Raw genomic sequence first — 288,358 nt, forward strand, 5'->3', positions numbered from 1 at the left:
GCAACACTGCGTCAAATAACCGCAGAAATCAATGTGGGACGTACGAGGGACATGTCCGATAGGACAGTGCGGCGAAATTTGTCTTCCTTGGGCTATGCCAGCAGAAGACCGACTCGAGTGCCTTTACTGACAGCACGACATCGCCTGCAGCGACTTTCGTGGGCTCGTGAGCATATCGGTTGGTCCCTAAACGAATGGAAAACCGTGGCTTGGTCAGATGAGTCACGATTTCAGTTGGTAAGAGCTGATGGTAGGGTTCGAGTGTGGCGCAGATCCCACGAAGCCATGGACCCAAGTTGTCAACAAGGCACTGTTCAAGCTGGTGGTGGTTCCATAATGGTCTGGGCTGTTTTTACATGGCATGGACTCTTTCCTCTGGTGCAACTGAGCCGATCATTGACTGGAAATGGATACCTTCAGCTACTTGGAGATCACTTACAGCCATTCATGGACTTAACGTACTCAAACAACGATGGGATTTTTATGGATGACAATGCGCCATGTCACCGGGCCACAATTGTTCGCGTTTGATTAGAAGAACATTCTGGATGATTCCAGCGAATGATCTGACCACCTAGATCTCCCGATATGAATCCGAACGAACATTTATGGGACATCATCGAGAGATCAGTTCGTGCCCAAAACCCTGCACCGTCAACACTTTCATAATTATGGACGTCTATAGAGGCAGCATGGCTCAATATTCCTGCAGGGGACTTCCAACGACTTGTTGAGTCCATGCCACGTCGAGATGCTGCACTTCGCCGGGCAAAAGGAGGACCGACAAAATGTTAGGAGGTATCCCATGACTTTTGTCACTTCAGTGTACATACGTATCAATAACTTATAATTAAGCCGTAATTAAACTTACGCATATAATTTTATTAATAAATTTGTTAGAAATTTCGTTAGCTTCAAAGATATTAATTAGAAATTTAAGTTCTTTAAGAAATTCTTGATTATCAATGCAAATCTTTCTGATAAAAACTATTTGATTAATAATTCTCTTGGCAATTATTTTCTTGGAAATGATGTAGTGTTTAATTTCTCAGTTTGGAAATTAGAAAGATCTTCCTGTTTAAAATTTTTATTAAGGTTGTAAGTTAGTAAGGTTATTAAGGTTGTAGGTTTTGATGTGTAGACAGTAAACTCCTCTATCTTTATTGTTCGTTTTAAGCCTTTTAGGATAAATCCTTTATTTTTCAGTTTCATTAAAATTATTAATTGCAATAATGTTATCTGTATATCTGAATATTAGTTTAAAAAGCCGCCCCGAAGGTATAGTGGTTAGAGAATCCTACTGCGCTACCGAAGCGCCCGCGTTCGAATGCCGGAGAAAGTATAGATGCTTGCAAATGTATAGTGTCTTTGCAGCATGGAGGCACTGTAAATATATGGCAAGCGAAAAGTCCTCTCATGTAGTTTGGCAGTAAGTGAGAGAGGAGGGAAACCCTCGAACCACCTCGCGGGATGCTCTTATCAAAACTGGAGTGGAAGTAGAAGTCCAACATCCTTGAGGTTCTGGCAACCATTCTTCTATGAGATACATGGTCAAGACAACAACAACATTAGTTTAAAAACATCGGTAAAATAAACATGCCTAGTGAAAATTATGTTCTTTAATAAAGCGAAAAAGACTATGTAATTTGAATATGGCAATGCACATAAGGGTTACCTGCCTAAAGGAGGGATGCCTTCGGGGAAGAATTTCTAAGGAAATCTGGCTCCTATTCACATTCCACGTCAGGAAAACCATGTAAATCAACCATGAAGCCAACCCGTTTGCATAGGTTCGAAGCTAGATCGAACTACCTGAATTCAACTCTCTTAATCACTCGGCACTAGCTGACCTGAAAAACGATCACCTAAAGTAGTACAGTAGTTCACATCCATTGAAATATTACCAATTTTCTGGTAGATTTTTACCTTAAAATTTAATCTTTGGCAAATGCGGAAGATAGTCCAAGTTTCTAAATTCAGACTATCAATAATTAAGGAAAAAATTATAATGTTCAGTGGGACTATTGTAACCCACCCAAAATCAAAATCTGCAGCTTTAACCGTACATACGTATACACACATGCATATACATACACTTGTGGTAAAATATGGAAGAGAATATCGATGTAAAAGAGTTCATCTTTTGTCTGAAGATGAAAAATGTAACTGGTAAAGAGGGGAAATGATATATCTATATTTCATTTCTTTCAATAACCTATTTTTATCCATCACACTCATTTTGCACCTTCACGCAAAGAAACTTGTTTACCGAAGCTTTGCCAGAATAATTTTGCATGATCTAAAGTGATAAGGTACGGTCCAGATGTGCTGAGGGAGCATCAGCAAACTAAATAAAATTATAATTCTGTTCTAAAGGTTATTTTCCCCTTTTTTCTTTTCTTGTTATCAATTATTAGCGTTTTTTCAAATTATTCTTTCCAAAAGATAAGTTAATTATTTCGTTTGATAGCTAAAGATTTTTTATTTATATATCATGCCTCTCTTTGCAATAAAAGTTTAAGTAATAGAAAATATATATGCGGATAGGGAGCTTCTTAGTTAAAATTTCTTTGTTATTTTATTTCAGATACATATTTATTAAGCAGGTTCTTCTAGTTGTCATTCATGGTTTTTCATGAACTACCGAAAGCCGAAAGCCAGGTTGAAGCAGAGGTTCCCAAAGGTGGTTGATAAAATTTTAAAGAGGTCAGTGATGCTCACTTAGGGGTGGAATGCCCAATAGGCACCGACAACTAATCAGAATAATCAAGATCGCACTGATTAGAAAAATTTGTCAGTAAATTTTGAGAACTGATTGTTTGTTGATGTAAAGCTATGCCATATAGTAAGGAGAGAAATCATAGAAAACAAATACTAGGAGGAAATGGATTAAAATCACTTAATTTAATTTAAAAATTAATATTTTAAAAACCAAGAATGAAAAATCAATTTTTAAAATATATAAATGTTAAAACAGCATGTGCTATGAGAAAGTAAAACGCAAGAACACATGAAAAAACAATAAAAAAATCTGATCTGTACATCACATGACTTCCTTGTACGGAATATTAAATTATATGCATTTTTCTTGCATTTCATTTAAATTTATTGGATTAAATTAAATTTACTTCGTCGATAGCGCATAAACTACAATAGAATAAATGCACTCTGTAGAGACATTAGGTATTTTTGCAAGCAGGCAAGATGAAAAAATTAGCAACGCCTTCGCCGCGAATCGAACCGTGGACCTCTCAAACGCGCTGAGTGTGCAGGCCACTGCACCACGAAGGCTCGCAAAGAAAGCAGGAGATATACCTTATATACTCCCCCTTTTAAAGAGCGACTGGGTTTTTAGGGGACTCACTCGCCAAATTCTGGATGAGGAGAATCATCATCCAACACCCTGTAGAGACATTATGTATTTTTGGAAGCAGGTAAGATGAAAAATTAGCAACGCCTTCGCCGGGAATGGAACCACAGTCCTCTCAAACGCACTGAGCGTGGAGACCACTACACCACGAAGGCTCGCTAAGAAAGCGGGAGAAATACCTTATAACTCTTTAAAAAATAACTATTTTTGTTTACCATAGCGACACTCTGGCGCTAGGATCACTTAACAGCGTTACATTTGGTTCGTATTGTAACTCAGAATGCACAAAATTTATATCATTTAAAGAGTTATTTAATCGTTGCCACATGTTTTATTCAAATGCTGTAATAAATGTAAAACGATGTATAAAAGAAATTAAGCAAACAAAACAAAAAAGAAACAGGTTTTCACAGACGATTGAATATTTCTCATTCAATTAATTAAGTTCTCACTTTGAGAGAAGGCAAAAATACATAAAAACTCAAAATATATGTATTAAAAATTACGAAATAAATCTTAAACACTTGTTTCCTCGAATAAATTCCAGAATGGATTAAGCATGATTTAATTCGCAATATAAAAGAAGGCGTTATCTTTGTTGTTGCGCAGCTTAGTTTCTCTATATTGGCAACAAATCTGCTATTCTGCCAAATTTCAAATGTAAATAAACATGGCCGCCATGGAAAAAATAATTTGGCTTAAAATTCAACAACTCACAAAAATCTTTGAATTGCCTATAGGGTGTTAGTTGTTGCCATACACTTTTTTATATTCGCCATATTATTAATATTTGCTACATCAGTTCTTTAAAAATAATACATAGCGATAACATTTGGTGGCAACACCTTTTTATTTGAAAAGTGATTTGACACAAAAGTAAAAAGAACACAGAACTGAGGATTGAGGCTAATGCTTTTGTTTTGTAGCTTCTCTTCATTATGAGTTTATTGTCGTTGCATTTAGCACATTTAGCATATATAAATAATTTGGCCGCACTTAAACAACTTTTAAATTGTTGATAACACTACAAATATTGCATGCAGATTTACTAAAGGCATAAACACTTTAACCGGAAGATAAGAATAACATAATTCGATCATTTTTAAAGCAAAAAATGAACAATTTACAAACCTAGAAGAATAAAGAAACTGAGATCACTGAACCGAGTAAGAGTGGATATATATATATATATATATATATATATATATATACTTTTGGTGAGGCCGAGTGCAACTAAAATACAAGGTGCACATCTACATGTTATAGCAGTCCTATAGACAAAATTTCAAAGTTCTGTGGTTACTCGTTTTTGAGTTATGTGAGATACGTTCATACGTACGTACGCACAGACGCAATGAAATTTCCCCCTCAGAATTCATTTAAAATCAGTTTTATCAATTTTTTTTGGGGGGGGGGACAAGAGTCTTTTATTCTGTCCTTACGTACAGATGTCACGCAAAAACATCGTTAAATTGCATTCGATAGCGGTAAAAATGGATACTTTCGTTGAAATATGATGCCTGGAACTTTTCGCGATTACAATACTTCCTTTGTATTTCGTATAAGCAAGTAAAAATGGAATAATTTTGCAATACATAATAAAACTGGAATGGGAAACAAGAAACATGCTGAATTTTTGAAGAGGTGATTTACAAATTAATATAAGAAATTTTATGTCAAATATTAAAAAATATTGCGTCGATATATCTAGCAGAGACATCACCTTCATTAAAATCGAACTTTTGTATAATATTAATCTGCAATTTTGTTTCTTAAAATCTGCTTATATTTGTAAATAAAAAACAATAATATTACAAATATAATTAATCATAAATATAATAAATTATTTTTGCAAAATTTTTGTTTCTAAAATTCTAAAGGAAAGAAAGAAAAGATTCCGCGAACGAAAAGGAAAGGAATCGTCCACGTTGGATGAGGCTTCAAAAAGAAAGGCCGCAGAGGATGAAAGGACCAGATAAAGGAAGATTATATGGAATTTGTCAAAGGTTCAACGAAGAGCTCAAGGATCCCTGAGATGTCGCGACTACTCCCCCTAATAAAAAAAAAAAAAAAAAAAAAAAAAAAAAAAAAAAAAAAGACAAATTCCCTTTTTCTTGGAAATATGCTAAATGCAACGACAATAAATTCATAATGAAGACAAAACAAAAGCATTAGCCTCAATCCTCAGTTCTGTGTTCTTTTTACTTTTGTGTCAAATCACTTTTCAAATAAAAAGGTGTTTCCACCAAATGTCATCGCTATGTATTATTTTTAAAGAACTGATGTAGCAAATATTAATAATATGGCGAATATAAAAAGTGTATGGCAACAACTAACACCCTATAGGCAATTCAAAGATTTTTGTGAGTTGTTGAATTTTATGCGGCGTAAAAGCGACAAAAATTTTGTTCAATAAATAAAGCTAAAATGACAAATACAAAAGTTAAGCATCTTATTAAAAATATGAACATTAATATTATAAACTTGTAGGTTATTATTATTTGAATTAGCCAGTTATTTATAATTTCAGTCTTAAGTATAATTTCTCCTTTCCGTTTCCTCACCAAAATGCAAGTTAGTCAGATAATACTGAGGGTTTTGGATTGAACGACAGACAGTGTTTTTGGCTTGCGTGGGTACTCTATGTTTAGTTTCTGCCAGCTCTGATAATTTTCGTTATAGTTGCCGACATTTGAATTTGGTATGTCTGTTACTGAGTTACTGAGCTACCTTAGATTAAGATTTAAACTGTGTATTCTTTGATTACTATTCTACGTTTTAAATTGAAACTGATTGTTTCTATTTGATTACATCATCACGTGGGCTGTGTTTGATTTCATTAGCACAAGAATGTGCATTTATATTGTAAGTTCTGTTTAAATAAAAAATTTTATTTGAACCATTATTTGACATTCTGGTTGCTTTCAGACATATCGATAATTCGCTTAACGTTCGTTAAGGGGGGTTTTCAGACTGTCTAACTTTTGCCAGATTAAGAAAAATCCTATAAACCGGGAAAAGATTGAAAAAGAAGTGAATGGCAACGATTAACATTCTACCGGGAATTCTTCATATATGTTGTTTTTAAAAGTTAAGCCATTGATTTATGAATCCGAAACCCTATATGATCATAGGATATAGTAAAATCGTTGTTATATTTTTAAATCAAAGCTTGAGAACTGATGTGTACATGAGGACCTAAGTTAACACTGCTCATTGTATGGGAGAAAAGAAATATAAAAATGACGGCTATTTATAATTAATACCGAGTCATACACTATTTGTAAGCAAAATTAGATTTTATTTACAAACGATAAACCGGAATTAATAGTTTACTTAAAGCTTGTTGTTATTTGGCGGGAGGTCATGTGCTAGTCACATCAGATTCTTTTCGACTAAAATATGGTTTATGAGAAGTTGTTCAACACAACTGGTTATTGGGGAGAAGTACCATATTGCATGTGGACTGTTGTTCTAAGGCGTTGACATGCCTGTAATGGCAAAATGATAAGAACAACGATGCATATTGCTACCTAGGTGATGAAGAATGTCACAGTACTGTCAGAGTGAGCTTTTCAGAGTAAAAGGAGTCTAAGAATGAAGGATTCAGAAAATCTGTACCGTAATGGTACTCTAGTTGAGTGTAACCGAGCTTCAAGCAAAGAATGGGGATTTTCAAGAGATGTCCTGATTATATATTTTAAATGCGTCCTCCAAATTAAAATGAGTCTTATTCGTCCACAAAAAGTTCCAGTGCATTTCTGTATCAACTTCACAGCGAGTAAGGAACTGTATTCTGAAGGTCTGATGTGTAGACAGATTAACAGATGGGATAATTCGGAGAGACTTGTGAATTCTGGTAATTGCCGATCTAACCCTAGTGCAATGCGCTAGATCCTTCGCCATGAAGTTTGATGTTCTGTCTTCTTCCATTTCTTCCACTGTATCATTTATTATCTGTGTATCAGTGCGTTTTTATTCTTTTCCAGACAATTCCTAAATACACTCATGTCCATAAATTAAGGATAATGCAAAATGAGGCAAAGGAAGAGTTAGAAGCAAAATAAATTTGACTTATTTGTAAAGCTTATGTATTAAACAAAAGGTAAAGAGCAAAAAAAAAAGATGCTATATGTTTGATATTATTAAAAAAATTAGCGATTTTTTCTTCCTGGAGCAAATTACAAAAAACACCTATTTACAAATAACCAATATTACATGGTTGGTATGATTGTTAATATATTGTATGTCTCCCAGACGATGCAATACAGTCCGTACAACGCCTAGGCATGCTAAGTATCAAATTATCCATCTGATCTTGGGGGATATTACACCACTCACAAAGCGATGCTCTCCGAAGTTCCGGTAGACATGTAGGAGGAGGTTGACGGGCTGCAACGCGTCGGTCAAGCATGTCCCACACGTTCTCGACTGGATTCAAGTCCGGTGAGAATGCTGGCCAGTCCATACGGGTTATATCCTCCGATTGAAGGCATTCGCTTACGATGTTTGCACGGTGAGGACGGGCGTTGTCATCCATAAACACAAATTGTGCGCCCATGGCGCCCCGAAACAAACGTACATGTTGTTCCAGAATGACGTACCGATAGATTTGGCTTGTCATGGTTCCAATTTGAACATGCAAGTCAGTTCTGAAGCCCAGAATAATTCCACCCCAAACGAGCACTCCACCACCGTAACGGTGTCGTTCAATGATGTTTTCTTGGTGGTAACGGGTACCTGGAGCTCTCCATATGAAAGTCCGGCGAGAATCAGACTGCAAGCTAAACCTGGACTCGTCGGAAAACATCCCACAAGCCCACTGTTGCGATGCCCACAATGCATGCTCTCTACTCCAGGCTAACCGCAGGCGACAGTGAGTTGCAGTAAGTGGAACGCATCTGACAGGTCTACGAGCATATAGACCAGTCTGCCCTAAGCGTCTGTACACGGTCTGCTTTGAAATCGTCGTACCAGTGGCTGAAGAGAGCTGACTAGACAGGTCTAAGGCTGTGCTCCCCCTGTTTCTTTTGGCAGTAACTGCCAAATACCGGTCCTCATTTGGCGTTGTAACTCTGGGGCGACCTGTGCTGTAACGTCTACTCACATTACCACCATCTTGGAATCGTTGCCAAAGCCTGGAGATGACGCTCTGGGCAATTCCAAGTTCATCTGATACTTCCAGTTGGGTACGCCCACATTCCAGACGGCCGATAATTCTACCACGTAAAAAATCATCCAAATGCGTCCTTTGTGTCATAACTATTCGGTTATTGCACTGAAATGCTTATAAAGCGCCTGCGAACAATTTAACTTCTTTGCCTGTATTCCTTATATATCACTCTCTTACACTCTCGTCATTGTGACGTACATCGGTGTCATCTGGTTACTTCCTGAAATTTGCATATGATTCTTGAAGATGTGTGTAGTGATTTTACAGGTGATATATTTATTTTAGAGTTTGATTTCCGCGTGACTCCGGATTATCCTTAATTTATGGACATGAGTGTAGAGAATGATCTTGTTTGTGAGGATTTCGCTATCATTTTTCACTGTCCATCAGCAATGACTGATCTTTTTTAAACCCCTGCAAAAAACGAAATCTCCACAAAGTTTTTGCTGCAGGTTAACCGTTATTATAAAAGAAATTTACTAGCAAAGCACTTTCTAATAAACTAAACACGATAGCGATGAAAGCTGTTCTTTTGTAGATGTTTCAGTAATTACCCACATAAAATATCTACAGTTTTCGTGGTGAGCTAGAGATCACGTGGTTGGGAAAGTTAGCATATGCGTTTTACTTTCGAATATCTAATCGATTTCTAGTGGAGAAATTCTGAACTAATTAATCTTCGCCCTTAATTTCTGTCTCATCGCTTTATTAATACGGTCCTAATATTTCATAGCTTTGTGATGAATTTTTAGGGCTGTAAAGAGCTCAAAGCAGGTAAACTTTAATTACAGACACCCTATGTATATAATACGCAAAAGTAAAGAATTAATGATTATTTTACATCTGAAGTGAATAGCATACACATACGTATTTAGTTACATACTACGTTCGCATAAGCTCTTAATGAAGTTATATCGAAATCATTCCAATTTTATTCAGTTATTCCGATATAACTTCGTCAAGCAAAGAAGAAACTACCATTTTATTAAAGAGTGTAATGGAAAACTTTTCTGCCAACTGTTTTACCTGAGTTATTCGGAAAGAAATCTTAGAAAGCTGGTAAATAGCATTCAAATCTACAAACATGTAGCAGATCAGACACGAAGGTAGAAATATAGATTTCAATGGAAGAAAATAACTAATATCCTTTAAAATATCAAGAACTGTTACAAAAATGCTATTAAGCACCAAAGTAACGGAAATGGAACCAAGCATGTATACACAATTTATTTTCGAATAAGAAATTTTATATTAAAACATTTAATTTCTTGAAATTTTATACTAAAATTCTATTATTTATAATTCTGATACAATATCGGATGTTACTGATTTTCTTATTGATCCAGAAGGAGATTTATTAACAGCTCTCCTGTACAAAACTTCCGAAATCAAAACTAGTGTGGCTATAGAATGCCCAATAGTAAGGAGGATAAAAGCTCCTTGTAAATGATTAACAGTCAAAGCATGACTTTTGGATTCAATCTCCGTCTCCTCCACTTTAATTTCGCCAGAAAACACAACATCTATCATTCTTCTTGCTAAGATATCTGATCTCCACTTGGCAATCAGTCCTCGCTCTGCCAAACGCCGCAATCTGGAAACAAAGTACATTAAATTAAAAAACAAAGAAATAAAAGATTCAGAAAGACATCTCAGAGCGGCAAGAGGCATGTTAGGTGGATTGCAGTTTACTATGACAGCTAGCGTCGAAGTTTATGGTGAAGGAACGTCATTGAAATTTCTGTAACATAGTGCAAGAGAAAAAATTATAAATTTAATCATTTCATTTAGTGCAATGATATTCTTACTATTTTTTATATTAACTAGAAGAAAACATAAATATTAATTTTAAAGATTTTCTATAAGGTATTTATAAAATTATTTCCAAAGATCTTTTTAAAAAGATACTACAGGGATTTTCTTTGTTTGTGTGGTATTTTCTTCCTCCTTACTGCGTGCCTTCGTGGTGTAATTGGAGCACCTCGGGTTAGCATCAGGAGGTCCAGTGCTCGAATCCATGTGAGGACAATACACATTTTTCACGTCTCCTACTTCTAAAAAAAAAAAAAAATCTGAAAGGTTTCAGATTTTAAATTACGTCCAAAGGGGCGTTTTTTAACGTTTTGTGTGTTACCTTTATTTATTAAATATCACGTTCTTCGCACTTAAACCATAAAATTCAGTTCAATAGCAATGTCGCAAATAATTTAAAAATGGGCATATCTTTTGAATTTCCGATACACAGTTGCGCGCTGGAGATAAAAATTGCTCGCTTTTATCATTGAGTTTGTTAATCAAATATTCGTTAAAGTGTTACAAAATATGAAATCGATAAAAAAACAAATTCCAAATTGAAAATTTGGTCTTCCACATGCCCATATTCGTAGGAGGATTACGTCATTCAAAATTCGATGGTTCTATGTACCGTTGTTTTATCACAATGCGAGAAATGTACATACATTTACGGAGATTTCTCTCCGTAAATGTTCAGTGCCACCGCTTGTGGCGAGGGGATGGCACTGGGTGGAATAGGCGAAGTACGTCGGGAGTGTATACTCCTGGTAGGGCCACCCTAGGCGTGAAGGCTATTCCATTATACCCAGCTAAAGCCTACAGGCATCTGAGCCAAGTCAGTCCTCTACCATTGGTGTTCGGGTCTCACGACTTACAGAGGATGCCCTTTTCCTCCACCCATGAGTCATGAAGCTTTTTAATGTGATCCATACTGCATCGCCCATCGCGCAGGTTCAAAAGGGGCGCGTTCGAGGTTTAGGAAGAGGACCTCATCCGAAAAATAAGCTACAGTCTCCTAGATTACGAACTCTTAAAATTATCCAATGTAATGTCAATGGTATTTCAACTTTGGCAGCGAAATCTAAACTTGACCAAATACTGAAGTTGGCTGAAGACAAGGGAGCTCAAATTATCGCTCTACAGGAAACTAAACTGAAAGAGAATTCTCAACTAAAAGTTAAGGGATACAACATCATCCGTTTAGATAGACAAGCGAAAGGAGGCGGTGGACTTGTTTTCCTTATCAGAGACACTAACTACCGTATTTATGCGAATCTAATGCGCCATCGAATCTAATGCGCATCCCTATTTTAAAACTAAATAATAAAAAAATTGTTTGTCGGCGAATGTAATGCGCATCAATGGTATGAGGAATTTATTGAATCTTATTTTATACAAACATGGATTTGTATATAAACTATCAATCAATGGTATGATAATTTTATTTAAATTTAGATACCATATTTTATACAACAATGGATTTATACATAAAGTAGCACAACATAGAATTAACCTATTAGTGGGCTATTGTTATGTGAAAAAATCATTGTTAATTACCACTACCGTATATACGGTACCTATCGTAAAATATGAACATGAAAATCGTAACATTTCTATAGCTATCAGTTTCTACAAACCGTGATTAATAGTAATCGTCTTTATTCACTAATGTTTTCATCACTGGAATCCTCGCAGCTCTCTTCGTCAGAAGCAGATTCATTTCTTCTTTCCTCATCGTCATCCTCGGCGTTCCAGAGCACGTCATCTTCACTGCCATTCAATGAATTTGAAATGAAGCATTTCTTGAAAGATTTCGCAATCATTGGATCTTCGATGCTTTTCCAGGCAGCAGAAACCCAGTGTGCAACAATGTGCGGTGCAGTACGCTGAATGTTTCCTATCGGGTTCAATTCACGGTTTGGCTCACAAAACCATTTTTCGTACTCCGCCTGAACGCACCTCATAAAAGGTTTTTTTATACTAACGTCCAGTGGTTGTAACACAGACGTCATCCCTCCAGGAATGATTACAAGATCACTGCCTAGGCTGCGCGTGTTCTTTTTCACGTCGTCGGTGAGATAACCACGAAATGCGTCCAGATAAAGCATTGATGGTGGATTGAAGAGCCCACCGAGACGGCGTTCCCATACATTTCGGAGCCAATCAAGCATTAATGATTCCGTCATCCACCCCTTCTCTTGGTTTCGAATCAGGACATCATCTGAGAACAGCTTTTCATTCTTAGGGTTTTAAGGCTTGTTTTCCGTTTGAAGATTAAGAAAGGGGGAAGTTTGCACCCGTCTGCTGTTATTGCCAGCATCACTGTTACGCGTTGTTTTACACATCCCCAAGTTTTAATGATAACTTCCTTAGTCCCCTTCTCCGTAATGGTGTAGTTATGAGGCATATCAAACCAAATTGGCGTCTCGTCAGCGTTGCCAATTTGCCCCATTGAAAAATTCTTTTCCTTCCGAAGTGTGATGACATACCGCTGAAATGTTAGTAGTTTTCCCTCAAAATCTGAAGGAAGCTTTTGGCATATTGTTGTACGGCGTCTTAGAGATAAGCCCATCCGTTTCATAAACCGATCCACCCATCCACGGCTAGCCTTAAACTCTTGTTTCGGTATTCCAAGAACTTCAGCCTCCTCTTTTGCTTTATTTCTTATGGTGTCACTAGTCACAGGTTGTTCATTTTTCTTCCTTTCACGTACAAATTCCAAAACTTTTTCTTCAATTTTAGGGTGTCTTCCTTTGCGAGAGCCAGTGAATTTCTTTCTACTAGCTTTAGTTGCAAACAGTGCCAATTTCTGTTGCCGCCACAAGCGAACACTGCTCTCAGCTACGTTGAACTCTCTTCTGCCTTTCTATTGCCATTTTTTTCAGCATAAAGAATTACTTTACGTTTGAAAGTAGCGTCATATGACATTCTCCTCTGTTTGCCCTCTCTTTCATGACTACGTACTCTGCAGTTTGTATCCTTTATGCAATAATGTGTCAACGATAAATGTAACGGTAAATCTAGTCGACAAATACAGTAATCCATTGTTACGATTTAAATTTGGTTGACGTCATCGGCGAACTTTGCACTCGAATCTAATGCGCACCCCAATTTTGAATATTACATTTGGCCAAAAACGATGCGCATTATATTCGCGTAAATACGGTATATTTCCAAAAGTTATAATGTACCCACTGGTTCAGATTTAGAGTTGCAAGGCGTCACTGTTTTGTTGAGAGGTGAACTACTAAACATCTTTAATTTATATCACCCTCCCAACATTGGTAATCTGCCTGGAGTCCTTGATAATCTTTTATCTGGAAATACTCGTTTAATCTTTGGATTATGGTAACTTGGCGATTTTTTGGCGAAACTTTGGCGACAAACCCTGCTACAGCAACCTGGTAGTTTTTGTTTGGACGCCATTTTGTTTTCACGAAGTAAAGGCATTTTTTTTAACTCAACATTTTTTCCCCTACAATCTGCTAGTCGAATTACGCTTATGCTACAACTTTTATGGAACAAAAGTGCTTATTCATAAGTAGGTGCGAAATTGGGAGAAAGTGCAGGATCGCAAACTACTTGCCGCGTTTTTAAGAATTGCACATACACAGTATCCATGTACACGTCTACCTATTTTCACTTAAAAAAACATCCCAGGATTGCACAAAAATGGCATTGCGCACACTCTTGACTTTATCCATGTACACTGCTAAAGTCCTAGCTAGTAACCTTTATCGCCTTACCAAAATGTCGCCAAACTACCTGTTACCATATTCCAAAGGTTAGCCAAATACTCTACTTCTGGGTGATTTAAATGCTAAGCACCCAGCGTGGGGTTGCTCTTCCCAGAACCAGAGAGGACTTAATCTTCTTCATTCTGTTGATGACTCAGGTTTCATGATCCGTAATGATGGTACACCAACGCATTCTTCATATAGCTATAACACGTCTGAAGCCCTTGACCTGTCTATAGTAAGCCCCACTATCTTTCCAAATTGCACCTGGACAGTTATGAAGAATATTGGGAGTGATCATTCTCCAATATTAATTAAAATAAAGAAGAAACAGTGTACTTTCCTTAATCGTAAAAAATATTGGAATTTTGCTAAGGCAGACTGGAAGGCATTTGGTGATCTTGTTGACACCCTGGCTGAACCTAGCATTCATTCAAGTGACCTTGATACTAACTGGATTACTTTCAAGCATATGCTCTTTGGGGCAGCTAAAAGAACTATACCTAGAGGAAGAGTAAAGCTTTTTAATCCTTACTTTACTCATGATTCGCCGGTTTTGCAGCCTTTGCTCCAAAAGAGAGAGAACCTGCGACTCGAATTAAAAAACAATAATACAGAGCAAAACAAGACAGAGATGAACAAAGTCAATGCAGAAATAAAAAGAACTTATGTGCTACTTAAGAGGAAAAAATGGATGGATATATGTGAGGGACTTGATGCTAGATCATCTGACACGAAATTGTGGAAATTGATCAAAAATATTAGCAGTGAACAACCTCAGATAAAGAGATATAATACTATCTTAGATACGGATGGCAACATCCCTGTAGACGAAAAAGCTGCAGCTGATCTCCTCGGGGCACATTAGCAGGAGATAAGTGAGATGACTTTTACAGAAGTTGATAAAAAAGTGAGAAAAAGGTCTCGAGATCTTGCACATGGATGTCGTAGTGCTGTCTCGGGCAATACCCTTTTCATTAAATCCTTCTCCATGCATGAATTGGAAATGGCACTTGGGGATCTTGACTTGACCAAAACTCCTGGAGCTGATGGTATCCATGGCCAGATGATTGGGCATCTTGGCACTCATGCAAAAAAGAAATTTCTGAATATAGTAAATCAATCTTGGAGTCTAGGACGTCTCCCTAAAGAGTGGAAAAGAGCCACAATTAAACCTGTTGAGAAACCTGGCCAAACCGATGGATCTCCTGGGAGCTTTAGACCCATTGTCCTAACCAGCATTGCATGTAAAGTCATGGAAAAAATGATCATGGGGCGGTTGCTCTTTCACCTGGACACCCACGACCTCCTTCCAAAAGAACAATACGGTTTCAGAAGAGTTCATAGCACCACTGATTAATTGGTCTATCTCAGCCAGAAGATTAGAGATGCCCAAAACAAACGACCTACCAATCATACCGTGGCTGCTTTCCTAGACTTGTCAAAGGCGTTTGACCGTGTCTGGAAACATAAACTAATAGTTAAACTCTACGAAGATTTTGGCATCAGGGGTAAAGCCTTGATTGGATCGCAGATTTTTTTAGAAATAGATTGATAAAAGTAAAGCTTAATTCCACTCTGTCAAACACCTTTAAATTGAGCCAAGGCGTTCCCCAGGGTTCTGTGTTGAGCCCAATTCTTATCTGCCTGTATTTGGCTGGAATTGAGAAGATTATATCAAGAAGATGTGAGGTTGGTCTATTTGCGGATGATATTGCCCTTTGGAGCTCTGGCCCAGATGTGAGTTCAATTGAGACCAATATAAATTTTATCCTTGAAGAAGTGTGGAAATTCTCGAAAGACCACAAATTGAGTTTTAATCCAGCTAAATCTATTGTTAGTATTTTTACCACCAATAGTTAGATTTATAATTATCATCCAAAGGTTTTTATGAATAATTTGCCTCTTACATATGACAAACATCCAAAATATTTGGGCTTCGTTCTCGATCCAGAGATCACTAGTAACAAACATGTGGATGCGCTGGTTTCTAAAGGCAGGAAACGCCTAAACATTCTGAAGTATATCTCGGGACGTGATTGGGGAACCGATGCTTGCACTTTGAGAACTACTTACTTAGCTATCATACGTCCTATTTTGGAATACGGTTTCCCCGTTTACTGTTGTGCCTCTTCCACCAACCTCCAGAAATTGGAAAGAGTCCAACTCAGTGCTTCTCGCATTATAACTGGCTTGCGCAACAGTTGCCCGAATAAAATTGCGTTGTATGAAACAGATCTTCAACCCCTCAGTCTAAGAAGAAATGCAGGCCTCGTAAAATATTATAATAAACTTCTCAGTTACGGCTCCCAGAATAGAACTTCAGAATTTCTGCAGCACTGGAGTAATAACCAAAGACCTAAAAGAAAAATAGTCCACTTTCTCAAATTGAGTATGCTGGTATAATTGACCGTAATTTCGAGCAGCATTCCTTGAAGCAATGTTTAGATCCGTCTGAGGGACTCCCTGGAGTCGGGTTCCATGCGGAACTTTCGTGTAGAGTTTCCAAGAAAAATTATATTCCGGCCTTGTTACGACAATCTGCCTTGGAAACTATACATGCACTTCCCGCTGAAGCTACCCTCATCTATACTGATGGGAGTAAAAGCGAGGACTCTCGCTCCGGTAGTGTTGTTGTCATTAAATGCACAAATGGAAATATTGTTAAAATAAAGAAAAGAAATTCTGACTTCAGTTCGGTTTTTAAGAGTGAGATTATAGCCATCGAAGAGGGAATAAATGCTGTTTTGTACTTTACAGATCTTAAGGCAGTATGGATTTTGTCTGACAGTCGTAGCGCTATGAAATATCTTTCAAACTGGCAAAGAGTTGGTGATAGGGCCGGAACCGCAATTCTTAGCAAACTTAGGCAGGTTTCGTCACTCTGTGAAGTGCATCTTCAGTGGATTCCTTCCCATGTTGATATATGGGGGAATGAAATGGCAGACATTCTGGCGAGGGAGGCTTCTGAAGAACCTTTGCCAATTATCAATTCACTGACATATCTTTAACTGCATTACATTAGAAGACTTGCTGACAGGCAGATATGGGTCGTTCCCCCGAGTCATCCCTGGTATCAAGTATCCCAATTTGTTCTAAGTGTCATAATGCACCCGCATCACCGGCACATATCCTTGAGTGCCTTTTGGATTTGTCTCTCGTGGACCTTTACGGGTCTCCCAAGCTAGTTTTCGATTTTCTAAAGGTGAATGGACTCATGGACCTCGTCTAGTATATTCCTAGGCATGGAGATTAGTAAAAACAACAACAACGGAGATTTCTCATTATTTAATTTATTCAAATATAATGCAGGACTCTGTCATTTGGTGGCAACAGTTTGAAAAGTGAAACGGACATTTATAGTGATTCAACGCAACATCGAAAAACGAAAACAATAGTCCTTCAGGGACAAAGTCCCTTTGGACTAAAAATATCTGAAAGGTTTCAGATTTTAAATTACGTCCAAGGGGGCGTTTTTTTAACGTTTTGTGTGTTACCTTTATTCATTAAATATCATGTTCTGCGCACTTAAACATTAAAATTCAGTTCAACAGCAATGTCGCAAAAAATTTTAAAATGAGCATATCTTTAGAATTTCCGATACACAGTTCGGCGCGCTGGAAATAAAAAGTAAAGTGTGTTGCCATTGCTCGCTTTTAAATCGTTGAGTTTATTAATCAAAAATTCGTTAAAGTTTTACAAAATATGAAATCGTTAATAAAACATGTAACAAATTTCAAATTTGGGCTTTCAGATGCCCATATTCGCAGTAAGATTACGTCATTCAAAACTGAATGGCTCTAAGTACCGTTGTTTTATCACAATGCGAGAAACATACACACATTTATGCAGATTCTTCATTATTTAATTTCTTCAAATACAATACAGTATTTGGTGGCAACAATTTGCCACCAGCCTTTTAAAGTTTTCAACGCAAAATCGCAAAACGAAAACAATAGTCCTTCAGGGACAAAGCCCCTTTGGGCTAAAAAAAAAATCCGTACGATACTACAGGTTGAATTTAACAGTGATAAAATATATTTAATAACTAATAACGACAAACAAATACTATATATTTAATAATAATATGATTGTATTACATGCTGTTTATTATTACTTTACAGTAGAATAGTTATTACCCATTCAGTAGATTAGGAAATCTGAGAAAATAACGCATTATCTAAAGAATTCTTACATTTTGAATTCTGTGATGAACATACACACATTTATGCAGATTCTTCATTATTTAATTTCTTCAAATATAATACAGGGTGATAGTATTTGGTGGTAACAATTTGCCACCAGCCTTTTAAAAGCGACATTGCTGTTGAACTGAATTTTAATGTTTAAGTGCAAAGAACATGATATTTAATGAATAAAGGTAACACACAAAAAGTTAAAAAAACGCCCCTTTGGACGTAATTGACGTTTTTAATCTTATATCTTTAATGCTGAGTACTACAATACATACCTTTTTTTAAAATATAATGCGTGCTTTCTTATACGTTATTTTATGTAAATTAAGCAGTTTTTATGATTTCGATCTTTACTATATCTTCTCCTTTGCACTAGCCCTCACTAGGATGCTAAAGAATGTTTAAGGTACATTTTTGAGTGTTTTAGAGGTAGACCTTTTGGCAAAGATACTTGCAACTTTATTTGCTACCGCTCAGCTCTGCCAGTTAATATTCCCGTATTAGTTGTTTGCTAGCCAACATTCAAGATGGAAATTTTGAAATTAGCTTTGTAACATGTAAATGAAGTGCAGCGTGACTGAAGAAGTTAACATTGCCACGGATGTTGATGACGACACTCACTAGAGCAAGAACATTCAACTTCTTAAAACCCAATTTTACAAGGGGATAATTACTTCTTGTGGGCCTATTCATAGTAGCTCTCTGCTGGATCCGCGAAAATGCCAAGTAATGGAAGACCTTTCATCGCGAACAGAGTTAATGAAATTCAAGAAATTAAAATTCAGAAAAAATACAAAATCTGAACTGAGAAAGTGAATTCAGATATACTGATTTTCGTATTTTTTTACGTTTCATTTTCAATGCCCTGTATACAAGGTACATTTTTAATGCCCAAAGTTTTTGTAAGGTAAAGGAAATATCAAAAGTTAAAAATTATAAAATTAAGAGTATATTAAACTAATACTAAGCCAGTCCAATTTTAAATCAGACAGAACATAACTGCTCCTTCAAAACTGCAATCCATTAAAAAGCTTGAATAAAGGAAAAAGCATCCAAAAATTAAAAATAAATTTTTGCTTTTATACATATCTCTAAACCTTTATGAACATATCAGTTATATGGTACTTCTCCCGCCTTCTTAGGGAGCCTTCGTGGTGTAGTGGTCTGCACGTTCAGCGAGTAGTTGAGAGGTCCGCGGCTCGATTCCCGGCGAAGGCGTTGCTAATTTTTCACCTTGTCTGCTTCCAAAAAATACCTAATGTCTCTACACAGTTAAAAGGTAGAGATAAAAAAAATTAACTATATTTAAAGTTTAAAGTAGTCTATTAGTGCAGAGAAAGATAAGTTTTCTCTCTTTTCCCTAGGAAGCGCAATACGAGGTCCGTTTCCTTCTTCACGAGGGGGGATTTAATTAAAGAAACCAAAATGCAGATATTTACACAATGTTGAATTCTTTCAAATATTTGAAATCCTTGGAGGCAGCAATTCCTATATAATTGGCTTGGAAGACATCATGCATCTGTAGTTTCTCGAATTCGCCTTGGAATGAATCGTATGTACAACCAAATTTGTTGGCAAAATAAACGAAATTCTCCATCAAAACTTTCCGGAAACCTTCTTCGTGGGTTCGAACTTTCGATTCAGGGACACGATTAATGGTTTCCTGGAACAGACGGCCATGCTTCACATTTCCAACCTTTTAAAATGAAAAACATAGGTTAGCTCTTAATTCATTATTAATTGGTGTTTAAAGAACGCAAAATTGCAGAAAATACAAATTGCACACTAAGATACTTGCCATGTATGTACGCAAGTCTCCCAAATTTATAAGGATGTACATCCCATTTTGCAAAGTTATCACCACAGGCTCAAACAGCTCAACTTACAGTGGTATCCATAATTAAAACATGCGTAGCTGAAAGTAGGTAAATATGCAAATTTCCGATTCTTTTGTTTAGAGGTTATGAAGTGCTTCGAGAGCAGATGAATGCAAATTAGCATGACCTACGAACTGTGTTTAATCTGAACCTGAAAGTACAAAATTACTAACGGAAAATTTTCAGTATGTTTCAAAGACATCCTTTTGGTTATGTTCCTAGCGCAAGGATTTTAAAAAAGCTGAAAAAATATCTCATAATCACCAAAGTTCTGTGGAGTTTAGAATAATGCAAAGTATTGCTTCTAAGTTTTACACAGTATTTTAATTCACTAGAATGTGTTTCAGTTGCGGAAGTTAGCCCTTCTTCAACAACTATTTAAGAAAATAATTATTTATAACTAACAGCTGAAGACAATCTACATTACCCTGCCAAGCAGTTTGCAAGTCGACTATATTTCAATATAGGAGTAACAACAATATTTTGTCAAACTGTGTTCCGACCTATGAATTACGTAAAACCGTATGCTGGAAGACCGATCATCTGCTTATTCCTTAACCAGATCGTACCGCAAAACGCGTTTGCAGTGGAATCAGATCCACTGAAATTGGACTATGCACCCTCTGCGCCAGTATTTTATTGTCCGATGATTCAGTCTGCAATCGGATTCCAGATGTCTATTCCTCTGGTGTGAAAAGGGTGAGGCGTATTAGCAGAAAAGTATACAAGAGAAGTATCATTATGGTAGTGTTAAGGTGATGGTGTGTTAAATGGACGACTATATGTGCTGAGAAAAGGCATTATGACTGTTAAATACTAACTGTCTTTCTTGTATGATTAATGTTTGCGACACATTTGGAGATATCTTGTTCTTGGCGCTGGTCTTGGCGCATGTTGGCTAGAACGCCACTCATGTAAACTAAGCACTTGCGGAATTTTTTTTCGCCGACAGTGGCACGCAAGCATTTAGACATACTCTTCCTTTTATTACATGTAGAGATTATGAAGAAGAGTTCACAGTCCTTTGCCAGAAAACAAGCAAGTTCTAATCCGTGCTCTAGAGGCGGAAAGGAAATATCTGCCTCAAGAACTAAATCACCAAATAATTGGCTTGCCAAAATTGGCGTTGTAATTATAGCATAATTAATGGTGTATATATATTCCCTATTGAAATATCAAATTGCCTGGGCGGTAGTTAACATTTTTAAATCGTATTTCGACTATGCTCTTCTCCAACAAGCGAGGTTTTCCAAAATAGGTCTGCTTTGATTTGTTATTTAATTTACTTTGTACTAGTGTGGAGGGGATGGTTATGGTTATTGGAATATGATAAAGCCCACAAGAGCTACCTTCCTAAGGAGAGGAATTCTTAAGAAAAACTGGTACTTATTCATGTTATACATTGAAAAGACCATGAAAAACCAATAATGCAGCCAGCCCGTTCGCCTGGGATCGAATCCCGGTCGAACTCCCCTATTTAGCAGTCTTTCATCCACTGATAAGCGTTACGTGTGGGGAAATAAGTAGCTTGCCATTATTTGGTAGCTTATCATATGTTATTTTCTGTGTTCACTCAAAAGTGTCACTTATCCTGTAGTTTTGGTCATGTGTATTGAAGGCTTATGATTATTTAGCTTAATTAAATAAAATGTTGATATGGGGAAAGCTATTGGGTTGTCTGAAAAGTCATGATGCATTTTTTTATGTTCTTCAAAGGTCCTTTATTTACATAATGAACAATTATCAGTCAATAGTACATTGCCCGTTTTATTCGATAGCTTTTTACTTTCTTTTAATCAGCTTCGCAATTCTTCATTCACAAATGAACCTAGGTTTATCAGCGGAAAGCTGAACAAGATGCTGATTTACGGTCTAATTTGAGTTAAATATTATACCACGAAAGAAATTTTCAAGAAAGGGCGAAACAAGTAAATGTCTGAGGACAATCAAACAAGTATAATAACCGTGGCATAACTTTTCATCCAAACTCCAATATTTTTTTTCAGGTGATCAAACTTAGATCGAGCCTACGTGGCTCCCTCTAGTTATCATCATGTCAACGATTTATGCAATTTATGCACTATCTAAATTTTCCTGATGTGGAGGTACGTTGTTTTGAACTATAGGCACTCCGTAATAGATAATCATTAGCATTGGCCAACGGCATTTACTACCATGGATTGCCAAGACGATGGCTGGTTATAAGAATCACGGAACTTCCAGCAAGATGGATTGGTCGAGGTGGTCCGATAACTTGGCCACCAAGATCACAGTCTCTCTTGTGTTTGGACTTTTCCCTGAGCGGCCACATGAAAAGCTTAATCTACCCCGAATGCTCCCCCTCCGTTGAAACAAATATGGATCTAATCGTCAGGTTCGCCGTTGTTGCCGGTGATACTCAGGAAATGCTTAGTGTCTTCGCAAATGCGCCTCAGTCCCTCCTATCGCGCAGGTTTAAAGCCTGCATTATAGCTGGAGGAAGGTCTTTTGAGCATGTACATTGATTATATTCCTGTTAATAAAATGTTTTCTGAAGTATCCCCTCTCATTCTTGTGTTAATTCTTTAAATGTGGCAGTGGAAAGCTACTCTTTAACTTCTCACCGCTTGCGTTCCGACCATACATTTCTTTGACGAATATTGCTCTTTTTAGCTAGCTGTTTTTTTTACCCCCTAAAGTTTTCCCCACTTGTTCAGATTCACTTTGTCTAATACATATGCTATTTAATACTTCAGAATCAGTTTTCGTGTTTTCTTCTGAAAATGATGACCATTAGGCCTTTTAAGTATTATCTTGTTATGTGTCTTATAATCGTGTAAAAATGCACGGAAATTCAAGGTCTTGCGCGCTTTTTCTTAAATATTACTGCATAAAGACGATGTTTTAACGAATAACGTGTATGCCACTTTCCTTTTTATAAAATCCTGTTTAAATTTAATTGTAAATAATTTCTAGTAAAACATTAATCTATTTAAGGTATAATTTTTGCATTCTTCTTCCGATTTTCATAAGATCACGCTTTTTAAATAATATAAATGTTGGGATTATTTTAACATGTATTAAAAATATTATGAAATCTTTATTCAAATCTATTTATTGATTCATCAGCTTGCATTGTTACTTAATCAATAAAAAATAAATGCAGCTTAAGTTAAGTACTTTTCGGGTATTGAACAAATATTGCGCTGCAAAATATCCTTAGAAATATATCAATTCAAATATTCAGGTTCAGTGAAGGACGATAATAAAAACGGAATAATAAGGAACACATTATGATAATTACTTACCAGCAACGATTCCGCCAAAGAGTGAATTTTAAATGCTATTTTAACGTTTCTCTTAGTAATGGCTGAAGCTAAATCTTCCAGTGTTGCAATGCTAGGTTCTTGATTTGGAAAAGTTAAAAAGCCAATCAAAGTACCACCATAACTCACTTGTAACACAAATGTTGACATAATCCACATACAAAAGAATCCTAATGTAGCGCCTTTCATTGTCGATAACTTGACGCCTATAATTAAATACATAAAAGGTGGACATGCTTCTTGTAATGTAGCTTTTATTTACACACACTTTTTATAATGATTGCGCAAATTTAGTAAAATGAAGCAGAATAACTTGACAAGCATTGGGCAAAATATTAAGAAATAAAGTCTTAACGTAAGATGTTTAAGATTTTGTTGAAGTATATGAATTGTGATTTCTATAGTATAGCGTACATCATGCAGTAACAAATTATAGTTCGTTAATACCTGTCGAGGTCTGGTAAATATTAATTCATAATGTATTCAATCTATTCATTATAATCAGTCTGTAAAATTTATGATTTAAATTTTACTAACAATTACTTTTATCTTTATTTATTCCTTTTATGCCTTGTTCCATCACGTACTCCGGCACGTTCAGTTCAGAAGGTTACGCAAATTATAGGGCAAGCAATGTAAGTTTAACTAGAAAGGAAATTGTAAACGCGGATTCTAAGTAGAATTTTCACTTTTGGTACTGCCGCCTGCTTGAAGAGCTGCCGATCAGTACAAAAGATCAGCACTTGACGTTGGTCGTTTTTTGGCTTATGTAGTTTATTTCATATGTTTTCTCAGACTACGCTATCTACATTTGAAATTTAACTTTCCATTATGAGAATTCAAATACCCATAAGTCGCGGAGTTTTGTCTATCGCGCAAGCTGTGCCTTTCTATCCAATAAAGACTTACATAAGCAGGTTATTTTAACCATCTTTAGATTTTTGATTTGTTTCAGACTAATGGATAATTCGCTGTCACTCTAGTAGGTCTGAAGAACTTTGACAGAAGCTTCTAGATACAGTAGAACCTTACAAGTTGAATAATGCCATGTATATGCATGAATACATACAATGAGTATATATGTGGCATTATTTAACTTTCCAAAAATGTTAGGGCTGCTATTTTGTGCTTAGTTAGCAGTGTAGGAGACTGCTGTTTCAGATAGACGATTACGCAACGGCTGGGTAAAGTCGCAGAAGGAGCGCAGTTTGTTGATTGGAATATTTTTATTATTGTTAGCAGAGAATTACTCCAAATTCAGGAGTAATTCACTGAATTACAGAACAATGGAATAAACGGGATCGGCAATGTCGTGCGATACTAAATTTATTTATCGAAGACAGCCAAATAATTCACGTTAAACATGAAACTACTGCTAATGCCACCTAGTAAAAACTCAGGCAGATACATAAAAGGTCTAATCTCTTAAGTAAATCATTTCTTTTGTGAAAGCTTTACAGTTTGAAGCTTGAGGAAGACGGAAATATGCAAACACATATAAATACATTACTGGAGTTAGTCGATGAACTCAAATCAATAGGTAAGAACATAAAAGACGAACACGTTTCGGCACTTTTGCTTTGTTCAATGCCTAGTTCTTAGGATATGCTCATTACGGCTCTTGAAGCCAGATCAGAATCGGAACTGAATCCAGAATTCTTAAAAGAGAAATTAATTGACGAATTTAACAGAAGAGGTGAAAATAATTAATCAGATTCAAAGGCATTTAAAGCCTCATTTCAAAACAAGAGAGAAAAGTTTTCCTCATATTGTCATAAAAGTAACCATTTTAAATCAGAGTGTCATCATCTAAAATCGAAACAAAAAAATGAACCGCGCCAAAACTCGAAGAAAACACGCGTGGATTCTAAAACACGCCAAGCAAAGAATGCTCGTAACCTCGCGACGAATCAACAAGAAACAAAAATTAAAACACCGGAAATCGAATTCAGATGGGATGCCGTCGTTCTGTCTGCTGACAGCACCATAGATCAATCACTGGAGAGTTTTATTTTCGATAGCGGAGCAAGTAACCACATAGTAAATAATAAGAAATATTTCACGGACTTCCAAGCCCTAAATCCGTCAGGTATTATAACTACGAATGGGCAATGTATTAAATCAACGGCGATAGGAACTGTCCGTTTTAAGACATTAAATGCTAAACAAAAAATAACTGAAGTTCTCTTATCGGAAGTTTTATACGCTCCTGAATTAGAAGCGAATTTAATCTCAATTAAGAAAAAAACGGGAAAAAAGACTTTCGGTTCTGTTTGAAGGAAATAAAGGTATGATCATGAAATGAGATCAGATTATTCTAGAATGTCATGCAATTAACAATCTTTACCAAATTAAGCCAATCGACAGGAATAATGAACCATCAGGCTCATGTAGCATTTCAGTGCAAAAATGAGAACTGTGTTCATCTTTGGCATAGACGCCTCGGTCACAGAAACAATGACGCGATCAAACAATTTGTAAACAAAGAACTCGCTGAAGGAACTAAGCTAGATAATTGTAAACATGATACCAAATGCATTCAGTGTACAAAATGTAAACTAACTGATTTCCCGTATCCCAAAGAATCGAAATACAGAGTATATAAACCGCTAGAACTCGTTCACACTGATGTTTTAGGCCCAGTACAAACACCGTCTGTCAGTGGATACTTGTACTTCGTAACTTTTATTGATGATTACATCAGGTTCACAATGATTTACCTAATTAAAAAGAAACATGAAGTAATTTCTAAACTAAAATAATTTATTGATCTTACAAACAATAAATTTGGGAGAAAGGCAAAAATGCTAAGAAGTAATGACGGTGGTGAGTACACAAGTAAGAAACTTGAAAAATATATTATAAAATATGGTATAAATCACCAGCTTACCGTACCGTATTGTCCAGCACAAAATGGAGTCAGTGAACGCAAAAAGTAGGTCTTTGATGGAGATGACAAGATATCTTTTAGCTGACTCAGGTCAATCTCACAGATACGGGGCAGAAGCAGTGCTGACTGCAAATTATTTACAGAATCGTATGCCTACAAAACCAAATGCAAAAATGCCATACGAATTATGGAATAACAAGAAACCCAACCTCTTTCATCTGAGGACTTTCGGGTGAAAGACTTTTGTTTACATCCATAAATATAAAAGGAGTAAACTTGATGATACTGCTATAGAAGAAATACTCGTCGGCTACGACAGCAGAAGTAAAGGGTACAAAATTTTAGTCCCTGGAGACAAAATCATAATAAGTCGATCTGTACGATTTATTGAAGACACTGAAACTGACGAGCCTGTAAGCGTCTCTTTAAACCAGGATGAAGAAACTCCTAAGGAAGAAAGCTCGGAACAGGGAGAAAAAAAATAGAAGAACTTGAAAAGGAAGAAATATCAGAATCCGAAGAACCTTTGGAACTCGGAAGATCGAAGAGAGTCACAAAGGGTAAAGCTCCTGATCGCTACGGATTCCGTGCAAAATATCCAGTCTCCTCCGAACTCAAAACCTGGAAGGAAATTCAAACTTTGAAAACAAATGAGAAAAGAAAATGGCTTACAGCTGTTCGAGAAGAAATTAATTCACTAGAAGAAAACACCTGGGAATCAGTTGATTTACCAAAAGGAAGAAAACCAATAGGATGTAAATGGTCTTTCAAAACCAAGCTCAATGCAGAAGGAAAATTTGAAAGATACAAAGCCAGATTAGTCGAAAAAGGATTTAAACAGAAGTTTGAATCCGACTATGATGAAACCTTTGCTCCTGTAATAAAATAAACAATGCTACGAGCTTTCCTATGTGCAGTTTCGTATAAAGCTGGAAATGAAGCTTCAAAACTGGAAATGAACATAAAGTTTGCAACCTAAAGAAATCTATATATGGTTCAAAACAAGCCGCTAGAGCTTGGAATCTGAAATTTGGAAACATACTTCTAAACATGTCATTTAAACAAAGTAAAGCAAACCCATGTTTGTTTTTCAAATCCATGAATGAAAAATTCCCGTATATAATATTATATGTAGATGATATGCTTATAGGAAGTGAAAGAGAAGAAAATGTAATGAAAACAATCCAACAACTGAAACGCTAAATTAGAAATCAAAAATCTAGGAGAAGTCACCTACTACCTCGGCATAAACATCGAAAGAATTAAAGATGGAACCTTTGCCATAAACCAAAAGAATAAAATCGAAGAAATAGCTCAAAAATTTGGACTTCAAAACGAAAAACCAACATATACGCCAATGGAAATAAAGTACTGCAAACTAGAAACTGAAGATGATTTTTTAGAGGATAATACAGAATACAGACAAGCAGTAGGAATATTATTATATATTGCAACAATCAACAGACCAGATATAGCATACGCCATTAATCTACTGAGTAGAAGAAACGAAAAACCTCGGAAAATAGTAGATTGGAATGTTGTCGAGAAAGTCTTTCGATACTTTCGAAAATTACATATACAACTAAAGACTAAGTTGGTCTTTAACAAAATTCAAGAACTTATACTCACTGCATATTCAGATGCAGATTGGGCAAATGACAGAAAAACATGAAAAATCCATTAGTGGATGCATATTCAAACTAGGAAATAACTGCATTTCATGGAGCAGCAAAAGGCAAAATTGCATTGCACTATCTTCAACTGAAGCAGAATATATTGCAGTAGCTAATACAGCAGAAGCGCAATGGCTGTTAAATTTGCTTAAAGATCTAGGACTAAAACAAAATCTACCAATTACTCTCTATGAAGATAACAAGCCATGCATCAAACTATCAACGGAGAAAAATGGCTCCAGAACAAAACATATAGACCCGAAATACCACGGCTTGCGTGAACTTCAACAAAACGCGATCCTGAGCCTAGACTACAGCAAAAGCTCCGACATGTTTGCAGATCTACTCACCCAATTACTAGGCAAGCCTGTGTTCGAGAAACTCCGATAATCGCTGCAAATGGTGATGGTGCAAATGGTGATGCATACCATCAAGTAGGGGGGATGGTATGCAAATAGTGATGGACTGTCGCCAATAGCGCGATAAACAGTGTAATCTGGACATCCCTGCCAAGGAGTTATTTGTGTAACTCGCTTTTTCTTTACACTTACTTTTCTCACCCTTCAGGAAAGAACAGTAATATGACATTCTCTATTCTATAACTCCCTTTTTCAATATGTATTTGGAATACTAACAAATCTTAATCTATTTTCATCTATTAATAAAGTATGTGTTTCACTACAACCTTTTTTTGGATTACAAGTTAATTAATCATGATCTCGCTTGAAATTGCGCTGGATACAAGGTAAGAAGAAATATTTTACTCTCTACTTTTATCAATTTTGTTTTGAAATTTCGAGGCTATTAAAATGTTTTAAAACAACAATTACTCAAGTTACAACAAACTAGTTACAAGAAACAATTACTGTCAAGTTTCCAAATGATAATGCTAATAGACTCGAGGATCCAAACAAAGAAAAAATTTAGAATCGGTTTTAGGATTGAAGTGGGATCTGATATCTGATACATTATTTTGCAATTCCATTTACCATCAATTGCAGATCCTCCCGTTACAAAAAGGAAGATTTTAGCCGTAGCGCAACAAATATATGATCCTTTGAGAATTGTATGCCCATTTACACTGTTGCCAAAATTGCTAATACAAGAATGTTGGAAACAGAAAACAGCATGGGGCGCAGAATTATCGGAAGCTATGACGAAGAAATTTTTAAACTGGCAAAATCAAATAACACGTCCGAAAAACTTCTTTATTCCTAGGTGGATGACGAACAGAATTTCTCCGGGAAAGCAGTGTAGTTTACACATGTTTGCTGATGTCAGCAAGAATGCTTATGCAACTTGTATGTTTATCCGAATAGAAACCGAAGAGCCCGTGTCTTGCGAATTCGTTAGAGCTAAAAATAGGATAACTCCACTAAAGACAATCACAATTCCCATACTGGAACTCCTAGCATGTTTAATTGCTGCTCGTTTAGCTGCTAACGTGAAGACAGATTTAAAAAGACCAGATCTTGAAACACATTACTGGACGGATTCTAGCAATGCCTTAAGTTGGATCAAACGAGATGAGCATTGGAAACTTTTGTCGCCAATAGCACACAGGAAATAAGAGAATTCTCTCATCCTGATGACTGGCATCATGTTCCGGGAAATCTGAATCCAGCAGATATTCCTTCTAGAGAATGTTCTGTTAGATACCTTATTGAAGCAAGGTGGTTAAAAGCACCAGAATGGTTAAAATGTCCAGCAGAGGAAGGGCCAAAATCTCAAATCGTAGCTGAACTATCAAAAGAGAAGGAAGACGGCCATGATCAATACTTAAAACGAGATACGCTGGTACCACAATAGGTTCTGGGATGAAACGTGTCATAACAAATGCCAAGAAGACTAAGTTAGAACGGTTCTATCAAGAATTGACTGTCAAAGAAATAGAACAAGCTGAACTGATACTACTAAAACGCATACAGCAAGAAGCTTTTGGCTCAATAACTAATCCCGTTTTGAAATATCTATATCCTCAACTTGATGAAGATGGTTTAATCCGTGTTACTACACGTCTCATACAACGAGATAACACTAACAGTTTCAAACGGCCAATAATATTGCCTAGCAGACATCCAGTTGTTCCTTTGCTTGTCTTGGAACATCACTGAAGATTGAACCATGCTGGAGTACAGACGTTAATGGCTCAAATGAGAGAAAACTTCTTGATATTAAGATCTACAAAAACTGGTCGGGAAGTTTTTAGATATTGCAAGAACTGTAGAAGATTTGAAGTTTCCAACGCTGAGGTTATGCCTGCCCCTTTGCCAGAAAATCGTGTAAATGCAGCTGCATTTCAAATAACAGGAATTGATTTAGGAGGGCCGTTATACTTAAGAAACGGAGATAAAGCTTGGTTCGTTCTCTTCACAAGCGCTGTGATTCGAGCAGTGCACATAGAGTTAGTACAATCACTGAGCACCGAAACCTTTTGTTTAGCATTTCGAAGATTCATATCGAGAAGTGTTGGTGTATTTAATTATGGCAAAGCACTCGAGGGCTATCTGCCTTAAGGGAGGGATGCCTTCATGGAGTACTTTTTATGGGAAACTAGCTCGTATACACCTTATACATGGGGAAAACCACGAAAACGCCCATGCAGCCAGCCCGTTCGCGGGATTCGAACCTCAGACCGAACTACCAGTGTTCAGCGTCTTTACCGCTCGGCCGCTGGTGGGCTCGTATCGAGAAGAGGAAGATCCTTGTATGTTTATTGTGATAACGGTGCAAATATTGTAGGAACTGATAATATTTTCCATCAAATAGAATGACAAAAGGTACAGGAATTGGCTTCAGTTAAGCGGATTCAGTGGATTTTTCATCCCTCCTACCGCCGTTTGGTGGAGCGGATGGTGGAAGCGACTAATTGGAATGACTAAAAAATCTTAAGAAGAAATCTGGGACGATATCGAATAAATTATGAAGAACTGGCTAGCATTTTATGTGAAGCAGAATACATAATCAATAACCGTCCCTTGACTTATCTGTCAGAGGATGTTGAAGACTTACAACCTTTAACCCCATCTTTATTTTTACGGGAAATGCGTACTGGATCTGTACCTGAATTAGATGTCTTCGATTCGAGGCATTTAATAAAACGTTTTCGTTATCGTCAGAAACTTAATCAAGACCTGATGAAAAGATTTCGGATAGAATACCTGGGTCAATTGAAATCTTACTCCGAGTGCAAACACCCAACCATTCTTAGAGTAGGTGAAGTTGTTCTCATTGGAAGTGACAACAGCAAACGAATAGACTGGCCAATGGGCAGAATACTTTATCCCGAACAATATCAAAATACTCATGTTGCTCTCATAAAAACTATGAATGGCGAACTATTTAGAACTACTTAACTACCAAAGACTTTTTAAGTTGAAGTACCTCTTGAAGTTGAAGACAGTCCAGAACGTTCCATGGTAAAATCTAGATTTGGACGTATAGTAAAACCAACTCAGAGGCAGAATTTCTATCTTATTGAGACTTTGATTGCATTCCTTCACCAGATTGCAAGGTGGAAGGAAATGTTGCAACCCCCACAGTATAGAATGGAGTGCTTCCAATTTAAACTTCGGGCATCTGCGCATACCCAGAAACTTTGATGACTCTAACTTCTTTTTGATTTACTGCTATGTTGTTTTTCTGTCAAGTGTCTGATGTATTGAGTCTGAGTGTGTGTTAAAATGATTAATAAATGGTGTGTGTAAACTTTCAGTAACTTTTAGATTTAAGAAAACGGCCTTCCCAGCGTCAACATGAATGTACGAGCGAAGAGACAAGGTAAGAAGATTTAAGATTATTCTATTTGTTTCAACTGCTTAATTAGAATTTAGATAGCTCGTGAAAACCGTGTCTAGGTCTTCTCAACCTTTCAGTGAAATCGTAATTTTAGCCAGAACGCTCCAAGTAATAAGAGCTCTGTTGCTTCGCTCCTCACAATATTAATAGATATAACACACAATATTAATAATATAAATCACAATATTAATAGAAAATTCTGTTGTTAATGCAATATCTTATCTAGTAGTTAGCTATTAAAACTGATGTTGGTAATAGATTCTGGAGTGATTGCCGCAATTTCTCTGAGAAAATCAGAACTAAAAGATTTCCTCAACTGAGGAAGAAAATGCTTTATGTCAAAATGTCATCCTATAAGGAAAAGTAATTTTGATGGTTAAAATGGTCAAAATGGCTCAGATGATTAGATGCGAATTATAACTCTTCGATGTAAATTGTTTATCTTAACTGAAAAGATTCACATTCAGACCTTAAAATTGGTGAATTTGAAATTTTTATGCAGTACATTTTATTATTTTACATGCTGAGCAGTACTGAGAAATATGAATAAAGAAATTGTACAACCAGGTTTCGAAAACATATAATGCTAACTTCCTTTCAATAACATAATATTTTAAATACTTAGTATTAAAAGCATTCCCCTTTCAAAAACTCAGAAAATGCCCCTGGGTCAATAAATGTTTTATAAATGCCTTTGAGCGCAAAATTCTTTGGAGATACATTGTAGTATATTATTACAGAAATATCGATCTTTTAAACTACGGAACATTTCTCTGGGTTTATTCGTAGAAGCGTTCACATGGTGTTGTTGCAATCTGCTCCTCATAAACTTGTGAGTTAAAAATATTATCAGATTTGTATACGATAGAAATATATTTTCCTTTGTATTGTCCTTATTTTAAGTTTATGAGCTTATGTGAAAGGTTGATGACCATTGAAACTATTAACGACCTTGAAAATATTAAAATAAATTTGCGACTCAACCTTCTTGACAGAGAGTGGCGAAAACGTTCCACAGGGTGTTTCTCCAAGTTAGAATGGGCGTCATCCTGTAACACGATTGAAGTTTCTGCATAACAGACAATAGACATGAGATTATCAAGACCGAGGCAAAAATTGCACACCACACCTGTAAAAAAGGGAAAAAATACAAAGTTAAAATAACGTACGATATTCTACAAACACTGAAAAGAGTCTTTTATTTGTGTGCAATAAAAGATATCTGAATATACTTAAGCATTAAAGCTACAACCTTCCACTTAAACCTTTTTTTATGCATTTCGTTTTTGTTACGTTCAGTGCTCTACTGAAAATGCCCCATAGAAACTAGTTAAGCTTTCTATGGGTTTATAGTGACTTTTACTAGTTTCCATTTATCTCTACTTGTTTTCTTACTAGTATCAAAATGCCGCGTAGAAACCAGTAAAACCTTCTAACAGGTACCCACAGAATTCTGCTGTTTCCTACTGACTTTTACTGGTTTCAGTTGATCTCCATAATTTTTTCATATTCATATCAATGGATAATCATCCAGCTAACAATCAATGTCAGTATAACATTTTATTGATTTGTACTCATTTATACTGGATTCTTTACCGGCATCAATAAAATTTTATTGATCCCAAAGCAATCGAAATGGATACACTATACGTTCCATTTGTTTTTATATGAGTTTATATGAATTTTCTAACTGAAATCAGTAGATCTCTTGTGAACAATGAAAGCTAAGGAAAATTAATATTGGCATCGGTAAACCAAAATTCATTGGTATTCGTGTTGTCTACTGATTAGTTTATATTACTTATTTATTTATTTATTATTTTGTTTTATTAGTCCAAAGGGGCTTTGTCCCTGAAATACTATTGTTTTCGTTTTGCGATTTTGCGTCGATTCACTACAAACGGCGAATCACTTATCAAACTGTTGCCACTTTAAACGCAACTAAATATTTGCTGGGAAGAAAGCCCTTGCTAGTAATATATCGTAGGAACTCTGGCTGAAATTTATTAGCAGCAGCAGCATTAGAGCACGCAGACTCTCCATGTAGCACAAGACTGTGAACACCGGTTCTCTTTTTAAATTTTTCGAACCATCCACGGCTTGCTTTAAATATCATCTCATCTTCAGTTGACGAACTTGGTGTTTTCCGGAGCAGGTCCAAGTAAAGATTCTTAGGCCTTAGCGCAAATGATAGCTTCCGACGCCGAATTGCCTTTTAACTGCTTCTCGTTAATCCACACCAACAACAGCTTCTCAACATCTTCTAGGACTTTTGGACGGTGCTTGGAAGTAACGGTAACTCCTTTGTCTACATCAAGTTTCTTAATTTCTTCCTTCTCCTTTAGAATAGTACAGATCGTCGATTTCGAACAGCTGTAAGTCCTTTCTGTTACTCTTACACCACGCTTATGTTTATCTATGATTTCTTTCTTAATTTCAATGGCCATGGTTTCCTTCTTTTTCTTTGCAGCACTATCTGAGGCAATAATCTTCTTGGGAGGCATTATGCAATAATTGTTTTAACGTTAAATGAAAAAAAAAAAAAAAACAGTTAATTCACAAGCGCATAAACACGTAGATCAAAGAACACTGAGTGATCTGAGGTGGGGAATCCCCGAGTCGAGCCGGATCGGGAAATGGCGCCACGCATATCAACGCCTGGCTCACTGCTCGTTACTCGAGCCAATGCTCGAATTTAGAGACCAATGTTTCGCTTATACTTTCCTCGCATCTCGAATTTCTCGTATATAGAGGTGTTTGTATCTCGAGGTTCTACTGTATTTGCTTATTTTAAATTTATATTAATTTATTTAGGGCTTGAAACAAACGTCAGTCCGAAAATCTAATATTTAACTGCCAGAACATCTGAATTACGATATATAAACAAAAGAAATTCTGTTACAGATAGAAGAAAGGCATGATAAATTTGAATTTTTCCTTCGCGTTATTATTATTGCTGATTATGTACCTTTCGATTAGTATTTAGTAAATAAAATTTCAAATTAAGGTAAAATTATTTAATTATTCGAAATTTTGTTTAAAAAAATACATGGCCCGCCATCTGCCTTCAGGTTGTGAATGCGGCCCGTCAACTGCGTTGTGGTCGTACATGTGACCCTCATACAATTTGAGTCAGAGACCAATGAATTAAATTACTCTTTCAGTGTTATTTGCTATTTATCGGATAAGAATTTTTTAACGTTTTAATAAGGAAATTATAAATCAATACATGTGTTACTTTTCTGAATATATAAAGCTGTAATATAAATATTATAACAGTTATGGTATTATGATTTAATATAATTATCTTTACTAAATATAAAAGTGCACAGACACAGTATAGGTAAAACTAAATTTACTCTCAGGCAGCTGAGAATGATGGTTAATCCTGCAATATATTACGCTGACTCTTGTTGTTTGACTTCTCCAATAATGCACAGATACTGATTTTATATAGGGGTGCACATTTACCTCCTTAAGACACAATAACACGCCGAATAAATACTAATTCAGAAGTCAAACAACAAAAATCAGCGTTAGATTTTCAAAATTTTCACAGGACTAGTTTCGATGGTTTTACCGAACCACCATCCTCAGCTGCAAAACCACAAATGAACAAGATAGGAAATAATGATTAGATAAGATAAGAACGCGTGGACAAGAATAAGCAAGTGGCGCCATCTGTTGGTGAAACCAGAACTAAAACGTAATTTATTTAAAGGCCGAAGGCAAATTTGGATTGGAATTAGGATCGTTAACTAGAACAGAAAGATTTTTATGAATGTGAAATGCCTCTAGAAAATCCAGTTCTCCAATGGAAGATGTTTTTTGAATAACTTTGGCAGCAGAAAAATTGAAAGTGTGATTTTCGGACCAACAATGTTGAGCAACTGAAGACTTCTGGGTTTCCTTTTTTCTAACATATGCCTCATGTTCCTTGACGCGAAATTTTAAGGCTCTCTTAGTTTGGCCAATGTAAATTAAACCACACTGGCAAGGAATCCTATAAATACCCCAGGAATTCATATCCGGAATGGGTTCCTTGAGTATGGAACTCGGAACTTTATTGATGGGAGAATAAACAACCCGAAAGTTAAATTTCTGCAAAATATGTGCAACTTTATAGCTAATTGTTGGAAAGAAGGGAATGACAATGGAATTTTTATAACCTCCTAAAACAAGAGTGTGCCTTTTAGTGTGTTGAGATGAGAATTTTTTAACTGCTTGATTAATAATGTTGGGTGAAAATCCCCTGTCAATAGCTATTGCTTTTAAATAATTTAGTTCTTCATCAAGGGCTAGTTTGGAGAAGGAAACTTGAAGAGCACGGAAAAGATAGAAATAAAATGAAGCTAACTTTTGTTTAGTCGGATGACATGATTTAAAGTGTGGTGGAAGGAAAACCGATGAAGGTGTACGGTAAACCATAGTACTGAAGTTGGATGAGTTACGTGTGACCAGAATGTCGAGAAACGGAAAAGAATTGCAAGTCTCAAGTTCGAAAGTGAACTGAATAGCAGGATCAATAGAATTCATTGTTGAAAGAACTTTATTTAAATCATCTTTATTACCTTCAAACAAGGTAAAAGTATCGTCTACGTAGCGGAACCATGCCGGGAAGTTTAAAGTTTCAGACAATTTTGATTCATAATAATGCATGTAGATATCAGCCAGGATGGGACTGAGGGGGCTTCCCATGGATAATCCCTCAGTTTGCTTGTAATATTTATTTTGGAAAACAAAATGTGTTTGTTTCAAACAGAGTTGAGTGAGAGAAATTAGCTCATCAATTTCGATGCAAGAGAAATGAAATTTGCGAAGTCTGGTTTCTAGACATCTTAATGCACCCTCCACTGGGACATTGGTAAATAATGATTTTACATCAAAAGAAACCATGAGTAAATTACTAGGAGAAATGTTTTTAACTTTTTTTACAAACTCTATTGAATTTTTCATGGTGTAAATGTTATTGTCTAATAGAGTGGAAAATCTAGAAACTAAATATTTAGCCTATGGATACGAGGCAGTACCTAAATTTGATACAATAGGACGGAAAGGAATACCGCTTTTATGAATTTTGGGAAGAGCATATAATCTGGCACAATTCGCAACACATGGGATAAGCGAATGTTTTAAGTTGCTTGAAATGATTTGCGAAGATTTGATCGCAGTTTTTATTTTTGACAAGTCCGAAGGTGAAGGATCTTTAGGGATCGGATTATATGGTCCTTCGTTTAAGAGTTTAGTGACACCATCGATGTAAGTGTTCTTATCCATGACGCCTATCTGGCCACCTTTGTCGGCCTTTGAAATGATAATATCCGGGTTAGAATGAATTTCGCGCATTGTAGCACTTTCTCTTCGCGCATTGTAGCTTCTTTTTGTTTTCTATTCATTTCAGTGAGGGATTTTTCTGCTGTTTTGTGTGTTAGTTAATTTAGTTTGATTTTCTGGTTTGTTTATCATGCCCTTATCCGTTAATCGTTTCACTAAATTACGCCTGAAACGGCAAAAATTCCTGAATCATTTTGACTGTTTACTTAAATGTAAATATAAAAAAATTGATCCCCAATTTTATCCAAATCAAATCCAATCAAAAACCTTCGAGTCGCGTTTCAAGAATTCTGTTAAATTGTAAGCTTGCTTTACTTCGGTCGGTCATAAGGGATACACGTCAACAATTGTCCAAAATTGAACATGAACTCTATAAGCTTCATCTGGAACTCGCTAAATCATATCCAAAATTCACTGCCCTTGAACAAAAGTCTTGGTCTAGAACGGAGAAGAGTTAACCGTCATAAAAAAAACCCTTGCAGTTAAATTCGAAAAACTTCTTTTACAGTGTTCCAGTTCAAGTAGTTCAAAAAATCTTCCCATTGTAAACATCAAGCCAATAGTTAATATTTCTAATGTTAGTCTTTCAGAAGAACAAGAGAGAATTCTAAAATATAATTTTAACTTCTCACAAACCTGTAAACCCTCGATTCCAAAGATTTTGGCTCCTATCGAAAAAGCTTTCAAGTTCAGTAAAGTTTCAGATCCACAGAAAGAAATGATTAGGCATCTTATCGCTCATAATGTGAAATTCGATAATAAACCTTTGAACCAAATCTAACTGCGAGAGAAAGAGCTACAATGCGCGAAATTCATTTTAACCAGGATATTATCATTTCAAAGGCCGACAAAGGTGGCCAGATAGTCGTCATGGATAAGAACACTTACATCGATGGTGTCACTAAACTCTTAAACGAAGGACCATATAATCCGATCCCTAAAGATCCTTCACCTTCGGACTTGTCAAAAATAAAAACTGCGATCAAATCTTCGCAAATCATTTCAAGCAACTTAAAACATTCGCTTATCCCATGTGTTGCGAATTGTGCCAGATTATATGCTCTTCCCAAAATTCATAAAAGCGGTATTCCTTTCCGTCCTATTGTATCAAATTTAGGTACTGCCTCGTATCCATAGGCTAAATATTTAGTTTCTAGATTTTCCACTCTATTAGACAATAACATTTACACCATGAAAAATTCAATAGAGTTTGTAAAAAAAGTTAAAAACATTTCTCCTAGTAATTTACTCATGGTTTCTTTTGATGTAAAATCATTATTTACCAATGTCCCAGTGGAGGGTGCATTAAGATGTCTAGAAACCAGACTTCGCGAATTTCATTTCTCTTGCATCGAAATTGATGAGCTAATTTCTCTCACTCAACTCTGTTTGAAACAAACACATTTTGTTTTCCAAAATAAATATTACAAGCAAACTGAGGGATTAGCCATGGGAAGCCCCCTCAGTCCCATCCTGGCTGATATCTACATGCATTATTATGAATCAAAATTGTTTGAAACTTTAAACTTCCCGGCATGGTTCCGCTACGTAGACGATACTTTTACCTTGTTTGAAGGTAATAAAGATGATTTAAATAAAGTTCTTTCAACAATGAATTCTATTGATCCTGCTATTCAGTTCACTTTCGAACTTGAGACTTGCAATTCTTTTCCGTTTCTCGACATTCTGGTCACACGTAACTCATCCAACTTCAGTACTATGGTTTACCGTACACCTTCATCGGTTTTCCTTCCACCACACTTTAAATCATGTCATCCGACTAAACAAAAGTTAGCTTCATTTTATTCCTATGTTTTCCGTGCTCTTCAAATTTGCTTCTCCAAACTAGCCCTTGATGAAGAACTAAGTTATTTAAAAGCAATAGCTATTGACAGGGGCTTTTCACCCAACATTATTAATCAAGCAGTTAAAAAATTCTCATCTCAACACACTAAAAGGCACACTCTTGTTTTAGGAGATTATAAAAATTCCGTTGTCATTCCCTTCTTTCCATCAATTAGCTATAAAGTTGCACATATTTTGCAGAAATTTAACTTTCGGGTTGTTTATTCTCCCATCAATAAAGTTCCGAGTTCCATACTCAAGGAACCCATTCCGGATATGAATTCCTGGGGTATTTATAGGATTCCTTGCCAGTGTGGTTTAATTTACATTGGCCAAACTAAGAGAGCCTTAAAATTTCGCGTCAAGGAACATGAGGCATATGTTAGAAAAAAGGAAACACAGAAGTCTTCAGTTGCTCAACATTGTTGGTCCGAAAATCACACTTTCAATTTTTCTGCTGCCAAAATTATTCAAAAAACATCTTCCATTGGAGAACTGGATTTTCTAGAGGCATTTCACATTCATAAAAATCTTTCTGTTCTAGTTAACGATCCTAATTCCAATCCAAATTTGCCTTCGGCCTTTAAAGAAATTACACTGGTGTGCAAAAATTAAGAACGAAGTCGAAAAATTAGCATATGAGCTGAACGAAGAGGCAGAGCGGACAGAAAGACCAATCAGGAGATTAAGTAAGGTGATGTACGGTAGCACATGCGCAGATATGCAGGTAGACGTAATTTTGGAGTGTCTGAGTAGTATAAAGCATGTTGTTGGTATAAGATGAGTATTTCTGGCAAAGAGATTGCACTCCGTATAGCAGTTAAAATCACACCGAGTTGCTGCCTCAGCGAGAAATGGCGAATAATCAATCTGTTAGACGACATCTGGATGCTTTTACCCGAGGTCGAATCATTGGGAAGTTGGAGGAAGGCCGCAGTGTGACAAGTGTGGCTGCAGAGTTCGGAATTGCTCACAGCATCGTTTCACGACTTTGGAGACAATTTCAAACTACAGGAACAGCTATCCGGGGGTTTAGTAGTGGTCGTCCACGAGGAACCACACCCGCAGATGACCGGTATATTGCCTTACAGGCCAGAAGAAACAGGCGGCAGACAGCGGGAGAAATCGCTAGACACACGACACAGGCGACTGGACGACCGATATCGCGTTTTACCGTGGCCAGAAGACTGCACGGTGGTGGTCTGTTTGCACGACACGCTGTACGGTGTGTACCTCTAACGCCTGCCCATCGGAGAAGGCGTTCTCTGTGGTGCCGGGAACACCGGAATTGAAGAGACGATGAATGGGGACGACTTTTCTTTACAGATGAGAGCAGATTCAGTCTGGGTAGCGATTTTCATCGCATACTCATCTGGAGAGAGCGGGGAAGCCGCAATCATCCCTCGAACATCATTGAAAGGGACAGGTATGGAGGTGGCGGTGTTTTCGTTTGGGGAGGCATCATGCTTGGTAGTCGTACAGACCAGTCAACGGGACCCGTTATTGTAACTAGATTCTTCTTCCATATGTGCGTCTTTTTAGAGGCGCTATGGGTCCGCAGTTCCTTTTCATGGACGACAATGCACCATGTCATCGCACAGTAGCTGCTGAACAGCTCTTAGAGAGTGAGGATATTGAAGGTATGGATTGGCCGGCACGATCTCCGGATCTCAATCCCATCGAGCATGTATGGGATTTTCTAGGCAGACGCTTGGCAGCTCGTACCTTACCACCAGTAACGATTCCGGAGCTTCGATTGGCGCTGCAAGACGAATGGGCAGCAATGCCTCAACAACTCATTGACACCCTCATTCTCAGCATGGGCAGACGCTGTGAAACCTGCCTAGCAGTCAGGGGAGATCATATTCCCTATTAAAGACCGGATGTTTCTTGCTGGACACCCATCACAGGGATGTTTCGGCCTTCAGTCGCATTGCGCTCCATGCTACTTTTTCAATAAAGCTTCTTTTTATCCCTCTGATTTCTCTTTTAGTAAGTGTTGCTTACATTACTCATGTCCTTACGTATTGGGGAACTTACGGTATTAAATGTGTTGATTTGAAAAGCTTTTGTAGAAAGTTATATTGAAAAAACCGTCTCGTCCTTAATTTTTGCACACCAGTGTATGTTTTAGTTCTGGTTTCACGAACAGATGGCGCCACTTGCTTATTCTTGTCCACGTTTTCTCATCTTATCTAATCATTATTATCTTATCTATTCATTTGCGATTTTGCATCTGAGGATGGTGGTTCGGTAAAACCATCGAAACTAGTCCTGTGAAAATTTTGTAAATATAACGTTGATTTTTGTTGTTTGACTTCTGAATTAGTATTTACATCCTTGTTTCAGGTGAAAAAATATCTAAGCACAGCTTTGATTAATATAACCGTTACATTTTTTTAACAGACTAGTACTCATAGATAATTATAATTTCTTGTGACACCTTAATTTTGTCACTAAATTGCTCTTGAAATAGTATCATCCAGGGTTGGGTATTTTAATCTTTTTGATGACATTCTGAAAATTACTCTTCCATCTATCTTAAAATTCCCAGCTACATTGCATGCGCCGTATTTAAACATATATGTGATATAAGCAGTGCATATTTTGTCTTTATAGAAGAGCTATTGGTATGTAAAATGAGACATGGTAATCACATATCCACATGTGGATTTAAAACTTTAAATCCATCTGAAAGTAGACTTGATTTAATTTATTGCACTGCATATATTTATCGCTCAGTGTTTTTCTTGTTAGCTGTATATTACCAAGTTGTTAGATGAGTATTTAAGCAGCATGTTCATATAACTACACAAAAACTTTTCGACAAAATAATAGAAATACTGCAATAATTCAACAATAGATTCTTTTATGCAGTATAGTGTCAAAAGATGATTAAATTCGTAATTCAAACAAAGCTATTCAAATACAGATTTTTCTATCGATGTTCATAAAAATGCTATTCATAATTCTGCTTATTAAAAAATCCGTTGCTATTTCTAACAATATTTTATTTATATGCTTATGCAGGAATAACATTTAGACTGAAAAATAGAGTTTGTCATAGATGTTTGAGCCAAAATCTTAATAAGTGTTATAAGTTTTTACCATGACATTTTATATTTACCATTTTTACAATAAAAAGCGCCTGTTATGGCTTAATACTGGCCAAAGGATTAAATGCATAATTAAATTAGCATATTTTCTTAGATTTCTGAGATAAAAATTTCATTTGAGATACATATTGCTCAAATTAATTTGAAAAGCAGTATGTAAACAGCGTTATATTTTATCAGTGTTTTGGGCAATGTAACCAAACACATTGTTCGGAATTTTATTTTGAAAACTGCCTTTAATCTTCCTTGATTATAAATTCCTTTATGTAAGTAAATATATACAGCAAAAGTAACCTTCATTTAAAATGCTAATGTGGTTTGGCTAGTTGAGTTTGATTTATAGAAAGATTAGTTATTTATCAGAGCCGGGAACAGGAACAAATCAGCCATGTCTCGTCAGGATTCGAACTCCGGATCTTCTGACTGCCTGCCAGATGTGTTACCATTACACCACGAGAACACGCATTGGGGCAGGAGGCTATTTGATTTGAAAAGGCAACCTTAAAGGCTAGAAAAGAACGAGGACTATTTGGCCAAATGCAGACGGTGATGTGATACCCCCCCCCAATTTTATAATATAGTACCACAGTATACCGTAGTAGAGCTAGTACGTTTTTGAAGAAACGTGAAAATCCAGCTACGGTTGTCTCTGGAATTCGAACCAGGGATCTTTTGTTGCTAGCCGAACGTGTTACCAGTTATACAACAAGAGCACGTAGTAGGGAAGGCGAGAAATTTCTTATCTTCATGTGTATTATTATTTTCAAATTATAAATAAATTTTTTCAAATAATAATAATTATTTTTAAAAGCTAGATAACGTTACACTGAAAAATAATCTAGAATAGCCATAAAATAAATAACCGGCGACAGTTATTAAATTCTGCTAAGAGTTAAGCTTTAAGTTGCATACTTTCTTAGTTTACGTCAAAAATATTTTCTCGGACTGGAATATTAAGCGCATTAAAAATAATTTTTAATTTAGAATTCTAATTTAGCGTTCAAGACTCAGAAACAACTTATCATATACATTTGGTTTTTCGATTATAGAGACGTAACTATCATGTTCTCCGTATAATAAATGTATTTTTATATTTACTAAGCGTTCTTATTCATTGCATACGAATCAGATAACTTTCAAACGTTCTGTTTTTAAAAATGTTTGGCGTCCATAATAAGAAATTATTAGTGCTTTGCAAACTATAAAAGAACGCCATTTTTGATGTTCTTTTAAAAGAATTTTGAACCAACAATAAACATGATAGTCAATTATCGAAAAAAAAAAAATAGTGGACTTTCGTGACGTAGTATCTATTTTAAATTCATGAAAATTCGAAGAAAAGAAAATTACTGTTTATTCTAATTAGAGTATTAAAATAATTGGCAGGAATTTTAGATAAGATTAAATGAAAGCTCTCTGTAATGCGCTCTATGATCTGATATGTTGGTAGACAAAACCGTGAAACATTTACAGTAGAATCAGATGTGGTTAACAGATAAAAAGCAAACTTAGAGCTGTTCAATTCCGAAATGGAAAGTACTCATAACGCCGGCAACAGAAGACGGAGTGGAATCATCAAAAGAATACGATCATAAAATTATCAAGTGGGAACGATTTTTGAAGGATCGTTGGAATCCTATTAAAACTATTGATATTGAATCATTCTTCAGCTAATAATCAAACCGAAAATAATCTTCATTTCCAAGCCTCAAATGCTGTTAAATTGCCTTAACTAAATACTAGAAAATTTTACGGTGACTCTTCTTCATAGTTAGAGTTTTGGAGTACGTTTTAAATTTATTTGCAGTAGTTGTTGATTGTTCGCTGTACTAATCCATTTCTATTATCTACTACTCCAGTTTTATAAAAGAGAATAATTGAATAATGACTTTTAATAGCTAATTACATAAGTTTCAAATTCTATTAACTGTTACACATAGCATCAATTTTCTATTCTTTTTCAAGCCCACCAGCGGCCGAGCGGTAAAGACGCTGAACACTGGTAGTTCGGTCTGAGGTTCGAATCCCGCGAACGGGCTGGCTGCATGGGCGTTTTCGTGGTTTTCCCCATGTGTAACGTGTATACGAGCCAGTTTCCCTTAGAAAGTCCTCCACGAAAGGCACCCCTCCCTTTAGGCAGATAGCCCTCGTGTGCTTTGCCATAATTAAATACACCAACACCTATTCTTTTTCAGGTTTTGAATGTTTAGGTTTTCTTCTTGCATTTTCAGTGGAAGTTTATACGTTTCACTTTTTTATTTTACAAAAGTATTATTTATTTTCACAAGTTTAATTTTTTCTTTTAGCTTTTTATTTAAAAAAATTGTTATTGCAATTTTCACCTGACATTCTACAGAAGATGTAAATAAATATGAAAATCTGCCATCAGGTTTAGGATCAGAAAGAAATATAAACGTTCCAGGTAGATTATATTTACAAGACTATCGTTAAAATAGGGCTGCAATTTAGAGCGTGCGTTTCATAATTGCACGGTTAGGGTATGTTAAGAAACTGAAAATGATTGGAACTTTAATTTAATTTTCATGAACTGGTAACAATGTAAATTTAATCTCCTTTTTAGCATGGAACTATAATTTTTACGTTCTTCGCATACACAGTTTTTTCTTACATTCACTAAACTTTTTTACGTCCATCGCACACTAATCAGATAGTTTTTAAACCATCTAATTTTTTATAAACATTTAAATGGCGCGCAAGCGAGTTTATTGCAAGAAATTAATTACTGAAGCTTATGCTGCTGCAGAAACGATTCTCGACGTGCATGGTTAATCGCATTCGGCTAGATTCTGTTGAGGAGAAAATGTTCGGAGTTTGTGTGCTTTGGTTGAGGTGAGAAGAAAAATTTGTGGTTTTTATAAAGTTTAGCTCATCTGTCTTTTGGGATCTTTGTAAACTTCGATCAGTAGACTAAATGTAAATAGAGCATCACCAAAAGTGGGCCGTTTTCCAGCACAATCATATTTTAAGCTCTCTGCCTCACATTGTGGCTGGATTATATTTTGTACTCATTTAATCCTGTAGATGTATAGTCTTGTTTTGGGTCAAGGCGATAATCAGTTAGGTTTCTTATTGACCGTTAGTTATCTAAACAAAAAATAATTTAAAGTCCAGTAAAAAGCTACAAATTATGCATGGATGTGCTGCCCATTTTCCGGTTTTCCTATGCATGAGGCTAGTAACGAAATCGTGAATTTCAGTTCTGGCCTTCAACTTTCCATGACTTTTCTGCTTTCGAAACGATGCGCTCACTCAAGAGTTGCATTCGCTTTTCCCGCTTAGTGAACTCAAGGTCATAAACCGCGTAGGATGTATACCCCATAAGCAGTGATAATCATGTGTTCCTAAGAAAGTGTTTAATGGAATAACTTTCCTCGTGCCCTTTTTCTAGGCAGGAGAAATTTTAAATTTAATACATTTGCATTATGAAGTTCTTCGTGTTAACAGCATGCATCAGTGACAGTTCGGGCGCTCCAGCATTACTGCTAGTGCAATAGAACAGAGTGTAATATTTAGGAATCCTTAATTATTGCATTATCTTGCTTTAAAGCTTACTGTAATCATTAAATTAACAATAATCAGACATTATTAATACCTCTTTCAAGTTAGTTCAGCTTATTACAGGTTCTCATTAATATTTCAACAGACATAATGAGATACATGCTAATGTAAAATAATAATTTCAACTAGTAGTACTCAGAAATCGGTGCTTGCCGAAAACATCGCGGAAAAAAAAGCTCTAGACCAGGGGCTCTCAACCGGTGGTACGCAAAGAAACAAAGTACTTTTAACTATTCAATTCAAAAATCTCGTGAAGAAAAAGAACAATTGATAGAAATTTCCTGTTACAGAAATCTAACTGAAGACTGTACAAACAACACACTTGTTAACTTTTGGCTGAACCCCCCCCCAAAAAAAAAGAATTTAAAGTCGTTTCAAATAAAGCTGTTAAATTTTTATTGCCTTTTTTGAACAAGCTATTTGTGTGAACAAATATTTTCTCTCACGTTTTATTTGAAAAGAAATACAGAACAAAATTTAAATTTGATCTTAATTTACGGTTAACGTTAAGTAAAATAAAGAGACATAAAGAAATTGATCGCTCTTAAACTTCTTTAAATTTCACATTAAATTTTAGAACTAAAATTAAATTTTGATAATTAAAATGGTAACCAATTTTAATCTAATATTTTTTTACGTGTGTACATTTAATATAGCCTATAAATTTCGCAAATGGCAAAATGTATTTTTTTAATATTTCTATTAACACATTGTAAAATGTAGTGGTGGTACTTAAGTTTTTCAAGTTTCGTTTAGATGTACGCGTTAGTCGAAAGGTTGAGAACCGCTGCTCTAGACGAAAACGTCGTTTGCAAATTCATATTTTTAAATTAATTAATAATTACCAGCTAAAAATGCAAGAAGGAAACTTAACTATTAAAAAACTGAAAATGAATAGGAAATTAATGCTACATAAAGCAGTTAATAAAATTCTAAATTTAAGCCCTTAACTATTAAAGACCATTATTTAATTAACCTCTTTTATAAAGTTGTACTGGCAGTTTTCATGGAAAAATAGTCTAAAAAAACTTAGTAACTGCGTTATTAATCAAATTTTAAAATCATTTTCTTTTGCTTTGCTAATTGGATATTCTTTTAGTAAACATTAAATCTCATTTTGTTTCAGTTTAATCGTCTTCTTTAAGTGTCACTAACATTTTCAAATTAACCGTATAGATATTGATTCGTTAGTTACAACGAAATATGTCAGTATACAGAATATTTCAGTAGAGGATTTGAATTTATTGAATCATGTCAAAGCACCCCATTAAGGGTACCTGCCTAAGGAGAGGAATGCATTTGTGGAGCACTTTCTTAGGAACTGGTTCGTATCAATGTTACACATTACACTGAATCTCATGCAACCAGCTTGTTCACCGGGTTGAACTATCAGTTTTCTGCGATTTTACTCCTCCGAAACTAGTAATAACGAAAACTAGTTAGTTTTTACATCTGTTATTGGGAAGAATCAAATTAAAAATTATAATCAGAAAATTTTAAAACTTTTTTTTTCAGAAAATTATGCAAAATTACAGTGAATTCTCTTAGTGATTATATCCCTATGACGAACACTGTTTCTGAGAACACAAATAAACATAGCCAATAAACTTTACCTTTCTAAAATGATAGCATCCGCAGAAGACTAAAACGGTATGGAATCGTGAATGGTCGCTTTAAAGAGAACTCTTTATGTTTAACTTTGTGTTTGTATATTTCTAATAAGTGCTTTAAAATATTATTTATTTTTTCTGATATATTTTATTTGAACATTTTTAGTTATTGCTTGACAGTTTATAATATATGATAATCTACTTCGGGCAATCACCTGCCTAATACGATATCTCTTAAAATGCTTAGTTGTGCATAGAATATCTACAAATAGTGATAATGAATCTCATCTCTCTAACGCTACCATCTTCGGAGAAGAATAAGTTATATAGAGCCGGAATGGTTGCTTTAGATTTAGTTCATTTTACCTATCATTGCCATTTAAGTGTTCAATTTAATCTTACTTCAGAAATTATTACTCAGTTTTTGAACTATTTTTATTTGTGGCGACATCCTTTGAAATTTTTCAGTATATCTATAAGCAGCTGTAAAGAACGATATTAAATGTTACCTCTCTAAGATGACCTAAATCATTTGGAACCGTGGGTGGTGTCTTAGAGATGGTTCAATGCAGTTTCCTGCTTTAATTAGATTTCTTGTATGTATGAAAAAAGGTTACAGCCGAAAACATCGCGGCAAAAACATCGCGGACGATAACGTCGCGGAGAAAACAACGCAAGGCGAAAACGTCGTGCTACAAAACATCGTGGGAGAAAACATCGCAAAGAGAAAACATCGCAGTTCTTAAACATCGTAGTACAAAACATCGTCGTCGAAAATAAAGCGGTTCAAAAACTTCGCAATTTAAAAACATCGTCGTCGAAAATATCGTGGTAAAAAATAAAGTATCTACAAATCATCGCTTGACGATAACATCGCAGACATGCTTTTTTCATACATGCTTTTCGCAAACATGCGTTAATAACTGTAAATGGATATTCCCATAAGGATTTGTGAGCGCAAAATGGTAAGAAGGATAATTTTTACTTTCACATTTTTTTATTAACTAATAAATTTTTTCTGAAAAAGTAAGAAGGAAACTTAAGCATAGGAAATTAATGCAACTTATAGCAATTAATAGAATTTTAAACCGACATAGTTAACTAACAAAGGCCATTAATAAATAATTTTTTATAAAGTTTTTACTGGTAATTTTTCGTGAAAAGTATAATCTATAAGTTGCCTTACTTTTTCAGAAAAAATTTATTAGTTAATAAAAAATATGAAAGTAAAAATTATCCTTCTTTACATTTTGCGCTCACAAATCTTTATGGGAATATTCATTTACAGTTATTAAAGCATGTATGGAAAAAGCATGTCTGCGATGTTATCGTCATGCGATGATTTGTAGATACTTTATTTTTTACCACGATATTTTCGACGACGATGTTTTTAAACTGCGAAGTTTTTGAACCGCTTTATTTTCGACGACGATGTTTTGTACTACGATGTTTTAGGATTGCGATGTTTTCTCTTTGCGATGATTTCTCCCACGATGTTTTGTAGCACGATGTTTTCGCCTTGCGTTGTTTTCTCCGCGAGGTTTTCGTCCGCGATGTTTTCGGCGGACACCTGAAAAAAAGACATCCCCATGAGAGTAGATATTCCACTGCTGTTTAGAAATTACGAATAAATCCATTTCCTATGAAAATGTCGTCGTATGTGTTTCTCACAATTAAATAGTTTAGTTTATAAGGTAGTTCTCCCTCCTTCTTAGCATGCCTTCTTGGTGTAATGGCCAACACGCTTGGCGCGAATTTGAGAGGTTCATGGTTCGAGTCCCGGCAAGGACATTGCTCCTTTTACATCTCTCCTGCTTCGAAATAACCTAACGTCTCTACAAGTTCAGCCCACAGTTTAACTTAAATCTGAAAACTTCGCTTGAAGGAAAGTATTACGTTTAATATTAATTGCGTTTTGAATGGAGGAGATGGGAACTAACACCAGAATTTAAAAACTAACGCAGCAAATTATAAAAAAAAATCCTACTGAATGAAAATTAAAAAGAGGATATAAATTTGAAAAGAAGTAGGGGATTTTTTAAACACTAAAATTATGAAATATATATATAGTTAGAATTTAGAAGCACAATTTCAAAAGAAGGAAAACATGAATAAACAAACCTCTGTCTGGAAAGGCTGTAGAACTGCTCCAGTGTTTTCTGAGGTTCTTGGTGCCAATGAAACCATGGCGAAACCGTCAACACTGTAAGGCAAGCTGAATGCTACTGCATCGTATTTTTTCTCCGTGATCATTAAATTAGCTATTCCCAAGTCCACTTCCTAAAGTAGCAGCCATGAATTAAAATATGAAATGCTCAAAAACCACTTTTTTGTAATTTGCTGTATCTACTAATGTATTACAAATAATGTTGAATTATGTTGCTTTAGCTATCTGAAGTATTAAAGGAGTTAAAACAAAATTTTGAAAGTTCATGAAATTCTTTATAAACTTTTGGAACGTAAAATAATTTAAATTAAATTAATTTCATTTTAAAGTTTAAAATAAGTTGATTAGATTTTAACTAATTTAAATTAATTTAAATTAGTTCATTTTTTAAATTAGGAAAAGAAGGATATTATCTCTATATATATTTACTATATTTCTTTCCTTTATATTTCTTAATAGTTGGCATTTAAGTATTTAAAGTAACACTTTATTCAGTACCACAGTTCACAAATAAAATATGAGTTTCATCGTTAAGGCAAGGCCAGAAGTACTTTTTGATAATAATACTCTGTTCGGTAATAACTTCCTGTTAGTATTATAAGGTATTTCTCCCACTTCCCTAGCGTGCCTTCGTGGTGTAACGGTAGCACTCTGGGCCGGTATTCCAGAGGTCCGTGGTTCGATTTCCGGCGAAGGCGATTGCATATTTTTCATCTTTTCTGCTTCCAATTAACCTAATGACTCTACAGTATCCAGTACTGAGCCTTTACTGCAATCATACAATAAATATTGATAGAAACCGCGCGTTTAACATAAATCAGAATCCAGAAAGTAACGTAGCATAATGGTTCACGTTTCAGAATAAGTGAAATAAATAATAATACACAAACGAATGGAAACATAGATATTTAAAATGTTATTTTGTCTACCAAAAAGATCTACTGACTTAACAAAATTAGAAAATTGTAAGATCTACTGACGTAAAAAATAAGAATTAGTATATTTTTATGGCATAAAATCTACTTGAACCAATACTTCAGAATTTTCTTAAACTCTGATAACCTAAGATGTAGCTAAGCAGTTGAAAGAAATCGTATTCTGAACTGGTTCAAAAGGGAACTAACGAATAAGGCGTTCCTGTTGCTAATAAATTCACTGAAATAATAAAATGCAATTACAATAAATGTATTTATAGATATATTTCAGCATTTCATTTCATTTATTTCATTTTTCTTTCATCATATTTCACCCTTTCGTTGGTACTGCTGAAATTAAGGTGTGAATTTAACAGCTGATGACGTTTTAGAATTGAAGAAACAGAGTGCTCCTAAAAGCTTACAAAAATTAAATAATAATTAGCATTTTTAACTATTTAAATTATAATGTAAATTTAATGCTTTATGAATTGATTAAAGTTTGCGAAATTACTCAAATAGACAGAAACTGAAAAAATATTGAATTTAATTTTTTATTACTTTCAAACAATTTATTTATTTAATTACTATTAAAGTTATTTAAATTAATATTTTTTCTTTGCAAAAGGAAATCGGATGTCCTTAAAACACTGGTAGAATAGCAAGTTTAGCGCAAATAAGGAAGAACGCTAATTTTTTTTTATCGTACAGACATTTTTATTAAAAAGTACCCCATAATCAAAACTACAGTACTTCATCTGATTTAATTCTTAAAGTTCTTAAAACATGAGGTACTGTCAGTTATTCAAGAGATACGTTGTTGTGCAATTTTCAAACAGTCTGTGTTTTGTAATTTGAAATTTCGTTAAGTACGGCTAAATTTTCGACAGTTTAGTCAAATTTTGAATTTTTGGTGCTTTCTAAAACGAATTAATTATAACTTTCTTCTTTCGCAAAGTAGGAATCCTCTCCCTTTTCAAGCAGTTTAAACATTTTAAGAGATAATTCTATATTCTTTTCAACTTTCGTCCTATCTATATTAATGTTTGTAATGCATTCGAAAGAAAAGCGATTTTTTTTATCTTGGATATTTCAAGCTTTCATCGAAGAATTTCTGATCTTTCAGATATTAATTAAAATTTTAGCTATCGCAACATTCAGCGCTGATTTAAGTCAGTTGTGTTATTCATACCTAGCGTAAGGCGACCTCTGCAATACAGAATGGCAAGAATTCTTCATTCATTTTGCCACAAGAGAGCAGAAAATTCTATGGGAACCGGTAATTTATGTTGTTTCTCAATTGGAATAAGGTAAATTTAAATAATCTGTTTTCAAAAATAGGCCAATATGCTCTTGTGAATGGTACTGTTCTGGAAAACATGGTAAGTTGCATTCCATTAGCTCAAGGCAATTAGCAAGGACCATTGGTGGAAACTTAATTAATTTACTTAAATTAATTTTCAGTGCTTAACAATCATAGGATGCTGCCTTAGTAATATAGATTCGTTCAGGAATTATTTGCCTTACTGCAGGTGCTTTGAACACTTTCCCCTGCATTACTGTGAAATGGAAACAATTAATAGCAATAAAATCACTGTCTAGAGTTGTTAGCTCACGTGGCCTAACAACGATATTGGTGGCAAGCCGAAATTGCTTAGCACTGAAACAAATGGCGAGACAAAAAAAAAAAAAAAAAAAAAAAAAAAAAAAAAAAAACGCCTGAGTTGTAGGGCTCAGCAGAGTTATAAACGTCTTTGAAAGCAATCCCAGCGCGATACCGGTCATTGAGAGCAGAAGAAAATTATCTTTATGTGCAAGATGACAATTCTAGCATATGATAAGTGCGAACCATTTGTTGCCTTATTTTTAAACTTAGTGGCTGTGTCATTCTGAGCAGTCAAATTAAGTTCTGTGGAACTCACACTTAGCACCATCTTCTAATCTTAACTATGAACCTACCATTTAAATGCTACTTTTTAGAATACATTAAGCCGGTTTGAAGTCTGGAGGATAAGGCCTGATGCTCTGAACTTTTTGTAATGGTTCAGTAAGTCTTCTCTATCTCGAGAGCCTGACTAGGAGCCTGGCTCCTATCTTTCAAGTATTGATTGGGCTTAGCATAGTGGCTGCAATAGATTGGTAATTTATGCAGCTACTGTGGGAATTGGTAATGATGCAATCCTATAAGCTTTTAAGAAGTAACAATAAATATTTAGGTACTTGTAAGGATTTACTCCCTTCTTACTGCGTGTTTTCATGGTGTAACTACAAAACACGTCCGGCTAGCAATGAGAAGGTCCAGAGTTCGAATACCGATGAGGGCATAGCTCATTTTTTTTCTTCTTCGACAAACCTAATGACTATACGCACTGAATTAAATAGCTTCAATAAAACTTAAAATGGAAAGAAGAACGTATTTATGTGATATCTTGCTGTGTAGAATGCTAAAACCTGTATCATATTTTCCCATACTTTCTAATATCAAGATTTGTCCAACCACACAAATATAAAAAAAAAGCTATATCAGATTTCAAATTTTAACAGTATCATTTATATTGCTTTCAAGCGAAAAATAAATTTAAAAAAAATTTTTTTTTGGAATATGTGACATCTTAAGTTCTGCTGCTGCTCTTTCTAACGTAGGATTATCAAAAGTGTTCCAAACTCATTGCTGCAGTTTTTACTGTTGCTGCTTAATCTTTAGATTTTTCGAATGAAAGATAAAATTCTGTGCTTCATCTCAAGCATTTTGTACGATCTCACCTGTTCTCCATTTCACAAGACCGCCTTTTTAAGCTAAAGTTGTCAGGACTGCTGTTCCTTCTAATAGCCTTTGGAAACATCTTCAAATCCTGAATCGGAGCAGCGAGCTTACAAAAAACTATGCTCGTTTGTGTAGCAGATACGACAAGGATGCGAAGAGTTAAATTACCCTTTATTTCTCACAGTTTACAGCCGTTTCCGCACTTCGGGATACGAAGGCCAGCACTTATGGTCTAAAACGTAGAAAATAAGAAGTGAAATTAACTAAATAAGTACTAAACTTTGATACTTTACAAAAGACTAGTAACGCGAAGATTGGCCTTTTACCTCCACGTATGTAGAAAATGCAGAAGCTACAATACGTCTTCAAGTATCAGCGAGAATCAAGTTCTGGCCTTAAAGGCTGGCAGGAAGTGATTGAAAAGCACGCGCGTGGTAAGGCGGCGAGAAGTCTCTTTCTAACTCTCTCTTTTGGCTAAAAGCCATATTTTAAATAATTAACAATTTGCAAGGTCATTTGCATAAACAAAACTAATTGCGCTTATTCTGACCGGAAATGGAAAATAAGAGAGGATAGCAAAGTTTTAAAATAAAAGTAAATCTTAGAATCCTTACAAAGTTGCTGAATTATTGGTACAGTCATCATTTTCTTACTATTTGTCTACTTCAGTTTTCTCAACACGTTTTCTACATTATCATTAAATTTTTTTCGTCCTCTTCAGAAGATCAAACTTAATCCGTTTCAACTTCTGATAAAAATTTCCGCCACCTTTCCATTACTTTTTATTCCCAATAAGTATATTGGCAATATAAATGGCAAAGACAGAATATTACCTAAAAATAAATTTCTCAACAATCAAAATACATGGAGTCAAGCTTAAAGTTGATAGTGAACAAAGAAATGATGAATTCAAGCCAGAAATGAAGTTCGAGAGCACTAATGTTAATAGCAAAACAGAACGCACAAACACAAAAACGTGTGAGGTGTCATTAAGAAGCCCGAATAATTATGAGGAGTAGATCTCTCGAAATCTGACCTTTCATTTGACAAGAATCGCTACGAACCCTGCCCTCCTCCTCGCGTTAAGAGTGTAATTTATTTAAAATTCTTTAGGAATTTAATGATTAATTTTTATGAAGAATAATAACTATTAACGTTTAATCATAAAATGATACATACGTTAAAAGTTAGAGAAAATGATATGCTCATTTAAAATGGAATTTTATAATACTTACATTTCTGTTTACCATGCCTGTAATACCCGTCCATCTATCATCTAAAAGTTTTCCCCAATTTTTGTCTGGTGGTACAATTATTTCATACCTGAAAATACAAATTACGAGATATAACGTTCTGTTATTCTTGTTATAGAACTCGTCATGCTAGGCAGAGAGAATAAATATGCTTACATAATAAAAATTAACTCAAAATATGGTGTATTAACGCAATGCTTTTAAAAATGTCGAGTTATTTAATTTCTTTCCCATACTTATTAAACCTCTCAAATTTGCATGCTTTCTCATATATCATTTTTATGCGAAGCACGTTGATTAAAATGTTTAATCAATGGTATTTAGTATGACTGAATAATAATGAATGAAAGAATAAAAAATTATAACGAATGCATTTTAATAACTTGCGTATTAATAACTGATAGCTATTGATCAACTTATAAAATTTCCAATCATTAATAGCTAGGGCAGTAGTTATTACCGTAGCTGAAACTACCGTTCGCAGATAATCACAAAGGTATATCGACATAAATGTGTTCTTTAGAAATTTGTAATGGAGACTTTGTAATCATGTAAAACAGGAAAACGAAATCTTTAATGAATACTTTACAATGTAAACATACCGTTGGCAGATAATGACAAAGGTACATATATCGACATTAATGTGTTCTTTAGAAATTTGTAATGTAGACTTTGTAATCATGTAAAACAGGAAAACGAAATCTTTAATGAATACTTTACAATGTAAACATATGTTTTTAAATCTATTTAACTTGAAAACTTATTTAAATTTAAAAATATAAACATATGTTTTTGAAGTTATGTACATAAAACAAAGTGAGGTAAATTTTAAGCAAATTAGTAGAAAGAACATTTTTTAACTGTGAATTTTCAACTCGGAGAAGTACTAAAGCTGCGAGTTTGGCTCATGGAATAGTAATATTAAAATATATTGAATGGAAACTTTTCAAGCAGGTTTATTTGAATGCAAAAAAAAAAAAAAAAAATTGTTTTAAATTCTTACGGTGGAACTAATGACAGTGATTAAGATGAAACTGAATAATAAGGTCAAGTAAAAACTATTGTACAGGATAATTTTAACCTGGTGTAAAATATACAGAATTAACAAACCATGATTCTAGTTCTTCTGAATATTTAATTTTCCTTGCGTAATAAATTTGCCTGAAAACAGAGCTCATTTTGATTTTTGAATTTTTTTATTTTGATTAGTTTTCTAAAATGAAACTAAAATGATTTCTTTGACTCTTTTCGTAGTTATATGTTTATTTCATTGATCTAATAATATAAATATATAATTTGAATTTTATACACTGCTGGCCACCCAAATTGCAACACCAAGAAAGACAAGAGATATCCCAACGAAATTTATTTAGTAGATAACAAGTTGACCAAGTATCAAATGATTAAATTTATATATAGACTTCAGTGAAGTGGGTGTCCGCCGATAACATCGCGACAAAATCATCGCGGAGGAAAACGTCGCGGAGAAAACAACGCAAGGCAAAAACGTCGTACTACAAAACATCGTGGGAGAAAACATCGCAGTTCTGAAACATCGTGGTACAAAACACCGTCGTCAAAAATAAAGCGCTTCAAAAACTTCGCAGTTTAAAAACATCGTCGTCGAAAATATCGTGGTAAAAAATAAAGAACCTACAAATCATCGTATGACGATAATATCGCAAACATGCTTTTTTCAGGTTTTAATAATTGTAAATGGATATTCCCATAATGATTTGTGAGCGCAAGTTGTAAAGAAGGATAATTTTTACTTTCACTAATAATAATTTTTACTTTTATTAACTAATAACTTTTTGCTGAAGAAGTAAGAAGAAAACGTAAGCATAGAAATTTAAATGCAACATATAGATTATACGTTTCATGAAATTAATGGCCTCTGTTAGTTAACTATGTCGGTTTAAAATTCTATTAAGCGCTATAAGTTGCATTAATTTTCTATGCTTAAGTTTCCTTCTTATTTTCTCAGCAAAAATTTATTAGTTAATAAAAAGTATGAAAGTAAAAATTATCCTTCTTTCCATCTTGCGCTCACAAATCATTACGGGAATATTCATTTACAGTTATTAAAACCTGATAAAGCATGTCTGCGATGTTATCGTCATGCGATGATTTGTAGATACTTTATTTTTTACCACGATATTTTCGACGACTATGTTTTTAAACTGCGAAATTTTTGAACCGCTTTATTTTCGACGACGGTGTTTTGTACCACGCTGTTTTAGAACTGCGATGTCTTCTCTTTGCGATGTTTTCTCCCACGATGTTTTGTAGCACGACGTTTTCGCCTTGCGTTGCTTTCTCCGCGACGTTTTCGTCCACGATGTTTTTGCCGCGATGGCTTAGGCTGTAACCGTGAAGTGTGGTTCCTTCCAGAATCAGTAGCCAGAATAGACGCCATTGTTGGAGATCACCGCTGCCACACGCCTCGTGGTACGTGGCGCTATACCGATTAACCGTATTGGTAGAGGGGTGGTTCCCGCGTCGCATGTCGCATGCCACACGCCCCGGCATTGATTCAAAGAGACTTTGGATGTGTTCTTGGGGTACAGCAGACCAAGCAGGTTCCACACGTTGCCAAAGTTGATCTGGTGTGGCAGCTTGGGATGTAATTTGGGTCGATGGTTCAGCAACCATGGACCACATGTTTTTTATCGGTGAAAGATCTGGATAGCGAGCCGGCCAGGGAAGCAATTCAATCTGGCGATTGACGAAGAACCCTTGGACAGTGCGTGCCACGTGTGGTCGCGCATTATCCTGTTGAAATATGGCTGTGGGCAAGCCCTGAATGTAAGGGAGGAGAACTGGCTCCAACACATCGGAGATGTAGCGCTGGCTGTTTAAAGTACCGGCAATGCGTATTAGAGGAGTGCGAGAGATATCGAATACCGCCCCATATCATAATACCCGGTGCAGGATCAGTGTGGCGGTTCATAACGCAGCTATTCAGCATCCTCTCTCCACGGTGTCTCCAGACTCGAATCCGACCAGACCGTTGTGGTATTGCAGACAGAAGCGTGACTCGTAAGTAAAGACAATTTCATTCCATTCTGCCGTCCATATCTTTCTTTCATTGCACCATTGGCGGCGGAGACGTCTGTGGTTCTGCGTCAAAGGTAGACGTAGCAATGGAAGTCTTGCGGACAGACCACTCTGCTGTAAATGGCGTCAAATAGTACGCGCAGACACTGGATGATGCGTTACAGACTGAATGTGCTGTGCTATGGCTCGTGATGTGACTGAGCGATCAGTCACTGCCATGCGCACAATGTTGCATCCAACGGTCCTGCAGCCAACGGTCACATATTCGCATTACAGTTGTTTAGTTTCGTCCAACACGACTACCGATTTATCTGAAAGATAATCCTCACTCTCGGTAGGCCACTTGCCTACCTCTGTCGAACTCGGATACTTGATCAAACGATGATCGCTGTTTACTACGAGGCATAATTGATCGATTTTTTTTTTGAAAAAACCACAAGAAAAACACAATGGCCGAACTTGAAATCGTCGAAAACTCCAAGCCTTAAATGGCGCTTTGAAGTGGCGCCACAGGTGCGCGTGATGTGCGTCTGCGCTGAAATTCTAATCATTTGCATATCTCACCTCCGCTAATGCGTGTTGCAAATTTCATGTTATTTGCATGCTTCCTTCAGGGTGTTGCATTTACGGTGGCCAGCAGTGTACATTGCTTTTAATGCTATGCTTTGAATTCAATTATGTGAATATGGAGTTGTGCTACAAATCAGGATTAAATGTATTGTTAAATGTATTGTTAAACCGCATAAGATTTTAACAAGGTCCGGTATATATTTAGTTGAATATGTACAGAATCTAACTAAATGATTTTCTGATTGCAGTTCTCCTATTAATTAAAATTTAAAATTAAACTTTTTGGTACTTACAGCTTTAATAAAAATGCTTTTTAGATTTACTCTCACCTCAGAGTAAATATAAATAAATAAAATGCTTTATGCTGTACTTAATTCAAACTCTACTGAAGTTTATCAAGTTTCATATACTCTTTCCCTGCTAATCATAATACGTTCGTGGAGTTCAAAAGTCTTTCTTAGGCTTCCTTTACTGTTTCTATATGGTCACGCGTATGCATATTGCGTTTCTTAAGGAAATAAAATTAACAAAGTCAAATATATACATAATTTCTTTTTGAGTATCCGATTAAATTTCTAATGAGCGGTACATCAAATGCATGAAATGTATAACTGAAAGACAAATGAAACAGTTTACCCGAGAAATTAATTTTCCGCAGCATCACAGTACGCAGCTTCGAGAGTTGATACTAAAATATAAACCGGAGTGTTAAACATTGACATATTCCTTAATTTAACATTCAGTCACAGATCATTTGAATAAGTGCTGTAGAATATTTAAGGGATGCGCATGTATCTAGATGCTTCGCAAAACACACATAAGCGACCTAAAGTAAGATCGCAGGAAGCATTTTTTTAAATAAGAATCACCATGAGTAAAAAAAAGGGACGGGAGTATGAGGAGCACCAGTAATCCATCTATCGGGTCAAGCGCCCCAGCACGTGTTTCAAATAAATTTTATTCAAAATTTTTTCTTCTCTCGCGGGAAACGCTTTCTAATGCTTGCGCCAAGTTGTCGCTTTCTCCAAGGACATTTTATTTCGTTCTTTTCTTTTTTTAATATTGAAAGGGCAACTGCTCGACGCAGGGTTTCAGCAGAAACGTTAACTAAAGATGTTTTCATAACATCGGGGTTCATGACGACAGCCTGCTGCAGGATTTCCCCGTTCTTAATCTGGGGGACAAAAATACGAGTATCCCATACTTCGGGATTTTCCACCGCAAGGTCATTCTACGCAGTTTACGAAAATGTCTTATAAGACTGGCATTAATTTTATCAACATTATACAAAATATGCTGAAAAGTTTTTACAGCAGTTTCGAGAAATACATGCGAGTCTAAAGTTTTTTAAATTGGATTTATCCACAACATCAACTGAATTCATTTGCTACCATGTAAACTACTAGAGATAAAAAGAAAGATAAAAATTTCGCTCCTTTAAACTAGAGTCTAAATTTAATTTCTTATATAAGTGCTGATTTCGTGCTCATTTCGTGCAATTAAATTTTCTTTTCAGGCTAGTCATTACGTTGTTTCGAAGCAGGAGAGATGAAAAATGAGCAATGCCCTCGCTGTGACTCGAACCACGGACCTCTCGAATACGCGCCGAGTTTGCTGACCACTACATCACGAAGGCATGCTAAGAAGGCGGCATAAATACATTATAAGTTTTTCCTTAGAAATTCCTACCTAAAACATCTTTCCCTTTAGGCATAGTCGGAACTAAAAAAACTTCTGCCTCCTTAATCTCGTTTAAAAGTATTTTTTGAGCTGCAGGAGCAAGCACACTCTCGCAAATACTTGTGCATTTTGTTCTACCACAAGAAATCGTTTTTTTCCAAAGAAGAATCTGGAAATAGAGTGCTATACAATTTGTGCAATCCTGGCCATTAAAAGTGTGATGGTGCTTAAGCCTATGATAGAATGATGTAATTTCAACTGCCGATATATTGTCCTGTTCTTCTGAAGATTTCTTCACGAAAAAGTTCGAAACCGATTGCGATGAATCCCTATTCAATATTAACGACTGCTGTTTCTTGCTTCGGAAATATACAGTTAAAGCTCTAACATCCTCGTACTTAATATTAATTGTTTTCCGACATACTTTACATTCTTCGTTAAAGTTGTCTCTCTTCATAAGCTAATTAAATTGAGTTAACCACTTGTCTTGAAACGACGTCGAATATTTTGTCTTTTTTTGTGGCACTTGTTCACTTACAGAATCAGAATCTTTTTTTTTTTTTTTTTTTTTTTTCTCCACTAGACGTTATTATGAAAGCATTTAAATAATTTCAAAATACGCACTTGTTTATGGATAGCTAGCTAACTGCAGACTAAATGAAAGAATGGATTGGAAATGAGAGGATGACGGGACATGATGCGCGCGATACGCCGGCATGAAACCACTAATCATCCGGTAAGGCGCTCACCGTTCACGGTAGATCGCTGCTGCAAAGAATATGTATTGACATAGACAAGTCTTTGGCTGCTGTGCGCGGTCGTGTGATTTTCGATGCTCTCAACCATTTCGTTCGTGCGCATTGTGTCGTTATTTTCGAGAAGCTTGATATTCCAGGAGAGTAATATTTATCTAAATTCCTTCCGGGAGCCGGGAGATTTTAATTTCCACGACTCAATTTCCGGGAGAGATGGGAACTCTAGTGGTGGATGATGATTCTCCACACCCAGGATTTGGCGATTCGGTCCCCTAAACCCCAGTAGCCCTTTAAAAGGGGGAGTATATAAGGTATTTCTCCCGCCTCCTTAGCGTACCTTCTTAGTGTAGACAGCACGCTGGGCGCATATTCCAGGGGTCCATGGTTCGATTCCCGGCGAAAGCGTTGCTCATTTTTCAAGTCTCCTACTTCCACAAAAATCCTAATGTCTCTACAACCAGTTCACATTTAAGTGAAACACAGTCTTATCTCACATTATTGCATGTTTCCATAATTTAGATACATGCAATGGGTGATGCGTTTGCTATAAAAGATGAAATAAAAAGCGTAAATATTAAAATACTTGCATACTGACATCATATAAGGCAGCCGTACATGTGGTAAGAAATTATCCTTTTAGGAATGATTAGATTGTATTGGTATAGACTTATCAAGTTATAATAAAGCACACCAGGGCTACTTGAATAAGGAAAGAATTTTCCAAACGAAACTGGCTCGTAGTCCAGTTACACATTGGAAAAATAGTCTAAACGCCTATTCGCCAGGAATTTAACACAGGTCGAACAACCAATGTTCTTTGGTCTTGTCCGCTCAGCAACTGGTGGGCCGTTTCAGAAAGTGCTCATAACTCATCATTTAAAACGCATTTAGCTACATTAAGATTCGACGGAAGAAAAGAAGGAGAAAGAACTGCTGACCTATAAGTCTTTTGAGTATAAGCTCTTGAGACATTAGGTTTTATTGAGCACGAAACATGAAAAATCAGCAATGCGGTTGCCGAGATCTCCAAAGTTCTGTATGCTAACCGGAATTACTTTCAGTTATACCACAAAAGCATGGATTAAAGAAGAGGCAAAATTCCTCACGTGCTCCCTCTATTATAGAATGAGAGAGAAAAGAGAGACATTAGACAGATCCCGCTGGTGACGAAACATCATCCACCACATTTTAGTAGGATGCCACTGTAGAGATTTTAAGTTGTGAGTATTCATTTAACAAGTTATTTTATGTTGAAGCAGCCTTTCCTATTGCTCTTGCTTTCAACTCACGCCTTCTTGCCAGAATGTAAATGATCTAGCGCGAATGTATTCAAAAAGGTAGAAAGAAGTTAGTAGTCAAAAGAATATTTTTAAAGATAAATTCAGAGAGTGTTCTGCTTGCCTGAAGGCCACATTGCTATCTTGATTTCTCCAACGATTAGATGTCTATGGCAGAGCGCTTCTTGCCATTCAGCTTGTTTACGCCGACTTTTACGAGTCGTGTACTTTAGGAAAATTGTCTAAATGCCAGCCTGCACGTTAATTAACCTGTGAAGCCGTCGGCTGAGTTAACTTTCATTCGATAAAGTTCGTTACCTTTTTGAGTTAAACCAAAAATGATGGTTTTTATAAGCACGAGTTGTGCCATCTGTGAACTTAATAAAGGATTCTTTACACCCTTCTTCTGACTTTCTCGTACCTAAAGACATAGGGATAATTCCCTAAATACTCTTCAGAATCCGAGCTTAGTTTTTGGTACCAAAGTACACGAGACGTTATGAAGTATTATTTGGAACATGAAACAAAATTAGCAGTGCCTTCACCGGATTCGAACTCGCGATTTTCTGATTGCTAGCCGAATATACTGCCCGTTGTGCCAAGGAGGCACGGAGTAAGGACGGCAAAAATTCGGCCTGTAGCATTACGATCTGTAACAGAAAAGTTTCAAAACGCAAAAATATATAACTGCCGAAGTTTTTAATACATACTTATTTTATTGCTTAAATCGTTTCGCCCATTGTTGGTAATCTTTTTTTGTGGTTCTTATTATACTTTTGTTGTTGTTTGCTATTACACGTTTTACTGTATAATTTCTATTTAAAGAATACATGAGACAATATAAGACTGCTTTGTAACATAATGTGAGAGAGTAGAACTATTTGACTAGATAATAAGACATAATATAGTTATTTTATAAAATGATACCACAGGAATATCATCTTTTTCATTCTTTCGAAAGAACACGTGTTGTTCGGTATATTACTACTGTTTGTTCGGTATGATGCATCCTAGATTTATTCAAACAGTTTTCTAGTAATTGCGCTGGATAAAATGGTTTCAGTTTTATTTAATTTTGATTAAATGTAAGTTAGGAAAATTTCTCAGCAATGTTGTTCATTTAGAGCAAAAGAGATTTAGAAGTTTCGAACTGTTTAAGAAGTAAAAAGGTTAGATTCGTTCACACATTGTACTTACTTGAAACAATACTTTTGTTGCAAAAGTTTGATAACAAATGCATCTATTCCACCACTCAGTTCCCAACGCCCTTGCTCTGTTTCATTGACTACAACATAAGGAGGATGCTAAGAAAAAAATTCTGCTGTTTCACATCATAAAATTAATATTTAAAAATAAAATGTAATCAAAAGATTTTTTTAAAACATTCTTCGGAAAAAGAAATAAAAGTTTTAAAATGCAAATGTATTTATTCCATTATAAAATTACAATCAAATACGCTTACTGTTAACTTAATTTTAATCCACATTAACTATTGTGAACTTGAGTCTTTGGTGCTGACCCATACGTATTGGATGAATTAAAATTTTTGTTTATGGACAGGGCTGACGCTAGACTTTTTGAGGGTCGGTGCAATCTCTGTAATGTTACGTTCCGCCTCGTGGCGTCTTACTCCAAATTCTAAAAATTTTTCGCCTCTAATTCTCTTCTTCTCGATTGCACTAGCTCTGACGCTTGTTCTGTTTATAGTGAACTAACGACTTCGGATATCTAAAACTGACGAAAAATCTAAAACTGGAATGAAAAACCTGTAGAACATGTAACGTATTTTTAAATAGACCGGCTTGTAAAAGTTTGAAAGAATAAGACTACTATCAATGTTTTATAGTTGTCGGAATTCTTCTTTTATTTGAATAATTCCATTAAATTATTCGCGTTCCCTGGCTGTACTGTTATTTTGAAACGTAATGAAATTCCGCTCGTGGAAGCAAAATTGATATTTTGTGCTAGTACGTTGCAAAAATCTTAAAAGAGAGTCCACCACTTCGGTTAAGTAGGCTATTTGTTAATATTCTGGTAATTTACAGCCTGTGGGGAGAAGAGAACATTTTTATCCTACATAAATTCTTAAAGAGTCTCTTAGGAGTTTGGAAGATTGGGTTTCCGGTTTCAGGGGTCTGTTATTGCTACTGTATTGAGTCAAAACTTCCAATAGAGGCTTTTATTCGGAGAAAGAAGGATATGTCTTATTTCCTGGAGCTGATATAGCTTAGTCGTTTCTATTTTTAAAAAAATTTAAAAAGGTAAGACCTACTATTTGTCTAATGATATATATTTTCCACTGTGATAAATTACCCTGGGACAATACATTGAAGTTTAAAAGTGAAAATTGTGTTCGGCGATGGAAGATTGAATACCCAAGTAGAGCTGTGGATATGTGCTCATATGTCAGGATCAGAATAAATAAAACTACTATTAATACGAAATATAAGAACTCCATATGTTTTAAAAACATAGAGTGACTCCTGATGAATTATCATTTCAAGAATAAAGTCTTTTGTCCATTTTTCAAGAACATCGCCTGTAGGATCAAGAGCTGTGAGTGAATGAAATAATTAACTTTACAACTGGCGGACAACTGCCTAGCTCAAACTTAGTGTTGAAAAAATTAGATTAACAAGCTAGGTTTCCAGTTGGCGAACAATACATTAATTCCTCGACCCGCGACTCAAGTTTGATTCGTAGCAACCTGCAACAGAAAAGATGTAAAGCTTCACTCAATGCATTTAATGCAAGGTTTGAAATCAGAGTAAAGCAACTTCATAGCTGTTCTGAATCATTTTCCTTCTCGACATTGGAAATACAAATCAAGAAAGTCGAGAGTGGAAATTTATCCTCGAGATCGAGGAGGAGAGTCTATATCTAGGATCAAAAATTTCTGAAATGAGTTTAGTTGAAAATGAAGGTAAGGAAAGTAAGGGAAGAAAAGAATGAAGGCACTTTAAGATTTATTTAATTTTCCATCTATGTTGAGTTTTTAGCCAAGTACTTAAATGAATAAATTTCAGATTCTGTATTAAAAGATTTAGCGACACTGAATTCTGCACTACTTGGATTTAGCTATTACAAATCAAATTAAAGTTGCTGAAATTAAATCTGTAGTGAAATGTAGGGGGAACCACTAGAAAAAAATTGACAGGAGTATGTTTAATACGATTCATTTAGAGTAACGAACTGAAAAGAGCGAAAGACTAGAATTAGGAAAGTTCATATGGGAAAAGTAAAGACTATTTGAATTAAATTCAGAGAAAACGTTGAGGAATGTTTAATTGAAAAGATTAGAGATAGAATGTCGAGAAGACAGAGGACACAGTCAAGCCGAAAGCAGACAACCTACGATAATACTGTTGGAATTTAGAAGATCAGTGCCAGATCTCATCTCCTATCAATCTGATTTTATCTTGCACCTTTTAGCTTTCAAACATTGGATAGATCATTTTGTATCATCCTTCAATTCTGTGGCTGTCTAAATTGAACAAAAGCAGATTGCATCACCCTGTTAACGCTTTTTATAAAGGAAAATCCTAGTAGAAAATAATGTAAGTAGAACATGTATTTCATAATTGTAAACATTTTCCTTAAGATCACTCATTAATTACGCTTTTATTCAAAGATTTCTAGTCTCAGGTTTAAGAATTATAAAAAAATCAAATTTTCTATTGGCTGTTTCCTTAGATCTTCTTCCATTTCATTTTCTCGGCTTCATTTAACTCGCTCCTTTCAAATTTATTAAATTAATAATTAAATGAAGAAGAGTTAAAAGCGATACCCAAGTGTTGCATGTCTACCGTTTGTATTGTAGAACGCCGGCCGTCAGTAATTTTTTTATATCTGTGGCTGCATTAGACTTCCAACTTCCAACTATGGTTTACTTTATGAAAATACTATATGACAGTCGTAGAAGAAAATAGACTTTGAGAGATTTTTAGTTAAGCACTGATTCATACTTAATTTAGTTAGTAGTTCTGATTGTGCTTTATAATCTGAATGAAGACATCGTTTGGCTTGTGTTGTCCCTCGTTGCAAAGCACAAATGTGGTCTAAACAAATCTTAGTTATTTTATTTTAGAGTTAACTCTTTATTTCAAAGCCTGACATCAGTTTAATTTGACTAGAGTTGAAAATTCTGTAACTCACTAATACACAAATTCAGACTAAACTTCTGAATTAATGAATGGATACAGACCAGATCCTAATAACTTACATTTAATACCACAGTATTCCTAAAGCATTATACTTAATTAGAAACACCTGCATAAATTAAATTCCTTTCCTTATGACATTTATATATAATGAACTATTTTGTTACACACAAGCATTACTGTTCTGAAATTTAACAGCATGTATGCATATGCTGTTTGAATTTTTAACATTTTGTCGCATGTTACCCGCTAATCATACATTATGCTGAGTTAAAAGGAAAACAGAATTACGGTAAATAAAGCTAACATTCCTTTTTTACTTACATTAAGACAGGCAATTTTAAGATTAATTCCTTCCATTTCTTCTCTCCTGAAAAATAAAAATATAAACGGCAATATATTTTTATTATTATGTTTAAAATGGAGTACTGTACTGGGTGTTGATATTAAATAATAAAATAATATTGCTGAAATATTTAATAAAATGCTATTTTTACGAGGCTTGTGATTACTCCACCTACCGTTAGCGGCAAACGAGAGTTCGAAAATAATTCTAAATTAAGGTATAATAAAATCCTTCTTAACCGGCAATATTAAATAACAGAATTTTTAAAGGTCTAAATTTAAAATTGAAAACTATACGTATGGTATAAGACTATGTAATTGGCTAACTATTTGAAGATTTAAAAATGGAAAACATTTGTGTTATACTTCTGCGCTCAACGAAACAAGTCAGTCAGAATGTAAGGATGATTCATTTACATACGTCCATGTGTGAACTTTGAAGGTAAGGTCCATAACTTTCAAAAACAATTCATATTTTAAGACGCCTTACTTAGAACGACGTACTTTGGCCTGAGAAGGTATAAATAACATTACTTTACGTCGTATTGGTATACACTGTAATCTATGATTATGTTCAAAGATGACGAGTCGAGTGACAATAATTCTTTTGATTTTTAAACACGTTCGGCACCGTGTCCAGCATGTTGAATTCAGTTACATTTTCGGAGAAGAGGCGGTGCCACTTGAGGTGGATTTAAACAAGTTTGTTTTTGTCACACTCTCAAAATGACGACGAAATAATCAGATATGCACTGGGAAATGAGAATGATGGTGGAAAGGCGTACAATAAAGATGGCAAGAAGAATAACAGAGTTATGTGTAAAGAAGCAGACGAAGGAGTGCAGACTTGCACACTATTTGCTGAGCAATGCATACCTATAGCAATACATGATGTTATGAATCTTCACTGCGTGAAGAGCGAATTTTTAAAACTCCGGAGACATTTATGAGCAGACAGATACTCAAAGTTGTATATCATCACACTAAAAGATTCGTAAATCGGAAGTGGTAATTTAAAAATGCTAAATTAATAAAAAGTAAATTTAAACAAAAAAGAACAATAAAATCGTTATTGATTTCACAAAAAGATCCCGACTTTTCAAGAATAATTGGAATACCTATATACAATCACCAATAATTCATAAGGATCGTGTTTCGTCTTTTCGTACTTCTCAACAAAATCTTTATTCCAATCTCAAATTTGCTAATTAATTTTGTAAAATAAAGTATCTGAATTTAAATCTTAAATAATTAAAAAAATGCGAAAAAAATTCCGCGACGTGATGATAATTAATAGAAAAACAAATGAAATAAAAAAATATACAAATAAAAGTCTTATCAACACTGGATTTTTAACATATTAATGGCCAAAATTAACCAACTCTTCTTTCAACTCATGGACTCTAGAAATTTCTAGAACTGTAGACTCATTTCTCTCTCGACAGCCAATGAACATCAGCACGAAAAACCGACGATTGATGCTCTGATCCCATTTCATTACATAAAGTCAAAAAAGACGTAATCGAAAAGATCTACCTTTAACAATGTCCACCATTTTTATAATGTAATTAAATGGCGACTTTAGTTCTAGAGTTAAATTGTTAGACATGACAGCTTCTCTATGAGTAAAGCAATGAAGGAGTATCAGGAGTTTCACACCGAACATCGGACACCATGCCTCTGACCCTTGTTGTCACTACAGCCACACCATGTACGTACATAATTTTCCAGTGAAATTTTGTTTGTTTCGAAATAGTTCATAATCACTTTCAACTTGCCTTCCATTAGTGCCAACCCGCAGTCATGAATTAAGATTACAAGTTTCAAGATTACAAGACTTCAAGATTTCAAGATTACAAGTAAGGCAGGTTGATTGAGAAACATCCTCAGCTTTCTTTTTGCTATTGTTTCATTCATGTTTTCTATGAAACATTATTTGGAAATTAATTTTTACTAAGCTGAGCATAGAAAATAACGTAAGCTTTGGCTGCTTTCTTTTTGTGCTTGCTACACTGAGATTGTTACTATTGAAGGATATGCGGAAACCCTTTCGGTTACTTCATGATTCATATAGTCAATGATTGCAGCACACCATAAACCTTAATTTTCGTCACATAAATTTTAATATGATATTTTCGTAGTGTATCAGTATGCATTGTTTGAAACCACAAAATCCTTCAAGTTTCTTATTGATTGTAACATTCGCACCTGAGAACCTGAGAATAATTTTTATTCCAGTTTTTAACAAACTGTTTCAACTCCTCACTAATAGCAAGCTAAGGCTCGTTTTATCCCTTTGAACTGTTATAATGAAACCTTAAGAACTTTGACATAAACGAAAATTGTTTCTGATTTATCATAAGCCGAAATTTTTCTGCGCCCACTCTGCTCACATTTCAGAGTAGGCCACTTTCCGTGCCTACTCTTTGAGTTGTAATCAAACCTTATGACGTAAAAAAAGTGAAAATTGTTTCTGATTTATCATTAATCGAAAATTTTTGCGTCTACTGAATAACATAGTTATTTAAATTTAAACGTGATTAGAAGCATGAGAACTACTTACAAAGCACAAGAGACCTGCAATAGTTTTGATTTCATTTACACCAGCTGAATGAGCATCTGCATTATTTATCCACAGACTAGAAGAGCAAGCAATCTGGTTAAAGTAAAATAAGCAAAAGCATTTTCAGTCTTCTGTGTGGTATTATTTTTGTTTAGTTCTCCAATTTCACATGACAGATAAATAGTAATATTTTGTTTACTTCACTTCGTTCTTTTCCAAGGAGTCTTCTTCCTCTGCAAGAATTAAAAATTTCACTTTTCTGGGGGGGGGAGACAAATAAACAAATCCAGGCACATCATGTAATAAACTTCTTTTTTAGGAATGTAAAAATGAAATCGGAGAATTATCTATATCTGATATAAGGCATAATGAACATTAAAATGAACATTTATATTAGACAAAGTTCATAAATGAACTTTTGCATATCACTTGCAGATAATCCTCCTGTAACGACTTTTTTCTTAGTCAAATTGTTGTGAAAATAAGTATTGATATGCTTTTACTTATATTTAAATTAGGTAAATTATATTGCTAAATTTAAGGGTATTTTGTCTCATCTTTTATAATGCTGTCAATCCGTTAATATTATCAAATTAAGTGTGGACAAAAGGAATCACATTAAGCTGTAACTTCTGTGTATTTCACAGAAAATTGAGAGCAAGAAATGTAAAAAAAAATGCTTACCTTGTAGTCAAACACTACTTTTTTTCTACTGTAGGAAACACTCAAGAAATTAGGCACTCAGATGGCGCTATAATATTCGCGCTCAGTTAGTTGCTTAGCAACTCCGGTCCAAACTTACATAAGTATATCACAGATAACCGCGCCAAATTAAAATATTAAAGAGTTGCATGCACGTCCTCAATCAGGAATTAATCAGAAGATTTAATCTATCTATCATATTTCTAAACCGCAAATAAATATCATTATATGACGGGCTTTTAATCTTGCCAGGAAAAATCTGGCTGGGCTGAATTGATCACGAGTGAAATGTAAAATACTGCAAACCTACCTCAGAAAAATGACAATGTTTTCAGAAACAAAATAAGTGAAGTTTAAGGGCATCAAAATGTTATTAAACTAACTACTTCCTCAGAAACTTTAATGCGAAGAATCAGGATTTTTACGTTTCTCCATCTTCTAGCTTTTTCTTTCCCTCCAGAGCTCACGTAATTTCCTTTTTCCGAATTCTTAGATACATTTTTCTCAATTCTGCTGAGCTGAAAGTTAGCATCTATTTTGAAATTTATACACTGATCCTTTATATACTTAACATCTTTCTTAAACCAGGTTACTGAAGTTGTTTAAAGCTAAAATTCCTTTTTTCATTCCTACTCATTTCTTTAAAACGATATATGGTATTTGCGATCGTAGTCTTTCTAATGCGTTCTCTGTACCATTTAGTGATCAATGTTATTTTTAGTCATTTAATAATGCAAAGAAAGCTCTACAAATACAGTACAAAATTATGGCTAATTTCAAGCAAAACTGACTAGTGAAATTCTTTCTACAAAACAAAGCTAAGTCTATCTTCCTCTAAATATTGGCGAATGGGTTGGTTGCATGACTGTTTTTCTTGTTTTCCTTTGTATAAAGTAAATGCGAGCAAGTTTCCCTCAGAAAAACTCTCCACAAAGTTATTCCTTCCCTTAGGCAGTTAGGCCTTGTGTGCGTTGCCTTATTCAAACAACCATTTTCTTCCGAAACTATATTTCAGTATCTTCTGTGAACGGTTTATAACCCTTTACAGTATTAGCTTGTACGAAATGTCTTCAAGCATTCCTTGGATAAGTCATCACATTTGACAGAAAACACCAAATAACACTATAATAGTTTATAAGTGATACTATTAAATCTACTCATTACGTTTTTACCTTTGTTTTACTCTAATTATTAAATATTTTTATACAACTGAAAAATTAAGAGGGCGTGACGTAGGCTACTTAAACAATTAAAGTTTTCTCGTTTGTTTAAATTATAAAAGTTTATTGTTAATGCCTTCCTGCAAAATACGATTTTAAAATCTGAACCAAATTAAGTGTCGTTTTATTCCATTTCAATAACTGTGTTATATATACGACATTTTAATTGGACGAATTTTTACTCTTCATAAATTTCTTGCTGATGTTGACCGGCAATTTTATTTTTGACGAGTAAGAATGGACATTGATAGAAGAGGACCATAAAATCTACTTTTGTTAACTTCAGATTAAGCATCTTCAGGTAAGTTTGTGGAGGTATTTCATTCATCATTCATCACTGAAAGGTTCAGGATTAAAAAACATTTAAATAAGAAAATTTTAAAATTTGACACCTTGTTTGAATTTAAAAAAATGTTTGATACATATAAGTTTTACAAATCTTTCTTCTCAGTCATTTCTTTTGAATTCATCCAATTGCAAAATTTATAAAATTAGTTAATTCACTTTCCCTAAGTATATGAAATTTTAATGGAAACATGCGATGTTAAATGCAGAAGTTTACAAAAGACAGAAGCACAAACTTTTGTTCATGCGGTGGCGATGCATTCTTGTAAATGACGCCCTGAAAAAGCGTAATTAATCCGAATAATTCAGACCTGATTTACGAAGGAGCGATCAACAAGAACTTCTGTAATAATGGGAAAGAGCTCAGGTCTCCAAGCCGACAAATTTAATTCGACTTTGAAGCAAATCATCTAATTCTTACTTTCGGCGGTGTTGTGATTCTGTGACAACAGTGTGATTGTGCGTACAGCAGCGTAAATTCAATGCTTGTGCTTTATATTCAAATCTGCATTTAAAAAATTTTTCTGTAAGTATCCGCTATTCCGAAAGAGAAATAACAGCATTTCAATACAAACAGACTGAATGATGGTATTTTATTTTTTGGCTTCCCCACGTTTGGTATTGACTATAAAATTAACGCGGTCAGATTGTAGAGACATTACGTATTTTTTTGAAGCAGGAGAGATGAAAACTTAGCAACGCCCTCTCCAGGAATCGAACCACGGACCTCTGAAATACGCGCCCAGCGTGCAGACCATTACACTACAAAGGCATGCTAAGAAGGCGGGAGAAATACCTTATAAGATATCTGATCGGTTAAAAGCCACTGCCATTTCCCTTCGAGGTTGAAACGAAACACTCCCGCGAATTGCTCCCCTTTTTTCTCTCGAAGGCAAAGCTACTTTAGAAAATGACGGAACCGCAGCGGTATGAAATTGTGACATTCTATAGGGCGTCTCAAAATGTCGTTGCCAAACTTAACATGCCGGTCTGTCATACCATGACAAACAATATTTGCATAGGAACTTGTGTCAGAAAATACGAACGGCGACCTCTAGAGGGCAATATTCGCAGGCCTATGGGAGAGTGGGAAATGTGATCATTTCAGGCGAGGACGCTGCAGGAGAAGGATAAATCGGTTTAGTAACTCAGTTCTTTAGGGACGTTTTGTGGAAAGAATTTTACCGGATCTGTTTTTTGACGTTCCAGCAGCTACACGTTTAAACATCTGGTTTCAGCATGATGGAACGCCTGCACATTTTAACAGCATTGTATGAGAATACCTCCATAGGACATATCTTGATCTCTGGATTAGCAGAAGCGGACAAGTCGCATGGCCACCGCGATCTCCCGACCTGACCCCCTGAATTTATGCCTGTCAAGATACATGAAATCCATGGTGTGCGAAGGGATCGTAACATCGGCTATGGATCTCGTCGCCAGGATCGTGTCCGTGACACACCTGCCCGTTTTGAACGGGTACGCGATTCCATGCGTCGACGTTGTGAAGCATGCAATTTGGCGAATTGAAGGAATTTTAAACATCTTCTATGATTTAAATATATTATTTAAATAAATGTCATATTAATACCTTATTCGACGCCCTTTCTTTCTTCCTCTCTACGCTTGCGAACAAACCAGCATGTTAAGTTTGGCAACGACCTTTTGAGACCCTTGTATATAAAAAATAATTTTATATGAAAAATTTCATTTTTTCTTAAGGTAAAGCCTTCAAAGTTTATACTATACGTACAAGAAGAATAAAAGGAACAATTATACAGAGGATTCGAATCCTGTGTATAAATCCTCTGTATTCGAATCATCACCGGGATTCGAATTTCAGACCTCCCGAATACGCTTTGAGCGTGCTTCAAGTTACTCCAAGAGGAAGTACTTTATAACAACTTCATCCAAATCTAAGACTCATAAAATATTTTGTTCACACATGCATATAATTACTTATTCTTTGTAAGAATAATGAACCGTAAAACGCTTGAGCAGCGATTTAAGAAAAAAAAAAAAAAAAACAGCTTAATTTGTATTTACTAACAAATGCCGCTAATTAAAATTGTTATTTTATTATTTGAAATTTTATTGGCTCTTTGTTATGAATTTGATTCACCCTTATAAACGAAATTTGATAAAACAAGAGTAAAAATATATTTATATTTGTTAAAACATATTACACTAAGAGTACTTTTGGACTGATTACAAAATCAGTAATAATACACACAGTAATAGATACTACGAAAAATATGGCATGGATATGCATCCGTTGTTTTATCTAGGTATCTAGGGAAATGTTTAACTTTTAATTATTTTATGCCATTTAATATGAAGAATGTAGATCATTCTAACCAAATGTTAAAAAGAAAAATTCCTGAAAGCTATGAACTTATACCTGTCATCAGTAGTTTTAAGACGAAACTCTCTTTATGTGTAAAATTAATATAATAATTATTAAAAGCGTAACGTAACGTCTCCATGGCGTCAAAAACTAAGGCTTAAGTGGATGTGGTTTCGTAAAACATTTGAAGTAATACGATTTTTATAAGTATTTACTTTTCTCAGATTCAGAACTATATGAATCATTCTGAACTAAAATTTACGTATAGATTCTTAAACTTCTAACTATTTCCACATTATTTGTTTTTCAATTTGAAGGAATTGCATAAATCTTCGTTAAACAAGAGAAGGAAGTAAAAACTTAAAGCATAAGTTCATTTTAATTTATTTAATCTGCTTCATATTTATATTAAACTGAAGTTACTTATTTTTAAATTATTAAATAATTACTTTTGTACCATTTCACTAAAACATTTAAAGGTTCTGTTATAAGGATATATAAAGCTCTAAAACACTGCATTATTAATTTTCTATTTTAAATAAATTTGACTAATCATTCGTTTTTTTCATCACGTAATGTTATCATCGAGATATTTGTACAATAAACTGTACATTCTCAAACTGCTGTACGTAAAATGCATATTCTTATAGCACGAGGCAAGGTATAATTTTCTGTAATGTCGTCTACAGTTTTTTATCATGCTCAAAAAGTAACCATTACTTTTATATCGAATTATTCCTGAGTTTTCGAAATCTTCATAATGTGAAATCATATCTTCTCTAGATATCCTTCACATTAAAAAATGTTCTTTTGTCTATCTTAAAGAAATTCCAATCTGCATTTTAAATATAATTCCTAACTATGTATTTACTCTAATGATACTCAGTAACATGATATTTGTATTAAATTACAATCTCTATTTACAATAATTTTGAACCAGATGAGATATGAATTAAAAGCCTCGAAAACATTCTAATGAAAATTTCTAATCATTTTCTAGGATTTTTTTATAATGACATAAAAATAAACATTGACAGATTCTCCCAACACAGTTATAATAACTTGCTTATAACTTACATTCCTTGAAAGTGACTTGAGAAAAATACTGGGCTTCGTAACTCGGGATTCTTTAGAAAGGAAATCCTTAGCTGCAAATGGCAGGTGCTTCTATAGTTTAAATGGAAATAAATATATTTAGTTGAGATTTATCTATGTTTAAAATGTTTGTAAAGCAGGGAAAAGGAAGTTTACCTCACAAAATACATTTTACTTTAAGTTCCACAAATATCAATATGTTTATCTATGATAAAAATGATTACTCTTTTTTCTCAGCAGAAACTATTTTCATCGCGTGACTAAATTTTGCAGCACTTATTTGCTTCCAAAGATATAATCAACCGCCAAAGTAAAATGAAACATAAAAGGGCTCTATAAACATTTTTATAGTTTTTGTCATCGACAACAGTTAGATGGAAGTGTTAAGAGTATTTCCATTTAGATAGTTTTTACTTTTCGTTTGTTATAATGATATTTTTTTCATTGTTCTTTTTTGCAAAGAAATGACAACTGTCGTTACACCTGTCAGCTATCATGTTTCACACCACTGAGAACAAAACAGAGTACTACAATAAATGCTGTCAAATCTATGTAGATCGAAGAAATGTATCGAAAGTTAAACATTACTTGAATAATTTATTTGTTGAAACATCAAGTAAAAAAGTTCTTATCATGTATGCAAATCTACCTGAAAGACAAATATGTAACTACTTTGCAAAGATGTAAAGTACTTCTCTATCAAGGTACGGGCTTTCCTGGGCCTTAAATGTTAGATATTTTCTATGCAACTTTTCTTTTTGTTTACATTTGAGAAGCAAATTTGAGTTAATACTTAATATTAATTCCTGTGCTAACAGAACGCTTATATCTCATGTTATGTATTCATGGCAACAAAAATAGTTGCATTAACGACTTTTGTTGTCGTTTATTATTATAGGAAGAAAAAACATTCTAAGCAATTGAAATGACATGAAAACTACACATCGTTCAGGTCGAAGGAAATAAATTCTCTTCAGAAGTAAAATAAAGTCACCGATAAGTAGTTTAATGTTACATGTTCATTATAAGCTTTCCATTTTTAGATGAAAGCAAAAGACAGTTTCACTGTACTTTTTTAACTTAAGACGTTGATTCACTGGTCAGATTTCAACATAGACAGTTTTACACACTGCCAATCAATCCTTCTCATCATCTTTCAATACTGATTTGAAATACTCACTATAAGAAGAGAGAATATGAATTAGACGTAGAGAGGAAAATATTAGTTATTTACGAGTTTTGCTTAAGGTCAGATTTCGTTGAAAGCAATTTTTAGTATTAGTATATTATACAGTTATCCGAAGTAGCTCAAAATTTTAATAAAACTCTTTTATTTAATATTTGAAACTTTAAACAGTGAAAAAACTATGCAAGATTCGAGAATTCAAAATCTGAGCCTTAAAACGAGTTGTTAACTCAATGGAAATCCTAAGTAAGTTCAGTGAGGTCATTGAAAATGTTTGACGTATTATATATTCATAGAACGTGCCTGCTCTTCAAGGTCCTTAACAAGTCGATAAATAAAAACTGGGTGTTCACCGTAGAACTCTTTCAGAAAATGGAAATACCAAGACATTGTTTCTTATTCCACTTTAATTTAACTTCAGGTCTCATTTATTTTCACTTTAACTTATTCCTTTTATATACTGCGCACATAGGATATTGAACTATTTGTGATTTAATTATTTCGATCATTGCTCAGGTGATAACATTTCTTCTGCTGGTTGTGCATTGGGGGCTTCGTATTCCTTAGGCTGAATCAAAAAATTTTGTTACATATTTAAATAACCATTCCTATTAACAATAAATTATTGAAATTTCGCAAAATTTACTCCTTTTTTAACTGATACGTTTCTTAGGAGGGATACTGAGCAATTCCCCTTTACGCTACCTTTCACAAAAAATATTACAGGATATCCAGCTTGATGCAATTTAATTAACTTGTTCAAACTGTTATCTAAGCAATTATGATTTAGCGTGATATCACGCGTGTTCTTGCCGATTTTATACAAAGTAACTCTGGTTTCCAAATGAGCCACATAAAACTAAAGAAGTTTAAAGGTATTATTTCTTTAGCACGTGAAATGTTTTATCAGTTGTAAGGTTCCTTTATGTTTATTAACCTGTTATTTTATGCTTTGGATATTTACTGTCACTTTTCCCTTTCTTTCTCTCACAGAATGCAAATTAAGTGGTTGCTAGAGAAAATAAGATTTGTAGTCTTCAGCTTTGCATTATAATTACCGATAGTGAATACCACGCCAGTTAAGTTTTGAGCTAACTTCGCATTAACTGGTCTGTCTAGCATTTAGATACTAATTTATTTGAATTTAACTTTTACATTTGAATTTACTTCTACTTTAAGTTAGAAGTAGCTGGCTGAGTTGTAAACATAGCGTGTCTTCTATTCTTATTTAGTTTTAAATAAAGAGTCTTTTACACCCTTCTCAGACGAATTATCGCTAAGTCTAAAATAACAACTTTAAATTTAGCGATAATTCGTATAACATCAATCAAGAATTTGGTCATTATTGAATCCCTAGCTACAAAATTCGCTACTGTTTCAAAATGCACCAGATATTATAGAGTCGTAATTCAAACCTTATCAGAATCGTAGCTGCTAATGGAACAACTTGTCATAGATAAACCAAATTATTGCCAAGCACATTATTTTTAAAACTGTTTGACCTATTCCTATTACATTATTCTTATACTCGATTGAATATCTGAAAATTTTCAAACTTCTCCACTCTTCGTGAATCTGAAACTGTATATGTCAAGTTAAACCTCGGTATAATGCTAAAATTGACTTTCCTTATAGTTTATTTTATAGTCAACAATTTGAACCAAGCATTTTACTTTAGTGATTCTTGTTCATTGATTACAATTGTTCAGCACTTTATTTTAAGGCTTCAGAATTGATTTCTTATTCCCTTTATGTTTCATGGGAGAGATGCTTAGACGAGATTGTACAGCGATTACGTCATCGATTCGTCCGTATTATGAGGTTCATTATTTCTGTGTGCGTCATCTCATTACAAAGCGAGTCAGTAATGGAAGCCAACTTTTGTATCTTCCTTTGTTTCCTATGAAAGCATCGGTCAAGGTTTTTATTACCTGATTATTTTACCCTCCCTAATCATGCAGCCCTGCTTGGTTTCCCTCCCTACTTGGCGTTTATAAAGAGAGCTGAATCCGCGGAAAGAGCTGCGGTTTAAAGGAAAATATGAGTTGAAAGATTTAAATGGCAGTTTGGCATAATGATATATATATTTTGTAGAATTTGTTGAGATGAAACTCGTAAGAGAAACAAAGCAGGATGATGTTTCTCAATTAATTGCACATATTAAGTGCTTTTATTAAAAGCGTAGTACTATTAAATTAAGAAAATTTAACATATGAGACGGAGGCTGTGAACTATCTTCTTTAATGATGAAGAGCAAAATTAATGCGCTTTCCATGCACGTAGGATTGTAGCAATCTGCTGCTCTCGCAGTTAAAGCTGTCAGTAGTTGCGAAATTCCATTTATATATAAATTGAGAAGTCGGAAATATAACATTAATTAAATATATTTTAAAACTGTGAACAGTTTTAGAAAAGGTTTAATATGAAAGTATGTTTAAATATGTAAACATCATCTCTTATCTTAAAAAAGCTGAAATTTTCTTTTCGATATATGTATACCAAATATTTAATTTGAGATTCAAGTTTTAACTACAGCAGCGAAAGAAATCGTTATTGCCTTTAAGAAAACTCATTAGACGTATGCCCTTTAAACCGTATAGAACATTTTTAAAGCAATTAATTTTCCTTCAACAGTAAAATTTGCAAATTAGTACTTCTATATATATGAGAATATTTATACCATAAATATGATTCGCCCTTTTACTTTCGATTTGTTCTCTGTGTTTAGTCGAAAGTGAGCGTGCTGAAGAATGAAATTAATAAACACAGAAACCATCTTATGTAAACTGAATTCTGCTGATACGCTTTGCGTGTAATAACGTAAATCTATTTCAAAGTGATGGTTACGTGCTAATCGCCAGAGTAACAAAAAAATGGCAACTAATTTTATCTCTGAAAGTTACTAACATAGCTATGTCGCTTTTAGAGCAGGTAATGGAAAATAGAAACAAATACGAATACAACTCAAAATACAAATATGAAGGTCATTTAAAAAATAATGCACGCTAGTTTTTTTTAAATCTCTAAAAAAGTTTAATTTTATTTCAGTCAGTTTCTCATTACAGTTCTTTTATGTATCTCGCTTACTTCTCAACAGCTGCCATCCGGTGTCTCGGAGAGATTGATTCACATTCCTTGTAGGGTGCTACATTTAATTATTCGTGGGAGGGCTTGGGTAACCTTTGTAGAAATTTCTTTCAAGGAAGGAAACCACTTTCGCTGATGAAGACACTTTCCATGTGTGAGAAACAAATCGCATATTTGGTTGATCATTGTAAGATTTTTTTTCAATCCGTGAAGTAAAACTTCTCATTCGTAATTGGACTGTAGATCTTTCACAACTTTCTTTCGTACTGGTGGGCCCTAGCGCTAAAAATGAATCGTTCTTCCCTTAAAACGTCAGGTCATTTTTGTGCACAGTTTTCACAACCACTCATAGTAACATGTTGCTATCATAATGCTTCCTCATAAACTCACACCTTTCGTAGTTATTCCATGGCAGTCTTAAGCACAAGTCGTTATTTTGTAAGATCTGTCTCTTCTTTTCCACACAACCTAAACTAGATCCTCTAAATGAACCTGGTGCACAGGCGTGAAGTAAATGACAGCACAGAAGAAGGGTGAAATAAACTCTTTATTAAATCCAACTAAGAACAGGAAGGCACGATCTTCGTGCTTTACTATAACACCGACAACTTGAGGTGGAACTTAAAAGTTATAACATAAATCAGTTGAAGACTAAATAGAATAGTGCTGGATTAGCACGTTAAGTTACGGCTAGCTTAGGTTGGCTGAACACACCTAACAGGCGTGACAAGTATCCGAAATGGCCAAGGGGAGTATTAGCGTAACAGCAAGATCAGCAACGAAACGGGCGCTGGCTAGAGAAAAAACGCTCAGAATAAACTCCAAGATTCACCCGTTTAAATACTCACTTCATTTAACTTTAAATTTACATCCTGGCAAGAAAATGCGAGGGGAAGTTGAGGAGTTCAGGAAAGATAACAAAAATTCGAATATGTTAATTATAACTAAACGAAATCCTACAATTTATATAAGATTGTGCATATCGAAATTTTGGGTTGAGGGGAGACTGATGTTTCTCTCTACTGGAATGGTAGTGATTCAATTCTTTTCCAACCCCTTTTTCGTCCCTAACTCACTTTTCGTTGATATCGATTATGAGGCAGAAATTTTCAAGTCATCGTCAAATCATCGTTTCAGTTACCGTGCATCAAGCAGTGAGAGATCTATTCAGCACAAACTTTTCTTTTTACAAAGTTCCTGTCAAAGTACACTAAACTGATACTAGTGAAATCTTAGCAATTTGTGACATGTCCTTGCGATCTTAAAGCTCGCCTTAAATGTTACATGTCCTTCCTTTACAGATGTTTCTCCTCTTCCTACGTTCATCTTCTACGGTCATTGAACACTCAACACATCCTTCAAGAAAATGTACAGCCCAATGGGGAATTAGTGTGCAGTTTCGCCTCGTTATCTTTTTCTGATGAAGTACAATCTTTGATCTTCACTCGCAGTACTCCAAACCCATGCAGACTCCATTTCATACTCTCATCACTTCAAATACACTAGAGAATTCTAGTGTACGCGTGTTTTTGCTTTAAAGCTTATACAGCAAATAAGTATTATAAGTAAATTATTCAAGTATATAACACCTATGCAACTATTAAGGATTATCAAGAATTAACATAACGTTTGTCATATGAATGCCAAGCCACTCTATGAAAACTGGAAGATTTATGTAGTAATTCAGGGCGTATGGCATCACTAAAGTGCTATGAAACCATGCGATTTTTGCTAATTGCTATTATTGACAGAACTAAAATTTGTATCTATGCAGCTTTGTGAATTTACTGCTACTTCCCGTTTTAAAATTTACTGCTGCTTTCCGTTAATCTATCGGGAAATGCGCATATGTTAATATAATGTGTCTGTTAAAATTGTTTTATAATGAAACACAATAATTTACATAGACTTTAACAAAAGTTGAGAATTAGCGATCCTGCGATTGCAGCTCATAGCAGCAAGCGCATTCAATCTTCAACACTAGTCTCTGGTGTTCTCCTGTGCATCATTCATTGCTTTGGTTAAAATTTTTATGATCAATAAGTAGGCTTGCAGAAGCTTAAGTCAAATAATAGCTGTTGTGTTATCAAAAATTATGAGTAGAGTGAAAAAATTCAGAGTCAACTTAAAAACAGATTGGCTTAAAATACCCATGTTTGAGAATTGACTAGAAGGAATGAAAATAGATAAAAGCTTATACCAAATTATGCAAATCTTAAATGAGGACACATAAAATTGATTTAACGAAGCACAATACTTCTTTAAAACATCAACAAAATTTTATATTTGAAAACGGTAGTTGTCTTAAAGAATGTTCACTTTGTTTGTTCTATAATGTATTTTATTTAAAACGCTCTTTGATTTTTTTTAAATGAAAACAAAAATTAGAACAATTGATATCTAAACAAGTCTAGTCTAACAAAACTAGTCTAAACAAATCAGAATCAAAATTTTTAAAGCGGAGACATAAATGTCTGTTAATAATTGAAATACTTATTTCATTGTAAAACTAAAATATTACCTTACTGATTAAAAAAAAAATTAACTCCTCGACTCAAAAGGATTCTAGCAGTTAAAATGTGCAAAAGCACCTAACAACAGATATAAACAGATTAACTGAAAGATAACAACCTAAATTAACTGAGAATTAATTAAACGAAGAAATGGATATTCAAACAATGGAAAATTATATATGATTTTAAGGTTTTTTTCAGAATTAATCTCTTCTGTTCAGTAATTAAGAATCTGTATGTATGTTTTTATGTTCCTCTCACTGTGGTAAAATGACGGCATCTACAGCCATCAAATTTTGAACACACATCCCTTTATCCAAAGATTTGCACTTCTAATCACGAATTTAGAAACTATTTTTGCTTTATTTAATATTTCATATAAATTTAATGAATTTTATGTTAATAAACTCAGTAATTTGAAAGTGAGCAGTGGAAACATCTGTTCGAAATAAAACATTTTCATCTTCAGCGCTTCAGACTATTGTTATTCGTCAAACTGCAAGATATATTTCAGTTTCAATCAACATACTCGGGTATTTAAAAGCAAAACGTTGCCCCTGCCTGAAATAAAATACCTTTATCTTCCACGCGCGAGCGAGTTGCCATTCAATAAATTATACGATATTATTCTTTCAAATTTAATCTCTCTGTTATTGAGTAACAAACCAAGCAATTTAAAAGCGATAAACCAATTTTTTAAGAATAAGTTTTCAACTTTTTAATCTAATTGGTTAGGTTAGGTTATTTAATTACGGCAAAGCCTCAAGGGCTGTCTTCCTAAGGGGAGGAATGCCTTCGTGGAGGACTTTCTAAGGGAAACTGGCTCGTATACACGTTACACATGGGGAAAACCACGAAAACGCCCATGCAGCCAGCCCGTTCGCGGGACTCGAACCTCGGACCGAACCACCAGTGTTCAGCGACTTTACCGCTCGGCCGCTGGTGGGCCGATTCGAACCTCGGACCGAAGTACCAGTGTTCAGCGACTTTACCGCTCAGCCGCTCGTGGGCTAATCTAATTGATTTAAATAAAAATGCATGCAAATCGTGAGATATCTAATTAGAAATATTAAATATTTTTATGAAATTACGTTAGTTGGACCTCGTAAGGATTATGTTAATTTTTATGAACAGTTAAATTTTTGAGTTAAAGTTCCTTTCCTGTCGGCCCACCAGCGGCCGAGCGGTAAAGTCGCTGAACACTGGTAGTTCGGTACGAGGTTCGAATCCCGCGAACGGGCTGGCTGCAAGGGCGTTTTCGGGGTTTTCCCCATGTGTAAGCCAGTTTTTCTTAGAAAGTTCTCCACGAAGGCATCCATCCCCTTAGGCAGATAACCCTCGAAGCTTTACCATAATCACACACACACACACCTTTCCTGTCGATTCTTAACTTCAACTTAACACTTCCGGCCAGAACGTAGTTTTAGAATCACGTCTGAGTACATAATGAGGAAGAGCGGTATTTAACCACGAAGTTCTTTGGTCTTAGAGAGAGATACCAGGTAATCTGGCTGTGCGCGTCCGTCTTTTTAGGCTAGTGTCTCGTAAGGTATTATTACGCTCGGCCTTACTTTAAGCCCTTGATAGCTTCGCAGTCAATTAGCGTTAAGGGGCCAACTCTGTGCGAATTTTGATAGCTTCGGCTATATCTCCTTTAGTTAAGATTAGGTTAGTATTATTCTTAGTCTCTTACATTCAAGCCGAAGTGTCGGCTTTAATGTACACTCCAAGATGGAGTTTTGTTAAATCTTAGTTGAAATAATAAAGGATTACTAATTCAGAAGTCAAACAACAAAAATCAGCGTTATATTTTCAAATTTTGAAAATATAACGCTGATTTTTGTTGTTTGACTTCTGAATTAGTATTTATTCGGTGTGTTATTGTGTCTTAATAAAGGATTAGTTTACCCTTCTATCTTGTTGTTTCCTGTCACACGAACTCAAGCGATTATTCACTTTTCAGTTCTTAATTTCTTCACTTCCAACAGTAACTTAGAATTACAAAGTGAGGAACTCTACAGACTCATTACAATCGTTGCATATTTTTAATTTTTCATGCTAACTAGGTATATTAGGCGTCCGAGTAGGTAATATAGTGTGTAATAAAACTATCAAGAACATAATTGTAGTCCGTAAATTACAGAATCCGAGGGAGCTGAATTTAAAGATGATGGCAGAGGTTATATGAATCTCGTACTAATGACGTCAAACAATCACGTGATCACTGACTTCATGCGCTACGTTTTGATCTTTTTTGATACTCCTCGTGCTACTTCAACTCAAAAATTTATGGCAACACTGCACAACCAGATCCGAAACGCAGCTTTTCGAGCATCAATTCAGTCCAGTTCGAGGATGAATGACTGCACCTATTCCTATACAGTGGTTAACAGGTAATGTCCCACATTCATCGTCAACTAAATTTATCTAAATTTTAAATAATAATAACCAATTTAAGTACATTTTCCACATTACAGTATAAAATTTAAAAGTACAAGTTTTGAAACATATTTTGCACGAAAGAAGAATGAAAAAAAAATAAAAACAAAATGCGAAGGTTCTTATTAAACTTCTAACTGAAGTTTGAATGCAAGGGTACAACTCGTGCTACAGCTAAACCTCTACTTGAGGCGATGTAAATTAAGCAATATCAGATTCTTAAATTTAAACGTTGATAAAGTTGTCTAAGACTACACAGTGAATTACTAACCTACAACTGAGTCAAATAATTTACCGGCTAGTTTGTTGGCTGTGAGAGAATGCAAAGCCAATAAATATATAGAGCTGGCGGAATCTAACAACGCTACCCGAGTACCAGAAACACTCTCTCTACTAAGATCTTAAAGCTCTCACCTTAAATACACTAAAAACTACTTTGTATTCTGGTGAGGAATATAGTAAAAATCAAAATTATAATAATTGGTTAGTTAACATAAGAACCTTAAAAATGATATTTCATAATATAGGACCAGCATAAGATCCTTGAGGACAGCCTTTTTATGCCCTATTTTTACATTCCATTTTTATGTCTGATAAATTGTTCAAGGTCTTCCAACTAGTTCCTGATAAACTCAAGTAAATTTAATGGGCAGTGTGCTTCTTTGTTAGACAAATAGTTTTATATCGAAAGAAATGACATAAGAATAATATACAAGAGAACGCAAACTTTACTCCAGCTTACTTTTACCTCAGCTGGTTCTCTTGGAGATGGTGCTTATCAGCCTGTTTAAATTCTGCCAGTGATTCTAATTTTGTTCGCAATTCTGGATGAATGAACCTATGTTTAAAGCAAAGGGCAACAAAAGTACAGTCCAAGGAGTGAAGTCAGCCATGCGACTAATGCAGTCTGTTTTGATTATATTACTATTAAGTTGAAGGGAGCAGTGCATGTGCTGTTCTTTTGGTTTTGGTATAAAAACAGAGCTGTCCTTTTGTGGATTCTCGCAATACTACGCTGTTGCAAACATACTTTTGTACTCATTTGAAAATAGATGCATGGCAACAAACTATTACACATATACAAAGAAAATAATATTGTATAACATATAGTACAGTTCATAACGTAAGCACTTGAAAAATATTGGGCAGTGCCAAAATACTGGTGCACCAGTACAAGAGGTGTAATACAATTATAGTATTAGTACAATATTATGATAGACTTGTGAGGAGTTATTTATTTATTATGGCTAAAAGTTAACTTTTATTAAAGTAAATTTCCTGTCGCTCTTCTTTTCACTCACGCTTTCCTGCCAGTTCTTATGTTCGAGTTTATTCAAATTAAGGTGAAAAGAAGTGCTATTTAAGCGAACGTTTCGGAAATTGATTTTGGAGCGTGTTATGCCTGCTTAAAAGACATGTTGTTCCCTTGACTTTATAAGGTATTTCTCCCGCCTTCTTGGCATGCCTTCGTGGTGTGGTGGTCTGCACACTGGGCCGGTATTCCAGAGGTTCGTGGTTCGATTCCTGGCGAAGGCGTTTGCTCGTTTTTCATCTTGCCTGCTTCCATTTGCAACCTATTGTCTACAACTTAATAGTGATTTGATTCTGTGGCGTTGAATGCTTCTAGCCATAAAGCTTGTCCCGCCGAGTTCTACGAGCCAGAGCCTTCCTGCTCATTTAAACTATCCTGTGAGCCGTTAGATTACTTGAATTACATTTTATTTTAGGTTCAACATTACTTGTTTGATGTAAGCCAGAGGTGTTGACTTATGCAAACTCAAGTGGGGTCAACTGTGTATTCTTTGTGATCGAATAAAAGGGTCATTTACACTCGTCTTCTGATTTTGTCTGTTTGCTCAGAGGATAATTCCACTGCACTCTTCTAGAGCTCGTTATTTTATGTTGCCAAAGAATACGGGACTCTATTATATTCTAGTACTAGAGCAGTTTACAAATCTGTTATACATATATTAATACTGTTACGCAGAATTAACAGTGGAGATAGAAGTTCAAACAGTACTAAAAACAGTACTTGAAAAGACATCTAGTATGCTGATATACCACTGTCTACTTCCCCCTAGGTATGGCAAGATGCCGTCTAGCTATTTAGTCTATGAGATAAGATCTGTTTCAGTGTATTTCTATATTATTTGCATTATGTACAAACCACAGAATTCTTCATTCTTCATCTAATAGGTAAACACTCGTGACCAGCAAGGTACATGTTTATATTAGATATCCCACTCCTTCAGTAGTCTATACTTGAAAGTTTCTTAGAAGAATTAACTGATGTTAGAGCGAGAAGATACTTTCTCCATACACTCTGAAGTTCGATGGATTTCAGAATGATATTACTAAGGCATCCGCTCTAAAGCCCAAACATATACCATAATTTTATTAATGCCATATAAAAACTGTGGGGCATTAAAGACCGTCACGAAGGTGATATAGGTAATTCAAACACCACTACAATAACAGCAATCGCTTTCGTCTTTTGAATAAACGCCTGTGCTGGATATCAATAAAAATAACATGTTGAAAGTTTTGAGTTAAAATGTTTACCAATTTCTGAGCCATCATTCAAAAAATTCGAATAATGAGAATTAAGATCTGAGTTTTGGAACTTCAAAGTTTTTTTGAGCTTTTCGCGATGTGAGTATTCGAATGTCCCAATCTTGGAAAAAACTTAAGTTACAGTTCGGTAAACTATTTCAAGACTAGGTATCATCTCAGTATTCTGGTTTTCTTGTTAATTCTGGGAGGAAAATTAATTTTTTATGCAAATTTTTGGTAAATCTGATTGCTTCTAGGGACCATTATACTTTTTTTTAACAAGGAAGCATGTAAAATCAACTGCTTTCTCTCTGGGATTCTAACCTCAAATCTTTCGCTTGTTAGTTGGATGTGCTAACCATTTAAGCTACGAGAGTCCGAACAAATTATGCAGAAATAATTTCTTACATTCTCAGCCACTTAAAGGTGACTGGGAAGAAGTAGACGACCAAGTCGACAAATTCCCATAAGGTTACAAGTTATTGTCTATCATATTTTTAGTTCGAGAGCCACTATAACGACCATCAGCTTTTCAGAGCAGAAAACATAAACTAAGCCCTCGCCGGGGTTCAAATGACAACACATTCAAATTCTTCACTAGCTTGTTTTAAAATAAATTTTCTTTCTTGAATAGTAGTTTCCCTGTAGTGCATACTGTCCCGTCACTTATTTTATCACTTCCAGAGGAATGCATATGAGTTAAAAATCACTGGATTTGTTTTTCAAGTTATTGCTTTATTTGTTCTTCAGATGAAAAGCCTTTTACAAAATTGCGCTAGTAACGATCTTTTCGTCTTCGTTCGATTTCAGTTTACTCTGCTAAGATTTGGTTCATTTGTTTATGGCAAAATACTGGAGAGTTATTTGGCTAAGGAAAGAAATGCCTTCCTGGATTACTCAATTTAATGGCTAAGGTTATTACTCCATTTAATTACTCTATTTTATGGCTAAGACCAATAAACAATTATAAAACAGGAGGGGGGGGGAAGAATACCCGAGAAAATGCTTCCGTCTGAAAAAAGAGCGTTCTGTTGCATAGCAGCATAGCTTCAAATTCGTATATTGCGGAAATATATTTACCTGAATACAGAGTAGGAGAAAGTTTGCTTAGATTGACACATATTAATTACATAAAAAATCTGAAATTTTTTAAGCTTTGGGTAGGATCCCAGTTTCAATTACTATTAAACCTAAGACTGAACTTATTATTTCAGTAGTCTATTATTATTAAACGTACTGCTTAGACAGTGTGGCAAAAGTTTCTTGAAAAGGTGAAGAAAGGAAAGTTACACATTTTTTCATCATCATCCATACGAAACTACAATTTTCGACTTATTCGATGCTAAATTTTCAAATGCTAAATTTGGTAGGGACTTATAAGCAGGCATTTTGATAAATAAAATTGCTTAGAAAATCCTCCACAAAGCATCCATTTCCTCAGGCAGATAGCCTTAGTGTGCTTTATCGTAATAAAATAAACCAAACCAAATAAAATTACAGAAAGAAAGAAACTTAATTATCATATCATAGAGAATAACTACATTGTTTAACGCTAATAATTCATATATTTAATATACCATAAGGTTCTCATTCTCAGAAGTACTGCAAGACAAAATAAATATTTACCTACAATTTCATTTTTAATATTTATTCCTAAAATGGGAAAAGGGTCATATATTCAAGGGGTCTTACTTCCGAGTAAATACGGCAAATTAAGAAATGTTACTTGAAAACCAAATACCAAAGAAGAAAATTTGCAAGAATTCCATTATTTTTATTTTTGTCATTACTGCAAGATTTATTAAGAGACACGATCTACTAAATGAATTCAATTTTTTGTTCTAGTTTTCTTCGGTCTATCATAATCCTGTAGCTTATCAAAGAACATCAGACCATACAGGTGATAATTTCATTTTTCAAGGGATTCTGCAAAATAGACACTCAAGCACGTTCGCAACAGTATTCTACCTCTCTAACATGGTCTGTTATAGAAAAGTCAGAAATAAGTGCACACGTTTTAAGCTCTCTAAATTCAACATTTCTAATTCCTTTATAAATGACTTTCTAAGCTCTGTTTCCTGTTGTTCTGTAAACCTTTTACTACCATACATATGCTTTTCCTTTCGGATGCAAGTTAGCAATCGATTAATTTAAAGGAAAATAAAAAATTAAACTTACTGGGCGTTTAATATATTCCGCTGAAAATAATTATGAAAACAAGTAGTCTCGAATAATACGGGTACTAGAGGCTGAAAGGAGGAATCAGCTTTATCTTTTCTGCAAATGCTTTTATATTCACTTATTGTTTTTTTATTATTTTTTAGTCTCTGTGTAGGATTTCACTCCGAAATTAAGTTAAATTCTAAACTCCTACTAAGATAGTCAAGCGAGTTACTGCCTAGTCTGTTTAAATAAAACTGATGCAGAAGAAGGCTTGAAGAACCTTCTTATTTAAAACTTTAAAGTGAACGTATTCACGGCTTATGCTTACAATTTATATTTGCGTAGCTTACGGGATGTCAGATAACAGAAATGTGATCTTAAAAATTAACTTATATTGATGCTGGAGACTACATTACAAAGCTTTGTAAGCGTTGAGTATAATATAACTGAATACGCGATTTGACATCGATTAGCAAAACGGTTAACACTGGATAACGTCATTCGCAGAGCTAAACCGGAGAATAGTACTACGGTCATCGTCTCTGCCAAAAGCTGTGCGCTTAACTTTCGAGAACTCTGTCTTAAATACAAACATAAATGAGAGCTAATGAAATGAAGAAATGACAGTGTAGTTCAAAATCATAAGGTATTAACATAATTAGTTAATTAACATAAAACATCTACGCCTCTAATAGAATATTTTATTGAAAAAGAATTATTGGCTGCACTTAATTTGTATAATTCGTTGAACTAAAGATCAAATATTCACCTGAATGCATGCATTTTAATATCATAATAGAACTTCAGAATTGGCAGAGACACTGTTAGACCTTCCTTTTCTAATTTACTATATTAGCTAGCAGTCTATACAAACATACACCAAAAGCTTCAAGACACTACCATAATTCATCTTCAACACTTTAAATGAGTTTGAAATGCTAAATTTTGTTTCAGTCTAATGCTGACTGAAATAACAGAATTGAAAGTCCTTTCAGTCAACAATTTACTGCAACACGATTTTCATTGGTACGTTTAGTTTACTGACAAGAAAATTATTACATTTAGTCTTTCTTCACATTAAATTGGGCATGAAATTCTCATGTGAGTGTTAAACAGGGAAGGAGAAAAACGAATATTTTTGTCTATTGCTTCAAAAGGCCACCAGAATTGTTGACATAATAAACATAAGATTCTTCTCAGAAATTAAATAAATGAACAAAAAGTTATTTCCTGTGCCCCTTATTTATTTAGATATTGAGAAAAATTAAATCGTCGCATTTGCAGCATTATTTTCATTATTTTTGGTTGTTTCATTATATACACCGATGACTGTCAAATTTTATGACTATAGGAGCAGCATGCTAGAATTCAGGAATAATTAACACTTTCTAAGAGCTGAATTAATTTAAATTAATTTCAAAGCGGTAAAGCAACTTTTAAACAGAAACAAGTTTGAAGCAAACTAGCAAAGATTTCCCAACTTTTATATGATTAGCATGTTCATGTGTTATTTATAAATAAATAATTCTCTTGCTGCCATGCAGGAACGTATGCTGAGCGATATATAAAGTTTAAACTTTTTTTATGATCTCTCTCTCTCTCTCTTTTTTAAATTAGAAAATTAAGCATTTGCGGAGTCATTAGATTTATTGAAGCAGGAAACATGAAAAATGTGTAATGTCCTCGCTGAGATTCGAACTTCGGACCTCCCAATTAACTAGCGGAACGTGCTTCTAATTACACAGTGATGGCACGCCTTAATAAAAGGAGAAAATAACTGACAAATTTTATCATTTCCAACTTTAAAAGTCTAAAAATACAGTCCTTAAGTTTCAGTCCATAAATCGAGACTGGCACTTAACCGTTAACTTAACCGTTAACAATCACCTAAAAGTAATCTAAAAAGGTATATCGAAAGAACTTTTCAGTTTCTTTGAATGGGCTTGGAGAAAACACTTACCAGATAAAACTGAGAAGTATTATGATAACATGGGCTGGATTAATTCATGGATAAACTCTTTAAATATTCCAAGCATTTCTAGAATACTCAGGAAAGTTATAGAAAATTTTTAAATCTTGCATATATATCATAGGCGCATTTGTGGCTTTCCCCATGTGTAGTGTGTATACGCGCCATTTACCTTAGAAAATCATCTACGACGGTATCCCTCCGCTTAGGGAGATAGCCATAGTGTGCTTTTTCATAATAAACTAAACCGAACCAAATTTTAATTGTGTAATTAGTACTAAACTATAACCATGTAAAATTTATTGTCTTAAATCTCTCACTTTCTTTTCCGGATAATAACTGAAGTAAACTTTTTTAAGTTTTTCCATTTCCTTTCATTAGATCACTTAAATCTTTGTTCATAAATTTTGCAAATGCTAATCATCGATCATGAAGCCCGGTGGCGCAGTGGCTAGCGCATCACATAACATCACAACAGGTCCGAGGTTAGATTCCCGGGCTGGGCAAGGTCGACTCAGCCTTTCATCCCTTGATTTCCATCACTTGAGTCGACAAAATAAGTGCCACTTGGGGACTGAACACTGGGGGTCCTGCGACCAAGCTGACCACTTGTTCAGGGCATATGCTTACGCACCCCGGGTACCACGGTCAAGAAAGGAGATTTCGGGCATTTCAGGCCTTGGCCCATTAGGGCGGTTACGCCACTGAGTTTAGTTTAGTTTTTAATCACCGATCATTTAAATCCTAAATTATTTTTGGAGTAAAGTAAAATTATTTTCAACTTCTCACAAATATGTTCTTTCGTTTTGAATATGGTAAGACACGTTAGAATTGTCTAATTAAGAGAAAAAAATGTCTTTGTGGAAGGAAAATGGCTCGTATTCACGTAACACATACAAAAAATTACGAAAACACTGATAAACCAACTCTTCTGCCTGGATTTGAACCTGGACCTAATACTAGTGCTTAGCCGTATTATCTATTCGCTACTTTTGGGCACTCTACGCAATAAAACCCGATTAAATCACAGAATAATTGCAAAACTCTTCCCCATGCTACACTTCCCTTTTCCCTCAAAACGATCGCGTCGCTATTTATTCCGAATCACTATCTCCAGAAGCTTCTCCAGCGATCAACATATCAAGAATTTGGTGATCAAGCTCTCTTTATTCGCCGTCTAAATTTTGTAATTTAATATGTGTATCCCTTAAAGTATCATTATCAAATTCCTTTTTTTCTCAAATTCTGTTTTTCCCCCAAAGGCGCAATTTGCCCAGAAGGACTATTAATTTCATTTTGGCATTTTGCGTTGATTCACATTTCATGTACGTATGTTTCTTGCTTTGTGATAAAACAACGGTAACTAGAGCGATCAAATTTTGAATAACGGCGTTCCCACCCGAATATGGGCATCTAGAAGCCCAGATTCGGAATCTGGAATTTGTTTTATTATCTACTTCATATTTTGTAAAACTTCAGCGAATTTTTTATTAACAAGCTCAATGATTTCAAGGCGAGCAGTGGCAACACTGTACGAAAAAAAAAAACATTTTTATCTCCAGCGCGCAAGGCTGTGTATCGGAAATTCTAAAGATATGCTTATTTTAAAATTATTTTACGATATTGCTGTTGAGTTGATTTTTATGGTAAGTGCGAAGAACATGATATTTAATAAATAAAGGTAAAACACAAAACATTAATAAAACGCCCCTTTGGGAGTAATGTAAAATCTGAAAGCTTTCAGATTTGCTTTTTTTAAAAATAGTAGCTGTTCTAGCAAAAGAAGACCTTAAACCGGTACGTTTAACTTTTAAATCTTCCGATTCTAAAAGACGCTATATAAAAACTCTACTTCTACAAAAAATGTGCCATTAATTTATACACTAAATAAGTAACTGAATTTAAAACAGGTATCCTGTCGCAGACGCCATTTTCTATCTACATAAAAACTGAAATTGCCTACCTAAAATATATGGACTTGGCTTAAAATACATTTATCAACTCCATCCACAGAAAATGGTTCTTATAACACCACATACCAGGCTATGAAGATTTTGAGATATAATTGTAACTCTCTCTCTCTCTCTCTCTATATATATATATCATAAATATCATATATTATCAAAAGTGGCCTTTATTTAGTAACAGCAGCATCAGAACTGAACAAAGGCAATTTGAGTGAAACAATTGTATTAGCAGATGAATCTAATTTCTCGCTACAGGAGTCTCATCGTAGCATGCGGCTTTGTATGTGATAACATGATGCCATGTACCCTTCCTGTGAAGATATTTTTGTTTTAATGTTTTATTTTTATTTGGCTGTGTGATAGTGTGGTGGCTGACTCAAGATTTCTTTCCATTTCTTAATGTGACTTTAGAGGATCGTGAAAGTTCTGAGCTAATCTAATATAATAGCTGAATACCGGCATACTTATATACCCTTCATAAGAAGCGTTTGCTTTCAATAAGCAATGGGTTACACCACTAGACCACTATCACCTAAGCAGGAATGTAAACGCATTTAATTAGGTTTTAAAGTATGAAGTTTCATTCAAAATCTACGAATATAAGCAATGCTGAATTTCTTTGAAATGCCATTGAGGAATGCAACACATCCATGAGATTGAGATTCTAAACAGTCTCTCAATCCCAGATTTTTGGAATTCCTTCGACAACCCTCCTGTGCAGTAGAGGCTTTGATGTTTGACGAAAGTTATTAGAGGCAGAGGTGGAACGAGTGGTCTCTGCTATTATGTTTTCATTTGGTAATTAATATAATTTTTATGACTGCCTCTTATTATGGCAATTTTCTGAGTTGTCTTGTCACATTTCTTCTGTGGTGCTATCTGCGTGCGTTTCCTTTCTAATTGGATTTTATTGTTTAATTCTTGATCACCGTGATTTAGTTTTCAACGATGAAAAAAGGCACAATTTCACATCAGTTTTGAAGCTGTGTACTTTGGCTGCATTTCGAATAAAATGCTCAATGAAGAAAAAATAGTTGAATGTAAAGAAGTATAACATGTGTCATACAATATGTACCATATGTAGAACAATTAGATCGTAAAGGTAGTTGATTTCTTAATATTGCTCTTGTCTTGGTTGCTCATTTATCTCGTATATAATAAAATATTAAGGATAGTGCATCAACACACTCGCATGAAAAGTATCTTTCACAAAACACCAACTAATATTTGTCAAAGTTCACCAAAATTTTCCGCCCAGTCTTTCATAAAAAATGAGTTCTGTTAAAAATGACAAAGCACTTTAATGTGAGCATTTATGCGAATAACTGTTATACCAAATATCATATTATGAATTTTCATGTAATCATTTTTTTTATTTATTTCTGCATCAGTCTTGCTAAAGACCTAAAATCAGTATCAAAATCAATGTCGTATTTTATCCGTGACTTTCAAGTGGCTTTACTTGTTATTGTCGATTGTTGAAGCAGTTTCGAATGGCATTCATATTTAAAGATCACAAAGTGCGTGTACACTGTTGCATATCGGTTAGGAAAAATGACATTTTATATAAAAAGTTCTTAATTCTAACTACTACACTCTAAATTGTCCTGCTTCTGTACTTAACATCAACGGTTTTATATTTTCCTAGGTTTTCAATCAAATTATTTTGCTCATAATTAGAAATTTCATTAAACTCTGTGAGAATAATAGCACAAATTGAATAAAATTCAAATGTAATGTTTTTAATGTAACATAGTTTTAATATTATTGTGCACAGTTGTTGTTTTATAATTTGTAAAACTTCTATGAAAGAAACGTGTAGAACACGCTAATGGAATGAAATAAGGGACATTCCAGCTATCTGTGAAAGTCTATGATACATACTAATAAAATCAACACTGGAAAAGGCATTTATCGAGCAGTTACATCACCAGAGTACACTATAAATTATTGACGTTTTGTATATGCGTGATGAAATATGTAAACCTACACAACATATTACTGCTATTTAATGAAACCATATGTCGATAAATAATGATCCTCTTTTTTTACTACATGTAACAGTAATAGGAAAGTTAAAATGATTTTCATACGCTAGAAGAAAGCCTTTATCTATTAGCATCTCATTTTAATTCACTAATAGACAAAACTCGAGTAAAACTCATTTTCTGCAAAGATGATAATATGTGAAGAGATCGAATAAGTCGTTTATTTTCCAGTATTATGTTTCCCTATCATAAATTTTAATGATGCTATTTATGTTGTTTGACGAATGACAAGAAGGTAAGATAGAAAATTTAGGTACTATTCCGTTTTGAGGACCGTAAAAAAATTGCAGCGAAAATGTATGCGCAAAAGCGCCAAATCTAGCAAACGCGTCCATTTAACAGCACGCCAAATCTAGCGTACGTGCTGATTTCAGATTGCGTAAGTTTATATAAGTTTATATAGTTCTATATTTCTTAAGACGCCATTGAAATATTAGTTTGATTTTTAAATCCTTTTTTGATATCCTATGGATTTAACAATTTGGGAATTGCCCATGACGAGAAGTCTGTAGAATTTTGAGTAAAGTGCAGAATCCCCCACTGCTTGACGCGTTTTTTAAGAATTGCACATACTCTATCCATGTACACATCGACCTATTTTCACTTAAAAAAAATCCCAGAATTGCACAAAAATAGCACTGCGCACACCCTTGACTTTATCTATGTACACATCGACCTATTTTCACTTAAAAAGTAAAAGAAAATTGACAAAAATGCACTTGTTTTTACCCTTGTAAAAAGCGGCAAACAAATAAGTGGGCGATTCTGCACTTTACCGAGAATAGTTTCATAGAAAAGGCATCATTCATTATAGAGAATTATGTTTGAACAACCAACGAGATGAAATTATGCTTTAGCGAAATTATGCTTATGCATTTTTTTACTCAGTAACGAAATAGCGATGCAGGCATCCATTCAGTTATGTTTAGCAGTTTTACATAAATTACAAAAATGATCTGAAATAGTTATTTACTCTTATGCTTCCATTCAGTCATCTTTAGCCTTTTTTATATAAATTATAATAATAAAGTATTATACGAAATTAACATTTCATCTAAATTAAATCATCAATCTTAGTTATTTACTATTATACTTCCTTTTTTGCGTTAGGGTTGCCGCAATTATTTTTGGCAGCACTGGCATCAACAATAGTTTGGCGATTTTTTACGGTCCTCAAAACCAAATAGTACCAAAATTTATATCTGTTTTATTTTCTAATTAGCATACCAGATCAATAAGTATATTTGCCATTTAAGGATGTGTGTAATATATTTATAGCATATTAGTTCAGTAAATATATTTGCCATTTAAGAATATGTGCAATATATTTATAACTTAAATTTCAGATATATGTCTATTTTTACGTGTCTGAATGTTAGAATTTCTTGTAATAAAACAATACATTGAATAGTAATCGTTCTGGTTGGGAAAGTTTAAACAATAGTAATTTTTACAGTTATCAGTTGCATAGCAAGCTTTATACTATATGCAACGTAATTACCAAATATAAGCAATGGAATAAATATCCAAAGGATAATAACAGCAAGTGCAAGAATAAAGTACCTAAACACTAGAATGATTGCATTTGTAATAGCAAAGAATGTTAAGTGTTACGGCGAGGTTGCGAAAGGGATAAAATGTTTTGTTTCTTCATGAATCGAAGAATGTGACTCTGTGTCAGTCGGCACTAAATAAACTGAATTTTGACTACTAGTACCCCTTCAGTGGGGCCGACGTCCCGGTATGATGTTAGGTTGAGCGCTTTTTGACTTCATTTTTTTCTTAATATATTCTTAAAATTTAAATGTTAAAAATCCTCAAAATGTTTATGCTTTTTTTTAAATATTTTCAACTGATCTATTATATCACTATTTGATAACCCCGTTTGCACGATTTAACATCTCTGTCTGTAAGAAATTTTGAATCGTACCTTAAAACTTCGTTATTTCAAAATTTCGTAAATCTGTACAAAGGCCAATTTTGTTCAGATTTAAAAGTAATAAATTCAAGAGAGTTATTTGCATAAAATGGAATAGTAGTTTTATAAACGAAATTTTTATTGTCACATCTTGATCGTTTACAGCAATCGGATGAAATTTAATTTTCCATGTTAAACTCTTTAGTTGTGATGCATTTTTTCATTTTTCGGAATTCCAAAGCTGATTAAAATTTTATTTTCCAAGTCATAATTTCCTCCCCTTGTCAGTTTGAAACCTGGTTTTCTTCTGATTCTTTTACTAAAGCGGTAATGCGCTATTAATTATTTAAGAGCAATACTTTTCAGTTTCCCAAAAAGAGTATGAAAGAATTTTGTTTAGAAACCACATTAATTTTACAGATTCTTTTCCATTCCAAAATGAAAAACATTCTAAAAGAGTCATTTGAAGCATTTCTCACTTCACAGTGAAAAGTAATGCCTAAACTATTTAAATATAAATAGTGATGTCAGAGATTGTAACAAAGCATAGGATCACAGAGTACAACAAACTCTTTATAATTTATTAGACGTCCTGTTTCCATGTCGATATTATTAAATCCTGCTCCTAAAGGATTCGAATACAGTTCGTTATATTTCTTATCATTAAAATTCAGTTTATATGACTCATTTGGAGCATTGATACTGTTGTTTATTGTTAACCAACTAGAAATCATATATACTAAATTATCAGATATCATATTATTCTGTTTTATTTTGTTTTCACTTTTAACGTACTGTGAAATCACATAGACTAAACACTTCATCCGATGATGATCTGACTTTATACATACCATTCCTATTTCTCAGAGGGTTTGATTTTTAATTATACATTCATTTAAATTTTTAATTCATTCCAAGTGGAACAATCAAACTCGCTTCTTCTATAACAACTTTATAAGCGTTATTTTTCACATTTTTATACCTTTCAAATTTTATTTCAACTTTAAAAACCTTCATAACCCATCTGTATTCGTTAAAGTTAAATATGTTTTTCATTGGGTATATAAACGTTTACAATTTGACTGTTTTTCATAAGCCCTTCTGAAAAACCCATCTGGTTGTATTTTTTAATCAATTTTTTAGTAATATCTTGATATGTTACTTACATCTTCATCAGTTCCAAAATAACTTCAAAAATTAGAATCTATATGATCAGGTGTGTGTTTTAGGAAAAACGCAACGGTAGCCTCAATTTGAGTAATCAGTAACAAAGTCTTTAAAGCTTAATGCCTGTAACATGAGTATCGTATTTTGATGATTTGTTTTCAATGGTAGTGCCTCCTATTTTGAAACACTTGTTCTTAATCAAACCCAACCCCTTAACAAACGTTATATTGCCATTCTAATGGGAGAACAATCTGATTTTACAATTTTAAGCCTTAATAAAGAAACAATCTTAAAAGAGAAAACAATCATCTGAACACTTGTTTGAAAATTCCATTTTTTTTTTAATCCTTGAGGTCAACATTTTGTTGCTTTTTAATTTATTTGTATTCATAACACTTATCCAAAGTATATCGCTTAAAATAATAATTCGCATTATTCAGATCCTAAGTCTTTTCCGTTTATTTCGAAATAAAATACGATTTATATATTTTTAAAACTTCACCCTTCATAGAGCGTATATTTCTCAGTTTATCTCGAAAAACGGGTTTTTTAGACTATATTTTTAACACCCAAAACAAAACAAAACAAAAAAAAAAAAAAAAAAAAAAAAAAAAAAAAAAACCTCTTCCTTGGATTTTTTTACCCCTTCTATAATATCTACGATGATTCATTTACACAGAAGAAAACTTTAACAATAATTTTTTTTCTATCCTCCATCTTCATCTTAAGATTCAAATATTAAACTGTATTCCACTTCTTACTTATTCAGGTTTAATAACTGATTCTTTTGATTTGTAAATTTAAAGATGCTGTTCTGAGTATCTTCATGTTTTCCAGAAAAAAATATAGGTTTATCAAACATTCTACAATCTGACTGCCTGGTGGTAAGTATTTGCATGTATACAAAAAACTAACATCTGATTAGTGACTTAACTATGGATAGGTAAAATCAAGCGATGCCTAAGGCCCATATGTTTTTGATTTTTGAATATTTGAAAAGCAATAATAAATTAATAAATTTGTTGCCGTATCCATTTTTGATATTTTATATGTACAGATAAAATTTTAAATTTTGTGAAAAAAATTATGTTATTAATTATAAAAAGTTTTATATTTTCTTTACGGTAAAAAGTAGAAATAAACTGAATGCCACAACAGCCCATCTTTTCCAGTACTGCGTAATGAACTGCGTATTTTTTTTTTATTTGAGCATAAGAAGGTATTAAAGCACAACCAAAAATGCATTCAAACTCAATAGGTTCATTTTGATTAGATTGCTCAGACGCGGGGTACCCAGAATAGCTTAGTGCCATATCCTATAGTAGTTTGGTGGGCGCACCAGCGGCAGAGCGGTAAAGTCGCTGAACACTGGTAGTTCGGTCCTAGGTTCGAATCCCGCAAACGGGCTGGCTGCATGGGCGTTTTCGTGTTTTTCCCAAGTGTAACGTGTATACGAGCCAGTTTTCCTTAGAATGTCCTCCACGAAGGCATCCTTCCCCTTAGGCAGATAGCCATAGTGTACTTTGCCATAATTAAATAAATCAAACCTATAATAGTCTGTGTGCTATATTTAGTTCTGCAAACTCTGAAGAATTGCTTTATTAGTTGTTGGTTGGAAAATAAAATTTGAAGGAAACAAAGTTTAAATAATTATAATAATCAATAAAATTCTATCTATATTATTAGTTTAAATGGATAAGAAAGAACAAAAGTGTGGGCCCAGAAACTGAAAGAAAAGAAAGAACGCGCAGAAGGAAGAAAATCTTCCCAAATTAGACAACTTTATTATTAAAAAATCATACTTAGAAAAATAGTTTTCACTAGATATCGTCTCGGCCAGTAAGTTGATCAGCCTGAACGTAAAACTCTATTATCGGCTGAAGTCGCTTCTGCTAGTAAGGTTGAAAATAAACATACTGAATAAATAGATACGTGCTCATTAGCAAATACAGATAGTTATGTAAGTAAAAATATTATTGATAATGTGAGAAGCAGTTTAATTAATCGTGATGGAAATTAATAAAAACCTACAGGCCAATTTCTAGAGGATACTAAACAAGGAAACATCTTAAACACATTATTAAAATATTATTAAACATCCACGACGAAGTACGGACAAGTGCCACGAACGAACATTGGTTGTGTTACTCTAAACTACTGAATATTGCGTACTAGAAACCTTGTTGGCTGTTTTCTAATTCTCACAGTAATTGGCGTTAGAGTGCTAGAGATTGGAAACGTTTAATGGTAAGAATTAAAATTCACAGTTCTTCCAAATCACATGTGCGATCGCTGTATGTGAAACATGGAAAAAAATTACTGTTTTTAAAGACTACGGAGAACAAATTCGATACGAAGCAAATTTTTGGAAAATGGTTTTAGAACAGTTGTTTAACCTGCTGAAACCTGTTCATTTAGACTGTCGAAATGTTGTTTAACCTGTCCATTTAGCCTGCTGAAAAATGAGTTAGCTTTTCGTGGGCATAGTGAAGACATAAACACTAGTTATAATGGCAATTTTTTATCGCAGGTTCAATTATTATGTGAATATGACAATGTTGTGAAACATTTTTTTTTGAAATACCAGCAGGACGTGTGCGATATTTGGAGCCCTATTATGCAAAATAAATTAGTTCAATGTGCTGGTCCTAATTTAGAACAAATTTTGGTGAACCAGATAAATGTGTCTGCCTTTCATTCCTTATTATTCAAGATATAGCGAAGATGAAACAAATGAGTGCCGTTTTAGGAAATGTTCATATTGCAAGAGGTGATAATTCAAAAATCGTAAATTTTATAATTAAAGAAACAAGTCTCGGATTTTAGGCTGTAAAAGATCAAGATTCGAAGAACTGAAAGAACTCATTCTCTGTCATTTGAATGAAAAAGAAGTTTCAATTATAAAAGGATATGGGAGTGTTTATGCTGTGGGTGGTGTCTATAATGGCCTCAAGCAAAAAATAAAAACTATTCAACCAAATTCCGATTATGCCCACTGTTAGTCTCACAACTTATATCTCGTCTATTAATGACAAGTCACTGTAGAAAAATACATGATTTTTTATGTTTTACAAAATATATATTTATTCTGTGGAATGATGTGATATGATATAAGGATTTCTGCCCAGTCCCATTTTTTGATCATACGGCCGGCTTGTGCCGGCTAGGAAGATTGAGATGCGCCCTTATAATAATATAATAATGATATAAGGATTATGGCGATCTTATATGAAAAGGCTTATGGAAATTAGGGCAGAATAAGGGGAAAATTAACTTAGGACTCGGATTGTTGATGGATATGAAAATGTTACTTGTGAAACTGCGGATTTTAAGACAAACTGGTGAAATTATTTGACATAAAGTAGACATTTCCTTTCATTATCTAGAAACTTCTCCACAAAAAATAAACGATAATAAGACCTTAAAACATTGCTGTGGATATTAGGTAAAGGAAAGTAAAACACGAATTTGCCCTTGACTACAACAGACGTAAAGTCTTTGTGAAATATTTGATCAGCTTTCTACTCGACCCAGAGTATAGTTAGGAACAGCGATGCTCTTTTCCTCGCTGCATATGAAACTGAAAGCTGTTACAACAAAATACGGCTTTTATTTAAATATCAATGGACCTTTGTGAGAGAAGGAAATGTTATTACGAATACCTAATGTATTGTTTCATTAAGACTCACATTTTCATTCACAATATATCAATATATTAAAGAAAAAAACTAGCCATTATAAAACAAAATAGAGCCTATTAAATGTATCTGCTAATATTTATTTCGAAAATAGTTTTACACAGCATACATACAGACTCAGACTAGAGACAAGTGGCTGTAGAGATCATGTTTTACGTTAAATAGAACTAAGTAAATCATGTTTTACGTTAAATAGAACTAAGTAAATCATGTTTTACGTTAAATAGAACAAAACAAAATTTACCCAAAGTAAGGTAAAAGTTAGCTTACAGGAATACAATATTTACCAGCGTGAAGCCGCATAAACTGTGCCACACTTAATATTCATAATTTATGTTATCATAGTACATTAAGACTTTTTCATTTGAGAGACATATCTTCTTTGAAAAGAAACTATAAAAGAAAAATCGTTCTTAATCGTTCTGTTAATCTGAAGTAAAACCTTAAAATAACAGCGTACGCAAATCTTCAATGCGAAAACACTTACATTGTATAATACAAAATGTATATGCATATAAAAATATAGCGGAAATTAATAAAATCGAAACTCTCGAGGACTGCGAGATATGTGGCAATACACAAAGCTATCTCGGCAATAATACTTATGCACGGAGTCTCTGAAACCTGTGCCAAGAAAATAAAAATAAAAACGGAATAACCAATCTAATACGTGGAATGCAAATTGAATGTGTGCCAAAGCTGAAAATTTCCCAAAATTAAAAAAATAAGAAAAATAAAAAAATTAAAGATTTTTCTTCACTAAGCAACCCGGAACCATGCTAGACTCATAACAGCGCTTACACTAAATACATATTCTAACTTAATGAAATATAGTTTAATTAAAAAAAATTAAGAATAAGCTGTCAAAACATACGAGTGTACAGCCCACTCTACAATAGGATGTTTGTACGTTAAAACTGAAACTTACACACATTTTTTTACGACTATTTTATATCATGGTAAAGAAGAAATTAAAGAATAACTTGTATATAAACTTGCAGAGTTCAAAATTGCTTTTGAAAATCGGTAAAATATTGGTACCGGTGAGGAGAGCCAAAAATATAGAACTGCTTACTGACGAGATGTTACCAATCCAAGAAATTCAAATTAAAAATAAAATTACAATATAGTAGACGCTCTTGTTATTAAACAGATTCTTATATGCATATTTTTTGAAGTTTTAAAGAGAAATATGTAAATGTGCCACATTCTGCAATCTCTTTTCCTAATAAATCAGCCTATTTATTTTCAAATCCTCTTGACATCTTGTAAAATGAAAACTTGTAACTTTTTAACGATTTACTTAATTTCCTAAATTTTAATACTAACATTTCCGATCTTAAATTGAATAGTTAGAGTAAATTATTTATTTATCATCAAAAACTAATATGAAGTTTTAATTAAATTTTAAGATTATAAAAATTTAATAAACTATTCAGTTTTAAGTTACTAAATAAATCTAAATAATTTTCATTCTTAAGTCAAAAATCAAAGTAATTCGTTTCCTTTTGATTCAAAATTCTACATTTTGTACTTACAAATTTATCCTTAAAAATGTATTCTCTAATTAAAAAATTATTCACCAATAATTTAATCAAGTTTATAAATAATACTTTCACAACCTCCATAGCATTCTGTCTAAACCAAATACTCCTACCTAAACCAAAATATGCAACCCTACTCAGTAATTTTTTTTCTGAATATGAAATACGTATGCAACATTTCATGGTTTCAATGCTTGGTTTCTGGTACTGTATGAATTTGCTATGTTTAAGTATATGTTTTCTTAATTTTCCACGTATCATTCAAACAATGATACGTGGATAATGCGCTTTTTGGATAGAAAAATAATTGCTTTTCCAAATTAATATAATTCATAATTAGACTACTACTGATACTTCTAATGGTTTGTAAAAAGTTTTACTTCTGCTGATTATGGATTACATAATTTTTAAAAATTTTAAAAAGTAGCTCTTTCAAATGCTCCAATTGATTTTTTGAGATCGCTGGCGCAGTGTCCTCTTCTTTTCCTTTGATATTTGGGGACAGATTTGTTTTTTTTTTCGGGGGGGGGTATGAATTTCAGTTTATTTTTCACTAGCTTGAAATGCTTATTGTGATCTCCCTGATGAAGAGCTACACTTTTTTTTATAACCACTACATTTCTTTCATTCATTTTGTATCTCTCATTTACTTCAATAGAACCTTTTCTCTCCTTTGCTTTCTTGGTATTTGCCGACCATGAAAGGCATTAGAAGTTCTTACAGATTAGCTTCTTACACGTATATAAAGAAAGCTAATTTATTAACAGAAATCAGCTGCACAGGCGGCTAGTTTTATATATGCATAAAAAAGAAAAAAAATGTATAATTTAAATGATTTAAGCTAGTGTAATACCATAAAAATGTGTAATTATTTTAATAATAAGCCTAACGTATTGCTTTTTTAAATGCATTAATATAATCAATTATTCCAGTCCGACGATTCTAGACTTCAGATACAGTACACAGTTCAGTACACTACAATGAGCCGTAGAGAATACAACTCATTGTATGATTTCTTTAAAAAGTGTGTGTGTGTGTGTGTAATTATGGCAAAGCCTCGAGGGCTATCTGCCTAAGGGAAGGGATGCCTTCGTGGAGGACTTTCTAAGGGAAACTGGCTCGTATGCACGTTACACATGGGGAAAACTACGAAAACACCCATGCAGCCAGCACGTTTGCGGGATTCGAACCTCGGACCGAACTACCAGTGTTCAGCGACTTTACCACTCGGCCTCTGGTGGACTCTTTCTTTAAAAAGACAATTACTTTTAATTATGCTCCAAAAATGCTTGGATGAAGAATAATGTTTTCAAGTGTTTTCTTTCTCAGCGCATAGAGGGAACTTATTTTTTTTTTTTAAATTCAATACGGAGAATGAATTATGGACCGTCTTATTTAATTTCTTCAGATGTTCTCCTGTTTTACAGCATATATTTACAGTGCTGATATTAGCTCAAATACTGTGCTTCATTTCATTTTTTTCCTTTGGCTATTTTTTGTTTCTTCGGCAATTCTCTGAACAACTATTATGTCTGTTATCTTCAAATTCTTCAATAAATTCAAGAATTCGATAACATGGACACAATAGTCGTTCTGTATCAATCATTATATACATTATTTCTGTAATAAAATTCATTTTACTTCCTTGTACGAAATAGAGGCAGACGATGTGGTGGCTAAAACATTCCGCCCGACGTTGAAACATCGTTTCAAATCTAAATAACGTTTACAAATGAAATTATCACTAAAATATTAAATTATGCAAAAAAGGCACTAAAGTATTCACAAAATACATAATATGAAAGTGAAATAAAAGTTTTTTCAAAACAGATTCACAGAAGCTTTGATATAATTCAGGTACTCAATTATATATAAAGCAACGTACAAAGTTAGAATGTTTTGAGAAAATAATTAAGCATTGATAGGCAAAACACAAAGTTTGTGAACTGGCCTTCTGAAAACTCCGTTTTCGGTTTTGAGCTACAGTATCCTCGAGTATTTCAGTACCCTCAGCTTCAGTACCTTTCCTTTGCGCTAGAAAAAACTTCCAGAACTCCTCTTAATTTTTATCATAGAGGGATATTTGCGTCACTTTCCTTTGCGCTAGGAAAAACTTCCAAACCGCTTCCTAATTTCTATTATAAAGGGGATAAATTGTCTTCCTTTATGATAATTAACTCATTAATCTTTAAATTATGTTGCACTTTAAACCATTTTGAGCGTCGTTGTAAACTAGAAATACATTCATTCGACCATCTTTTCCAAAAATTTTGAAACCTTTTCTGAACAAGCTTTCAACGTTGTAACATGGGAATTTTTTGATCGTGTAAATTTTCTTCAGGTAATGCAGTTAGCGAGGTGCCAATTAAGAAAATTCCGGAAATTCTGATGGATCTTCTGACATTGGATACAAAGGTCGCGAATTTAAACAAGCTTCAATTTGAGCTCTCAATGTCGCAAATTCTTCTTGCGTCAAAAGTTGTTCTCCTGTAGTTCACTTGAGATGTAACTCTGTAGATATAAGAGCAGCTTCTCATAATCTGTCAAAATAAGGCGCATCGGAGGATTAAATATCCACTTTATACTTTAAATTGAGGATTATTTATTAACCATTTCATTTTCCTTCAAAGAATGTATTACTCTTTTCAGTCCCTTGTCTTTAGCAATAAAATTCATACCACAATCTCTATGCACATCCATCGTTTTCCTCTTCGAGATACAAAGTTCTTCAAAGCGGCAATAAATGATTCTGATATTAGATTACCTATAATTCAATATATACAGCTCTTGTAGTACAACACACGAATACATAAACGTATCATTTCACTGGTTTTACCCCTCGACCTTGCCTGGGTTTAACTTGAAAGGGTTCAGAGTTATCAATTCCAACTTTGCAACGATGGTAAGTCCAACATTATCTTGGTAGCTGTTTTAGCACGTACACGATGACATTTCACACATTTTCAAACCTGTTGTCTTATAAGTGACCTAACCTGGATTATCCAATATTCTCTTCTAATCACCGAGAGTAATAACAGGGGTCCAGCATGAATATCAGATTCCTGAAAATAAATCACTATAATCTGCCGTATGTGATGTTTCTTGGACAACAAAATGGGATATTTTCTGTCTTGCACGATGCTGGTTTGTCTTAATCTTCCTTAGACATGTATACCTCCATTCTTATCGATAAAGGGGTTCAAAGAAAATTATCTTGTTATTTGAATTGAATGGTAGGTTCTCCTTTAAAAGATTATATTCATTCAAAAACTTCTCTAGAACTATTTTAACAACTACATTTCTTCGGTTTTAAGGTAACCTTTAATATCTGTTGCGGTAGATTTTGCTAAAATATTCTTAAAACTAAAACATCATGCGATGATTCTTTTAAGTTTCAAGAACGAAGAAACTTCATTAAAGACTAGAATTAGCAAAGCGATTGTACCAATTGAACAAGAAACACTTTTGCGTTGTTCTTTTAAAGACTCTTCTGAAAGCGGTAAGTTTGTAGAGAAAGGAATATTATTTGAACTGAGCCACTTAGGCCCTGTCCAACACAAAACATGAGTAGAGCATTCTTGAAAGCAAAAGACTCCTTGATGTGTAATCAGCCGGATTTCTCTTTTCCTCTTTTGTCATTCCAGTGCGGTGACGATAGAACTGACTGAATTTCCGAAACGCGGTTGGCCACGAAGGTTTGCCAGCGTGTGAGTTCTGACTGCATCTATGACAAAACAATCATTGAATTACTTCATGCTTAAGTATCATCAACATGAATTTGTTAAGAATTCTGCACACCTTGAACCAAATGCACTAACAGAACGGCAGAGCAGAGCTCTAAATGAGGAATAGAAATTACTTTAAAGGGAGCTACAAGAGTCTTTGACTTTAGTAGCTGCACTGAGACTGAGGAATTATTTGAAGACTTTAAATAAATCACTGAGGCATAAGCTTTCTATGATGTGTCACAGAAGCAATGAAGTTCTACATTTGGAACTTTGGGCAAAATTACTCTTTTAAGAATGCGAATGCATTTAAGATTAGCGAAATCTTCACAGTAGATTTTCCATCTTTGATTGATTTCATCTGGCAAGGGATCATCCCACGAGATTCGTAATGTATACCATATATCTTAAAGCAAGATTTTTTCGCAGCAACAATGAAAGGTGCTAACCAACTAAGTGGATCGAAGATTTTTGAAATAGAAGACAAAATCATTCTTTTAGTAGAATGCTCACTGTTCTCAAGAATTTCAAAGCCACAAGTAAACTGGATACCACTCTAAACCCAATAATTTTATTGAATTCGTATCATTAAGTGCAGTTTCTAAAATCCAGTGATCACTTGTACGCCATTTATGCAATTGAAAACCACTCTTTTGTAAAAATTTGTAAAGTATGAAATTAAATCTACTGCGTTATCTACAGGGTCTGAACCAAATAAAACATTACAATTATAACAATTGGGCAATATTATCTCAGCTGCATTTGGGAATTTAGCTTCTTCGTCAATTGTTAGTTGTTTGAGTACGCGAGTAGCCAAGTATGAACCTGAAGTAGTGCCATGCGTAACTGTGCACAACCTGTTAAGTTTTAATGGGCTTCATCTCTCCCCAATACGTTTTTGGTAATCGCGAACTTTATCATCATTTGAACTTGTCGATACATTTTCAGTACGTCATTAATAATAGCCATGGGTTAGCATCTAAGCCTCAAAAAAACAGTAAATAAGTCATCTTGTACCTTGGGACCATTCATAAGTGTTATTTAGTGATATCCCTGATGTTTGGCACTAGCATTGAATACGACACGTAGTTTGTGGTAAGACTCGATTCCTTTAGCACGTGACGATGAGGTATATAAAAATGCTCATTTGATTTATCTCGATTAGCATCGGATAATTCTTCCGCGTGTCCAAGTGATAAATATTTGGACATGCAGTCTTTATATTGTTGATATACTTCAGGAGTTTTTAACAATTTTTGTTCCAGACTAATAAATTTTCGAAAGGCTGATAGTCTGGAATTACCTAACACATTTCTTTTAGACTTGAATGATAATTTTACTGAATAATGACCATTTTCAATACGAATGTGATTTTCCAAGAAATGGGCTTCAAACAATCTTTCTTCTTTAGTTAAAGGTTTCGATGAGGGAATTTGTTCTAAATCCCAAAATGATTTAAATAACTCCTCAGTGTTTAGGTTTAGCGTGTTGACTGAAACTTGCTTACGGTTTGGAAATTCAGAACTTGTAGTTAGAGCCATCGCCCATCCTAACTTAGAACGAAATGCGAATGGAATATTTTCGTCCCTTTTAATTACTTATCCATTGATCAAGGTAAATAACACGTTAATTTCTAGCAAAATATCAATTTCTACCGATTCATAAAATGTAGGATCTTCTAAAGTTAAATATTGGAAACTTTCCTATAAATTCAAAGGTAATTTTACACTTGGAATGTTTCCTGCAATTTTGTCTTAGTGGAGTAGCGAGCATAACTGGCGCCCGTGGCAAAATACCTTTCTAGCGCCCTTCTCCCCCCCCCCGAAAAAAAACACAGTGATATGATGAAAATCTTGTTTGGAGACCATTTGGAGCCACTCTGCGAGCGGCGCCCGGGGCATAATACACCCCCTTGTCCCCCCCTCGCTACGCCATTGTTTTGTCTATTATGTAAGCGAACGTAGAAATTCTGTAGCAAGTATTAAAATGGAGTGTAAACAACAAGTCAAATTTTCCAGTAGTTGTTGTATTGAAAGTTCCTGAAAATGAAACTAATATCTTTGAATACTTTTATGCTCAATCCTAAACTGATCGCTGTCCCGACGAATGAACAATTTTTTGCTACCTGAATCTAGCAAGCATCTACAATTTATGAATTGATTTTTTAAGTTTTGAACCAAGAGTACACGACTGCGTTAACCATTAGCTTGCGCTTCAAAATGGAGATTTTCATAGTTGTTCACGCAAACAGTTGGAGAAACTTCACTCAAGTTGTGTTCTGCTTTTATTTTCGATTTTGGAACAAATATTTGTGCTCCCGGAGAAGGGAAATTAGATGCATTTTTTGGTTTTAAATTATTTTCTAGGTGGAAAATATTATGATGATGTTTAAAACAATGTTTACAAGTATTTGCACTCTTGCACATTTTAGCTTTATGGACTTAAGATAATTTTCTTTACAAACTAAGCAAGTAGAATTAGTAATCAGAGAAGTAATCCCATTATACACTGGTTTATCTGGATTATACGTTTTACTAATTAAAGGTTTAGTGTTCTGCAATGTTCTAGCGTTTAAAAAAAAATTCTTCAAAAATTTTATCAAGTCATTCAACTTTGGTATTTCTCTTTTTTTAATTGATGCCCCCACCATAACTTTGTCGAAGCATCAAGATTTTGCATAATAATATACATCAACGAAGTATCACTAAAATTATGCATCTTTTGATCTAAATATTTCCAACTAGTGAGCTATTTCGTTTACATTATCCACTAAATTTAATATCGAGGACGCAGATTCCGTTTGTATTTGTAAAACGTAAAGAAATCTTTTAATATACTCAAATATCTGTTCTCTTTTATTAGAAAATCTCTCTTCTAGTTAATTCCAAGCATTTCTTAAATTTTAGCAATGGGAACCGAATGAATAATGCGATAAGCATCATTTTTCAAAGAACTTTTTAAAATATTGTAATTTTTGAGCTGCAGAAAAATTGAGATTGTTGCGAGCACAAGCGTTAAATAAATAAATAACAGGTTATCCGTTCTGTTAAATTTACACTAAATGTGGGTAAAGATAATTTTGGTAACTTTAAACTTTCAGTTCCGGTATGATAGGTTTGTCGCCTTTTGAATTTCCGACTTTTTCTTTCTTTAACTTACGAATAACTTTTAACTGAACCTCCTCAATTTTCTCTAAAATCGCTTGTTTTTCCTCAACGAAAGTGTCTATTTTATCATTATCACAATTTATATAAATTTCGTTAAACATAGATTTGAAATCTACTTTAGATATTTTATTTTTTTCTAAGATTAATTCTGCTTCAGCATTAGGTAAGTTATCATAATCTATTTTCTTCATGAATTTTGTTAACTGCGTTTTCAAAACTTTCTTGCAATTTTTTTTTTTAAAATTTATTTATTTATCTGACATTTTGAAAATGTTCTAAACTCTCGGTTTTACTAACACTTCAATAACAATAAAGCAACAATTAAGAAATGTCAAATGCAATTAAATAGCGATAAAGTTTTCACTCACCTCGTACACAGTATCCATAGCGTAACTTTTAGCAACTCCAAAGCGAAAGTAAACTGTCAGCAACATTATGAAAACATACAACACCTACTCACAAGCGGGCCTTTTTCTCGAAACTCGGCGATGGGAGGAACCAAAATATGTTGCGTGGCGGTATCTTATTTAAATTAATCAATATTAAGAATATAACATTGTGAACTGTAAACTTATCCTTTTACTCAGTAGTTGAACATCACAAGCAAAGCAAGGCGACAGAGCCACAGGTAGCGGATAGGAAAAAAAAATAATAACAAATATGAGCTACACAATGCGAAATACGCTCTCTCAGTCAGGCACACGACTGGTAAACAATACAGTTGATTATAGACATAATACTTCCAGCTACAAAATTGCTTTTTAATGATGCGCATATTCACGATTTATAAATAATAAATTCGTTCATTCAGAAATTTAAATTTTAAAAAGTCAGTTTTATAAAAATTACAAAATATAACTTTTCATACGTTTCCTAGGTTATAGCTTAAAAAATTTTATTAATAATAATACAATACAAAAGGTGCGATTACCATAGAACAAAATATGACGGAAATGTTTCATTTTAAAATTGGAGATCATGTTCAGGAGTAATCATTTGTAAAATATATTAATCAATACAATTTTTTTTTAAAAAAGATATCTTATTCGCAGAATCTTGTAGAATTCGTGTTCTAGAAAACACTGGCGGATTTCACTAACGACATATAGCCAGCTCGTAATATTGTTTGCATAAATTAAAAATATTCCGGTTTAACGAATTTTTGGCAACAAAACATTCTTAGAACCGCTCTTGCTCGTGAAAACAACTGCGGCGTTTTGTAATGATAGCTGCCAGTAAAGTGGGTTTAAATCTACGGTTTCTAGACACTCGATTATCTCACTCCGTATTAGGCAGGAGGAGACAGGTGCTAACTGCCAAGGTGGGCAAAAGCGAATTGTTGATCAGATCATTCTCCGTGAGAACGTGATTAATAAAGTATTTTTAGCTTTTGAAATTTTGTGAAAAATCATTTGGCACACTAATTGTAACAAAATGAACTCTAATAAATCTTAATCTAATAATCTAATAATTTTAATCTCTAATAAATCACAAAAGAATAGCATTGAATGGCAGTTGGGGGGGGGAGATAGTCTTGGATTATTCTAATTTATTTTCTAGGCGACTCCTCAAGGCAAAGTGAAAATGAGGTCTTATATTCCAAGTTTGATATTAAATACCTTAATCAATTTTTGTTGTGCGAAAATCAATTTTTGTGTTTTTAGTTTCTTATAATGAGCATAAAATTTTCGTCAGTGTACATATAGAGACCGGGGCAAAGTATAAAAGGATAGATTTCGTAATTTTTATAAAATTGATATTTTTTAATTTAAAAATGCCAAAAACATGTTTTAAATAAAATTATATATATATATAATATAATAATATATCAAGCAAAGTAGTAATTATAATTTTTAAAAAAAACAATTTTGGTCTAGAAAACATCTTGCGCAATATGCTGCAAAATAAGTAAAATATAAAAATTGTAGTAAGCTCGCCTAAAAGTTACCAAGAGCTGCTGCTCCAAAAGGTTTAACAAGTTTTAAAAAAAATTAATACATATGAAAATCAAACCATTAGACATGTAAAACATTAGAAAACAGAAACAGATAAAAAAGTAAGCGGAAAATGGTAAATTAGCCCAATTCGACTTCCAAACTGGCTTTTCAAGGAACATTTCATTTATTTGAACGTCGAATCAAGCTAACCCCATTACGCGTTTCGCCGAAACAGACAATTGAAACTTTTTCGCTAAAATTTTTTTTAAAAATTAGACAAAGTGTCTTGGAAATTTTAATAGTCTCAATTCTCTGTTCCAATTTCCCGACGCGTCCGCACAGAATGACACATTAAGGTGTTAAAATATGTTAAACAATACCTAAACTTCCTAAATCTAGACTAAAAACAAAATTAAAATCAAAATAAAAACGAAAATAAATAGCGATGAGCTATTAGTCCTAAAAATACAAAAACATACGGGCTGGGCCTGCAAGCTTAAAGATTAACAATTTAATTTTTAAATTATAGATTTTAGAAATCTGTAATGAAAACCTGTGATTAAAATAAAATAAAACAAAAATTAAGAAGAGAACAAAGTAGGTGGGTCTTGCTAAGACCAGGAAAAAGTTGTAACAAAAGAAACAAAAACTGACCTGTGGCGATGCAAAGCTGTCCCTCTTAAAACTTGTTGAAAAATGGCTGCAATTCTTTCTGTGTCTTTCATTCGGATGACGTATGTAGGGGGAGCGAAGTTCTGTGGGCATTTAGCCAATACGAAGAGATTTTCGTTATCTGCAACTCGTCTCCAATTATCGAAGGGGGCCGGAACCTCGGAAAAACGTGTAAAGATCTCAAAAATGGCGCTTGGCTTGTAGTAGGATGGAAAAAAAATTTTTTCGAAGTGAAAATGGCTAATTCAGCTAAAACTATAAAACTTGGCCATTAAAGCAAGAGTAAAAGGAAAAAACAGTCATTTGTTAAAAAAGTCGTAATTCTTCAAGCTAGCGGGCGATCAAGCTACTATGAAAAACGAAAAAAGCCCGATTTGTTAATAAAAGCAGTAAAATTGGCCATTATAGAAATTTAAAACTATGTACACAATAGTATTTAAGATTAAAGTGCCAAAATTTTGGAGGAAAGAGAATGAATAAACAAGAATTATCTGTACATTTTTACAATAGATTCTCAGAATTAGTCATCCATCTTAAACCGTCCGTAGCTTTAGGCATAAAATATCATTATCTAATTCAAAAAATCTAAAAATAGGTAAGGCTAATGCCAGCTTTTGTAAGGGAATTTTTAATTATTTTATGAGGTATTAGGTTACTTTTTAAAATAGTTACGAAGTATAGTATTTCTTCTTGTAAGTGTTCCGCAGTATTGCAAATTCTTTTTATTCTAAGTAGCTGTGAATAAATTGTGTTGAGTATGACTCTTTTGGAAATATTTGAATTCCAGTTGGTTAATTTAAGTGTGGAAAAATTAAATTCTCTTCTTTTGTCGTAAACTTTAATAAAATGGTAATCTATAATATGTAAATCAAGGTAAACTACATTATGCTGTTCTGTATTGGTTTTATTTAGTTTTAAGCAAGCAGGGTAGATATTAGCTATTTCTATTTTGTTGTAGTTATTAAACGCAATGACATCATCAATATATCTATAGATGTGTTGGAAAAAGAGACGTTCTTCCGTACTGAGTGAACGTATATAGGTCAATTCTTTAGTAAACAGGAATAATTCACATACTGAAGTTGAAAAATTTCCGCCCATAGGGATACCCTGTACTTGTTTATAGATGTTATTGTCAAATTGAATAAAATTATTGAAGAGTACGCTGGTAAAGAATAGCTGCCATTTTTCGTTGCTTAGAATGGTAGAAATTTGTGGAAATAAATCTGGAAGAGCAAGTAAACTTGTAAAAATTTCTTCGAGTGGTAGAGATGTATAAAGGTTTTCAAAGTCGTAGCATTGGATATGTTCTATTTTAAGTGAATTCATAGTTTTAAGAACTAGTTCATTACTAGAGATCATCCAGTTGCAATGCAAACCCTCAAAATCATAGTTATTGATTAGGTCACGTATCATACGAAGTTTTTGTGCAAAGAGATAATCTATTTCTTTGAGATAACTTTTTGTACTATTCGCTATGAACCTGAATTTAATTGGAGACTTATGAAATTTCGGTAAGGCATAGAGATTTGCAAACCTGTTGTTATATTTCTGGGGTTGTATTTTTAGTCTTTTATGGAGTGCTTTAAATTTATTGAGAAGAATCTGAGCACTGGTAGTTATTTTTTGGTAAGTGCAGGTGTTATTTAACTCTTTATGCAGAAGGTTGTAGTAGAATTGTTGTCAAATAATACTAAAATTGTTGCTTGCTTTGTCAATCTTCGTGATGATAAAGTGATTTTGCAATTTTTGAATTAGATCCTCCAGGCGTTTTTTATTATGTAAAGAGTTGAAACAAGGTGCCTTGAACAGCAAACGTTGAAATTCTTTAATAAGTGCAGCTTTCCATTCAAGAAAAGTTGTAGTGGGTAAATTGGATCTATTACTAGCTAAAATAATAAATTTATCAAGATCATTATTGAATTGTTTGAGGCATACGTGTGTATTAATACCGAAAGTAGGACGAAATTTGGTGCCAAGTTGCAAAAGGTTACGTAATTCAATATCTTCAACAATATTAAGATCTCCTGTAACAATATGTTGGTGGAAAGGACCGACATATTTTTTGTAGACAGTCATTTGGCAGTTACATTTGCTATGATCTTTTATAACGTGGTGGTTGATAACTAGTTGACCTAAGGTTTTTTCAAATTTAAAACAGGGTTTAACTTGGAGTGGTTGGTCAGGAAGCAAGTGCTGATATTTTTTTAAAATGCTAGGTATTTTGAACTTATCGTAAGAAGGGTGTTTGAACTGAATAGTACAAAAAAGTTTTTTGTGAAAAAAATTACTGTTCTTTAGTTTAAAATTGCAGAAGTCTATAATCAGATCCTTGACTATTTTGAAGCATTGAGACGGTTGATTTACTGTTTTTATCAGATTCCATAAGGTAGTATTCTTAAAGGCATGAAGAAGTTTTATGGCATTTTTTGCGAATTCTTTATGTCCAAGGTAGGAATTAAGATTGCGAATAATTAATTTCAGATCTTGTGACGAAAAAAATTTTTTGTTTTTGGTATCACCTCCTCTAGTTCCTCTGGTAGTAGTAGTGCTAAAAAATCTGAATTGTCCATATATAGAGATCTCGTGTTGTCTATTGGTGGTATTACTGAGATATGCATTCAGTCCGTAAGGATAAAGTGACTTATTTTGAAGTATGTAAGTCGATTTCTTAAACAGTCGAAGTTTGGTGTTTGGAACAATATCAACGAAATTTCGGAAGACTGTTAAAGGTGCGTCTGCAATGTTCACAGAAATTCCATTCTCCCTGCCATTTCTTTAGTGAGTTTGTCAAGAGATAATTTTTAAGATATGGTCTAGACCAGAGTTTCTTAAACTGGGACCAGAGTTTCTTAAACTTAAAGTTTCTTAAACTGCCAAAAATTTTAGCAGTTTTGATATTTCTTTAACTTATTATAATAATTTTACAATTACCAAATATTTTTATACAATGTATTTGAAAATAGATAAAGGTAAGACAATACAGACAAAGAAAAAAAACGAAAACGTTTCGACGCATTCTTTTTATAATATAAACATTCATTTTATTTGCTTTGTACGTGGCGCTGTCATTTCGTCTGTTACTTATTTTAAATTTTCACATTGTTCTATGTCTTAAAATCAGAAATTAAAGTTAATGATCTAAAACTGCAATAGTATATTACAGTTCAAGTGAAAAAATTGACAATTTCACTCCTGCGTGTATCGGATTTCCGCAATGCTTATGGGGCCCAACAAAATCTTCGTAAATATTATGGGGTTCTGGGGTTGCGAAAAAATCTCAGTGATAAAAACGTGTCGCGACTAAAAAGGTTTAAAATGCTCTGATCTAGACCAGTTAACAGAAGCATATTCCGCATTATAATATTCAGCGACCTCTCTTGCTAACTGGCTGCCAACTCATTGCCATGAGATCCAGCATGAGATTTTATCCAACAAATATTAACACGAATTCTTTTCCTGTTTCGTAATAATTGCTCAAGCTAATTAATTAATGGTAATATTTGTGAATAATTTGAAACTGCATAAAGTACTGACATGCTTTCAGTATAGGTATTTGATTGAACAATATTAATATTTGCAATATACTTGATTGCTTTAATAACAGCGAATGCTTCTGCTTGGAATATACTATTTGCAATATCTTGTACCTTCCATTGATGCTCGTTTTATACGGAGTATAAATCCCAGCGTTTATAGAATAATGTGTTTTCCTCTTTTTAAAAATTACAATAATAAGAAAATTAAAGAAAAATTACAATAATTTTAGTCCTTTATTTAAAAAAGTGTGCAATTACATGCAACTGGTATGAATGTAATAAGTATAAATTATAAATACAACTGGTATGTATGTAACTGGACAACTGGTATAAATGTTATAAAAGTAATAAGGCATATAAATAATAAATTATGACTTGTTGGATACACACTTTCAACGGAAGTGCGGAATTTGTTCAAAACCATGTCATTTAACCTCATTTTCAATGAACCGTCTGATTGTAAGTCACGAATTTTTCTCTTAAAGTTAGATTTTGAGGATCAATGGAAGTGCGAGAGAATGGATTCTTCACTCAATCGTATATAGTTCTGTTGAGAGGGATGGAAATTAATAATCACTTTTCTTTGACGGCTCCTCTGGGTGAGATACAATAAAACTTGAAATTTGGCGGTATGTATCTTCACGTTTTAGTCCCTTGAGTAATTCAAACATATCAAGATATCCTTTTAGAGCATGATCTTTTTCGAGGGCTTAATTTTTTTTTTTTTTTAAATCCAAGAATCTTGTTACTTGAAATTAGTATATTTTCCCCGTTGCTTTGCAGCAACTTATTCAGGTAATTCAAGAGATGAAAAATAGCTGCTAAATAAACTAGCATTTGCACCTGTATGTGATCTTCAAAGCGTGTAGTGTAAAATCTTGTTTGTCTTTTTATTGAAAATGTGCATGCATTTCTTCCCTTAGCTCAAAACTGGATTAAAAACTATGTCTCTACTTAACCACCTGATTTCAATGCATAACAACAGATTTGTTAGCATTTTATCCATGTTTTCACAGAGATTTTTAAAACTTCTACCTAATACGTTTGTAGTTCATTACCAATAGATTTTCACATCAACTCATCTCTATGAATAAAACAGTGTGTCGAAACAAGGTTGATATTTTTGTCTTTTACCAGAGTAACAAAGCCTATTGTCGAGCCAGCCATGGAAGCAGAACCATCCGTACAAATGCCATTACAAAGGCTTCTAAGAAAGATCTTTTTCCTTCTAAAAATAGCAAGATAAAATATTAAATATATCTATTCCTCTGCTTGTCTTCTAGAGTCATTAGGTAATTTGGATTGGATTGGATTGGATTGTTGAGTTATGACAAAGCACACGAGGGCTATCTGCCTGAAGGGAGGGATGCCTTCGTGGAGGACTTTCTAAGGGAAACTGGCTCGTATACACGTTACACATTGGGAAAACCACGAAAACGCCCATGCAGCCAGCCCGTTTGCGGGATTCGAACCTTGGGCAAAACTACCAGTGTTCAGTGTCTTTACCGCTCGGCCACTGGTGGGCCATTAGGTAATTAGGAAGCACGAGAGATGGAAAATGAGGAACGCCCTCGCCGGGAATCGAACCACGGACCTCTGGAATACGCGTCCAGTGTGCAGAGCACCACACCACGAAGGCATGCTAAGAAGGCGGGAAAAGTACCTTATACTCTCAAGTAATTCTTTAGAACAGAGAAAGATTTCTTCAATTTCTTTCAAATTAACAAATCTTACAAATGCTAAAACATGACATTTTTTGATTAAATCTGCTGACTCGTCCACTTGAATTGAAAAATTTCCATGTTTCTGTTTCTCACGCAAACCCTCTTCAACGTCATCTGATACAATATTACTTCGTCTACTTACCGTATTCTTCGAAAAAGGAATATTTTCAATTTTACTTACTGCATCCTCTCCCAAAATTTTATCCACTGTAATTTTACTGGCCGGCATCATCAGGTTCTCACGTCTGTGTGACTTTTCCTTTTCTGTACAATAAGCTTAATTACCAAATAACTTACTTCCTGACCCTTTTCAGCAACTGTGATTGCGTTTACAAAAGCTGTGCTCTGTTTACATTGAGATTTTAATAGGGTTTTAAAATAATCAACAGTTTTATTTTCCATATTTGTGTGATTTTCATGAAATTTCTGTTCAATTTTGTTGGAGCTTTTGCTGTATTCGAAAGCTTTAACCACTAACGAGACACAGCGGCAGAGGACATTCTGTATTGCCAGTCCATGTAAAGTCTGTTGACAAATAAGTTGAATTGTAACGACGAAATTTTTTTGCGCCTCTTTCTTTATCGGTCTTTTGAAATTTTCTGTGTGGTTCTAAATATTCATCGTTAGTCTCTTCAGAAATATCTGGATTGTTTGCCTTCAAGTATCACTACATTTTAACCGTTAAAATCTATAGAAGAATTAACAAATGAAAAAACAAGCAGAATAGAGTTCCAATAAAACAATAATAAAATAAAATAAATAATAGTAAAATAAAATAAATTAAAATAAAATAGTAGTAACATAAAATAAATAATTGTAAAAAATTAAATAAAATAAACAATAGTAAAATAAAATAAAATAACTATTATTAAAATAAAATAATAGTAAAGTAAAATAAATAATAGTAAAATAAAATAAATAATAGTAAAATAAAAATACGCGCTAGCGCATACGCTTGTTGATCAATAATGTATACTCATTCACACTGGATTCTAGTCCCAGACAATTGAAATGCTGCCTTCGGCTGCTCAGCTGTTCTCAAACTCGTGTTGCATGCATAGCCTTGCAATACCAATGTACAGTTTAATGAAACTTGCTAAAAAATAAGTTAATTTCCTTCCATTTTTTTAAAGAAAATTACGACTTCTTTTTTAATTGGATTGGTAACACAAGTAACAAAGAAATTTAAACGAGTGGTTGATGACGTATGACGAGTCTAACCGAACATAAGCGAACAGCCGAAGTCAGCTTTTCTGCGGCTCGTAACGCCAAGTAACGAACATAAATGCAGATGTATAATATTTTATACATTTGCATATACCACTCAAATGATCCATAACTGTCAATAATATTCAGTAAGTAATATATTTGCATTTTAATTTGCTAGAACATGCAAGTGTACAGCCACTTCAAAAATGAAAACCAGACATGACTCTATAAATTATTCGAAAGATTTCAATACTGCCGTCTGAGCTTGCGCTTCTGGGTTTTAGGCTGTAATATGGTGGGAAGTTTATCTTTAATGATCTGACAGATATGCTGTATGCTCAGAACCATAGGCTTACTGTAAGGAAAGTGATATTAGTTTTTGACATATCCTCTAAGACCCTTAAAACATCAAGAAAGAATTATCTGATTGTAATCAAATTTCATATGCGAATACCTTTCAATCTAATATGTAAATCGTTAAATTTTTGCGGCCAGTGAATGGAACAACAGATCATCGAAACTGAGTACTTATTTGGTGTAAAAAGGAGAAGAAATTCCAATTTTAGATTAAAACTTCTTTTCGATGTTCATTCCGTCTATTCACTTTGACTGTACCAATATCTCACAAACAGGTTCACACACAGTGTGAAAATATGTCACCAGTTGAGAAAGAACGTGCAATCGGCCTAAAAAATAAGGGTGGCCAAATCGACGGATTCTTCGATATCTGGTTCAGAGCAATGCCCGACGAACTTGCCAGGAATGGTCGAATGATGGGTATTGTTACGTAATGCCGTCAATAAACTTCGGGACATATCCTGGAGATTTTGTTTTATGAATAACTTTGTCGAATGAACACGAGAATTTGTTTTATGTATCCTTTTTTGTGGATGGGATCAGTTTTCGGCGTTGCCATGCACGTTCTGATCCGTGTTTGTTTAGTGATATAAACGTTATAATTGAATGTATTAATTGAATCATATATTGTATTTTTTCTCTTGATTGAATAATATCCTAGTAGAGAATTCCTGCTTTAATTCAAGGAAACTTTGAAGCTGCTGATGTCAAGTGTTAATAAAATTGTTATTCGTCAAGAAGCATGTGCAGAATCCAAGTAGATAAAATTTATTTCTTTTTCTATAAATATTGAAAGTATAGACAGATGTTCTAATAGTAGACTCACTGTGTCTAATTATTGTGGTGTTGATTTTCGTTAAAGGTGTCAAAACAACAGCAGCCGATCTAGAGAAAACGACAAAACGTGAGAACAGAGCGATCACAGGAGTGGCCGTCGCAGCACTCGAATTGTCAGTTTCAACGATCCAACTTGTAACTGGGAGACCAATTACCAAAAGGACTATTGATTGGCAACTCAGAGAATGGGATCTGCTCTCACAACCCTAGTTGTGCGGACTAATACTCACCTGCAGATACCGAGAAATACGTTTGTATTAGTATCGGATTCAGTGAACCTAAGAATCTCACTTGTTGGAGTAGAAACGTCTTCGGCGAGTCTTGCTTTGGAGTGAGGGACGATGAGTAGCAAGGATATTTCTGGAGCCGCCAGGACAGAAGTGGCATACTGACCTGACTGTGAACAACCAGACAGAATGACAACGAGGATTTGGAGTGCAATTTTATTTCATAGTCGAATCCTTTTGTTTGTTATCCATACTACACTTACAGCATGACAGTATCGCTATGATTACTGCGCTTCCTTGTGTTCTTCTTCGATTCTACTCATCCGTGGCTTGCATTTCAACAAGGTAGTCCCCAGTTGTATACGGCAGTCATTTACAATGTCTTCGTGAGTGTCAAGTACTATTTACTTGGTCAACCAGATAGCCAGATTTCTGTGCGAAAGAGCACGTTTGGGCTCTGATGAGCAGGTAATTCTAACCGCCCCAGCATGTCGCCAGTCTAACTCAACAACTGGACAGAGTTTCGCAAGAAATAGCACAGGAGGTCATCCACCAACTCTACGTGTTATTGCCAAGCCGAGTAACCGTTTACATATAGGCTAGAGGTAGGCATTCGCCTTACTTACGTATTCTCTGTACGTAGTTGTATCTTGCGAATAAAACATTCAATTCCTCTGAAATTTCAGCATATCTTTCCTGTACATGTACTAAATTTCGTGCCATTGAGATAAATGCTTCTTGGTGCTCATATGTTTGGGGAACTCAGATTTGGTACCACGTTAATCTCAGAGCCACGAGAGATACTCCGTATAATCTGATTCCTTATATTGTTGGGCTTAAATATGGTTAGAAAAAGCAACATTGTGACTTTTATGATCTACTGTGATAATTCATTCTGACTGGCATACTGTGCTTCAATATACACCACTTAGAAATAAAATCTTTTTTTTTTCCTGTTACTAAATTTAAAATATAAAACTTACTCACCGAAATATAAAACTCAGCTTATTCAGCAAAACTGCAATTTTGTAACTTTCATTAGAAGATGCTTACATGCAAATTGCGAGAAAACAAAATTCTGCTTACTCTCACGCTACAGGACCTTCGAGCTCTCAGAGCATTAAAAACTGAATACTTTTCCCTCGCTTTGTTACCGTCACGTCTAAAAGGATGAGATGCATAACAGTTCAACTTAAACTAGGCATTCCTAATCTTTACGCAGTTATTTGTTGATCGTCAGTTTGAACCAATTCACGTGTGACGCATAGTTTCGCATCAGTTGCGAAAAAACGCAATTTCTGACACGCGCTGTTTCAACTCTATTTCTAGATCTAAGGAAATCTTTGAAGAAATTCTTTCGCTTATTTAGAAAGTTTTCATTTTCTAAACAGCTAAAAATTGCCTCAAAGAGTGAAATCTTCTGAAATAAAGTGTATTTCAACCATAACTTGTGCTGCAAATGCATTACTAATACATCATTAGGAAATTAGCAGCTTAAAGTTTTCAGATTTCAACGTAAATCATTTATCAAGTTATAATTCCGAAGTGAACATTTAAGTTAAAAATAATTATCATCAGTTTTCGTATTTAAAATTTATTTCCATTCATAACTCCACAGTTCATTTAAAAAGAACTGCAAAGCTGGGTTTCAACATTTGTATACTCCGTTAAACTTCGAAGTTTGTCTTACTCCTTAAGAACAGTACATGAATATTTCCATTATCTATTTTTGCTGTAACTGAGAGCTGTTAGAGAAGAAAAGAATTCGTAATTATTATTTGATCTCGACCGGTTAACTTCTATAATTCATGAATTTGTTTCTTTTAGATAGAAACAAGAATTCATTAAATACTGAGATATAAAAAAAAACTGATGATAATAAAATTTATAAAGTCTTAATGGCAGATGCCTATCGCTCACTAATTGACAGATTACGATTCACTCTAGGAATTAGATCAAACCAAAATCAAACCTATAGATAAATGCATTGGCCTGAATCCTGCATTAAGTACGTTTTGCAAAAAATTAGACTCAGTTATTCTAAACTCTGGAAATGAATATATTAGGTTAAAATCAATTTGCTTTTATCTGTTTCAGGAAGGAGTTCCCAAAGAAGTTGGTATTGACCCCCCCCCGGAATGGAAAAATTTAAAAGAAATGAAAAATTTTAAAAGGGGTCAAAGATGATCAAGGGATCGATTGGGGATCAACAGCTGAATATGCACCAGTACTTAATCCGCATAATTTAGATCCCATCGATTACAAAAATATGTATTAATACAATTGCTATCTGATTATTTATTGATAAAAAGCTAAATCATACAAAGTCCAGATTTATTCAAAACACATGGGTGCTCTAAATTTTGGAATTTAAAAGTCATCTGAAAGAAGTACACCAAAAAAGGAATTGTTTCCAAACGAACATTATTGACTTTTTCCTCTTCTTATGAGTTCTCCTTGACAAATGTGACTTATAATTCAAATTTAAAATAATACGCTATACAGTGTGGATATTCTTCTCTGTAGTTAAAAATAATTCGATCTCCTGTATCTTATTAAGAGAGTAAGGCTGTGACAAGTTCAAATACAATGGTGTTTATGAAGTTCTGCGGTAAATGGTGGAATCATATTAAGATTCCGAGTGACGTTTTCATATCAAAGTCCAGTGTATGTTTGGTGATTTAAGTAGGATGTGTGCAAAAAAATCGAAGATACAAAGCGTTAACAAAACTTGTATTAGTAGTATAAATGAATTTTATAGAGTTTTTTATATTGAGTGTTCTGAATATATATATATAAATGTCCGTAGAGTAAAATAATAAGAAATGAAGTACTATTTTTACGTATCTAAATTAAACTGGGTAGAAATGACTCATGTATCGGTTTGAGGTAATTTTATGCTATGAAAATTTATTATTCCTTATAAGATTTGTTTAAAGACAGTAGGTCTTACAATAAAGAAACATGTGTAAGTCTATATTTATTTTGGAGGAAAGGGAATCAGAAATAGAGCATGAAGTATGTTTTAAAAGCAGGATAAAATTTAAATCTAAGGGGAAATGCATGAATAGAAAGTGTAAAATTTACATTTGTCAGACATAGTTTGGTGAATGCTTTGAATAAAGGTAAGACGTGTAAAAAAGAATCCGCGAAGTTTTGTACAGTTGGCCAAAAAGTTAGTATACAAGAGTATATTAATGACTATATTATATTAGTATTGTAGTTCTGAGACGAAAAACATTAGACGAGATCTGAACATTAGACGAGAATGTTCTGAGTACCTCCAACTTAGTCGTATAAAAAGTAAGAAATGTAGTATTCCAATTAAACTATATAGAATGAACACTGCACGCATTGCTTTAAAGTTACAGAAAATATTATCCGACCAGAGTGAAGTTATATTCATGTAAATTTCAGCTTAAAATTTCGTAGACACAGAAATGTACGTAAGTTTACGTTTGGAGAAATGGAAATGTAACGTCATGTTGTATTTAAAACAAGGGAAAGAAGTTAATGGTAAAATAAAAATGTAACCAAAAAGAAATTTAAAGGAAAAGAAAAAGATTAAAATTTACGTTTGGCTGTAAAATACATTAGGGAAAAAATAACAACAAAACTGCATTTGTGAAAACAAAAATGTGAAAAAAAATTAAAGTTGTGAAAAAAAATATTATTTTTGTAAACAAAAATTAAGTTAAAAATGTAAAAACAACTTTTTTAAAGTAAAAAGCGAAAAGGAAAATTAAATTTGTAGAAATAAATATTACTCTTGTAAACCCCCCCCCCGAAAAAAATTAAAGTAAAAACACGAAAAGGAATAAATTTGGAAAAAAAAAAAACCTTTGCAAAATAAAAAGTAAAAAAGAAAATGTAAATTCACTTTTGTAGAAATAAATGTCAATTTTATGTCAAAGCAGTTTCGCGCTTGCCTAGTGCCTTCAGCCTAGTGACATCATGGCGGTTTCCTCTGAAATGGACAAAATGAAATGGACAAAGAGGATGTCAAATAACAAGAACCAAGATATAAAGCATAGCTTTGTGGTTAAAACTCAGGCTCCTATGCAAGAGATGGTGGGGTTCAAATCCAGACTGTGGGGGTTATTTTTAAAATTCAGGGAAAATAGTATTAAATTCAATAAAAATTAATTAAATTAATTAATTAACTTAATTAATTTATAATAATGACGTACAAAGTAATTAAAATTAATCTGGTATAAAATAATTAAAAAGCGTAAATAATTAAATATAATGACGTACTAAATAAATAAAATACTAATTAAGACACAATAACACGCCGAATAAATACTAATTCAGAAGTCAAACAACAAAAATCAGCGTTAATTTACAAAATTTTCACAGGACTAGTTTCGATGGTTTTACCGAACCATCATCTTCAGCTGCAAAACCGCAAATGAACAAGATAGGAAATAATGGAAATAAATTATTAAACCATCGAAAACCATCGAAACTAGTCCTGTGAAAATTTTGTAAATTAACGCTGATTTTTGTTGTTTGACTTCTGAATTAAATAAAATACTAGTTAAAAAGAGTAGTTAATTACAATTAATGACGTACTAAATAATTAAAAATAATTATTCACGTGTTAATAATTAATAAATAAAAATTATGTCATTCCAAATACGTGGTTCAAGAGCTCGTTGCCATAAACATAAAAAAATATTGGTGTTGCCAACAAAAAATAAAAACTTTGAAAAATAGGGTCGTTGCCACAGAATAAAAACGAAACTATGCATGACGTCATTCCGTCTATGTCATCCAATCCATCTACGTCACTTCCGGTTGTCACGCGATTCAAGATGGCGGCGGCACATCAAAGCCCCCGTTGCGTCATCCATTGTTCTATTACGTCATTGCGGTATCCTTTGACCTCACCAGGACCTCTGCTTACTACTTACGTAATATATTTGGCGAGCCAAAAATTTTGAGTTTAGATTGTTTTATTTTGTTTGGTTTAATTGAATATGGCAAAATACTCGAGAGCTATCTGCCTAAGGGATAGATGTCTTCGTGGAAGGCTTTCGAAGGCACACTGGCTGGAACACACGTTACACATAGGGAAAAACGCGAAAACGTCCGTGCAGCCAACCCGTTCCCCGGGATTCGAACCGCGAACCGAATTACCAGTGTTCAGAAACTTTTGAGTTTAAAACAGGGTCGTTTAGAAAAGAATCACCTTTTGAAGAAAACGGCCACTTCAAAATTTAACACATGAAGCTTTAGAAACAAATATTTTCGTGGGTTTCATAAGAAATATATAAAGAACACTTGAAGAAATATTTTTCTAGAAAAGTTTTCATGTTAAACATGTAAACCCCTTCAAGAATTTTTACTATTTGTTGAAATTCTCAAATTTGTGGTTACAGATCTTTTGCAATAAAAAAAAAAAAAAAAAAAAAAAAAAAAAAAAAAAAAAAGAGTTGATTCTACTCTATCAGCACATTTTTACCTTAAATTTTAATTTTATACTAACTTTATTTTCTTCTTAAAATTGCAAATAGTATTGCAGTGCCGAGTTAAAATCTTTGGCGGGCCAGACTACGGCTTGCGAGCAATATGCTGGACAACTTCGGTTTAGAATGATGCCAAAATATTTAAAGCTCTTTATGTGTCAGTATACAGATAAGAATTTTTAATTACTTAATTTTTTTCCGTCTGAACAGCTTAGAATTGTTTCTTCAGGACTGACCTTAGTTTTCCCTTTCCTCCAACGTTGGGAAATTTGATGAAAGGTATCTTATCTTTGAAACGACTGCATCCATACTGAAATCTTATGGATTTACATAAATCTCCCGTGCGACGCATTTAGCAACAAGACATCCTGGAGGTTTTGGGAAGTGTTGATAATAGCATTGATTCCCAGGACACTTACGCATATAAGTCGATAAGAAACAACTGTATATAGTTAAACGCGCGTCTAATGTTAAATGCAGGTCCAATTTTCCCACGAACGCATAGAGGTGATGAATAGTGGTATGGTTTTTTCTCAGTCAAAACTTTGTAATTGGGCATGCTGAAAATGTGAATAAACTCCTGGGTTATTATGGGATGCTATTTTTATAAACTCTTCCAATACAAGGCAGAAAGGCAACGAACAAGTAGCTACTTGACAGCTTTGCAGTGTTAACTAGGTTAGCACTGAATGGTAGCATTCCAGTATTATTGTGAAAGTATATGAACCTTAAGCAAGCATGAAAATTGTTAAACTGAATAATGACAAGATGATTTTAAGTGATGTCACTGCAATTTGTTTTCTTATTTGGATCCTATTTGTTGGTAATCTTCACGATTTTCCTCATAGCGGTAAATGTAATACACTCTCTGAAAATTTGGCTTACAGCCTCATTTCGAGGGTACTGCTTTAAAAAACTAAATAACTGCCTACAAGCTCCAAACTTAAATAAAGGATACTTATGTAGAGAGTAAGCCTAGAAAATTTTCTAGAGAGAAGCCTAGAACTGCTATCCTAGTGGGTTTGAAGACACCATATATAATATTCGATATACAATTATTGTATTTCAAGTAGTTAATCAGTTTAACAACAAACTGGACGTACTATGAAAATTCAGTCTTTTAATATTTAAGAGAGCTGCTAACAAGGTATCAATGGCATATAAATACATTTTTATACCAAAATGTAGCAAAGAAGTTATTAAACACACATGCAAAACAATAAACGACAAATATTGCACAAACTCATAGCAAAACTTAAATCCAGTGACAAATATCAACACTGCATTAAAGATTATATTTTTGTTAATAAGTCCAGTTATGTTATTATTTTGCCCATATTACCACTTCTTTAGTCCAGCTCCAGCAGGATACAAATTAGTTAATGTATTAATTAGTTAATGTTTCTTCAGTTTAACAGAGAGTCATTGAAAGCAGTCTCTGACAAATTATTCTGCTATTCCTCCCTGCTGAGCTTAGCTCCGTTAATCGCCATTGCTTCATGATATATTAAGGGCAAAGCCAAAGCTTATTCAGGCGAGTGTTACTTTATATTCAATATTTTAATTTGATTGGATCTGCATTTCTCGCAAGTAGCGGCTTAGTAGCTCGCAAGTAGCGGCTAGAGCCTGCGACTTCTAGTTTCCCTTACTGTATAGCTTGTGTTACCATTAAGCTGAAAGATAAAGAGGTTTATTTTGAATTTTCATTTTAAGTTTGTGTTACTCTGCAAGTACGACGAGAAGATAAGTTGTCTGCCTGTCTTTAGGATTCCAGAAGTTGACATTTAAAGCAGTGTAGAACCATGCAAGGATGCAAAATAAATTTACAAAGCTTTATAAAAATGTCGAATACATTTATAGAAAGCGAAAACAAACACAATGCATGACAGACTAGATGAGGTTTTTACAAATGGAAAAGAATATTTGAAAAATATATTGTTCAAAAATAAAAGACTGAAGGAGAGATTACATTGTCGTAATAAATTATATTGTGTATCCCACTGTTTCGTAAAATAAATAAACATTGGAGCATTTCATCATATAAGATCTTCAGACCCTTATGAAGTCCCCAGTCTTATTAGTCCCCAGTGTATCAGAGTTCTATTTCACAGAATCAAAGCAAATAAAAGTGTGCGGGTAAGATAGAGGCGAAGTATAAGAAAAGCATCAAAAAATAAGTACGGATACGAAGACACAATCTGGAATAATAAGAAAGATTAAATGACATTGTAAAGTAACTGAAACGCGAATATAAATATAGTGCCTTTCACTTAAAAATAAGTGGTGTGGTATAGGCATAATAAACTAACGAAACTGTGAGAGATATTTCTTCTTGTATTCGTGATTTCAGAAATAAAGTGGGTTATTTAGTGAGTTTATTTGGAAAAACATCATTTTCCTCATAGAAAGAAGCCACGTTTATCAAACTACAAGGCAGAAAATTAGCTTATCTAACAAGATAAAGCTCATACAACTGGCTAGTAACAGAAGGAAACGAAAGGAAAAAAATATATACTTTCAATACATAACTACCCAATTTAGGAAAAGAAGTTGTTCGTGTAGTTTATTAATTTTTCCAAAACAAAGCAGAAATACTATCTCTATTATCAAAAGTAACATCTTGTATATTATAACCCTGCCAGTGCCTTGTGAAACTCTGCTGATCATATATTAAATTTCTAGATATACAGTAAAGTAAGGAAGGTAAATGCATTAGGATTTAACAATTTGGATAGTATATTACTATTGCGCAGCTGATTCTTAAATCCATGCTTCTGATGCATATATTATCTCATAATAAGCGTATTTGGGGAATAACTGATCTTATAAATATTCTGCTTTTCTTGATCAAATTTATGGAAGTTAAAGAAACAAATAACATAGAAATCGATAACATTGGCTTTTTATCCTCGAATGTGATATTTTTCTCACTCGTTAAGATGAGATGTTAGGCTTCAGAGATCACTTTTTTCAAATCCATTTAGATGACAAAAGTGTAAAGCAGTGAAAGCGGCGGAAATTCTCAGAATTCTAAACAACTCCCTATCTTTTCATCTTAATCCGGAAATTATCATCCGGCTTTTTGATTTCCTAACTTCTAACACATTGAAGTGCATTTATGATGGCGAGTTAACGAAAAAGATGCTCAAAACTAATCCTATATCTAATCTCCGAAGGAATCTGTTCTATAAACAGTTCGTTAAGCAATATTTATGCATGTGCGATAAGTCTCTCTGAAATGTATCATGATTTATAAAACTCATTTTAAGCTTAATCTATTTAATACATTTCTAAATGTATGTCTACATTTAGAAATAGATTAAGCAGTTTAGCTAGCATTGTTATACTATATTATCTCCGAGAAAATCTGTAAACTCTTTTATAAAAACTGTAATAGTTTTAAAGATCTTGGTTTTCTTTGCCTAACTTTTATAGATCTAGAAAGCAAAAGAAAATACAGTTTTTGATAACATATCTGTATTTTTCATAAATTTGTTTGTGTGCTGCATAATTTTTAATTTTTCTGTATAAAATAATCATTACATGAATCAGTCAGTGTTTGAATATTCTAGCGCTTTCTTGATAGCGAGGTCATCTGTGAAATGATAGTCTAGCTGTATTACAGTTTTCCAAACAGCGCTGGAAGCTGTCCATTCAGAGGCGGGTAAAACGGCTGGTAGATCTGGCGGCTGGCAGAAAGCCCGTGAACACGCACAGTTGTCTGGAAATACAAACTTTATCTAATTAAAGAATGATAATAAAACAAAATTATTATTACAGTTAGCTTAGTTAATCCTTCAGCATTTTTACTTAAAAGTAAAAAATAGAAAAAAAAAAGATATATTTAAAATTTTTTCACGTTATCCTATGTACTTACATTTTTCTATTCTCAGAAACTAGATAATGATATTTCACGAAAACAACCACCTGTAAATCCAATTAATTTTGTTCTCCCATGAAGGCCTTATAAAAAATAACTACCATACCATTGATGTGTTTAATCTGTTCTTTTTCCCAGAAATACTGGTCAGTTTCAGATATTACAGAAGGGTCTACTGTGAAATGTTTCTAAATGCTTTGTTTGCAGAAGATCTTTCATTGACAACTATAGGTAAGCCGTTAAGCAATTTAACTACGTTTAGCGGCATTACATACCAAAGTCATTAATGACTGTTAGAAATCATACTGCTGTAGTGCGTCTTTTTTAAAAAAAATATTTTAATTTTTCTCTCTTCAGTATCCGGATCCGCTGTTTCAGTGTAGGTTGAGTGTATATGGAATAGGCTTTGTTCTGCTCATTTTGATGAAAATCATTATTATGATTCTGCATTTGTTAAACTGGTAAGTATGAGCATTTATAATAATATCTGAATGTCTTTCTCGAATGACATAGCATATCAGTTTAATTACAATTTTAAATATATATTATATTATGAAAATCAATTACAATTTGAAATTACCGTATTTTGAGAGCTTCAATTAAGTTTACTAATAAGATTAACTAAAGGTTTTTGGTGTTAATATTTTCATTCTGGATGAAATCCAAAAGAAAAGTAAGAAAAAAACACGTTGTCTTGTTATGCCGCATACCATTAAAGTGTGCTTCAAACCTTTAGAATTGATGGGAAACAATTTAAAAACACTGTTTTATAAAGTTCTCCCTTTTTTTAGTTCATTTTGTTTATTAGAACTTGGTTTTATTAAATGACCAATTTAATTAATTTTTTTAAAAGAGAAAAGAAATGTATGAATGAATTTCCCATTAGTTTGTCTGGTCTTTTAACATAAACCAACTGTAGACAAGTGTTTTCCACATAGAGAATAGTTTTAAACATAACTTTCAACCATTGCTGTTTTTTTATTTCATACCTTCAGATTGTTTTTATACACAGTTATGTCACGCAGTTATACTGAAATTTTGCATAGAAATACTTTTGTGCGATTCTGACGATTGTTTCCGTCTTTCCACATTTGTGTATATAACTCTACGCTTGGCGCATCATAACTGCCGGGACATCATAACTCAACACTAAACAACCAACAGCCAACCCATTAGTTTGTATTTCAGTGCGTATTCCAGAGGTCCCTGATTCGAATTTCGGCCAGGGCGTTGCTCATTTTTCATCACTTTGGCTTCGAAATAACCTAATGACTCTACAGTGGCGCCCGAACTAAAAGGTTGGTGGATGATGATTCTCCACACCCAGGATTTGGCGATTCGGTCCCCTAAAACCCCCAGTCGCCTTTTAAAAAGGGGGTATATAAGGTATTTTATCTCTCCTTCTAGCATGCCTTCGTGGTATAACAGTCGGTTCGTATTCGAGAGGCCCAGGTTCTAGGCCAGGTGAAGACATTGCACATTTTTAACGTCTCCTCCTCCAAAAATAAACTAATGACTCTACAAAGTAAAAAGACATCTAAATCGTTTTTAACTCGCAAAAAATATTTTGAATTCTTTTAATATTATTTGCGACAATATAATAGTAGAACATGTTCGTAGAAATAAAGCATATAAAAGGGAATACAAAAATGTTTGAAATATTCTTTAAATTGAATTCGTTGAATGTAGTCAATATATTCTACGTAGAAATGTTAAAAGAGTAAAGAGTATAGATAGTATGCATTTTGATGATGAATTGCAACAGTTTTTATCAGTATTTTTAATATAAGATGAAGACAAATTTATTTCTGGAACACAAGTGTATCGTGTTGAAAAAGAATGTCATCAGCGTTTCCTAATGTAAAAATTATTTAACAGAAAATTTTGACTATTCTAATTTCCAATGCATTCAGAGAAAGATCTTGGTTTGTCTTAGAAAAGAGTAAAAAGCAATTTGAGATGCACGATATCAAAAATCAGAGGAAGATTGTATTATATGGCTCTGTTTTGTACAGAACAAGAAGTATTATATAAGTAACATTGATACTTAGAGAATAATCCATGAATTTCCTAGAAAGTAGTCAAGGGAAAGAGTTATTAAATCTTCTACTTAAGAGTAATCTGATTTAATAATCAAGTATTTTAATTTTAAAATATTCCATGGAATGTTTTAGAAGTTTGATTTTTAATTTTCTTTCCACAGAATATTTAATTTTTTTATAGAATTTTAATTTTTATGTATTCTAGTCTTGATATTCAGAAGGTATAATATTAAAATATTTAAGAATAAAAATATTAGCTCACAATTTTAGTAAAATATTCGTAATTTTAAGTAATTATTTGTAATTAAATATTTATCATACTTCAGCACTAATAGCACATATAGGTACGTAAGTACTTTCTTTGGAGCTACGTAAGTGCTTTCTTTGGAGCCCCGTAAGTCTTCCCGCCAGGAACCCCCAACTGGTTTAACCTTTTCAGACGGACTATAAAGACTAAACTTTTATATATTAAAGCCATTTATCCAACTATTCAGTCAGCAAGGAACAGAAAGAAATCGATAGAGTCTGTCATTTTCTGCTCTACATTAAGTAGTAAATTAAAAATCTCCATAATAAACTAAATTTCGTTGAGCCTTATTTTAATGTAGCGAACGCGTAGGACCAGAGCCAGGACAAGGATGAGGCAAATGCCACTTGCCTTATGTGAACGCTAAATGGGCGCCAAATTAGCTGCAAAATTTTAGAAGTGTATTTAAAAAATAAATTAAGTTTATTAACTTTCAATTTTGAAAAGTATCGGGAAGCGCAATTTTGAAATAGCATACTTAAAGCAATAAAAAGGATGCTATATTCAGGTCTTGCGCATAAAAATTTCATGCATAATAAAATTAACCTAATATCAAATCCCGACAAAGAGGTTGGCTGCGTGAACGATTTCATAGTTTCGCCCATGCGTAACGGAAATACGAGCCAATTTCTAAGAAGTTATCTAACTAGATAAATAGTTCTTGTATGTTTTGCATATTTAATTGAACAAACAAGCGTAAACGGTAAGAATATCTGTTTACTTACGAAAAATGAGAGAAAATATTCTTGTGAAATGTGAACATTCTGCTTTAAAGCTAATTATATCAACAAAATTTTGCAAAAAAAAGGAAAAAATGAAACGTTAATAAATCAGATTGTCAATTATCAGTTAATAAAAGAACTAATTTTATCAGAAAAATATTTTTTCATCGTAGAAAGGAATGAAAGGTATTTTAATTCATAAATAAAATAGACATCTCAAAAAATAAACCAGATAACGTTCAATTTCTGTTTTCTAAGTGATGAAAAATCAATTTAACTATTTTTTGAAAATAAGCAGCTTAGCATTTAGATATCAAATGATGAAAATGCTTCAGACATTCCATCAGAAATATATAGTTTTAAAATCCATACTATTCAATAATTTTTGTTGCTAAAGTAAAATCAGGTCTTTTAAAGATAATTCAGGAATGCAGACCAGTTCAAATCCTATCTGATTCAAATTTGGATTACGATAGCTCGAAAATTATTGCCAACTTCGAGCTCACCTGAAGAACCGCAAAGTATCAGTAATGTGCCTAGGTCTTATTTGCCTCAAAATACGGTCTGGAGAAATATTCACCCACTAAAATTGAGATATCCAAAATTGCCAGTAACTCTCGTTAAATTATCAACAGGCTCTATTTTATCAAAATCAGACTTCACCCCAAAAATGACAGTATTTCAAGTTAATTGTAGGAATAATAAGGAATAATAACTTTCCTGCTGTTACTGAAGCAGGTAGCCAAGTTAATGTAATTTCTGAAAATACTTTTAGATGTACTGATAATTTTGAAACCATTAAAAATAAAATCTCAAGAAAATTATTGTCCTTATCTGGAGGTATTTCTGTCACTAAGTTAATTAATTAAATTAGATTATTTTGAAGCACAAGACATGAAAAATGAGCAATGCCCTTGCCGGGACTCGAACCTGGACTTCTCGAATACGCGCCAAATGTGCTAACCGTTACACCACGAAGGCATGCAGAAAGGAGGGAGAAAATACTCCCTTTTTAAAGGGCGACTGGGGGTTACGGGACCAAGTCGCCAAATCCTGGTGATAAATAATCATCACTCCTCCACCTTTTAGTTCGGGAGCCACTGTAGATTCATTAGAATTTTTTAAGCTAGAGGCTTGAAAATTGAGCAAGGGCCTCGCCGAGACACGAACCTGGACCTCTCGAATAGGCACCGAGTGTGCTAATCGTTAAATTACGAAGGCATGCAGAAAGTAGGAAGAGAATACCTTATAATATGACTAAATAATCCTCCTAAATATAATTTCTTATATTTATGGGAAAACACTCAAAGTGAAGAAGATTATGCTAACCGTTTTGCAAATGAATGTGAAAATTTTTTTATTAATAACCATTTGCAAGAATTATTAACTATAGTCATATATTTTTAAAAAGTAAATGAGATTTAGGTTGTATTAATATTGAAACTCCAAGAATAATATTGACTTCAGAACTTCCAGTCGCTTATCGCCCTTATATAGCATTTTAAAACAATATTTGACATATGTGAAAAGAAAATATGAAATTGAAACAGTCAAAGTGCCATTTTGCTAAAAGGGGGGAAAAAACAAAACAAAAAACAAACAAACAAACAAAAAAAAAAAAAAACTGGGCTTTGAAGTTCAAGCATTGTAATATCAACCCAGTAATGCAAATATTGAAGTTGTAAAAAAATTACAGCCTCCTTAAAAAGTCAAAGAATTACAGAGATTTCCTGGAAATATTAATTTGTATCATAAATTTATTCCAAATTATGAAAGAATTAGATCCTCTTTAATGAATTTACTCAAGATACTCCATATAAATGCACGCCTGAATGCCTTTCGAAATGTAAAAGATGCTTTAATTTACAGACTTGCTTTAACTTTACTTAATCCAAAATATCCCGGTCATGTATTTGTAGATGTATTCAACATGCGACATGAGACGGAGGACGTGGGCACCACCCCTCTACCAATACGGTTAATCGGTATAGCGCCACGTCCACCTTTATCTAGATAACCATACGTGGTAATTATGCTAATACATTAATACATAAACATATATACAAATTTGGTACTTAATACAGTGGCGTTAAAGCTAATTAATGCTAGACACTGGATAATACATTGCCATGTTACAAGGTGTATGCAAAAGCATGGATACGGTAGCATATATACATAACGTGTGTACTCATATGTTGAGTACACTATGATCCTTTGAGGCATTATCATTAGATACACAAGACATATACATACTGAAATATTAGGTTGCAATGTTATGCTGGAATAAGTAATTAGTACAGTGAATTAAAAGTTAGACCCTAGATTAGTACTGTGTGGTACAGTGTCTTGCTACTGGATTATTTGTGCTGTTTCTTAAGTACATTAACCAATGTACAAAGATATTAAAATACGTGTATTAGGTACACAGTAATCAGTGGGTTCTCAAGCGTTAGGTAAGTGCTACTTTAACATACATTAACAATAGGTACTTAATACAATGCTGAACAGATAATTGGTGCAATTAATTTTAGAGTGGGACCCTAGTTTGATTTTTGCGATACGGTGCCGTGTTACAGGATAAAATGTGAAATGCATAGTTACATTATCATATATACAGAAAATAATTCATATACATATATACAGACATTTTGAGTACAGACACATTGGTACATGATTATTCAGTGCGTAATAGATGTATATTAACTACACAGTGCCAAGATATGTGATAATACTAATAGATACATGGATAAAATTACATATAAACAAGAACATACAGACACAATTACATATGGACAAAAGCGTATATACACTTATAAGATATATTTTACAGAAACATGACCAGTTTAGTAGTTAAACATAATTTATTTTAAGATAACGAATATCTCAACACATATCCTCTTAACTGAAATGGTAGGCCACTAGAGGTGCTAAAAGCTCCCTAAAATTTTAGATAGGTAATTACACCTCGAATAACAGAGAATAGCTAGCAGAGGCTAAGCGACACGTTGCTATCAAGAAGGAGCAGTGACGGAAGAGAATGCGCAGTCAGTTGTGATACCATACTGTTACGAAATGTATTGGCGCGGTGAGATGGCTTCTCCGCAAAGCAGTTTTAGGGTTGCCATAAAATAGCAAGAAAAGGCCGGGTTGCCACATTTGGCGAGAAATCGCTCTTTTGGCGACATTTGGCGACACAATTCACGATATGCCATGGACGGATGGAGAACCTTCTGGAACGAATTCTTACCGGTTTAGCCCAGAATGTTCTCGAACACCGGGCAAAAGCTATATAAACCCTGCTGGTCCGCAGTCAGTTAGAGTGTGCATCGGAGTGCGAGGTAGTTAGTATCGAGTTGGTGTCTCGTCTAGCGAGTCAATTCCTGCGGAATCGATCGAGTTGACAGCCGGGCAGCGAGTGCCGAGTGGGTCGTCGAGTGCATCGAAGAGTCTCTTAGTGTATCGCGGTTAGTGCATCGTCGACAGAGCGTGTTGAGCTCCGGGAACGACTGAACCAAAGAGTCGGGAGCCGTGCTCTGTGTGTCGTAGAATGCATCTCGAGTTGTAGCGTGGAGAGTCTCGAGAGTACGTGAAGTTCCGAGAACGACCGAGCAGAATCGGGAGCTGTATTCTGGTGCTTTGCAGTGAAGCTGTCTCCATCGTGATAGCTTCATAACCTAAAAGCTGTGTCGCTGATCGTGTCAGCGTGTTTATAACAGTTCGACGACTGTAAACGAGATTTTGGAGCTGTCCTGATTAAAAAATACCGGCCAATAAAGTGTGTTTCGATACTTCATCCACTGTCGTCGTTATTCACTCCAAATCTACAAACCTCGTACGAACGTGAAGGAAGAAAATAACGTAACAACTGGTGTCAGAAGAAAAACGTAACAATATGCTTAGAAAGTCTTTGTTTTAATCCTGAGCAGCGACTGGGCAAAAGTTTAAAAGCAATGCTGGTACTACAAGTAAATTTCAAATGCCTTTGAAGGGGTTTAACTGAAAATTAGCAATTTAAAGGTCTATTGTCAATTTTTTCCTATTATGTTTTAATTTGTTAATAAAATTTTCTTCATATTTATATGCACTTTTCGAATTTTCGAAAGGAAGGGAAGAAATAATCCCCTGGCAGTGTTGAAAAGGTGTGCATGGGGCAAAAAAAAAGGTTGAGAACCCGTGGTATAAATGATTTTGAGCAAACTAAATCAGTTCCTTATCGCTGTAAATATTTAGCGGAATTTCAAGTAAAGCTTAAGATATATGAAAAAATAAAACTGCGAAACTATAAATGTAAATCCATTAAGCCTAGTCCTGAAACCAAAAGCTGCAATTTTGTTAAGTATATAAAAAAAAAAAAAAAAAAAAAAAAAAAAAAAAAATATTCACGGCTTCAACTATGGGATCCCTGTTCACGTGGGACGCTTTTGCAAAGCTAAGAGTAAGAACAAAAAAATGCTTTCGATGCAATTCATTTGGACACGTAGTTGCAGAATATGCGAGAAATAAAACAAATGTAAGCATCGTGAATCGTGTATGTGTAAACAAGAAACAATTAAATAATACGCATTAAACTGTGTTGATATATAATGTAGAAGCTCTCATTAGAGGAAATGATAACAATACAGTATTGAAAAATATTTAAAAAGTAATTCGCTCACCTAATATAAATAAAATACCGTGCTTGGCTTTTTCATGGCAGGAGCTATTCTGAAATTCTATTTTAGCTTTGATATGGTAACTTATGATGGAAAATCTAGATTAAAATCCTTCGGATATACGTTACTAAGCATTAAAAATACCAGTGCATGCTAAAGCTTAGAAATTTGTTCTTCATATTTAGAAGACCAAGTTTTCTGTTTCCGCAGGTAAAGATCGAAATTTATTCACCCTCATAATTGAATAACATAATAAAATTAATGAAAAATAAAAAATGAATGAAATGCAATAATGGAACTAAAAAAGATGTCACAGTTCTTTATCTTAACCTTGCTCAAGCTCCGTCTGAAAATGGCAAAAACAGACTTTTCAATATTACCTTTGTTACCTCAACCAATAAACAGAAAGATCAAAGCTTCGGATTTGCAGTGAACCCACAATTCACTTGGGGTAGTATCATGGGCGACTTCCCACGGTTAACTCGAAATCAAGTTTAATCCGAGGGCAGTTAAAAAGAAAAGAATAACTCGTATTAATAATTAACAGACAACTAACTACTCACAAATTTGCCTGCATTTTCAAGCAGTTTAATCTGGAGAATACACTTACTTGGTTACATAAATTAAATAAATATTCAAAACAAAAAGAATGCATTGTAAATAATGGATGACCAAACATCATTAAAAACGAAGAAGGAAAGTTATAAATGACATTATAAAGAACAATGTTTACAAGAGAACTTGAGCAATGTCACTGAAATGAGGCTTTCTTCAGGCACACCGGTGGCGAGAGGTAAAAGAGCTGAACCTCGGTAGTTCGACCTGCGTTCGAATCCCGCCGAACAAGTTGAAGGCATGTGAGTTTTCGCCCTTTTTCCTTTGTAGCAGGCCCACCAGCGGCCGAGCGGCAAAATCGCTGAACACTGGTAGTTCGGTCTGAGGTTCGAATCCCGTGAACGGGCTGGCTGCATGGGCGTTTTCGTGGTTTTCCCCATGTGTAACGTGTATACGAGCCAGTTCCCCTTAGAAAGTCCTCCCCGAAGGCATCCCTCCCCTTAGGTAGATAGCCCTAGTGTGCTTTTCCGTATTCTCAATACACACCCTTTGTAGTAGACGAACTGAAAACAATTTTTCTTAAAACGTCTTCCCCAGAAGCCTCCATACTCTTAGGGCAGATGATAGCCCTTGCGTGCTTTGCCATAATGCAGATCGCAAATTAACCTTAAAGCACGCAAAAAGAAAAGAAAAAAGAAAAAAAAAAAAAAACCTCGGATTTTTATTGCGTTATATTGCATTTTCCAGATTAAATGCCATTGAATTACACACCACGGTTGCTTAACACAACTTCCAAATAATATAACATCATCTGCAATTTGTTCAGCACATATTTTGTGTTTTATTTTACTTATGGAGTTATTTATTTTTATTTTTATTTTTCAATTTAAAAACTTTTTTGGCAAAAATATTTTGAGGGAAGAGAGTATTTTTCATGGACACTTTTGTTTTAATCTAATGATTCGTGATAACAATTTTTGTGTCGTTTCACTATGAACAAACTAAACTTTTCTAGACAGTACTTTGCTAATCGGAAGCTGCTGCATTAACAAAGGGGAAATATCTGGGATTTAAATTTATGTATTCTTAGTATCTTAGTTTTTGGTTTATGCACGTGTGTCAATGTTTTTAATTCAAAATTTGATCAAACAGAAATAAGGATCTATGTAATTTTGTTATGAAATGATAATAGGAATAAAAATAGTAATAATTTCATTGCATCGAGGATACATAATCTTTGATGATATAAAAGTAAAATCATTTATACCTAGAAAGTTTGAACTAATACAATAATACTGCAATACGGTAAATAAAATTTAAATTCCTACATTTATCCTAATATGCCCAAAATATCTGATATCAGTTATAGGTAGAATAAACGTCTCAAGATAGAATATAATGGAGCTCTTTGATCAGAAAGCCGCTTAAACTGGAAAGTGGTTAGTCACTCTGACTGCCTTACCGAAGGGCCTGGATTCGAATCTCAGAGAAGGTATGGATGTAATTTGTTCGTCCCTTCATAGGAGGCAACGGTGGCCTACCTAGTAAGCGCGTCTATAATAAAAAGACTACCGCTTCTTCCTTGGTAGTTCCCAATACCTATAAACGGCTAGAGATCGCCACTGTGTGTGTGTGGGGGGGACTAAATGTTCTATCAGAATTACAAGGATTTTCCGGGTTTTCGAACTTGGAATCGAAGAATCTATTTTAGTTACTCATGCTCTGTTTTCGGTTCAATGAGCAGGAAACTATCCCGCTTCCCATATGTACTAAGTTTGATGGAAATTGGAACATGCTGAATAGTTAATAGATTTATGATCGAATCAAAGAAGACTAAGCGATTCTCTCTCTTTAATTCTTCTGCACACCTTTTTAGCAGTTAATGGTCATGTTAAAAAACTTGATGATATTTCAGGTAATTTCTTATATTAACTTCAGTTCGTATATTAACTAGAGTTCTTATATTAACTAAAATATTTCACTAATTAACATAAAACGGGAGATCTTAAAGACATTCTGAACATTCCTTCGAATGCAAATAGACATCTAACAAAATGCATTGTAGACTTTGAAAGAAACTTAATAATTATTCTTCTAACAATTTAAATTGTTCTATTCAATGAAAACCGTATCAATTCTGATAAGAATGTCAAAGAAACTGTATCAAACGTAAAAATAGCTGTTACAAAAAGCTTAGAATGTCCTGCTGGCCCTCTGCCGGAAAACTTACTAAGTATGAAGTACTTACGCTTCATTGACAATTCAACATATATCAGCTGACTGCCATTTTGTTGCTTTAAACTTTTGAACTAAACAAGTTCAAGATTATCTAACGTATTAGTATATGTCTCCTATCTTTTATTTATTTATTTTAATATTTTACAGTACTTATAAGACGACCTTCCATGGTTTCAGATGATGTTATCTTCAATGCAGGTGGCTGCCGCAAAAAGCTTCGTTTATACTGCTCCTTGAAATAAAAACATTATACTTGTTATTATTTAATTGCTATAAATTTGTTTTGAAGGTGAGATAACAGAATTTTCTCTTTTTTATATTAATTACTTACTTATTAATAATACATGTTTTATTCTCAAACCACATCAAATAAGTACTTTCAATTAAAACTTTAAATAAACATTTCGCACTAAAATATAAAAGACGCTCTTGTGAGCGAGTGGATGAATTGCTTAAACCTCTAAATACTTGTAGTTCGACCCTAAGTTCGAATTGTGGCAAAGTGGTTTGGCTACGTAGTCGTTTTCTGAATTTGTTTTACACATGCATCTAGAATACAAGCCAGTTTTCACCAGAAAGTTCCTACATGAAGACATTCCTATCCCTAACGTGCTTTGTGGTTGCAAATACTGGAATCCAGGTCATTCGAAAAATATAAATATTAAAATAAAAATGATTACTAACAATAACAATTTCCCGGTAAATATATAATTACCTATTTATCAGATAAATTACTAATGTCAACATCTGCGACAAAAAATCCTGCATAAACTTTCGAATTAAGTCTTAAATCTGACTTGCTTACTTTCAAAACACATACTCCTTAATTCTAAGAAAAAGGAGTTTGAACACTTACATTTGGGAACATTCTTAAAAGATTCTGAAGATTTTAGTTTTTGAGATGAGCTTTTAGTTACACTCCTTCTAGTCTCGTTTCTTCCCCTTCCCCTTAACGCAAGCAAGGCTTTTAAAAGGCAGTTGAATGTTGAGTGTGATTGCCCTCGAACCATATTAACTATTCATTCAATGAGTGAATTTCTATTAGAGTTTCTCCTGCCTGTATATATATATGTTTCTTTTTTTTTTTTTTTTTTTTTTTTTTTTTTTTTTTAAGTTTTGCAGTAATATGTTAATACTTTTTACTATAAGTATTAATTCAAAAGAAGAAGAAAAAAATCAAACAGATTTTTATATGACAACATGTAACATGTAAACATCTAACATGTAAACAGACAATATGTAATATTTTAGTTCAAAGAAAGTTAACAATAGAAATATTGTCGCATATGTTTATATAATCTGATCGAGGCGAAATAGGTGCAACTCTGAAGTTTGTATGTTCTCATTTGATGTGGGAAATAAAATAAAGCTTGTTGCTTTTCAAAGAATGTATCTGTCAGTTCGTGATTAGGGTTGACGCTTTGGGACTTCAAAGACAGACTGGTACAACAAGTTTGTGGCTCGAGATACCACGTGCTGTATGACGTCATATGAGAGTGAGAGTTGCTTTTGGTTTTACATACGTACCCTGCGGTAATAGAAAACAAGTATCCGGTTGGAGGAGACCCAATCCCATTTTCAAAAACGTGCGAGGGCGGTCAACTATTGGCTGCTTATGAATGTAAACAATCTTGATTTCTAAAGTTTTGAATGCCATGCTCTCAAGAAAGCGGAAGTAAACTAGAGGAAGGAAGAGAGATTCTAATAAATGATGCGCAGCGATTGGCTCTGGTTTAAGATATTATGGGGAATAAACTAAGATAGCGTGGATGTTGTTATTTTACAAAAGCCAAACATTAGGGCTTAAGCCATTAGTTCATGGGCTCTCCAGTCTTTTTTGACAATGTCCTCATACCAAGAAAGTGCAATACAATTATTGCCTGGAAGAATAAAGAGGAACAAAAGAGAGAATCTGAAAGTAAATATTTACAACACGAATGAATACAATTGGCTGATAATGAAGAACATGAATTTTGATTTTTATTGAAAACTTATAACTATAGCGTTATGACGGCTCAGTTATTAAAAATATGAAATTATTTTAAACCTGTATATAATGATAAAACTTAACGATTCTGTTAGCTTTTCTCGTTAATAAGAGATTTTTTCGTTTGCTGAAATATTAGTATTTGCAGATAGGAAAGGTATATATTTTTCATCTTTGTACATCTACAACAGCTTCTTTGCACCCAAGTTCTGCTAGTTATTAATGGTTTTGTTTGGTTTATTTGATTATGGCATAGCACTGGAGGGCTATCTGCCTAAAGGCGAGAAGCCATCTCACCGCGCCTTGACATTTCGTAACAATATGTTTTTCTCTCTTCTGCTTATCTATTTCCTTTGAATTTCATGAAAAATACTTCTAAAATCATGTCCAAACTAATTATTTTGTATTTCATAAATATTTAATGAACGTTTGCTGCGGTTGAAATTTGTGCAGATATTCTTGGAAGTCAGTTTGATTTGAGGAAAGAAGACTTTGAAATGACTGAATTCTTTTTAAAAGCGTTCTTTGAGGAATAAACAAATATTGTACAATGATCCGTTGGAGAAAGTAAACTTTAAATCAGTAGTTTCATAAATAATGGGCCCACCAGCGGCCGAGCGGTAAAGTCGCTGAACACTGGTAGTTCGGTCCGAGGTTCGAATCCCGCGAACGGGCTGGCTGCATGGGCCCCCTCGTGGTTTTCCCCATGTGTAACGTGTATACGAGCCAGTTTCCCTTAGAAAGTCCTCCACGAAGGCATCCCTCCTCTTAGGCAGATAGCCCTCGAGGCCTTGCCATAATCACACACACACATAAATAATGAAATTTTACATTTCCTTTTTCAAAAACAAAACAAACAAACAAAAAAAAAACTTGTGGAAAAAAGATGTGTTAAGAATTTTGATTTTAGTGCGTAGAAAATAATTTATTTCTGAAAGACGAGAAATGATGTCAAAATACCTTGAACGGTAGAGGAAACAAAGCTTGACTATTGTTTGCTTAATAGAATCTATAATTATATTTCCTATTTTAAAAATGTAGTCATAACAAATATTTTAAAAGAGAGAAAGAGAAAGCTTTAGAGTGCATGGAATCCAGCAGATACTTTTTACAGTGCTTATCGAAACTTTTAAAAGCTTTAGTGTTAGCTAGATATGAGAATGTCAGTAAAAGCTAAAATAATAAATAGGTATTTCTCAAAATGAAGATACTGATATTTTCAGCCAGTGGGCATCTGAGGAATTCTTCATTACTAAATAGCACTCAAATTCCTCAGACTGAACTATCACAGTTGCCTTGCAGTGCATGCTTAGCCCGCTGACGGAATCACCTGTTATCAGCTAGAATGCACTTTCCAGCTGATAAAGTCTATGATAGAATGCACTTTTAGCCGTAGAAGGTCACTTGCAGTGGCGACTTCAAACTGTGATTAGTTGCCTAAGTTCTTGCCAGTCAAATTCTTAGATTCATTGTTAAGTGGTCCACAGGTAAAAGTTCGACTTTTAATACCTTCAGCGATGACTTACCATGGAAATCCTCAGGGTCAGTATATTCTGGGCAGTAGAGCAAAGAAAGCCCTGTATTTTTGCGGGCATATCACATAAGAGGTTAAATTCATCAATCACATGAAAGCATTAATAAATTACTGATGGTCTTTCAAAATTATTGTAAGCTTTTGAGTGAAATACGTCAAGAAGCGCCATTTTAAAACATCCTGTGTAAAGAAGCAAGATTTTATTATTAAATTGTTTATTTATAATAATTCAAAGTATTATATTCTTGATGCATCTTTCAAGAATACACCATTCTGAAGACATCAACAATTCTCTTCTCTCTTTTCTGTCTCAGCGCTTTTCTTTCTCAGGGCTTTTACGCTGACTTCTTTTGCATCTCCTGACCCACCAGCGGCCGAGTAGTAAAGTCGCTAAACACTGATAGTTCGTTCCGAGGTTCGAATCCCGCAAACGTACTCTTTACGTGGACTTTTCGCGGTTTTGCCCATGTGTAACGTGTATATACGAGTAAGTTCCCCTTAGAAAGTCTTCCACGAAGGCATCCCTTCCCTTAGGCAGAGAACTCTTGAGTGCTTTGCCACAATCAAATAAAACAACCCAAACTAGCTATCCCCTTAAATCTGCTTCAGCAGACCTAACGCATTTAATTCCATTGGAATGGCATCGGGAGATTAAGCAAGGATGCTTAAAACTGAAAATGTACCAACAAGCGGACGAGCGGTAAAGTCGCTGAACACTGATAGTTACGTCCGGGCTTGAATCCTGGCCGAATGGGCTGAATGCATTAGCGTTTTCATTGTTTCCCCATGTATAACATGTATACGAGATAGTTCCGTTAGAATGGCTTTAACGAAGACATCCACCTCTTAAGAAGATAGCCCTCGAGTGCTTTGCCCATAATTCAATACACCAAACTAAACTAAAAATGAAGTGTACTTTGTTATCAGTTTCTCCATATTTCGTGTAGAGTTTCGTCAACTCCATTTTTTGCTATAAAATTCGATGCAGAACAAATGTACTTTGAGTTTTTTTTTCTGATGCAACCACATTTGATTTCTTCATCTGCGCGGTTGGCCTTACAGTTATTTCTGGAAAAGATACAGTTGTTGGTAGACGAATTAAAAGAATCTGTAATTAAGTTTCATTTCCTATTAGGTTTGGTTTATTTAATTTTGACAAAGCCCTCGAGGGCTATCAGCCTAAGGGGAGGAATGCCTTCGTTGAGGACATTCTATGGGAACTGGCTCGTATACATGTTACACATGAGGAAAACCACGAAAACGGCCATGCAACCAGTCCGTTCGCTAAGATTCAAGCCTCGGACCGAACTACCAGTGTTCAGCGACGTTAACGCTTGGCCGATGTTCGACCCGTTTTCTATTAAGACTGGAATACACAGATAAATTAAGGCAAGATTTTTCTGAGTGGCTCTATTGTTCGTGATGAAATATGACGAATTGTTTATTAACAAAGAAACAGATGACAAGGTTCTAAATTTTGAATTTTGTTCCGTATGAATTGTAACATACCGTTCCGGTTTATACTGAGGAGACTGCAATTAAGACTGCAGAAACACATATATTCGTTAATATCAATGATGCCAAAAACGAATTGCTAACACCGGTATTGGGAGTAAAAAATGCGCTTTGTTTTACAAAAATAATTGAAATAATAAAAGTAAACGTTTTTTGGATTAGCATTTTAATAAAATAGAAAATAATTTGAATACAATGGCAATGTACTGTAATAGTAATAACAAAATTTCTTAAGGAATAATTGTTATTAAATACTTATTTTTTTTTTTTTTTTCGGCATTGCTGGAGTGTATAAGCCCACTGAATATGGGTAGTCTGTCAAACCTAGCTCAGATCCTGGGAAACGGTGAGCTGCAGTGTTTCTTGTTTTCGCTCATGTGTAACGCAAATACGCGCTAATTTTCCTTAGAAAGTCCCTCACGAAGGCCTTCTCTTTAGCCAAATTTTCCTAGGCCTACTTTTCCTTAATCAGTTGACTAAATCGGATCGGAAACTTATTTAATTATTAACTATTTACAAGTATTTAATGTTTAAATTGTGACAGAAAACTTAACATCTCGTATTCTATATACTTTTCAGTTCGTTATTGACGCTTAGCAATTATATTAATGCAAATAATTTGTATAAGACTTCAAACGATAAATCATTGAAATGGGCGGAAACTGAGAGAAACTTGAACCAAATTAATTTAAAAATTTCATGCTTGTTATCTGCATCAAATTTAATATCGAAAGCAAGAGAAAGCAAACAATACATTATGTTTACAATTAGCATAAGTGATAATTATATAAAACTTCTGAATTGGATGAATTATTGTGAAAAAAGCCAAGAAGAATAGGAAAGTATAAATTCTTAAAACTTAGCTAATAGGAAATTAATATAACTGCCTCGAAAACACCTAAAAATGCTGTTAGAAATAGTAAGTTGTGTGTGTGATTATGGCAAAGCCTCGAGGGCTATCTGCCTAAGGGGAGGAATGCCTTTGTGGAGGACTTTCTAAGGAAAACTGGTTCGTATATACGTTACACATGGGGGAAACCACGTAAACGCCCAAAAAATAGTAGGTTGAGATAGATGTTAGTTAATTTTTCTTAACACTATAGCACCTACAATACATTTCAGAAATATTATAAAAATAGTTTCGGATATTATGTGAATAAATGTTTCTTAACGAAATAACGAATTTAAGATTATGTAAAAGGAGCAACTTTATTTATTTAAATTTTGTAAGTTTTAAAGCTGATCAGATAAAGTTCCATCTTCTTCAGGAGCTCAAATAGATTTGTGTGATTATGGCAAAGTCTCGAGGGCTATCTGCCTAAGGGGAGGGATGCCTTCGTGGAGGACTTTCTAAGGGAAACTGGCTCGTATACACGTTACACATGGGAAAAACCACGAAAACGCCCATGCAGCCAGCCCGTTCGCGGGATTCGAACCTCGGATCGAACTACCAGTGTTCAGCGACTTTACCGCTCGGCCGCTGGTGTGCCTACAAATAGATTTGTAAAATGGAAGGAGCGTCTTATGTTTTTGCAAAATGGGTGGATTGAGAGTTATGAGTGCTTTATGACTATTATTTTATAAGGTATTTCTCCCGCCTTCTTAGCGTGCCTTCGTGAGGTAGTGGTCTGCATGTTGGGCTCGTATTCCAGAGTTATGTGGTTCGATTCCCAGCAAAGGCGCTGGTCAGTTTTCATCTCTCCTGCTTCGAAATAACCCAATGGATCTACAATGGCGCCCGAACTAAAAGATGGTGGATGATGATTCTCTACACCCAGGATTTGGCGATTGGGACCCCTAAACACCCTAGTCGCCCTTTAAAAGGGGGAGTATATAAGGTATTTCTCCCGCCTTCTTAGCGTACCTTCGTGGTGTAGTGGTCTGCATACTGGGCGCGTATTCCAGAGGTTCGTGGTTCGATTCCCGACGAAGGCGTTGCTCATTTTTCATCTTTCCTGCTTCAAAATAACCTAATGTCTCTACAATTCTACTTTAAGAATATACTTAAGGTATTTTATCCTAATTTTATTAGCTATAATTTTAATTATAAAGTTTAATAAATCTGAATGAAAGTGCTGCTTTGAGAGCCAGAAGAACACGCAAGGCCACGTTAACGTCAATTCTTTTTTGATTCTTTCCATTCTGTTGAAACCTAACTCTGAGTTAATAGCTGGAACATATGCTCTCGGGTCATGGATGAGAGAATTCACATTCCGTTGACAACGTTTTCATCGCTAGACGGGATTATCTGCAAGCCGCTTTCAGTGTACGCCTTTCCACCTGCAATGAAATAAAAAATCTGAAGTCTATTTTTGACAAAAAATGTATTAATCACGTACACGGCTCGGTGGCTGTTTTGGAACAGTCGAATTACTAATATTTAATGATTCAGACTAAATCATTAATATTTAATGAAACAAGTACATAAATAATCTAAAACTTTATTTATATAAAAGGACACGAAGCGCTAACTATAACATAAAATAAGTTCTTCATCCATTATTAACTAAGTAAATCCTAATTAAAATTCTTAGTAAAAAGATTTTAGCGGCTAAACATTTTACATACAATGAAAGAGATGCTTTATATCATCATATGGACTTATAATAATGATGTGCACAGATTAAAAAAGGTGAGTACGTAAATTTTAAAACAGTGTGATAAAAATCAGGTCAGTACACTTTGCACAGTTGAAACTACAGAAAGTATACAGAGTTGTTTGATTGGAAAATATGTTTGTTTTTTAAGGATCACTCAACCAAAACATTAAGGGCGAAGGGAACTAATACCACCGCTGTTTTCATGTGAAGCCAATCTGTTGCAGTCAAAAACACATGTTGGATTATATAATGAAACGAAATTCAAAATACAATTAACTTGGTGCTCGTTTTATTATCTCAGCTTTATGTTTGCTACATACAAACATACATACAGTCTGTATGTTTTTACAAGCAGAAAAAATTTAGACGGCGTCATTTTGCATGAATATATCTCGAAGTATGAGCTGTTTGGAATTCAGCGTGAAGCAGGTGAGCGGTGTGTTGCCAAGTATTTTAACCTTATTTATTCCAGGCATTTTAACACTTGTTGAAGTTCGTCGAATTATGTGCAATTATTCAGTTAATAGTTTAAGCTGTTTTGAGCTGCATCATTATAAAGAAGTTTTGTAATGCACTTCTCTCAAATTGTGTCTGTCTTCCTGAATGACGTTTCCTACTAAACCTTCTAAACCACTTCTCACAAGTATACATGGATGCGACGTTTCCAACGTCAGTTTCACCAATCATTCATTTTGTTTCTGAAGCAAATTTTATTTATTTTTGTTGTGTAGCTGCACGTTATTGGGTGCCAATTTTAGCTGCAAGAAAAATGCGATTGCACTTCCAATAAATTTTACAAAAACCTAATAATAACGAGAAATTTCTTCACCAACTATGTGCCTAGAAACATTTTTTGATTGTATCGGAATAATTAGGATTAAATGTGCAATAACTAACATCAGCTCTCATATTATTTATATCACTATTTTTTCACAAAATTATGACATTCTGAAGCCCATTTCTGCAAAACACGTGATATTTTTTTCGATCAAATTACATTGTCATCAGTTTAGAAATGAATAAAGTTTAGAACTGAATAAAGTCAAATTTTGCTCTAAAGTTTTGTGATGGACTATAATAGTATAAATTGTTTTCATAATTATAAAATTAATGATGATAACAGAGCCTGATTAAGGCTCACAAAGCTCAGCATATAACTTCTCATCATCTTTAAACATATTTATTCTTCCATATAAATAAGTAAAGTATGCATTTAAGGGTCTCTCAAAGAACTCGGCGTCTAGACCCCAGATTGTCCTACTTCGGCCCTGAATAGCATAAAGTCGTGAAATGAAAGTAGTTGTGAATAAATATAAAAACTTATTATTCAGTTTATTTCTTATTTACTCTACACATTTTTCTAAATATACGTTAAACAACATACTTTAACTGTATGTTTTTAAATGTTTCTAAATTTTATTATAGATCTCATTAACTATGTCTTGCTTCTTAATTAACAAGATGTATACATATGTATAAAATTATATTAATGAATGCTATTAATTTTTTTTTTCATATTGAAACATTGTAAGCAAGAAAGGCAATAGTGAGGCAAGGATCATCTCTTTATTAGTCAGATGTTAAAGATATAATTAGAAACAAAAATTTTAAATTGAAACAATTTAAGGTGAAGAGCATTAATCTTACACTTTTTCAGGTATGAGATAGAGCTAATAAAAGGAATGGCTTACCTTATTCAGTTTCTGAATCGTTCCAAAATTTCTCCTCTAAATAAGATTCTGTTTACTAACTGCAGGCCCAGCCTCGGCATTTTTTTGTGATCTGAGCGATCAGGACAATTTTGCGTCCTATATAAATTAAGCTTATTAATAATTCCAATCAAAACATACCTTTATTTAGTTGTTATTTGTGAGAATAGCTACGCTAGTGCGCTTCGAATATTTGGCGTCGCCTGAGCTTGGTGCCGATCCTACGTCCGTTGGCCTTTAATTATGACGATTTCAAACCCTCTTTATTCCAATAGGCGGACATGAGGAAACCATTAAATTTCACTGCAGCCTTTGACTGTTTTGAAAAGCTTTGCCTCTTACAAGTAAGCATAATTAACAGAACTGAGAAACAATTCAGCTGTTTTCAATTAACATACGGCTGCACAAAGAAATACCAGGTGAATTTTAAAATGCAAAATTAAATAGAATTGTGTAAAAAAAATTGCATTTGTGTGTGTGTAAGACAGATAACATATTGGAATGTCTGTTTCAAAAATTAGATATGTATAATATATCTGATAATTAATGGATAGATACGCTGATACATTCAATAACAGAAGAAATATTATAATTTAAGAAATTTTCTGATGTTTTTTTTTAATAAAATCTAACATAACGAATAAGATGATTTCGCGCTCTAGTTTCATTGGAAAAAATTAACACTAAGCTTATAAACATGATTTTTTTGTAATAAAATACAGTGCATTCCTGTTAAGTTTGATTCTACAATGCAAATCACTTTTTCAATGAATTCCTCTGCATCCTTCTAAATAACGCTCAGAAGACGAGGGTTTAAAATCTTCCAAACATATATAGTATATTATTATTGTTGGATAAGATTAAACACCAGTAATCTCTGCTAAATCAACAGCATCTAAAAGTGTGTGGGGGGGAACTACACTTAACACTAACACAACTAGAAACAACTAATTACCCTAGGACTTGGTCAGTCTTAAACGATGTTTAAATATTGTTTCGGTCGAAGCCATGTACGTATATGTACATATGCAAACGTACATGTTACATATTAAAACCTCGAACGGCATAAAATTCTTTATCAAAGTGAAGAAAACAGTTAATTTCAAAAATTCGAAATTCGAACACATTAAAGTTTACAGTTTGTGAAGGCGGGTAAGGCCTGAAGGTATCTGTTGCTTCAAACTGCTCTGTGCACTCTCTGTACAAAGTAGGTAAGACAGTAAGAACGCAAAAATACAGTTGAAAATGCAGATACAATAGATTCTCGATTATCCGACATACCATCAAAGCACCAACTGGCAACAAGAACTGCAAGTTATGAATGAAGTCTTTTTTTTTTTTTTTTTTTTTTTTCTAGTTTATTGTTATTGCCCCTGACTCTAAGTGGCACACCCATCTACACTATCACTTGTGTCTGCTTTATTCAGTGCAATGCAGTTTACCATTGCATGTGGATAGGTTTATAATCTATCACTGTTGACTCGTATGGGTCTGTGTGGGATGTCTAATTTGACAAACACTGATACGCTGTTTAAAAGCTGAAATTTACTAAGTACGGAAAGAACGGCGACGAAAATTCAAAAAAAAAAAAAAATGTTTCGATAGAACAAAAACTTAAGGCAATCAAGAGACTGGACAAGGAAGAGGCAATATAGAAAGTTGCGGGCGAATTTCGCGTTTCACTGGAAACGATAGGAGAATGGGAAAGCAAACGAATAGAAATAGAAAAAAGGCGTGCATCCCCCAAGAGTTACGCAATGCACATTAAAAGAAAGCACAAAGGTATGAAAAAGCGATTGAAGCTTTGTATTCTTGGGTTTACACAGTTTAGGACAAAGGTGTGCCTGTTTCAGGTCCTATTTTACAGAAAAAGCGTTTTAGTAATTGCAATGAAGGGAACCCAAATTACTCAACAATTGTCGGTTGGCATTACCAAAGAAAGAAACTGTACGGTATCGATGAATTAAGTGTGTATGGTGAGAACTTGTCATCGAATTTTGAAGTAACGAAGGCATTCAAGAAAATATTTCAGAAATTAATAGAAACTAAAAGACTAACGGGTGATCCGATATTTAACTGTGGTGAGCCGGGCTTTAATTAAAAATGTTACGTAGTAAGTACTAGACCGTTCAGAACCGAAGCGACAGGTTATGGCTTTAAGCATAGTAAAGAGAGATTGATAATTTTACATGCAGTAATGCCACAGCGACAATCGAAATAAATTTTGTAACGATTGGAAAGTCCCCAAATCTTGGAGCTTTTAAAACAGTTTCAAAAATTTCTGTTCCTGTAAAATACTATAGTCAGAAAAGCGAGTGGATGAGTAGTGAAATTTCAAAGATTGGATGTTTAAGGAAATCATGCCTTCAACAGAGAAGTTTTTGAAAGAAATTAATGTACCCAATAAAGCTGCTTTGATGCTAGATCATGCTACAAATCACTTGGAACCTCAAGATGGTGACATTAAGGCAATATTTCTACTCCCGATGTAACCGTTATATATTAACCTATGGATCAGGGAAACTTGGAGACGATAAAAAGTAGCTATCGCAGGAAGCTACTGCTCACAGTGATAGAAGAAATTAAAGAAGGATAAAGCATAATTGAAATGCATCAATGTAAAAGCTATTTCTTATTGTGCTGCCCGGGCCTAGGCTGATGTCAGGAGTATAACAATTGTCAAATCATGGATGAAGTTTCTAAGCGAAGATGAAAATATGAAAACGGAAAGCACACATGAAACCGAAAAATTAATTTTACTTTTAGTGCATAGTATACCTGGATGTGAATATGCATCTTTCCAAGAAATCGGAAGTTGGACAAAGGATTATCATCAATATGAAATAACTGATTAAGAAACTGACACTTTTGTCAATTGTGATGAAAACGAAATTGAAGATCAAGCTGAAGCATTAGCTGTTGAGCCTTGCAAAATTTCACATAACGAGGAAGTTAAAGCTTTAAAAGCTACACTTAAATATATTGAGCAACAGTAAGAAGCTACAGGAATTGACATAGTGATGTCGCAAAGATGGCGAGACTTGGCAGCGAAGAAACGGCACTCGTTAAGAAAGCAGGCTGCGATAAAAATTTCTTGCAAACATTACAAGACTTGCTGTTGAAATATTGTATGTACTGTATCTAACTTCAGACAATTCTGTAATACCCTACCAGACTGACAAGCGAGTTACCGTTTCTAGTACGAATTAAGATGACAAACTCTTGCAAAGGTTAAAAAGAACTTTTTCAACAAACTTCTTAGATTAACTGAAGGCTTGTGCTACAGAACATAACTCAGCTACTTGCGGGTATTTAAAACAACTTAAGATGAAGTTAGATTAAAGTAACTTAGTCTGAGACTACTAAGCAAGCACAAATAATTAGCGAATTAAATTTAAAATTGGTTAGCAAGATGGCTATTTATTAACTGCTTTTATTTAACACAAAGCTAGGGCGTGTATTTAAAACAACATAAGATGAAGTTAGATTAAAGTAACTTAGTCTGAGACTACTAAGCTAGCTTAAGTAATTAACGGCGCGAATTTAAAATTGGTTAGAAAGATGGTTATTAACCGCTTTTGTTTTTTTATTAACTGTTTAAATTTAACAGAAGGCAGCACTTGTGCTTACAAATCAAAACTGTGCACCTTAGGATACTTAAAATAACATAAATTGAAATTTAATTCAAATATTGTAGCCGGAGACAACACAAAATGGTCTACTTAAGCTGGCTACAGTATTTAACGGCTTGTTTTAACGTCGGTTAGCTAACTGGCTAAAGCCGGAATAATCTTTGGCAGAGCTGGTGATAGTACGTCTCTGTGAACAAGGCTATCCGAAGCTCTAACACTAAAATATTCACACCCTGGGCTTAAATACTCAACAATTCATCTGCGTTCTGTAGAAAGAAGAATTTAAAGTAAAGATCCAAATCATAGCCAATTGATTAATTAATATAACATCCTACACATCTTGATGATCAACTGCCTGTATTTCCAAGTAATCAATTCTTCGACTTGGTAATACCAAATAAAGGGCACAGCCCCCAGTCCACTTTGCTTGCAAAAGCCAGCTTTATGACCCAGAAGGGGACTAGCCCGTCCAGCAACAAACGGCCACCCAGCGACCTGGCAAAGTTCGAAGAAAGATGACCTAACAAAATACGAATCAAAATTCAAAACTTCCAACTCTGTAAGTGAGGTATCTCAGTCACATGAAAATGCGAACATTTTAATGCTGCAAAATAACAAGACTACTTCATCTCAGCCATGTAAAAATGTAGGTATGCCCATACTTTGTAATAATGCCAACAAAGAAAAGTTACAAAACGAAATAATAATAAACGAATAGTGGGTATTATACTCACTAGACCTAACATGCACACAAAACGAACTAAAAAACAAAACAAAACAAAAAAAAAAAAAAAGGGGGGGGGGATTAATAAAATTAAAACAAACGCTACATGAAAACAATTACATTCATCACACGTGCTGCTGGAACTCCAAATTCACTTTCCGTTCTACATCCAAAGTTCACTATAAGGTCTTTGTTATTATTTATAAGTTTCCTAACACATCATGCAAACTGAATACTTTTCCTTATATCCTTTATAGAGTTTCGAAAGCTGAGGTTTCCAAACTTTCCCCTTTCAGTAAGTATACACTGCTCAACTAAATGTTCTGCATCACCAATATTATCACGTACTAGGCATTTATCATTTCCCTGTATGCCTAATGGATTTAAATAAACAAGGAATCGATCATGGTTAGTTAAAATTCGATTTACATCAATATCATTAATAAATTCCATTTTTTCCTCTAATTTTCAATTCTTTCAAGTATCCAGTTTTCCTACTGGACTGTTACGAGCAATTCGACCATTTACTGGTAATTTCTTTTTCCATAATGCTAATTATTACTCTTTTTGAAGATTAAATATCTCCACTCATCCAGGTAGCCTCTTAGCCAGAGTGTCTGCTGTCTCATTAACCAATGTTCTTACATGTGCTCTTGTCCAATGTATACCTAGACTACGTTTCCTTTTAAATTCTCTTTAATAACTCCTTATACTGGTTGTGTATTTGTTATCTATTGTTGTGTACTGGGCGAGCGAGCGCCTGCAGGGCAGAAAGGACTATATATTTATTTATGCGGTGACTTATTCAAAGACTTTCTTTCACCCACTTTAGGGCATGTCTCAAAGCACAGAGTTTTGCTTGATAAAGTTATGCGTATTCAAGCTAATTCTTTTATCATAAATCTCTACTCCATAAAAATAAACAACAAAAGCCCCGCTGACGGCCCCTCAAATCTAGATCTATCTTTAAATATATCTAGTTCACCAGTACCTAAAGTACTGTAATCAAATTCAATTCCAAATCTTTCTTTAAGATGGCTAGTTTTCTCTAGTATTCTATCAAAGGCACTAGTTTCCACGACAGACCCATTGCACTCAAAACTATATACGACTAGCGTCTACATCCCAAAACGGCAGCCTATGAGACAGGCGATTCTATTATTTTCATCGGGGAATAGGGAAGTTAAATGGTTTTCTGAGGAACGGCCCAACGCCAGTGGAACGATGTTTGTTTACATTTGGAAGATCAGAAAATTGCAAAGGTGGATTGTTTTAGTTTCCAAGGTTACTTACAAGGAAATATTAGGCAGTTTTTTCGGTTTACTAATAGACAGCAAATAGACAATTTACCTTTATAAATCCGCGTTTATCTATTTAAACTTCAGAATAATATGAATGAATATTAATATGAAGTGAATATATTCAACACAACAGATCGCAATCTTAAGACTTGTAAATCTTTTAAAACATAGTTTAAATCCCTACATTTAAAACAATAAATCAGTGATAGTTTGAAAGTAATTGTTTGTACTGAAAAAACAGTAAATCATAGTTTTAAACAAACTGTATTTAAAAAAAATACATCGGTAATTAAAATATTATTTATAGTTCATTATTAAAAAATTTTTTATGAATGCATAGTTATCATATAATTGACAATTCATTCATGAATTATCTCATTATTTATTATAATTAGAAGAGAAGATATTTTTTTACAGTAATGTTTAAAAAATTGCTGTCATCAGTGGGGTTTTTAAGGCAATTTCTATCTGAAAAAGGAGTAAAGAATATTTGAATGAAGGGATACTTCATTTGAATGAAGGGATACTTCTATGATGGAGAGGTTCTCCATCATAGAGGGAAGATTGCATAAGGGATATAGCAGATGTGTGAGATATTCCAGAGAAATCTGTCTTAGAGAATTAGATAATTTTATGTGGAAAGTATTCCTCAAAAGATAACTACATTAGGTATGTGCATGGAGGACCACATCTGGGATCTACATGGTGAACTTTTCAAGCAAATTTGCCCTAAAGAAATAGACGTCCTTTTATGCAGTATTATATTATTTATTTATGGGAGAGTCTGATGTTGTTCACTACACAAGTACACATGAAGCAAGATCTGAGTTCAATCCATAAGGAATGACTGCATACATTATTTCTTGGCAACACAGTTTATTTCTGTTTCCTCTTTCTATTTAATTATTTTTTCATAATCTCTGTGTATACTTTTAAGTAAAATAAATAAATAAATAAATCTGAAGGTTTTCAAATTTTATATTATGCCTAAATGCGCTTTTTTGTCATTTACAGACACATACACGTTTCGAGAGCATTTGGGCTAACACCACATTGTGCTAAAAATATTTTAAAACAGCATATATTTAGAATTCCGATACACAGTCTCACGTTCTGGAGATAAAAATGTTTTATTGCCATTGCTTCCTTTGAAATTGTTGAGTTTTTTAATTAAAATTCGTTAAAGTTTTACAAATTATGAAATAGACAACAAAGCAAATGCCAAAATTGGGCTTCCAGGTGCCCATGTCCGGGTGGAGGACTATGTTATTCAAAATTTGATGATCCTAGGTACCATTGTCTTTTCACAATGCGAGAAACATACATACATTCATGTGGAGTCTTCATTATTGAGTTTCGTCACATGTAATATAGAGGAATAATATTTGATGGCAACAATTTAAAAAGTTATTCGACAGAAAATGCCGTTTTGAAACTAATAGTCCTTCTGATCTAATAAAAATTAATAAATTTTTTGCATGATTAAATATGCCCAGTTATGAGGCTTTTGATTATAAAATTGAATTTTATTAGTCAGAATAACACTTTTTATTTAAGTTCAATCACACCAAGACACACACTGACAGCGATTTTCAACACATTTTGAGTATACATTAGCCCTACCTAGGTATGAGTAAGTGGGAAATATTTTCTCTCTAGGCTCACCAATAAAGGCTGTTACCGGATGATTCAAATAAAATTAATTAAACTATTACAGGGTTCGTACGCACTTCTGCTCATGGAAATTAAGTACTTTTAATGAACATCAATGAAAAAAATTAAAGACTTGAATAAACTGAATAAACTAACTGAATAACTGAAAATTAACTTCATAAATTTCCAAGTAATTAACATTAAATTATAAAATTTCTAGAAATATTTATAGTTAATCCTCATAATAGTCCTACATGTTTTTAAAGATCAGTGGCTTTTTATTTAAACATTACCAACTGCTAGTTTTATGTTGATTCTTTTTTGTATGCCTCATTTTGTCACGACTCACTCAAATTTCATATCAAGTGGGTAAGTTACTGACATACTCAACATGACTCATAACACAGGCTTGGCTATTGCCGCCGCAGCTGCTTGCTTAGAGTCAGAAAGTGGCTGATCAGGATAGATGTGAACGCTTGACACTAGTATGGTTGCAAACGTGGAAAGTTAGCTGCACTTTGTCTAACCCAGTGTCATAGCTTTGTGTAGATTTTCTGAATTTATTACTCAGTTGACGTACATTATTTAATATAAAGTTCCAATAAGCTGCTGAAGCACCAGAGATGATATGTTGTTTTGTACTTTAAGTTTCATTAGCTGTAAGGAATAAAGTTTTATGCAAATTGTACATTTTTGTGTTGTATTTTGAGTTTACAATAAGAATTAAAGAATGGCGATAACTCACCTTAAAATCTAAATATAGCTTCTAAGAACAAGCAGTTAGTTACAAATAATTAAATTGCATAGTTTGATACCCTTCTAATATATTTACATGATTGTAGAGTGATTACGTTATTTCAAAGCAGGAGACATAAAAATTGTATAATGCCCTCGCCGGGATTCGAACCACAGATCTCTCGAATACACAGCGAGCGTGCTGACTACTACACCACGAAGGTGAGAGAAATACCTGATATGGTTACAATTCTCTTTTTAAATTTCTAAAACATATCTATTAAAAAAGCATTAAGAAAATTTTACAGCAGTTATAATTTATGATATTGATTTTAAAATGATATTAGTATTATTAAACATTAAAACTATTAATTAATTATAAAACATTAATTAAATTAATTACATCAAAATCTACAAAACATTTATGTTTTGTACAAAACATAAATGTTTTGTAGCAATGTTTACGTGTCTTCTTCATCTGAGAATTTTCCAGATATTTTTAATTTACTTCAGTTCCTTCTATTCAGCATCTTTTCTTAGGTTATTTGTTTCAATAAACAAATCAATATTCTCACTAGTCTCTGCTTTGTCTCGTAATCAGTTAATGTTAAAATAGCTTACCTGTGAAGAATAATTTTTTTTCTCTCTTTGTAACACCAATTCCTTTTTCAATGAATTTTATTTTCATTTCAGAATTAAATAAAGATTTCCGTTATTCTATAGATCTGCTTCTACTCAGAATGTATAGAAGAAATTTATTTTGTTTCTTTAATAATATGAATAATGAAAATAAATATGAAATTATATTAGGTCAAAACCAGTGCAGCAATCAGCGTGGCAGAATTTTGAAATTTAGTGAAGCACTGAGCAATAAAATTTAGGGCAAAATGTTTACAGTTTAAGGCAGATATTGAGGTATATATGGTGCACCGAGATATACATGATGAATCTTAAATTGACAATTTTAAACTTCTTTGCTTTCTTCAATGCTTATGTCTAGTTACAGGTACACTGTCTTGTGTCTAGCTGATAAGAAAATAAAGGGAAGATAAAACACGAAAGACTTCTGGAATCAAAAGAAAAAAATTCACATAATTTTGTTTTCAGTCTTCCAAAATTTTCCAAAAGATGATAAATCAATCACAAATTTCCTACAAAACACGTACATTATGTGTTAATACCATGAAGACATTTTTCATTTCATCCCATTTTCAGAAAACTATAGGTCTATAAATCTTGCCTTTAAACCTTTTGAGGTGAAAGGTCTAAAATCAAGAAAAACTATTACTACCACTCTTGTAAGAGCAAAAAGCCAGAAGATATTTGAAAAAAAAAATTCTGAAACGTGTAAAATGAATTTTCAAGAGAAAACTGATATACATCTAAATATTCTGAAACAATTACACGAAAAAAAACTCTTATCATGAAAAGATATAAAAGAACACAAATGAAATTAATTTTAAATAATTACAATAGCATTTTTGTTTACCTAAGAAGTGTTTCGGAAACTGTGCTTTATAGCATTTATTATCTTATTTTTCAGAGTCAAAATATTCCCAAGTTACCAAAATGGAAAGCATTGTCACTTTAAAATATAGGACCAAATAACAGTGTTTTATTTTAATGTTATTTCTTAAATATAATTTTAATATATTATCAATGTTATTAACTGTCAAAATTTTGCAAATCTCCGAATAAAAATTTTTCACACAAACTGATCTTAAAATCGCCAAATTTAGGATTGCATAATTTCAAAAGAATTCAAATGTTAACACATCAAATACATATTTGTCGCAAATACAATCGCAAAATTATTCCTCCAAAATGTTAATTGACACTCAAAATGGCAGTTACTAGAAAAAAAGTCAGAGGAGCAAAATTAAAGACCTTTCACTCGTTTTAGACTAAATTAAGGACTTTAAAGGACCAAAAATCTTTTCCAAAAGACCTAAGGACTTTTAAAGACCGCATGAATCCAATATTAAACTAACAATCATACACAGTTTAAGATAGTAAAAATAAAGATGAATGGTGGGAAAACTATGGAAAAAAAAAATCTCAGAAACCTATTTCAAAACACAAATTAGTTCGAATTACAGTACTAAAAATTTTTCAAAAATTTAGATAAAAAAATAGTGTCCAAGAACATCACTGAAACTTTTGACAAAAACCCTTTGCGAGTCTACATGTAAGGAACACTTATTTGAAAAATAAATTGCTGATTACTGGAAAATTTATAGTTGGATAAAAAATAAATGTTAACAACTATAACAAATTTAATATTAATTATTTATTTAAAGAAAAAATTATTCCGTAATTTAATTAGTTTCTATTTTTTATTTAAAACATAGAAAAGAAACTATGACGATTATTCTAATAAATTAAAACAGTTATTTACTAAAATAAAAGCCCAGTCTGTAATCAGAGTGCTAAAAATAATTATAAATTAAATTAAATGTTGCTGATTTCAATCTGAGTTCTTTTCAATGAAATGAAGTCATGAAAATAATGATTTATGAAATAATGAAATATCAATGAAATTAATGGAAATTTTACAAGAAATGAAAGTATTTCAAAATATTCAACCTCATTTTAGACTTTTATTTTAAAAGTATTTTTACATTAAAAGTATTTTTAATTGAAATTAATATATTTATATTCAAAATTCATGAGATAAAGATTTTGTTTTGTCATCCTAATCGTTTTCCTAATTATTATTCTTAATATCAGAACATTATTAAATGAACTATTCAATAAATATCGTAATAATATTATTACTTTTAAAAGTTTTTTTGAAAACAGCGATTTTTACTTCCTTGTACGAAGTAAAAAGGAAGTATTGTAATCGCGAAAAGTTTCAGGCAGCATATTTCAACGAAAATATCCATTTTGACCGCTATCGAATGCAATTTAACGATGGTTTTGCGTGATATCCGTACGTAAGGACAGAATAAAATACTCTTTTCCTTCAAAAAAATTATAAAACTGCTTTAAAATTAATTCTGAAGAGAATTTTTCGTGGCGTCTGAACGAACGTATGTACGTACGTGCGTACGTACGTACGTACGTATCTCGCATAACTCAAAAACGAGCAGCCTCAGAACGTTGAAATTTTGTATATAGGACTGCTATAACATGTAGATGTGCACCTCGTATTTTGGTTGCAATCGGCCGCACCAAACGCATATAAATATATTTATATATATATCCACTCTGTTACCCTGCTCAGTAATCTCAGTTTCTTTGCTCTTATATGTTTGTAAATTGTACATTTTTTGCTTTAAAAATGATTGAATTATGTTGTTCTTATCTTCCGGTTAAGGGTTTTATGCCTTTAGTAAATCTCTATGCAATATTTTTAGAATTATCAACAATTTTAAAGTCGTTTAAGTGCCGCTAAGCCTAATACTTGTCTTGATGGCGGCCATTGATGTTTACATTTGAAACAGGAGACTAGTGGATTTGTTGCCAATCTAGAGAAACTTAGCTTCGCAACAACAAAGATAACGCATTCATTTATTATTGCCAATTAAATCATAATTAATTCTTTGTGGAATTTTTCGAGGAAATAAGTGTTTAAGATTTACTCGTAATTTTTAATATAGATATTTTGAGTTTTTATGTATTTTTGTCTTCTCGCGAAGTGAGAACTGAATTAATTAAATGAGAAATATTCAATCGTCTGTGAAAAACTGTTTCTTTTTTGTTTTGTTTGCTTAATTTCTTTTATACATCTTTTTAGCTTTATTATAGTGTTTGAATAGAACGTGTGGCAACGATTAGATAATTCTATTCTTTAAATGATATAAATTTTGTGCATTATGAGTTATAATATGAACGAAATATATGAGTTAACTGTTATATAATTATTGGATTATATAACAGTTAACTTATTTTCCGTTATATAATTATTATATAAGTTAACTGTTATATAATTATTAATATTGTTAAGTGAATCTAGCGCCAGACTGTCGCTATAGTACACAAATACTAGAGTGAATTTTAAAGAATGCATTTATTCTATTGTGGTTTATGCGCTGTCGGCGAAGTAGATTTAATTCAATCCAATAAGTTTAAATGAAATGCAAGAAAAAATGCTTATAATTTAATATTCCGTACAAGGAAGTCATGTAATGTACACATCAGATTTTTTTATACAGTATTTTTTTAATACATGATCATAAAATTTCTTAAAAGGCATTAAAATAAGATATTAACTTATATGTATTTTTGTTTTCTATAATATGCTAGCTGATACTTTAGTGTAGTGAATTATTTCTTTTTCAAATCACGTGATTAAAAGCCTGATTTAAATCGCTAAATTTTAACCATCAGTTTAAAATAGGATACATACTATCTGCATTAAACATATATACACGTTTTTATAAACAGAAAAAAAAACGCTTATTATTACAAACTTTAAATAACATGTCTCCGTAACTCAAACCATCAATCTTCAAGAAAAACATAAAATTATTTAAACAGTTGACAGTAACTGTTGCAAAAATTCATTATGAAAGGTAATATGAGATAGAAATCATTCAAAAGGTTTTTGACAAAAGTCTACACATTCTTAAAAACAGTTTATAAGTAATTGCAGTTTGACATTCAGGTTAAAAAATAGTCTTTCAACTTTTCTTATTTATGAAATTTCTTTGTTTGTTAATACATTTATTTAATGGAGCTTTTGCTACCTCCGGTAATTTCTCAGGCAATGTTATGCAAGCTAGTGAGGTGCCAATGTATGCATTTATTGCATTTATATTGTCTTCAGCATTTTGCAATACACTTTCAGAGTCACATTCGGAAATTTTTCTCTGAAGTTCTTGGAGCTTATTTAAAAGTGCTTTTTTTTTTTACTTTCAATGGAATGTTTTTTTCCTAGGTAAGGAACTATAATACTTTTTTCTCTTTTCTCTCTTTATTTTCCATTCATTTCAATAATGAGATTGATCACTAGGCTGTTTGTGAAGAGTTGCTACATCGTCAGATGGTTCCAGCAAGTTTTCGACAGAAGAAACTCATTTCAGTTTTCTGCAAACATAATGACTGTGTTTGCAAATCAGAAATCTAATACTAAAGTCAACGCATGTACATGACATCGAATGAATGCATACATGACATTCATCACATCTAATTGGGCAACTGCATCTTTGGATTGATTTTTCTACTTCATAAGTATAAATAACAGTATAAATAGTAGAATGCACAGTTTTTGTAACTGTATATTTGTTGCCTATATAAAAAAAAATCATATTCGTTTTCCATCTCTAGGCTGTTTTTATGTCTCTTACGTATTAAGATGATTCGTGACGTTAACTTGCCTCTTTCCATGAAGATCATCCTAGATAGCAAATTTTAGCAAAGGCATTTGTAATAATTGCTAAAGATATGTTCAGTCTTTTAAGAATGGTACCACCAGCCTCCTCATATTTTAACTGGCGATGCCAGCGCTCTATTTTCATGTTTGTTTTGATGCCCAATCCTTCTCGATGACAATAAGCCCATTTTTCAGTCCTTTTTTCATAATTTGTTTTAAAATACTCAATGAAACTCTTTTTCTTATCTTCAAAAGTACAAATAAAAGTGCTCATCAGTCTCTCAAAAGTTACTAAGTCTATTTCACGCAGTATTTTCTTTGATTCGATTTTGATACTGTCTTTATTAGCTTTATATTTTACTTTGGAGCTGATTTGAAAGTTCCAATTCTTGTTTATGTGCCACGTGCAAAGCAGATGTCAGCTGTTATTTTCAAAAACGGCTTGCTGGACATTGTAGTAAGAATTTGTGTCATCACTCATGTAAACTTTAGTTTTCATGTTTGGAAATCTTTTCTTAATTGCACTAAAAAAAGGTATAAATGTATCAATGGCAGTCCTTGTTGAAAAAGTATTGCAATAGGCAAACCTTCATAATTTTCATCATGCACCATAACAGTAGTGAATTGAAATCCATACTGATTCATCCCGTGAGTCGAGTCAATCATTATACATTCGGAACCGTATAGTTCCAATAATTTTTGCTGGGGTTTATTCATTATTCCTAGTAAAAATTCCTCTGTTTGAATGGCTGGTTGGAAACGTCTTCCAACCCTTTTCCAACCTGTTTATAAATGAGTACTGTATTGTATTCACCGTCTTGTAATTTTTTTACAGTTGAATCAACATACCTGGCATCATCTTCATGCAACATTACATTTTTCTCAATTCTGAATTCTTTCCTGATGTTGTAAAGATCCTTCCGAGTAATGAGGCCATATCGTTTCGTTGGAGAATATATATGTCTTGTTTCATCCAAAATCTTCGACATAGGTATCCCGAGATTAAAAGAAGGGAGCAAGATTAGTTTTTTCTTCTTTAGACAGAGGAAGCTTACCTACTTCCAGTTCATGGTCAACATGTACTGACTGATACAGAACTTTTATTTCAATTGTTTCATTAACAGTTTGTGCCGTTACACTAATAATAGCAGGACAGGCACAACCAAATTTTGCTGAACCTCTTGCTTTTAAGTGTCGCATTCTATCCTCTTTCGGGCTATAAATTCCACTTCGATGGCAGCTATAATAGGACAGCTTGACGACAATTTCTTTTTTTTTTTTTTCCTGAAGAACTCTTAAGCACGAACGACGATTAATTTTCTTTTTCAATTTTTTGTTTCCACTCAATAAATTCTTCTTAGGAGTATAGTGTGAATTCCGAGAATTTCAAAGAAATAATTGATGCTCCTGTAAATGATCATGTAGGTTCGATATAATCCGGAACTTATATTACACACACCACAGACCTGATTACATATTAGATCCGGTTCTTCAGCATGCACGTTTTGCATATGAGAATATAAACGTTTTCGTTGCGTAAACGTTGTTTGACACTTTTCACAAACAATCGGTCCCACTGGTTCTGAGAACGGCCGTTTAGTTGGCCCTGAAAAGGGCCGTTGTATTAAAAGTTTTTCAGACATTAGCGATCGAAAAGTAACTGCGAAAAATCTCCCGTATTTACTTTCCGCTCTAGGAAGCGCAAGACCCTAGTCATGCGCAAGACCTTACTTACTCCCCGATGAAAATAATAGAATCGCCTCTCTCGTAGGCTGCTGTTTTGAGATGTAGACGCTAGTAGTATCTACTGTAATTAAATTCAATTCCAAATCTTTTTTTAGGATGGATGGTTCCCTCTAGTATACTATCAAAGGCACTAGTTTCCACGACAGATCCATTGGATTCAAAAGTATCTATAATGTGATTATTCATTAAAAATTTATTACAAAAGAATTGGTAATAAACACAGACAGACAGATTTCCGGCCATAACTCAGGAAACCTCAGTTGAGACAAATGTTCGAGTGATTGCCAGCAGCCGGCTTCTCTGAACAGAACTCAATTTATATTTTAATCTTATTAGCTCCGAAGCCCGGCAGCCCCCAAGCACCGATCCCATGCATTATTTTCGGAATAACAACGTTGTTTTAAATAGCCCTCAGGGTGGTACTTCTACTATTTAGACCTAGAGAACTAAAATGAAATTTATAAATATTATCTGTACCTTTTTGAATATTCTTGAGATGTTCTGTAAAATTGAGCTTGTCATCAATAATTACTCCAAGATAATTAATATCGGAGTCAAACTTTATTCTCAGATTATTAAATCTAATTTTTGGCGTGCGTACTTTTTTTTCCATCTGGAGAGAAGAATAAATCGCGAGGTTTTTTAATGTTGAATTTAATTTCTTCATCCAAACTCCATCTCTCTAATACATGTACTAAATCACTTGATTTTTCAAGTTTCCCCAATGAACTTTTGACTTGGTGGCAACTGTATAGCCGATGACGTCTTGAGAAGTGCAGTTCTAATTTTACAGTCCTACCCTGGGATGAGCTGAGTCGCTTTAACAAGTGACTAATCTAAACATTATTATTAATAATTAATTAATTAATTAATATGATGTCTTATTCGTTGAAATTTCCCTTTTCTTTAGAGATCGAGAATGGATGATTGTTTCATAGTCACAAAGAATTGTTTCTAATTCTTCGAATTTTAGCAATGCTTGGGAACGAACTTTTCTTATTAGTTTTTAAGAACATAATTTTTCCCAAACATCAGGATTTTAGCATAGGGGTAATTCTTAATCATATTTGTAGTAATTGTACTGATGTTACATTCTTCGATTCACATCTCATGAATAATGCGGCAGCATACGCTAGTCGACTTGCTCCACATAAAGTATGCAAACTTAATTTAACTTCATTACTTCTACCAAACAATACGGGTTTCTTTATATTGGTTAAACTTAATAAGTCTTTTGAGTCTGTAACCCATTTCAAAAATCCTTTTACATCTTATTCACTTAGGCATCCCAAATTTTCTTTGTCTTTCAGGTTGACTGCAGTACAGGGCATATAAGCCTTATGGGACCAAACGCTATTTAGGACCGACAAGATTTTCCTCTTAATCGTAAAACTCTCTAAACCAGTGGTTCTTAACCTTTTGACTTACGCGTACCATCTAAACAAAAATCGAAAAACTTTAGTACCACCACTACATTTTACAAAGATTATTTTTAAATTTCTCAACAGAAATATTTTTAAAAATATATTTTCCTATTTACACTACCTATTGGCTATTTGTATACACAAATTAAAAAATTAGGTTAAAAGTTGGTTACTCTTTTAATTATCAAAATTGAAGTTATAATATTTTAATTCTAAAATTTAGTCTGAAATTTGGGCCTGTTTAAGAGAGATAAATTTCTTTATGTCTGGTCCTGTTTCACTTTGTTTTAATCGTAAATTAGGATCCACATTTAATTTTTTTCTGTATTTATTTTTCAAATATAACATGGAAGAAAATCCTTGTTCACACAAATAGGTTGCGCAAAGAGGCAATAAAAATTTAATAGGTTTATTTGAAATATATTTAAATTCTTTTTTTGGGTTCGGGTAAAAGTTAACAAGTGTGTTATTTTTTAAATCTTTAGTTAGAGTTAGTAGGAAATTTCTATCAATTTTGTTTCGTAAACTTTCAGGTACATTTGAACAAAATGGATTTATAATCCAATTTTCCTTTTCATAATCCTCAGCATAATACATGTTGAAATTATTTATCAGTGAAAAACAATGATTTTTTAATGTAGGAGGAAAATTCTTCTTTTATTTTAAAATTATTTTCAGTTGGAAAACTTTCTAAAAGTGGTATAAAGCTTTAAATGTTTTTATCCAATTCTTTTTTTATTAGCTCGAGTTTTTTTTAATCATTGCAGTTATTTTATCTCTAATGGTAAACAAATTAATCCATTGTCCTTGTAATCCTAAATTTAATTCATTTAACTTTCCAAAAATATCAATATGCTAAACGCGCCGACCATAATTACCTAAAATAATCATTTTTACAATTCAAATATTCAATCACAGAGGAAAATTTGAATTTCTGATTGAAGTTCAAAAAGACAATATAAAACTCTGCCTCTAGATAACCACCTCTCTTCGGAATGTAACAAAAGCGTTTCATGTTCACCGCCCAACTCTTGGCATACAATCGTAAATATATTTGAATTTAAAGTTCGGCTTATAATAAAATTAACAATTTTCACAGCTTGATTTGAAACGATTTACAGGTTTTCGGGGATTATTTTTGCTACTAAAAGCTTCACGATAAATGGAGCAGGGAGTAAATTTAGTGTCAAGTGCGACTTTCTTCATTTGAGAAATAACACCGGAATGTTTTCCTGATAAAGCCCAAGCTCCGTCACTGAATAAAGCAATGCACTTATTCCAAGGAATATTGTTCTTAGTCATAATATGTCAATTACTTCGAAAATTTCATTTGCAAGTCCTCTATCATGGAAAGAATCACAAAATAACTATTCTTCGGCAATTCGTTTATCTTCTTTGAAACGTACGTAAACTAATAATTGAACAAAGTTCGTTATATCAGTCCTTTCTTTCATTTGCAATACGAAATACTCACTATGTTTTATTTTTTGAATAAGTGTGTCTTTTATGGAAGTCAGCCGCTTTTTCATTGAGTAATGCTAAAACAATATCTTTAGCTGCTTGGTAATATATGGGGAGGGGGTTCTCCAATAGTGTCAGTCTACTCAGTCTTGGCAAATCTTAGACTTAACTTAGCTTCCAAATCGTTTTCACTTGAAGTAGCAAAACCATTCATTACTTATTTACTAAATTTGAACTCCGTTAATTACCTCTGAAAATATTTTTCAGTTTCATCCTTTATACTTGCATACTTAGATTCAAAATGTCTTTTAAGAAATGATGGTTTTATACTTTGATTGGATAATAGTTCACCGTAAACAACACATTAAGGTGTAAGGTCCATTTCATCTCCCTTCCAAGTAAACCCAAATTATAAATAACATTCATTATATTTTCTATAAACAATTATTCTTTTCTTTTCAGTATTCTTAGTGCTAGTAGATTGTCCTGGATCCATCACCTGAGAATCATCACTTTTCCGCTTAGTCAATCCTAGCCATTTTTCCATTTTGAAAATCTATGTTTTATTATTTTTTCATAAATATTTAAATGCGCAATATATTGCGAGTTCTTCAAAAACAAACTACGATATTCTCAAACCGCGTAGAAAAGAAGGAATTCAAAGCTACAAGAAAACAAAATACTTGCTATTAGAGACAGCAAATTGGTGTTACAAAATTATTCAAAATTATTCTAATTGAAAATAGAACAATATGAGCCTGGAAAGGGTGGCAACATAAAGCGTAGACATTCTAATAAATCGATCGACTCTAAAATAATTATTGATATACTATTATTTTTATAGGAGCTTACTATTTTTATATCCTATTAATTACAACATCTATTTCTATTACTCCGTTTAAAAACATCATTTATGACAAATTTCGTTATGTCTATCTCTAAAAGAATATTTATGAAAATAAAAATGGATTACTTTGCAAAAATTTTCCATTTGCTAAAATCTGAGCGGCCATTGACCTTGAACATAGCTTAGATTGAATAAATTTAACAGTGTTAGAGAAAAAAATTAAACAGAATGTTGGGCTATTTAATTTTTGAATTTAATAGTCAAAAACACTTTGTTTCTTTGCGTACCAGCTATTTTTCTCTTGCGTACCATCGGTTGAGAATCGCTGCTCTAGACCAACAGTTCACAAAATGGGATGCGCTGAGTTCTAGACCAACACTTCCCAAATTGGGCTTCGCTGAGTCTTAAGAGCTTCGCATGCTCTTCCCAGAGATTCCTTATGTTACGTCTTAATTTAAGCTTACAGTTTCATTCTAAGTTGCAGAACAGTAATGTTAAACTGTAGTTATCTTCTATAAATAGTTATGAAAATTTCAAACAAGAAATAATGAATGGCTATGTTTTTGAATTGAATTGTATGTAAGAACAACGAACTTGCAGGACCTGAATTTATTGCAAAGACTTTAACGACGCATTTTGTAATAATGCATCTATTGAAATACAGATTGGTTTCCTTTATTGAACTTTCTAAGAACCTTCATGTACGGTTAAATTTTGACATTATCACGCTGATAATGAACTGAGATATTATGGTAGATTAATTTTTTTTAAATATAATTCCCTTCAGTATATATTTCAAAAGTGTTTAGATATTTTCTTACTATAGTATACACCTCTTACATAAAAACTAAACTCAGTGGTGCAACAGCCTTACTGGGCCACGGCCTGCAGTGCCGTTTTTCTTTCTTGACCTTTGAGCCTCGGAGTGCATTAACATATGCCCTGGAAAACTAATCAGCTTGTCGCAGGACCCCCGGTATTTAGTCCCCAAACGAACTTGGTACTCATTTTATCGACCCACTCAAGGGATGAAAGGCTGAGTCAACCTTGCCCAGCCCGGGGATCGAAACTCGGACCTGTGGTGCAGCTGCGCGACGGGCTAATCACTTCGACACCGGGCGATACACCTCTTACATACTCCTATAATATTATTCTTAAACATCATTAACTTGTAAGACATTAAGGGATTCCTCTAGCAAAGTTGATTCTCGAACGGGCTCGGCGAGCCCAAACGTTTGAGAACCACTGCCCTTGACTAATCTCCTGAGAATCAACTACTCTATTTCATAATAATCATAAGGAGATTGATTTGCTAGTTTCAAATATACAAGTATCACACTAAACGATCATTTGATTCTGTGAAGGGCTTCTGGGAGCCTTCGCTTATGCATTAAAAAGCTGGTCTGATCTTCGTTGCACTAGTTTCCTTCAAAAGTCGACGACGACGAAAATAATGTCCAGGTAGAGAATACTCAGCTTCTGGAAATATTTCAAATTATATCTTCTTTCTTATCTTACCTTCTTCAATTTATCCACTCTTTAAACACTTGTTGATACTTTGAAAGGCAATCATCTTTTTCCAGTCTTCGATATGTGTAATCAAACCTTCTCGAAGCCAGTTAATAACTTCTGAGTAAAGGATAGTAAAACTTTCCATGTAATATGGACTACATTTCTGTCATCGTGCCATCCGTTGAAAATGTTGCACTATAGCTTTTTTAATCTCATTCTTATGTCTCTGCTCTACAGGGTCCATAATACCTATAAATTTCAATTGGTAGCAAGTATTGAAGCTACATTCATAGTTATATATATAATATTCTAATTTCCAGGAGCTTTTCTCTTTGATTTCAAACCTAGTTGAGATTTCATGGCAACTAAACCAACTTTTAGTTCTTTTCTGTCGCCTGTAAAAAACGCTTCTTTGCAACATCTAATCGAATTTGTATTTCAGTAGGACCTGACCTCTTTTTCATGTCACTCATAATAATGCTATAAGTTTTCAAGCTCTCGAGTCCAGGGTCCATATGTTATAAGGTATTTCTCCCACTTCCCTAGTGTGCCTTCGACGGTAGCACGCTGGGCCGGTATTCCAGAGATCCGTGGTTCGATTCTCGGCGAAGGCGGGTTGCTATTTTTCATCTTTCCTGCCTTCCAAAAAATCCTAATGACTCTACAAGTGGCGCCCGAACTAAAAAGGGTTGTGAATGATGATTCTCCGCACCCAGGATTTGGCGACTAGGTCCCCTAAAACCCTAGTCGCTCTTTAAAAAGGGAGTATATAAGGTATTTCTCCTACTTCCCTAGTGTGCCTTCGTGGTGTAACGGTAGCACGCTGGGCTGGTATTCCAGAGATCCGTGGTTCGATTCCCGACGAAGGCGGTTTGCTATTTTTCATCTTTCCTGGCTTCCAAAAAATCCTAATGACTCTACAGGTGGCGCCCGAACTAAAAAGGGTTGTGGATGATGATTCTCCGCACCCAGGATATGGCGACTAGGTCCCCTAAAACCCTAGTCGCTCTTTAAAAAGGGAGTATATAAGGTATTTCTCCTACTTCCCTAGTGTGCCTTCGTGGTGTAACGGTAGCACGCTGGGCCGGTATTCCAGAGGTCCGTGGTTCGATTACCGGCGAAGGCAGGTTGCTATTTTTCATCTTTCCTGGCTTCCAAAAAATCCTAATGACTCTACAGGTGGCGCCCGAACTAAAAAGGGTTGTGGATGATGATTCTCCGCACCCAGGATATGGCGACTAGGTCCCCTAAAACCCTAGTCGCTCTTTAAAAAGGGAGTATATAAGGTATTTCTCCTACTTCCCTAGTGTGCCTTCGTGGTGTAACGGTAGCACGCTGGGCCGGTATTCCAGAGGTCCGTGGTTCGATTACCGGCGAAGGCAGGTTGCTATTTTTCATCTTTCCTGGCTTCCAAAAAATCCTAATGACTCTACAAGTGGCGCCCGAACTAAAAAGGGTTGTGGATGATGATTCTCCGCACCCAGGATTTGGCGACTAGGTTCCATAAAACCCTAGTCGCCCTTTAAAAAGGGAGTATATAAGGTATTTCTCCTACTTCCCTAGTGTGCCTTCGTGGTGTAACGGCAGCACGCTGGGCTGGTATTCCAGAGATCCGTGGTTCGATTCCCGACGAAGGCGGTTTGCTATTTTTCATCTTTCCTGGCTTCCAAAAAATCCTAATGACTCTACAAGTGGCGCCCGAACTAAAAAGGGTTGTGGATGATGATTCTCCGCACCCAGGATTTGGCGACTAGGTCCCCTAAAACCCTAGTCGCTCTTTAAAAAGGGAGTATATAAGGTATTTCTCCTACTTCCCTAGTGTGCCTTCGTGGTGTAACGGTAGCACGCTGGGCCGGTATTCCAGAGGTCCGTGGTTCGATTACCGGCGAAGGCGGGTTGCTATTTTTCATCTTTCCTGGCTTCCAAAAAAATCCTAATGACTCTACAAGTGGCGCCCGAACTAAAAAGGGTTGTGGATGATGATTCTCCGCACCCAGGATTTGGCGACTAGGTTCCATAAAACCCTAGTCGCCCTTTAAAAAGGGAGTATATAAGGTATTTCTCCTACTTCCCTAGTGTGCCTTCGTGGTGTAACGGTAGCACGCTGGGCCGGTATTCCAGAGGTCCGTGGTTCGATTACCGGCGAAGGCAGGTTGCTATTTTTCATCTTTCCTGGCTTCCAAAAAATCCTAATGACCTCTACAATGTCACCACAAATATTTTCTTGATTCAATGCTTCCAGATTGCAAACATACTTACCATCAAGATAACGTAAATAAATGTTTTAAAATTTACTTTTTGATGCTTCTGTTACCGCAAAAAGTGCCAGTGCTGTATACAGAGAGAGCTGTACAGTGTCTTAATTAAAAATTGGAGACTTTAAATTTTTAATAATTAAAAATTGGAGACTTTAAAATATTTGATTTCTAAGATCCTTTGTCAATCAGCACATGAATGTAACCTTCTGTTAACTTTAAAACCCGTTAACTTTACAAAGACTGTCTGATGAAGAAAAGAAACCCCAGGAATAGGAAATGAATATGAATGCAGTATATCAATATACTGTACGTTTTTTCTTACTTGGGTGACATGTTTTTTACAATCTGGGTTACTTTTCTCATTATTACTATTCATGCTATATTGTTTTGGACATTTTACCATAAAATGCCTCTTTGAACATAGTATATATTTCATTGAAACCTTACAGCTCTTAGCATTATGTCCCGATTTCAGGCAACAAAACATCTTTTATCGAATGTAATTTTCTTCTTTTGTGTAAATGACATATTTTTAGTTTTAAAACATTCATCTGTTAGGATTACTATTACAAAGTAATTATGCATTACTCAAATTATTTTCGATAAATAAATCAGCAGCATTACTAACTTATTTATTTCCTAATTCACCTTCTGATTTTGCTTAAAAGATTTATTCTAAAATTTAAATGCTCCGACTGCCTTTGAAACTCGCTGCTCAGTTTCGACATCATTTCGAATAAATTTCACTAAACAATCGAGATGATCTTTTGGTTTTCCACCTATAGAAATTCGCTACCAGACTCTTAATTCCTCTGAAACACAAAATTCGACTAACGGTAACAAAATAGCATTATATGTTTCTTTCGCTGCATCTGACGACTTAAACGTCCTCAAATAAGATTCTAATTTGTCGTATGAAGCTGAAAGATAAGTAGAATTTGTCGCGGTATTTTGAACACTTAATGACAAAAGTTCTCTGATATGAATTTCGATTAATAAATCTTCTTTACCAAATCTTATTTTTTAAGTTCTCTACTTTTAGATAATTCTCGCAGGGTAACTATCTAATATTGTACTAATTTCGCAGAAACTAAGGGCTGACTTTCTGCTAATTACGCAGGGCAACTATCTACTAGTTTTGTAACAAGATAGTTTATTACTGCTGATTGTAGAAGATGCTGAAATTTATCTGCATGAACAATATTATCATTTTCATGTACTTTCTTAAAACTGGTACGAAATGGCTACCAATATGGTCTGTAATATTTCTATTAAATTTCCTTAACTCAATTCGGGACATAAAAAATTTTCTATTCTGCTGTTCTGCAAGATATTTACATTATCAGGAGGTGTTGTGTTACTTTACTGACATCTGTTTCTTTGCTTTTCCTATCTAAATTTACTTTCACCGTAAAATAATTATTTAAATATCGTTTACACTTCCTTTCTAATTTATGTTCCTCCTCTCTCTTGTAAGCTTCTTATATAAAATCCATTATTTACGTATCTAAGTAACGAAGTTCCGCAAACATTATCATTAAAGTTGCAAATTAGCTTTTGCTTCAAGAAAATCGTCTGTACCTTCTTTATTAATATCTACACCATCATTTTCAAGCCAAATAAAAAGTTCTTTCCACTTTCTGCGACTTAGACACCTTTCCCATTTTTCCCAATATCCTGTCATCGAAAGCCAAATATTGGAAAAGATTAAATACCCATGATTTCTACTAATTCAGCCGCATCTAAAAGTGAAAAGAAATAAAAACATAAGTCATTTACACAGAAATACATTTTCGTAGATTTTCGGTTTCAAATACCGCGCTCTAGAGAATAAACACTGTTGCCGATCTGCGATGGCTAAATACTTGTAAGAAAATAAATGTGACTTATCAGTAGCCAACAGTAACTCCTCCATTCAGCTTTCAGCAGTCTTTCTGACAGTTCATTTTAAGCAATGTTCACTGTTTCTTTACAATAGAGTCCCAATTAACCGATTTAACACAAAAACCTGATTGATATTGAACATTATTATTATTGTCATCACTATTACTTGTGCACTGCATGTTTCATTCGAAATACATTACCTGTATTACTATGAGGAGAACCAGAACTCTGATAATAGTATAATTGATTAATGCATCAAGACCTCATTGATTAATATAAAGTATCAGTACATTTTAACAAACCAGATTCATATGTCACTCACTCCCCCTTATGCGTATCACTCATAGGTTTATTAAATTCTGTCTGGTATAACATCCTAAAGTTTACTATTGGATATTTTGACAGTATTCTGCATGTTTCCTGAAATTACAAAAGAAAATTTGAAATTTCTTGTTGTGAAAAATTGCTTGTAAAATTTTAGTATTACTTAGTATGCAATAATAATAATAATAATATTAATAATAATAATAATAATAATAATAATAATAATATTAATAATAATAATAATAATAATAATAATAATAATAATAATAATAATAATAATAGTATTAATAATAATAATAATAATAATAATAATAATAATAATAATAATAATAATAATAATAATTTCGAAATAGTATGGACATCGACCAACACAAAAGTGAAAAATTTATATTTTGACAAAGAGAACGACTACTGAAAATGTGAAATTAGACAACTGTGCTATAAATTTGTAATAGTTAAATTAAATTCTTTAATTAATAGTTAAATTAAATTCATTCAGTTAAATGCCCAAAAGATCTGATTTTTGCACCAAGTTTGAATTCTGGATCTGAAGAGGAAATTGTTTCTTCTGAGTCAAGTTTTCCCCAAAATTTTATAAAATAAATTTATCGTTATTCCATACAGGGAGTTAATGATTTTATAAAGTTAGAGTTTGAGTTGATTACTTTCTATTCCTCCACTGAGATAGAAAATTAAACTCCAAGAAAGTGCAAGCACCAACAATATTGGTAACATAATGAATGGAATTTATAAATTTAATCACTATCAGTGTCAACTGTAGTGGTAGACAATCTTTTTCAGAATCAAGATTAATTAATAATCGATTAATGCAATTAATAAAATGATTATATATAGCCCTGTACTATAAACTTCTCTGCATAAACCCAGGCAAAACTAAATTTCGAATTTCCATCGTATTAATAAAGTGTCTGTAAATATCAACTGATAATTATAGTTTTAAAATTTCATGTGTGTGTGTGTGTGATTATGGCAAAGCCTCGAGGGCTATCTGACTAAGAGGAGGGATGTCTTCGTGGAGGACTTTCTATGGGAAACTGTCTAGTATACACGTTACACATGGGGGAAACCACGAAAACACCCATGCAGCCAGCCCGTTCGCGGGATTCGAACCTCGGACCGAACTACCAGTGTTCAGCGACTTTACCGCTCGGCCGCTGGTGGGCTTTAAAATTTCATGAAAAATTCACGTTAGACCTCAAAACTCGTGAATTTTAAATTATTATGTGAGTCTTGTATTATTTTGTATGGTATAAAATATTTCAAACTGTTAATGTGAGAATATAACGAATTATTGGATCCTAAATTTCTAACGCCTGATGAAAAATAACTGATTTTTAAAAAAACTTTTATTAAATCCAGCGTCCTTTATCAAAACTGAAGACACTTGTTTGTAATGAATACTGCTTTCTTGATCCGAAAAGAAACTTTATGAAATTTATAATATTTTTAAGTTATCCATTAATTTCACCAACAATTTTTTAGCTCTCATTAATCAGGAAACTAAATTATCATGTACAGTTTCTTTGAATTAATACTTCGAATTCGCATCGAAAGCTTCTTTAGGATTTCTAGTTGTAAATGAAGCGGCTTACAACAAAATGCTACGAGTACATCGAAGAGGTTCAAAGAGAATTGTTAAAGCAATAAAAATAAAAGCATATCTAGGCAGTTAGGTAAAAATAATCGGCGAACCAAACAGGATGTGAATATCGGCTTGCCTCATTTCAACTCGGAAACCTATGCAGCTGTTGACTCAATGTATTGTTAAAATATGGCTACTTTTAACATTGGGCAAAATTTCTCTGAGTATCGCTGTATCACGGAAGATGTACTTACTCATCTGCCACAATCAGTCAAATTCTCTAATTCTACTAAATCAGTAAAATACTTTTTCTGTTCCGAAATTTTAACAATTAAGAACAAAGAATGAGATGGAATCCTACTCCCAATTTAAAATGCTTACTTTAAGGTAAATTAAAAACAGCTGGTCGACGTAAAGATTTATTGAGTATATCTCTCTATAAAAAACTGCTCATTTAACAGCATCCGTATGAAGATATCATTGACACTACAGCCCGAAACTAAGTACAGGAAGAAAACTCGCGATTCTACGTCCCAGTGCCGCGAGCAAGAAGTGTACAGAGCCTCCTTCAACTGTGTGAAACATCCAAGGTCTCAAATCAGGGAAAGAACTCAAGCTGTCTACACACGGATAACAGAGCTTTGGTCTGGCGCACGCGAAGCTGTAGGTAGTGGTTGAAAGTGCGCATTGTGCCTGTGGAATAAATGCTTCCACTGTTTAGTTTTCAAAGGCAAAATTTGTTATCTCTTCCACCATAAAGTTTCAATAAGATGCTGCATGAGAGCTTATTTCATTATTTAGTTATTTTATGCGTTCGATAACAGTTTCAGCAGGGATTTGAAACAGCCCGTCGAAGTCTCCGTCTATATGCTGTCTGAGAAAGCATTGGAAATAAAAATACCGACAGACAGCTGGTGTTAAACTGCATAGTGAAATATTGAGTATCATGTGTGAAATGAATATAAGGCATAATTTCAACTTATTCCTAAATGCTCATTTGGAATATCTTTAAAAGTGTCATTTCGTCTGAGAGACTTCCATAACAGAGAGTAAAGTGTCAACACTCTGTTATTTGAGATTACATGTGGTATTCGAAACGGATGTTATGGGCGATCACTCACGTTCGAAATGTTATTGAAAGGTAAGTTTCGATTTCATAAGACAAATATTTTTATTTTTTAATTTAGTGGTAAAGAAAGCATTTGTCATGTATATCCGACCTAAACTCATATGATACTCTGCGACAACATTCTTCAAATTTTTCCTATCATATCAATCGAGTTAGCATAATTCATGAACTTGTTTTATATTTAAAACAGTGGTTGAATCAAAAATTATTTTACTTACAGCGATAAAGTTTTTAGGACTTATAAAATATAATGAAAATTATTAGAGATAATTTTTTTCATTCTTGGAGTACATAAAAGGATGAGCTTTTTAATTTTAGAATTTTTTGTTGTGAATTCTTTTTAAATAAATATATTTAAAGGTTTCCTTTATAAAACAGTATCGCTATAAATTTTCTAATTGGTATAGTTAAGTTTGTAAACATTCGTAGTATTTGTTTAAGTCAATAGTAACAATCATATTTGAAAAGAGTGTACTACAGAGTATAAGAAAATAGAAAACATTAGTTTTACTGTATGGATCAGGTTATATTAAATGTTTCCCGCGAAGTACTAACGCAAAGCCTTTGGCGTCTGTTGCCCAAGTTTTTATCAGTGAAGCACGTAACTCATTTCTTAGACAAAAACAAAAGGCAGATACAAGTAAAAACAACATATTTATAAAAGTTACTGGAATGTAGAATAGCTCAGTAAAATGAATTATTTGAATAACTCATTTTATTCGCATTTATAATACTTTTAAATAGCGCGGTGGGGAATTTCAACTTAAATTCGGAGTGTATAATTTTCCATTCTAAGAATAGTAAATCTCTTTTTAGTTGTATCGTCTTTTTTATTTATTTATCCTCTATTTATGGTAATAATTATTTAAATGAACATATGTATCGAAAAGTGTCTGAAGAAAAATCAGAATATCTAGGATTAGGACTTCTGTTTTTTCGATACTATCAAACCCAGTCTAAACTGAAAATCAGTTTTCTAATGTAATCTTCTACAGTAGCTTCTTTCCGTTTTATATATAACAAACATTTTTCCAACCAGACGTAAGTCGTGCACTAATTGCTTACATTTAGTTTGCACTAATTGCTCACATTTAGTGCACTAATTGCTTAGTAATTGCTTATTTAGTGCACTAATAATTTAGTGCAATTAATTATTTTTTCTAGAAAGAGAAGCCTGCATTTGGAATACACTCTAATTAATTATGACTAAACTTAAAAATGGCATAATATGAAACATTATTTTTTTAATAATTTGCTGATGTCAGTATTATGTGATTGTTCGTACTTATCAATTTATTTGCAATTAGCTAATTTTCTGGTTCAGTTATCTCACAAGACTCATCTCCATCAACAGGTTTTTGTTTCAATATTTCGAATAGCATAACCTGCTCAATGGATGTAATTAAGTGTTTGAAATCTAGCAGTATGAAAGAAACTCTCATTGCTAAAGCATTCTGTATCAGCAGTTCCAATTCCTGTGCATGCAACTAAGAAGTCACAGGGTTTCATGTCTTTTTCTAGGAATTGGATAAACAAAATAACATGTAAAAAATAAACGATTGCCTAAATAAATAATAACTGAACTAATATTCGCAAGTATATTTAATAGAGCAAAAAATAAATTCTTGGAGAATGAGAACAAAGTGAAAAGTACTTGAATAGGTGTCCGCTCGAAAGTACAGACACACTGAATAATTAGAAAACATTAATTTATTCGATAAAAATAGAAAACAATGCTAATCTCGTTGATCCAAACTGTTATTTAACGCGCATATAATGTTTAGGTAGAGACCAAACTTAGACATGTGTTTTAAGAGACGTGTTTCATAACTTAACAGCAACCCCGACAATCCTCGAGTTTGTATAAGATTGTTGCCGTTCAATTTTTATAATACTGAAGTAAAACATTACCACGCATGCCCCTGTCGTATTGCTACGTTATGTTTTTGAATTAAGTAATCCATATATTATTTTGAATTTTCGATATTAGAAATGTTACAAATTCATTATTAAACTGTTTTTAGCTCAGATGATAATTTTGTTTATATAAAGATGATAACATTGAACGATTTAATAACAATATGAGGTATAACGAAAAAATTCGGTGTTAAGTGATAAGAAGATAGAAACATAAAATAGAAATTTATACTGGCTCTAGAGCTCAACCGTATTCCATTGAAATAGCGGTGACCAAAAGACCCATAGAAACTGAGCCTAGCACAATATAATTGATGCTGTCTGCGTTAAAATTATAATCGGCATATTTATATTTATTCGTGTATTATTGCCGAAGTCAGTTTAATTATATAACCTATGGTTTAGGTTTTCTTCCTTTTTTTCTTTCTTTTCTTAATTTTATGGGTTAGTTTTTCTTTAGTTCCTTCTTTCTTTCATATATATATATGAAGTAATATATATCTATATCTCTCTATATATATATAAATTAATTATTCGTAATAAATTGCCTAATACTTGCGCTAAAGCTGCAAAGTAATAAAATAGTAATTTATTTTCTAGTATGTTATTTAATATCTTATCTCCTTTGAAAAAAGTAATTAGAATTCCATTGAAATGAATTTACTCATTAGCATATTTAAAATGGAATTATTAAAAAGGTATAATTAAACGTGAACATGCAACCAACAAACTAAATAGTTATCGTCATTGACCGGAAATCAGTTGACCTTTCAAGGGGAATAAACTAGCTTCTGATCAATTGATGATAATTAATAAATGCGAAGGTGCTTCGTCTTTATCTCAAGTAAGATCATGACAAAAAAGCTTTTTAGTAAGACTGAGTTTGTGCAATCAACAAACTAAGTAATTATCGTCAGTGACCGGAAATTAGTTGACTTTTCAACGGGAACAAGCTAACTTCTGATCAATTAACAATAATTAATAAATATCTTACTGAAAAGCTTTTTGTCATGATTATTACTTGAGAAAAAGACGAAAAACTTTTCGAAATTACTAGTTATTGTTAATTGATTAGAAGTTAGTTAATCGCTCTTGAAAAGTCAACTGATTTCCGGTCAGTGACGGTAATTACTTAGCTTGTTGTTTTCACTTTTAATTATACCTTTTTAATAATTCCATTTTAAATATACTAATGAGTAAATTCATGTCAATGGAATTCTAACTAGTTTTTTCAAAGGAGATAATGTTAAATAATCTACTAGAAAATAAATTATCTATATATATAAGTTAAGTCATTACTCACGCACAGCAAAGAAATTTCATTAAAACGATAATATGAGATATAAATGAAAACGCAACGCGTAAATAATATTTCGTTGGACTTTCAGTATTGGAGCTTAGAACATTTCCTTCTGTTGTAAAAGTTTAAATGAATATAAAGAGAGTGTTCTTAGGAAGACTTACTGCGACTCATCTGTTGCGATGTATCAGAAATTGGTCCTTTAATTATTGCAGTAAAGCACATCTGCATTAAGGGGACGGTGGACTTTAAAAATTAGTTTTTGTATTTTCAATAAGAAATTTTATAGACATACGTATTATAACATCAGTTTATAAAATATATGTTCAAAATTTTAATTTATTTTAAATTAAAAAATTTTAAACAAATAATTAATTATTTTAATTAAAGATTTAAAACGCTCCTTGCGCACTAATTTTCAATATTTTTTCCTTTAAGTTTGTTATAAAGACTTGACAAAAGTTTTTGTGTATCCGTTATTGAATATGATGGATCAGAAATTTTTTAAAAAGGATTTTTGTGAACTTAACCCAGTTTTCGGAAAAATATCTCCTTTTGTTAAACATTATCATAAGTTTAAACTTCTTAATAACCTCATATCCCAAAACGCATACCATATAACAAGATAAGTTTCTTCCAAATATCGTTCATTTTTAACTAAACTTGAGACGCATGGAGCATTTTCAAGACATACGAACTGCGAAAAATTTTGTTTTGAGAAAACCGAATTTAAAGTTTTTCTTCAAACTTACCTTTAATACAAGGTCATGAGAAACAGCAAATTAACTTTAAATATGAATATGTAGACACTAGATAACATTTTTCGTATCATTTAACTATTTTTAATCTCATAATATTACTACAAGAAAAATAAACATATCGCAAATTGGTTCGTGTTTCGAAGTTTGAGGTACAACGATTTATGCATTATATTTAATGAAACTTTTAAAATTCACTCGCATCATATGTTTCACCTTCATTTGTTACATTCACATTATCTTTTAATGCTTTACAATTGATTCAGAAGTCAAACAACACACAACAAACAACACTTTACAATTATTTTTTACTATTTCTGTTTTTTCCAAGCAGGTAAACTTCTCTTTTTGCTTTGGTACAAGCGACGTTGATCACGCTTTTTTGCAATGAGTAGAGAAAACGAAATTGTTTCTTCCTGTTCTAGGCGTATAACATTCACATAACTAAAGTTACATTCATGAATAGTTATCAATATTTTGACATTTTTAGCTTTCTTTCAGAAATAAACACTTCTTTTGGGCAAATATATAAATTATTACATGAGTAAATAACTGTTGAAATATAGTTTTTTAGGCTTTTCTCCAAAATTTAAAGGGCAAAGTTTACGTTTTTTACACATTTTAAATGCTTGTAACTTCTTTAAAAATTGGAATATTTTTACTCTGTTTTTTGCATACGATGTAGTTACGTATATGGAATATTATAATAGTAAAAAAACGAATTCAATATTTTGGTTGATTTTTAGCTATTTTAAAGTCCATCGTCCCCTTAAGCGCTGACATTTCTGCATTAAGCATCTTAGCAATCACTGTGACTCAGCTTAGACATCACTCTTCTTATCACATGTTCGGATGGTCACATGTATAGAAAAGTAAAAAAATATGATGTAATAATAGTTATCTTTCTCTAGCTGATTAAAATTTTCAGATATTTTCGATTCTTCTCAATTTTTTAATTATTTTTTCCATGATAGGCCTGACAAGTTTATGTTAGAGACAGGAATTCTTACTGGATCTTCCTTCAAAATTAACTCAACACATGTCTATTTTTATACTGGACATTCGATTGAAAATATATATTAACTTCATTGTAAATGTTAGTATAATAATAATTTATCAGAAGGAGTTAATAGGTGTACGACAAATCACACACCTCTTGTGAAGATATACCTGCAATTAAAAGAATATTTTTGTAACTGAAATTATTACCATATATGCTACTGTTATGGTCCCTTAAATTCATCTTCCATAAATATAACAATTATTAGGTATTTTAATATGTAAATTGAGACTGATTTTCCCTAAAAAAATAGAAACAGTTTATATTTAAAAATCTTTGTAAACATTATATAATTATTCGTGCATTTTTTCTTAATTGCATTTACGTCTGTACTGTACAGTCTTTTTAAAATAACCGATGGATCATAAATAATAGGGAGGAAAACATAATGCGCGAAAAGTATTGTGTTTTGCCTTTCTAACCTCCTCTTTTTACTGTTTTTAGTCCAGGTGGGCTTTGTCCCTGAAGGACTATTTTTTTTCGTTTTGCGATTTTGCGTTGGTTTATTATAAATGTCCGTTTCACTTTTCAAACTGTTGCCACGAAATGTTAGAATCCTGCATTATATTTGAAGAAATTAAGTAATGAAAAATCTGCGTAAATGTATGTATATTCCTCGCATTGTGATAAAACAACGGTACATAGAGCCATCGAATTTTGAAGGACGTAATCCTACTGTAAATATGAGCATGTGGAAGCCCAAATTTGAAATTTGTAATTTGTTTTATTATCAATTTCATATTTTGTAAAACTTTAACGAATTTTTGAATAACAAACTAAAGGATTTCAAAGCGAGCAATGGCAGCGTTGTACAGAAAAAATATTTTAATCTTCAGCGCGCGAGACTCTGCATCGGAAATTCTAAAGATATGCTCAATTTAAAACTATTTTGGGATATTGCTCTTCAACTGAATTTAATGGTTTAAGTGCGAAGAACGTGATATTTAATAAATAAAGGTAACAGACAAAATGTTAAAAAACGCCCCTTTGGACGCAATTTAAAATCTGAAACCTTTCAAATTTTTTTCTTTCATTTTTTTTATTTCGGTATGTGTGTGCCCACGCACGCACATGCGAAGAGTAGGTATTTTATATACAGCCCATTCCCTAAATTATTAAAATATTGATTTAAAAGCTCTCTTCTTTGCTATTTTCCTACAGAAAGTTACTAGTGTCTGAATACACGTGTATTTTCTTACATATATGTATGAGGAGCTGTATTTTATCAATGTAAGATTATTAATTCCAGTCAGATTCAGTAATCAAAATTGTATGGACAAGAGAAACAATCCTGAAATGTCTTAGTTTTGTTTTTCCTCAGACTGCCACGAGGATATTGATACAGAAACTGTTGACTGAGATTCAGATATTGATAAGAACGTCAAGAAAATGTTTAAGATGAACCGATGACAGAAATTCATTTCTCAGAAATATTGCCTAATACGTATTTCGCTACATGTTTGAATCGTTTCATTTTTCGTAGAAGGAAAAATTATGTAAATAATATTTGGCTGTGTTCGTTTTACTTGCTCCTAACTGCTGATAAATAAATACTAAGCTGATAGACTAGACTCATGGGTCTATTAATGGTACATGATTTTAAGCCTCCAAATACTGTACGCGAGTAACTATTACATATTTTATCTATAAAGTAATCATCCATGCTACTTAAGGAAAAACTACTAGGTTTCATTAACAAATGTAACAATAAACAGTCCAATTTTAACAGTTGTCATGTTGTTCAATACCAAATTTTAAAAATTATATAATTATGTCGTTGTTATCATTGCATGTATTTCAAAGTAGGTTCTATTATTTGCTCATTAGCTTTGTTGAATATTGCGTAGCATATAAAGTAATGATGTACGTGATAAAAGTTTAAAATTCACCAGCTCTGAGGACTGAAGTAGAAATTCTAATAAATTGGTAAATTAATTAAAATTAATTGATTAATTGTTAATAAAAGTTAATTAATTAATTGGGTAGCTTATATCTTAGTTCGAATTTCGATTTGCTTACTTTGTGATGATCGATTTATGCTATACGTCCAGAGGTAATCAGTTACGCTATTATGTTATTCATTTGTTGATTTACCTCATGGTGAAAGTCGTTCCACTAGTACGTTTGATATTGATATTACAGAATTAAATTTTTCACTCATAATGTGTTGAGTATTGCTGGTATTTCTGCATGGTATAAATTCATATCTACGTTCATTTTCTACCTGAAGTGGAAAATAAATAGCAATTATTTCAAATACTTTGTTGAATGGAGTAGTTCTAAATTTATTTAGTAGTTGTTAAAAGTTAAATTCTTTTTTAATTGTATGGAAAAAAACTCAGGAAAATTATACTTTAAGAAAATAATTTCTCTTCATTTCGAAAACTTACGAATTCAAATGTATTCTAAGAATTAGAACTTTCGCGTTTCTGTTTGGATGCATTATTTAATGTTTTTTTACGAGCATTATATTCTTTGAAGAAAAGTCTCTTTGCTATTGCGTATTATCTCATTATGATATACTTTTCTTGCTGTACAGAGGTGGCCAAAATTGTGGACACTTTTGGAAATTTTTATGTTTTTGAACTTTGTATGCTTATAGAAAATGTTGCGTTTCGCAAAATGCAAACTTGTATATATTATTTTAAAGAGAATTTATTACTGATTTCAATACAAAACACAAAATTCAATTATTTGCAATACAAAAAAAGTTATATATATACTTTAATATAAATAAAAAACACAGTTATGAAGTGGTTTGTAATGTCTAGCTTTCCTGGCCAATCACTGTTCTTGTTCTGAGAACCAATCAAATGTTAGTAACTGCCAGTAGAAGCTGACATCATGTTTACACTTGAAACAATTCATTATTTTGCTTTGTTCTGTAGAAGGAGGACCTGTTTCTTATACACTGCAATTACAAGTAGGAATTTTTGCAAAAATTTTTAATATTTAGTCAAGAAGCAATGACATCAAATAAAAGAGTAGATTGGACACCTAGAAAGAGATGTAATATTATTGTGTTACGAGAAAGTGGTCTTTCCTATGCTGAAATTGCAAGACAGGTGGCTGGTTCAGTGACTGCATCTGGAGTCCGAAAGTTTTGTTTACGATACCAGGAGACAAATTCAACAAAAAACAAAGAAGGAAAAGGCCGAAAAAGGTGCACCACATCTATTGATGACAGAAGAATAAAAATACTATGTCTCCAAGATAGAAAAATGTCATCAGCGGCCATCGGAAGTGATCTGAATGATGCTGGTATTTCTGTCAGTTCAAGAACAATCAGGAGAAGATTAACAGATGTTGGGCTGAGAGGTAGAATTCCACGAAAAAAACCTTATCTTAATTTTCAGCAAAGAAAAAAAAAGACTACAGTGGGCAAAGGAACACATTAATTGGACAGATGATCAGTAGTCACAAGTTATATGGAGTGATGAAACTAAGATATCGTTATTCGGTAGTGATGGGCGAAAATATGTAAGACGTAGAATAGGAGAAGAGCTACATCCTGACTGCATCCAAGCAACTGTGAAGAACCCAGTTAGTGTTATGATTTGGTCATGCATATCAGCAGATGGTATTGGTCGCCTTCATGTCATCGATGAGACACTGAATGCCAGAAAATACATTGACACTATTCTAGAACCAAAACTTCTACCTTCCATCAGAGATCTCTTTCCCAACAATGGTTCTTTTTGTTTTTTCAGCAGGATTCTTCTTCTTGCCACACGGCCAAAATATCGAAAGAGTGGTTTCGTACAAAGAGCATTAAATTGTTGTCATGGCCAGGAAACAGTCCTGACCTCAATCCTATCGAAAATTTGTGGCACCGTTTGAAAATTCTTGCCCGAATAAGGCGCCCATCAAATAAAAGGGAACTAATTGAGGCTATAATTGTTTCCTGGCATCATGTAATAACGAAAGAAGAGCTTAAAACTCTTGTCAGCTCAATGAAACATCGATGTAAAGCTGTAATAAAAAATAAAGGGTACCCTACTAAGTACTGATAACTCACTGCAATCATCAGTATCTAATGTATATCGATAACTATTATCGTTTAAATTTTCTGTATTGCAAATAATTGAATTTTCTGTTTTGTATTGAATTCAGTAATAAATTATCTTTAAAATGATATATACAAGTTTGCATTTTGTGAAACGTAACGTTTTCTATAAGCATACAAAGTTCAAAAACATAAAAATTTCCAAAAGTGTCCACAATTTTGGCCACCACTGTATTTTAGCTGTTAGCTTTTTGGCTGAAATGGACTGAGATATCGCTGTTTTGTTTTTGTAGTATTCGCACAAACCTTTGAACTGCAATTTATATCATTTTGGACAACAGGAACTAACTATACACGGACAGTTCTGTTTAGTTTTGCTCCTCTTATTTAAATTTATATATTTTATGCAATATTAGCTATTTATGGTATCAGCAGACTGAAAACAAAATCTGTAAATGGCAGCTTTCATTTTTTCGAAGAAATTTATAAAGCGATTTAAAATCTTATTACTAAACCTTTATAAATCTTTGTAGATATTTTGATTTGCTGATTCAAATGAAAAATCTCTTCTAGGTGTTTTAATATAACAGTGAGGTTTTTCATGTTTTAAAATAGTTCATAGTGTTTTAAAATAGTTTTCAGGTTTCATAGTGATAATTTCACTATGAAATTCCTGAATTCATGCTTGGTCTAAGCATTTTTTCTGTCACTATTAAAGAACTGAAAATCAAAACCTTTCTTTAGCATTATGTAATTGGAAAATATCTTTTCCTCTTATTACTGCCCTAAAGAAAAGAAATATTCTACCCTAAAGAATTATTGATTCTGTCCTAAAGAATGCACTAATTCTCCCCCTTATATTTACTGCCCTAAAGAAAGGAAAAGCTCTATTAGGCTTCAGCATTTTCATTCCATAGAAATTTTAGAAGATAAATATTTGCTGAATTATATCCTTTAAAACCGTGCCAATGTCATTTTCAGCTGCGCTTTAAATTTCTAGAAAAGATACATAGTCTTCTATAAGTAGATTAACTATGTCTTATGACCTGAGAGACAAGGATAAGCCAGCCTTAAATTTAATACATAGCACATCGTAAAACTCACTCAGAAAAATCACCTCTAGCGTATTAAAAGATTAAAAAAAATATAGCATGTAAATTATACTAAAGAATTTCAGTTTATCCGTTTGATTTATACTTGCATTATTTATGCTTATACAATGTTTTTATTTCTTAAATTTTATTTTCAAAATGTTTACGAAATCGTTCTGCCCAAAAATGCTGGAAAAAAATTAAAGCGGTTTTACTTTATTTTTTCATAGCTTTATTTTTACTTTTATTTTTCATCGCTTAAAAGAGTATTTCCTTAAATGTAAATAACCATGAAGTAATTCAGACAACACCTAGTGATTAAAATCTCATTTATTTAGCCTGAGTTCTTGCTATGGTAACTCTAATCATTGAGCATGTTTTCCAGATATCATCCAATAACAACTGATTGTCCAAGAATGAATTTATTCTTAAATTTAAGTATATTATTTATAAAATTTATTTAAGTACTTCAGTACTTTGTACATTTTGTTGACAGTTATTTTCTTTTTCCCTTTTCCCTCTTGTATGTGTACGTTTGCGCGTTTTAACTTTTTTTAACCTAATTAGAAGCAAATACAATTTTTCTTCTGTTAGTTGTTTTCTATTTTATGGTCCTGATTCTGCCACTTATGATTTAAATAAACGTTTTGAGTTTCATTGGCTGTACATGCTTTCTTTATTATATTTGTACCGTTAAATGCCTTTTATTATTATCAAATTAAGCAGAAATGTTTACTAAATTCCATTATACAGGCTGAGATACCTGAAGTTCTGTTACATGCTCCTGTACTTCAGAACGTATGTTCATATTTCAGAACACATGTTCATATTTCAGAACACATGTTCATATTTCAGAACACATTTTTAAACAGAAAGTGACAAGCATATCATTGAAATTTACCTGATTTATTTGATAATTTGGTTGAGTAATTAGTTAACGAGTATCTAGTTTATTTGATAATTTGATACTGAAAATACTAGCAGTGTATAGGTATCATAAATCCATTCCTTCATAAGAATGTGTATTGGTATACCTGATTTTGTATCTTTAAAAGGAATAATGCAATACCTATTCCGTCATTCCGTCCTCCGTTAGACGTTTTTTATTCGTTTAAGACACTAGGCGTAAATAGAAAGGTCTTTCGAATAACATGGAGTCGCTCTTGAATGTTTAGTTTCTTGAAGGTTAGCTGCTTTGCGTAATGTTTTCTCATTCTCCGATGGTCATCTTGCTCAGCGCAAGGCCATCCTGGTTAAAGCTATTTATTTTCGCTGTTTCTTGTTCTCGGTAAAAAAGTCGTTACTACAAACTCGTGCTTGACTTTTTCACGAGCTGTATTTACAAATGAATAGTTTTAAGTTCGCTTCAATAAGTGTGCTTTTCCAAAATGTGAAACATATCTTAAAGTCAACTAACGCTGCTCACATTCTGTATTTTTGACGTATTGAATCGGACGAATCCGATTGTAATTTTCAAGCATTTAGAGTTCTCAGTATCACAGCGAATAATTTTTAAATAGTTTTCATGCCTTTATAAAGTGTTTATCAATTTGTAAAAGCTGAACGCTGTTCCGTAAATAAGTATTTTGTTCCAAACTTATTTACTGAGGTTCAGAAAGCAAACTGACGTATTTAAAGCTTTGAGTAATGCTGCAGCAGTAGATTCAATTCAATCTAAAAATAACTAACGCTGTACGAAACAAAGTCGTATGTATTCTTAAAGAATGCTAGAAAAGAAGAAACTTAAAATAGAGAAATTAAACATTAGATATTAAATGAAACAGCCAATATAATCCGAAGCAATGATGACGGCAATCAAATTCTCTCCAATCAAAGGAAAAATTTTAGGCTGTTCTCTTTTAGTTTAGTTTCTACGTAAAAACGTCTAATCAAGGTGCTCATTCATACTGTGGAAATCCTGTAAAAAACTTAAAAGATTTTCTGAAACTCAAAGTAGCGATCGTTAATTGAAAGATGTAGAAGAGCACTACGTAAGCCAAACAATCAAGTCTCTCTTCATTTTTACGCAAGTCTTAGCTGTGAAAAATAGCAATTATTTACATATATTATCAGTTCATATATGCTATAGAATCCTTTTCCTCTGAGCAAAATGGGTTGGTTTTGTGAAACAAAGGAAATAGAAAGAAAAGAAGGAATCAAATAATGATAGTAACTTCGCGAGCTAAGTACCGAATATCATTGCGAAATTAATTTTATGATATTATTCAATGCTACTTTCTACTGCTAAATTTCTTGTATTTATTTCCGTGGTGTAGTAAGTATCTTTAACTATACAGTTTTTTTTTAATGAGTGGCAGTTAAGAGTTTTCGACGCCCAACCGGTATAGTGGTTAACGTCGCTGACTGCCGTACCGAAGTGCCCGGGTTCGAATCCCGGAGAGAGCATAGATGTTTGTAAATGTATAATGTCCGTGTGGTATGGGGGCATTCTAAATATGCGGCGAGCCGAAAGTCCTCTTGAGAGGTTAGTGGTAGGGGAAGAGGTGTGGGAGACCCTCAGACCTGTTCCCCCTCCCCTCAAGGTACTCTCCATCAAAATTGGAAGTGGAACTCAGCTAGAGCGCACTGTCACCTGTAAGATGCTCAAGGCAGTTGCCAACGGCAGACGTAATCCTGCGCTCCTTGTCACGAGGAGCTTCGTAGACTTGGGCTGACTGTAGGTCAGACAAGTGAGCATTAACGATAACAGTTAGCGTTTTCGTCTGTATAAGTAATGTTGTGTGCATTAGGAATATCTAAAAGCTATTCGAATTGTCAGTTAAGTGCTTGATTATGAGGGCATATTTTATTTTTATAGGATATGTTTTCATTTTTTATGTTATTGTTAATGTTTGCAGTTTATAACAAATTAAGAATTTATTCAACTGAGATGTCTTGGAAACGGAGCTAATAGACATTGTTATTCATACTTATCTCAAATGAATGAGTCATTTCTTCTTTTCGAATAGCATTTATTGAACCGTGAAGTGGATTGCCTTTTGAAAACACTCAAATAGGTGCAGTGAATACTACCAGAGGCAGTTGGCTGTTTATTAATATGGAGTTTCTCTCCTCCGAATCTTGCTAGAAAACCGTATCATTTTAGGTATCATTATTTTGAATGGAATTGTATTTTTAAAATGCAAGAACTTTAAAGTGATATTTTAAAAAAGGTTTTCACGGAGTCCTATGAAATATGATTCATAGGTTTAGAGCACATTAACGGTTTCAATATTATTATTACATGCTCCACTACACGGCAAGTGAGAGATGCCTCGGGGATAACTTTTTAAGGAAACTGGCTCGTATCCATGTTACACACTACATTAATGGTTTAAAGAGAATTAAACCATAATTTTACCTACTTCATTTTTTATAATTAAAAAATGCGAGCTTTAGAAGCCTTTAAAGCGTCTTTGTTTTTCTTCATAAATTCGCAAGTTTTCTTTTCTTCTCTTTCATTCTTTTCTTCCCATTCTCCAGGGCTGCGCAAAATATGTTATTGAATTAGTTAAGATTTTGGTGAAATTAAATATATAAATACTGTTTTGAAATAAAAGTGCTCCTAGATTAAAAAAATTCGTTACTTGGAGTGAGCTTAACTCGCCGTATATCCGAGAAGGGAAGTGACGTACAAAATCTTTTCAAGTGTATTTTCTGAGGTACTTTTCTAAATGACGCAGTTAAATACTTATTTAATACTTGCTAAATTTTAAACATATAAAATTTGTTTCATTAAATTGGGCATTATTTATTACATTTGTCATGACATTATTATTAACTGCCAGATGGTTATCGCTGTTTAATCGGTACGTCGTATTATGAAAAATCAAAGTATTATCAGCGCGTAGATAATCAAAATAGTTTTTATAAAAAAAGTTTTTATGGATTCGTATATTGCCATGTAACAGACTGAACCTCTTGCGAATAGGAAGAAGTTGTGAAGAAACAGAGACCGAGTAGGTAGATCTTTTATAAAAAACTGATCTACGACCTAAGGGGTTTTGAAATTGTTTAAAAAGGGTGCCTATTCAAATTTAAAACAAATGTTTAAACAACATTCGTTATATATCTGTTCTTAAATATTTTTTACACTCGTGCTCACTCCCTTTTTTTTTTCAGTATTTTTAAAACATATGATTAAAGTGGTATATTTTTAAATAAAATGCACTAGGCGTTTTCATCGACATTTTCTTAAAAAAATATCTCCTTGTTCTAAATAAAGCATTAGGATTTTTCATAACTGTATTTCGAAACTGAATGCGTTGTTTATCGTTGCTGCAGCATTTGCAATTAATTAACTTTTACTTAGAACGTTTATGTGAAATTCATGTAGTTGAAAATATTTTTTAATGGTTTTAAAATGTGAAAAATCACATAAAAATATTTGGCGTTTGCATCGAAAATCAAGTGCTCCCCAACCTTAAAAGTTTAGAAACAATTTTAAAACACGTGTTGGTGTTATACAGTAACACTTGCTTTTATTACCTGAATTCCAGCCGTTTTTGACTGTTTTAAGACTTTTAACCTGTTAGGCACTTTTCTTAATTCTGTGTTTGTTGTACAGTGTGAAACAGAAAATTGATAAGCTCAAAGCAGACCAATAACAGAGAGCTAAAGCAGGCTGAAGTTATCAAATTTATCTTTAAATTCTCGCTTCTACTTAAAACTCACTTCATTTGCGTGTTCTGGTAAAATAACGAAACAGTAGAAGTGGATAATATATTTTTGACGTAAGAAATAACGTGTTAGTTAAATCAAACCTTCTACGTTAAAAGTTAAAATTCTGTAGGAAATAGCCTATTACTTATTTTGCAATATTTCCTTAATATTCAGGTTACTCGAAGCTGCAGTAAAAAGATTTTACGAAGTATTTTTTATTTTCTTTCTGTGTGTGTCAGTATAATTTTAGAGTACTGCTGAAACTTTTCAGCTACAAATGCTATTTTCATGATTATTCATGTAAATTTTGTCTTAGTCGGAAAAGTAGTACTTTAAAGTACGAGAGGAAGGAGTAATAAATAACAAAAAAATAAATTTCCCTAAGCCGCATACATTTAGCGCTGCAAAAGATACCGAGGTTTTCTCCGTGTTCAAACATATCAACAGAAAGATTTTCAAAACAGGTTTATTTACTTTTCGTTTCTTTTCAGCGAACCAGACATGGCATTTCGCGCCGACTGGTTGAAATATGCAGGGTTGCTATGAACAATAATATATTTTTTCTTTTTTTTAATGCAAAAAGGATTCTCTTTCTCTATTACTCTCTGTAGTGTGGATGCTGTACAGCGGAAACCACAGAAGAGGATAGATTTCTCTGCGGAAGTGGTTAATAACTGAAGTTGATGCCTCACGCGCCTACATTACTTTAGTTATGTATTTTCAATTTTGTTTGTGCATGAAAACAACAAATACCGCTATTCTTTAGTGTTTCTGAATCAATGTGTAGCACAACGGTAGGTTTAATAGACGGCGTGCGTTAGTTGACTACGACGTAATGTTGGTTTCATCTGCCTGACTGCTGTTCTTAAAAGCAGATTTGCTTTTAAGTAAATATTTTCGAAAGCTTTTTAGGGGTATTGCAGCAATTTGAAAAACCATACAGGCGAACTGTGTAGCGTAGAAATATCGAAATAATAATAGATTGGGTCATAAAAGTATAAAATGTACGTAGATGCTTGTCTGTTTTATCAGTACTTCCCATTTATATACATGAATCGATTTTTAAAAAAAATTCATATTTGATGTTGAGGGTTAATAATATGTAGTATAACACCTGATACAGCATTTTGTAGCTTTGAAGACTGGTACATTTATATACAGATAGATGATTGATTCATCTTCCAACAGACAACGTTAATTTAAATATCAGTAAATGCACTGCAGCATTCTAAATGAATTTTTCCTTTTATATGAGTTTCTTCGGGATATGTTTTTTACTGTGCCTTACTTTACGGTTTCTACTAGTACATGTACAGTAGTGACCAAAATTAGCGCATAATATGGCTAATTTAACACGTGTTGATTTGTTTGTCTGTTTGGCTAATATTTAGGCATGCATATTGGAATAATAAATATTGGAGTAGATTGGATTATGTGATTTCGGTTAAGAACACAAGGGCTATATGCCTATGGGAAAGTATGCTTTCACGGAGGAATTTCCAAGGGAAATTAGAAATTAGAAACTCACTCTTACTCACGTTACATTTAGGGAGAATTGCGAAAATGACCAGAACAGTAAGCATGGAATATTTCAGATTAATAGTTATACTTATTTCAGTTTACCCTTGTAAACAAATTTGCGCATGCAACAGTAGACAAATCAAGGATAACATTGCATGTATAAGAAATTCAAAATATTTGAATACATTTTTCAGGAAAATAACATTGCCTGACAGAGGAACTGTCAGAGATGGAAGAATGATTGTAAACAAACCAAACATTTTACATAGATAAACAAGAACATAACAAATGATTTAGTTTCCAAAAGTATATAGTAATAAGACACTTGCACGTACAAAAGGATGTTGTGGTCTCCCATATCGGGCAGTGCGTTCTCGAACACGTCATTGGTTCGAACCAGTGAATGTCCGAATATTGTCATGCAGATTGTACATGCTGTTGACATGATACCACAGTTCATTTTAGTCGTATCGTGGAGGAGGGAGGTAATCAGCAATGCTCCCATAAGAATTCACTTCCAGTAATGTTCCCCAAATGCTGTACTGACCAAAATATGGGAATATTGGGCTGGCCAGTGAGTGACTTGCACACTTTGCAGCACCTCTGGTACTGCAAATTATGCCCCTGGAACGCGTATTAAAGGTGAAGCATTATTAGTACTAATGGCATTCCAAACTATTATTCTACAATGATAGAACGTGTGTCGATCGAAAATGTTGTTAATGGCATCCTCTTAGGGTGCACGTTTCCTCATACGTTAATCACGATTGCTAAGGGAGATTCGTCTATCCCCATTCGATACTCATCCTGCTAACGACACCCTCGCTATCGTCCACGACGATGGCTTGTTGTTAATGTTGGCCTTCGTAAAAGATAGCTGGCTATTACACCTGATTAACAATCGTTATTAAATTGTCCATGTCGATATTAGGAAAGTGGAAACATCGTCTTACGAAATATGACGTAACGTCGTATGCAAAGATTAGTGCGTTCTGGTGTCCTGGAGCATTTTGTCCTGGCGTCAGCTTTGTTTAATAAGCTTTTATATAGCTATATCATGGTGCTTATCACTATGCTAAAAACTGCTCATGGTGCTTATTACTATGGAAAAAAACTGTCATCGACTATATTCTGATACGCTGCTGAGATCAAATTTTGCACATGCACTGTTTGCGGTTGATAATAGAACAATGGTGATTGTTTTTTTTTTTTTTTTTTTTTTTTTTTTTTTTTTTTTTTTTCAAAATTTAATTTAGACTTTTTTTAATTGAATACAGAAACACTTTTTCGTTCTTATCTTCGTTTTACGAAACGTCTCCGAATTTTTCTATATGCAACAACGAACGAAAAAATACGTTTTAAATGAAATTTATATAAAACTTTTAACGTAATTTCTGATTTTTGTCGAATTTCCGAAATTCGTTGAATTTTTTCCCACTATTTGACGTTCATTCTTTAAGATTTCAACATTTAAAATGTTCTGGTGTTGAGTTTTGGAATTTTCGTAGACTATAAAGCAAACTCTTCGTCAACTTTAAAAAGAAGGGAATGATAAGGAGGTATTAATTAGATGATTTTTTACATTTAAAAACATGTATATTATATAAACTGCAGACTTTAAGCAGAAGGCGATATTGCTTTTCTTCCTTTTGCGTCACGTGATCCGCTTGGCGTTTCAAAGTTACGATGTCGCACTGTTGTTCCGTTTATATTTCTCTAATATTAATTTTTTTATATCCATTTATCTCTCTCCCTTTGTTTTGAAGAACTAAATGCAAAGAAATTAAGCCATTGTCGATATCTTCTGCCATTTTAATAAATGGTAATTATTTCAAAATTATTTGCAATAAATCTGTCACGCAATTTTAATTCTTCGCATTTTATAATTTTATGTGCATTTTTCTCAGCATGTCATTTCAAAAGCTGATTTTCTTATTTTATGGGACTCTAAAACTCTAACATAAACAAATGTGTGTTTTATAAAGCTGTAAAATTTTCACAGGTTATGAAACAAACTCCTCACGCTCTTAAAACAAGAATGATAAAAAGAAAATTATTAATTAGGCGACGTTATAAAAAAACTAGCTGCTTGCGCGACCAGTCATTGAACTGACATGCGTATTTGATCGCAGATAATATGCTCAGTTGAATAATTTGATTAATCATATGTAATTCGGACTAGAAAAAAAATTTTAAAATAATTGAACTCAAAAATAATTAATGGAATAAAAGGACCAAAATAATTCAACAGATAATTTAAAGCAAACGAGTGATTAAATAATTATCTTTTACAAAATTCCTGTACAATTTTATATATCGCGAATAATAAAAGCGTGGGCGCCTAAATAACGGAACATAATAATCGAATTGTATTGCCAAAAATAAAGGCCGTTATCTCTATATGTTTATCAAGGACTACCCACGCTTTTATTATTCACGGTGTAAAACTATAGAAATATTTTGTAAAGAGAATTACTTAATCTCTTGTTCCAATTAATCTGTATGATAAATTGTTTTCTTCTTTCTGTTCATTAATTATGGTTTTTAAATAAAAGCTATGAGGTATTTTTTACCTCTTCTCCGCATGCATTCGTGGTGTAATTGGAAGCATACTCGACGCGCATTTAAGAGGTCTAGAGTTCGGGTCCTGGCGAGGGCACTGCACGTTTTTCATGTCTCCTGCTTTAAAAAAAAACCTAATGACTCTACAAAGCCTTCAAAGTTCTTTCTTTTAAAATTTTTATTCCTGTTATAACCTGTTTAAATTGAATTCTAAATCAGTAGCCACGTTGTTGAAAAATCCAATTAATCGACGATAAGTTTGAAGAAGAGTTACTGATATTTTCTTACGAAATCGGAACGGATATTTGATTCAAGGAAAAGATAAGAATGCTGAAGGAAGGGTTCATCTTTAAGTTTTTGTGATATGCCTCAAATTACTTATCTGATCGAAAGTTTTCTATGAACAGTGCGTTTATTCATCATCATATTCTACGTTGTCATGTGTCTGCAACTATTAGCAACTGCTTCCAAAAATCTGTTTTCTGTGCGATAAATTTGCGTAAAAAAGTCTCAGATGGCGAGGCTTTCATAAGGGAGTCTTTTTTTAAAAAACTCTTGGGAATCTTAATGATCATGAAGGATAAAACGAATAACGTTTCAAAAGCTAGCACACGGTGTGAATGGTGAAATTTTGCATGGGAAATTTGGTGAATGGTGAAATTTCAAAAGTTAGCACACAGCAAAATTTTTAAGGTTACGTAGTTTTGTTAGAGGCCCATCAGCGGCCGAGCGGTAAAGTCGTTGAACGCTGGTAGTTCGATCCAAGGTTCGAATCCCTCGAACGGGCTTGGCTGCATGGATGTTTTCGTGGTTTTCCGCATGTGTAACATGTATACAAGGTTTCCCTTAGAAAGCCCTCCATGAAAGCATCCCTCCCTTTAGACAGATAGCCCTCAAGGCTTTGCCGTAATCACATAAACCAAATTTTGTTAGGCTCTATAACATGAGAACAGAGTTTCTAGATTTCTAGTCAGGGGTACTCCGCTATGCTAGCAGAGTAGCTTGTAGAAGTTTAAATAAAAATACTGGCAGCATATTGAAGTGAGGAAAGAGAAAAAGAGACCTTTGCGCAACTAAATAAAAACTACATGCTTTTGGCCTGTAAATAAGATAAGAGCTTTTTTGATTAAAAATAAGTGCTAAAAATGAATTTTTTGTGACTCAGTATTTAGGATGTTTTAACTTTAGCTCAAAAGTCACTTAAGCCGTATACTCACGTTTGCGCGAAATACAAGTAATATTCATCTCTAAAAAGAAAATTTCTAATGTGTGTTTCGTTATAAAATAATTACTAATGATGCAAAGTGTACATATAATTAATAAATTGTATTGTCAATGTATATCCTGGCGAGCGGACCGAGTGCTAAAGGCGCTAAATATTAGTAATTTTACCTGGGCTGGTTACATGGGAGGTTTCGTGGTTTTCCTGGTATGTAACGTGAATACGAGCCAGTTTGCTTTAGAGAGGAAGAAGACCACAGAAGATATCCCTTAGAGACCAAAGAAGGTATCCCTTCCCTTCGGCAGATAATCCTCGCGTACTTTGCTTTACTTCTAACAATCTAATCAAATCCAATGTATATACCAGAAAAATGCATAAACTTGTATATCAGTATCAAAGGTCGTCCTACAGGTGCTGAGTGCTTAACGAATAGGCGGTTTTATTAAATTTAATTGACTCAATATTTAGAAGCTGGAAAGAGGGCTATTTCCCATATAGCCAGAATATTACATGGATTATTTGCGACAGATATTTTTGTGAGATTAATTTCCGTTATGGTGACATGCTTGGCGCCTTATTATCCCGACATAAAATGTGCTCATTTTTCATTTTATGGGAGTTACCTTGAAGCAAGAATTTTCCGAACACCGTATACAACTGGATGAAATTGAAGAATCGCCTCAGAGCTATCATCAGCAGTGTCCCTAGCAAGTGATACGAAGAATAAAGTAAAAAGGCCTTTTAAGAAGAATATAATGTACTTTGAAAAATGTGAAATCAGTTACGTGTGTTGCGAACTTAAAATGTATCCAAGGAAAATTGCGGAAGAACTGGTTTTTGTAATAAATTTGAATCCATGCTTATTACCTATTTTTAAGTATGAGATATTTAACTGTTATGTTAGAGTTTTCCACGCATAAGCTATCTAGAAGAGATTTTCATTCGGATCAGCAAATGGAAATATCTGCAAAGACTTATACATGTGCAGTAATAAAAGTAATGCAATTTCAAAGCGACTGATAAATTATTATTTCTTCGAAAAACAAAAGCTGCCATTTAGGGATTTTATTCAGTCTGCTGATACTACAAACAGCTAATAATATACACAATTGCTAAACTTAAATCAGAGGAGAAAAAGTAAACAGAATTGTCCGTGGATGTTTCCTATTGTAATGATAATTCCAAAATGATATTAATTGCATGAATGCCACTGGTATGAAAGTGAGTGATGCCTCAGTTTGTTTCAGTCTAAAAGTATTAGAGTCATTAGGTTATTTCGAAGCAGGAGACATGAAAAATGAGCAATGCCCTGGCCGGAACTCGAACCACGTGCCTCTCAAAAACACACCAAGCGTCCTGAACACTACACCAGGAAGGCATGCTGAAAAGGCGGGAGAAATACCTTATAAAGCCTTATAAGCTAGTATACAATACTAAAAGAACTTTTTCTAAAAGAATAGAATGCGCACAGAAAAATGTTAAATCAGGTATGTACATTGTGAAATTATTATGTAACCAAACACAAGTGCAAAAGGTTTAATTCTTACAATAAATTTGAATTCGTGAGCTTTCTAAATGAAGAGAAAATTTCTTCTTCGTATCAAATTTTCCCTAAAATATGCTTAAAAATATTAAAAAAATTAGATTTTGAACAGTTATTAAGTAAGTTTAGCACTAAACTATAGAATGAAGTATATCAATTGATTGTCCCTTTAGGAGGAAAGATTCTATGTATGAATTAATGCCATACATAAGCACCGCCAGTATTTAAAAGCATTATCAGTGAAAGTTTATTTTACTCATTCTGCCAATATCATTATCAACTGCACGAATGCAATGACTTTTTTAACTATTACGATAAATCCATAACTGAGTAATATAATTAACTAATTGATTATTTGTAGACTTTTGATTATTTTTGTCATGTGGTCATTATAAACCAAGCAAAACTTAGTTTTGACTACGATATAAACCACTTAACAATCTTAATTAATTAACAATTTTCTTAACGATTTCCATTTAAGTCTTCAAAACTGGTGAATTTTAAACTTTTGTCATGTATATTTCATTATTTGATATGCTATGCAGTATTCAACAAAGTTAATGCGTAAGTAATGCTGCCATTTTTGAAACACATGTAATTAACACCTACATATTAATGTAATTTTTAAAAATATGGTGTTAAGCAGCATGCTTTTTATAGATATGGTGTATTTAATTATGGTAAAGCACACTAGGGCTATCTGCCTAAGGGGAGGAATGCCTTCGTGGAGGACCTTCTAAGGGAAACTGGCTCGTATACACGTTACACATGGGGAAAACCACGAAAACACCCATGCAGCCAGCCCATTCGCGGGATTCGAAACTCAGACCGAACTACCAGTGTTCAGTGACTTTACCACTCGGCCGCTGGTGGGCCTGGTTTTTATAGAAATTCAGGATACATTAGTAGTGCTAATAATTATATACTTTCATTTAAATAAAGGTAAGATTTCCCATTTTTCTCAAAATTAAAGTAAAGAAACTGAAAATATGATTATCTCAGATATTTTTTTCAGTCATTTTGAACAAACGGAAAGACTACTGTAGCGCATTCCAATCCATTCGTATAAATACATACTCTTAAAACCCATCGTACCAAATAACATCATTTTCCAGCAAGTTTTTTTCTGGTATGGAGTGGACACAATTATTTTATAAATGAATTTGTATCGCTACGAAATAAGAAATTTATTTTATAATACCAAAGATGCTAAATTTTATCATAAATGTGTGTTTGAAGATGAAAGTTATGTAACAATAAAAGGCAACTTGAAAATGATCTTTTAAATGCATTTGTATGGAATAATTGGTTTAAAAAATTAATATTGATAGTTTTAAAACTCTTGTGGGAACATTCATTTGATGCCGACCCTTGCTTCTACCTTCGATCGTAAAATATTTCTTGACTTCTCGATAGCCTTTTCTTTAGCGAGAAAGTCTGGTTAAAGCATTTTTACTTTCACGTGTAATGAAAGCTTTTTAACCTTATGACGTCATGATGTAGGTTTTATCTGTTCAAGTCCTTTTCTACTTAACTTCAGTTGCCATTTTTTTGTACCACTTAAAAGAGTATCACCAAAAATGAGAGTCATAAAAAATCAAGTGTTTGTAAAAGAGATCATTTTTATAGCTTTAAATCATAATTATGCCTTGCGTTTTTCCAAAATGCTCTATAACAATAGTTTCATAGACATTTTGAAATATAACTGTTCGGTGATTCATATTGTGATAAATAATACATATTTTTTCCGTTGACGTCGCAAAAGCAATGCAGAACTTCAAAATGTATAAAGTAGACATTCAGAGATTTTTTTCCTTAAAATTTTAAAACAAAGAGAGAAGAGCATCACAAATTTTCAAAAAAATGTTTATAAGTTTTATGGAAACATTTTATTACATTGTTATAAAATACATTAGACGGGCATGGGAAAACACGTACAAGTTTTCCAACTGCGCATCTGTAAGCATCTAAATGAAATATTTGTGTAAAATCATTTGTATTTGACTACACTGGGATCAGAAATTGTATAAATAAAAGACTGTATTAAATTTCTCTTAGCAATTTCATGGTCTTTATTACTTATACAGAATATCCGAGCATAACTAAACCTATTTTAAAATCTTTAAGAAAAGAAAATTTGCAATATATGCCCTTATGCAGCTTTCAAAATGCTAAACCTATATATTCTATTTTATAATTGTATTAATTAAATTATGTGAGTTTTAAGAAATAAAGAGTACACTTACGTTTAGAAAGTATTAGTTTAAGATATGAGTACAGTGAAGTGATAAAAATACAAGATAGTTATATACAAATTGATGAAAGATTGAGTAGGTGTACATTTATTATAAGGGAGCGGCGTAAAACCTTATTTATTCAAAAACTCATTTAAAGCTCAAAATGTTTAGGACTATTGAAGTAAATCTATACATTTGTTTAGAACTGTCTAAGCTAAAGTTTTTCAATGTTTTTCGACTCGCAATCATTTTTTAAAACCTTTTTAATTCAGAACCTCTGGTTGATTTATTCAGAGCCTCCTACTCTTGCAGCAGTGATATATATCACCTGATGTGATTTGTAGCACTTCCCCAAGTATGCAATGAAGTTTTAAATATATGGTTTCTTGAATTTGTACTATATCGAGCTGTTAATTAAAACTCATTACTAAATTGAAATATTTTTTAATGACCAGGGGCTTTGCTTAATAGCCATTAGACTTGCGCCACTACAAGGGCCACAGAAGTGGTGGCGCTTGTAGTGGCGCATTATGGAACTGATAGGTGGCCACCGTTGCCTCCTAAGAAGGAACGGACAATTACAACAATGCCTTTTCCTGATTCGTACCCGGGCCCATCGCTATAGCAGTCAGGGTGACTAACCTCTATACCGGCTGATTTAGGTGACCCAATCGCCAAATCCTGGGTGAGGAGAATCATCATTCAACACCCTTTTAGTTCGGGTGCCACTGTAGAGACATTAGGTATATTTTGGAAACAGGGAGATGAAAAATGAGCAATCGCCTCCGCCGGGAATCGAACCACGGACCTCTGAAATACCGGCTCAGTTTGCTGACCACTACACCACGAAGGCGTGCTAGGAAGGCGGGAGAAATACCTTATAAGGTAGAATTTGAAGACATCTCTTATTTATAATTATAGTATGGAATTTGGCAAAGCATACAGATTCCTATCAATGCACTTGTGCTAAACTTGTGAAAACTCGTGCAAGATGAAACTGTGCGATACATTCGCTTAAAAATCTGTCAGGATCATTGTAAGTATAGGTCTGTGGTCTTACTTCTAAAACTGTAGACTGAGATGTTGTAATTTGCATTTTGTATGTATCTTCTTGAAATAAAAAAGAACTCAACATGTGTGCATCTTGGCGCAACATATACGACGGATCGATGGACGTGACTTTGTATGATTTTTGTAAAAATAAGGATTTTTGTAAAGATTTGCAAAGATAAGATTTTTTGTACAGACTCTACCATATGTATAAATAAATAAATGTTAAAATGTTTATATAAAAATGTTTTGGTCTTATTACCCACTTGTTGCACAGTATTCCCTTACGGAATCTAGGACTAATAACGCCCCTTCGCCCCGATTTTTTATATGCCCACCAATGGGTGGTAGCTCCAACATAAGGAAATCACGGTTCAGGTGAAAGCAGCTCGCATTTAACCTTTAAGCAGTCATTGGGATATCTCACAGGCTTTGGATGTTTTCCGAGAATTCGGATGCAATCGTAGGGCCTATTTTGACACATAATTCACACTTTTATGCTATCAACATTTTAGAAGAAGTGATAAACTATCCCATTGGTTTAGTGAAAAGGTCAGTTTGGTTAGTCAGCAATATCTGAGACTGCACTGTGGTGAAAATGAGTCATCGTTCAGTATTCATTCTTTAATAACGCTTAAGGAAGCTTGCGCAAGACATCTCATTTCGTTACAGAAAAGCAAGGAAATTCACGAAGAGGCACCTCTGTATAATGATGCTTCATTAACTGCCAAGACAAAAGTCTTAACTGAGCAGCCACGTTTTATAAATGTATGGATCTTTATGGAGATCAAATTTTAACATGAAAAAATGGAACTTTCATAAAGGGGCAGAAATCCGTATGCCAGGGCATCGTTATGTTAGTAGGATTCTAGTTTGCTACTATGTATAATAAATTAAATAAATATCCTTTTTGTATAGCGCTGTCTGGAATAAAATTTCCGGAGCACGCTAATAAAATAGGTATGCAAAAAGTAGCCTTTATGGTTAATCTTTTAAGTTCAAAACAGATTTTAGTTAGAGTTAGGATACCTTCAAGCCTGGGTATCTCCGTTACATTTTGGCGTAGGTCAGAGTGGCCGACTTGCATGAAGGTACCAGCACATTTATGATGGGCGATACACGCAGTTTTTTCCGGCATATTGATAATAATCGTAGTTTCCATCAAGACGACACAGTTTAATTATCCATGTTTATGCATTAATGCTAAAATTTAAACTACCTTCATGTAGTGGGATATGTTACAGTGTTCTTCAGATATACACTATCTACCAATAAGTATTTGGACACCTATGCAAATGACGATATCTGCGGTCCTAAGGTACGTCACGGCCTCCGCCGGTATATATCGTGTATGAAACAGCATCGGCTTTAGTCGCATGCAAGATGCCTCGCAGTTCGGAGCTCTCTGATTTCGAGAAAGGTATAATTATCGGGTATCTCAAATGTGGCCGATCCTTAAGGGACAGATCTAGCTATCTGAAGTACCCAAAATCGACAGTGGCCTATGTGATTAAGAAGTGGAAGGTGAGTGGTAATTGTTGGAATGTGCCCCGAGTCGGCAGACCAACGAAACTGGGAGATAGAGACCGACGAGTGCTGTCCAGAGAAATTCGGAAGAACCGCACCCAACTGATGGCCCTCATCCGCGAGGAGTTTCAACAGGCATCCGAGAGTATTGTTTCAATGAATACCATCCGTAAGGAAGCACATCTGCTTGGTTTTCATGGTCGTGCTGCTGCCCATAGTAGGCGCTCAATCCCGGAACGAATTCTATTGTTTGTTGGAAGAGTCCAAGATTTGTAGGGATCAGCTAAGAGGAGAAAGTAAAACGGATTTTGAGTATAGGGAATTTCAGTCGTTCCGGGATTGAGCGCCTACTATGAAACTAGCTCCTACTTTGTGAGCGTAGCTAGCGTTTCGTGATTGTCTGCCCCCCCTTTTTTTACAGTTACAATTTTCTACAATATCTTAAGTAAATAAAAACTTTAGTTACTTATTGTAACTTCATGTAATACTCTGTTACTTTACCGTAATAAGAGTTCTGATAAATATTAAATTTCGTTGGAATAAACAAATTTATGTAATTTCGCCAAAACGTTATGCCTTTAAGCAAATTTTAAATAAACATACAATTTTACATTGCAAACTCGTATTTCTCTACGAAATATTTTTTTTGTTTCATAAATTGATAAAAATTAATCTGTCCTTAAACAAAATGTTCAATAAAACATGGAGGATAAAAATAAGCAGTGAAACTCCTTCCACGGTTCCGGAATAAGTCAGTGAGCTTATCCATTTTTTCCCTAGTACCCATTGAAAGCCATTCCACTATCTAATTATTTCCGTTGGAAACAATTCCGGAACCTTTCCTTTCTATTCCTCTCACCTACGTATATTGAGCTCGCCCAGCTAACAATAGCAGGCATTCCGAGATTGACGGTCTAGTGCTGCCCATAAGCCTTTGATCACAAAGTCCAACCGCGCTGCTCGGTTAATGTGGTGCAAAGCACATCGAAATTGGACCGTAGAGCAGTGGAAACGGGTTCTTTGGAGTGACGAATCAAGGTTCACCCTTTACCGTTCGGATGGCAGGGTCTGGGTCTGGGTCTGGCGTCTACCTAGAGAACGTCTCCTGCCAGAATGCATTGTGCCAACAGTCAAGTTCGGCGGAGGTGGAATTATGATCTAGGGGTGTTTCTCCTGGTATGGGCTGGGACCATTGGTCCCATTTTATGGTAAGCTCAACTCCGATGTCTACTGCACTATTTTGGATGGCAATGTGCTTCCTACATTGTGGCAGTTTTAAGGGTTGGACCCCTGTTACTTTCAGGACGACAATGCCAGTTGCCATGTTTCGACGTTAACCAAGGCTTGATATGGTGCCAATGGAGTTCATCGAATGGACTGGCCTACCCAGAGTCCAGACCTGAACCCTATCGAGAACCTCTGGGACGAGTTGCATCGCCGAATTCAGGGGTGCACTACCCGTGCAAAATCGGTGAAGGAACTTCTATGTCTTCTCCAAGCCGAGTGGAAGAAAATACCACTAGCTGTCATACAAAGATTTGTGGAAAGTATGCCCCGGAGGGTCCACGCTGTAATTACCTCTCGTGGAGGCTCTACCAACTATTGATTTTGAATAAAGTTAGTTTTTCTTTTCAACCACAGGTGTCCAAATACTTATTGGTAGTCAGTGTACATATATATTTTGTTTGTGCTTTATTTCAAACATTAAGTCTTATTAGTCTTACCGAAGGCATACAGAAAGGAGGCAGAAAATACATTATATACTCCTCCTTTTAAAGGGTGACTGGGGATTAGAGTACCCAGTCGCCAAATCCTGGTGGTGAAGGATCATCATTCCCCGCCTTTTAGTTTGAACGCCACTGTAGAGCCATAAGGATATTTTTTTATACGGGAGACTTGAAAAATATAACCTGGATCTCTCGAATACGCAACTAGTGTGCTACCATTAGGCGACGAAGGCATGCTAGAAGGACGGATAAAATGCCTTAATAATATATCGGGTAAACGGCGAGAGTAACTATGACTTTATAATGCATTATAACATGGTATCACTGACAATTTTTATAGCAATTCATTAATAAGAGTTCGATTAGGTTTTACGTAGCGGCTTGCTACTTGGAATTCTCGACTCCTTGGAGCGAAGCTATCTCATCTAGAAGAAGTAATACATTTAGTGGAGAACTTTCTGTGAAAAGCTGCTTCGTATTTGCGCTACATTTAAGAGGTTTGCCGAGTGCAAGAGGTCAAGATGCGTAATTTATTTGCATTGTAATTTTATATTCTTATCTACCTTTTCGGTTTAATATCTTAGTTTTGTAATGATATGGATTTGCTTTTTATATTGGCACCAGACAGGCACTTTTGATTATCCCTACGATATGCATTTTCAAAAAGATGTCGCATAAGTTTTACCGTCAGCCAGCATATCTAGCGCATGAAGCAAAACAATCTGACGGAAAGAGGAAAGGACACGGTCTACTGTGCCCACTTCTAACACTTGTAAGCATTGTAATACCCAACGACCTTTTTCGATTGACAAAATACTAAAGCTTCAAGGCCACATAAATGCTTACTTCGTATTCGTTGTCACCATATCCTGGTTTCACAAGCTGATATTTTATTTTATCTGGGATAAAAACATCATTCTCTTTCCCCAACGGGGAAATTAATTCCGCAGTTTGCTGACCTTTTTTCATTTAAGTACTTACGACACTGAAGACTTAAGACCTATTCGAACCTTGTGTGACAAGTTCAGCTGGTTGTTACTTCTCTTTTGAAATATAAAAATTCTACGCTTTAAAATGAATTCTTTCAAAGCAAGATATTCAGTTGTAATGCCTAAAGATGAAGCAGTTTGTTTACATTCATTTAATTATGCTAGAAATACAAAATAAACTTCATATTACTTGGTGACGGACGCAGTGGTTAATATCAGAGGTAGTGCTCTAAGTTGTAACTTGTTTTAATTAAACTAAGAGTGAAATGACTACTGTATATTCCTTACCGAGAGAGACGTAATTTCTCAAAATCCATCCGGATACAGAATTAAACCAATGTTAACTAAAGCGTGTTCTGGGTGAAATATTGTTTTATGAAGCATGATTAAGAACATATGTAAGGCAAGGAGAAAATATTTATAAAAATGTCGAACAAATTAGAAGCCTCTTTAAAATTTAAAAAACATAAAAATAAAATTAAGAAGAATTATTTTATTAAATTCCTTGTTTTGTCGAATTTCGCAGGACTGCCTTATTTTACAGATCAGATGTTTTTTCAGTCTTGCATCGAATCTGTCTATCGGTGCAATTTTGTTATTGAATTTGCCCGCTTTTGTATCTCTATGTGCTAGTTCTGTAATCCTCACAATATTTAAAACTTTTTATTAAGCTGTAATTTACATAAATGATAGTGGTACGGTTCCCTTTAAGTGTGAAACTGCACTTATCATTTAAACTTCCCGAAGACTTTCCATCTTTCACCTTTCTTACAATTATTGTATACCTCACGAATGTTTCTGTTTCTAGTATTACAATATCTTTCATAAATTTTATGTGTTTATAAAAGTGTTATTATATTCAGAATGCATAAAATTAATAGAATGTTCATCATATTAAATCATGCCGCATTTCAAAATTTTGCATAAATATTTCATTCGAATATAATGGTAATAATCGTAACATATTCTTAAATAAAAGGAATACTTCTAGTTCTTATCTTTTAAATTAACTAGTATAAATGATCAATTTTAGAGCGATAGATATATCGAACACAGAAACTATCCGAATTATGAGCTCAAAGGAAAAAGCTCTTAAAGAAAATAAAATAATTAATAGAAATGCTGTTACGGCAAAAGCCAAACGGCATGAAAACGAACGAACCGTATTACGTTATTGACGATAACCTGTGCAGAGTACATATTGATTCTATATACTTTGAGATACCAAAGCAATTGTGTCACATGTTTTACTATCATATCCGTTTTCTTCCTGGGGATTAAAACCGAATTCACGGTATTTTGGGATATGCCTGCTTGTAACCACTAATTTATTAATAAATACATATGCCACTGATTGTTAATTAACACAAACTGGTATATTCAAATAACTATTTAATTTTTTTATAATGGGGAAGGTTTTAATGATCTCCTGCCTTCGAATCTAGCTATGAAAACAGCCCGAAAATAACTTTTAAGGGCGTAACTAGTTTCTTTGTCATTAGTATCAGAAATACACATTCTATAAAAAAATAAAAATTTTACACCGGAAAGGATGAACAAAAATGATTGTTTAAATTCGGCAAATCGCCTCACCAGAAGGTACTTTCATCGAGGTACATTCTTTGGTACCTAACGAATTAAGTATTCTTATTTTTGATCCAGAGTTGAAATCAGTTTGATTTACATTGAAATCAGAGAAGGGAAAGAAACGCGTTTGTAAATGTAATGTTAAAGAATGCAGTATAATGTAATGTAAAAAATATGAAATATAATATAAAAAATAGGCTCTTCTTTATTCTTGAAATTTCAAAGTATAATTATTCCCAAAAAATATTAAATTGTGTGTTACGTTATAATTTATTTAATTCACACGGCACGAAATGCTTAATGTTTTGAAAGTATATTAAGGTGTTTTCAGACATCCACCAGTTTCAGAAAAGTAACTGTTTCAAATAAGTTTTCTATCGACTTGCCATTGCAAGAAAAGCACGTGATGTTTTCCTCCCTTCAGCAAAAAATATTGATTTTGCATTTTCACCAAATCAGCATTAAACTGGGCAATAGGCGTACTGTTGAATGGGAGTACTTCCGTGGTGTTTTGTGTTTCTAATGGAGAACGGAGTTTCCCTTTTACACGGCAATTCCAAGGAATCCTGGTGATTGTCTGTTTTATATCATGTGACAAAGTAGAAAAATTGCACTAAACATTTGTTTTTCGGAAAGGTTTTGAATGTGTGATACGGCCTTTAGTAATCCTGCTTTAGTTGTAATTACGTTTATAAAAGGAACGCACTGAGTTAAAAAAAAATAAATGAAAATTTTATTTTCAGACTTTTGTGTTACGAATTATTTCACATCATTTTTACTTTCCGCCAGTCTATATAGATAGGTAAGAGAGGTAGTGTTTTCGGTCCAAAAATTCAATAGCGAGTTTTCAGTGAAGAAGCACGAATGCAAGTATGGAGCAAGTATGTGTTTTGATGGATGGGGCTTTGAAGGTAGCTAAATAAAAAGTTTATATATATATATTTCAAACAAAGAGCAATGCAAGCATTTTTGCGAACCTGCTGAACATAGGAATAGTTGGAATTGAAACACTTTTCCACTTTTCTTGTCGATTTTGAAGAGCTGTGAGTTGCTCTGTTGCAGAAGCTTGCATGCATTGTTTTTTTTTTTTTTTTTTTTTTTTTTTTTCCCCGTCCATTAGTCGATCACTTGTCCGACTTAGGCTTGGCCACTACGAAGGCCGGAAATGATGGCCACTTTATTATGGAAATACGTAATGGGTGGGCCACCATTACTTCTTATGAAGAGACGGACAGTTATAACCATGCCTAGTCCGGGATTTGAACCCGGGCCTCTCGGTACCACAATAGGCTCCCTTAACCACTATCGTCTGGGCTGCTTTAGCAATGTGTTTGCAATTGTGCAGATTGTGAGCGAAATCGGTTCCCAAAACCGTCGTCGTACACTAGCCATGCCAGAGAAGTGGTTCAGTTACCATTCTGCTGTCCGTTTCGTGCTTCTTCCAGTAAATATGAAATGAGTTCCTAGAAATTCCTTCTCGAAAACGTTCATTTTAAGGTAGCAAAACTTAGATTACTTTATCTCAGCGGTTCTCAACCTTTTGAATAACGCGTACCATCTAAACAAAAATTGAAAACCTTTAGTACCACCACTACATTTTACAATGATTATTTTGCAATTTCTCAATAGAAACATTAAAATATACTATAACTATTGCCATTTTGCACAACTTATTGGCCATTTGTATTAAATATGCACACATAAAAATATTAGATTAAAAATTGGTTACCATCTTTACTTATTTTTGATCAAAATTTAAGTTATAATACTTTAATTCTAAAATTTAGTTTGAAATTTGGGTCCTGTGAGATCAGTTTCTTTATGTCTGGTCTTACTTCACTTAACTTTGACCGTAAATGAGGATCCAATTTTAATTTTATTCTGTATTTCTTTTTCAAATAAAACGTGCAATAAAATACTTGTTCACATAAATAGGTTGTGCAAAAAAGGCAGTAAAAATTTAACAGCTTTATTTGAAACGCTTTAAATTCTTTTTTTGGGTTCAGCCGAAGGTTAACAAGTGTGTTATTTTTGAAATCTTCTAGAGTTCGATCACAGGAAATTTCTATCAATAGTTCTTAATCTTCTCGATATATTTTTATTTAATAGTTAAAAATGCTTTGTTTCTTTTGCGTACCACCTATTTTTCTCTTGCGTACCACCGGTTGAGAATCCCTACTTTATCTAATAAGTAATCTAAACTTCTGCCATCATCTTTTTATATTGTTATAAATAGCGTTATCGACGTTGATTAGAAGACTTTGAGATTGCTTATTCTTCTCATACAGCAAACTTTAAGGAGATATGAACGAAGGGGTTAGTAATTATAACTTTCAAGTTTCAAAACTTCACTTTCAATACCAGCTTATGAGAAAATTTCCCGGTCACTATTACATGGAACTGAAACTGAACATTTAATGTTTTTAAAAGGAATAAAGTTTAAAGGTTTAAAGTTTACGAGTACGCTCACCAGACGAAACGAAGAGTTAATTACATCGTTTCGTCTGTTGAGCGTATTCGTGCGCTCAGTCAAATATACTAAACTCAGTATATGAATTCTGGAAGTATTTGAAAACTGTAGGTTGTTTGACATAGTATGAATCATTTTACACTTATTTCTGGTAAAATTTCGTAATAAACCTTTCAGCTAGATTAACTTTCGTAATTAACCTTTCAGCTAATCAAAAAGCAGTATCTACAGTCAGTTCAACATTCTTCTGACTGTCTAAATGAATAGGACCCTATTAGTTACTATTTTAGTAGTTTGAATCTCACATTTAACTTATCAATGGAACTAAAACAACGCATCGACTTTTTAAAATAGTGATTCCATGCTTAGTTCCTAAGCAATACTAAGTATCGAAGAGAAAGAAAATAAAATAAGCAATTCGTTCTCTTTGGTAATCGCAGTAAGGTGAATCAGAAAGTCTACGGACCGCTGAACATAAGGTCCTCGGGAACGCAGTGCAACCATGCATGTCCATCCTCAACTCATTTTGCGAATTATATGGTTGAAATGCTGCCTCAAAACCTTTGTCTTTCGCCTAATCTAGACATAATACGTGGTTGGAATCTAAATTTGTGCATTTGATTACCTTTTACATGTCAGTTTATTTAATGTAGAGTTTGTAAGAATTGACGCTCTTCAATGTACATCCTTTTCGAAGTAAGAGATAATGCGAAGTAAAGGTTTATTATTTAAGAGTTTGAATTTCCATGTTTCAGCTTAATTTACTATAGTTTATTAAAAATTAAAACTCATATTCTGATTTCGAAAGTATGTTTTATCTTTAAAAATGGAACTTCAGTATGTAATTGCATTATTATTTGAACACGTTTTCGTTTTCATTTAGAGTCTCAAGAGGATTGTTTACCTTTTAATAAATTCATTTCAATCTCTCAGTAGCCGAGAATGACCTGATCAATAGAATCTTTGATTTGACTTTTAATGAGCAACTTTTACTACGCAACATTTTCGTGGTATCCTTTGTGTTTGGAATAAGCATAATTTCCTTAAAATACAGTTTCGTAAAGATGGTATATATCTGCTACATGGCTAGACTCTATGTATAGTGTAACAAAATTCTAACGAATAAAGTCAAGTGTAAAAATTTAAAAAAAGAAAAAAATCGCAAATGAACCGTAAATATAAAACTAGCCTTGATCAGCTTCTCCTTTTTAATTCTAGATTACTATCAGTTGCAGTTATTTTGACTTATATCCCTATCGGAATCTCTGTGTTTCAATTATTTATTAAAGTTCTAGCGAAAATTGTGCTTATATAGTAAAAGCTGTCAAGTGTAAAATAGTTCAGAGATTTTTGCGAGCAGCTATGTAAACAAAACCTGTCAAACAAAAGTGTTTTCATAACATAAATATTTATGAAACAGACGTAGTATTTGTACTCAAAATAGATGTAGAATATATAAAACCAGACGTTGTGTTTGTACGGAATATGTTTGAATAATTCAACAATTTGTAATTAAAATTCTCTTTCTGCATCTAAAGACTTCAAAAATATTTCTTTCTTTGTATACACTTTCTTATGAATTCTTTATCTCAAAAAGAAATCACATAGTTTTAAAATGATTTTATTCTCTTTAAGCAGAAAATGCGAATTAAAGTTTCTTAGTCTTTTTTTTTAATCGTAGAAAAATGGTATTTTATTGTTTTCTTTATCGGTTAATATATTAAATCTTAGTTTTCTTACACTAAATTGGAAAGTTATGGCTTCTGATAGCTCATCTAGGATCTAATTTGAACAAAATAAACGCATGTGGTTTAAAACCAATTCAGGACAAAAGTCACTATTACATTAATTTGAGTTATAAACTAAATGTGTATTTTATGAATTTAGCAGGTAGCTTGGGAAGTCATATACAGTGCCCATAATATTTTGCTCAAGCTGGCCTATTTCAGAACTAAATATCATTTACCTGTAAAAATCGATTTCGAGCAGAATCATTTCGCAGAATTTCAAATTCTAAGTGCAACAAGCAGTAATTAGCAGAGCCGGAACAAGAGTGAGGCAGGTGAAGCAATTACCTCAGATGAAGAATTAGATGGGGCGCCATATTAGCGACAAAAATTTACAAATTCATCATAAAAAGAAATTATAGTTGTTAACTGTTAACAGTGAAACTCATCAAGAAGCACTATTTTAAAACATGCTGTTTGAGATAGCAAGATTAGTCTTGTTACGGCTGCGTAAAAGCGCTGATACAGAAGAGAGAGAAAAGAATGTTTGATGTCTCCAATATAGCGTATCCATGAAAATACTTTTAAATTATCATCTTGCTATTTAAAATAGCTATTAAATTAGCTTTATTAAGAAATAAAATGGGCGAAGGAAAGTAAGTTGAAGCCTTAGGCACAGCATTCTTTCAGTGGCCCCAGCGTCCACTTTCCTCATTTTCATGAAAAGAGAATGGAATTAAAAGGGATTATAAAATGATTTTGGTGTTCCTTAAAATATGTGGCCTTAGGCACGGGCCTTGTGGGTTTAGCCACATCAGGACTTGGAAATAAATCAAAGATAATATTACTGAGAATGTACAATATTTTAAAATTTGCCAGTGCATTATGCTTTGTATTGTTATGACTAGGGACTATAAATTAACGATCTTATTCCGCAGATTAGCAACAGTTGTCGGACTTGAGATTTAGCTAGCTGGATTAATTGAATAGCTTCTATAATAAACTTGGCAACGGCTATCAGAATTAGCAGTTTGTAATCTGTTTGGTTGATTAATGCTGCGCTAGCGTCAAATGGTGCAGAAATTGAAAGCCTGGACTGTAGATATTTTTTCACAATCTCGACGAGGCCCACCAGCGGCCGAGCGGTAAAGTCACTGAACACTGGTAGTTCGGTCCGAGGTTCGAATCCCGCGAACGGGCTGGCTGCATGGGCGTTTTCGTGGTTTTCCCCATGTGTAACGTGTATACTAGCTCATTTCCCGTAGAAAGTCCTCCACAAAGGCATCCCTCCCCTTAGGCAAATAGCCCTCGAGGCTTTGCCATAATCACACACACACATAATCTCGACAATGCTTTTTGTCCCCAAAGCAATTCCTACAAATCCTCTTCTCAGTTCATGCTAATTCTTTGTTTAAAAAATTTGACAGTGAAACTTTATCGCCGTTTGTTGGATGAGATGCAGTAAAAAGGGATAGTAATTCGTGTAAGGTCTTTTTCATTGCTCAGATGGAAAAACAAACAAACAAAAACAAAAAAAAAAAATCATATAAATCAAGCAGAATCAAAACTTTTGAAATCCGCGGGAATCCATAAATTCTACTGCTTTTGAGTCGTCCGTAAATCTCGAAATGCGCAGATAAAGGGTTAATAAAAATTACGAATGGCTATCATCCTAACTGAGTACCTTCTTCAGGCTCGCATTTCCAAATGGTCATCAGGTTTGATAGAAGCTTCAGAAAATGCTAAGCAAAATAAACGAAAAGTATGTAGAGACATTAGGTTATTTCGAAGCAGGAGTCATGAAAAATGAGCAATGCCCTCGCTGGGAGTCAAACGCCAGACCTCTACGCGCCGAGCGTGCTGACCACGACGGCATGCGAAGAAGGCGGCAGAAATATCTGATAAGCACACAACTAATGTTACATGTTTTGAATACCATTTCTTTCATAGAAAGAGGAAAAAAAATTGGAAATAATTTATCAAATGTATTTGTCGTACCACGAAATTTATAAAGGATGCTCAAGAAAAGGCAAACAAACGAAAACAACAGATATTTTGGATGCAACCATCAGCATGTTTTGGATACTACAGTCCAAAAAATGAGGATAAAAGGGAAAAAATACTAGGAAAAAAGCGCACTTAATACTGGTGAAGAAAGATGGAATTAGTGTGCACCATTGGTATAGTTTATAAAAATTTTGATTAATCAGGTGTACCTTTTTTTAAAAAAACATTGTTGGTACTCATATCAGAAAAATAATATATTTTTGTTTAGTTTTCAGAGCCTAAATATTTTGCTTGTAGTTTCATATAGCCTGAGATCGTATATTGTTAATACAACGTACAGTTTCTGTAACCAACATATGTGATCTTTTATTTTTGCACATCATATATAAAGGGTTTGTTGCGTTTGGTAGACATTTTTAGAGGAGTTAACAAGCCAGATATGGTGTGATATGAAAGGTTTATATACTTAACGAAGTTTTTAAATGTATTTTTCTCGTATAAATTCTTCCTGATAAATTTTTCATGTGTTCGGAGTAAACTTTAAAATTTTGCCTGGAAACACTTCGTAGTTAAAGTCGGGTAAATTGCATTATGTATTGGGTATTAAAAATCTCTGTTTAAGTGAAAATTTATATTCGGGTAATTTGTCCAGTTGTATGCAATTTAATTGATACTCATTTCCGGTATGCATGCTTACAATTAATTTACTTACGTCATTTCTACAATTCTGAAATACAAATGCAGGAAATGATAGCGGAAGTTGCGAAAGAAAGATGTAAACAGATGCTTATTATAAAATTTCGTGGTTCTAGTGATTTTATTTACATCCTTTTCTTGGGAATCTCACTCAAGAGTTTCAACAGAAGTCGCCCATCTGTAACATTATGTCTCTTATACCTGGAGGGAGAGAAACGAGTGAAAAATGTTTCAATCTGAAATTCATTCTTCTTTTTCAGTAGCACTTTGTTTCCTTTCCGTATGACTCATTGTTCTGGATGATGTCACTACATTTTGGGCCATTAAACAGAAGATATTGTTGCATTATTTCTAGGATATAGTAAGAGTTGTAGTATTCATTTTTTCGATAAGACATCTAAGAGTAAAAATAAGATCGTACAAAGCATAGGAATATTGATTGATTTTATTGGTAGTGTAATCTGGGATTGCACTTATTAACATGCTTTATATTAGCGTGTGTTACAGAGACACACGCTGAAGTCAAACAAACAAAATTAGAGAGGACGCTCAGAATAACATAAATATTATGCAAAACTGTGTCAATTTCCTGGGCAATTGACAAGGGTAATTTTTGTCACTCCTTGAAATGTGTTACAGAGGCGCGAGCAGATGTAAAACAAACAAAAGCTCTGTGAGGCATTTTTGTATGTGTTCTTGTGATACAATTCCAAGCACATTCCATCTAGCAAATGGTAGGAGTTTAGTTCTATTCCCGGCGAGGTGATGGCTACCTTTTCAAAGATTTTTGGGCACTGTATCTGTAAATTAATAAACTGTGTGACAAAATTGTCTTAAAAATGCTTATAGCCCTTTCCAAAATCTTGGTGTTCCTGAAAATAAAACTCAGAGTAAAATCTTTCAAGAACCTTAGAAAAGTAACTCTTGTATTAATGTAGACTTTGTTGCGTGAAATTTACTGCAGAGGGGGGGAGGACTGACACATTCTTGAATCTGTAGCAAATACAGGTTAACGATAATATTTTAATAAGAAGCTTTGCTCTTTAATTTTTAATTCAAGTTTTTAAAATGGAAAATAAATTTTGTAGTAAATATTACGTCAAAATCGCTTGTTAGAGTTTTCCATACCACTTGGATCAAGTATTTGTATATTGAAAGCATTCACTTCATAACCATGTATAATTTGAATGTTATAATATATTACATCAGTTTATAAAAATTTGACATTTTTTAAAGGGAAGTTGTGTGCAAGCTTGTTGAAAATGATGATGATTCCCTCTGTCTTTTCTTCACAGTTCCCGTCTCATCACCAGAGCAAAAATTATAATGTAAACTGAAATTTTTCTTACTTTGTTTTCCCACCAGCGGCCGAGCGGTAAAGACGCTGAACACTGGTAGTTCGGTCCGAGGTTCGAATCCCGCGAACGGGCTGGCTGCATGGGCGTTTTCGTGGTTTTCCACATGTGTAACGTGTATACGAGCCAGTTTCCCTTAGAAAGTCTTCCACGAAGGCAGATAGCTCTCGTGTGCATTGCCATAATTAAATAATCCAATAATTCAATCCTTACTTTGTTTTCTTTCGCTTGCCTATTGATATTGATGCTCGATTTCTTCCATAATTAATAAAAATTTATTTTAAAATGAAGGACACATGTCTGTGTTCAATTGATACCTGGAGACTTGGAGAAATATTTTAGTAAATCATTAGCGTAAAAGTGCTACGCAATGAAAACTGTTATACTTTTAATTAGGTTCTATATTTGTGGCTTCAGACTAATTAATTGACTAATTATAATATTATAGTGTTATGTACACTGCGGGGGAAAAAATGAGACAGTTCTATATCTCCCGTTCTACTGCGCCGATTGACGAAATTCAACTTGTGTTTTTCCTGTCTCGAAAGTGCGACTCAGGATATGTATTAGATTTATATATAGCATTGTTCTAATATATAGGTAATTGGACACACAATCGGACTTTTTCTGAAATAACATACCATTTTTTTCATATTTCCATTCTACGACTCAAATTACGCCAACCTACCAAGTTTTTAAAAATCGCAGGAGTAGTTTTTAAAAAATTAGCTCTCAAAATTTTAACTCCTCAATGTTAATCGAGTTTGGCATATATTTATTAATCTGTCTTTTCCTATTAAACGTATTTGATTCTTCCTTTCACATTTCAAAATTCAGGTTCGTTCCAAATAAAATTCACCTATTTTTTATGATTTATTTTTAAAATTTGTATTTTTAAATAATTTTTATATATTTTTCAATAAACATTTTGAATTATAATCTATAAAATTTTTATCATCATCTTAAAGTACACGTATTTCTAAGCATACCTGCAAAAAATTACAGTTTTTATTCAAAATTTCCGAAGATATACGTGAATTTATATATTGGCGCGTTTTGAAATTTCGCATATTTGTTGAAAGCGATAAAACATCAAATGTTGTTTAGACACTTTGGTAAATTTATTTGGAAGTAGAAACGATGTGACTTTTTTCCTCTCATGAAGAATGTAAAAAGGTAGGAACGAGGTGCCTTTTTTTTCGATCTGTCATAATGGAAGAGAAAGGAAATTTGGTTGCCACATATTAAGAAGTTTGCCAAGTGAATTATTCTTGTCTCAAACTGAAAAAATTCCGCCAAGATAAATTTTTGAATTTCTCCGAAACCTTCGTACCAAATTTTACAAAATTTAATATCTGGGCATAATTTGAGTCGTAGAATCGAAATATGTAAAAAAATTGGTATGTTATGTCAGAAAAAAGTCCAACTTTGTGTCAAAATACCTATGTTAGACAATGCTACATATAAATCTAATATCTATCCTAAGTCGAGTTTTCTACACATGAAAAAAGCAATTTGAATTTTGTCAATCGTCCAGTAGAACGGGACATATAGAACTGTCTCGTCTCCCCCCCCCGCACTGTACATTGTCAATAACCAGATTTATTGTTTGGTTATTTTACGAGATACAAAGAAGATAAACCAGACCGCTATGAGACTCAGTAGTGCATTTCTCGTTGTTAAACAAAGGACTAAAACAAAAATGTGTACTTTCGTTGAGAAATATTTATATTTTATATAGTAATAAAATTACTCTGTTATTTCATTTTTTCCTTAATAATAACATATGCAAACTTTATTATTTATTTACTATGAGATTTATGTTCTTAGAGAGCTTTCTTAAAATAAATTAACCCTTATTAACGTTGCATATAGTAAAAAACATAGAAATGTTAATCATTTTGTGCTTACCATCGCCAGGAATAGAATCCAGAACGAACTCGCAGTGTTTCACGGATTTAGACAGTCAGCCATCATTGCACATTTCGTAACCGTATTTCTCTGGAATAAAATGAAATAAAAATTTGCTTTATGATTCAAAAAAACGTTTATCCATATTTAAACGTTATCTGTAAAAGGAAGTTTAAATTTTCAAAATTAGTATTTTGTAAACGAAAATGAAGCTACTTTGATTGAAAGTGAATTCTCTTGTCAAAACATTTTGTGTTTGTGATAGATTAATGTATTGTACTTGTATAAATCAGTATATAAAAAATAATTTTCACCTTATGGAGCTTTTATTTCTGTTAGATTAATAAAAACATCTCAAATAGTCTGAAAGAGCGCTATAATTTTGTTGCTTTTTCATTAGATTGTCTCATTTTAATAAGTTAGGAGAAAAACATATTCATATGGAAAAAAGGGAAAGAGGTTGTTGGATTAAACAAAAGTTTAGGGCTCTTTGTAAATAATAAATATCGACGATCGAGTTAAAAGTTCAAGCTTTCAAATTAGGTAAATTACAGCCTTTCTGAATAATTTTTTTTAAGATTTATGCTTCATTATCCATCTAAACTTGCATCGTTTTGGAAATTTATTACGTTTCAATTTAAATTTTATCATGTTATCACATTCTGAAAATCTTTTTTAAGTTAAACGGAATGCAAATGGTCGGTAGACTGAGTTCTGAAACTGTCCGTTAACACCAACTGAGCAATGACGTCTTTGAGAATGACGTCACCCCACTTTTTTATTTTCTTCCTTCCCACCCTACATTGAGCAGCATGTATAATGACCTACTTGGAGGTTAAGAATTTTATTTTCAATTTCACTTCAGTTTCTATGCGGAAAACTGTCTTTTAAGTTGCAGAGCTAGTTGTTCAAGTAGGCGTTTGGCGGGAAAAATTGCGAGTAGGATTTATTCCATCCTTTTCCTTAATAATTTAAAAAGAAAGAACTGCATATTAACTTCAATCGTCTTATCTGTAGGTCAAATTGTCATTTTCATGACGGTTTTGCAGTCTCTGCTTACTTAAAAAAATTGCGCATGAGAAAAAACGTCATAACAATTGCGCTTCTTGTCTTCGTTTTTTAGGACGTTTGATGCTAATTAATTCTCCACTCAATGTCCTCTTTGAAGTCAATATATAGTCACGAAGATTCATATAGTAATGGCACATGTAATCTGTCTGGATTACAGTACGTTAAGTTCTGCAGAGGTAATCGAGATAAAGCATCAGCAGTGTTAAGCTTTGCTCCTGGGCAATGTGAAATACTTATATCTTTGGAGTGCTAGTGCCCAGTATTAAAACTTTGATAATTGTGGAGTATTCTTGGCGATAAATGAAGAGGATTATAGTCGGTGATTAATTCTACACGTGAGCCAAAGGTCCAAGGCTCGAATTTCTTCAAACTCCATATCACTGGAAATGTCTCTATATTCATTGTTGGCCATGCCTTTTGAGATTTTTTTAAAGTTTGTCTTGCATACAGAATTTTTCTTCTCTACGTTGAGGTAAATAAGCCCCAGTGCCTGCTGATGAAGCATCGACTGTATCACAAAGAGTTATACAAACTTGGGTGCATCCAGATCAGTAGCCTCCACTAACGATTTAGTTCTAGAAATGACATTTCATGAATCGTAGTCCAAGGAAGTTGCCCAGGAACTCCTTTTCTGATAATTCATAATTAGATAAGCGAGGTGTAGAATATATTTCCTAGAATAATTGCGAACATTTTAATTTTTTTAGTTTGCGGTGGTTAAAGCTTCTGGATAATTTTAATTTTCTCAGTGTGGCTGTGATGTTTTTCTGATTCACTAATATGTGCTAAATATTTAATTTAGAATCTAGCGAAGTACTTTTCTAAATTAAAAGTGAAACCTAATTCTTCCATTTTCGGTGGTATAATTTTTAGATGGCTTAAAAGAGTCTGCCAGACGTTTGAAAATATTAATACATCATCAATGTAAGCACGAGCTAAGTGTCTATATTTTGCCAAAGCTCTACTCATTGCCCGCAGAAATGTCTCAACAGCATTCTTTAGGCCAAAAGGCATAATGCTGAAACAGTACTGAGAGCTAAAAAAAAAAGTTCCTCTGAAAGTATTCCTCAATAATGTTTCAATAAATCATGAATAGTCACAGCATTTGCTCTTCCAGTGGCGCATATTAAATTGTTTATGTTTTTCGTCAAGAAAAATCATTCAGTTTTGTAACAGATTTTAATGGTCTGCAGTCTACGCCATCTGTGACGCTTCCATCCTTACATTTTTTATAACTCTTAGGATCATAGAAAATATAATCACCTTCATAATTCTTAGGGGTCCCAAAACTCTCTCTTTAAACCTCCATATCTTGAAAATTTAGTATTTGGAAAATTAATTTGATTCCTCGCCAGTTAAAAGATTAAAAGAATATTTAAGAAGGGGAATCATAAGTGGCACAATCTCTGATTAATTACTTTTTGTTACATTGTAGCTTCTTTCGATTTTTATTACACAAATGAACGTATAAAAAGTTTCACTAACTACTAACATACTTTTGGATTAAGCAAAGAATGTTAGTTTTAGCACCGTGAATTTTATTTTATAATCAAATTTTTGAAATATTTATCTTTCTCTTCGTTGCTTTGTTCTGGTCAAATTTTTTAAAAAAGAATCTTTAAAAATACCTTCAAGCATTTCGCTTCACGTCGTAGAGTTTAAAAATATCCCTTAACTTCACTTTATTTTTATTTTATTTTTGTTGTTGTTGTTGTTATTTTTCGTTTTTTTTTTGTTTACACTGACTCTGAGGTCCCCTAGGAAAAATTAAAAATTTGAAACTTCGCTAAGGTTCATGCGTGCTTAATTTTAGCATTTTATATTCAACATTAATTTGCAATAAAGGCAAATTTCAAGTCTTAGTTTAGCTGTACTAAAAACAAGAAAATATTTGTTCGTATATTTTGATGCGTAACAATCTTGAATCTTTTCTTTAATGTACATTTCTATTCAAACATTGGTTTGAAATCAAGGAGAACTGATAATGTGTTAACTCTTGTAGGATTCATGCCCATAGATCAAATTTATAATATTATGAGAAAGAAATTTTTAATATAGCTGAAATCTCGAGAAACAAATTCACATAACATTTGTATCTAAATTCGTGCGTATTCTGAATATCGCCATTGTACCATTCTACCAAAATAATCTTTCTAAATTTTGTTAGCAAATAACAAATGTAATGAAACGAGCATTAAAATTATCCAGAATTCTGTCTCAGATTGGAATTCTCTCTCAGATTTATTTTAAACAATTTTTTTTCTCTCTACGAAAGACTGAGAGAAGTCTGTCATCATAAACTACAATTTTTTTATTTATAAACTACATATTAAATCCAAGTTCATTCATAAAAATTCAGTAAGTTACAACCACAAATTAGCACTGATCTCAAAGAAATTATGTAGTATGTAGACAGGACTCTGATTTCTCTTCTTTATACTGTATTCAGTATTACAATGGCTTAAAACTCTGAAACAACGATAACTCGATTCCAGTTCCATTCTCTTTAACTGAAAAACCTGGCTGTACAAGTTTTCAGGATTTTATTCAGACGTACCATTTATGTGTATGTTTGCTATTTTGTTTAATTTTAAATGTGACAATATTTGAATCACGCATGAATTTACATGTAAACCAAAAAGTTCCGTTGAGAGATTATCGGTTGCGAGAGTTCAGAATGCTCTTTTATTAATTGAGTTATTCCGATTTCTATTAATGTGGAACCAAAATCTTTGCTTTTGTTACTTCGTAAAAACTCTGTAAAGTTTAGATCATTTGTAAGGAATTTGTATTCGTATTCGTAGAAAATGATGTATAAATTTCTAAATGCTAGTCCTGTGTACGTGAACTTTACAGATCTAGTTCTCATAGAGACATCAGCTGTCCTATTAAAATTTCAAAGTATTAAAGCAGTTTTTCGACTTTTTATTTCACAGGAGAGCAGCAACTCCATTATAGTTATTCATTTATGATATTGGAGGTTTTGGTTTTACGAAAAAAAAAAGCTAACAAAACGTTTACGCTTGTTTTCTGTGTTAAAGAGTGCTTAACTGTGATCAATAATATAGTAATTATTAAATAATAACTATGAAGCTATTCGGCAGTGATATTTGATTTGGAGCTGTGCTAGTTAGCGTTACTGATGTATAAATAATCGTCTTCTTTGTATACACCCTTTTTGCTTAAAGTAAATTATCCTAATTCTTTATCCAGCTACTTTTTTCTGTAAATAGTGTTTTACTTTAAATTTCCAAAATCTTTAAAAGGCTCCTTAGAAGTGACTTTCATTGGTTTGCTTTCTTTCTCAATCAAACATCTATATGAATTCATATAGGTATATACTTTTACATGCCATTCTTTTTTATTTATTATTTTACCATTTTCTGCAAGGAAATTGATCTGACAGAGCCATACATATTTAAGGATTAAATTAATCTTTTCCACCGTAAATCATAAAATTTCAATTCTTCTCTTAGCCGTTTTTTTTTAAAGTCATTAGACAATGTTAATCGTTATGCAGAACAGCTTATTCGTTAAGAACAGAAAAATAACATTGTAACTGTCTTCTTAATGACTTGAATTAATTTAAATATAAAAGGGCTGTAAAGGCGACGGATTATTTTCTATTACCATTTGCATAAAGTTGCATTTAATCTCGTATAGCGTAGTGAATATGGAGTAATTTATATTTTTCAGACTTATGAAAAGTAAAACATAGAGTATCTTAATAATTTTTAAGTGTACTTGAAATTTGACTTTGAATTTTAATGTTTCTTCTCAAAAAACATTTTAATAAATATTCATCACAATAACTTCAGGAAGGAAACAGTCTTAATTTGAAATTATTAAAATAGAGTAGAAGTTAATTACAACAAACTAATACTTCTCACATTTGTGTATCTTATATTACCAAGTAGTATTTCTAACATTTGTGTCGCAGATTATAAAACTTATTTAAAAAAAGGTCATAAATATCTGAAAAATTAAAAATTTAAAGAATATGAGCTAGTTCATAAAGCTCTGAACAAACTTGTATGGTAATAAAAATTCAATAATGAACGCCGTAATCCCTTATAACAGTTCTGTGGGAAGTTTTTAAGGAGAAACACTAAGTTCTGTGTGCGCTGCTGAAATAATAAAAATTAACAGTATGTTGTAGGCTAAAGAAATAAGTTTAAAATTTCTGAGAATTATAGATTTTCAATTTTTTTTTAATTTCCTTTTGACATTTTTAATTAAACCTTTCATTTCTGTATATTCTCATAGTATTTAGGACAAATAAAAATTACATGAGAGTAACATCTTAAAATGTATGTGCATGTTCAATGCATATAACTTGCCTTCAGAATACTAACATCAGGGCATTAGTTCGAAGACTATATATAATGGAAATATTTATATAGAAATATATTAATTCTATAAAGTTTCAGGTTTGAAAACATAAAATTAAAAAAATTTAATTAATAAAATGTAATTTCATTTTAATTTAGTCAATTAATTTTACTTTAAAAATTAAAAAGAAATGTTGGCTTTTTTTGCAAAGGTTTGAATTTGAATCAAGTATTTTATTACGTAAAAGATTTGCCTATTTGGGAGAAATTCCTTCTCAATAAATGTTTCTTAGGGCCAGAGAAAAGTGGAACACTGCTACAGTTATTCCCGATAATGGCAAAATCAGCGATTCAATCTTTTAAATTATAAAATATTTTCTCCGTATTTCGAGCATGCTTTCGTGGTGCAACGGTAGCACACTCGGCTCGTATCGAGAGGTTCAGTTTCGAGTCCTGGCAAGGGCATTACTTATTTTTCACATCTCCAGCATGAAAAGCCTAATGTGGCGCCTGAAATAAAAAGTGGTAAACAATAATTAGTCACCACCAGGATTTGCGATGGGGTCCCCTAATCCTCAGTCGCCTTACTAAGGTGCAGTATATAACGTCTTTTCTCCCTCCTTCCAGTATGCCTTCGTGGTGTAACGGTAGCCCACTCGGAGCGCATTGAGAAGTCCAGGTTCGAGTCCCGGCGAGGGCTTTGCACATTTCTCCCGTCTCTAGCATGAAAAAGCCTAATTACTCTACAGAGTTTCACTTTTTATGTTACGAATACTGCTGACATTTACACATGGTGTAAGTATCTCAAGTAATAAATAGAACACTGAACTCAAGTAATTCGAAGCACTAGTGTCAAATATATTTAATGAAATTTTGGAGCGCCGAGAGTTAAGAAGAAAAGTTTCTGCGTTTAGAAAGCTTGTATATTTTCATGTATTATTAGAGTCAAACTTTTCGCATATTATCTTGGACACATTACAGACTCACAATGAATAATTCACATTTTTCATTTTTCTCTTTCTAAATTTTACTATTATTATTATTTCATTTTGTATACTTTTCCCGCCATGTAATTGCACTTTTACACTGAAATGAGCTGACAAATCGCAATTTCCTTTATATATAGTATTCATATGATATTTTAACTGCAATTTATAAAATCATTTTAAGCAGTAAAAAATATGCATGTTGCCTACGTTATATACTCTGACTTCAGTTTTATCAGTTTTATGTAATTTTTTCCGCTGCTTGTGGTGATGAAGAACTCTTAAGACTGCTCTTGCATTTTGAAGGCAAGGGTGTAATTTATCAATAGATGTAATATTTTATTACTTTTATTATGGCATTATTATAAAGTCTTACAAATATAACTTATTTAGCTGAGGATCTATTATTTATCGCTCTTATGTAAAATGCTCTAAACTTGTTCTTAAATTATAGCCAGGGCCTCATTTATAAAATTCGAAGCGCTGGAACTTTGTAGAATGCCATCAGAATGGGAACAAAAGTAAATAAATAAAATAATAATTAAGGCAATAAAAAATATATGATTAAATAATAAATGTATAATGATGTTTCAAAACAAAATACAGCAGTTTAGATCAGTTGAAGTGCTTATTTTACATAGTTATTTATTACAATGGGCACACAGTATAATTTTGTTCATGACACACAGTGTCATCATAATACACTATTTCTGAAATTTGTTTCATGGCCGAATTCTAAGAACGATAATTTCAAAAACGTGTCGTCAACGCAGGGCAATGAATAGAGGTAATTTAATTATGTGAAGTGTGAAAGTAAGCATACTCCTACCCTATCAAGGTTCAGTCCTGATGCAAAGGCAGAGAGGTGAAAGTTTACGTGTAGGCTTCTTCAAGACATCAGTTTTAGTTAGTTACGCGAACTAATCCGTCTTTACCAGGATGGACATCGATGACACGCTCTGTAGGCCATGGTAAAGGTGGAAATGACAAGAACCACAGTGTCGGTCTCAGGTTGGGTTTGGCCTGCTGCCACTTGGATCACTGCTGAAGAGAAGTCAAGTACTTGTTTTTCCATCGAAGGTTCTGAATAAGATCCTACATAGTATGTGCGAGCAGGGGAATGTGTCTTTGGGATGGAAGTCAAAAGTATCACCTGCAGTAAAATGAGATGGGATTAAAACATTAATAGAGTCAATATCAGAATCGTTCACCTAAGTAAGTGGACGCGAATTCAAAATAGCTTCGATCTGGGTAAGTAGCGTTGACAACGCTTCGTAGGTCAACCAGCAACTTTCGTAGATTGTAGGAGTCTTTTTCAGTATTTTTCTCAGATGACGTTTCGCTGAGCGAATGCCAACTTCCCATATACCTCCGAAGTGTGGTGATAAAGCAGGCAGTATAAAATGCCCTTCAACAGAGGGAGTTAGTTCTCGTGACACTGATTCTGTTGTATACAAAGAAGACCAAATCTGATTTAATTTGTGCAGTTTTGGTCATGTTCCTACAAAATTGACACCGTTATCACTGTAAATGTGCCGTGGTGCATCACGACTACGACCCTTATTAAATTATTTTCCGTCCAATTATCCAGTATGATTGCCTGATGAGGTGAAAGCATGAAGGTAAGTAATATGACGTTCCTTCACTAGTAATTCACTAAATGTATGTTGAGAAGGAAGTATTACAAGATGCTTTACGTTAAATGCTAAAGATGAATTTTGAAGACGTCCTCCCACTCGTAAGGGACAATTTTTGTTTATGAATGGATAAAGAGAACGTAGCCGACTATTCTTAAGTAAAGGTTTCTTTTCCTTAATTCATTCCAAATCATTTGGGAAATAAAGATTCTGAATACAACGAATAATAAACTTTTCCACTTTACGAATCTATAGAAATGATAGCGGCATAATGCAGTTGGAATTAATACCTCTGATTGAAATGTTTTGAGTTATAATGTGCATCTTGCGATTAATAATAAATCTTTGCAGTAAGCCAGAATGCGAACGATCTCGCTACGGGAAGAATAATGTTCGAATAAATTAGCTAATAAATCATTCGATTCTGTATGAGAAATAAAAATAGGATCAGATTTTTGTTCTCAGCCTTTACTTCGATATCATCTTCAGATCTTAACTCATATTTAGGCCATTTTTCCTCTTCCATGGTGGACAATTCCACCACAAAGTACATGTCGGTAGGAGCTGAGGCTCAATACCACGAGATACAATCTCTGCAGAATTTTCTTTAGGAGTAACATGATTCCAATGTTTAATAGGTATCACTTCCATGATTTGGGATGTTCTATTTGCAACAAAAGTTTTCTACTTACGTAGATAAGCGGATAACCAATACAGAACTGCTTTGCAGTCCATCCAAGCGTAAATTTCAAAATTAAACTTTTTCGAAGTGTTCAAAAGAGATCGAATTAATGTGGTCAACAAATATGCGGCAAAATTTCTAATCGAGGAATGGATATTTGCCTTATAAGCGCAACTTTAGTCTTTGATACCAAAGGATTAATATTGTATTTTTGCGACAATAGATGGCTACTGCATAGGGAGAATACCCCCTCCCCGGCAGAAAAATACAATTTAAAGTAGCATTTTATGCACTTTTGCATATTTTGTATTTTTTACTTTAGATAAGCACCTCACGGGGTCACGATGGCCCTGCATGCGGGTGAACCAATGTAATATATAATATATACAGAAATTTCAAGGATCATGAAGCAAAAAAGGCATCGATGATTAATCAAATATTTTTTATAAATTTAAATGCGTCGTGTTTGTAATAGAAATCAAAATGTATGCAAAGATATGCATTTACATTTATAAAAATATTTGATTAATCTTTGTAAAAACACTTTGTAAAACACTTTGAAACACTTTGTAAAAAAGGCTGTTGAAAATATCGTTGGGCAGGATTTCGTCACGCGCCGGATTAAGCAAATCTGTTGGTAAATGCTGAAAATGCTAAATATGGTTAGGTAAATGCCCGAAACAGGAAGCCTTTACAGTAATTTTTCTGTGCTAAATGCTAGGTTTAATCACTTTTCGTGATTTTACGATAGCATGTACTTTAAAATGTGTTCAGTTTCGGCATGAAGAACTGTATTTGGAAATTTCTCGTAAAATGAACTTTATGCAATTAATATTTTTTTCCGAATTTAAATACTACAGTTTACTTATATAAAGGTCTAGTGATAGCATACGTAGTAAACTTTTGTGATAAAATCGTTATCCGTTGGTTTGATGTTCAGCTGAAAATTCGGTTAAAGAAGGCTGATAAAAACAGATATAATGTATTACTTTTATATGCTCTGCTTTCACCCGAAGTGGATATAAAAATGTGAATAAGCAGTTAGGCGTTGCTTTTTGTTTCAGTTTTCTCAGCAACGAATTTGCAATTTTTATTATTGCTATGGTTTTAAATGCTTGATCTACATTTGAAGTAGCATTCGAAGAAAGAGCTCTTTTTCAGTTTTGTTTTGTTTTTGCGGTTGGCTAGTTTAAGAAAACCCAAAATATCTTAACTCTCGCGTGTTAGGGCAGTCTCGATGAGGATTATTTCAATAGGTCAGAAATTGCGCGGCTTTCGAAAAGGAGCACGTGCGTCATCGGAAAGTAGGTCAACGAAAGCTGACTGTCTGTTGCCCCCGAACCCCTGACATGCTCCCCAAATCAAGCCATAATTACATTCCGTATCCTGTTAGGAACAGAAAGATAGCGAATGGCTCTCACCGTCTGGCATAAGAACAAACATAACAAAAGACAAATGAACTACTGCGCAGTTATTGTTTAATTTGATATCCGCCTAGAAATTAATTTCAAACGTACGTAATATTGCAGAAAAGCTGTAGTGTGTAATTCAATGGGCTTTTTTTTCCCTTGGTATGAATACTGAGTGAAAACGAGAATGAACATACTTTCAAAGATGCCTTGACTATGGTTATGTTAATTGTGCTATTTTGGGAAAAGTAAATAAATCTGAATTTTAATAATTTCAGTAACAAAATTATTCAGCAATGTATGTATGCATCTATATATATATAATACGGGGAGAATCACATGGGAATTTTTAGCCGAGGTTTATTTTTAATAAAGAGAATATAACGGCGTAAACATCCGAAATTCCTTTTACTTAAAATTCTCGCCAAGGCTTAGTACACACACACGCAAGATAAATGATACTCTGCAACAAACACACTTACTAGCTTCCAGAAAGCGTGCCAGTACCGTCCTGTTTCATAAGTGCACTCTTTTTGGTTTTTTTTATATTTGTGGCTTAATACAAGTACTTGAACATTTAATCCAATAATAAGTATTAAACTATTCAAAATATTACAACCTTTCCCCTCCTTGCAGCTGCTCCAGCACGACTACCAGAATCATACGTTAATAGGAAAATAATATGACAACTAAAATTTTCCTAAAAAATTGTCAGATAGTCATTATGGCCAGTCATACCCTCCAGTGGCCCACTAGCGGCCGAGCGTTAAAGTCGCTGAACACTGGTAGTTCGGTCCGGGTTTCGAATGTCGGTGAACGGACTGGCTGCTCGGGCGTTTTCGTGTTTTTCCTCATGTGTAATGTGTATTTCAGCCAGTTTCTTTAGAAAGTTCTTTACGAAGGCATTCTCCTCTTAAGCAGATAGCCCTCGAGTGCTTTACCATAATCAAATCAACCAAACCATACCCTTCAATGACTGTTTGATACAATGTGCTATTACATCATTTAAATTCTATACATTTAAATTCAGTGTCTGATAAGCAGCACGGCTACACTTTTCTTAGAAATTTTAGTTAGAAAATTGCAATCATCGCCATTGTCATTTTTCGAATTATCATTCAGAAGAAGTAATGAAAGTTAATGAGAAACATTATCCAGGTTAATACTCAATCCGAATTCATATTCCTTTACAAGTAAATAATTGAAGTTTATTATTAATTTAAACTTAATGCTCAGGTAATCTTAATAAGGCTAATTTGTTTCATCAACATGTAATATAATATAGCAGTGGATCATGATGAAACTGGTAAAAGTATGGGAGAGGCAGGACACAACAAGTAAAAGTGTGTTGGATATCAGCACTTTGCCAAAGGATTTATTGACTTTGCCAAAGGATTTATTGGTAGGTAATCCCACATCCCAAAGGATTTATTGACTTTGCCAAAGGATTTATTGGTAGGTAATCCCACATCATTAGTGTACCAGAGACAAATACAGCTGTGGATGTATCATCCTCGTTGTGACTGTTCATCGAACCAGCTCAAGACCCTCTGCATGAATCCACAGTGCTCCTGCCACATATCGTGTCCATGCTGTTTCGCCCAAACACATGTTTTGTCCACAAATTCCTTCCCATTAATGAGTAAACAATTCGCCCTCACTCTGATGGTTTTTTCTCCCCTCTGATACCTTTTTACGCCCAAATCTCTTTTTACGCAAAACATCGAACCAACAGCACTTGATTCTTCCTCGTTTTGAAAACTGCTGTGTATTTGTCTGTGGGTTAAGATGCTGTCTGCTTGAATTTTTCATAGAACTTCTTTGCATAAATTATTCTAGATAATAATACAGCACAAAGAGCAGTAATTTTATTTTAAATAACAGCAAAAATAGTAGTATTATTATGTATTTATACCATTATAACTCAATTGACATGTGCTATGTTCTAAGTTACATAACCACTTATTTGTTTGAAGCACTTTTACGGCTTTACAGAATAAATTAGGATTATATCTTACTACTTTAGTTCATTTATTAACAATTTACGTATTAAGCCGTAATGATGAATACTTTGAAAATATCAAAGATATAACTTTTTATTGAGGCAAAAATTCGAAAAACATTCTGCAGCATAAGTGGTATTCTAAGAGACAAACCACTTTAAACTACTGTTTCAGATGAATTTCCTGTGATATAGTTAAATATTTTTCTAGTTAAGTTGTAGTGTCCAGGCGGTTTAACTTGTATCTGGATAGAGGAGTAGCAAGAAACTACACAGAAGTTCAAACCCTTTAATTAACTCTTTAAAATTTACACTGCGTCAACTCGACGCTAACAAACTTCGCCTCTATTTGGGCGGTAACTGAAAAACAGGTAATTGAAAATCAAAAGTTTAAATGTTAAGCAAATGCTAAACTAGCCTACAGGGCTCAGCGATTGTACCTACGGCAGCGACGGCTGCTCGAGCCCAACTCTCTCTCTCTTCCCTTCTAAAACCTCGGTAATTAAAATGTTTCTCCTCAAAGTAGAATTTGCATTTACGTCACGCGCGCTACCAAATTTAACTATTCTGGCACTGACAATTAGGGGAATGAAGGCTTATAGGAAGGTCTGAACTAAAATTTAAATTATTAGTTAAAATAAATATAAATCCCTACAGAGTTATGGATAAATCCCGATACGGCTGAATTAGGAACTCGCTAGCTGAACTTATTATATAGTCATGCGTTAATAATTTTACGTATATATTTGTTTATAAAGGGATTAAAAGATTATTTTTTTTAATTCAACAAACTTAGCATTCAGTGAATTTTTTGATGATATTTTTCTAATTGTAATCATATTTTATAAACACGTAATGATTAATCTCAGTGTAGTATACGGCACGCTCTTACTTATTGTTGTTGAAGAAATATATTTTATTTTCATTCTTAGATAGTGTTACCATTTCATCACTCACTTATACAGCTGAAGAAAAAATCATAGAAAATATTCTGGAAATAAATTTTATCAGTATAATTTGAGGTTATTTAACTTGTTTTGAAGAAATTTGCGATCAAATTAGCACACTCGCATTTCATGCCACAAATTAAAGATTCTAGATTTCCCATTAAGTTGTTGCTGAAATTTTCAGATTCTTCCGTGTTGATACTCATTAATCATGTATTCAAACAGGTAAGTATATATCGCATCCTTCCTTTCCATTTTGATGTTGTAGAGACATTAGGTTATTTTAAAACAGAAAACGTGAAAAATGTTCGCCGGGACTCGAACCTGGATCTCTCGAATACGTGTGCTAACAGTTACACCACGGAGGCATGCTGGAAGGAGGAAGAAAATACCTTATACACTTCCTCTTTTAAAGGGCAACTGGGGATTAGAGGACTCAATGGCCAAACCCTGGTGGTGAAAAATCATTAGGTACTTCTGAAGTGGAAAACACGAAAAATGAGCATTGCCCTCGCCGAGACTCGAACCTGGACCTCTCGAATACGCATCGAGTGTGCTAACCGTTACTCCACGAAGTCATGCAGAAAGGAGGGAGAAAATGCCTAACACCCCCTATGGAGGCATAGTTGATTTCTCAGTTTATTACTAAATTATTCATCATATGACTTGCGAATTATGATTTGAATTCATTATATATCCATGATTTTATTAATATTAGCTTAAAAGGAAAAATTTTTTACGTGAGCTACCAGAAACGTTGACTTACTGGTAGCTCATTCAAAGCACCATGAACAGATAGAGTTTTATTACGTTTCATTTTATGGATAAAAAAAAAATTACGATAATGATTGAGAGCACGAATGCGGAACTCATTTGATATTTAACTTAAACTGAATTTTCATTAAGGTATATTTTTAATTGGCCTGTCTACGCTTAAGGAAGATTGGGCTTTGAATAGTTGCAGAAACACCAAAACTATCAGCCTACCTGGAGGAAATGCATTTTACCGGAAACTGACTTATCTTCACATTAAATAGACTGCTGGCCAATAAAAATGCTACACCATGAAGGAAAGCAAATGAAAAAAAAATTATTGTACTTAAAGTGCATGGCATGAAGACAAAATGATTGAATTTGTGCAGTTTGGGGGTTTACAGGGGTGCGAAATTAGCAGAAACTGCTGCCACCCCTGGCAGCTAAAACAGCTCTTACCCGGTTAGGCATGGAGTTGAACTGTGCTTGGATGGCAGAAACGAGCTACTCATTCCATGCTGCTTTAAGACTATGCCACACTCATCAACCATATTAGCTGGAGAGGGATGGCAAGCCAGTCTCTCAGCAACTTCTGACCAGATGTTTTCAATTGGTGACAGGTCTGGAGACCGTGCAGGCCAGGGCAGCAATCGAATACCCTGTGTATCGAGGAAGATCAGAACACGACGTGCAACATGTAGTCTCCCATTGTCTTGCTGGAAATTGGCGTTTGGCAAGCCTCGAAGATAGGGCACAACCACAGAACGTAAGATGTCAGAAATGTACCGATCTGCGTTCAAATTACCATCGACCCGAACTACAGATGTGCGTGTCGTGTACCCAATGGCTGCCCAAGCTATCACACCAGGTGCAGGGCCCCTGTGCAAATATCGAATGCAAGCGTCTCGTCGGAACCTCCAGATACAGATACGGCCATCAGAATACTGCATGCAGAACCGGGATCGTCTGAAAAGATGACATTTTGCCACTCCTGTATCTTTGTCGTTCGGCGCACCAGAGTCGTCGTCTCTCTCTATGCTGCATTGTCAAGGGAAGCCGGAGTAATAGTCACCGTGCTGGTAGTCCATGCTGCTGTTAATGTCGACGCACCTTACGAGCTGATAGTGTGCGTGCTGTAAACATGCCCATTTCCTAACTAATGGTCCGTGATGTGGTTGTATGGTTTTACAAGGCTGACCTCGCAATATGTCTGCCCTCTCGGGCGTTGGATGGGCGCTGAGATCCTGCCTGCCGTTCACTATGACCCTCAGCAACCCATTGATTCCATATTCGCATGACAGTGGTTGGATGTCGACCAGTGCGACGGGCGATATCATGGAACGATAACCCAGATTCTCGATAGGCAACAATCCTGCCTCTATCGAGCATTTCTTATTATTATTCGAGGCATAACTTGATATTCTAAGCAAACTCCGACCTTACAAAGCGCTTTTCGAATGAAAAATACACTACACACCTTTTCTTTTATGCAGTGCTTCAGTTGTCGTGTCTCCCTCTTGCATCGTCGAAATGAACTGAAGTACTAATCATTTGCATATCCCGAACTCTTCTTCCTTTCGTGTGATTTTGACGTTCGTCAGATCATTCCTTCCTCGTGTTGCAGTATTTAATGGCCAGCAATGTATATGAAAAATCCGAAGTAGCAAGCCTTTCCGCTAAGGATTTGCTTTGCATGAAAATATGCAAATTTGTTTTCATAACAAACTTTTTAAGATATTATTGCTTTAAACTCGGGTAGATGACACACTCCCGAAACGTTGCTCTGAAAATAGCATTTGACATTTAAAGGAGATATGATGCGAATGAAAACTAATGTATTGTTACTGCATAAAAGTAAGCATTATTTTATGCACGTGGACGTTTGATTTATGATAGTAATGATATTGTTACTCGTTTAACTATATAGTAAGGAGTTAACCAGCCTTTTCTAATTGCTAATGATCTAACATTACGTATAATATGTGGAGAAATAAATCTCGAAATTAAACTTACAATTGTTATCTTGAAAGTATTAAAATATTTATGTTAAAAAAAGCCTTTATCAAAATCAAAGTGATGTTTAAAAATGCATACATAAAAATATGATGTGAAATTAAAAACAAAAATTATTTTATGTACATGTATTGCCATTGTTACATTTCAACACCTACGCTTTAAACCAATGTAATAGGTAATAATAAACCAATGTCGAATATAATTTTCTAATAAAATGGCATTGCTTAATAATATTGTTACGTTTTTCTTTCTTCTGACACCAGTTGTTACGTTATTTTCTTCCTTCACGTTCGTACGGGGTTCGTAGATTTAGAGTGAATAACGACGACACTTGATGAAGTATCGAAACACACTTTATTGGCCGGTATTTAATCAGGATAGCTCCAAAATTTTGTTTACATTCGTCAAACTGTTATAAACACGCTGACACGATCAGCGACACAGCTTTCAGGTTATCAAGCTATCACGGTGGAGACAGCTTCACTGCAAAGCACCAGAGTACAGCTCCCGACTCTGCTGGGTCGTTATCGGAACTCCACGTACTCCACGCTACAACTCGCGATGCACTCGACGACACACAGAGCACGGCTCCCGACTCTTCAGTTCAGTCGTTCCCGGAGCTCAATACGCTCTCTCGACGATGCACTAACCGCGATACACTAACAGACTCCTTCGGTGCACTCGACGACCCACTCGGCACTCGCTGCCCGGCTGTCAACTCGATCGACTCCGCAGGGATTGACTGGCTAGACGAGATACCAACTCGATACTAACTCGTACTCTAGACGAGGCGCACACTAACTCGCCCTCTCGACGAGGCACTCTCGAAGACGCTCATTAACTGACTGCGTACCAGCAGGGTTTATACAGCTTTTGACTAGTGTTCGAGAACATTCTGGGCTAAATCGGTAAGAATTCGTTCCAGAAGGTTCTCCATCCTTTCATGGTATATCGCCGATTGGCATCAAATGTCGCTAAATGGGCGACATCATTAAACACACATCATTAAATGAACATCCAAAAAATGTCTGAACTTTCAAACAGTTTTCCCCCTTAGGAAATGCATAACAGCGATCACAATAAAACATTTAATTATATGTGACCATCATAATGGTGTACAAGTTTTAAAAGTAGTTGCCTCTTAAAACACAGCCCATAAATCTCTTCGAAAGCAGTAAATTTGTAAGTTTTTCAGTGATATCACTGGCATTAAAGTGACTAAAATAAAATTTCTATACATATCTATAACTACAAAATAATCATCAATTCATAACATTACAATACCAGCTATTTGAAACATAACCGACATATCATTAAATGAAATACTAATATGAAATGAAAATGTCTGATCTATCAGTTTTTTCACCATTACGATATGCATAATTGGGATCACAAAAAAGTATTTTACCATTTGTTGCCATCATAACGATATCCAAGGAGTACATTAGTATTTTTGTTGTTCACATCAGTTTAATCATTCGCTTTCTAATATAGTTTAGTTCAGATTTTTTTGAACTCTAAAAGTATATCATCCATAAGCTGTGCAAGTTCTTGAAAACTCAGAGAGTGGCTTTCAACCTTTCTTTAGTATGAAACTTCTTAAATGTTACTTCTTAAATTACTAAAAAGCCCTTACTTCTATAATGGCTAAAAAGCCATTGAAGTCCTCACTTATTACTGTAGATTTCAGAACTGCTGAAACTACGTTATTTAAAATATTAATTGACGAAGTAGAATTTTCAATAGGCACATTCGTCTAGGATTTCCTAAAGTTTTATGCTCTAAGGTACATATTTAATTCCCTGAAGTTTTCAAATGATCGTTCATTTTCAAAATTTTGTTTTTTTAAGCTTTTTTCGATCGCTTTTTCTAAACATTTTTGTCCTAGACGAGATTTTTTTTTTCATGTGAGATTCTTGGCACAAAATTCTATAATATGCAGGGTAGTCTTATTAGGAAACTGAATAGAAACTTTCTTTAGATGGGGCTTAGAAGAAGGCGCTTTAGCAAACGTTCATAATTCCATCAAACATTTCCAATTCTCTTTACACTTCATCTGGTTGAAAATGCAATCCCCACAAATATAAAACAAGACATTTTAAAATTAACTTTTTGCAGTTACAAGAGTTACAAATATATTAATATCTAGTAATAAAAGCCAAGGAGCCATTTGATTTAATTGAGTACTTTGCTAATTAAATATTTGTTAAATAGCCAAATATTTTATAATATTATAATACAAATTTCATGAAAAGCTTCCGAAGTAATTTGTAATGTCTAAAAAACTCAGTATGATAACAGTTTTACTTATATTCTAAAGAAGCCTATAACAATGGGTAATAATTGGGTATAACATAGTCAGCTATTTTAATATATCGATACCAAACTTATACACATCAATACGAGAATTTAAAAATTTATATCTTAAATTTTAAAACTCTTTGCAAATTAAACGTTGCTACGTGATTATTAAAGCCAGAATTCTTCTTATGTGAATCTTTATTTTATTTACACTTATCTTTAACAAAAAAAAAAAAGATAACAGAAAGATAATATTCACTGTTTTCGCGATTAAAACTTTTGGCTTTGAAAGAAACTTACTTCTTTTGAAGTGATTAAAACTGGCGAAATCAAAATCTATAAACTAGAAAATTCTTGTTAATAGACCAAAATATAATACTCAAAATATAAATATCACAGATATGTATTATTAAAAATAATAAGAAACTGATAAAGACTTCGCAAAAATTAAAAAAGAACAAAGCGAACTTACTTTTGAATGTTTAGTAGGCTTAAAGCTGTTTTTCCTTCGTATATTCCTTATCCATTGAAGTTTGAATTCAGGCTCAGTCGGAAAGTTGATGTCAACCATTTTTAGGCCGTTTTTGTAATTCACACGGCATGTCGCAACTAATGTATCATCTTATAAAATCATATGAGAATCAAACAGTTTTATAGAAATTACAGCATGCTATAAGCACGTTTGTCGCCCACCGAATACAAAGGAGAGGGTTGCAACCTTGGATTTACAGCTATGTGTGGGGGGACTTCGAGAACTGGTAAGCGAATAATCGCTTTAGCTCAGGAAACAGAAACATAAACTCAAGAAGGGTTAATTATCCTTTATTGCTCAAAATAAGTATTAACAGATGACCCCTTCTCAGGACGTACAGAAAAACCTCCACTTGAGCTTGAACTCAAGAGTACTAAGAAAGTCAAACTTAACTAATGCTTAACTGAAAAGATATAGCTGAAGCTATCAAAATTCTAAAAGGTGTTGGCCCCTAAATGTTAACTAAATGGCGAAGCTATCAAGGGTCTGAAATACGGCCGAACGTAGTAATAGCTTAGAAAGAGTGTATCCAAAAGGCAAACGCGCGCTAGTCAGAATCTCTGGCTCTCTAACGAAATCAGTGGGACTTCGACTTAAGTACCGCTCTTCCTTCATTTACATTAACCGCGATTCTAAAAACACACTCTGGCAGGAAATTTGTAAGATGAAATTAGAAGGGACAGAAAAGCAGCTTTAACTAAAGATAACTGTTAAAAACTTAGGATAAACCTTACAAGCTTACTAGAAGGAGCGAGGTTCTTGAGGCGGCTGCATATGACGTCAGGACTTCCTCTCGCTTCATTGTCAATGCTTTTTTCGTTTGGGCTGTCTTGCCTACAATCTGGAATAGCAGTCAGTCTTTGCCAACCCCGCTACTGTCCACAACTGCAATATTTGTGAATATCTAATCTTTATATTTTTTAAAATATATTTCAATAAATTTTATGCGCATCTTTTTAGAAAAATCGTGAGTAAGTGTTTATTTATTTGTTTTTGCCTTATTTTAGATTCGACAAGAAGTCACAGCACCAAAAGATGTTCGATTTCTTACTTCGCTCAGATTTAGTCTCTTGTACCGAAAGGAGTTCATATGGTCGTTCTATTGCGACTTGAAGGTATGTGTTACTATCTTATTCACACACACACACACATATATATATATATATATATATATATACGCAATATATGAATATTTATTATATGTCACCATAAATGATATTTAAGGCAAGTGGCAATGATAATATTTGATTTCTTCATCTTTAAGAAAGTTTTAGAGAACTCTCCTAAGGATACGAAAATGAATGAAAAGAAATAAATAAAAGTAAATTAAAAATTAAAAGAACGACAAAACAATGTGAATAAAATTATGCTTCATCTTGAAAACTAAAATTTAAAATGTGGATCTGTCGCTCTTACGAAATATATTTCTTCATTTTACGAAAACGACATTTATTGCATAGTAGTTATAACAGCGAATTTTCACAACAATGCACTGTATGCCACCAGGAATGACCACTGACCTGACATTTAAGTAAGTAATGTGATGCAATATTCGAGTGCGCTGCAACCCTCGTGGTTAACGCAGCACACCCAACACAGATTAAAACAAAAATACAATAAAAAACATCAAACTAAAATTCCCAGTATTGTTCTGTTTCTATTTATAAAGTTCATCCAATCCTTTGGAAATCTAAACTTTTTCCTGCAGCAATAGAATTTCTTTATGTTCCATGTTTTTCCTTAATATATCCTAATAATATGCAGTCTGCGACGAAATGTCGTGCATTGCCTTCAGCACTACAAAAGCTACAAAGACTATTATTTCGCAAATTAAAAATTTTTCAGGTACGCCGGGAAGTGCCCGTTCCCAGTAATTATTTGATTATAATCAAAATCACGTATCGTTGTCATATTTTTTTTAAATCGAAGTTCGACAAATAATCTTTCTTTTTTCTCGAAATGTTCCATTTCTCTTTCAAGCAATCATAATAGAAATCCTTGATTTTGCCAGTAACAATTCTTTTTGATATCGGACTATCGAACGCATCCTCGGTATTGCCCGTAGGAGAGTCTTTGGCCAGCATATCGGCCCTCTCATTGCCTATAACACCAATACGGGCTTACATCCTGTTCATTTCCACTTCATGTATTTTGTCAACTTTCACAAGGAGGTCTTTTACATATAAGACCCAAATATTAGTGTTATCAGCATCTGCTAGTGCTTCCAAACCCGTTAATGCGTCTGTATATGCACTGAAGTGAAAAAAGTCATGGGATACCTCCTAATATTTTGTCGGTCCTCCTTTTGCCCGGCGAAGGGCAGCAACTCGACGTGGCATGGACTCAACCAGTCGTTGGAAGTCCCCTGCAGGAATATTGAGCCATGCTGCCTCTATAGACGTCCATAATTGTGAAAGTGTTGACGGTGCAGGGTTTTGGGTACGAACTGACCTCTCGATGATGTCCCATAAATGTTCGATGGGATTCATGTCGGGCGATCTAGGTGGCCAGATCATTCGCTGGAATTGTCCAGAATGTTCTTCTAACCAATCGCGAACAATTGTGGCCCGGTGACATGGCGCATTGTCATCCATAAAACTCCCATCGTTGTTTGAGTACGTGAAGTCCATGAATGGCTGTAAGTGATCTCCAAGTAGTTGAAGGTATCCATTTCCAGTCAATGATCGATTCAGTTGCACCAGAGGACCGAGTCCATGCCATGTAAAAACAGCCCAGCCCATTATGGAACCACCACCAGCTTGAACAGTGCCTTGTTGACAACTTGGGTCCATGGCTTCGTGGGGTTTGCGCCACACTCGAACCCTACCATCAGCTCTTACCAACTGAAATCGTGACTCATCTGATCAAGCCACGGTTTTCCATTCGTTTAGGGACCAACCGATATGCTCACGAGCCCACGAGAGTCGCTGCAGGCGATGTCATGCTGTCAGTAAAGGCACTCGAGTCGGTCTTCTGCTGGCATAGCCCAAGGAAGACAAATTTCGCCGCACTGTCCTATAGGACACGTCCCTCGTACGTCCCACATTGATTTCTGCGGTTATTTGATGCAGTGTTGCTTGTCTGTGAACATTGACAACTCTACGCAGACGTCGCTGGTCTCGGTCGTTAAGTGTAGGTGGTCGCCCACTGCGCTGTATGGAATGACCCATGCGTCTAGCTCCAACTACCATTCCGCGTTCAAAGTCTGATAATTCTCGTCGTTCGGCCATAATCACGTCAAAGCCTCTTCACATGAATAACTTGAACACAAATGAAAGCCCTGCCAAAGCACTTCGCATTTATACATTTTCTACGCGATACTACTGCCATCTGTATATTTGCATATTGCTATCTCATGACTTTTGTCACCTCAGTGTATATTAATAGATGTTTTACAGTCAGGTTTACTAATTCAGAAGTCAAACAACAAAAATCAGCTTTATATTTACAAAATTTTCACAGGACTAGTTTCGATGGTTTTACCGAACCACCATCCTCAGCTGCAAAACCGCAAATGAACAAGATAGGAAATAATGTTTAGATAAGATAAGAAAGCCTGGACAAGAATAAGCAAGTGTCGCCATCTGTTGGTAAAACCAGACTAAAACATATTTTCTTTAAAGGCCGAAGGCAAATTTGGATTGGAATTAGGATCGTTAACTAGAACAGAAAGATTTTTATGAATGTGAAATGCCTCTAGAAAATCCAGTTCTCCAATGGAAGATGTTTTTTGAATAATTTTGGCAGCAGAAAAATTGAAAGTGTGGTTTTCGGACCAAAAATGTTGAGCAACAGAAGACTTCTGTGTTTCCTTTTTTCTAACATATGCCTCATGTTCTTTGACGCGAAATTTTAAGGCTCTCTTAGTTTGGCCTATGTAAATTAAACCACACTGGCAAGGAATCCTATAAATACCCCAGGAATTCATATCCGGAAGGGGGTCCTTGAGTATGGATCTCGGAATTTTATTGATGGGAGAATAAACAACCCGAAAGTTAAATTTCTACAAAATATGTGCAACTTTATAGCTAATTGATGGAAAGAAGGGAATGACAACAGAATTTTTATAATCTCCTAAAACAAGAGTGTGCCTTTTAGTGTGTTGAGATGAGAATTTTTTAACTGCTTGATTAATAATGTTGGGTGAAAAGCCCCTGTCAATAGCTCTTGCTTTTAAATAGTTTACTTCTTTTTCAAGGGCTAGTTTGGAGGAGCAAACTTGAAGAGCACGGAAAACATAGGAATAAAATGAAGCTAACTTTTGTTTAGTCGGATGACATGATTTTCAGTGTGGTGGAAGGCAAACCGATGAAGGTTTACGGTAAACCGTAGTACTGAAGTTGGATGTGTTACGTGTGACCAGAATGTCGAGAAACGGAAGAGAATTGCAAGTCTCAAGTTCAAAAGTGAACTGAATAGCAGGATCAATAGAATTCATTGTTGAAAGAACTTTATTTAAATCATCTTTATTACCTTCAAACAGAGTAAAAGTATCGTCTACGTAGCGGAACCGTGCCGGGAAGTTTAAACAGTTTTCATTCATAATAATGCATGTAGATATCAGCCAGGATGGGACTGAGGGGGCTTCCCATGGCTTGTTCATTTGCGGTTTTGCAGCTGAGGATGGTGGTTCGGTAAAACCATCGAAACTAGTCTTGTGAAAATTTTGTAAATATAACGCTGATTTTTGTTGTTTGACTTCTGAATTAGTATTTATTCGGCGTGTTATTGTGTCTTAATTAGTCAGGTTTTCATCAATCCATTTAAGAGCAAATATGATAGCAGCCAATTCGGCTTGAAAAACCGAATTGTAAGGGTCACGTCTAATTTTGCAATGGTTTATTTCTGTACCAAACAAGTGAACCACATATGCTGCAACCAATTCTATTCCCATTACCCGATCCGTCAGTAAATATATCTAATTCTCCTGCGCAAGCATTTGATTTCTGATATTCCTCTGCTTTTCGTAATGCAGTATGTACACTGTTAATATTAAAAACAGAAAAGCATGTATTATATGCAGTAAAACATGTAACATATATTATATGCAGTAAGTAATAAAATAATCATTTTGTGAACGTAATCTAATTTATCATAATAAAACGAATAATATATCGAGAGGGGAGGCATACCGGCCAATATACAAACGCCTCCCATCAAGACTGTTTTAAAGCTTCTGGTCAAAAGCAGCAGCAAGGATCGTTGTATTGTATCTAATTTATTTCTGATTCTCTGCAGGTCTGCGGCCTTGGAACTCCAAGCCCCAGCACAATATAATATAATGGGTGTAATAACTTTTGTAAATTAATCGAATAATGTTACTTTTCAGTGCTAATGGCTCAGCTGAGAAATTTCTTTTATAATACATCAGAGTAGGTTTAGTTCTTTTATAAATATTATTAAAATGTTTTTCAAATTTCAGTTTACAATCCAAAGAAACATCAAGATATTTAAAGTTTTCAAAACATTTAATTCTAAAAATACCTTCATATTTTAGTTGCAGTGATCTAGTTGTTTTTTTCACCCTTTGGGTAAAACAAGAAATTAGTATTTTATGAATTTAATCTCAGCTATTATTTTTCAATCCACATTCTTAGATCTTTTATAGCAAATGAAAACAGTTTCTCAGATTTCTCCAAAATGTTTTCACAAATCGCATATAAAATGTCATCAGCATAACATAAAGTTCTTACACCGTTTAGGCACTCTTTTATGAACAGTCCATATATTATGGTGTTCTACAGCAGCGGAGCACTGCAGGAACCATGTGGGCATCCTTTGTAAACCATTCTTTCAATAGAAATATCCTTATTAAATCTATAAATAATTTTTCTTTCGTTAAAATAACTAAGAAAGATTCTATAAATATTTTTGGTATCCCAAACTCTCTAAGAGTTTAGAGCAAAGATGTCCATCTAATAGAATCAAAAGCTCCCGAGACATCGAAGGAGACCACAGCCACATGGAATTCAGATTTTTGTGAGCTAATAATATTGACAAGCTCATAAAGAGCATTATCTATGGAGCGGCCTGGTGTCAATTCGTATTGTGTTGTAGATACAAAATCATTCTTTAATAAAACGTAATACAGTCTATTTGTAAAAAACTTATCCAAAACATTTGCACAAAATTTTTACAAACGTATAGGTCTGGTCGCCCCACCAAACTTAGAAATAAACAAAACTTTAGAAACTTTCCACATTTTAGGAAAACAGCATAAATCAAGGCATTTATTATATAATAACACAATCAAATCAGAATATTCCAAAATGAAAATTTTACAATAGTGGCCGTGATTCCATCCGATGTTTGGACACTACGATTACCCAATTTCTTAACCACGCTGCTAATTTCTGCCGAACTAAACGGCAGATCATCTGAAGCGCATCCATCATCCTGCAACAGATCCACACCCAGAAAATCATTTTCACCAGAGCCACAGTCAACGTTCATATTAAAATAAATAATTTTGAGGTTGAAAAACCTCAAAATTATTCACATTAGTATTACTTTTTTCTCTCATAATCATTTACGAGATCCATGTTTTACCACTAGCCGCACGAAGAAATCCTCCATAATATTTATTCCGTATTTATACAAATCCTGAAATTCTTCTGATGGAGGACAACGTGTGACCGCACCGAACTCGGGTTGCTGAAGAATATCTTGAGGGTCACAGTATGGAGTGGATGTAATGTACAGCTCAATTCCCAGACCTGAATCCGATAGAGCATCTTCAGGACTACCTTGGGAGACAGGTTGGTACTTTAAGTTCTCCTCCAAGGTCGTTAGATTAGCTTGAACAAGGATTACTACGTTTCTGGTCGTTGCTTCCTATTTCACTGATCGACAACTTACACTGCTGCCCATGTATTGCAGCTAGGGGTGGACATATTCCTTAACAGAACCCATTTATGTAATGTTACCACCCCATTTTTCTTCAAAAATTTGTGGTATGCTGCTTCTCCAAGACTGGATTTCTGTGCTAAAAGTGCAATTGTGCTAATTCATGTCTGTGTTAGACTTTAGAAACATTCTATGTCGCATTCATTAAAGAACTGTTTAGTGAACATGTCCTGTAAATTTCTTGTTTCTATGTTTCTTCATTCTCAAATTAGACACAAAAAACATGCTGTTCCTTAACGTTTGCACGGCAGTGTATAAACTCAAATAAATACTTTCAATTTCAGTCAACAGTCTGATAAACCAGTGTTTTTTTTTTTTTTTTTTTTTTTTTTTTTCATATAAAGGTAATTTTCGACATTGGTGAATATAGTGTAAGCATAAAATAACAGCCAATTAAGGGCGACCTCATGGGCTTAAAGAGCAGGGCATCCGTTGCAGCTTTAGAGGTAATATATAAGCGCAGAATGATCTACTCTCTTGGTATACGAAAGTAAGTTAGTACATAACTACAGCTACAGTTAAGGTAACCGTATATCAGGAAAATTTTCCGATACAGGATTTTACCGAGCCTGAATTTCCTTTTAAAATTTTTCTATTATTATTATTATTGTTATTGTTTAGAACAGACGCAAACATTAACCAATGTAATGTAGTTATGGCCGTCCAACTAATTTCAAAATTTGTCTTTTCAGGGGCTTTCGAAAACTTAATACAAGTTTTCCTCGTAGATGTAGTGGAAACTTGATTATTCAGAACTCTTTCAATCGCCAGTTCCTATTATCTATGAGCAACTGGGACAGCAAAACTGAAAACTTCCTCCATAAAGCGACGAAAAATTAAATACAGAAACTCGTAATATAAGATAAACCTTATTACTGCTGTTTTCGGTACGGTAATTAGCGATGCTGACTGCCATAACGTTAGGCCCGGATCGAATCCCGGAAAAGGCATGTAGTCATCTGTCCTCTGTCATCGCGCATATAACAGCAGTCAATGCCCTGCAGTGAGTGAAACGTACTGTTCTACGTTTTATTTTAAATTTAGTTGAAAATGAAAGCACGTCCAAAAAATAAAAGATTTTCATATTTAATGCACTGTAGCTACAGACGTTCTGGAGGTATGTTAATTTTTCTGCATATGATAGTAACCAAGTTAAGAAGCTTTGGTGTTTAAGATTTGCGATTTTAATATTTATTCCGTATTTATACAATGTACATGCAGATTTTCATGCAGATTTCTCCAGTGTCCGAAAAAGTATAAAACTTGCCTTACTTAAACTATTTTTATAACTTTATAATTTTATATCTTCTAAAAAAAAGGTTCAGATAAAGAATGAAAAATAAAAGGAAAGGAATGAAATTTAACCAAACTTGTTAGTAGAAATGAAACCTTGCAATCTTGGATAAGCTTCGTTTTTTCTTTTGTCACAATTTGATTTGCTTTGAGCAATGTTGTATCGAAATAATAAAATTTCTCTATTACTGTAAACCTAGTTTTAGTTAAAACTAAGTACGAGAGTCACTTTGAAATTTTTAAAGTACAGCTGAGTGATACAAGTTAAACTTTACCAAACTTTTACAATTCAAATATGCTTTTACAGCCTCATCAATCTCGTCTTCGAAGCTATAATGACGACCAAGTAAATTGAATCCCAGACGTAAACGACGCACACAAAAAAATCAGGAGAATAGGGTGGATGTTTTATCACTTTATTGCGTTTTAGTTTAAGAAACTCAACTGTCAGTCTTCCTGAATGCGAAGATGCATTATTATAATGAAGCGTAAGTTCCCTGATTTTCAGTTTTTAAAGAATTTCTGGAACACGCTTAGAGTTAAACCAATTAGCTGTAACTGTCTTCCGCCCTCTAACTTGATGGCTTTGACCAGTCCTATAATTCTAAAGAAAACAGCATATATTACATTTTTCATTATTATTTGTCTTTTCAGTATTGTTGATTTGAAGTCATATTCAAAGCCATCTATACTACCTATATTTTACTTTCTTGACGTCTTGGAACGTAAAAAAGACATGCACATTTCGACACCAGTCATGATTTTGGAAATAGTGCCGTGTCATTAAAAAATCATTAAAGAATTTTAGGGTTTCTTTTTCTGATTCTGGCATGCTCCGCGCTTTTGTGTTTCGTTAATTTATGGCGAACCCAACGGAAAACTAATTTTTTCATATGCAGGTCTTCACGAATATGTTATGTATAGCTTCGGTTCCAATGTTAAGTTCCTTCTATATAATTTGGGAGGTACAGCGAAAATCATTAACATTTTTCGTATAGCCGACACATTTTTTGAAACTCATTTTCTCACAAATGTCTTCCTGTGTGTTCTTCAGCTAAAGAGAATTTCGACCTTTACAGAAAGTAGCACAAAATAGAGTTTCATTTCCATATATTAACTGTATTTCTTTGATTTACCTGCACTTTAAAATCATAGAAAATCATAGCGAGATAATGCTGCGGTGGAGTCCCATTTTCCTTTTTTCAAAATTTAGTCTATGATAGATGAATTGAAATTGTTCCCACAGTTATCACCTTCGGGCATAAAAGAGTTTAAATTCATGCATCTAACAAATTTTCTTTTATCGCATATTGTCTGCCCCTGTCTAAAACATTTCAGAGTTAAATACATATCGTTTGTTTTATTACTACTATCAAAGACTCAATAGTCATTTATTTAAGTTTAATTTTAATGATTTTATTCATTATTTCTGTAAGCGTATATTGAAGTTTTCAGGAGGAAATATTACTACAGTGGATTAGGAAAACTAATTAAATTATATGTTGAAGACAGTGAACTGAAAGTTAGCAAAAAAATGCCATTTTATTCTCGCAGGAAACTGCAGTCGGAGTTTAGAGTAAATTTTGTAACCTTGTTCTTCAATTAAAATTAATCATACTTGTTTTTGTTTATTATTAGTAATTTTTAAACACGTTACTGTATACATGATATATTAGAAGCAACGTGAGCTGCCCTTTAACTTCATTAGAATTATTTTTAAGCTTAGTATATCGTATAACATCAGAATCTTCATTATATAAAACAAATAAGCGTATCATAGCTTTCACAGCAGTATTTAAAATGGCAGATCAGGTTTAGAATTGGATATACAAATAATCAAAATAAGTAATATAGACTATAATCCTAGATCCAATATAAGAAACTAAAATGCAGTTTTCATTTGCTGTAGCTTGGGAGCATCCATCTTTTCTGAACCTTTTTCCTTTTAGTGATTTGTGGCTTCATATGTAACAGTCTACCAAATCAACAAGTTGAATAAATGCACATATTTAAAACAAAAAATTTAAATTCATTATAACTCCAGTCTAGATTTTACAGGCATAAAAAATTGCAAATTATTGCAAATTGAAGCCTGCAATACAGTAGATAACTTCTAACAGTTATTTGCCATAACAGTAAAGCTTAAATTGAACTTATAAGCGACTCAATTTTAGTTCTTTTCCTAGCAGTTTTATTCTAATGTAGTTTAGTTTGTTCTAATTCATTTTCCTGGCAATAACGTCATCTGAACATACTTTAAATCCACAAAAGAACTGCAATTTAATCTCTCACAACTTATTTATGCCAACAGCGATTTACAGAAATAACTCAGTAATTCGGGATAAATTAAATTCAGCTCGATCAGAACCGCGTGACTTTTTCATAAGATCTTTCATTTCATTCTTCAGTTACTTCTAGAGACGTAGATATGGAGGCAAACTTAGAACACTTATCTTGTCTAACAAAAAAACAACGTCACAAACTGATATTCGATAGTGAATGATTTTCATGGGTATATTGGGATGCTGAAATAAAAATCTTTAATTGCAAAGTCAGAAATCGTATATGCAACACCTTCGCGATAGTAAAATCAACCATCAATATACAACTGAATTTCACGCGTTGGTACTTTATACGGAAACACCTTCGGCTTCTTCCGATTCTCATCAGCACATTTAATCGTCTTTTTCCTTGATATACTGTGTTTATATATGATGCCTTTTTACTACAATTTTCTAAAGTAGACCATTTGTTCTTTTTCTTAATATAAGATTTTTCTACGACTTAAAAGTACGTCCTAAGGATGTTTATATGTCTTAAAGACGACACCATCTGCATGTAACAGCAGCTTACCAACCTGCTTTCTTTATTTTTTCGCATGTGATAATATTGCTGATTAACTTATTAACTTTTATGTGTGACGCTACACAAAAAGATAGAAAACAAGTACCTTGATTACCTATGACACTACACAAAAATAAGTACCATGACTTTAAGGTCAAGAACGTTTTTCTTGTGAGCTAATTAAATGCATAGTATCCAATTGATGTGTAGTTGCGGCAGCTGTCGCTAGACTACGCATTTAGTGACTGTCAGATATCAACTGTGCTGATCATAAAGGAATCCTTGGCTTTCAGATCTTCCGTACGATCTTGATTCAAAACTTCAGCATTATTTTATTGCTATTATTTTTTTAATTCTTTCAGTTTGATTCATATTTTAAGTGTTTATTATTTAAGTTTTATGCTATATTCATATTCTTTGCAGCTTGATTCATATTTTAAATGTTTATTGTTTAAAAGTTTTATGCTACATTCATTTGGTTTTTCACTAACTTATTGTATTGTTTCAGGTAATCACGATGCTGTATGCTGTGAACAATGAGGCCCTGAAAATGAGGTTTCGACAGTTGAAACATATAACTATTTTATTTCTGATGCTTACTTGTGTTCGATTCTCTTCTCAAGAGTGTAACTTACCGAAGGCAAAGCCATTGGATTCCACGTGTCTTTGCGAATCCTTGGACAGCTTCAATGGATGGTCATATACATGTATCAGTAATGCTGATTTCGAGGTGATATTTGGTTTGAAATATGTTATTGACAGCTCAGTGACAATTCAGTGTGGTCATTACCAGCCAAACTATGAGTCTTTACTTCAAGAACTAGATCTTACAGAAATACATACTTTTGTGTTTAAGTCATGTTCTCTGCCAAACACATCTTTTGGTGAAGTTATACCCTACAATGAAAAGTATCCCGTAGAGCAAATTAAAATAGAAGCGAAGAGAGACAATAGAACGTTTACTCTTGAGTTATTCAGTAATGTTTCAGAAACTCTGAAAAGTTTAATCCTAAGCAATAATAAAATTCAGGTGCTACCAGAGTCACTATTCAGTAACTTCAGTGAATTAAAATATCTTTCACTTTCTGATAATATGTTAAAGACACTACCAGAAAATATCTTTTCAAATCTCAAAAATTTAATCGTCTTGGAAATCGCAAATAACTATCTCGAGATTTTACCTCAAGGTCTTTTTCAGAACTTATCTCAACTTGAAAAATTATATTTATATAAAAATCGAGTAAAAGATTTGCCTAACGGCTTGTTTAGAAGCTTGGTGAATCTGAAAGTTTTAGATTTAGCTGATAATCATCTCATCCTATTACCTAACGACGTATTTCATGGCTTATCAAGTGTCATTCATGTTCGTCTGCGTGGAAATTGGTTGGGGACTATACCTGAGGGATTATTTAGTAATTGCTCAAATTTACAAGAAATCGATCTAAGTCTAAACAGATTTATGGAACCATTGCCTGAACATCTGCTGCATGGAGTACCTCGTTTAGAGAATGTTAGTCTTCATGATTGCAATCTTACGCATATTCATGAATTCTTCTTTTCATTTTCTCCGAATATAACGCATCTAAGACTAGAGAACAATAGACTTTCTATACTACCTGAGAAAATTTTCAGGAATAACACAGTGTTGAAAGAATTGAATTTAAATTTCAATTCCATTCAGGAATTGCCTGAAAATCTCTTTCCAAATCAAAAGTACCTTGAAAAACTCTTTCTATTTAAGAACAACATATCAGTTTTACCTAATGGCGTTTTTAAGTATACCAGAAATATAAAAACTTTAGTGCTTGGGGGAAATAAACTTCAAACTATTGGTAGAGCTATATTCCGTGATCTTCCAAATTTGGAAGAATTAGATTTAAGCAAGAATAACTTGACATATTTTAGTTTAGATTTCAATGAATATATTAAGTTCATTGATTTATCATATAATAATTTAACACAGATGCCTTCCATAAACTGGCTTCAACACTTAAAACTAGAAAAATTAAACATGGATTATAATAAGCTTACATATATCGAAATTCCGGTACTGTACTCAACTAATAGACGCAATCCTACCTTGAATATTGCACATAATAACATTAAAACTGTAAGCGTTCAAGATATATTGATTAACGATCAAACTATAAAAGATTTGCCTTCCAAAGATTACGAAAGTTATGTTGAGACTTCAGTATCATTAGCTTCAAATCCTTTTTCATGTGACTGTAGAATTTACAATTTCTATGATTACTTAAAGGGAAATAATGAAGCGCATAAACGATCAGTTCGTTTTACAAGAACTCAGGACTTGACATGCCAAGAACCTCCAAATTTAGTTAATCAAGCAATTGTACAGTTAAGACCAAATCAGTTTACATGTGATTTAAATGATAATTGCTCAACTTCATGCCATTGTTACATAAGGGCAGAAGACAATTCTCGAGTCGTTAATTGCTCGGATCTCAAGTTAAAAAGTCTTCCTACATCTATCCCGCTGAACACTAGTGTGCTTTACTTCCAAGGAAACATGTTGTCAAGTATGGGTGGCTTTAACAGTCAAATATGGGAAAACCTTACGGATTTGTATTTAGATGGAAACCAGATAACATCCCTGGATCATTGGAGCATACCCACTAAGCTTAAGCATCTTTCTTTAAAGGGCAATCAACTCAGATATTTAACTTCAACTTTTATGGATTTATTATCAGTTACGAAAGGGTTTCAAATATCACTAAGTGATAATCCATGGAACTGTAATTGCTCCACTGTAACTTTTAAAAAATGGTTAACTGAGCATTATCAGTTTGTTAAGGATGTGAAAAATGTTATGTGTGCAAATAGATTAAAACTGAATGGCACCCTTATGCGAAAGCCGATACTGATGATTCCTGATGATGTCATATGTCCAATAAGTGACTGGCCTTACAGGGTACAACTGATATCTGTGACTGTGATTTGTGTCATTTTAGCTTTACTGCTTTTTGTAGTATCTGTGCTGTACTACAGAAATAAGCAAACAGTAATTGCTTACGTGTATATTCACATGCACAATGTTTTTATGTGCTTCTTCAATGAAGAAGATATCGATGAGGATAAAACGTTTGATGCGTTTGTTTCTTACAGTAGCTCAGATCGAGATGTAGCCCTTAGGCTTATAGAAGAACTAGAAGACAAAGAGCCCCATTTTAAACTTTGTATCCACGAAAGGAATTGGATAGCGGGTAATCAAATTAGCTGGAATATCTTTAATTCTGTGCACAATAGTCGCAAGACTATATTAGTAATCTCTAAAGAATTCCTTGAAAGTATGTGGTTCCAAGTAGAATTCCACACCGCTTATTATCAAATGCTTGAAGACAAAATTGATAGACTTATAATTATCGTCAAGGGGGAACTCCCTCCAAAGGATACTCTGGATAAGGACCTCCAGTATCTCTTATCCACAAAAACCTACTTAGTTTGGGAAGAAAAGTGGTTTTGGGAAAAATTAAAATATGCTATGCCTCACAAAAAACAACAGATGCTTCAGAATGATGTGCTGGCTTTAAAAGATAGGCCAGCTAGCGAAAAAATTAAAACAGTTGAAAATCAGATTGCTATTTTTTCATCGGGTGGTAATAAAACCACCGGTAAAGTTCAGGAAGTTGTTCAAAATGGCACAAATAAAGCTTTAAATTTAGTAAATAAGGAAACTATGAATAAGAAATGAAACTTCAATGCAATGAGTCAAATAGTTAGAAAAGATTTTGATTCTGAATTCGCTTTAATGGGCAATATGCTACTGATTGAGAAACTTTTATCATATGGTGCTAATATTTAGACTACATGTTGTCCTTATATCAACTGTAAAAGTTGATAAAAGAGAATTATTGTACAAATGTAATGTTATTTCTTCTTTCAGATCTCATCGTATGTGCTTCAACTTTGTTTATGTGCAATTGAAATTATATATGCATTTTGTTTGTAAACATAAGAACTGCATTGGCAGTTTTAAAGATTTCTTCTGCATTTAGCTACACATTTTCTTCATAAATGCTCATTAAACTTCATTTGTCCAACTATCTATATTTTACATAAATAACTGTATATTTAAATGTGTGAAACTGTAAATAGTTACATGTATATAAAACATTTTGAACACAAAATTTATTTTCATTTCATCTGTACATACAAGATTCAATCAAGATTTTATAATTAAATATTTTTTCTTTTAAAATAACGTTTGTTTGCTGTGAAATAGATTGCATTATAATTATTATCATATAATTGCAGCTGTAAACATTCTTGAAGCTGTCAGAAAAGGCTTATGCTGTAAATATTTTCGTATGGTAATATTAAACAATGTACCTTAAAGGTAAAATAACTTCTTATACTTTATTTTCTCAATGCGCCAGGCAGACCCCTGCCTAGATAATTTTTCACCTGCGGCAAAAAAAGTAAATTTGTGCCCCTACGTAAATTCAAATTAATTACTATATCTGCACATTTTTATATTCATCAAAAGTAACTATATTTAATCACGAAACTCGTATAATATGTTCAACCACAGCTTTATATATTCAGAAAAATTATGCAAATAACGATCAATAGTTTTTAAATAAAAAAAAATGTGGTACTTACGTATTATACCGTCAACCGTAAAACTGTCGCTAAGCAGTGTGATTTAACGACAGTTACAGGTAAGCATGGCGTAACTACACACTCTTAACATCTGCGCTTTCGTTTAATGAACTCTGATAGATTCTCGATAAGCCACGTTTTGTTTTTATGAACAAAGATATAACTTTGTCTTTTCCCCTTGTATTTTGCGAAATATTATTAAAACGTGGCATACCTTTTATAGAACAGTAAGCAGTGGATAATTTTCAAAGTTATGGGATTCTGTCATAAAACATTATGTGTATGTATGTATTATAAAAATTATGTATGGTCAACTGAATATGACCGACAAACACTAATAGATTGGAATAATTACCTGCAGGAAATTTGTACTGATAACATTCTATACAGAGCTTCCTGTAAAATCAGAGTGCCTAATAAAATAGTAAAAACCGACCAAAGCTTTTTTTTACAAAGCGGCGAAAACGAAGCTGGGCGAATAATGATTCTTTATTAAATGTAGAAGCGTCATTTCCACAGACACGATTGGTGCAATTATGACGAAATCTCAGCCATCTTTCATTATTCGATGGTAGCCATCTTTCACGGTCGACGCGATAATATGTAAGTACCAAAAATGTTAGCAAATACTTTTTGTTAAATAGCAAACAGTGAAATAGGATAAATAGTAATATATTAAATGTAAAGGCTAGTACACTAATGTGCTCAAGCATTGTTTTTAATTTAATTTTTCTTGTTCTGAATGAAGCAAAATCATCAGTAATGTTTTACAAAATCTAATTTCTAAAATAAAGTCTGCGGGGCCCTGTAAACGGTACACACGAAAGACACGGTATTTACAGCTCACTCCAAAGACAGCTGAGTTTGGCCCGACAAAACTAAATCGTGAGCAGTTCGTTCGTACCAGTCCTAGGTGGTCTAAAACAGCGCACATACCAGTCCTAGGTAGTCTAAAACAGCGGCGACAATTAACGACCTCCTCCGCAATTCTGCTCCATAGCCATGTTTGGAAATTTTTTCTTTACTAGCTGAAAATCTTACATTAATTTCCCATTTTAAGTATGTTGAAGTTTTATCACCTTATAAGGTATTTCTCCCGCCTTCCTAGCATGCCTTCGTGGTGTGGTGGTCTGCACGCGGGGCGCGTATTCCAGAGATCCGTGGTTCGATTCCCGGCGAAGGCGTTGCTAATTTTTCATCTTGCTCTACAGTGGCGCCCCAACTAAAAGAGGGTGTTGGATGATGATTCTCCTCACCCAGGATTTGGCGATTGGGTCCCCTAAAAAAAAACTCCAGTCGCCCTTTAAAAGGGGGGTATATAAAGTATTTCTCCCGCCTTCCTAGCATGCCTTCGTGGTGTGGTGGTCTGCACGCTGGGCGCGTATTCTAGAGGTCCGCGGTTCAATTTCCGGCGAAAGCGTTGCATATTTTTCGTCTTGCCTGCTCCCAAAAAATCCTAATGTCTCTACAACCTTTAGCGATAATATAACTGGCAACACTAAAATATTCAGCGTCAGCTTTCGCATTCCGATAATACTGAATTAAATTCTATTCTTGAATTTTTTTTTTTGAAACATTAAATTTATAGATGCGTAGTCTTCAGAAATATCGTTATTTATAAAATGTAAAAAGAAAGTGATGATTACTCTATTTTATGTGTTTGCTTGTTTAATTCATATGAGCGTAATCTGCCTAAGGGAAAGTTGTCTTCATCGAGAAGTTTCTTAGGAGAATTGGCTTGCACTTAACGTTACATATGCGGCTACATGGAAATGCACATACAAGAAGCGCGTTCACTAAAATTTGAACTAAGTCAATTGCTGTAATTTTCAGGTTTATGTACAATTAAAGTTTTTGACTGGGAATATAACGTATAAAAGTATTTTAGTATAAAATTCTTAATTTATCTGCATCAAGATATTCATTTCCCGCCCATTAAAGTCTTTATCAATTCGATGTATTAGTATAACCTTTAAGTAGTAATAACAAACTGAAAATCAAAATATGAGGTGCGAGTTTCCTGTCACAATTTAAATATAAAATAATTTTAAATCGTTAATATTTAAATGCGTTTTCGATTTCTATTCATTTACGCAAAATAGGCCAGGTGAAATCTGATTACGCTACGCGAAGGGCCTTCGGGGAGAACTTTTTAAGTGAAATTGGCTCGTTTTTACATTAAAGATAAGCAAAACAAGAAAGCACTCACGCAGCCCACCCTTCGGCTGGATATCAGCCAGTGTGTTGAATGATATGTTGATCGACTGATGAGTATTTAAGTGCAATTATTTCCTAAGAATATTTATTATTACTGTGCATTACCAACTTTTTCATACGCGTTTATTTTTATTGCTGTTCATAATCTCATTTTTCTAACCTAATCAGAATAGGCCTGTGAATTTTATCGTGGCAAGGAGTACAAGATTCGCGTGTATGTGGCATGAGCTCTGCCGATCACCTCAGACTAATTCGGAAATGTTTGTGATAATTCTTCCTCAACGAAATTCGAAATTTTAAATCTTCTTGTGTATTTCTTTGATCATAAACAATTTGTTACATTATTTCATTTTTAACATTAGAGCCACTCGGATAAGTCTTGCCTTAGCTTATTTCTTTGCATACCAGTATTAATAGAGAATGAATCTAACGTACCTATTCTTTTCATATGTCTAGCAAAAGTCAAACCTTTCCCAGGAATGTACTAAATAAAACCAGCCGCACAGTTTAAGGAAATTAAATATAGGTACAGGAAAAAAATTCAAATTTGAGTTTATCCTATCGGACGTTAGAATGAAAAATAGAACAGGCCAAACTTCGAAAACCTTGTATTCGAAAAAGAGGGACGAAACTGATAATAGAGTACTGTTTGAGATTTGCAAGAACTAACCGTTTTGCTTTCTCCTAATAAACTTAAACTAAAATAACTTCACATTTAATATTCAAAAGCATCATATTTATTTTCAAAATCCGTAGAACTACGACAAACTACAACAAAGATCAGACGGTTACCACTTTTACAGTGACAAACTATAAAAGAAAGATAACAACTGAGGCTTGTTTCTAACAATACTCTCGCCTTTTGATTGGTGACATATACTTAATCAATAAAACAAAATATAAGAAATACTGTCCACACAAATATCAAGACAGTAAGCAAAAAGAAAATTAAATTCTTAAATTTCTATACTAAAATAACTCAAGTAGTGTTCAGGTTAGAAATCTAGATGGAATTTTAATTTGTCGTCCACTTCTAATCAGGACAGTCTTAATGTCATTTGATAAATCTGTAGCTGAATTATATTTTGGTAATTTTGAAACTAAACTGTCTTCACCCTGCGTCTCGGTTTCATTTGCCTCATCTGAGTCCAAAAGATGAAGGTATTTCGAAAGGGAATATTCTCTGGATTGGTCAAACTAATTCTCCAGACATGGTTTTTGACACGGACTCAGACATGGTTTTTGAAGGTTGCCGTCTTTCCTGGGTATATAGCTCAATCACTTTTGCTAGAGGCCACAGCACCTTGCGTTTGTCATCACATTTGATAAAAACTATGACCCCAAATTTATCTGTTGAGAAATCCGCACTGTAGATTTACGTTGCACTAGCAGGCCGAGATATTCATTTCTAAATCTCTCTCAAGAGTCTTTTAAATTCAGTAGATGTCTCAGTCGCTTGTTTAAATCAACTTTATCAAGGTGATCCAATTCAGGAACTCCAGAGATTGGAATTTCACCTAAAAACAAGGACAGTGTCAAAGGGTGATATCAGAGTCCTTTGACACATAAGTGAGTAGTCTGGCATTCACAGTTGCACAGCAGACTCATCATTTCTTCATAATTCATACACGACTGGCATCGGACTGGACTCAAAAGCTTCTTAATCATTTGAACAAGTCGTTCCCAAAAGCCAACCTATCATGGTTCTGCGGGTGGACTGAACATCCAGTCGATCTTGTTTGTGGCGGCTTCTATCTCGATGGTATTCTAATTAATCAATCTCAAGAGATTATTGGATCCGACAAAATTGCTTCCCTTGTCGTTATAAATTATCGATGGCCTCCCTCTACGAGCAATAAATCTTCTAAGGCCAAGTAAAAATCCTTGAGTTGAAAAGGACAAAATCAGTTCCAAATGAACCGCCCTTAAAACAGCACAGGTTAAAAGTAAAATCCAAGCTTTTCTTTTATCCTTCAAAATTAATCGGCCAGCTAAATCAACGCCGACAATCTCGAAACCACGAGCATCTCTAACTCTGTTTTATGGTACAGTATCAGGCACAGTCTTTAGTCGTTTAATTCCATGCCTCTTGCACCTGACAAATGCATATAAAGCTTTTCGAATTGTAGCTCTGCTTTTCAGGATCCAAAACATCTCTCTAAGTGTTGACATCAGTACGTGATTTCCTGCATGAGACATAGATGTTTATCAATTATCAGTTTCTCCACAATCTTATGGTTCTTCGAAAGTAACATCAGATAAATAAAATTTTCATGGTCTTTCATTTCAGTCAACCTAGACTTGACACGTAAAGTGCCTTCGTCATCTTTGAACACACTTATTGACTTCTTCTTAATATCATCAGATTAGAAGGAATCACGTTAAATAATCTTCACGATAGATTTCTCTGCTTTTGTCAATTCATAAACTTTTAACTCTCCTGCTTCTCTTTCTTCTTTCCTCTTTCGGGTATTTACTATGAATCTGTGTATCCACCCAATCACTCTCAGCATTTTCTTATACTTTGAAAAATAGCCAAAGAATTGTGAAGAAATATCGCTATAATTGCTTAACGAAACTCTGCTTTACATTTTTCAGTATTAAGCTCTTCTTTATTATCGATTTGGGATAGAACGAGGCCATTTTTCTTCCGGCAGTGCCAACTAAGGTGGGTCCTCCCACCATCTTGATTCAATAAGCTTCTTCACAGAACATCCTCTTGTTAGCATATCGGATGGGATTTCCGCATCTGGTACATGATGCCAATTTTCACGGTCCGATAGGATTCTAATTTCTGAAATTCTATTATTTACAAAAGTGCTCCAAAATTCTACGTTCTTTATCCAAAATACTGCTTTTGAAGAATCGGTCCAGTAATATTCATTTGAAATTTCGATCTTGAGGTTCTTCTTGACAAATGAGCCTAATCGCACGCCAGTAAGACAGGCAAGCAATTCAAGTCGTGGTATACTTATTTTTTCAAGGGAGCTACTCGTGCTTTGGCTTGCAGTACAGCCACTTCTTTATTTTGACTTTTCAAATATACTGCACTTGCATAAAATCCCTGTGAAGCATCGGCAAACGTATTCAAACTAAACGATTGTCCTTCTGTCAGTGGAACTAGTCTGGGAATCTTCATAGATGATTAGAAGGGCAATTTTTTGACCCACTTCAAGAATTTTCTTTTGATATATCCAGGTAGCTCTGCATCCCAGCTCAATTTAATTTCCTAGCTCTTCTGCAAGTATAACTTTGGAAGGAGTTTAAAATCGCAGGTGAAACGTATTAGGTCAAAAACTCTCTGCACATTTGATAATACGTTTCGTCTTGTCACTGAGAGATCAATCAAGTCGATATTAGGGATGTCGATACAAAACAAAGAATCTTCATATTTATACTACAGAAGACCAAGTACTTTCAATGTCTCGCCCATTGTAGATTTTTCACTGCTCAGTTCTGTTTATTCCCACCCTTTTAAGTCAAAGTTAGTACTTGCCATTAACTGAGTTGATTTTGCAATATTCTGCTTTTTCATTCGAATTCACTGTAGTGACACAGTTGTTAACACAGAAGAAAATTTTCAATTTTGTAACCACTTCTTTCAAAGAAGGTTCACATTGGTCTAAATGACCTGAAGATGTCTGTTGACCGCTCCTAAAAGAAACGGACTGCATTTTAGTCCGAAAACTACTCTGCAATGGCGAAATTTTCTTACTTCCTTTTGTTCCGAGTTTTTCAACCACAGGGATCTTAGGAAATCATGATCATTTCTTTGAACAGATATTTGAAGAAAAGCTCTTTTAATATCTGAGATAATCCCTATTTTTCCTTGCCTAAATTCAAGAAGCAATCTAAGTATTAATTCAATTAAATTTTGACCTTTTGCTAAACAGTCGTTAAGTGACAGAAAATCCTTTTGCTTGCATGAAATGTCAAATACAGGTCTTACTGCTGTTGTACAGGTATCTTTGAAGACCGGTCTGTGGGGAAGATAATGATTGTGAACTCGTTCCTCTTCTTCTGGTACTTCTTCTATTACTCGAGCTTCGAGCCACTCTTCGAACACTGCATTGTATGTTTCAAATTTATCTTTGTCCATCCAAGTAGTGATTTCACAATAGTCAGCCCATTTTCTAATTTATGAATTCTTCCGGTTAACAAAGCACCTGCGACTTCAGCTCCAATAAGAACTTCTACTTTCAAATCTTTTTTTCCTACATCAGATGCATGGATATTTTTCTGCCTTAGTTCTTCTATCCATGGTCCAGGCTGTAAACTGGCTACTGGTCCACAAATCGTCGACTGTTGCTACAAGATTAGTCGTCTAGAGAAATCACTTCTTAGGCTTATGATTTCTAAGTCAAACTCGTAAAATTTCCTCGGGAACGCAAGATTCGACGAGCGGAAACAACATTGCAGCGTATTGTCACTTGTCATTCCTATTGACTCCAATGAATGTAAATACGACTCTAACTTGTCATACAATTCTGATTGTTATAGAGTTATTCTGATTGTTATATATATATGTTTTATATTGCCTATAGAGGGCGCTGTACCCCACCTGTTTCTTCAGTATAGAATTGCAATTTCTACTAATGAGATGTGCTTAACCATAAGTAAGAATGCTTGTAAGGGAGTCGCCGGCTCTAATAATTGACGGCACAATTAATACTACACTTTATTTCAGTAATCATGTAAATAAATAATTGGTGAATCTTCGGATTATGGTAACTTGGCGATTTTTTGGCGAAAATTTGGCGACCAACCCTGCTACAGCATCCTGCTAGTTGTTGTTGTTGTTGTTGTTGGACGCCATTTTATTTTCACGAATTAAAGGCTTTTTTTTTTTTCCTTTAATTCAACATTTTTTCCAATCTGCAATCAAACAATCTGCTAGCCGAATTACGCTTATGCTAGAACTTTTATGGAACAAAAGTGCTTAATCATGACGAAGATTAGATGCGAAATTGTTTCTTAGTGCTTATTAGCTAAAATCGCGATCGGAATTGTCCGGAAAGTAGTGGAACAAACGTGCACAGAAATTTTTTTTACAGAGAAAATTTATATATGAAACATGTAAATAATTTTTCTAATAAATCAAAAACATTTCCACGAAAATGCAGGAAAATTTCGAGAATCTTTGAAGTCGGTAAAAAGGACATATATGAAATTACCTGATCGCTAAAAAGTATGTATATTATGCAAGCTTATATATGTCCAGCTTGCATATACCCTTTCCAGGGATGAACATTTGCACGTATAAAAATAAATAAAATATGCAAGAAATTACTTTAATTTTCTTTTCCCTCTAAATTATCCATTATAAAAGTCACCTGCGAATTTATAAGGCAAACATTAAAAATGGTTGCAAATACTTAGTGTCAAATATTTAACTTATTTCCATGCAGATTTACTTGTACTGAAATGGATTCCTAAATGCTACAAACGCATAATGCACAAAATCACTATCATTTAATTAAAATATAAATAAATTAAAAAACACTAATTAAAATATGAATAAACATATACATTAAATTAATAAAAATTAGCTTAAAATCTTAGTTACTTTAAACTAATTTATTGCTAATAAAAATTTTCTAATAATAGCATATTAATTTATTTATTGCTTATATTTAGAACAAATAATGCATAAAAATAATCTCTTCAAATGATTAAAAATACTAACTTACCTAATCTTCTTCAGAATCTTGAGTGTATGGCGGATAAACTTCTTTTATGGATTCAACAAAATCATTGAAAGATTTTTTCTGTGAATAAAAATCAAAATTCTGCTTATTATAATGCTTAAGAATAGCACTTTTTATAGCACCCCATGTGCCTTCAATCGTATTCGTATGTGCGCCTGTTTGAGGATCTTTGAAATACTTATGGTTAACAGCAAGATGCTGAAAACCTTCATCCTCCAAACAGGCATATGATTTCCAGCAATCAGACATTATTATTGTACCAGGTAGAATATACTGCTTAATGAAACTTAATAAGCAATCTTTACTTCTATCTGGCACAACCTTAAAAAAACACTTATTACTTCCCCTTTCAATCACACCAAACACCCATTTTCCTTCCACTCTCCTACCTCTCTGATACTTGCGTTTGCCAAACTTACTTTCGTCAGTTTCAACAATGACATCTATACCACCAAGCAGACCCATATTGTGCACTGAGATTCTCTCAAAATTCCACGCACACTTGTCTACAGAAACAGTTCCAATCGGCTGCAGTACTACTGCTAATTCCTAAATCGGAAATCTAGTAGTCAACTGGCAGTCGATTCACCCAGTAGTAAGAAATTAATAAAATTTCACTCATACTCAAACAACTTTCACCAAACCAGGTACCCTTCCTTACACTTCGTCTCACAAAATGTCCATTTTCACCAGATTTCTTGCACCACCATTCAAATTTATCTGTAATATCCTTCCTTTCACACAATCTCATTTCATTCCCACATGTTGGACATTCATATTTATCTGCAATTAATCCTACACTCATACACCATTCAAACAACTCTTTTGGATGATCACATAAATGCAATAAAAATTTGGAATCTACTTTAGAGAGGGCCATGGAATCCAAATATTAAGCAACACTGTTTCACACAAGATACAAGATGGAATGAAGCGGAACATACAAAATGGTATGAAGTACTGCAGATATTTTTGCAAATTTCCCCCCTTTTTGTATAAAGAACTCTGATTCGTCCATAAATGTCACATGACATGTCTCATGATCTCTCATTTCTCTGAGACAAAATAATCTGTGATTGGAACTGTGTACTTCTCAGATTATTGCTAAAGTCCTGGCTAGTAACCTTTATCGCCTTACCAAAATGTCAACAAACTACCTGTTACCATATTCCAAAGATTAGCCAATATACTTGTGTTCAAAATTGACCTTTCATCGCCTATTACGTACAAACTGAACCACCAAGATAGTTACAAGTTTTGGATTAGTAAAAACGCCACATGGTGCATCGTCAGCGAAAGAATTCCGGGACTATTAGGCCATTATATTTTGGATTACTAAATCATGCTCGGGAGGAAATAAAAGGTAGGCTCTCATTTTGTATTTATTTTTTATCCTCGGATGTATTTCTGTTGTACTGTATTAAGAAAATTGCAGCATTAGAACTAGCAAAAGCTAAAAGAACAACAGTTCGAAAATTAACAACCCAGTTAATTAATAAAGTTGATGCTAAATTAAAGTCAGGAGAGGAGCTTGATGAGCAAGATTTAAGAGACGATTACGAGCTCTTAATAGAAAGAAGTAACGAACTGAAAGCTCTCGACAGTGAAATCGAAACTTCCACTGCAGTTGATCAAATGGAAAAACAGGTTACGGCGAGTCTGGAATATAAAGCGAAATGCTTGAAATACTCAAGTAGAATATTACGTTACCTTGAAAGCAAAACTAAGATTGAGTTAGTTTCATGTGATTCGCATAATCAAAGTACGAATGTCTCTTTAAGTGAAAATTTAAGAAATAAATGTTCAGTTAAATTGCCAAAGTTGGTAATCGAAAAACTTTCCGGAGATCCGAAACATTGGCAAAATTTTTGGAATACCTTCGAAAGTATGATTGATAAAAACGAAAGCATTTCTAAAGTTGAAAAATTCGCGTATCTTAAAACCTTTTTAACTGGCCAAGCTGCCAATGTTGTTTTAAGATTCGAATTATCTAACGATAATTAGGTCAACTGCGTAAAAATTCTGAAAGATAGGTTCGGGAAAAGATATCATTATAAATTCCTTTATGAATAAAATACTAAATTTGGTAGAAGTAAAAAATTCTTCTAATGTTTCAGCGTTACGCAGAATTTATGATAAGCTTGAAATCTCTATTCGAAATTTAAAAGCAATAAATGTTACATCAGGCTCTTTCGAACATTTGTTAATGTTTTGAAAAAAAATCTTGCCCCATGATCTAATTTTAGAGTTTAACAGGCAAAGAGATGAAGGCGACGTTGGCATTTCTAAATTCATTTTATTCTTAAAGAAGGAGGTCGAATGTCGCGAAAGTACTTTAGTAAGAAAGTAAGTACTTTAGTAAGTAGTAAGAAATTAATAAAATTGCGGTGAAAATAAAGCGTTTACTAATTATTATAATGAGAAAGCTGTAAATAAAAGACACAACAGAAATATACCCACGGCTAGTGCATTTAACACTACAGTACAGCGAGTATGCATCTTCTGTGGGAACATCACGATTCTTTTAAATGCTGTAAAGGGGTTACTGAGAAAATAAATATTATCAAAGCGTATAATCGATGTTTTAAATGTTTTAAGAATTTCCATTTCAGTCGTTTTTGCACAGAGATAAAAATGTATGTATTAAATGTATTGGCAAAAATCATCATGAATCTGTCTGTTTGAAAGGTAATGAGGAAAAATCAAATTCATGTAATTTATCTGAAAATGAATCAATTGCCACGAGTTCGAAAAAGGAACCTTTAGTGTCAAATGTTAATACTAACACTTTGTTTTCTCAGTGTAATATTTCTATTTCAAAAAGTACTTTACTACAAACATGTACTGGTTTAGCTTGCAACGAAAACGAAACTAAAGTTGTTCGTATCCTTCTTGATCAAGGTAGCGAAAGATTGTTTATTGAAGATACCTTAGCGAGATCTTTAAAATTAGAACCTATCCGAAATGAAAAATTGTCTGTTTTTTTCGTTTGGAACTAAGAAACCAATAGTTCAGAATTATCTGTGGTCTTAATTGAATTAAGAGATAGAAATCAAAAGACTAAAATAAAGTTGGAATGCCTAAGTGACCAACACGATATCAGCTTGTCCCATAAAATGTCCCAGACATAACACGCTCGAAAAAATGAAGCGCTTAAGTTTACATTCAGCAAATTTAAGTGTAAACATGTGGGAATATTAATTGGCGCCGACAGATTCTGGGATGTGGTACTTACAAGCCGGAAACGCATAAATAAACACATCGAAGCTGTAAATTCCATTTTTGGATAGCTGTTAGTGGGAAATGAAAAAACTAAACGAAAGGAAGGAAACGATTCGAAGCATCTAGCAGTAATGGTAGGGAATGGCTCGTTGTCAGATGATTTAAGCGCGTTTTGGCAACTCGATTCAATGGGAATAATAAATGAAGGGCAAAATGAATTTAATCAAACTGATAATGATCTAATCAGCCGTTTTGAAAGAGATATAAAGTTTAAAAAAGGGCGATACGAATGTAAACTATTGTGGAAATCTACTACGGAAGAATTAGGAAATAATTTTGATATCGCAAAAAAGCGGTTTGAATTTTTAAAGGAAAAATTACAGAAAACCCCAGAAATATTGCAAAAATATAGGGAAATTATTGAAGAGCAGTTAAGGGAAAATATAGTTGAAGAATGCCCTAATGAAATTAAACTTTCACAGTATTATATGCCGCACCGTGCTGTAATTCGCGATTCTGAGACTACTAGTGTCGGCGTAGTTTTCGATGCTTCTTCGAAGACCGGAAACTTCAAGTTCTTAAACGAATGCCTAAAAACCGGTCCAAATTTGAATCCGAATATTCTTGACGTGATCCTGAGGTTTCGTGAACCTGAAATTGCATTTTGTGCGGACATAGAAAAGGCATTTTTAATGATTAGCATTGCAGAAGAAGATAGGGATTACTTGAGATTTCTTTGGGTTGGGAATGATGAGAAATCATGTTATATTATGCGCATGTGTCGGGTTCCTTACGGAACAGCGGTCCTTTTCTGTTCGCTGCTACAATAAAATATCACATCAAAGGGTATAAAGAAGACCACCCCGAGAGTTTTAAAATGCTTAATTCTTCTATTTAAGTTGATGATTTATTTTATGGAGGTAAAACTGTAGAAGATGCATACCGATTGTCTGTAGATGCTGTAAATATTTTTCGCGATGCGGGTATGAATTTGAGAAAACTGAAATTAAATTCAAAAGAATTAAATACATTATGGATGAAGTCAAATATTAAAGGTGAAGATGATTTCAATAAAGAGCAAAATCTTTGGGCATGATTTGGGATCCTAGTAACGATGTAATAAAATTAAACATGAAATCAGTTCAGGTGTAGTGTTGTGATGGCCTCAACTTGTCAGCAACTATGGTAGTGACTGCTATGAACTGTAAAGTTACACAAACACGTAGGAAGGGTTTTAAAGCCCTTTTTATTCCACTTTAGAAATAACAGCTGCGTTCCCTTGACGCTCACAAACTACGCTGGGTAAAATCCTAGTATACAGTGCAGCCTTGGCACGATTTTGAAAATTATCGCCAACACCAAAAATGATCCAAAGAACGTCTATATATATATACTATACACTATATACTATGTATGTATATACATAGTATATACACTATAGAGTTTATACTATGTATAACCATATATATTCTTTGAATGACCTGTTTACTACTCATCGTACATGTCGCGTTTTTACTGCTCATCATAAAGTCGCCAAAAGTAGCCAAATCCCGTGTGCACCGGATACTAGGATTAAACCCTACGCTGAACCGGCAGTTTAACAAAAACAGAAATGTGAAACTAAAAATTAATGACAGGATGAATAAATAACGAGGCCACTACCTACGAGGCTCTGAAATCGTAACTAACTTAACCGCGTTTTAAGATACAGCTGAGATTCAGCGAACTTACTGATTAAGCAGCTGAAAAATTCAGCGAACTGCCGAGATAGGCACACAGGCCGAAACGAGCGGTTCTTAAATTTCTATCTAGCAACCTTCACGTTCGCGATTCAAGAAGCATACATACAATCTCGTTTCCCTTCTATTTAAACTCAACTTACTTCTGCTAAAATTTGAATATACTGCGCGTTCTAGTACAATTTACATACTCTGGCATTGGCAATTCTAGGGAAAAGTAAAGGCTTGACAGGAAAGCTAGTTTAAACTTAAAATAAGTGTTAGTTAAAATAAATATAAACCCTACACCTGCCGCTGCCAGAATTTGGTAAACTTGGAAGCAGGTCCTAGAAATGACCTGTGGTAAAGTTTCCATATTCTGATCTAAAACTCAAGAGCTCTGTTTACAAAAAACAAACTTTTACCTAAAACATTTATAATCATTTCTGTAGATGGTTAGGATACCATATCTTCTTACAGGATCCTTTCTGCTATTTGGTCTTCATCAATCAATCTTTTTCTCTTCCTTCCAGCATCTGGAAGGAATACGTATCAGTATATTCTAAGTACATTATGATTTACACTTTCTTAAAAGTTTCGATAAAGTTTTCGTTTCCGATCCTTTTCTTTTCCTTAATTAACTGCTTACATTCACATTCATTCAAATATTCAAACATGAATTTAACTTTACCCTGGTTCTCCACCATGTGTGGTGTCAAACGGAAATCTTCGTGTTTTTGTATTACAACACTTCCCCTAACCACAATGATTTGTTAGAATTCAAACGACCAAATATGACACACCTTAATCCAACATACTGAAACTCAATTAGCTATGTTTAACATTCTTAAATTGAAGTGTATGTGGAGAACCCTAAAAAACACATTCATTCTAAATTCCCCCTCATTCATCTTTAGACATGCAGGCTTTCGCTCTAACGCCTGATTTTATCTACTGTTTAATACTGTTGTTAATAATATGATTTTTACAATTTACCATAAAATGAATAAGAGAAAATAAAAATTTACTTTACGCTTTCTTCGCCAAGCTGGCGGCACTGAAACTAAATTTTACATTAATACAAGAATACGAAGTTATTTTACTTTCGGCCAAATTTTGGCTTTAACATAACAGAACCAGTCTTTCGACCAATGTGAACTGCTTGCTCTTAGATTTTACACTTAAAGAAAATAATGCTTTTGCCTTAGCTAAATAAAGTAAAACAAAACTAAGTCTCAACCGAGACAAATTGACTTCCGTGAACACATAGAACTTCGTATTTACGCAGAACATTTCAAAACAAAAGAAAAATTTAAAACAAAACAAAAGAAAAATTAAATTAAAAAAAACAAAAGAAAATTTCAAAACAAAAGAAAAATTATTCAAACTTGTTACGTGTTTGTGTAACTCAAAGATAAGATGTTAACTTATCTTTGAGTTTTCGATGCTTGGAACTCCGACATCCTCTTCTTTCAAAATTGATCCCAAGTTACAGAGTTCATGGAAGTTAATCTCCGCTTTTGGTTTCTTCGAGTTTCCTCCATGGTGACGTTCCTTTTTCGCCCTCTCTACGCCGGCCTCTTGAGGTGTTAGTCTTCGGATTCCTGTCTTTTCCGTTTGGCCCCTGGACGGCTGGTCTTGGCGGCCTCCGATCTGGATTCTTGCTTGAATTTTTTCTGCTGGTGCCAATCTTTTCTTTCCTCTTGCTGTCTTTTTCTTCTCTCGTGAACGGCGGCCTTGTTTGCTCCTGATTATCTGGCCCTCGAAGTGGTTTCCTCGACGCAGATTTTCTACTGTGGGAAGTTGTACCTGTTTTTTTTTCTGTTTACCAAAGATTCTTTACGAGGCGGCGTTGATTTCCTGCACTTCTTGAATTGTGGAGTGTGACCATTTTCCTTCCTTCTTTTCGGGACCCTATAATGACTTGTAGAAGGGCTAGGTTCCTCTTCTGTTCTCTGCTTCTTGGGTGGTGGAGCGGGCGGCGTTAATTCTGGAATTTCCACTTCTTTTGCGCTTGAGTCCTGCAAGAAACTTTTAAGGATTTCATAATCATTTTGATTATAATAATTTTTCACCTGGTCGGGACTTGCTTCACAGGTTTCCCCTCTCTCGTTCTTAAGGTACAATACGACTCCCTTGATTTCCTGTATTACATAGGGGCCTTCAAACTTCGGAGCCAATTTTGCAGTGAAATTATCTGGGGCACTTGATAAAGAAAATTTCCGCTGTAACACTTTATCACCTACTTTAAAATCTGCTTCACGGCGATTTCGATCATAGTAAAGTTTCTGTCTACTTCTTGCCGTATCCGAACTTTTAACCGCCTGATCAATAAGTTTCTGTATATCTTTTTGTTTAAATTCGTCTTCCCTTTGTTGCACAAAGAATAATTTATCTAGTGGCGTAATTAACTTACGTCCTAAAAGTAATTCTGCTGGAGTTTTTCCAGTAGTATCATGATATGCTGTTCTTAAAGCATAAGCTAACTCATTTATGTAGCCATCCCAGCGCTTGTGATGTGTGCTAACATAACTTCGAATTATTTTTACAATATTTTTATTAACTCTTTCTGCAATGTTTGCCTGTAGTCTATCCGCAACCATTTTGATATGGCGTATGCCAAGTCCAGAGCAAATGTTTTCAAAAATTTAGCTAACGAATTGTTTACCGTTATAGCTAATGACTTTTATCGGTGCACCGTATTTTAAAATGTACCTGTGTAAGAATACATCTGCAACTGTTTGGCTGACGCGCGTTTAAGTGCAACAATGTCTGTCCACTTTGAAAAATGATCTACTATTACTAAAAGAAAACGATTTTTATTTAACTCGGTCTGGGGGAAGGGACCAAGGAGATCTATGCCTAAAATTTCATTCGGAAATGTAGCGCGAATGCTATTTAAGTACCCGGCCGGGCTGTAATTAATATCATTTATTAACTGACATTGATTGCAGGACCTGACATACGCAGTTACTATTTTGTATAATTGCGGGAAATATACCGCCTCGCGTACCCTTTTTATAGTCTTTCTGACCCCTAAATGACCCGATGTTGGCGCGTCGTGTAATTCTTTCAAAATGCTCAATCGAAGAGAGGCTGGGATGACTGGTCTATACTCAAAATTTTCGTTTGTTGATTTCGTATAAAACAATAAATTATCTATTATTTCATAGTTTTCTGCTCTACTTCTTATTGCGGCGACATCTTTATGTTCAATGATTTCGGGGTCTTTTAAGTAAGCATAAATACTTCCAAATTCAGGATCAGCTTTCAATTCAGCAATAATTGTTTCTCTAGAATCTAAAATTTTAGAAGTCAATACAGCGCATTTGAGTTTATTCCCTTCATCGTCCAGTTTTATTCGGGATAGTGTGTCAGCTACATTATTCATTTCCCTGGTTTATATTTAATTATTAGATTATATTCTTGAAGTTTTAAAGCCCATCTTATTAACCTGGGCGTTAGGTTTTCCCCCGAGTAAAGTCTACCAACAGCCGCATGATCCGAAAAGACTGTTACTGGCGCTTTGCCGAAATAAACTCGAAATTTCTCTACCGCCATTAATACGGCTAATGTTTCTGTCTCTGTAGCTGTATAATTCCTTTGTGTAGAATTTAAAGTTTTACTAAAAAATACCAAAGGATGGCCATTCTGCATGAGAACCGCACCTACGGCATAGTCCGACGCATCTGCTGCAATTTCCAGGTTTTCGTCCCCTTTCGGGAATTTCAAAACAGGGACATTGATGAGTGCTTCTATTAACCTTTCAAATGCTGTATTTGCTTCTGCTGTTAACATAAACTTACTTTTTTTCTTTTAATTACTAACAACGGTTCAACAATATTCGCGAAATCTTTTATGAACGACCGATAATAAGAACATAACCCAAGGAAAGAAGAAAGTTCTTGGCGGTATTGGGAGGTGGGAAATTCTTGATGGCTTTTATTTTTGAATCCTGAGTTTCTATACCATTTTGCGAAATTTTATAACCCAGATATTTAAGTTCTTTAGTTGCGAACTTGCATTTTGATGCGTTAATTGTAATACCGGCCTCTTTTAATAATTTAAAAATCTCTTCCAAGTCTTTAATGTGTTGCTCCAACGTACTACTCGTTATAATTATATCATCTAGATAGATTAAAGTCGATTTTCCTAGGACAGGCTTTAGAACAATGTCCTCTGGAATGTTGATGGGGCCCCACACAACCCAAAGGGCATGCGTAAAAATGCATATGTGCCCGATTTTGTTATAAACGCGGTTTTATGTATGTCTTCGGATCTCATAGCTATTTGATAGTAACCAGACGTTAAGTCCAAAGTAGTCATGTATCTTGTAGATTTAATCTTTCTAATAATTTCCTCTATTACCGGCAAAGGTAAACCGGGAACTTAGTAATAATGTTAAGCTTTTTGTAATGATAGCAAACCTCCAAGCCTTTTTATCCGAAGGAGGAAACTCGTTCTTTTTCCTACATAGTACGACTGGACTCGCGTACTCACTATTTATGGGCGTTATTATTTTGTTCTTTAACATTTCCTGAATATGTTCTTCTATGATTAGGTCTTTCTGTTTATCATACCGGTAGGGTTTAGTCCTACAGGGTTTATCGGCAGTTTGTTGTATATCATGTGTTACAATTTGACAGTTACCAGGCCGTTCTGAAAACAAGTTTGAAATAGTTAGTACTCACCACTTGCTGGATGGCTTGGCTTTCATGGACACTCAAATGGCTAAGGTCTACCTGCGGTTGTTTCACTGGCTCCACCACCCTCCGATCCATTTCCAGCATAATCGAATTCTCCTGAAAATTTAGCTTGGCTTTCGAGGTTTTTAAGAACTCCATGCCTAAGATGACTGGATTCTGTAAATTTTTCACCACAAAAATTAATACTTTAAGGCTCTCATCTTATCTGTATTTTTAATGATAATTTCCCGATATGTTGACAGATTTTTCCTTGGGCCGCTATAATTTCTGTGTTTTTATTTTTAAATAACCGTAATCTATTAAAATTCTTTGAAAAATTTATCACTCATAAAATGCCCCTCTTTCAATGAAGGCTTCCACTGGTACATCGCCAACCAGGACTTGTATAATTGGTAATTGGGAATTCTTTACCACGACCGTATTTAAGTATCTTCTTGAGGGTTTTTTCGAAACTTCCGGGGTCTGCACCCTCGCTTTTACAGGCCCATCTAATCGTTTAAAGCTTTCCTTTCAACTTCAGTCTTTTGGGTACGCGGACGGTTTTTTTTTAATTTCCTTTTTGTGCCTTGACCTTCTAGCTTCGATGAGTTGGCTTGATAGCTCTTTCCCCCACAAGACCGATTTGTGTTTCCGGTCTGTTGATTTGAGAATTGCCTTCGGGGACCTTGAGAATACGATGCCCCTCTAGATTTTCCCGCTATTCTTCGGTTTTGGAACTTGACCGCCAACTCGAAGAGTTCCTGCAAGGTGCTTGGATTTCGGATTTCCAAGTAATCTTGGACAGCAGGTAGCAATCTTGGTAAAATTATTTCAATTATCTCCGTGTCGGGTTTCTTTCCATACAGCATGTCTGTCAGCTTAATTTTTCGCAGAATAAAGTAAGTCAAATCTTCCATATTACGTTGATAAAAAGTATACAATTCGGCTTCTAGCTTTGCTCGGTCTTTCACTATGGGGAAGGCCTTTAATAATCATATTTTAAAATTTTCAAAGGTATATGTTTGGCCTCCGAATTCTCCTAATAAAAATTTCCCTATACTCTTCCACCATAGTGAGGCCTGTCCTCTTAGTGCAGACGTGGCAATGGCAACTTTTTGTCTTTCAGGCACAGGGTATAACTGGAAGTGATTTTCGAGGCCTTCTAAAAATATCGCCACCGAATTTTTTCCGTCGAAATTGACGTTTGGCTTGATAGATGCTCTCATCGTTTGGACCAGGTATCCAAACCCTTCTAATTGGTTCGCCATTTCTTGCTGTTGGAGTTGTACAGGAGCTTCCATCCAGTTTTCGGCCATCTAAGTTCGTAAGATGTTCGGGCGCCAATGTAGTGTTGTGATGGCCCCAACTTGTCAGTAACTATGGTAGTGACTGCTGTGAACTGTAAAGTTACACAAACACGTAGAAAGGGTTTTAAAGCCCTTTTTTATTCCACTTTAAAAATAACAGCTGCGTTCCCTTGACGTTCACAAACTAAGCCAATCCGGCGGTTTAACAAAAACAGAAATGTGAAACTAAAAATTAATGACAGGATGAATAAATAACGAGATCACTACCTACGAGGCTCTGAAATCGTAACTAACTTAACCGCGTTCTAAGATACAGCTGAGATTCAGCGAGCTTACTGATTAAGCAGTTGAGAAATTCAGCGAACTGCCGAGATAGGCACACAGGTCGAAACGCGCGGTTTTTAAATTTCTACCTAGCAACCTTCACGTTCGCGATTCAAGAAGCACACATACAATCTCGTCTCCCTTCTATTTAAACTCAACTTACTTCTGCTAAAATTTGAATATACTGCGCGTTCTAGTACAATTTACATACTCTGGCATTGGCAATTCCAGGGGAAAGTAAGGGCTTGACAGGAAAGCTAGCTTAAACTTAAAATAAATGTTAGTTAAAATAAATATAAAGCCTACACAGGAGTCAATTGAAAATGGTGAAGGCGACACAAAAAGACTGATATTGAAAGCTGTCGCCAAAATATGTGACCCTATCGCATATTTGCAACCATTTATAGTTCGGGTTAAGATCATATTACAAGACATTTGTCTTCTGGGTTTAGAGTGGGATGCTGCACTTCCCACAGATATCAAGAAAAGGTGGATGAACTGGTGTGCAGAAATGAAATGCTTAAGAACTCCTGAATTCCCTAGAAAATTCTTTCATAAAATTAATTACACGCAGCTGAGCGTTCATATATTTTGTGATGCGACACCTAGAGCTTTTGGAGCAGTGGAATATTTTAGATACACTGATGAAAATAAGGAAATTAAAACCAGTTTCATAATGGCAAAAAGTAGAATAGCTCCCCTCAAATCTTTAACCCTCCCCAGATGCAAACTAATGGGAGCTGTTGTAGCTGCTCGCTTAGCTAAATATTTAAAACACGTCTTGCCTATGTTAAGCAACAATATTATCTTTTGGAGTGACTACCAAATAACGCTACATTGGATAAGGAAATCACCAAATGTCTGGAAGTCATTCGTTGGCAACCGTGTAGCAGAAATCCAGGCAATTTGCAGCGCTAACCAGTGGTACCATTGCAGTAGCAAAGAAAATTCTGCAAATCTATTTTCTCGAGGGGAACGAGCTGAGACCATTATCTCCAGTCCGTTGTAGCAAAACGGACCAAGTTGGCTTATCCAGCCTGAAAATTTGTGGCCTAAAAGACCGAGCATGGAAGCAAATGAGAAAGACATATCCGTAGAAAAGAGAAAGACTCATAATGTCCTACAAGCTGCTATTAACAACAAGGACACTGAGAAAAGTTCTAATTCATTGCTCGATTTAAATCAGTTTAGTAAATTAAACAAGGTATAACGAATAACAGCGTGGATATATAGGTTCATCAACAATTCTAATCCTAGATCCGAAAGACTTTGTGGACCATTAACCGCTTCTGAAATAATGAATGCAGAAAAATACTGGATTAAAAACACGCAATTTCAATATTTCGAAAAGGAAATCCTCGATTTATCTCAAGGAAAGCAGTTGACAAAGATTCCAATATTTACTCGCTGAATCCTAAGCTCGACGAAGACGGACTTCTACGGTTAAAAGGCAGAATACAATTTGCAGACTGTCTGGAATCTGTCAAGCATCCATGGATACTTCCGTCAAAGTGTCAATATGTCGATCTGTTAATTTTCAACGCACATGAAATGGTATTTAATTCTGGAGTGGACTCAACTCTGACGCACCTGCGCGAAACATTTTGGGTTGTCAAAGGCAGACAGCGAATTAAATCCTTGTTGAGCAGATGCGTGATTTGCAAAAGATACAGTGTTCGCCCTGGAGTTCAAGACGTAGCTCCACTTCCTCCAAATCGAATTCTTCAGTCACCACCGTTCGCGGTAATTGGATTGGACTATGCTGGACCTTTTTTTTCTAAAGAGAGCAACAATAATCATTACCTTTTAGTATTCACTTGTGCAGTAATTCGTGTTATTCATTTAGAACTGGTAACTTCGATGAATACGGAAGTGTTTTTATTGGCCTTTAGAAGATTTACAGCGCGACGAGGACTGTGTTAAATTATATACAGTGACAACGAAAAATCATTCAAACGCGCAGACACTGAACTCAAAAAACTATGGACTTGCATTTCTGATCCTTCTGTAAAGAATTTCTTCTCTTCTCACAATATTCATTGGAAATATATAATTGAAAGGGGAGCATGGTGGGGAGGAGTTTGGGAAAGAATGATCAGAACGATCAAAACAAGTCTTAGGAAAATTGTTGGCCGTTCATCGCTCTCTTTCAATGAACTGGAAACAGTGTTCGTTGAGATTGAAGCCATGATTAAATCTAGGCTCATTACTTACTTATATAGTTGAACCCTCAGAACCCTTTCCACTCACTTCTGCACATTTTTTGATAGGTAGACGTTTGCTATCCTCCAACTAGAATAACTAAGGATGATTTATCAGGATCGAGAAAAATCTTTTGTAAAAAAATTCAAACATCAGCAGAATATATTAAATATTTTTTGGAAATGCTGGCGAAAGGTTATTTATTGAATTTAAGATCTGCTCATATGTGCCATCAAAATTCAAAGGTAACTGTATTCAAACCAAATGACATAGTGTTAATCTATGAAGAACACTACCCAAGAAATATGTGGTCTCTAGGTTGAATTATAGAGACTTTCCCTGGAAGGGACGGCAAAGTTCGCTCATGTTCGATCAAAACTGGCAGTGGACTAATAAGAAGGCCAGTTCAGCTGATTTACAATTTAGATCTCAATGACTGAGTCTAAAATTTAAAAATTTACAGTATGATATTCATAAGATTGAAACTTTATTTTTATTTTTCATTATTGTGTTTTTTTAATTGTTATGTGCCAATAGTATATTTATTCCTCTATTCTTTGTATTAATAGTTTATTCAAGAAAGCTTTGTATGGAAAACTTGTTTAGAAGAGCACATGTATCACATTGCAATAATTACTTTATTGCAATGTGATTGATATAAATCGAATTTATGGAAGTTGGTAAGTATTGTTATAAACTCTATGTTAAGAGTTTAGGTGGGGAGTGTTAAGAAACGCCTATAGAGGGCGCTGTACCCCGCCTGTTTCTTCAGAGTAGAATTGCAATTTGTACTAATGAGATGTGCTTAATTATGAGTAAGAATGCTTGTAAGGGAGTCGCCGGCCGTAATAATTAACGGCACAATTAATACTACAATTTCAGTAATCGTGTAAATAAATATATTTGTTGTGTTCAAAACTGACCTTTCACGTACAAACTGAACCACCAAGATAGTTACAAGTTTTGGATTAGTAAAAACGCCACACTGATATACCGCATTTTCCCTTTTAATCAGTGACATTTTTAATAATTAAAGCTAATAATTCCCAAATATAGAATTCTACCAACAATTCTCCCCTGCCAAACCTATTTTTTAAGCTTTCTATAACTTTTTCATAATTTTCGGCAGTTGCAGAGAAGCTATTTACAATATCACGTGGTCTCGTACAGTCGCTTGAACGAGATAATGCATCTTATCTTCTTTTTGAATTTCTTTATCTTCGTGTATTCCAAAACGGCAACCAATCTTTAATTTCGCCACCGAATTGTTTTAACTCTATTTTAGGTAATTTCAGTTTCCGTTTGTTCGAATTCGGCGGCACACTGCCAATGGATTGTGTCGTTTGGCGACTGAAGAATAATTCCGTTACTACTCGTATTAAATCTAATTTTTCTTTGTATTCTTCAACTTTCGCCCATTCATTTTCAAACTGATCATTTGAAGAAAATTCCGAATTTAATATTTGAGTGTCAAATGCATTAAGTTCAACAGATAAACTTTCTGAAGTAACAAATTTCGTTTTCACAGATTTTTCATAGTAATTTCCTTTTCTAATTCCTGTAAAATTGCATTAATTGTTTTCGTACAAGACGCTGTGACAGGTTTTCGTTTCTCAGTTAACGATTCCAGTTCAATAAAAATAAATTCAATAAAGTCAAATAAAATTAAATCCGATAAAACAATAAAATTACCTTGACTTGTTTTACCGATCACGTCGGTCGTCAGCAAAATTGTTCGAGATTTGCAAGAACTAACCGTTCTCCTTTCTCCTAATAAACTTAAAATAAAATAACTTCGCATCTAATATTCCAAAAGCGTCATATTTATTTTCAAAATCCGTATAACTACAACAGACTACAACAAAGATCAGATGGTCGCCACTCTTACAGTGACAAACTATAAAAGAAGATAACAACTGAGGCTTGGTTCTAACAAGTACATTTCATTTTTAGACTTCCTTAATTAATTTAGCAGTGCCATTAGAATGGATTTAAATTTGTTAAATATGCTGAAACAAATTTAAAGGGTATAGGTAACTAGAAAAGCCTTGTGATGGTGACATAAAAACGCTGAGAGCCACGTTCGGATTGCAGGGAGACAGAGGAGAATTAGTAAAGTTGGCAATTTAGTATGATTTTGAAAAATGTGTTAAGAATGTAATACTTTAAAACCCTCCAAGCGTTACGGATTTATCCCTGAAATCTGAAGTTCTTCAAAATGTCATGAATAAGTGGTATTTTCTTAATTTTAATTAAAAAAATTACTGTCTCACTTTCCACCTTGATTCCTTTTCTTCCAATACGCATCCAAACCGAAATCGGGTATATTAAAAACTGGCAGAAATTTTCATGTGTAATGAATAAGGGAGCCAATATTTTATACGGAATTTTCCGTCCATAACGCTGAGAAGATTAAAATTATCACAATATTAATATAATTTTGTTAATTCAAGTAGATTGATTTCAATTGTGTTTCTTGATGTGCTTCAACACTGAAAAATAACAATTGTAATTTCTTTTTGAAAATGAATTTCAGAATTTTTGTAGAGCCATTTTAGTTGTTCATCTGAGGCAAGTGCTTCATTTGACTCTTCGCTGTCCCGGTTGTGCACCAGGAATGTTTAGAATAATTCAAAATTATATGGTAATGTTCAACCTACTTAAGTATTTAAATAAATTTGTTTAACCTCCCCTTGCTTAAATGAATTTTCATCCTCACGCTGAATTGAAGTCATGAACACATGTAGGAAATAAAACGTAACATAAACGTTCATTAAAAGTTGCATCACATAGTGCATAAGGACATAACATTAAAGGTGAGGATTAAACCCAGGCGGACGAACCAGCACATACACGATTTTATTACCAGCCTCAAAATTCCAAAGTCGTCCCCTGATAAACCCCAGAGGACGACGTTTTCAAAATTGAACATCTAGCTATCATACAACATAAGCTCAGACTTGACAATACCGTTACAAGTGTCTGCCGCATTAGAACGGACTACTATAGAAACTATGGCTCTAGTCCTGTGAAGGCGGCTATCTCCCCCATATCAGCCACCCCAAAGAATACAAACCGACATACAGTACATAAAAATTAACAAAAAAAGGCTACCACTACTTGTGAGGTGTCAAAAACTCAAATATATAAACACAGAAGTTTCTGTCATCGTGTAATAAATCGGGCTCCAGCTAGCTTTTAACTCTAGTTCTGCTTGCTAACAAAGCACATATGTTATTCACCAAAAACATAGATCGGCTATAGATTCGCAACTTCTTGGTACAGATTTCTTTCTTACCTATAAAAGAAATCTTGGCGATTTAAACTCGGCTTGCATTCTGTTGATGGTCGGTGGACGGAAGATACAGGGATGAATTCAATTGCTGCTTCATTAAAAAACGTTTTCTGATACTTAATAGAAGTTAGATGATCAAAATTTACTACTGGAGTATGTCTTTTGTCTTGGAACCAAATAATTTTCTCATTTTAGCGAACACATTCCAAATTATTACCCACCAGCGGCCGAGCGGTAAAATCGCTGAACACTGGTAGTTCGGTCCGAGGTTCGAATCCCGCGAACGGGCTGGCTGCATGGGCTTTTTCGTGGTTTTCCCCATGTGTAACGTGTATACGAGCCAGTTCTCCTTAGAAAGTCCTCCACGAAGGCATCCCTCCCCTTAGGCAGATAGCCCTAGTGTGCTTTGCCGTATTCTCAATACACCAATAACACCATTCCAAATTATTTCCTTTTTGAATGAATATATGAATGTCTTTCCTTTGAAGTTTTGTTTAATCACATCTTCAAATTTTTTCCAGAATTAATCAAGAAATAGTATTAATTACAGAATACTTCATATTAAGCTTCTATAGGTATGCATTCAAATGCACGTATTCAGCAAGTTGTCTAATGTGATATTATATTGATAGCACAGCATGCATGCTATGCATTCCTTTTTCATTAATGCGATATGTTCTATCTAACTGTTTGCGTGTTTCACAGTCTTACCCATGAATTGTAAATATAAGTAATGATAAAGATAAGTCTTACTCTTATATCATAAACATAAGTAAATCTCACAAGTCATTTTATTATAAAATGAAAGTTTTGGAAACATGAACTAAGGAGAACGGTAATTACAGAGGTGGATTCTTAAGTAATTAAACACTTTCCGCAAATTTGCGACAAGATTTACTGAAAGCCTGTAATAGCGTGATTAATAAACTGAATTTATAAGTCATAAAATTTACCAAAGAGTATCATAGGATTAATAAAAATGTCATAAAAGTTTAGTGAAGGGAAATGAAAGTTTTTAGGTAACGAAATGACTAAACAAAGATCGAAATTTTTTAAGAAGGGACCTCGAATTGCAAAACTCTGTAAAATTTTGACTAAACTTCTTTTCACATTGAACTTACCATATATATGTAATAGGTTCTGTAGTAGAATGCAGACGGTTGAATCCGTAATGAACAGCGAAAATTTTGATGTCGTAGAATGCTGAAACGCCGATCCACAATGAATAAGAAATTTCGCAGTCAAGGTATATTTAATGACTGGTATATTTAATTGCTGACTGCCGTGCCGAAGGGCCCGAGTTCGAATCGCGGAGAAGGCATGGATGTTTGTAAGTATGTAATGTTGGTGCGGCATGGTGGCGGCACTCTAAATATGCCGCGTGCCGAAAATCCTCTCGTGTGATTTGGTGGAAGGGGAGAGGGGTTGGAGACCCTCGGGGCGCTTTCCATCAAAACTGATGGCGGAAAAGAGCCAAATCGCACTGTCACATGTATGGTGCTTAAGGCTGTTGCCAACGACAGGCGTATCTTGCGCTCCTTGCCACCAAGAAATTCGTGGGCTTGGGCTGATGTTACTGTCAGACAAGTGAGCATAAGCAACAACAACATAATCAGGTACAAACTTTTGACACACGGATTAAGTCAGTATTTGAACCCAAACCTATGTTTCATCCTAGTAAGATCTAAACTTCTGATTTTTCTTTGTGCATTTATTTAGCTTCGTTTCGCAGTCTAATTGTAACCTGCTGGTTTCTTCCTTTTTATAAGTCAACTGTGTATCATTTTCTTTTATGAACTGATTTATTTCACTGGAATTTATCTATTCTGCATCTTCCCACAATTTAGGTTCATTAATTTTGACTTTTCTGCCAGGCAGCCAAGTCAATTGAACGGAATTCCTTTAGTGATGCTTTCCTATCTTTCTTGCGGTTTATCTTATTTCTTCAATTTCTTTTTCCGGATATTGTTCGAAGAACAGCCTTGGTTACTCCAACTTGGCTCCTTTAAAGATGTGGGCGACATTTCATTATGCCAACGGAAGTAAATATCATGTGAGAAATAGGCGCTAGGAAGAGAAGGAAAATATATGGGGAAAAGCGGGATTAAGATGTGTTCATATTTGTTTGGTATCTGATTTCTAATTTGGTTCTGTTATATTACTAAATTAGCATTAAAAGTCGAGTAATGTGCGTTTATTGCGAAAACGCAGGGCAATTATTTTTTGATCCGATTTCATATATTTATTAATATATCACATCCCTGCTCATATGATCTACATATGTATCAGATAACTAGCTACTTTTGACACATGTTACTGGATGTGTATTATTTTGCAACTTTTTCTGCTTTGAAAACCCAAGTTTTGAATCATTATGTGTATGCTTGTGAAAATGTTATTTCAGATGTTCTCGTATAACTAACTATACTATAATCTCATATTATTCAATTCTCATATAACTACAATAGAAATATGCGTCTATTACTTACTTTAAAAATGCAGTATTTGATAGCCTTCCACATACTATCTATTCTAGAATTAGTTCTGTAATGTTATATAATGTTCATTAAATTGTCTTATGAATTATTTTGTCTAAATATTCATTTTCAGAAAGAATATATAATGAATGTAGAGAAAGTGAGTTCAGTATAGTTTAAAGACAGAGATAATAAACAAAAAATAAAAGGGAGATTACACTTGCAACTAGATAAAAGTGACCATATTCTAAACAAAGTTAATAAACTCATAATGATGTGAAAGCATAGCCCATGCCACAAAATTCGCTCAAGTATTGCTGAGTGGTAAAGCAGAACATATATATCTGAGTGCATTTTTTATATTTGAAATAAAATCTATTATTAGTTGCTGATGAAAAAGTAAGAAAACAATTTTTATGGATAGAAATTTTATGTAGCTGAGTATTGAAAGTCTGATACTTCACCGACACTAAAATAGCAATTTATATACTTTATGAAAGTAAAAAAAAAAAAAAAAAAAAAAAGTGTTATTTTTTAAAAACTTCAAAAATCTGAATAATTTTCAGAACATATTCTTAAAATAAATTAAGAATATACTGTTTCTTAGAATTTATTTTTTTATAATTATATGCCATACACCTTATGTACAGATCAAGCATGGCCAAACTGAGACTCGGAATTCATAATTCACTCACGTTGTATTCATAAATTACTCATGGTGTAATTTACTTACGTAATAAACAACTCACGTTGGTTTGCTTTTGAAACATAATTGTCATTTGAAACAAAATTGTGATGTCTTTTTAATAATTACTAATTTAATTTTTTGAAATCACATTGTGTGCATAATAATTTCAAACTATGCCTTATTTGCTAATCTCTGATAAGTAAAAACAAAAGGCAAATAGTGCCATATCTGTAACTACCATGTTGATATTACTCTTGAAATCTGTAGTGGTCATCAACGTAGCAGAAAAGATAAATGTTTTATGTCCTGGTAAACACCTGCATTCATAATATACCTCAAATCGTACTGATTGCCCTATAAATATCTGTACTGTGATTTGCATTAGAAAAAACAAAACATATCTAATGATCCAAATTTCCAGTGAATTAGTTGTTATGCGATGCAGTAGTGAGGTTTGATCCCTATATTGGCCCTGAAGTGGGCTGAAGGCCCACGTAATAGAAAAAACTAACTATACTTTTCTATAACTCCAATGTTTGACAGCTTACAGTCTCATTCCCCCTTTTTTTCCACGCTTTTTACCATAACCATGAGAGATTGTATAGATCAAGAGTCAAGTTAAAAATCCATATTTCTATATTCTAAAATTACTGCTTTATTTTTACATTATTGTAAACAGCAGGACGTAGCTTCTTTTATTTTCAGTTTACTGCTATTAAAATCTGTTTTTAACTATAACCAAAAAAGAAAAATTGAAAATCTTAAGGAAAAGCTTTATTTATTAGCTATAAACAGTAAAGTATAGAAAAGTTTACATTTTGTACACCCAAGGAATATGCTTCCTCGGATATTGAGCAAAAGCAGTAACAGTTATTTTGGTACTGTTCTATTATCAGGACTGGATTCAGAAATGTATGAACGTGTGTCGGTATGTATGTGCTTATATGTGTATTTGTATTCACACATATATTTGTACTTATGCGTACAATGAACACATACATGCGTACATAAACACATACATACATTTCTGAACCCGATCCTGATAACAGAATAGTACCGTTATTTCTTTATTCTTGTAAGTAAGCATTATTCTTGAAATAAGAAACCCTTGGCAATTTACTTAAAATATTTCTTTTTTATTGAAAAGCTTTGCTAATTTTGAAACATGATAAACACCTAATTGTGTTTCTTGAATACTTCTGAATTGTAACATTCAGTTCTTACTGACAGGATGTCTGATGACTTTGAAACAGAATTAGCTAATACAGGAATCTAACTGCTTAAGCAAATATTTTTAAATCTTTGTGAAACTTGTTCAGTCTTTATGAACCAGCATGTGTGAACCTTGCATGACCATGAAACACTAACCATGCATGACCATGAAACACTAACCATGCATGACCATGTGAAACATGCATGACCATGCTTTATGAACCAGCATGACCATTAAACACTAACAGGTGGTTCCTGGAGTTGGTTGCATAGTATGAATTTTACTGTTTACAACTCTTCTTAATTTTTAGTATCTACTCAATATCATTAAGAAAGATCTGTGCAATAAAAACAATTGTGAATTTATTTTTCTTTTTAGTCAAACTAAAGTTGTAACCTGGAAAATGATAATACAGTGCACAGGTTTTGAGAACAGAAATGTTACAGTAGCATGACTAATCTGAGAATACAAAAGGAAGTACAGTACTTTATGAACTTTCTTTTTTTTTTTCCTTCCCTTTCACAAAAAACACAAAAATACTTCCTACGTACACATTTTAGATGAATATTTATGATGATAATGTGGTTTACACTTGTGAATTTATTTTTCAACGTAATGTGCAATATGTTTTTAAATACTTTGCAGGGTTTATATTTATTTTAACTAACATTTATTTTAAGTTTAAGCTATCTTTCCTGTCAAGCATTTACTTTCCCCTAGAATTGCCAATGCTAGAGTATGTGAATTGCAGTAGAACGCGCAGTATATTCAAATTTTAGAAGAAGTAAGTTGAGTTTAAATAGAAAGGAAACGAGTTTGTAAGTGTGCTTTTTGAATCGCTAACGTGAAGGTTGCTAGGTAGAAATTTAAGAACCGCGCGTTTCGGCCTGTGTGCCTATCTCGGCAGTTCGTTGAATCTTTCAACTGCTTAATCAGTAAGCTCGCTGAATCTCAGCTGTATTTTAGAACGCGGTTAAGTTAGTTACGATTTTAGAGCCTCGTAGGTAGTGATCTAGTTGTTTATTCATCCTGTCAATTAAGTTTTAGTTTCACAGTTCAGTTTTTGTTAAACCGCCGGGTCGGCGTAGTTTGTGAGCGTCAAGTGAACGCAGCTGTTATTTCTAAAGTGGAATAAAAAGGGATTTAAACCCTTCTTACGAGTTTGTGTAATTTACAGTTCATAGCAGTCACTACCATAGTTGCTGACAAGTTGGGGCCACGCAACACTATAACTTAACATATAAATAAAAGGCTGACCATGTTCTTCCCCCTGAAGCCATGAAATTTCCTCTTGGTTGGAAATCCTTTTTGTAGAAGCTATATCAAGATAGGAGAGGAAAGAAAATTTTAAAAATAAGTGACATATTTTTCAAATCAAGTTGAAAGTTTACCTCACAAAAGCATTCAAGGGATGGCTGCTGTGAAATAAATACCTGGCTAAAGGGTTTTTTCTAAGAATTATTAATATGCATTTATGTTAATTTTTTGACAGTGGGAAGTGAATATTTTATCAAGTAAAGTATATTTTGAAAAATATTTCAGCTAATTGAGATCAATTTCATAAAATATTTAGAAAGTTTCAATTAGGCATTAGCAGTTGTTAGCTGTTATATACAGTGATGAAATTATATTACTGGATATTCAGTAATGATTATTAACTTGTTTAAACCTCTGAGCGCCCAGGGCTTTCGCTAAGAAAACACAAATTTCCCAAAACTATTATGAGAATAAATTATGTTTCTGATTTTAATGTAAAAACTCTCCTGGTACTTCATACCTGGATTTGTTTTTCTTTTGATATATTGTCTTAATTTCTTTGACATTTTAATATGCACGTATATATTACGTTCTTACAATATCACAAAAAATATTCTAGGCCGTATGTATATATGACCTTGCCACTTAGAGGGTTAATTATGAGTACACATTCAGTGTATGTGACAGCATAAATACTGGATCAAAGTATCACTAATAACAATCATGGTAATACAGTGAATTTTAACTTCTCTTGAAATCAGTAATCTATATTTGTAATATGTAATACATTGTAGCATTTAATGGTGTTAAAATTAACCAGCTCTATTTTCTAACTATAAGGATGTTGGTACTGTTATAAACAACTCGATTTACAATATTGGAGGCCATCTGATGTTTTGAATGTGGCAGATGTCACTAATGCATGTTAATGGTATTATTCATGTGAATAATGTACAGTACATTCGCATATAAAGTATTTTGTGAAATAGCCTTATATTAGTCAACAATTTTAATTTTCTGTTATTTAAAGAAAAAATATGTCACCTTTTTGAATGTTTTGTTTTTATGGTTTCAGTTTATTATCTACTGTATTAAATATAAACTTACACATTTTTAACACAGTTTTGTTTTCTTTTTTATCTGAAAGAAACAGAAAATGCGAAGTACTCTAAAATACATACTGAATTTGTGCTAAACTTTTATCAAGTTACAGATACGTGACAGTTTAATGCAATTACATTGTTTATCAATTCAACAATGAAGCCTATGAATAAAATATAAAATTAAAAAAAATTTTTTTTTCAACCATGAAACAAATAATTTGGTCTAATGAATCTTCCTTTGGTATTTATATCTTAAAACCATCTTAAAAATTAATTTTGAATTGTTTAAGAAATCATGTTATTTTGCTTTTCATAATTAATTATATAAAAGTTTAAATGAAGAAGATGGCAGTTCTTTTTATATTCTATATCTCTATAATTAAATAGTCATCACTTAAAATTTTTAAAAATGCTTCAATAAGTAGAATATTTTAACAAAAATGGTCAGTGGAAAAAGGGACATTGATATAGTTTTGATTAGTCTTTATTCAAAAATATCACTGCCCTGCAAGAGTACGAGATAAAAATACAAGGTCTGATAAAATGCTGAAATACAAAGTTTGACATTTCATACCTAGTTCTTGTAGTTTTTCTATGTAGCCCACCAGCTACCAAGTGAATAAGAAAGCTGAATATTGTAGTTTGACTCGTGTTCAAATCCCAATGAGCAGGCTGGCTGCATGAGTGTTTGGATGGACTTTCCATATGAAACATAAATACAAACCAGTTTCCTCTAGAAAGTCCTCCACGGAGATATATTTCTCCTTAAGCAGATAGTCTCATGTGTTTTGCTTTAATAAATTAATCTGACCTAACCCTGATTATCAGTATATCCCTATAGAGACTGAAATCTCAAGCATACCTAAATTCTGTGGATGTTTGTGTCTTCCATACTATAATCAAACATCCACCAGTGGCGAAATCCCTAAATATGGAAGCTTCAAATCCTTGTGAATAGGCTGGCTGCATAAGAGTTTTTGTGGTTTTTGTCATGTTTAACGTAATACAAGCCAGCTCTCCTTAAGAAAGTTCTCCACAAAAATACCTCCCTCTGCAGATAACCCTCATGTGCTGTGCAATAGAAATAATCTAACCTAATTTAGTATAAACATATGTATTAACAACAGCAGTTTGCCATATAACTGTGGCTCAAGCCTGTGGAATTAATAAAGAATTAGCACCTATTTTTTTTTTTTAGAATTAAAACTATTCTGCCTCTTTTAACTATTGCTTGTATGTGTGTGTGTGTGTGTGTGTATGTCGTGCCTTCAGGCATAATATGAACGTTTTGATTTTGTATCCTATCGCATGCAGAACAACAAAGTTCTTTAATATTATCAAAATACATTGAAAATCTTCTGTCATTACCAAACTAAATTTAGTGATAGTTTGCACACAAATTGAAAAATTTTTGTTATTACCAGGTAGATTCTTTAAACAATCTCTGAAAACAATACATTGTCACTTATGAAATGTGGTGTTACGTAGTTTACTGCCATATGAATTTTTTTCTGAATTTTGTATAATCTTTGCTTTATTTTATCATATAACAGCATTAGTGCTATGTATTAAAAAATTTTTATTGTGTGCGTGTTGAAATCTTGCTTTCATGTTTGAAATCATACCCACTGGAAAGGAATGGAACATAGGGAAGACACTGAGATAGCATAAAATTCATAAATGTGATTAACAACTGTATCTGTAATATATACAGCCTACCGTGGAATCTGGTGGGTAAGACTGCTGAACATTGATAGTTAAACAAACTCCAAATTCTGGTGAACAAATTCGCTGCGTGGATGCTTCCGTGGTTTTCCCTATATATAACATGAACAGAGGCAGTTCTTCTTCGAAAGTTTTGCATTAGAAAGTTATATTTTTTTTTCCTTCACAGCCCAGCAGGTAAGACAGCTGAGCACTGATAGTTCAGTCCGAGCTCAAATCCCAGCGAACAGAATGGCTGCATGCACGTTTTCATTGATTCCTCCCTTTCATAACATGTGTACAAGTCAGTTTCCTCCATAACAGCATTATTCCATCAGGGAATATACACTAGCATATTTTTCCATAACTTAATAAATCCAAATCTCTTTAGGCAGACAATTCGCGTCTTAAATCTGAACTATAGATATTAAAGTATTTTTCCGCATATATATTTAAAAAATACCTCAGAAAATAAAATATTAATTTTTTAATGTTTCTTGTATATTGTTAAGCGTATATCTAGAGATAGATAGATAAAAACTATGTAAATCAAAATTCTAATTTAACTTTGTTTTGGCCTTAACTCATAATTTTAATATAGGTTATGTTCACTATCTGTACTAAAAATAGTAACTGCTTATAATAAACCTCTTTGGACTGCGTCATTCCGCTATTAATCTATGTCAATTGACTTCCTACATACCACATTTCTATTAATGTCTGTCTAGTCTGTCTACATAATGCTGGTGATATTTTGTGATCCGAAACTCAGCCAGCCAATAATAATTTTAGAGCGCTATTTATCAATCGGTCAAATAACGTCGAAACTAATTCACTCTGAATTAAGATTTTGCACTGACCACAAAAAAAAAAAAAAACTGTATAAATCATTTTCAATTCTTTCCCCCCACCACCACCACCACTACCATCAATAAACTATAATTTCTCCAACATACTTGTCAGCAATTTCGTCTTTTAACACAAAACATTGCAAGTCCATTCACTATACATTTATTTATGTTGCTCTTAATTTTTAGTTTTGAAAACTTCCTGTACTCTTATAAACATTTATAAGAATTTTCGGGAATACAATAGAGGTTGTAAATAAATTTAAGTATATCTCACTATGTTTCCGTTAATAATCATTTTTAATATTATTTGAGGACTATCAAGTTTAAAAACACTCTTTAATTTTATGGAAATAAATCTTTTCACATATTCTATCATATAGAATAACATCCCAACTGGAATCCCAACTGGTAGGTTAAGTTAATTGGTAAGCACCCGTCCATTCCTGAAAGTACATTGTGTATTGCTGAGTCTTGTTAACTAGTAAGCTGCATCTCATTTTTTAATGGAAGATAGCCCTGCGGGTGTTCCGAGGGTCTCCCAACTTTTATTCCTCTACTATCAGCTTCTCGAGAGAATTTCGGCTGGCCTTGTATTTTGAGTGCTGGCTTGCTTCACGCAGGAAGAAGGCATGGATGATTGTAAATTTATAATAGTTTCATATTATAAGCTGACAAACATCCATGCACGTGGTGGTTTATCATGTGAAGATATTATAAGTTTACCAATAATCCTACACCTTCTCAAGGATTCGAACTCAGACTCTTCACGAAGGCATTCAGCGTCATTAAACATTATCCTGTTTGGGCAGCCCTATACATGCCAACAGTATAGAAACACCAAATTCATACATAACTGTTTGGATTTTATTCCTTAAAATACACTAGGTCGAACTAGGGATCTGGTCGTCTTTTCGCATGCACGCACTGCGCACTTAACAAAACTGGACCTCAATATGAGGTAGATTCTGATATAAAGATGCAAATATCGACAGTTCAAAAAATTAGATTGTTATAGAAATTCATAAGAAGATAACAAATACGGTGCTGACCATTCAAATTTCTATACCAGGAAAGCAAAGCAAATAACAGAATCATATTTATCGTATGTATTGTATTTATTAATTTAATGAGGGGAAGATATGATTAAATTAACAAGCGGTTTTGGGTTCATAACATGTGAAATTCAGTACACAAAGCTGAAACATCTGGCAACAGCAACATCTGTAATCCAGCTGAGCATCTAATTGAACTAAGCTCGGATGACAGATACAGGTACTTCATTCCATGCAGCTTCAATTCAATTTCCTGGCCAGTGATGGCATAGCAATCTGCCGGCAACCCATGAAAAGAGGCTCTCAATAAGTGAGAGATCTGGAAAATGTGCTGATCAGGGCAACACTCGAACACATTCTGTCTCAAGGAACTTCAGGACAGCACAGGCAACATAAGGTCGTGTATCATCTTGCTGAAAGATGGCGTCAGGCACGGGCATTAAGGCATCACAAATGTAACGACGTTTGCCCACATTACCGGTTATGGGAACAAGAGGTGACCAGGATGAGGGCGGAATGGCACCTCATGCCAGTACGCCAGGTGCTGAGCCCGTATGATACGAATGCAAGCTGGCAACGTTCATTCTCTTTTGTGCCTCCACACACGGATGCGTTCGTCCTCATGTTGTACGTAGAATAGGTTTCGTTTGAATCACGACATGGTGTGCACACAATCACTCCTGTGCCCAGTGTCGTCGATGACGTACACTGTAGGTGCACCTGTAGCGTCATGAGAAGCAGCAACAGTGGTCATCGTGCTGACTCTCCGTGATGCTGCAGACGTCGTCTCACTACCCGCAACGTTCTCTCGGGTTTTAATGCCCCAAGGCCGCTGAGATTTTGCACGGCGTTCAGTATGGCTCTCTTGGATCCATTGCTCTTATATTCGCCTTGCAGTCATGGGATCTCGACCAACACGGGCAACAATGTCGTGGAAGAAAGAATCGTAGTCCAAACAGTCCACGATCCCGCCGTGGTCGAATTCCAAAGCATACTAGTAAGAGTTTCTTCTTTTTATAGGGAATGTAATACAATCTTAATCCGAGCAACTGAAGCTTAAATGCGATTTATGAATGAAAAACCTGTTTTTCATTTTTCCCCATTTATACACAATGCAAATACACTCATACGTGCTTTGCGGGCATGCGCTGG

General features: G+C 33.9%; 2 protein-coding genes across 6 annotated transcripts; one reads left to right on the forward strand and one right to left on the reverse strand.

Moving 5' to 3' along the window:
* Positions 1–9,745: 9,745 nt before the first annotated feature.
* Positions 9,746–121,301, reverse strand: LOC118183438 (glutamate receptor-like). 4 transcript variants are annotated; one of them, XM_085806989.1, is made up of 11 exons: positions 121,148–121,301; positions 74,497–74,586; positions 68,806–69,038; positions 66,222–66,267; positions 62,935–63,041; positions 54,378–54,465; positions 49,419–49,577; positions 32,798–32,942; positions 23,435–23,658; positions 19,710–19,966; positions 9,746–10,137 (listed from the first exon to the last, which is right to left on the reverse strand). In XM_085806989.1, the coding sequence occupies exons 3-11, from the start codon at positions 68,838–68,840 to the stop codon at positions 9,840–9,842; spliced, it is 1,359 nt and encodes a 452-aa protein (XP_085663115.1). In that variant the 5' UTR covers positions 68,841–69,038; positions 74,497–74,586; positions 121,148–121,301; the 3' UTR covers positions 9,746–9,839. The 4 variants fall into 4 exon arrangements, with proteins under 4 accessions (XP_085663115.1, XP_085663114.1, XP_085663116.1 ...); XM_085806988.1 differs by lacking the exon at positions 121,148–121,301 and adding an exon at positions 112,250–112,290; XM_085806990.1 differs by lacking the exon at positions 68,806–69,038.
* Positions 121,302–176,374: 55,073 nt separating this feature from the next.
* On the forward strand, positions 176,375–251,708 carry LOC118204152 (uncharacterized). 2 transcript variants are annotated; one of them, XM_035376474.2, is made up of 3 exons: positions 176,375–176,937; positions 237,525–237,632; positions 248,069–251,708. In XM_035376474.2, exon 3 carries the CDS (start codon positions 248,078–248,080, stop codon positions 251,270–251,272), a length of 3,195 nt encoding a protein of 1,064 aa, XP_035232365.1. In that variant the 5' UTR covers positions 176,375–176,937; positions 237,525–237,632; positions 248,069–248,077; the 3' UTR covers positions 251,273–251,708. The 2 variants fall into 2 exon arrangements, with proteins under 2 accessions (XP_035232365.1, XP_035232366.1); XM_035376475.2 differs by lacking the exon at positions 237,525–237,632.
* Positions 251,709–288,358: the final 36,650 nt, after the last annotated feature.

The sequence above is a fragment of the Stegodyphus dumicola genome, chromosome X1 (assembly GCF_044657685.1).
Source record: "Stegodyphus dumicola isolate Sdum_Otavi_A_Nest chromosome X1, ASM4465768v1".
NCBI classification, from domain to species: Eukaryota; Metazoa; Arthropoda; class Arachnida; order Araneae; family Eresidae; genus Stegodyphus; species Stegodyphus dumicola.

What these genes read in the sequence shown, in the direction of transcription:
- LOC118204152 (XM_035376474.2), top strand. Translation starts at nt 248,078, where the DNA reads ATGCTGTATGCTGTGAACAATGAGGCCCTGAAAATGAGGTTTCGACAG.
- LOC118183438 (XM_085806991.1), bottom strand. Translation starts at nt 112,320, where the DNA reads ATGAAAGACACAGAAAGAATTGCAGCCATTTTTCAACAAGTTTTAAGA. An exon ending in ACAGCTTTGCATCGCCACAG is followed by an intron (nt 74,587 to 112,249) that starts GTCAGTTTTTGT and finishes TTTAAACTATAG; the next exon opens with AAGCACCTGCCATTTGCAGC. An exon ending in CAGGCATGGTAAACAGAAAT is followed by an intron (nt 49,578 to 54,377) that starts GTAAGTATTATA and finishes CTGCTACTTTAG; the next exon opens with GAAGTGGACTTGGGAATAGC.